General features: G+C 46.8%; 3 protein-coding genes, 2 long non-coding RNA genes and 1 other non-coding gene across 8 annotated transcripts in view; 5 read left to right on the top strand and 1 right to left on the bottom strand.

The window, feature by feature from the left end:
• Positions 1-12,700: 12,700 nt before the first annotated feature.
• Positions 12,701-12,773, top strand: TRNAT-CGU (transfer RNA threonine (anticodon CGU)). Its single transcript has one exon. It is a non-coding gene; the product is annotated as a tRNA-Thr (tRNA).
• Positions 12,774-17,654: 4,881 nt separating this feature from the next.
• Positions 17,655-31,140, top strand: LOC142580005 (uncharacterized). Of its 2 annotated transcripts, none has more exons than XR_012827522.1 (5): positions 17,655-17,703; positions 17,780-17,838; positions 18,792-18,861; positions 19,807-20,022; positions 29,709-31,140. It is a non-coding gene; the product is annotated as an uncharacterized LOC142580005 (long non-coding RNA). The 2 variants fall into 2 exon arrangements; XR_012827521.1 differs by having other exon boundaries at positions 19,954-20,022.
• Positions 31,141-59,691: 28,551 nt separating this feature from the next.
• Positions 59,692-169,907, top strand: msk (importin-7 msk). The gene is made up of 20 exons (XM_075690722.1): positions 59,692-59,887; positions 64,237-64,646; positions 65,435-65,681; positions 69,057-69,151; positions 70,600-70,773; positions 82,147-82,192; positions 85,749-85,848; positions 91,307-91,515; positions 99,352-99,592; positions 109,573-109,733; positions 112,406-112,724; positions 113,936-114,033; positions 128,464-128,556; positions 130,053-130,136; positions 132,245-132,381; positions 138,495-138,637; positions 151,951-152,013; positions 156,560-156,814; positions 163,914-164,030; positions 168,477-169,907. Exons 1-20 carry the CDS (start codon positions 59,804-59,806, stop codon positions 168,566-168,568), a joined length of 3,168 nt encoding a protein of 1,055 aa, XP_075546837.1. The 5' UTR covers positions 59,692-59,803; the 3' UTR covers positions 168,569-169,907.
• A 10,670-nt stretch (positions 169,908-180,577) lies between these two features.
• LOC142580007 (uncharacterized) lies at positions 180,578-195,888 on the bottom strand. Its single transcript, XM_075690724.1, has 3 exons — positions 192,316-195,888; positions 188,008-188,181; positions 180,578-186,618 (listed from the first exon to the last, which is right to left on the bottom strand). The coding sequence occupies exons 1-2, from the start codon at positions 192,561-192,563 to the stop codon at positions 188,022-188,024; spliced, it is 408 nt and encodes a 135-aa protein (XP_075546839.1). The 5' UTR covers positions 192,564-195,888; the 3' UTR covers positions 180,578-186,618; positions 188,008-188,021.
• Positions 195,889-199,732: 3,844 nt separating this feature from the next.
• Positions 199,733-286,012, top strand: Stam (signal transducing adaptor molecule). 2 transcript variants are annotated; one of them, XM_075690725.1, is made up of 14 exons: positions 199,733-200,111; positions 212,030-212,190; positions 212,934-213,029; positions 213,849-213,931; positions 227,100-227,163; positions 227,970-227,999; positions 239,097-239,178; positions 246,912-247,158; positions 249,741-249,823; positions 251,595-251,671; positions 256,345-256,432; positions 273,333-273,505; positions 279,053-279,159; positions 285,754-286,012. In XM_075690725.1, exons 1-14 carry the CDS (start codon positions 200,069-200,071, stop codon positions 285,824-285,826), a joined length of 1,407 nt encoding a protein of 468 aa, XP_075546840.1. In that variant the 5' UTR covers positions 199,733-200,068; the 3' UTR covers positions 285,827-286,012. The 2 variants fall into 2 exon arrangements, with proteins under 2 accessions (XP_075546840.1, XP_075546841.1); XM_075690726.1 differs by lacking the exon at positions 227,970-227,999 and having other exon boundaries at positions 199,734-200,111.
• Positions 286,013-288,138: 2,126 nt separating this feature from the next.
• LOC142580009 (uncharacterized) overlaps positions 288,139-288,358 on the top strand; it is a 4,915-nt gene continuing 4,695 nt past the window's right edge. Inside the window, exon 1 of the long non-coding RNA XR_012827523.1 lies at positions 288,139-288,358. This exon is cut by the window's right edge and continues 514 nt beyond it. This is a non-coding gene — a long non-coding RNA (uncharacterized LOC142580009).

The following is a 288,358-nucleotide window of genomic DNA, read 5'->3' on the forward strand; positions in this document are numbered from 1 at the left end:
TACTTCGCTGCGCGTTTCTAAAAAAAAGGTTTTGCGCTCACCGCTGCACTGTTCTTGTTCAAATTTTGCAGGACGATTGCGTTTTGGCTTCGACTTCGTTTAGTATAAAACGTGCGACAGTTAATTGCGTGGATTTTAAGACAAAGATTCCAAATTGCCTGCGCTTATGAGGATTTGATTATTACCTTTTTTTTTTTTTTTTTTGCTGGCCAGCAGTAGCAAGCGACTTTATTGGGGTCCTGAGGAGCTAAGCGGGGGCCTGCAGGTCCCTACCCAGCCGTTGGCTAGTCCCATGTCGGAACAGAGAGGCCATGCCTCTCCTCTCGTTCACGGGCCCTCTGGACAGCCAGGAGCTGGACGTCTTGTTTCGGGTCTGTGATGGCCTTCGTCCAGTCTTCTTCTCAGTTAAAATCCTGTAACACAGGGCACTGCCAGAGCATGTGATTTAATGAGCTAAATTCAGTGCCACAATCTGGGCAAAGTGGATCGATGTCCGAGTGGAGCATGTTCAAAAAGCCCCTAGAGGGTAGGACCCCGTCTGGAGCATGCGGAGCGTGCTAGCTTGTGGCCTGTTGAGCTTATAATGGGGGAAAGGAAAACTCTGCCTATTCCCTCTGTAATGAGAGGTGATTTCATGAAAAGTAACCAATGGATCACTGTGGACGAGCTCTCCCGAACTCACCCGAGACACCATCCCGTCGCGGCATACGAAACCTCGCGCACAGTTGAGGGCTATCTCATTGGGGTTCAGGTGACCCGGTAATACGTCTGGTCCCATGTGAGCTGGGAACCAGACTATGTGGTGAACAATGTCAGAGGGGTGTTTGCCGTTTAGAATCCTGTCAATCCCGATGCGAACGCTCTAACGGCTGCTCGGGAGTCCGTGTACACCGTAGTGCGTTGTGAGTCCGGTAATCCGAGAGCTATAGCAGCCTGTTCCGCCACATCGACCGAGGAGGTTTTCAGCGAGGCTGCCGAGAGGAGTTCTCCCCTGTCATTGACTATGGCTACGGAGAACTTGTTGGCACTGGCGTGTCGCGCCGCGTCAACAAAAGTCTCCGTTCCGGATATGTTCTTCAAGAAAGTGCTAGCCCTCGCTAACCTTCGACCTGTATTCTGTTGGGGGTGGACATTTCTTGGAAAAGGGTCTACAATAAAGGAGTTCCTTGTCTGAATATCAAGTTGCGTGGTATTTCCCTGATTGGAGCTAGGACGGAGGCCTGCCGCATCCAGAAGTCTTCTGCCTGCTTTGGAGTTTGATAATCTAATAATTTGAGCTGATCTTTGTGCTTCTATTAATTCTGAAGTTGTGTTATGTACTCCCAATGCCGTGATTGGCACACCGATCACCCTTTTGATACTTTTGCGCATAAGCGTGTCTAATGTATCCATTTCCGTTTTCGTCCAATTGAGGGCCGCGATTATGTAAATGACATGGCTGATGAGGAAAGATTGGTGAGCCCTAAGGAATATATTCTCGCCTATGCCGCCTTTCTTGTTGGACACTCTCATAATTAATCTGATAATGTTCTCAGTTTTCGTGGTGAGTTGGGCTATAGTCTTAGCGTTGCATCCCTTTGAGTTTATTGAAAGCCCTAGTAGTGTACTCTCGGGATGGTGTGCCCATCTCTGGTACGAACGCTGATGGGCACCTGATCGAGTGGGGTGAGTCCCCTAGCATTTCGTCTAGCCTGTCTGTACAGCAGGAGTTCCGACTTTCAAGGCGAGAGTGCCAGTCCCGTACCTTCCAAGAAAGACTCTGTAACATCCAGAGCCCCCTGTAGAGCTTGTTCGACCGTAGCCTCCGATCCTCCAGGACACCAGATTGTAATATCGTCAGCATATAATGCATGACCTACGTAAGGAATTGCTGCAAGGCTTTCCGACAACTTGCGCATTGCTATATTAAACAGAAGGGGTGAGGTAACTGCCCCTTGGGGAGTACCCCTGTTTCCGAGTGTGAAATACTCCAAGACTGATTGCCTCAACTTTATGGCCGCCGTCCTGCTCTCGAGGAAGGATGCAACGAAGGAGAAGAATTTGACTCCTAAGTTCAAGGCCGATATCTCCTGAAGGATATAGTCATGTGCAATTGTATCGAATGCCTTGGATAGATCCAGTGCGAGGACCCCTTTTACATCTTTGCTTTGAGAATCGATTATCTGTACTTTAAGCAGGAGCATGACATCCTGCGTTGAGAGCAAGGGCCTGAAACCAACCATATTATACGGGAATAGTTCGTTGCGCTCAATATGTCTCGATATCCTGTTATGCACTGCATGTTCCGCTACTTTGCTAATGCAGGAAGTAAGGGAGGTAGGACGGAGGTTCTCCAAGCTGGGTGATTTACCTGGCTTGGGGATTAAGACCACTGTGGCCTTCTTCCAACTCTCCGGTACAACGCCCTCCTCCCATACCTCATTTATTTCCTTCACTAAAGCTTGAATTGCTTTGTCGTCCAAATTTCTTAGGAGCCGGTTTGTAACTCCGTCGGGGCCTGGTGCAGACCTTCCGTCTGTCTCGTTTCGCGCAGCGCAGCGCGCGGTGCACGAGAACGCGTGACTAACGGTACAGGTGAGTGCTACACAAACACTGGGGCAGACGGAAGCAGATCACAGAGCATGATTAGGGATCACTCTAGCATGATCGCGCCATGGGAGACGGTGAAAAACGACATAGTTTCGCTATCTGCGCGCGCAACTGCACGACGAGGGAACAATCAGACGAAACGGAAGCACATCTCTCTTGCTGCGGCGCGAAGTAAAACAAGAATACACCGACATTCGGTTTGTGTGCTTTGTTATTTTTCAAAACTTTAATTCGTCTATTGAAGCAACGGCTCAAACAAATAACTGTTGCCTCTTGAGAAGAAAGGAAATCGAGGGCCAGATTTTTTTATTAGTCATGTCATAAGAAGCGAACAAAGACACCATGGGACAGCATAAGGGAAATAATATCACTATTAAAAAATCGGGCCATCGGTCTCCTTTCTTCTCGTGCACTACATAGCGAGGCCTGGAATCATTGGTGCCCTCGTGTAACATGTATGGGTTTTAGTAACGAGTTGCCTTCGCCCAAACAAGTCACGTACGCGTGACGCGCGTACGACAAAAAAAAAAAAAAAAAAGAAAAGAAAAGATTCTCCGCTGTCAAGGCCGCGAGGTGTGGCGTTGGCTCCCAGGTTTAGTCGTAGTAGATGAACATAAATACCTCAAAATGTGTATGGGAAAACAGCGCCGCGGTAGCTCAATTGGTAAGGGCATGCCAAGACGTGAGTTCGTACCCCACCTAGCTGCATGCGGCCAGTTGTTTTTTCATCCACTTTCATTCCAATTAATTTATCATTCCTTTTTTTTTTCACTTAATAAGCACACGTAATTTACCCTATGCTGTTCTTGGTGTCTTTGTTTCTTCGCTTCTTATGATATGCTGCTGCTTTGAATACAATGTGAGTGACGTCACAGTACGGCAATCTGCCTGGGAAGCCCTGCTGCGGAGCGAGGACCCTACTCCACAGCAACACGCCATCCGCCTGGCGGAAGAAGCCGCGAAGAGTCAAGGCCTCTTTGCTTGCTTCCAATCGCGGAAGTCCCTGCCCCCGTCCCCCAAGGCCTGTGTGCCGGGGACGGGGAGTAGGGGCCCTCCTTATCCGGCGGTACAATAAAGTTGCTATCATCATCATCATCATCTGCTTCGGCGGACTTGCGCGGCGCCCGCGCGAAGGGCAAACACCGTTCGGTTTGAACTTTAGGCTCTTTCTGCGAGGCATATAATGCGTGGCAGACACAATCGTTAGCGCGCATTGTGTGCAAAGCGCTCCTTAGGTCAAATTGGCCCGACCTTGTGAGGGGCCCTTCGTATTTATTCTCTCCTTGGTCGTAACCGCTTTTAATGTTTTCCCTTCAGTTAGTCTGACTGCTCACTCGCGTACTATGGTCTAGTTATTTTAGTGTCTACATCAGTTTTTCCTTTTACATGACATTTCTCCTTTTCAAATAACAATTTTCTCGAGCTCCTTCCTGTCGCCCGATTCTCGGCCGATCCCCCTTAGTGGGTGCGAGCCACAAAAGAGGTCCGTCATCTCACCATCAGCCGAAGGATTTGTTTGAGAATGGCTGAAGGCGGCGGTGCGGCACCTGATGCAGGTAAATGTCGTGGTCTTTAATTAAAATTATGGGGTCTTACGTGCCAAAACCACTTTCTGATTATGAGGCACGACGTAGTGCAGGACTCGGGAAATTTCATCCACCTGGGGTTCTTTAGCGCAACACCATAGCCACTGAGGTCGTGGTCTTTAATGTGTATCATCTTAATTTTTGGCGTAGCCTGACCATTGAGTTGCATGGTAGGCTGTAGAAGCTGTAGGCTTTGGCGGAGCTAGTATATTCCCACTTTACTTTAAAAATTGATCGATCGATCGATCGATCGATTGATTGATTGATTGATTGATTGATTGATTGATTGATTGATTGATTGATTGATTGATTGATTGATTGATTGATTGATTGCAGGCCGAGATCGAGATGTTCTGGAGCCTCCAGCGTAAGAATGATTTTTCGCTATTTTTTGGAATCCTTGCTTGGGCCTTGTCCTGTATCCTCAAGCGCGTACATTCGAAAGAGGCGGCCGCTCAAATAATTGCAAGCCTTTGCCGACTGTGTCCTGTCTGAAATACGAACGTGGTGTTCACAGCCCGAATTGCTGAATAAGGCGACGACCTCCCTCAAGTAACTTCCACGTAAAGATACGCACGCAGGTCTGCGCCCGATCGGTGGCGGCGACGCGAATGCCACAAAGGCGCCAAAGTACGCATCGTCACGTCTGCTGGGAGAACTCTCTTTTGTCGAAACATTTAAAAGGACACTAACGGCACTAAAGAAATAATTAAGCTTATTGCTTGGCCAATGATACCGCGCACTGAGACTTGGTACGCTGGGAAAGACGCAAAAACGAAACTCTAGTTTCCGAACGCCGTGGCTCATCGCCGTGGCTTGGACGGGCGTCACAGTGCGCGCGAAATTCGGCAACGAAAACTTGTGCTTTCTTTTTTTACCGCTGGTAACCAACCTTTTCCCGCCAAGTAAATGGAATCAGAGTCAATGACAACTTATCTATTTACTGCTATTCTATGTAGTATCGCCTGAAGATTGTCCGTATTCTGGCGAGGGTCAAAGTGGGAAAATGCGTATGTGTGTCAAGTGTGGGAAGTCGGTCACGTAATATGTATTTTTACCGTGTGTCCCAGCTAACGTTAGTCAAGCTACTCCACCAAAAATAATATTTAAAAAACCTTGCAAAATACGAAAGACTACGGAATTCGATGGCCGAACACCGTAGGTCTTAGAATTGTATCTTGCACTACCTTTTCTTTCTTTAAATTCTGTTTTTGGGGGCTGAACAGTTTGGCTAACGTTAACTACTGGGACTCGCGGCACTTTCTGCCACTGAAGGCGGTCTGCTTCGAACCGCCATCAGGGGTCCGGAGCAGAAGCCCGCGAATAGACCCAAAATGCCTCGAACAGCCAGTCGCGCAGCAATTTTGCGTGCATTTGTGGGCCCCTTTCACGCTCGGAAAAATCACTTTTACGTAGCACGTATTGGGCAACAGAAAGCTGTAACTGGAGTTTTTCATGTCACTCTACAATTTTTTCATTGGCACTTTTAATCTAATTATAATATTTGAGAAGATGAATATATAATTAAGACTGTGCATCTAATTAGGCGGAATGAAAAAAAAATAATTTGAATATCTCCAAGCGACGGCAAACAATGGTACCTTGGTTCTGTCCAGCTACGTGGCATTCGCATGTTTTTAACTCCGGTTAAAGTTAGCTGGGACACCCTGTATCTAAAACCGACCACACCATCTGTCGCTTCCCGGCAACTGCAGTTCATGCAAACGTAATCTTTACCGGGAAAGGCTTGCGGCGAATGCTTGGCGGCGAAAGGCTTGCGGCGAGCTTTCCAGTTCTTTATTTTCTTTCCCCGCATGGCCGCAGCCGCGGACGTGAGCGCCATCTGGTGGTGCTTCAGGGTAGCTTCCTCCGCCTTTCTGCTCCACCCTCCCGCTGCACCCTCCTCCTCGCGCTCTCGCCACCGAGGCACGCCGACGGCCAACGCAGGAACGGGCGCTAAATTTTATCTTCGCAAGCACTACGAGCAGCGTTTCACAAAGCGGATGTTACATTAAGCATGCTGCATTGGCGTCTCTTTTAACGCGACAGCGTTAAGGAACTCGTGTCGCAGAAAAGCCGGTGTCGTCGGCGGCGTTGGCCGTGAGCGAAAAATTCCGCAAGGCAATTCATAAATGAAAGCAACTTGCAAGGTGGGCTGGGCGGGAATCGAACCAGAGTCTCCGGAGTGGGAGACGGAGACGCTACCACTCAGCCATGAATGAGTTCGATGGTTCAAAGAGTGACAAAAGCGCCTCTGGTGAATGCGGTGTTGCCGTAGGAACGTGCCGTAGAAACTTATACTGCGGTGTATATCGGTAATTATGAGCATGTAAATTACACAAGTCGCAGTTAAGCGCGTAGCGAAGTACGTTTCCGCTACATTTCTTCTGCACTTGGCGCACACGCAGAGCCATCTTGCGGCAAACACAGAAGACCCCCTCCTCGCAATGTACGGCGCTGCCCCGACAGATGGCGCGCCACTCGCCCGCTTCTCCCCTTCTTATCGTTTGAGCGCATTGGGGCCCATTGAGCGCATTTAAGCGCATTGGGCAATACTCTTGCGTTTAATAAGTTTTCTCGCTCTCTCCCCTTCCAACTTGCAGCGTGCGTCACTAGAACCCTCGTGTTTAGGCGACGCGGCGCTTCTTTCCGCTTACAGCGCGATTCCTAAATGCAGCGTCCGATGCGGGACGCCTGCAACGTGATCGCTGCGCCGTAGCGCGTCTGGTGGGAAAGCGTCCCCTGCGATTTGTGCCGTGCTGCTGTTGAGGAGTCATGCGTTTGCGTGGTGCTCCCAAGCCAACGATGCCATCGAGGCGTCAGCTCCATGATCGCGTCCGGCTTCATAACGCGTCGCGGCCCGGCTGTCCGTGCCGATCACGACGTTTGGCTCGCGTAGATCGGTTCTCTCTCTGAGACAGCGAGTTCTTTGGTTCGTTCCGCCTGCTCAGGCGCACGTTTCGTCTTTGTGTGACTCAAGAGCATGCCGAGCGAATGAATGGGCGGTGTGAACGGGGTGCGATAACGCCATCGCGTTCCACTCTTGAAGGCGAAGCTTAAAGTTTTTCCTACGTGTCGGCGCCTCTGTCACACCGTACCGACGCCGACAGTCAGCCGACGGTAATATCTGATCCGCATTTTGACACCTGCGCCACCGCACTGCACCGTGCGTGATCACACACAAAGCAAACAATGAAACCCATTGTGTATGAGTCTCATTAGAAATCGCTAAGTCCTTTCTGTTGCTGGACGCCGAAAAAACTACGGGAGGTTAGTCATATACAGCTTTCGCTGTAAAGATATAGTTCTCCTCCTTCCTATCCGATGGCGCAGTGCGTCCGTGAGCCGCGTGGAAGGTCTTCAAAGCGGCGTCTCAAACCGTCGAATGCGCGCCAAAGGTTCTGAACGGGCGCGCTAGTGGGCCTCTTCGATTATCCATCCCTGACGGTCGCCGACTGTCCGAAACGTAACGCTCATTGACAGAAGGCACAGCCTCGGTCAGACCGGGGCTGTCGGAAACAGATAATCTAAGAAGCCCACTGCAAGAGTTAAAATAAAGGTATACGGACATTCGTTTGTCTCGCCGCGAGCGATGACAGAGCTCATCCGCGCATCCCTGCTCGTGCAGCGGAGTCACGTGGTGACTCGCGGAAACAAGCGCGCCGCGCCTTTTCTACCTTGCGCCGGCGCCATGACAGTTTCTCTTGATCGCGGGACTGAGTAGCGCAAGTCCGCGATCAGAAAGAGCAAACTGCGGGGGCGAGCTGTGGGGCGAGGCAACCAGGCTTCTATAGGTGGTGTTGGGCGAGGCGCGTGCGGCGGGAAGAGGGAGGAGTGTCGCTCGCTTTAGTTTGTTCAGGAGGCTTAGCGTTTGGCGGCGAGATCAAAGTCCTTCGCTATACGTCTCGAAGGTCCAGTCACGTGGTACTTGTCATACAGGGTGCTCAATTTTAAGGTTTATGGATTTTCAAAAAATGGCCTGTGCGAGATAGCGTAATTCTTGTCCTTGAGTTGGATTATTCCAACTTACTTGCACGAGAACTCGAAATACATGTTCAACTAATTAACAAAAATTCAGCAATTCTTCATTAATTACTTTACGGCACATATTGCAATTTACGAGTTGTAGCCGGTGACCTCGCAAGACGTGCCCGCTTGAAATGAATTTCCAGGATGACACCAGTTTCGAGAGGTTATTTCCTAAAGTGTGGAACGATATACATGCGCGTTACAGTTATTTTAGGGCTTGAATGCATAAAGGAGCGTTGTGTTAAAAAAAAAAGTAAATGGAACAACAGTGCATTCTTGCGGCAAGTTTGATGGTGCACATCCCCAAACTGGCTTCACTCTCGAAATTAATTCCAAGTGGACACGCCTTGCAAACTCATCGGCTACAATTGGTAAATTGCCGTATGTGCTGTGAAGTAATTACATAATGCAAAATATAATTGGTGGATTTTCCTTAATTAGTTGAAATGTGTTTGGATTTATCATGCGAGTAGCGTCCGCCTGTCCGAATAATACAGCTCAATGACTAGGATGATCTCCAACAGGCCATCTTTTAAAAGTCCCACAAAACTTAAACATGGTCACCTGCGTTTATTTCGCGGGCTTTCTCTATTCGCCGGGGAAAGCAAGGACGGTACGTGTATCCGGGTGGCAGCACCTCGTCTCGAAGCGCCTCGCGATTCTCTACAATCGCCTGACACCTCGACAATATACGATCAGTTAAAAAGTCAGTTACCTACTTTTAATTAATTATTTGGACGTCAGGGAGTTAAAAAAAAGTCACTGGCAGTTTCTCTAGAAGATTCTGAAAACCATACGATTCGTCTTCGCATAGAGTAATCCGTGCTTTTCTTTCTTTCCTTTTTTTTTTTTTTTGAAGATTCGTTATGTGATACAGCTGGGACGCACACCCTGTATAATCCGATTTAAAAAAAAACGTGTTACGAAGGGGAAACTGATCCACAAAAGCATTTGATCGATGCGGATGTCTGCAGCACGTGCGCATGCATATATACAGTTCGCCGTTATACTTTGCGCCTGATGTCGCCCACACGGGGCCTTTGGGGACCCGTGCGCGGGCCTGCCGCCACCGAAGGCGCGCGCACACACACACACACACTCGTGCACATGCATGCTGCAGGGCGCTGGGCCGCGACAAGTTTCCGGAGGCGCCGCGACCGCGCTCCTGGTTCCCCATCATCGCCATGATCGTGCTCATGGCGCTGGTCATCTTCCCCACCGTCTTCTTCCTGCTCAGCCTCATGTCGAAACGTAAGCGCGGACCAGATGTATATACATACGCGGGTGTCCCAGCGATCGTGCACCAAGATGCAAAAACATGCGTCGTAGCGGGACGGAAGAACCCAGGTAGCGTTGCTTGCCGTCGCTTGGAGATACTCGGATGATTTCTTTTTTTCTTTTTGCATTCCGCCTAATGATAGTCTTACTTAATTAATCAACTTCTCAATTATTATGACTAGATGAAAAGTGTCAATGAGAAAATTGTAGAAGAACGTGAGGAACTCCCTATACAGGTTTCCGTTGCTCAATACGTGCAACGTAGAGGTGATTTTTTCGAGCGTGAAAGAATCCCGCGAGTGCACGAAATATTGCCGCACGACTTGCCGCTCGAGGCACTTAATTGAAAAAAAAAAGCATTCTTAAATCTTGGTGCACGATAGCCATGGGACACCCTTTATATAGAAAGCATTGCTCTGTCCGCATACGCACATATTGCCATGACCAACCGGGGGATTGCGGGGGGTCAAAGTGTGCGTGGAGGGAGATGTCATTTGCTCCCCCACTTTGGAAACCGGCACTTTCGGCTCTCTGGCAAGTCCAACAAAACTAGAGCTAAATTTCCTTTCTGAGTGGAGTGAGCACATAAGTAATGCTTTTCTTTACTACGCATTCCCTGATTGGTCAGCGAGGATTGCTGTATAGCGCACGATGCGCGGGATTCGCCGCTCGCGTTGAGGAGAACAGTTCCCGCCGTAAGAAACTGCACTGCCTGCGTAACTTCCGTAACGCCCACTTTTATGCGACCGCTATATCCGTATTCGAAAGCACAATCAGCTTGCTACATTTAACCTGCGGGCGAGGAGAAGGTGCGGATCAACTATTCCAATCAGCCGCGCTCAACGACTGGTGTGCCTCGCGGCATGAAATCGTTGGATTATCAATAAATGCAGCTATTTAATATCTGACCAGAGATAGCCTACGTATCCTTGCAGTCTCAGTATCTTATCACCGTCAAAAATCTAATCAACCCTCTTACAGGTATATAACTGTCGAGTTTCATTGTGTAATCACGACTTATCGCATATATATGAAAACGAGCTTGGTCGAACGGGCAGACCCATTTCAATACCAATAGAACACTGACCAGAATTTTTTTCTTTTCGAAAAGGCATCTGTGCACTTCTGTTTTGTCGGTTTCATTTTCAGACTGTTTCTAAGTAAGAGCTACACTCTCACTTGTTTCCCTGCACTAGCAAGAACAACACGTTTTTCGTATTTGCAAAAAAAAAAAAAAAAAACAAAGAAGAGAAAATGAGGGCCACTTTTGGGTGACGTGTACGGAAAATTTGCACTATGTAGGTTGCCTATGTGGTCTGAAAACTGAATAATCGCGTTCTCCTATAATTTTCATGCGTTATACATGCGTTTAGTTGTTTCCCCCTGCTATCGCCGGTAAAATATGGGGGCACGGCGTTTATATTTATCCAAAGTACGAAGCAATGTTCTGAGTGGCGAGCGATATGTGTTTGTTCTGTGTAGTTCATTACAGCCTTTGTAGAAAGTTGATCATTGAAGCTTTCCAGAGTGTCACACTGCCGCTAATCGAAATGTTTCCCAGACTCCTAAAGAACTCCTAAACGAGAGACGGTTGCAATTCTATGAAAATAGAGACAATTTTAAACACGATGGCGTTGCGAAACTTTCCTGCTTTCAACGCAGGTGTTGCAGATAATTACTAAACCACGTTTTTCCATGTCTTTTCGTGTATCATGCGAGATTCGTAGTTTGTTTCTCCAGTGTTCTGGACGAGCTAAACAAGGTATCTTGTTTATATCTGGAGAAAATTAAGGGCACTGTATATGGCCAATGTGTAGGCAATGTTCCAAATGGGTGGGTTAAATGCACATTTTCCAGTATAGATCTAGAATACGTACGCAAGTGGTCCATGGCCTTACTAATCTGTTTCACTAGCAGTGTAAAAGTTAGACGGCTGCGCTGACATAATTACAACTACAACTGAGGTCAAATTTTGCGAACATAAGGGGACAATCCGCCAAGTTCACGTGCGATGTTAAGTGCGTGTATCAAATACAGCGTTAAAAAAATTGCAAGCAGGTGCTCGAAAGTATCACGCTGCTATTAGCAAGATTTCCCAATGTCCCAAGAGAACTCTGCGTTTCAGATATTTTATGCGTTGAAGGAACAGGCGTCATGTTGAGTGCAATGTGCCGCGTAGTTTTAACGTTTCTGGCTTATTCAGAAGCGTTACGAATAATTATTGAACCCTCATATTTATTTCTTTAATTTTTCTTACCTTTCATGCGTGGTGATATATTATAGTTTCACCTGGTGTCCTCACTGAACTAAATGAGGTAGCTTCGTTATGTTGGGTGACTGTAAGGACAAGTTAATGGGCGATGCGTACGTGCCATGTAGTTCAATATAGATGGGTAATTGGGGCGTTCGCAATAAATTACGTGTGCAAACACTCTAGATTGTTATGACCATGTTTACCAGCGGGGAAGAATTGGACCTGGCAGAACTATAAGAACAACCAATACCAAATTTGGCGAAAATTGGCTGTATGCTATAGGGAAACTCTCGGTATGATGCCGGCTCCATCTTGGACTGAGTGTCTCGCATCTCTGAGGGTATATATGTCACGGGTGTTGCAGTGGCATGTCGGCGTGCACGTTTACGGGCTTCCTCTCTCTCGGCCAGCTTTTGTTGGATCAACTCTCTGTTGGATCAAACACAGCTTCTGTAAAAAAAAAAAAATCAAGTGTTAGAGCGCGTGATGTGGCCGCTATCAGATATGCTTCCCAGTGTCCCGACATAGCTGTAGGTTACAACAGGTTTATGTTTTGTGGGAAGGGGGACATGGCAACTGCAATGTGTGACAACATTCTTACGTTCCTGGTCCAGTTAGAAGGGTTGCAAATAATTACCGAGCCACCGCTTTCCTTTCCTCATTTTCAGGCGTCATAACACGCTCCGACTTGGTTTCAGCGACGTCCTTGTTGTACTAAACGAGGCATTTTGTTTATATTTGGCGAAAACAGGGGGTGGGGAGCGGGGCGTTATGGACAATAAGTAGGTAAACTTCAAAAACAGGTGACTAATGAGAGAGAGAGAGAGAGGTCAGATCGTTCGTGGTTTGTCCGTCGCGCACGCGATATCACAAGCACTCGGCCACCTGTGCGTGAGTGGTGGCGCTGCAGGGTTAGTTCTAGCAGCTAAACATAAGTATCCGAGAGAATGGATGGGAAAACGGCGCCGCAGTAGCTCAATTGGTAAGAGAGTCGCACGCGTGATGCGAAGACGTGGGTTCGTATCCCACCTGCGGCCAGTTGTTTTTCGATCCACTTTCATTTCCATCAATTTATCATTTCTCTAATTCAGTTGACAGGTACGAGTAATTTCCCCTGTGTTGTCCTTGGTGCCTTTGTTTGTTGGCTTAATCCTTATGATATATATACACTGTAAGGCGATTAACCCTTTGTTTTACTCTCCTAACAACTGACGCCCTTACAGCATATACATTGTAAAAACTGTTCGCATCCACATAGGTTTGTCCCAGAACAATAAACGCTGCGCGACGGATACTCCCAGGCCGGCACGCGCGATAACGGCATGATATAGCGTTATTAAAAGGAAAGCATAGCGAGCGCAGAGTTTTCAAGAAAGCAAGTAACACAGACGACGATTATTGTCAAGGATGCACCCCCAGGGGTACAAACTTATTTAGAGTGTCGGAAAAAGCATTCCCATAAACGAAGACATATCCGTTCAACGAGTTGCCATAATTCCCTAAAGCGTGGAAGACATGCCATTAAACGCATTGCTTGGATGTCAGCATGTACGCGCTGTTCATTGTTGCACCGTGCAATTTCAGTGAATAATCACCAGGCGGCTTAACTAACAAGAGAACCAATAAACACGTGGTCCTTACTACTAGAAAAAAAATTCACCGACGATTAAGATACTCTCCAGTGCGAAATTCGAGCGTAGCTCTGCATGCGTTTTCATTTCGCGATAAATTGGCTGGCGCGGACAGTCTGTCTCGGGCGGCAAGCGGCGCGACTGCCTCGCCAACGGCGTGGGTGACGAGCGGGGGCGATTTACGGCAGCCGACAGAGCTCCCAGCGCCACCTCGTAGCTATCGTCGCCGCACTACGCTTCTTTTCTCAGCCTTGCCCTCTTCCTCCGCTTTGCTACTTCACGGCGCTCCGCGTTCCCTCGGTTACGCCGACACTCGTCGCAGCGACGCGCTCTAAGACACACACACACACACACACACACACACACACACACACACACACACACACACACACACACACACACACACACACACACAAAAACCATTCGGCAGAGTTTTTCTGTTTTGTTCCTCGGATTTACACTCTGATACGGCAGCGGCGTACCAACTATTTCTCGAGGGGGGAGGGGGCGAGCTACAAACCATCTGACCCTCTGCCTCCTCTCTCCCTCCCCTTTTGTAGGTGTGTGTGTTTTCGTAAGCGCACATTAAATAATGCAAGCAGTTGCGAAGACGAGTTTGCACGAGTCTCACCCTACGAACAAAAGTCAACAAGGGGCTCGACTCTCCTCCACTGCGCAACACGCAAAGCCGCTACGGCAGGTTCGTCAACTTTCCGACACGGCGCAGAGAAGGCTCCCATCGCCAACAAACGCGGGTTTATTCGCCCAAGATACAACGCAGTGCAACAGTCAAGGCGCTTACGGGCAAAGACTCACCGCAAGACCGATCGAGTACGCGTGCCTGCTGCGTTAACTGGGAAGCGGTCCACAAAGTGAGAGAACGAGAAGTCGCGGGAGTTAAAAATTTTCAAAAGTAGCGCCATTCTTAGATCGTACCGCCACCCCGCTCACCTAGGCGCTTCCTCCTCCACGCCTCCTGTCGCCCCAGCCTCCTCCGCTCCCCAATTGGCCAATCTGTGTCACGTGGAAGCAGGCGCCGCGCTTTTGTACATTTTTTTCTTTCCAGCGTGGAGCAGGCGTCGCGCTTTTTCCGACCTCCATTGTTGGGCCTGCGCGACGAAAGTACGGCAGGCGCACTGACGGAGCGCGTTAGCGTAGTAGAATGTTTTAGGGCCGAGAACTTAATTGCGATGCCTTGCTGCTGCGCCTTCGGTTGTCGCAACAGACACAGCGAAGGCAAAAAGCTTTTTGCTTTGCCATCCGGCGGGCGCAACGCAAAAAATGGGGATTCACAGGATCGGGCGGGCTGACTTCGAGGAAGAGGCAATGAACGCACGGCTTTGTGAAGTAAGCGCCACGGCTACTCACAACCTCTTCTTTTGAGCCTAGTCCATGCCTTCCGCTTCGAAAAAGTGTATGCGTTCATGCTCTGCGTGGTTTTTAGCGCGTTGAAGTTGACTTTCTTTTTCGAATGTGCTCTCTTTGATTTATTTAGTTTCGTCTTGCGGTGAAAGTGCACGCATCTGCAGCTGGCCTGCGACATAAAAGCGACTTTATTCAGGGTGTGTTTTGAGCTCCACCAGAAGTTAGCACATTCTCGACGGTTTTGCAAGGCTCGCCATGACTTATGGGTGCAGTCTTTTAGCTTCGAATGTACGCCCGCATGTATTGATTTGTTTTGTGGTGATTAACTTTTTTAACGTCCCGAAGCGACTAAAGCTATGATGGAGGTCGTAGTGGATGGCTCCGGATAACATTATCTAGGTCGCCAGGGGATGTTTAACGTGCACTTTGATCGTAGAGTCGTACGTGGGCCAGTAAATTCCTCGTTGGCGTTTCATACTTCTCGCGCGGGCGCTCTAGCGCTGCTTTAGAAGTTGGCGCCTCGGAGCGATTGTATTTCTTCAATAGATTTTATTTGCTAGTTGTAACAACGTGTCATTATTTCGTATTATTGACGGCGCCTCCAGGGCACCAAAGTGGCAACGGGAACGCCAAAGCTACAACTAGGGCTGGATGGGGCTCGCCGAAGCCTGTGCATGCCAAGGGGTTATAAGATCGCGGACAGCCAATTTTGTATGTGAACACTCCCCGCGCCGTCTACTTTATTGTAATGTCACGTGCTCTTCAGAGGCCTCCGTTAGCTGTTACATGTGCGCTCCTGGAGCAGTACTTGTACAAAAAAAAAAAAAAGCAATCTATCGTCACGATTATCAAAGCACCCCGCAATGAAAAAAGCGGCCCTGTTGCCAGGCGCTGCTGACCGCAGACAGTCGGAATCTCTCACGCGCCGGCTGAACAAAAGTATCCTGAAGGTACGTAAATGAACCTACGAAACCACATGCACATACTTTCACGCTGTCAAAACCTGAAACTTTGGTAATTGCGCACGTGTTTGAGCACACCGCGTGCTTGCGTCGTGTTTCAGCAACACGAACTCTCAACGTGCGCGCGCTTTACGCCTTAAATACGCCTTGAGTAATGGTCCTTTTCTCTATTTCTTCCTCAATTCCAACACGACATTCTTAAGGTCAGTTACTTTACACCTTAAATACGCCTTGAGTAATGGTCCTTTTCTCTATTTCTTCCGCAATTCCAACACGACATTCTTAAGGTCAGTTACCGACTGATGAAGCAAGATCTCGATTGAAAAAACTGCTCCGCAGGGCTCGAACGAACTTTTCCGCGTATTTCTTCCCGTAGCGTGTTAGCCGTCTTCTGCTACGGCAGGCCCAGCACCGGCGGCGCCACCGTCGAGGCCGCGCCGAGCGGAGGAGGAGGGAAGTGGTTGGCGCTCATGGAGGAAGGACACTGAGGGGAGGCCCTACCGCGCATTTACATTCGCTCGCCTGTGCAGCCGGTCGACTGCAGCGCCGCCCCCGCGGCACCAACGGGAACTATATATCTAGGTAACTTTTCGCCCTAGGGGAGCGTAGGTCCCTAGGTGTCGTGTAAAAAACGCACCTAGCTCCTGAAACGCCCTAGTCCCCATGCGCTCGCTCGCGCGGGGCCCATAGAAATATACCATAGCGCAGATAGTATGTGGTAGTATCAGCATGTATCAGTGGTAGTATTGTTTGTGCCAACTCGCCGGAGTAGCAGAGTAGGCGGTTCATTGTGCGTGCACGCAAGCAGCACGACCACGAACGAAGCGATATAAGGTGGAACGGCGCGTTTTACGGCAATTGAAGTTGTGTGTGTGTGACGCGCTTGGTGTGTGCAAAGAGCAATTTAGTTGCGCGTGTGACGAATGTGTATGCGCAAATAGCACGACCACGAACGAAGATGGAACATCGCGTTTTGGCGTGCGCAAACAGCAATCGAGTTGAGTGTGTGACGCGTTCGTTCGCGCAAACAGCACGACCACGAACGAAGCGATGCAACGTGGAACAGCGCGTTTTGCGCAATCTAGTTGTGTGTGTGTGTGTGCGTGGCGCGTTTGTGGTGTGCAAAGACCACGACGACGATCGTCTTCTAACTGCGCCAGAGCAAACCGATTGTTGGATTCTACATAGGTATTGAACGGGCGTTAAACCTAGAGAAACACGGGATTGCGACTCGACTAGCCGCGATGTATAGCACTGTACATGTACGTACGTAAGTTTACAGCACAGACTTAATTCGGAGTGAAGGGACACGCCACGAGTGATTTGTATGTGGAGGTTAACTCATACGTGCATTAATTAGCGGCGGTATAGGAAAAAAAAAGGGGGGGGGGCGGGAGCGAGGGAGGCGGGATTGCTGAGACAGGTGCTCGAAAGCGTTTCCACGCATGTTTTGTCGGTGTACTCAATGAACTAAATGCCGCTTTAAAGAAATTGTGACGAAATGTTGGCATGTGCGTAGTGGCACAGTTTAAAATGTGTCGGAGAGTAAATCCGAAAAGAACCGAAGCATACCATGTGTAAAAAATGTGTGAAAACTACAGCTGCAAGCTTATATTATGCAGCATTGACCGATGTCGAGATATTGTTCTCATGAACGTAGCATCCATCGCCTTTGCACGCATGTGCTGGCTTCGGCGCACTATCATCAAGGCATTGATCAAGGTTAATAAAACTGTACCCGCAAAGAGTGCGTCGCCCTGGTTTCGGTTTCGGTTCTCAACAGTTTGTAAATTGTGCTTTTTGTTGGCGATTCTCTAGACAAGGAATGAAAACGAAAACTGGCAATTAAAATAAGCAACACGTAGAATATTTCAAACGAAAAACTGTTTCAAAATTTCTTTATGTAACTCTAATTCTAAGGCTCTAAGCGCCACCTATTTCCGGTTGTCAAAATGTGCCATGGCGGCTTCCTGTCAATTGGATGTGAGCGTAGCATGGGAGCTTCAATGGTACATCTCAGCTTTTTTGGTTATCCCCAGCTGTTCCTTATATTTCCTCGTAATATCTCTTTCTTGTACCCAATAGAATACCGAATATGAATCGTATAGAAGCTCAGAGGCTGCACCTGTCATTCACATAGACAGGTAAGGTAGCTGTTCGCGACCACTTTCAACTCATCTGGGACGTACATAATTTTTTTGTTATTTATGCATGCTTAGGCATCATTTTTCACGCCGCCTGAAGTTCTCGCTAAAAGTACGCTTTAAATGCACTGCACGCCTTAAATTGACACCCATCTGTAACGTGTTTGAGCCGTTATTTATAGCCCATATTTTGCGGACTACGATTTTAACCTCATGCGCACTACCGCCCGTTTGTTCTGTTGCGCTCGCGATATCAATGTTTTTAGATCCAGAAGGCTGCTTCCGCATGAAAAAAGAGACTCGCCGTGTTAGATTGTACACATGGAAAGCGAACGCTGTGACACATTCTTTAAATTGGCCGACTTTGCAAGCGGTGGCATCATTGCCGTCGTCGAAGTGTATATACAGGCACACTATAATAGAGACATACGTATTTACAGTGCCAAATGAACAATTTGGTGTTTCGTCCCTTGGCGCTCTCCTGCTCGGCCTGACAGGCAGGTGTCACGCAGTGCGTTGCACTGAAAGCGCATGAGCATACCGCGAAATCTACGCGAGCGTTTTTATAGACAAATGCTCGAAGATTTCTATCACCAGCTGCCACTTGAAAGTGCGTTTAGCTAGCAGGCCAGCAGTGTAGTGTCTGCGCTTTAAAGCATACACTTGATCATACGAAGATAATGAGACAAAGTGTAAACACATGAATGACAGATTCACTATTTCTTGACACTCTTAAATCCTCAAACCTGCCAATTGTTCGTTAGTGCGTGAAAAAGTGGAATTTTGTGATGTTTAAAAGCAGACATTGGTTCATCCAAACGTGGCTTTGCCTAGGCCGTCGCATTGTATGAATGAATTATCAAATGCATGGGCATTGGAGCAATGAGGTGATGTAGCTGAAAAATGCACCTTTGTTCTCTTTTTCACTTTGCCTCATGGTATTCTGTCTCAAGTTTAGCCATTGTCAAAGCAGCAATTTCGACTGGCACAGCAACACTCATCTGAATGGCATCTGTCAATGTCGTAAGTTGTCATTGCTCCTTTCAGCACATATGTTACATGGTCTTTGACATCTTCAGTACGACCTAAATGTGTTTCACAGCTGTGATTGCCGCAGTGCATATAGAAGCAACGAAGTGATCCCAAATACTTTTGCAGAATAACTGAAATGTGGGCAAGTTCATTCGGATTCATGATTATGGCAGATTTGAACCCAACACTGTGTAACACTACTACACAGACTGGCGTTTCGGGTAGTTGAGACAAGAGTCTTATTAAAACCTCGTTGAGATTTGACAAACTGTTAGCTAGGTGGGATAAAGTAATTGTGATTCAGAATGGTAGCCTCAACATTGAGCACAAGGCAAGAGGTGAGTTTATTATTGTGATCATTTTCTACAAGCATGCACATTAGCGTTACAGTAGTACAAGCATCTTTGTAGCACATCCTTCCCTGTATAAAAAGGGTCATGTTGCTTACTGCTTAGCTGGTGTTATGCATTGTCCACTTCTATGGTGTTGATGCCCAGGATCTCTACAAAACGGAACCTCTTCGGTACAGTCGTATGGCTGCTTGTGTTCGTCTCCCCTAGCCAGAGGCATGAAGGGGGGTTCACGGTCGCTGACCAAGTCTGATGTATAACCCGACGTTTTGGAACTACACACGGGTTCCTTGTTCACTGAGTAGGACAGGAAATCGTCGTCACTTATGTAGCCAGCATGTGACGTAATGAACATGTGTAAATGGCAGGCATAGTCCCTGGTGTCCGGTTCATCGTAGCTGGCCTCAATTGAACGATTAGCAATTCTAGCAGCCGCCAGGATGACATGTTCTTTTCTTTGGCAACAACAGTGGCATTGTCCCAGTCAATCTTGTGACTATGTTCCTGCGCATGCTCGGCAAATAATAGTCGTGTGACTATTATTTCTTAGATCACGTTTTTTTTTTTCGTTTCCATGCCTGACCAGCCGAACTTTCATCGAACCCTTGATTATGCAGCCAGAGGCAGTGGCACTCGTTGTGTCCTGTTTGAGATGAATGGTCTTTTTGTCCGTGTCTATCCACTATCACCTGGGCTTATCTCCTGGCTGCTGAAGTGTGCCTGCATTTTCCAGGTCAACTACTCGGACATTAATGTCTGGATACAAATTGGGTAGATCTTGTATGCCATGCCCAACATCAGAGTAAGTTTTCTGTTTCTGCTTGCACTTTTGCTCATGCACTTTCATTTTCCTCGGGTCCGGGAGTTGTGGAAAGAAGCTGTTTGCAGTAGCTGGAAGTGTAGTCCTAAGCCTTTGGCTCGTAAGCATTTGCACTAGCGAGGAGCTATTTTTCAGAAGGCTCAGTCTATAATCGTGTGTCTTGTAGGCATCACCTGACGTCTCAAGGGAGTTCTTGGATAAGTTTATGGTGGCTTCTGTGAGATCATTGCGCTGTTGGTAGCGTCGACTGCACGCCATTTGTTGGAATTCTTATGAATTCTGCAAACAGCGAGCTGCGCCCTTTTGGAAGCTACAGTTTGTTGCGGTTCACGACCACTACACTATTGCATGCCTTGTGAAAACAAAGAGGCATTGAGTCGCAACCACAGGTCCTGTCAAACTAGCCAGTACTAGCTCAGGATACCCTTACTAATATTTTGTGACGATGAGCCACCACACCCCTCCAATAGAAAATATGTCCATAGTGAACTTCTGTAACAGCTTTTCTCGGAATCCCAATTGCAGGAGTGTCACCCTTCTCTTAGCCCTGTGGTGCTAGCATGTACGACATGACTTGAAGACATTTGCTGTTTGTATGTATTTATGATGCAGCACTTTGTCATCTTGATAGGCATTTTTTGATTTCAAAGTGGCCTTCAAGTGAGAAGTGCTGGGTGGGTAAGCTCCTGTAGCTTCTTGGGCGCGATGGTTTTATTGCCAAAATATCAACATGTCTTGGACTACATTGTCCTTGTAAAGCTAGAATTCTTTCAGAGTTTGCAACACCTTGTCCCGCTCTTTCGAGTGAAAATGCAAAGTTGGCAGCAGCATTAATCTAGCACTTGTTCTTTCTTCAATTGTTGTAAAGAAGGTGGGGAGAGGCAGCATGCATAGCCTTCAATCTTGGTAGGCCCTTGTGGTGCCTGTTATTCTCCTTCACATGAGAACTTCACAGTGTATCAGCTGCGGGAAAGTCTTTGCCTAAGATGTACATTATGCCTCATAATGCATCAATCATGTGCTCATTTTATAGATTGGGAAACAGATTGTTGCCCCTTTTATAGAATTTATCTCGAGCTTGCAAGAAAGAAAGCACTTCTTTCTATATCTGGGCATAGCCAGGCATTCTGTCTCTGCAAAATATCTTGAGGCGTATCTAGTAACATGTTGCCCATCGTCTTGCTTTTGGCTGAGCACTGCAACTAGACCACAGCACAAAGCATCAGCTGTGATTAGCAGCTGGTCTCTCATTTTGAGGAGCACCAGCCAAGCACTGGATCTGAAGAAAGTATTTCTTTCCATTTTGAGAATTCTGGAATCTGTGTGGGTTCCAGACAAACCATGCTTTGAAAACAGCATGCTGGACAATGGGTGTAGTGTTTGCATGTTAGGAGCGAATAAACCTAGATAGGTGGTCATGCCCATTAGCAGCAGTATTTCTGGAGGATGGTCTTGGCATGTCTGTGACAGCTTTGAGCTTGTTTTCGTTCATGTGCCCCAAGTAGGATGTTATTGTGATGCCAAACTTACATTTCTCTTTGTGGATGGCAGCTCTTGCACAGTGGGTGCCCTCAAATGTACTGCAGAGTTCGTTGTGTTCATGTTTAGTTGAGCACCAACTGATAACCTCTACCATATGACAAGCAACACATATAAGTTCTGGATGAATATCATTCATATACCATTGTGTTTGATCTGGGGCACACCAGATACCAAATTGCATGAGCAGTTAAAGCGAAACCAACGGAACGGTGCTGTAAAGGTGGTCAAGAACTGTGTGTAATTTTGAGGGATTTGCCAAAACCCTGAATTTGGGCATCAATTTTTCATACACCAAGCTGTGACTTGCAGTATCTGAAGGGTATGGTCTACTGCAGGAATTGGCTCATAGGGCTTGCTTGTTCAGTTTTTGTGTAATCCATAAAAGTGTGGAGTGCTCCTGATGGCTTCGTCACCATAAGCATGCACCAAGGAGTTGGCTCTGTCATAGCTGTCGTAAAACCAGTCTTAAACCTGGAGAAGTTTGGCTTTCGTCTTCTATAAAAGCAGCCATACAAAACAGTGAAATATTAGTGCGCAGGACACAGGCTCCAGTTTCAACATTGTCATGCAAGCTGGGCAAAGTATTTGAGGATGCGGCTTTGAATCTCCACAACCATTAACATTCTCAATCTGTCTAAGCACTCGACTTCAGCTTCACAATCACCTCTGTGACCTATTTAGCAAATTTATTTGGAAATAGCAGCATTCTGCCTGATGCACGAGATGGAACTTTATGTTGTGCTAGTCGCCTTACACACTGACCACAGTAACTTGGAGATCACCACCTTCTCGAAATGTCACGAACCACATTGTTTTCAGGGTGAGACAAGCAATCGTGTCTAATTATCATCTGTGACAAAAAATAACTGATGCCTGTGGCAAGGTGCCATTCAAGTGGTTGAGTTCCTCCAGGAGGTAGGGGGTGATACGAGTGAGAACCCTCAAAAGCCAATTATGGCCTTAGCCAAGCAGCCCCAGGTGACATAGTAAAGCTTTTTGGGCACGATGTCATTAGGCACCACCCTATATAATTTATTTGCTTCCACAACATCTGCATGGCTCGCGAGTGTCCGGTGGTAAATTTCTGAAGCCACATCAACCTCGATGTAGTATCCCTAGTTCCAAATACTTCAATCTGCATGCCACTATGTATGGTGGGGGTTACTGGGAAGGAGAATAACGAACAGCTACACATAGATAAAAACTCCCTAAAGGCTGTTATTGTGGAAGGACTGCCCAACATCAACACACGCTATATGATACAAGAATGTTGCTGCTATCAAAGATGAATTCAGTCAGTAATTGAGGATGAAGATAGTTTTACTCAATAGCCTTATAAAAAATGGTAAAAGAAAGCTAATAAATTTGTAACATGTTTTGAATCTTGTCTGAAAAAAAAATCATTAGTATGTCTTCAAATATCTCGCGCAGCCGGTAATCCTGTTCTACTTCTTCATGACCTTCAGGTACGCTAGAGAAGTCTTTCTCATCATTGGGCTAAAAAATGTAGTTGAGCAAAAGGAGTAGACCTAGGTGGCTGACAGGATGGCTCTTCTTTAAGTGCTGTGCGTAGAAGAAAAAAACATGCAAACATCTTCAACACTGTAATGGGCACTAACTGTTAGGGATGAAACATGAAAAACCCTAAGGAAAACATTTAGGTTTGGTGGATATGTAGAAAATACACAGAGACTAAAGACAGTGAAGGACAACGAAAAATGTTTGTGTAAGCTTCTTCACCAATGCGTTTGTTGCCTGTAGACAACACCAGGCAGAACTCGGAAAGCGACCTTCACCCCAAGTCGACGTCAATTCTGCGTGCAATTTGTGCATATTGACACAAAGGTGTGGGGCTCCTGCACTGCAGAACAGCGCGCGCAAAGGTCGGCGTCACGAAAGATAATAAAGTGCGTAAGCTGCACGCTCTTGTTCTGCCCCACCATTAAAGAGAAGCACACATTTTTCAAGACTCTGTCTCCAATCTACGTTACATTTTTCGGCGGAGGTGTGGGGTACGTGCTACCACTCGCAGATCGAACGCCGTCTACAAGCCCAGTACGAAGTCCGGTCAAGCTGACTCCCGTGCAGGTACGGAAAGCTGTCGACTTCAAGGACTGCCACCTGAGCACGAGCCTCTACGCAATCAAGTCAGAAGGATGAATACATTGGTTCCACCTTCTTCATCGACCGCCCCGACCGAGGTCGTCCTCAACCAGCCACGAATCCCCACGTCCTTCCATGGGGACACCTTTGAGGATGTAGAGGACTGGCTCGATCACTTTGAGCGTGTCGCAGAATTCAACGTCTGGACTACAGAGCGCAAACTACGCAACACCTACTTTGCCCTCGAGGACTATGCACGGACCTGGTTTGAGAACCGTGAGGCAGGGCCCTGTCGACATGGGACGAATTCCGACGGCAGTTAATCAGCGCATACGCCAGCTTCGATCGCAAGGAGCGAGCTGAATCTGCAATGTAGGCAAGAGTACAGAGGCCGAACGAAAGCGTCGCAATGTTTCTCAAAGGTATGTGCCGACTTTTCCGACACGCAGATCCGTCCATGCCAGAAGAAAAGAAGCTAAGGAATTTGATACGCACTGTCGAGCAAGAGTTATTCGGTGCCCTAATACGCAACCCACCAAATATTGTTGCAGAGTTTCTCGCGGAAGCCGTATCGATGGAAAAGGCACTGCAGCAGCGAACAAGGCAGAACCGCGACGTGTCGACCCTATCGCGTGATTCTCTCGCTATATCCCTGGACAATATTAATCCCTTGTGGGAGCTCCTTAGGCTTATCGTTCGAGAGGAGCTCCAAAAGCTTCAGGTGGCTCCAACATCGGTACAGCGACCTGCTCTGTCTGAGGTCGTCCGGGAGGAAATCAGGCAGGCAGTCCAAGTCCCAGAGCGAAGCGAGACACCACAGCACAAGGTACGGCAGCCACAACCTCGCATGTCGTATACAGAAGCTGCACGAAGTTCGTTGTCCCAGATTTTTCGCGATGTGAGCGACGTCCTGGACCTTCTTGGTGTGCGCACCGTTGAACAAGACACTCGCCTCGTTGCACGCCATTCATGGCTGAAACACACCCACCCCACAAGAGCGACGTATGGCGCTCCGCAAATCGGAGGCCCTTGTGTTTTCATTGCGGTGAAGCCGATCACCTCTACAGGGCGTGTCCCTACCAATGAGCTGGGCTCCGTGAATTTTCACTGAATGCGCCGTGCCCATGCAATGGTGAATGCGCCCTGGAGATTGACGCATACCTCGTTTGCTTTGCCCCACGATTCCGTGAACCCCGGTCACCGTCACCCGCCCGAAACAGGTCTTCCAGCCCCCTAGTCAAGCTGAGAGCAACGAGATGTCGCTCACTCAGCCCAGCCTCCCGGGAAAACCGAGTCCAACGACCTGCGGAGGAAGAGGTCGCTGATGTTGCGAACGCTGAAGATCCTCCACTGCAAGGACCGCGATATGACGTAATTGAGATGCAAAGAAAGCAGTGTAGTTCCGTACCAGTTACCACAGATGACCACGAGGTCATGGCGTTAATCGAAACGGGTGCGGACACGTCTGTTATGAGCCAGAATATCGCGCGTATACTGAACAAAGTTTCGACGCAATGGACCGAAACTCAGATTCGTACTGCAGGAGGTCATCTCATAACTCCAATGGGCCGGTGCACGGCACGAGTCAACATTCGGGGCTTCACGTACATCGGCGACTTCGTCAATCTTCCTGAATGTTCAAAGGACCTTATACTCGGCATGAATTTCCTTCAGGCGAACGGTCCATCATCGACCTGCAAGAGTCTAGAGTCAGCTTCACTACTACGCAAGCCATAGCGAACAGTAATGACAACGACCGTGACATCGCGCTTCGCGTAACTGACGATCACATCACGTTGCGACCCAAGAGCAGCATCGACCATCAACCCTTGTCCAATGCGACATGGAGGACGCCGCCGAAGGAATTTCTGAGGCAAACATGCCCCTGCTTCTTGAGCGCCACATTTGTATAGCCAGAGGGCTTCTTCGGGTGCAAAACAAATGTTCAGTCGTTTTGCTAACGAAATTTAGCAACGATTATCGGCATGTACCGCGAGGAACAACATGGCCGAACTGAGCTCATTTCTTCACGAAATCACTAACGTTACTGACATTGCCACATTGGAAACCGCATCGTCTCAGCAGTCTGGGTTCCCTAGCCTAAAAGAACGGATTCACGTTAACGCCGCTCTGCCAGACCATCAGAAAGACCGTCTACTGAGTCTCGCGAATGAATTTGTGGACTGTTTTTCAACGTCATCCAAAGTGCGGCGCAAGTGTATCACAAAACACCGCATTATTACGGACGAGTCTGCATGTCCTGTCCGTCAGCATCCTTACAGAGATGCTCCAAGACGACGTGATCCAGCCATCCACCAGCCCGTGGGCCTCCCCTGAAGTGTTAGAAAGAAAGACAACACACTATGCTTCTGTGAAGATTACAGAAAGTTGAACCGTGTCACCAAGCGTGATGTTTATTCATTGCCACGCATCGACGACGCATCGGATCGTCTACAACATGCCAAGTTTCTTTCTTTGTTGGATCTTAAATCAGGATATTGGCTAATCGAAGTTGATGAACAGGATCGTGACAAAACAGCATTTGTGACACCTGATAGGCTGTATGAGTTCAAAATTCTCCCCTTCGGTCTCTGTTCCGCACCTGCCACCTTTCAGCGGACGATGGATACCGTGCTTGCTGAACTCAAATGGCAAACCTGCGTCGTATACTTAAACAATCTCGTTGTGTTCTCGAGCACGTTTGACGAACATCTCGCATGACTCGAGGGTGTCCTGCGATCCATACTGCCAGCCTCACCATCAAGCCTGAAAAACGCTACTTCGGGTTCCAAGAGCTCAAATTTTTTGGCCATGTCGTTGGTCCTCAAGGCATATGACCAGACCCCGACAAGTTAGCTGCCGTCGCTGAGTTTTCACCACTCACAGACAAGAAGGCTGTCCAACGATTCCTTAGTTTGTGCGCATATTATGGGCGCTTCGTCAAGGGCTTCTCGAGAATTGCTGAGCCTCTAACAGGGCTTACATGCGATGATGCGCCTTTCATTTGGGCGGACGAGCAGCAGCAATCGTTCAATGAAATGCGCAAGCGTTTGCAAGAGGCCCCGATACTTGCTCATTTCAACGAAGACGCTGACACTGAAATCCATACTGATGCCAGCAATGAGAGTCTCGGTGCTTGTGCAGTGGCAAGCTGGTGCGGAACGACCCGTTGCTTATGCAAGCCGCAGTCTCACCAAGTCTGAGAAAAACTACTCAACCACTGAAAAAGAATGCTTAACGGTTGTGTGGGCAATTGGTAAATTCCGACCCTACTTGTACGGTAGACCCTTTAACGCTGTGAGCGATCAACCACGCCCTGTGCTGGCTTGCCAACCTCAAGGATCCTTCAGGCAAACTAGCCCTTTGGAGCCCTCACTTACAAGAGTATGATATTACAGTTGTCTACCGATCTGGCAGGAAGCACAGTGACGCCGACTGTTTGTCACGTGCACCACTCCCTACGACTTCATTGGACCCTGACCATGACTTGCCATTTGTCGCCGTTATCGACGCCATAAAGATGGTTGAGCACCAGCACGCTGACGCTGGGCTGCTGCCGTGGATCAAACACCTCCAAGGAGTTGAAGGTGTTTTACCCTGCTTGCTCATGTGCGGCTTATCATCATACTACTTGCACAACAACGTCCTTTACAGGAAAAACTGCGGAAGCGGCCCCAATACGTACCTCCTTGTCGTGCCGTCGGCGCTACGCCACAACATTTTGCGAGCCTGCCATCATGAGCCATGCGCGGGACACCTGGGATTCGCCAAGACTTTAGGCAAGGATACGACAGAAATATTACTGGCCCCGGCCATATTCTTCTGTGCAACGGTACATGAAGACCTGCCATGATTGTCAGTGCCGCAAGAAAGCACCAGTTAAACCGACTGGCTTTTTCTATCCTGTGGACCTTCCTCAAGCACCGTTCCAACAAATAGGAATGGATCTACTTGGGCCATTCCCAGTGACCTCTTCGCGCAACAGATGGATAGTCGTCGCTACCGACTACTTAACCCGGTACGCCGAAACCGAAGCTATTTCGCAAGTAAATTTATATGAAGTGGTCAAGTTCTTTGTACGCCGCATCGTCCTACGACATGGTGCACCGTCTGTTCTCATCACTGACCGCGTTACAGCATTTACAGCGGAACTTATGCAGGATGTTCTCCAGCTGACGCATAGCTCTCACCGCAAGAACACTGCATATCACCCTCAAACCAATGGATTAATGGAACGTCTGAACAGAACACTGGCTGATATGCTCTCCACGTATGTCGACGTAGAGCACAAGACGTGGGACGCGATCTTACCCTATGTGACTTTCGGGTATAACGCTGCTGTACAGGAGACTACATAGCTTACGCTGTTCGAACTTGTGTAGGCGCCACGTCAGGTCAACACTTGACGCCATGCTACCTATGGCTGATAATAGCCCGACCAGCGAACACGTAGAAGAGTTCGTACAAAGAGCCGAAGAGGCACGCCAGCTTGCTCGGCATCGTATCCGGAGCCAACAGCATACCGCCACCCTTCGATACAACCAGGGTCGTTGCGACATCCATTACAATACCGGCGGCTGCGTGTGGGTCTGCACGCCCGTCCGCCACCATGGACTCTCAGAAAAGTTGATCCGCTAGTATTTTGGTCCCTACGAGGTTACACGCCGCCTCAGTGACGTGACCTACGAAGTGGTCCCCTGCAGTTCTGAGCCCAGTTCACTACGTCGTCGTCCTCCCGCTGAAGTTGTTCGTGTAGTGCGCATGAAACCCTACTATACGCATACCTGAATGCTGAGATGCACCTGAGGAGCTCCATTTCTTATGTAGCTGAAAGAGCTTTTTGAACCGAGACGGTCGCTCTTCTCATGGGAGGCAATTGACACAAAGATGTGGGGCTCCCGCACCGCAGGACGGCGCACGCAAAGGTCGGTGCCACTAAAGACGATGAAGTGCGTAAGCTGCACGCTCTTGTTCTGGCCCGCCATTAAAGAGAAGCGTATATCTTGCAAGACTCTTGTCTCCAATCTACGTTACAATGTAATCGTTGTCGGGTGTAAAATTAAGCTTTATATTGCATGTTTTACACATTACTCATCTGATGCCTTAGCAGCGAAGGTTTTTCCTCTGCCTTTCTCGTAAAAAAATTTTGGGAAGTGCCCACGTGCATCTACATTTATTTATTTTTTTTTGTGCATGGCACATGTGCTGTTGGCCTGGAACTGATTCACAATGGTATTAACAGCCATAGCGTTCAGGGCCCCATGTCGCTGAAAATCCAGCAGTGGTGTTGGCGACCTTTTCCATATGAGAAAATTTATCCCGAACCATGCATCCTGATTCGTGCAGGCCCTCCACGTGGCATATAGGCGTTACTGAACTAATTAAAATTCTCAAAGTATAATGTGTCAAAATTTCATAAAGTATGGCTTGCACACAACTTTGAGACATGATAGCGTTGGATTGTAATTTGAATATGCGAGAAAACGTCATTCTGTTGCGCGGAAACTCAAACACAAACCCCTTTTCCAGCTGCCATTTCAGGTATGTCTTAGGAGTGGCATGCCCCAGAAAGCTCGCCTTCGCGCATAGCGTTTGCCACCAGCATTTCAAGGGAAACATTACAGAAGCATAAGCTGCAGTTGCCCGGAAGCGTGAGAAGCAGCCAGGGATCTTTTAATGCTATCGTGTTCCACTCTTAAAGGCGCAGCTTAAGTGTCCTCCAACCTTTTTTTTTTTTTTTTCGCTGTTTGGGGACTGCCTTCTTGAAGGTGTTGCTTCGTTTCCTTTCTGCTGTAGGGTGAATGCAATATCTGCTTTGAACAACAGCAAAGCCATGTTTTGATTGCACTTGATGCTGGCCGCACTAGCGCGGCATCTCTCCTATCCAACAGTTCACTATGATGTTATCACTGAAATAGAATACACAGGACACCTTCGTGTACCACTTCATCTACCTCGAAGTAATATGCCATAGCTCTATGATCATATCCTTAACATCCACTACTTTCTTGGATTCATTTCAGATAGCTGGAATGTACAGACTAAAAAAGCTCGGAAGCGCTTGCACTCTTTGGAGAATTTTGTATGAGCATTTTCAGGCTGTTCTGGTGACAATAAAAAATACTGGCTCTCCTGTAATCGAGAATAGATGTAAGCATGAAATGGCTGCCGACAAAGCAGATTGATTGTAGATGTTACTAGCCACAATCTTAAAATGGGTGTAGCGCACATTCGCAATGGCACACCCCACCCCCCCGCATCACGCAACTGTACACTGGTCCATATGGGAGCAAGTTCCCTGTCAAAGACAGAACCCCATTGCAAGTCTCGTCTCGGTCCACCATATGCGCCGTGGACCTCGCGGACTGCTGGCATTGAAAAGAGCACAAGCAACTGTGTCTCAGTGCCAAAAAATGACAAGTGTACAGTGCCTTGTATCTGCCTCTGAACGTTGCTATTAGAAGTGACAAATAAAACTTCAGCATACTAGAAGTTACAGCTTGAGTGATATTGTGAGCAAATATTTAGAACTCAAAAGCAATATTTTTTTAACATGTTTGGGAAGTAACTAGCATATGTATTGCAGTCTTGACTGTTTGCCCGGATGAGCTGGTTTGAGTGCCAGGATAATGGCTCTGGCTTTTGGTTCATTGAAGGTGGCTGACAACAGGAGCTAAAAGCATTTCATGCTTAAAATGTCTGCAGCAGCGGCACTGTTCGGTTAGTCAAGGACCTCATTTCATGGCCCTCATTCTGACACCTTCGAACACTGTTTCTGCCTTTGTAACGCTTCCTAGAATTTGTCCTTCAAATTCTTATGTGAAAGAACCATGCATCAATTTTGGCATATTTCTCAAACTGTACGAGCAGAATTGCTGCTGATTTCATAAATACAACCTGTAAATCAATACAGCAGAATTGTTAGTTGAAATATGTAATCCAAATCAAGGAGCCATTCTCAAGACGATGTTCCCGCTGGCACTAATGCGTGTCATTCCTGGCGTTGGTGAAATCTTTATTCTACATTATAAAGCATGAAACGTTCGCACATGCTCTTATTTCCTTGTTTTTTGGGCTTTGCTGTTTCAAGGAGGTTTGCCCTTTGAGTGGCAGCAGCCTGATTGACATAACTTCTGACTCACGTATTTAACATTTTTGCACGGATTGGTCAAGGAGTAGCCAGATTTTGAGAAGTACATCTTTAGCAGAGTCTATAGGTGCTGGCTTTTGGTGTGGAGAGACAAGCAGCTTCATAGCTTCCCTCCTGTCTCTTGTCATTGTGTCAGCAAACTGAAACGAAAACTCTCGAAACAGTATATTTGTTAATGAGGAATCTTTGCAAGGCACATTGTGAAGCACATGCCGATGAATTGCTTCAACCTTTTACATTAAACAAATTATGCCATGTGCTGTCAAGAGGCAAATAAAGCTGTTTGCTTTAAAAATTAACAATAATCTTCACAGTTTGTGAAGTGATTGAGATATTGTTACCCAGTACCTTCAACAAAGATGTTATGGGAAACAGTGCAAGGAACTAGCATACTTACACTAATTGCATGTATTTCGCGGAGTTGTGTGGGAGACAAGATAGCCAACCAATTTTCCTTTAATGCATGTGAGCTTTGTCATCTTCATGGTGTAATGTAATCTTTTCAGGTAGCAGATAAAGAATGTGTGGCAACATGAAATGGCCTTTGATGACACAGGCGAGTAGTGGATGCCACACTTCAGTTCTAATTAAAGTTACATCAGCACAGAGCATGTATGCTACGACCAAGTTGGGTCCATACTTTGGATTACCGTGTACAGTGTCACTCTCTTCTGCATTGCAGAAGATGGAAGCCAGTGTTTCTTTGCTGTTGCTATTTCAATTTAGTATATTTTCATGTTTTCATGCTCTGCAATATACAGCCAGAGCTTGCACGGTCTTGAAATGAAGACTACTTTTTGTGTTTTCAAGATAAAATTTTAGCTATAATAAACGGAATTTCCAAAAAACAAATTTTATGTTTGGCCTGCCTTCTTTTGGGTGATCAGACATGGGAGCTATTGAGGCATCATGGCTCATACGTGCTGCCTTTATGCTTGAGAGGTGTGTGCACAATGCTCCTTACATGTTGAAAAAAAAAAATGGAGACCATCCATAATTGGTCTTGGGTTGCTTTCTTAGCCACAAGTGCTATCTGAAAATATAGCTGCTTTTTGTTACTCTTTCTGGCGGTGCGTTTTAGATACATAAAAATTATGATGGACGTGCATGTTCAGTGCGATTGCAGGAACGAAAAACTTTACTGAAAGATCCTTTGCAAGAGATGCAAGTGCTTGCCCATTTCATGAAAAAAAAAAGGCTTTGTTTTCATTGTATACAGTAATCTAATGGTCAGGCAGACTTGATCACAAAAGCAAAGAGAGAAATTCAAAGCCTGCTGACCACATCGTAACTGTCTAGTGCATAGACAACACTTGCACGTTGGCCAACAGCATGGGAAAGGAGAAAGAGATTGCCATGAAGCACATGTGGTGAAAAGGAGAATGAAGCAAAAATTGGTAGCATTCAGAAAAAGCTAGATATTCTTGATGAGAAAACTGAAACATTGGACAAATAAATAATAGCAAACTTTATCAAGTCTTACCGCCGTATTCAGCAATACATATTGAAGCTCATGCTTGACTTGATATAAATGACGCATGGTGTGAACGCGCCCAAGATGCTCATTGCGTTTCTTTTGGTGTGTTCATGACAGGCGTCATTTAAATCGAGTCAAGCATGGGCTTCAAGTTAAGATGCATTTATGAATACGGGGGTTCGTGTTGCGGCATGGTGAGGCTCTCTGGAATGAAGACTTCATGAACTAGAGAATAGATGTGCCCGTGAGAACCTACTTTTACGTGTTATCGCAGACATCTGAATCACAGGAGCAGTCTGAAGCATGTGATAGGTTTGTGAAGACTTTCCGAGAAACGTGCATGGGTTTTCTCTGCAACAGTTTGCTACAATCGGGGGTATGACTCATTTTACATTTCCTGATCACCTTGCATATTTCTGCACAATGCTTTCGTCATTACTGTTCAGTGGTTCAGTGGCACTGAAAAGGCAATACAGGCATGAATGTCAAAAGAGGCACTTGTAGGCAGGGTAAATGCAAGATTACCTTGTTTACATGTCCATAGTTTGTGCTTACAAAGAAGGCAGAAGAAGGATGCCAGGAAAAAAAGCATTTCGTCTGAGGTTCCTCTCATTATGAAGCTGTTTACAATGATGAGAGCTAAAGACAAAAAGTGTGGTCCTAATGAATGGACACATTCTCCCAGTTGCAATTCATAGTTTCAGATATTGAGGGACTTCAATCGCACTTCAAAAAGAAGTCCATGATCAATAAACAGTGCAGGAAGCCAGTATAACAGTTTTCATTGACAGTGAATTGGCCCTAGGATATGATCCAGTTTGCATCTTCAATAAAATGGCTATTGATTGGCTACTATTGATCTGTACAATAAGTGCAGCACGCAGTACCATTTATGCCTTGGGCCTCACTTATGCCATGTCAAAATTGTGGAAATACAACAGATTCATAAAACCAGCTCTCTTTATCACCTTATCTTAGGGAGGTACTTGTCAATGTTACAGTGCAGAGCACGAACATTTCCTTAGGAGAAACCTTCCAGTTATTTATGAATTATATGGGAAAGGTTCATTACCTCTTGAAAACTGTTCTGCATAACACTCTTGCTTCTTCACACATCTATCATGATCCGTCAAATACGGGATAAGTTGGGTGCTGCAGATAAATGGTTCCTGCAGAGCCTAAAGCTACAGCATCAATAGGTAGCTAAATTTTCATTCTTCAAGTTTGGTCCAGTTATCTGAAACATAGACATAGAACTGAAACTGTTCAATCTGAGTACCAATATTAAATGTGTTATTTTGGGGCTTCAATGATTTGCTGAAGTTGATGGAAAGTGAAGGACTGTATAAAAAACATGGCTGTAAGGTCAGCTATCATCTTCTGCGCATAAACTTTCAGATACTGCACTAAATATAATCTAAAACACATGAAAAGTTTTTATACATTAAAGTACAGCCACACTGGATCACGCTAGCATCATTATCATATGTCACTGGTGTGGCACTTCAACACAATGTGGGAACTACCATGGCTCGTACAATGCTCCGAAGGATACATTGCAATAGCGCAACTATGCTCAATGGCATTTGAACTGTTTCTTGCAATTTACAACTTCTAGCCATGCACTTATTCATTTATGACTTGGATGGTCGTGAAGCCTAAGTGCTTTTCTACCTAGCAATACTGCAAGCTTGTCTGCTGACACTAGCTGCACAAAAGAGCAACAGTAGCTTGTGCTCCAGCAGAACTTGAGGGCGGATTACAAGTTCTTGCCACACTATAGATGAGAAATATGAACATACTCCCAAGCTTCAATATCTTAGCCGGTGTAAAGCTGCAATACAGGTACTGCACTCCCTTAATTGCACTGCTTACAGCTGTCAAACTATACCTCTGGTGCTATGCACATTTTGGGGATGGCAAGAAGTTCCACTAGACAAGGTATCAACCACACAGGCATTTAAAACATTGAGTTAAGGGTGTTTAAGACTGACTAAACACAATTTGCCACTTGGCTTGGATCTCGATTCCTTTCCCCTCTAGTGTCATTGACTGAAGAGCCACAACAGGAGTAGAGTAGCAATGCTTTGTTGTCTTGCCTGTTTACTAATAGCAAGAAACTACGCTCTAGCACTGTAGCATAATCAAAGAACAAAAGGTTAAGTGCAAGCTTGATCAACCAGCTCTCCAGTAGTCTGGGCCCCACGTCAGAGGGTATCGTCGTATGGTGTCAGGACTACAAAAGTGCATGAAGACTACTGGAGGCTGCAGTTTCAGTAGAAGGTAGGGGATAACCTCTAATTAAGGGTAAGCCTTTGCTTTTGACAATGATCGGCCAAATTTAATCACGATTTCCCACTTCTCCGCCGGTGCAGAAATGCCATCGTCCTTTTAAGATTGACCACATTACAAAAACGTACGTACGTACGTACAGTCCTATACACTGCGGCTGGTCGCGTCGCAATCCCGTGTTTCTCTAGTTTTAACGCCCGCGCAGTACGTATGTAGTACTCAACAATCGGTTTGCTCTGGCGCAGTTTTAGAAGACGATCGTCGTCGTGCTCTTTGCGCATCACAAACGCGTCACACACACGCACGCACACACACAACTCGATTGTGCAACACGCGCTGTTCCACCTTGCATCGCTTCGTTCGTGGTCGTGCTGTTTGCGCGAACAAACGCGTCACACACGCAACTCGACTGCTCTGCGCACACCAAACGCCAAAACGCGATATTCCACCTTCGTTCGTGGTCGTGCTATTTTGAGCATACACATTCGTCACACACGCAACTTAATTGCTCTTTGCACACACCAAGCGCGTCACAAACACACCACCCACCCACACACACACACACACACACACAGCTTCGATTGCCGTAAAATCCGCTGTTCCACCTTGGTATCGCTTCGTTCGTGGTCGCGCTGCTTGCGTGCACGTGCAATGAAACTCCCACCCTGTTGCTCCGGCGAGTTGGCACAAACCCTGCGCTAGCGCATATTTCTATGGGCCCCGTGGCGCGCGCATGGGGACTAGGGCGTTTCAGGAGCTAGGCGCGTTTTTTACACAACAACTAGGGACCTAGACTCCCCTAGGGCGAAAAGTTACCTAGATATATAGTTCCCTTTGGTGCCGCGGGGGCGGCGCTGCAGTCGACCGGCTGCACAGGCGAGCGAATGTAAATGCGCGGCCCTACCCCCTCCGCGCGCTAGGAGAAAAATGTGGAGGAAATGACGTAGTTAGTTCTCCTTTGTTTTTCCTGTTTTTTGTTTCTTTGCTGTAGTGTCCCCGCCTTTCGGGCCACAATGGCGGCTTTGTTATTGTTCTGTGCGCTCACACGTGTTGCTCCGTAGGTTTTGTACCGTGGCAAAGGCGCCGTGCGGGCAGGTTTGCGTTGGTCTCCGTGTTTTGTTGCGCTGCGTTATTTGGACCGTGCTCTACCGGATTTTGCTGTGGCAACGTGGGACAGGAGGAACCAAAGTTCGTGAAATGAACGTGCATGCCACGCTGTACGCAATGTACCGCGCCACGGCAGCGGCAACGGACGAAGGAGTATCCGCGGGAAATTTCGCCCTCTTTGGCGGTATCATGCTAACGTGCTAACGATTATTTAGTACTGCTGCCGAGTGCGCGGGTCCGAGCAGCACGGTTGCGCGCAGCGCGGCGTGGTTTCGCCAGAAATGTAAACAACAGAGGAGAGCTGGCCCGATAGGCGGAGCAACGCCATGAGCAACGCCAACTTCCGGCTTCACTTTCGCTTCACAAAGAGTGACGTCAGGGTCTCTCCTGAGTTTCCTTCCTCCGTGCTGGCGCTACTTTGGGAGATTGAGGGGCTTTACCCCGGGGGCCGCCACTCCGGAGGCCAATCAGGGCGCGCGCCGATGGCGTGTGCTCGCGCTGTGATTGGGCCCCGAGGGGGAGTAGCACGATTTGCGCTGGAAATTGGCTCCGGCGTACTAGCCGTGTCCGCCATGTTGCCATTAGCCCCGGAGCAACCCCCCCCCCCCGCCGATGCCGAAGCTTACCCCCCCCCCCTCCTTCTTAAAGTGTCATTAGTAAAGTGTTGTGTTACCCACATCATTTCAGGTTTCCTTTGAGTTGCCTCTACGTTCTCACTTAAAATGTTATTGCGGCTAAAAGCTTATACTGCATCATTCTTGTCGCAGACATGCACGGCTGTTAACTCATGTTAATGCGCCGCTGGCGCATTAAAGCGCCAGCGGCGCCTAGCTCATCCGTATTTTTTCACTTCATATATATATTTCTTAATTAGCTGGGGAGGATCAGGTAACAGCAGATTTGTTGAAGGACGGTGGGCAGATTGTTCTAGAAAAACTGGCCATTCTGTATATGCAATGCCTCGTGACCTCGAGCTTACGGGAATCTTGGAAGAACGCTAACATAATCCTAATCCATAAGAAAGGGGACGCCAAAAACTTGAAAAATTATAGACCGATCAGCTTACTGTCCGTTGCCTACAAAGTATTTACTAAGGTAATCGCAAATAGAATCAGGAACACCTTTGACTTCTGTCAACCAAAGGACCAGGCAGGATTCCGTAAAGGCTATTCAACAATAGACCATATTCACACTATCAATCAGGTGATAGAGAAATGTGCGGTATATAAACAACCCTTATATATAGCTTTCATTGATTACGAGAAAGCGTTTGATTCAGTCGAAACCTCAGCAGTCATGGAGGCATTACGGAATTAGGGTGTACACGAGCCGTATGTAAAAATACTGAAAGATATCCGTAGCGGCTCCACAGCCACTCTAGTTGGCCATAAAGGAAGCAGCAATATCCCAATAAAGAAAAGCGTCAGGCAGGGAGATACGATCTCTCCAATTCTATTCACAGCGTGTTTACAGGAGGTATTCAGAGACCTGGATTGGGAAGAATTGGGGATAAGAGTTAATGGAGAATACCTTAGTAACTTGCGATTCGCTGATGATATTGTCTTGCTTAGTAACTCAGGGGACCAATTGCAATGCATCCTCACTGACCTGGAGAGGCAAAGCAGAAGGGTGGGTGTAAAAATTAATCTGCAGGAAACTAAAGTAATGTTTAACAGTCTCGGAAGAGAACAGCAGTTTACGATAGGTAGCGAGGCACTGGAAGTGGTAAGGGAATACATCTACTTAGGGCATGTAGTGACCGCGGATCCGGATCATGAGACTGAAATAATCAGAGGAATAAGAATGGGCTGGGGTGCGTTTGGCAGGCATTCTCAGATCATGAACAGCAGGTTGCCATTATCCCTCAAGAGGAAAGTGTAAAACAACTGTGTCTTACCAGTACTCACGTGCGGTGCAGAAACCTGGAGGCTTACGGAAAGGGTTTTACTTAAATTGAGGACGACGCAACGAGCTATGGAAAGAAGAATGATGGGTGTAACGTTAAGGGATAAGAAAAGAGCAGATTGGGTGAGGGAACAAACGCGAGTTAATGACATCTTATTTGAAATCAAGAAAAAGAAATGGGGGGGGGGGGCATGGGCAGGACATGTAATGAGGAGGGAAGATACCCGATGGTCATTAAGGGTTACGGACTGGATTCAAAGAGAAGGAAAGCGTAGCAGGGGGCGGCAGAAAGTTAGGTGGGCGGATGAGATTAAGAAGTTTGCAGGGACAACATGGCCACAATTAGTACATGACCGGGGTAGTTGGAGAAGTATGGGAGAGGCCTTTGCCCTGCAGTGGGCGTAAATAGGCTGATGATATATATATATATGTGTGTGTGTGTGTGTGTGTGTGTGTGTGTGTGTGTGTGTGTGTGTGTGTGTGTGTGTGTGTGTGTGTGTGTGTGTGTGTGTGTGTGTGTGTGTGTGTGTGTGTGTGGTGTGTGTGAGGGAAAAGAAAGCGGGTTAACCAAGGGGCCCGGTTTTTATTAGTCATATCATAAGAAGCCAACGAACACTGGCACCAAGGACAACACAGGGGAAATTACTCGTGCTTTTTTTCCGAGAGTGAAAGAATCCCACAAATAGACGCAAAGTGCCTCGAGCAGCCAGTTGCGCGGCAATTGTGCGTGCATTCGCGGGCTTCTTTCAAACTCGAAAAAATGCTTTTACGTAGACATATTGAACAGGAACCTGCATCAGGAGTTTCTCGGGTTTCTCTACAATTTTCTACATCACACTTTTCCTCTAATTATAATATATGAGAAGTTGATTTATTCTTATTTTAATTGTACATATACTGCAGCCCGCTAGGGCTATTCCCGGAATACGGGTGAAAAGCAGAACAATGACAAATAATAGAGGCAATACGAACAATACAGGTCAAATGAAAATACTGTCTATTCAAAGAGAAGGAGTCGCTCTGCCTGCAGAGCGACTCCTGCAGAATTCAGTGACCCCTCCGGCACAGTCTTTTATCAACGGCGTGTGAAATGCACGTGAATATGTGTCTCAGTATTGCTTCTCTTTCCAGTAGGCAATGCTAACAGCTCATGAGGAAAAAAAAAACACTTCCAGTAATTTACAATGTTTATTAGGAATGGATACAGCGCCGTTTGCATGCAGAGGTCATAAATAGGTATAATTCATTCAATAATAGAAATGGGGCCAAGAAGCATTTACTCACAATCAGGATCAAAAGCAATCATGCTCATCAGTGCTTATACTCGGACAAACAACAACAACAACAACAACAATGACGACGGCGACGATGATGATGATGATGATGAAGGACTCAGCATCCGGCCCGGCCCTGGGAAAGTGGATGTCCAGAGAAGCTGTTGAAAATCACCACTACAACCACTGAGGGGGGCACGCAATGCTTTATTACGGCGAAGCTGTATACGGCGAGCCAATTCGTCCGTCCGTCTGTCGCCTGTACGCCGGAAGCTCCTCCGCCGCAACACTATGCGCATGCGCGAAAAAGAAAGAGAGGCGCGCGATTGGCAGCGCCAGTAGTGACGTCGTTTCTCTCCGTCGCAGCCGAGTCCGCGCGCAGCATTTTCGATCTGGCTCCGAAATAGGTAGGCCACCCGTCATACGTACTCCTGAAGAGCAGGCAGCTTTCGATGAGCAACGCCGCCAGCAGAACTGGGAACTAGCTCGTTTACGCCCTGCCGAAGGATGAGTCGACTGCTAACAGAACAACTTGTTTATTCTAGCATCGCAATAGAGCGGCCGGTCAGGTCGACGGAAGTGGAGAAACGGGAGACCACGTTACTCGACTGAATAAATCGAAGCTTCTCTTTAGCGTCCGGGGGCAGCTGCTTTTATACTCTCGCAGTCGAGGGCAAGAAGGAACGGCTCGGAAGAGGCGCACGTGACGGCGGCGCACGGAACACGTCGCGACAAGTCTCCGCCGGGCCGGCGCCGTTCAGACCTCCTCGCTTCACAGTTGGGGAGCTCCTCTCCCCGGCTGCGCGCTTTGACAAGCGTGGGCACCAACATGCATGCACACACACACACACACACACACACACACACACACACACACACACACACACACACACACACACACACACACACACACACACACACACACACACACACACACACGAAGACACGTGGCATTGAAACATGCCTCTACGCACTTAGCAGGAGGCGTTGGGACAGCGCTGAACTGGCCAAAATGTCCGCCGCTGTGAACGAAGCCCCGGCGTCCGTTGCATCCGCGCCGGCTATACCGCACGTCGGAGGCGAAGCGTAACAGACCGCCCCGCCGGGAGAAGGAGATCCCGATGGTCAGGGAACTGCATCCGCTGTCCGGAGGGATGTCGCTCGATGATGCTCATAACCGAAGTCGGTCGTCCCTCGACGTTTCTTGAGCGCAGCGCACTGAGAAGGCCTCGTTCTCACGTTCAGGTTCACATAGGACACTGCAAAGTGACTTCGGGAGAGTTGCATTTTTTTCTCGTTCCCAGCAAGCGTTAGAACTACGCCGAAACTCAACCGCTCAGTCAGCAAGCACGACACAACCCTCACTAAGCCATGCCAGACTCTTTCCCGTTTTATACTACTGCCTATAGTTCCTTACAGTAATCTAGCAGCACTCAGAACGCGTCCACAAATTGGAAAATTGCACTAGAAAGCATGTCATGACTTTGAAACACTAAAAAAGAAGCAATATGTTAAAAATCCTGCCTCAGGAAGAAAAACATCAGTAACAAACAACTTTGAGGCTGATTCCTACGTTAGGGGCCTCGACTTAAGCCATCGGCGTTACCGTTGAGACTCCTCTTTTTGTAACGCACCTCAAAGGAATATTGTTGCAAAGTGAGGCTCCAGCGCAGGATGCGGCCATTTTTGGAAGAGATGGTCTGCAGCCATTGGAGAGGGCAGTGATCCGTCTCAATGATAAACCTCGAGCCGGCTAGGTAGCATGACAATTTCTGAACGGCCCACACGAGACACGCAAACTCTTTCTCGGTGGCGCTGTACGCCTGCTCACGACTGGTCAGCTTACGACTAGCATACAGGACGGGGTGTTCCACTTCTCCATTTTCCCGTTGGCACAGTACAACGCCCACGCCTCGCTCACTAGCATCGCACTGAACAACGAACCCTTTTGTGTAGTCTGGCGATCGTAGCACAGGCTGGCTTGTTAGGGCGCTCTTTAGGGCGCTAAAAGCTCTTTCCCTTGTCTCGTCCCAGACGACTGTTTGGGGCTCTGTTTTTCTTAGAGCATCCGTCCGGGAAGCCGCGATATCAGAGTACCTGGGGATGTACCTCTGATAGTAGCCGGCGACACCTAAGAACGACCGAATATCGGTCTTCGTGCGCGGTTGCGGGAAGTCTCGCACAGCGGCCACCTTTATTTCAGAGGGGCGGCGACGACCCTGACCAATCACGTGACCGAGGTAGACAACCTCGGCCTGTGCTAACTGGCACTTGGGAGCCTTGACTGTCAAGCCCGCTTCGCGCAGGCGGGTTAGCACTGCCCGCAAGTGTGCCATATGCTCAGACCAGGATGCGGAGAATATCGCTACGTCGTCTAAATACGGTAAAGCGAATTCTTGCTGTCCCCGCAACACTTTATCCATGAGGCTTGAAAAACAGTATGGCGCGTTCTTCAAACCAAAACTCAACACTTTAGGACGGAATGTTCCCATTGGTAAAATGAACGCCGCATACCTACTAGCCTCTTCTGTAAGTGGAACCTGCCAATAACCCCTGACAAGATCTAGGGTGGAAATGAACTGAGCGCTACTAACTTTCTCAAGGCGCTCCTCGATGTTATGGATCGGATAAATTTAATCCTTAGTGATGGAATTAAGCCTGCGGTAGTCGACGCAAGGACGAGGTTCCTTGCCCGGTACCTCAACTAAAATCAAAGGGGAGGTATAATCACTCTCACCCGCCTCAATAACACCGAGCTGTAGCATTTTCTTTACCTCAGCCTACATAATATCGCGCTGACGGGGTGGCAGCCGGTACGCCTTGGATCGTACTGGCTCTGGGGAGGTAAGTTCTATTTCATGAGTAAGGACAGAAGTCCTACCAGGCCTCTCAGAGAACTGACCTTGAAACTCTTGTAAGAGCTGGTGTAGTTCGGTTTTCTGCTCAGGCGACAGCGGTGCTTTACTGATTAAGTCACTAATGACTTGATTGGTGTCTTCCCTGTTCGTCACTGAGCCTAGTCCCGGAAGCTCGACCGGAAGCTCTTCGGGAACGTTTACCATCATACACACCACTGCTTTCCGTTGTCTATAGGGTTTGAGCAGATTACAGTGGTAAACTTGCTGTGCTTTCCGTTTTCCTGGCAGACTCACCACGTAGTTAACGTCCGACAGTTTTTGAACAACCCGTGCTGGGCCCTCCCACTGCACGTCGAGTTTGTTCTTTAGCGATGTGCGCAATATCATTACCTCATCGCCTACCTCAAAACGACGGGCCCTGGCTGTCCGATCATAATAAACCTTGGCCCTCTGCTGGGCCTTTGCCATTGCTTCACCTCACAACTCCTGCGCCCTCCTTAAGCGTTCGAGGAGCCTAAGCACGTACTCCACCACGACTGGGTCGTCGCCCCTGCCTTCCCACGAGTCTCGAAGCATGCGAAGCGGAGACCGCAGCGAGCGACCGTACACCAGCTCAGCTAGCGAAAACCCCGTAGCCGCATGCGGCGCGGTCCTTAATGCGAACATCACCCCAGGCAGGCACAGCTCCCTGTCAGTCTGTTGTTCAAAACACAATGCTCTCAACACGCGCTTCATGACGGAGTGGAGCTTCTCAACGGAATTAGACTGTGGGTGGTACACTGAGCTGTGTAACAGCTTTACCCCACACCTTTCGAGAAAGGCTGTCGTAAAAGCGCTAGTAAACACTGTGCCCTGATCTGACTGGATTTCCGCAGGAAAACCAACTCGCGCAAATATGGACAGTAGTGCATTGGCTATCTCAACTGAGCTGAGTTCTTTAAGCGGCACTGCTTCAGGGAACTTTGTCGCTGGGCAGATCACAGTCAAAATGTGTCTGTACACCGTGGTTGTTACTGGCAGAGGTCCCACTGTATCAATAACGAGCCGTCTAAAAGGCTCCGTAATGATAGGTACCAACTTCAACGGCGCCCTCGATTTGTCCCCTGGTTTGCCTACCCGCTGACAGGTGTCACATGGCCTCACAAAGTGTTCTGCGTTACGAAAACACCCTGGCTAATAGTACTCTTGCAAGAGACGGTCCTTAGTCTTCTTAACTCCTAGGTTTCCGGACCACGAACCTCCATGCGACAAGCGCAACAGATCCAGACGGTAGCACTGAGGCACGATCATCTGATCGAACTCCACTCCCCTGCGGTCTAGATACTTCCGGTACAGGACCCCACTTCTTTCCACAAAACGAGCATTTTTCTTGGCGATACCTTCCTTGACATTGCAGCGCATGTTTTCTAGGCTGCCATCCTTTTTTTGCTCGGTTATCAAAGCCGACCGGCTGACTTTTAGCAACCTATTAAGTCCATCTGACGTAGGCCCGATGAGCAAATTAATCTGCAGATAGCTCTTCTAACTTTCCCGTGTCGGGCATTTCCTCTCCAGTATCTGGTGCCTTCAACGCTACAGGCTCGATTCTATTCAGTTCGGACGTGCTCTGAATATCAGCTTGCTGCGCCTCCGACCCTTTCTCATTGTTCGACAACGTCGGCCCCGCAACTGCCACCTTTGCAGCGAGCTCCCGAACTCTCGACCTGGTTAAGGCCTGAACGCTAGCCTCACCAAACAAAAGCCCTTCTCGCGCAGGAGGTGATCGGACTTGTTCGAAAATAGGTACGGGTAATGGGGGGGGGGGGGCAGCATACGTGACACTGCGGCCTCCGTCTCAAGTGCTCCTAAAGGTCCTTCAATAAGCACTTTTGCTACGGGCAGACACTCGCTATGAGCTTCCACGGCTTGCTTGAACCATGCGCAATCGCCCGTGAACATATCGGGTTCTACGTAAGAGGGGTGAACTACATCCATTGTAGCTGCGGAATCACGAAGCACTCGGCACTCTTTTCCGTTCACGAGGAGGTCTCGCATGTAAGGCTCGAGAAGCTTCATGCTCTCGTCATTACTGCATAATGACAAAAACACGACTTTTGTTTGTTTCTGGACATTGCGCCGAAAAGTGACCCGGCTTCTGGAACGTATAACACACGCGCGCTTGCCTCGTCTCGAACCGCTTTCTGCGTTCGGCTTCGGCTGCCGCCGTCTCCTTACGTTCGGTCGGACTGCTTTCACTCGCATCCGCACTATGTGTGTCCCCGCTTGCTCTCATGGGCGTGAACTTCGGCCTCTCAAACTTGGAGCCAAATTCACCCTTTTGACCGTCCTTAGCTCCGCGAGCCCGACGCATCACAAACTCCTCGGCTAGCTCGGCGGCTTTAGCCACCGTACTAACGTCTGGCCTATCCAAGACCCAGTACCGCACTTTCTCGGGTAACCGACTATAAAACTGTTCCAGCCCGAAACACTGCAGAACTTTCTCGTGGTCACCAAACGCTTTCTATTCTTTGAGTCACTCTTGCATGTTTGACATAAGCCTGTAGGCAAACTCTGTATATGACTCACTTCGCCTTTCTCATTTTCCCGAAACTTCCGACGGAACGCCTCCGCTGACAGCCTGTACTTTTTTAGCAGACTCGATTTCACTTGGTCGAAATCCTCTGCCTCCTCTCTCTTCAAGCGAGCGACTACGTCGGCCGCCTCGCCGGGTAATAAAGTGAGCAAGCGTTGTGGCCACGTTTCCCGAGAGAACCCCTGCTTCTCGCACGTTCGCTCAAAGTTAACCAGGATCAAACCAATGTCCTCTCCAAGCTTAAACGGCCGTATCAGGTCAGTCATTTTGAACGATACTCGTTCTCCTGCACCGTGTGCCTGACTTCCATTACGAGCGCGTTCCACCTCTACCTCGAGACGCTTCATTTCCAAAGCGTGTTGACGGTCGCGCTCCTCCTTCTCTTTTTGCTCTTTACGTTCGCGCTCCTCTTTCTCTCTTTGCTCTTTGCGTTCGCGCTCCTGTCCTTCTCTTTTTGCCGTCTCCCTCTCCTCAATGGTCTCAAGGCATTCCGACAGCTCGTCATCCTCAGCTTCTAACTCAAGCATAGCCCTTAGCAGTTTTGGTTTTCTGAGTTTGTCTGAAACATCCAGACCCAACTCTCTTGCAAGCTCCAGCAATTTCGGTTTGCGCAACGACTTCAAATCCATGGCTGCTCTGAATGCTGCTTTCTCTACTGCCTACTATTATCTTGCCGCAATATAACCCGGCAGCAACGACAACCACAATTACCAGCTCTGTTTCTGACACAAACAAAAGCCTGGAAAACTCATGAGAGGAAAGTCCCGCACTCACCAAACCTCGCAGCCAAGAATTCAACGCAGTCGTTCCGCTGCAGGCAACCAGTCATCACACAGGGCTCGTTGCACTGCTCCCGGATGGTCGTTGTGCTGCTCAGCATACAGTCGACCGCATATCTTCGCTACTGGCCTCCGTTGTCGCGATCTCACCGCTGGCAACCAGTTGTTGCAAATGGGTCGCAAGCCCCAAGGGTAGCGTTGGCCTGGCGGCCTGGGGCACAGCTGGAAGCATCCGAAGGTCCTGGCAAAGGATGAGTCGACTGCTAACAGAACAACTTGTTTATTCTAGCATCGCAAAAGAGCGGCCGGTCAGGTCGACCGAAGTGGAGAAACGGGAGACCACGTTACTCGACTGAATAAATCGAAGCTTCTCTTTGGCGTCCGGGGCAGCTGCTTTTATACTCTCGCAGCCGAGGGCAAGAAGGAACGGCTCGGAAGAGGCGCACGTGACGGCGGCGCACGGAACACGTCGCGACAAGTCTGCGCCGGGCCGGCGCCGTTCAGACCTCCTCGCTTCACAGTTGGGGAGCTCCTTTCCCCGGCTGCGCGCTTTGACAAGCGTGGGCACCAACATGCACGCGCACGCGCACGCACGCACACACACACACACACACACACACACACACACACACACACACACACACACACACACACACACACACACACACACACACACACACACGAAGACACGTGGCATTGAAACATGCCTGGACGCGCTTAGCAGGAGGCGTTGGGACAGCGCTGAACTGGCCAAAATGTCCGCCGCTGTGAACGAAGCCCCGGCGTCCGTTGCATCCGCGCCGGCTATACCGCACGTCGGAGGCGAAGCGTAACATTACAGTGAACGGTACTGCGCGTGGTCGCCGCGATGGGGTCTCCCGAATCGGTTTCTTGCGTGAAAGGTAGGCAAATACTGAGAGTAAACTATGTGAAATATGTTCTTATAGTGGGCTGTCTGTATAAACAAATGGGGCATAACAGAATCAAGCCTCAATGCAGCGATCGCACGGGTTCGCAGCGACCGACTGCGCGTTTGCATGCATGTCCGTACACAATATTTTGCTTTCGTTGTGAGCGCGTTTTCGCACCATGCCGTGAGCAACCATTCTTGCGTGGACGCTATCAGATCTGTTCAAAAATAATTTCGTTATAGAGACTTCGACGCTTATGGCGACTGTGATGTGCCGTCGCGACGATTCAATCTTCTTTTGTCTTCTAAATTCTTGGACAGTTCAATATCATTTCTCAAGTTGCGTCGCACTGTATATTTATCGGTCTTCTCAGCGTGCGATTTCCTTCTGCTTCTTTTTCGTAATCCAGTGCATTAATACATAACACAAACATGACAATATGCCAAGCCTTCTTTTGTGTGCGTCTTACCGCTCCCTTTCCGTTCCAGTGAACTTACCAGTATCTAGCATTAACAAGTTCATAGACCAAACCGTCATGACATTAGCCGGGCAGCGGGCGCGGGTGAGCGTCTCATGCAGTGCACGTTTTCTGCTGCTCACCGAATATCGCGCAGTCCCGGCGCCGTAGCAGAAATCTTCCTCGCGTCGGGTGGCGTCGCCGCGTGTGGACGTGTCTCATCGGCTCCGTGAGTTTTTGGGTGTAGCGCCCGTTCTTTTTGCTATATCCTAGTGGCTCTTTCACGCGACATGTGTGAAGATTTCCGCGACGTTCTGAGACTATTTTCGAAGAGGCCTGTGCATTAGAACGCTTGTTATTGTGACTTTTGTGGTTCCTCGCCTACAAGAGCTTGGTGGCTCTCCGACGCCGTAGGCGTTGACACGCCTCGTGCGGGCGTCATGAACCCGGTTGAGGTAGTAGAAGGGGAAGATCTTTCCCCGGAGGAGATGCTCAAGTGGCGACAAACGCACATATACGACGCCGCATATCAAGACTCACTCCGCAAGGACACCATCACTGCCTCGGCCAAGGCTGCTGTATGGAAACAGATGATCTCAAGGAATAACAAAGTGAGGCCTCCCAAGTTACCCGAAGGCTCATACAAGGCCATTTTTCGCATTCGCGGAGGCTTCGACGCCTCCCGCTTCAGCCACTTCCAACTCACCAAGATTCTCTCTACGGCAGCCGGCTTTCCAGCCACTGCGGAGCTGCGCCAAGACATCGTTACCATCAACCCCACCACCAACACAGTTACCCTCAGCACGGAAAGCTGCGATCGCTTGAAGAAATACCTCGCCATCAAGTCGCTCACAGCCGACGGCCAAGAGCACGAAGTCACCTCCTACAGCGTTCCAAACTCCGAGACGTGCAAAGGCATTATCTACATCGACAGAGTATGCCTGGGAGAAGTTATCTATGAAAAAGACATTCTACCCATGCTTCGTGAGTGCAACCCACAAATGCACTTTTTAGAAGCCAGACGAATGGGAAAAACTGCCGATGCAGTCCTCGTGACTTTCTTGGGAACGAAAGTTCCTTTTTGGGTCAAATATGAAATGGCGATGCTCCGGTGCAAGCCTTTTCGACAAAAAATGGAGGCCTGCACACGCTGTTGGAAAGTTGGACATCGACCGGACGTGTGCCCTACGCATACTGAGGATACTTGCCATAAATGCGGAACTGTGAATCCTCCGACTGATCATGTGTGCATTCCTAAGTGTGTACTATGTAGTGGAAGTCATGAGACTGGATCCATTCAGTGTCCACTACGATATAAGCCCAAAATCTCACTCCTCAAGGCTGACAAGACTCCTCCTCAATCCAAGACCAAGTCTTCTCCTTCGCCCAAGAAGCAGGGACCTCTTCCTAAGAAAAAACAAGACGAAGATTGGCCTCTTCTATCCGCTGCTCCATCTAACAACAAATCAAGCTCTCCTCAGGTAAGCTGGGCATCGGTAGCTTCCCACGGCTTACCTAAACCTAAGCAACCTGATGCCCCAATCTATGCCCTCCTACAGCACTATCAGGACGAAAATCGTCTTCTGCGTAAACAAATTCTCGACCTCCAAACCCCTTCTCCATGTACGACTACTACCACTCGATCTCAACCCTCCACTGATGAGCAACCCACTGTAACTCCTCCCCCTGTCAGTGAGAATGGCGATCAATCTCTAACCATGGACACTTCTCCTCCTCCCACTACCATAACCGCCACAAAGCGCAAATCTATTGATGATGGGAGAGATACTTGGGAGGAACACGATAAGCTAAGTCGTAAACTCACCGCACACATTAGAAACTCTAACAATCGCTTTGAGGCCCTTGAAAAACGCATGGATGCCGTAGAAGCCAAGCCTGAGTCCCTCACTACTAACGTTCATAGCCTCAGTGCCCATATAAATGCTAAATTTAACCAGGATGACGCGCGACTTAGCCAGATTGATGAGCGATTCAATCAAATTATCGAAAGACTCGATCGACTGCATGGCCGCATCCCCTAAGCGCTCCAACCTAGTTGTTTGGCAGTGGAATTGTAGGGGCTTTTCTTAAAAGAAGGCCAGTCTGCAACAATACATAGCCAATCTCACGCAACCACCCGCAGTCATTGCTTTACAAGAAACGAATGGTTACGTTAAATTCCATGGATACAACACATTCCAATGCAAAAGATGCGAACGTCCCAATACCGCGATCCTAGCACAAAAACATTTGACTGTTATTTGCTCCCATTTTGAGAATATCGACATTGATCACGACTTCGTAGAAATACTTCCTAAAAAGACCAGGTCAGCTCCTATTTACACCCTTAACGTTTACAGCAGTCCCAGCTCTAAACACCACCGTTTTACTACCGTTTTTGCTCGTGCTAAACAGGAAACTCGAAGAAACCCGCTCCTCATTGTTGGCGATTTTAACTCTCCAAATCAACTATGGGTTCACAGTACTTCCACACCTAAAGGTCGAGCTTTATGGACCCACATTCAGGATCATCAACTCACCCTCCACAATGACTTCGACACACCCACTCGCTTAGGAAATAGTGTCTCCATAGATACATCACCAGATCTTACCCTCACCTCTCGGGTTAACTTCACTAAATGGGAAAACCTTCAAATCAATTTTGGTAGCGATCACTACGTCATACAGATTTCTGTTACCTTCTCTCACAAGCCCTTTCACACTCTGCCTCCCAAACTTACGGATTGGGACAAATTTCGGAAAACTCGCGCAAATAATGCTCCCAATTCCATTCTTGATCTACAGCAATGGATTAGTCAACTCCAAACGGACGTTGACAATCATACTACAACTATGCCACCTGACGCTCCTTTTCAAACAGCTGATGCCAAACTATTACACATGTGGCAAGCGAAGGAATCACTACTAAAGCGGTGGAAAAGACGCCGCCATAACCGCAGGCTTCGCATACGTGTAGCCAGACTTGACGATGACATACAAGCATATGCGACCCAACTAGTTAATCAACAATGGGGCCAAGTATGTGAGAGCATGCATGGTAATCTCAGTAGTAAAAAGACTTGTCAACTGCTGAGACATTTGCTTGATCCCTCGACCTCGTGCGCGCAACACAGTCACTACATCACTCAATTATATACAAACACAAGGATAATATTCCCCATCTTTTTCAGGAGCTTGCACGATTACACCTCCCTCCTACCACAACTCATGAGAATTCAGATTATACAGGCGATGTTAACGAACTTCTCGACGCCCCAATAACGGAGGCAGAAGTGCGACATGCCTTAGCTTCCCTTAACACTACATCTGCTCCCGGTATAGATAATGTAAATAATAAATTACTCCGAAATCTGGACGACAAATCAATCTCTGCCCTCACAGAATACTATAACCATTGCTTCGATAACAGCTCTCTTCCGAGCTCATGGAAAACTGCTAAAGTAATCTTTATTCCCAAACCCAATAAACCATCTGACATAGCTAATCTTAGACCTATTTCCCTCACGTCATGCTTGGGCAAAACGCTCGAACATGTCATGCTTAATCGCGTCAATAAATACGCAGAAGACAATCAGTTATTCCCGCCGGAGATGATTGGCTTTCGCCAGTCGCTTTCTTGCCAGGACGCCATGCTAAGGCTCAAGCATGACCTTCTCACTCCTACGTTTAGTAAGGACACCCAAGCCATCTTAGGACTCGACCTTCGCGGTGCATTCAACAACATAGATCATGGATCTATCTTACGTGAGTTTAATGTTATTAACTGCGGTAGAAAAATGCATGACTACATCCGCGAATTTCTTACCAATCGCACAGCTATCATAAGTCTGAATGATCAAACTTCGCCCCCAATCAGCCTAGGTAGCTTTGGCACTCCTCAGGGATCTGTGCTCTCGCCGTTTCTATTTAACCTAGCTATGAGGTCTATTGCTGGGAAGCTAGCACAAATACCGGATCTCCAATATTCCTTATATGCAGACGACATTACCCTATGGATTAAGGGTGGCTCGGATGGCTACATTCAAGATACCTTACAAGAGGCTGCAGACGCAGTGGCTACGAGAGCCGGGTTCATGAACCTCGAGTGCTCGCCCACCAAATCTGAGCTGTTAATTCTATCCGCAAATAAACGTGTTACGCCGAACATTCAGATTAACATTAACGGGAAGGAAGTTCCCGTAGTAGACAAAATCCGTGTACTTGGCATGCACATTCAATCTAACAGACTCAATACGTATACACTTCAAACGGTTACTGCCAGCGTAGGTCATACCACACGGCTAATAGGAAGGGTGTGCAATAAGCACGGAGGTGTCCGCGAGGCAGAATTGCTAAGACTGGTACAGGCGTTTTCTGTCAGTAAAATCACATTCTCCCTACCCTATCTCCACTTAACTAGGGCCGAGGAAGATAAAGTTAACTCATTGATACGCAGACTCTACAAATTTGCCCTTGGAGTGCCAAGTAGAGCTTCTACTGAGAGACTTTTGGCTACAGGTACCTTGAATACTTTTAGTGAGCTCGCAGAAGCCCACCTGACCGCTCAATACCAGCGCTTATCGAACACCCACACTGGTAGGCACATCCTAAACTCCCTAAGTATTGCCCCAGCACCCATGACCAATGAGAAATTCAATATTCCCCACTCGATACATGAGCACTTTCATATCCCTCCTCTACCTAAGAATATGCACCCTGTTCATCACGAACATAGAAGGCAACAACGAGCTAAAGCCCTGCAAAAAAAAGTTATTTAACTACAAAGACGTGCTCTATGTCGATGCCGCAGAGTATCCGTGTGGACATAAATTCGCCATATCAGTTGTTGACTCCACTGGCAGTATTGCGACGGGAGCATCCATTATAGCCTGTTCCTCGGAGGAGGCAGAGGTGGCGGCGGTGGCACTCGCCGCGACAATGCCCAATTACTCTGTCATAGTAAGTGACTCCAAAACTGCCATACACAACTTTGGAGAGGGTAGGGTTTGCAGGACAGCCCTGGCAATTCTATCTCACAATCCGCCAGCCCAACTTCTGAGTTTAATCTGGACACCTGCTCACGCAGGCCTAATCGGCAATGAAGCGGCCCACCTAAGTGCTCGAGCTTTCACGAACCGAGCACAGGCAGGGGACGGTTCAGACGCCAATAATCTCCCTCCAGCATTCACCTCCAAAGACAGATTACTTACTTACCACGACATTTGCGGGCATTACCGCCTAGGTCGCCTAACCCTCACTCCTTTAATGATTCGGTCGTCACGCATACACGAGGTACTATGGCGTAAACTACAGACTCGCACTTTTCTATCTCCTGCCTTACGTCACAAAATTCACCCGGGAATATACCCTAATTCAGCCTGCAAGTTTTGTCCTGCCAGCAGAGCGGACCTTAACCACATTATGTGGCAATGCAAGAACCACTCCCCTCCTCCTAACCTTTGTAGAGCTTTAAGTAGTAGGGAGCTGTGGGAGGCTGCCATGCTCAGCTACAACCCCGAACTTCAGGAAGCTATACTGAGGTGAGCTGAGGTGGTAGAGGAGGCCTACCGGCCTACCGCGAGTAGGATAACCTCCCTCGCCTTCTTCCCGCACTTCCTTTCCCTTTAAGATGGGATAAATAAAGTTGTCTCTCTCTCTCTCTCTCTCTCTCCTCGCGTCTGTGCTTGCTGCATACCCGAGTTGTAGCCGATGGCTGCCTGCCGGTTTTAAGTTTCGCCAGCCAAGTTTCACGCAGCTCTTTGACCTGCGGCTACATGTGAATAAGGCTGACACCGAGCTCCGTTGCGTACGTCCGGCAGTGCGGCACCGAGCAGTAGCCTACCATGCGGCACGCCTCCAAAGGCAGCCACTACCTACTATAGTACTTTCAGATGCTGTCCAGCAGACACCCAAGGCGGTAAAGCCTCGCCACTTAATCAGAACCGCAGCGCAGGTGGGACTTTAAACTTTCGTTTTCAGCTCGCTTCGGCGCTTCCGAAGCAGCCGACGCGGCCGCTGTGTCCACGTGATCCCTCATGTCACGTCACGCCGACGGTGGCGCCAGTTTTTGCAGTGGTGGAGCACGAGTAATTTCCCCTATGTTGTCGAAATGCGAAGGTTGTGGGTTCGGTTCCCACCTGCTGCAACTTGTTTTTTCATCCACTTTAATTTCCATTAATTTATCGTTTCCTTATTTCATTTATTAACACGAGTAATTCACCTATGTTGTCCAAATGCGACGGTTGTGTGTTCGGTTCCGACCTTCGGCAAGTTGTTTTTTCATCCACTTTAATTTCCATTAATTTATCGTTTCTTTATTTCATTTATTAAGCACGAGTAATTTCCCCTGTGTTGTCCTTGGTGCCAGTGTTTGTTGGCTTCTTATGAAATGACTAATAAAAATTGGGCCCCTTGGTTAATCCGCTTTCTTCTCTCTCTCTCTCACACACACACACACACACGTTTATATATATATATATATATATATGTATATATATATATATATCTGTGTGTGTGTGTGTGTGTGTGTGTGTGTGTGTGTGTGTGTGTGTGTGTGTGTGTGTGTGTGTGTGTGTGTGTGTGTGTGTGTGTGTGTGTGGGTGAGTTGGCTATGGTGTTGGGCTGCTGCGCACGAGGTCGCGGGATGGAATCCCGGGCGAAATGCGAAAACACCCGTGTGCTTAGATTTAGGTGCACGTTAAAGAACCCCAGGTGGTCAAAATTTCCGGAGTCCTCCACTACGGCGTGCGCCTCATAACCAGAAAGTGGTTTTGGCACGTAAAACCCCAAATATTATTATTATTACATGTGGGTGAGTTCCGGAAAGCTGGTCGGGGCCCCAACGCCCCCCTCCCCCTCGGTAGAATGAAACCTTTCCGTCTATGCCACACGGTATACACATATTTATTCTGAGCAAAATAAATAAAAGGTACGTGAGTAGAACTGTTGAAATGCATATATATATATATATTTAAGGAATCGTTTTCAGGAATAGAAGCACGTAGGAAGAACTGGTGAGGCTTATACAGCGCTGACTATATAATGACCACGTCCTCTGCTACAGAGGACTTCCAGATAAGAGAATGCGGGATGGGATTTCTAGTTCATAAGGACGCAGCGGGCAACATTGATGAATTCTACAGCTAAATATGATCAAGATATAGATTGAAGGTAGCGCAAGCCTACGCTCCAACCTCATGTCATGATGTTGAAGAAATAGAACATTTTTATGAAGATGTTGAATTAGTAATGAGAAAGGTGCGAACTAGCATACTGTAGCCATGTGCGACTTCCGATTGCAGAAGTGGGGGAATGAAGGCTGGTGAACAAGCAATCGGCAACTATACGGCATTGATTCTATATGTGAATGGTACAGGAGAGATATGTTGACAGAATTTGCCGAAATGAATAAACTCCGAATAATGAAATACCTTCTTCAGGAAGCGCGGTACGTAATAGGAAATGGACCTGGGAAAGCAATCGAGACACAAGAAAGTAAATATATTTCATATCATTTGCCGATCCTATCGCGGTGAAGAATGTACAAGCGTTGGGTAAGGGTAAATGGCAGTGATCATAGGAGTGAAGCCTAAAGATCGCTCTCAGTCTGAAGAAAGAAAGGGCAAAATTAGTCAAGAAGGAGAAGGCCGACCTAGACGCAGTAAGAGTAAAAGCAGACGAATTCAGGCTGGTGCTCGCAAACAAATATGCAGTTTTAGAACGGGAAGATGAAGATAACATAGAGATAATGCAGGAAACTGTAACTAGGCTGATTTAGGAAGCAAAAAATAGAGAGTTTTAGAATATGGCCCTCAAACGTTTGGCGCCCCATAGAAATACCGTCGAAGCCATTGCGCATGCGCGAGACGCAAACTGCGTTTGGTTTTTGCGTCGGGCGCGCTATTTCGCGCTTTTAGCGAGAGCCCCAAAAGATTTGCGTAAACAAACACTGCGGTATACCCATCGAAGCGACGGCTCTAACCTAGCACGAAACTGGGCTCGATTCGTGGTAACGCGTGAAGTTCACAAGCTAGAAGTGACTGCGGTTATCGCTTTCTCTCAACTAGCGTGTGTTATGAAGATTGATTCATTAGACGCCGCTGATTCCGAATTCGATTGTGATTTCTACAGTGAACTAGAAGTAATATTTTCTAGTGCACTGTAGTGGATTCCATGGCTCGTATAGACCTAACCCGGCTTAGCTTGGCTGGTGAAGACACGTGAAGTTGGTCACTCAAAACTAAGCGTAACCAATTGTTTGTTGCTAATAGAACAACCTCTAAATTGTAATTAAACGTTAAAACACGAAAGTCGAAATTACTGTTCTTATCATAAAATGCCTTATTTTATTTATTTCTGATAGCTTTTATTTGAGACCGTAGTGGCACTGTCAGCGCAAGACGCTATCCGCAAACGCAAGGCCCTATTTTAAAGCTCTTCACTCCTGCGTGCGCAAAGCTCTTATGGAACCCAAACTACTGGGGCCCCTATTCTAAAACTCTCTACTGAAGTGGGAGCATTAAGCCGACCAGTGTACGGTATCCTAAATAACGAAGGACCTAATAAAGAAACGATCAACATAAAGTGTCTAATCTCAATAGATAAGATAGAATTTGCCTAACCGACAAAGCTGATCTGCAAGAAGAAAGTAAGTGATATTCGAAATTATAACTCGGAAAGATTCAGGAACCAGTAATAAATGGTCGCAGCATGAAGTCATATGACAGGGCAAGGTGCATGCAATGAAAGATAAGCAAGGTAATGTCATCAGCATTTTAGATGATGTAGTAAAAACAACAGGATAATTCTATACTGACCTGTACAGCACCCAGAGCAGCCACGCTACCTTCATTGGAAGTACAGGGACGAACAAGTTACAGAGTTGCTATAACAAGCAGTGAAGTTAGAAGGATCTTTCAAGTCGTGACCTGAGGAAAAGAGGCTGGAAAAGATGAAATAACAGTCGATATAATCAAAGATGGATGATATAAAATGCTTGAAAAGCTTGCGGCCCTTGATGCGCAGTGCCTTACAACATCAAGCATACCAAGGAGCGGGAAGAGTACCAACATTATACGAATTCATAAGAATTGGGAGATGTTAAGGAATTGAAGAGGTACAGGCCCATTATAGCCTGCTTCCAGTATTGTATAAGATATTCACCAAGATAATCTCCAATAGAATCAGGGTAACGCTTGACTTCACAACCAAGAGAACAGGCTGACTTTATTCGGGAAGTTACATTCTGCACTGGATCACGTCAATGTCGTGAATCAGGTGATTGAAAAATCTGCAGAGTGCAATTAACCTTTCTATGTGGATTTCATAGATTATGAAAAGGCATTTGATGAAGTAGAGATACCAGCAGTCAAAGTGGCATTACGTAATCAAGGAGTACAGGACGCGTATACATGAATGTTTTTGGAAATATCTACAAAGATTCCACACCTACCTTGGTTCTCCACGAGAAAAGTAGAAAGTTACCTATCAAGAAAGGGGTCAGGCAAGGAGACACAATCTCTCCAACGCTACTCACTGCATGCTTGGAAGTATCCCGGCTAATAGTCTGGTATGGCTAAGGAGTGAGGAACTACAGATGATATGACAGCAATAGTCGGTTTACAGATGAGATTGTCCTGTTCATCATCACCGCGGATTAATTGAAACAAATGATTGGTGACCTTAACCGAGAAAAGTAAGAGTAAGTTTGAAGATTAATATGCAGATAGCAAAGATAATGTTCAATAGCCTGGTAAGGAAACAAGAATTCATGATCGCCAGTCAGCCTGTAGAGTCTGTAAAGCAGTACGTCTATCTAGGTCTATTACTCACAGGGGACCCTGATCATAAGACAGAAATTTACAGAAGAGTAAAAATGGGTTGGAGCACATACGGCAGACATTGTCAGATCCTGACTGGAACCTTACCATTATCATTGAAAAGAAAGGTGTACCATCAGTGCATTTTACCGGTGCTAACAAATGGGGCAGAAACTTGGAGACTGACAAAGAAGCTCGAGAACAAATTAAGAACCACGCAAGGAGCGATGGAACGAAGAATGTTATGCGTAACGTTAAGAGACAGAAAGAGAACAGACGGACGGATCAAAGAGCAAACGGGCATAGCCGATATTCTAAGCAGCGATAAGCAGCGAGTGTCGTCTTTTCCTGTTTGTCTTCACTGTGTCCGTGTCAGTGCGCTGCTTGCTTCACCAGCAAGGTATGATGATTCTAATTGACATTAAGAGAAAAAAATGGAGCTGGACAGACCACGTAATGCGTAGGGCAGATAACCGGTGGACCATTCGAGTTACAGAATGGGTGCCAAGTAAAGGGAAACGCCGCGAGGACGGCAGAAGGCTGGGTGGGGCGATGAAGTTAGGAAATTCGCGGTCGCTAGTTGGAATCGCTTGGAGCAGGACAGGGGTAATTGGGGTAATTGGAAATGAGGAAATTTGCAAGGGATAATTGGAGATCGCTGGCAGAGGCCTTCGTCCTGCAGTGGACATAAACATAGACTGATACGGAAGATGATGATCGCTAGCGCTAACGTATCGGAGTGTGTAGAAAAGTTAAACGCTTCCGCCCTAGAACATCATGTTAGGGAAACCTGAAGGAAATAAACGCGGCGCGCGGGCACTTAGCTTGATTTGATGTTGCCGCGCTTTGTACGCGACTGCGATTGGTTGTCGTGACAAGCCGTGCATTTGGCGCGCAGGCGCAACAGAGCGCAAATGCACGCGCGAAAGCGAACGTTACTTTTTTTACTTTTAAGTGTTTTGTGTGTATTTGTTGTTAAATTCGCGATGAAATAGTCAGAGTAACATATATCTTTATATTGAGTGCCTTTTCTTTAGCACTGAAAGTAATTGCACAAGAAATCAAAATACATCCGACCAAGAAGGAAAATTCACAAAATAATTCACTAATTTCAGTTAACGAATTTGGCCTGTGAGTGCGGAACTGGTATCCATTTAGAATCAATTCCGAGTATGACGCTAGTTTTGATATATTCGTCGTCAAATTGTGCGACGAAATACGATTGGCGTTCCAGTCGTTTATTGTGGTTCAATGCATGAAAAAGGCGTTGTTCAAAAAGCAAGTGCAACGGCAGTGCATTCTTATACCGCAGGTTTGACGCCGCATATCTCGGTAACAATGCATGCCATCCTCTGAATTCGTTCCAAATTAAGTGGGGCGACAAATTGCAGATTGCAATGCGTACCGTAAAGCGACGCGTTTAAATATTAACAGCACTGCGTTAATTGGTGAGTGATGCGCTTCCGATTTATCGTGTAGGTAAGCTACGTCCGCCTCTACGAGCAGCAGTCCAGTTCAAAACAGGGATTAAAATCGTAATTAGAAGAGTGCGTCATTGGGACTCCGAGGCGCCGCGGGTACATACTAATAATAAGCTCTTTCATTTCTACGCGCAGAGAAAAAGGACAAGAGCACCGTCGCCCCAGCAAAGAAGAACAAGGCTCCATTCTGGTTCTGAGTCGCAAGTCCGTGCCGGACTCGGTGAGCGGACGCACGGGCGGGGTGCAGTCGCGTGCGAGGGCCGCGTGCGAACGAGCTGCGAGAGAGGGGGCGATCGGCCGTGCCGTGTCCCCAACTGTCGTGCGCCGAGGCTTTATATATAAAAAAATATATATATATGCAGCTGCCACGCACCTATAGACGGAACCAAGTAATAATGTTGTTTGCCGTCGCTCGGAGATACTCGAACTATCTTTTTTTGCATTCTGCCTAAATACAGAACTAGTCTCAATTAAAAATGAATCAACTTCTCAAATGGTATAACTAGATGAAAAGTATCAATGAAGTGTCAATGAGAAACTTGTAGAGCAACATGGAAGAACTCCCTATACAGCTTTTATTGAAAGGAGTGAAAGGAGCCCCTCGAATACACGCAAAGTATACCACGAGCGGCCAGTCGCGCGGCTGTTGTGTAGACACCTTTGAATGCGTCTATGTACGTATTTTTTTTTAACCTTGGAAATTGCGCCTAATTCGAAATATATTTATCGTCAAATTTCAACGCTCGATCCAAGCACCATCGAAACCGAGCGCGTGCCGCAGCTACCTATAGCTCAGACGGACACGCCCATGTGACGATGTGTACGCGTGTGACGAAGTTTGAGTGATGGCATATGTCGCGGCAAATGCTTGCCGGATAGAAATACAGCCGCGTCTGGCAGCTACGTTCCGTTTCAAACTTCTCCGCTCTCTTTGTCACGGGACGTCGCCGCCCGATAAGACAGCGGGGACGCGTTTCCTGCGCTCATGGCACAATCGGTTTGATATTGCCTGGATTGAACCTAGAAATTTAATTATAAGTTTTTTTGAATTGGTTGTAATTATAAAGATTTAAAAGAAAAGAATAAGGGGGCGGGGGAGTGCATTAAAAAGTGAGTGCATCCAAATTTGTAATTTAAGGAACAGCCCGCAAGGTTCGAATAAAAAAAAAGTTATTTCATTTGTTTTGGTAATTAACCTTCTGATGCTCCCCTTATTAGCGGCAAAGTATGTCTGCTTCACCGCATAACTTATCGCCAGAACGCCACGCTCATAGCGTTTCTATATATATATATATATATAAAAATATGTGTAGTCTAAAAAAAATGGACGCCTTGTACACAGATACAGCCGCACTCCTATCGAGACTGCAGAGCGGACGAAGCTCTGCAATAAGACTGATCGCATTAATAAATAAATGACGGTCATCGCGCTCTTTCTCTTGCACTCGGATTGAGCGCATTCAACGATGAAGCTTTATTACTTATTTTCTTCTTCTTTGCTTTGCAGCATGGCGGCGACAAGGACAGCCTTCACTCTTCTCCATTCGTGCAGAGACGCGTCTTCACCACACTGCTTCGCCCATGACAAACGCCACAAATAAATACTCCTTGCCTGCTTCACCGGTGTACTCCCACGCTCACGGTTTTTACTTGAAGCGAAAAAAAAAAAAGAAAGGAATACTCGCACGTGAACGAGAAAGTATGCATGGATTAAGCCACTTTGAACACGTGCTTCTCATGTAACATCAATCGACTGCATTTTTCGATGCGTTGATAATATTCGTACCAATCGAGTAAGTTATAAGCAATAATGCATTATTGCTATTATTATTGTAAAATAGTCAGTTTTTACGATTGCTTATAATTTTTACGCAACAATAAATTACCAAAGACGAACTCGGGTAATGGCCGCTGCGCGGCGCCGCCGTTCTTTCGCTTGGAGCATGTCTCTTGGGTGCGTCATCGGTGCATGGTTCACGTGAAGCACGTTTTAACCACAGTTTTATCGCACTCTCGTGTCTCACAACTCGTGTAACCATGGACGCCGGCCAGCTTATCGAAATCCTCCGGGCCACCATAGACCCAAACCAGCGAGAGACGGCGGAGAAACAACTCGAGCAGGTGACCACTCGGGGAAAATCGACTCAATGGGCCATGAATGGCGCCATTACCGTGAAAGAAGGGGGGGGGGGGGGGGGGGTTAGCAGCAGCTAAGGAGCCCCGAGCTAGTGTTCGAACGATCCTGCGCGTGACAATCGCCACTTCGGGACCTTTTCAGAAAGAACGGCTCGCCCGACCGTTCAGCTGAGACACTGTTACTTTGCCTCGGGACGAAAAAGCGCGAGTCGAGAGCGAAAGTACTTTGCGGTGATGCCCGACCCGATGCGCGCCTTCTTGTCGCCTCGCCGGTCCCGCTGCTCTACTGCGCTGCGCTGTCGAAGTGTCAGTCCACGCGACGCCTTTGGGCGCACTGCGTCGCATTAGAGCCCAAGGGCGCCGTCCTAAACCAGGGACGGACCCATTACAACGGGCGCCGGCGTGTCATCTGCCATCCTTAGGGTTGGCTGCTACGGAAAAAGGCGTGCGCGAAAGAATGTGTGCGCGCGCGCGGGCGACAGCCGTTTGCCTTATGACAAACCGCTGTCACCGATTCGCGTGATCGTCGCGCCGCTTTGGAGTCCTTTTCCGAACTCGTGGAGGGATTCTGGTGGGCGATTGGCATTTCGAGAGGCGGTCGCCCCGCTTTCCGACACGCCGACGCTGCGTGCCAGCGTGCTGCTGCGCACGTCTCTACAGTGGCTACTCGGCGTGCCTTCGAGCGGTGCTTTTGACTCCCCTTCGAAGCCGGCCCCGCTTTCCGAATCACGCCGACGGGGCATGAGGGGAGGCCCTCCCACCGCACGCGTAGACGTCCGGACCATAGCGTGTGTCGCGTTCGGCCTCGGTGGCACGTGGCGGGTTTTCGGCCCTCGCGGTCGCGTTGCAGATATGCGGATTCGGTTGCCGTCGCTAGGGCTTCCTGTGCCGATTTGGACTTGAAGCGCTCCGTGGCGTACCGGTTGTGACAGCCGCGAAGGACTGTGGCATCAAGAGCTGCTGCTTCGCACGAAACAGCACGCTGTCTCGAGTGGAGCATGTTACGTTGTGCGGCTGATTTTGTTTGGTTTCGTTCAGTCCCTCACAATCGTACCAACCGGCTGGTTGCAGGAATATAAAGCACTCCGGGGAAGATCGTACACAGACCAGAAACCAGTGTTTGTCTGTCAGTATTGATCATAGGGCACCCTGTCATTATTACATGGCCATAATCAGACATGCGCCTGTTTGGTCTAGCAAATTTAGTGTTCATGTAGAAGCATTCACTGATTAACAGCGGGACCAACACTTCTCTCGTAGTTAGCGCAGTGCTCGTATTTCTTTCAGTGCATCATAATCCATTCGACCTACAGACTTTCTGAGTACAGTTGATCATTACTATGAGTATTGTTTACTTGCAACATGGTTGCATTATAAATGCGTTACGTTGCCCCCACAAGTCTTTGCATTAATTCCTTTTCGAGCCCAAAAATTTAGGTTTAGTTATTGATGCTGTGTGTAATGACGGTAAATTTGCCAAGTGTTTGTTTGTCAACCTTTTGTTATAGGAGCCGTTGGTTGCTTTAAGTATCGGACATCTTTTTGTGAACATTAAGAGCACATTTGCAGAGGCATTTAATAAAAAAGCATTTTGTAGTCTGGTAAAGTCTTGCTGTCTGACTGTACTGCACCATTTCTCTTAAAGCTTTTATGACAGCCAAGTGCTGCTTTTTCGGGCTAGTGACATTTGGCGGCAGCTTTGGCAGGAGCCTTTGCATTCCTAAGGTGTTAGCTACATTTATTTTAGCTGAAACAAACATTGCCTTGATGAAGAAAAGAGGGGGATGCATGAAGTGAGGGTGCTCCAGCCTACACGCTGCAGCAGCTCAGTGGCTATGGCCATTAAGCTGCTGAAGTTGTCGTGGGTTCAATCATGGCCTTGGTGGCAGCATTTTGATGTGAAATGCTGCTTTACCTAGGTGTATGGCTTAGCTTTAGGTGCACATTAAAGAACACTAGGTTGTCAAAACTAATCCACTATGGTGTGCCTCATAATCAGATTGTGGTTTTGTTACGTAAAACCCCAGAATTTAACTTCAATGTTTTTGGGCTACCTCCTGCTGCTTTGCAATGGGAAGAGGGAGACAGGATGATGGTGACAGATAGCAGTGATGATCATGATCACTGCCTCGAGCCTAGTCTGGCATTGTGCAAGAGTTTCTCAACATCAGCCTGCTCATAAACATCTCAGTGATGGGCTGTGATCTTATAGTAGGGAGATATCACAGCCAATAACTAAATTTCTCAAACAAAATAGTGTGCGAGTTGAAGAAAAAATAAAAAAAAGTGCAGATCCTGCGCACGTGGGAGTCTATGTAATATGAAGCATTTTGCTGGTACCTGGCTATCCAGCATTGTTTAGGGTTCTGCAAAATGATGCCAGGTGGGCCACCGTGTTCCTGTAAATTGAGTAGTTGTGTGTGTGATCACAGCAGCATGATGGCAACCACATCGTAAACAATATGACTGCAATTGCATGTTTTCTACGCCGCCCGTTTGGCGAGAGCCAATGACATGGCGATAGTTGGGTTCTGCGTAGGTAGCGGACGAGCGTAAGCGAGAGAAACAAGGATTGTGACATCAGTGGCTACGTGTTACAATCATACGTACGCATGGCTATTTCATGTGGTGTATGTTAAAACAATGATGGAATGTGTACTTCAGTGAAAAAATGTTAAAACTAGATCAACTCGGACGGTTATGAAGTCTGTACAATGTCCCACAGTTTCTACATAGTGCAAGCTACCACAAGGAAAGTACTACATAAAGTGGGCCTCTCCTGGAGGTAGTGCAGTCTAATGCAGCACCTCAAAGTGCAAGCTGTCACAAGGAAAGAAGACAAAAAAGTAGGCACATGGTGCATGCGCCGATTGTTTCGAAGAGCTGGCCCCCTTTGGAATGAGATAATTGTGTGTGTGATCGTGGCCTAGTGGCTAGAGCACCGGGCTGCTGCGGTCCACGGCAGAGGTTTGATTCCACCATTGGTCACACATTTTCTTTTCATGAAAGCGAGGCAAGACAGGAACCTGCCTACCGATTGCAAAGTGCCAAGAATGAGGCAAAGAACGTTCCACATTAAGATAAACATGACAAGGAAGGAAAATGGTTGCCAGTCTGGTTAGGAAAGAAACGGTAGACTGGGAGAAACTGAAAGAAAACGGACAAAATGCATGTTTTAACTACGACAGGTGCGAGGCCATGTGTAAAAGGAGGAGCAAGTGTTTCCTAGTAAAGGCTTATGGCAATGAAGTTGATAAAAAGCTTAAAATAAATGCCGTTGAAAGGGCTGAAAACGAAGAAACCTGTGCAGCAGTGTTTTCTAATGTGAGGCAAAAGACGAGAAGCTGTGTTAGCATTTGAATGAATTGCTTCTAACATTGTTGAATTGGCTCTTTGACGAGCACAAGGAAAGATATGGGAAGTCACGTAGGTCACTTCCTTTCAGCTCTTGTGCATGTGGAACGTTGTAAAAGGTCCGTTCACTGTACTTAGGCACTACTAAGACACCCACTTGACGCATTGACAATCATGCCTTCAAAATGGGATGTCTCTGTGCACTGCATGTGTACAGAAAGATAGTGAGATTCCTTTCAAATGTTGAGTGCACAAAGCCGCTATGGGAAATATGCTAGACAACCACAACAACAAAAAAGGTGTGGTGCACATGATGCGAGTTCAATGTAGTGTGTCGGCTTGGTAGATACCAGAATATTAAGAATACGGAGGTGAGGAGCCTGTGCAGTGGGTAGGGTAGCCCACCTCCTTGCTCCGTTGCCTCGCAACATTTCATTTGATTCTGTCTCTATCACGAAGACCTTACCCGCGACAAGGACCTTGGACAGTACTTTGCCAATATTGTACTCCATTTCATGCATAGCAAGCAACACTGTGAAGGCTAGAGATTCCTTTTTTTCTGGTTGCATTTGCTACCAAGAAATAGTGCATCACATGTGAAAGAGACCTATAGGTAGACATACATCACGTAATTCGATGTAACATTGTCTCATACTTTTATGTCGCAAAGTAAGACATAATTATTACACAATGTGTCCCAGACCTGAAACCCTTTGTTACCAAACAAACAGCATAGCATGTTTTTTGTGTTGCGTAGCCACGGCCCATTGCTTCTGCTCGTGACCAAACCATAGTATGTCGCACACTGGCAGCACAATTAGTTGATTTGTGTCTGCTTCTGAGACTGCACCTAAGTAGGCCCCGTGATCATTCTGTAGGCAAGCTGAATTGCAGGAACAAGGTATGGATTTTTAATTGTTCTTTACTTTATGCTACAAGAGCCTGCCTGACAAACACTGGCATGCCCGTCACCACTGCAGGTACACAAGATCATCGGCTTTGCGCCGTCTCTGCTGCAAGTTGTGATGACTGGTAGCTTGGACATGCCCGTGCGTCAGGCAGGCGCCATCTACCTCAAGAACCTGGTGGTCCAGTTCTGGCAGGAGAAAGAGCCGCCACCACAGACGCAGCCGCAGCCCCAGCCGCTGCCCTTTCACATTCACGAGCAGGATCGAGCCATGGTGCGCGACGCGCTCGTCGACGCCATGGTGCATGCGCCTGAGCTCATCCGCGTGCAGCTCTCGTCCTGCCTCGGCTGCGTGCTCAAGCACGACTTTCCGGGACGATGGACGGGTGTCGTGGACAAGGTCTCCATCTACCTCCAGTCTCCCGAGAGTGCCGGCTGGGCAGGCGCTCTATTGGCCCTGTACACATTGGTCAAGAACTATGAGTGAGTGGTGATGTATGGCATGCTCCTTGAAGCACGTGAGTGCCATGTCTTTGTGAAGGTAGAGCGAATGCTGTAGGTAGCACTTGTGACATTATCTCTCTAGCCAACAGTCCCAGCGGTACGTGCATGGTTTTTCGTGTATTGTAAAAGATTTACTTTGGAGATCACTATTTCCCATTTTCAGTGCTACCCACCGCCGTAGTTGCTTAGTGGCTATGGTGTTGCGCTGCTAAGCACGGGGTCATGGGATCGAATTTCGTTCCATGGTGGTCGCGTTTTGATGGGGGCGAAATGCGAAAACACCCGTGTACTTAGATTTAGGTGCACGCTAAAGAACCCCAGGCGGTCCAAATTATTTTGGAGCCCCCCACTACGGCGTGCCTCATAATCGGATCATGTTTTTGGCCGGTAAAATCCCACAATTTCTGCCTTTTTTAATTTTCAGTGCTGCTTAGGACTCCCAAATACTAACTGGGGGCACTAATAGAACACTGAAATTTGAAATATATACGAAGTGGGAGGGTGAACTTAGTGCAGCATGAAATTGAATGTGACACCCTACAAATCATTTGTAAGACCAATCGTTTGTGACCTGTAGGAGACATGCAAAGTTATTTATGTGTAGAGTTATTAGGCAGCTAGTGGCACAGATGGCTAAGCTGAGGGAGTTGTTGCTGACCTATTTGTCTCTGACTGATCCAGCTTGTCCTGTGCTGTAGCTCATGGCCAGAGGTGGTGTGTAATTTCAAAAGGTGCCTCACGAGTCATGCACCTCTGTGTGCGTGCAGGTACAAAAAGCCTGAGGAGCGGGAGCCTTTGCACGAGGCAATGCAGCTGCTGTTACCGTTGCTGCAGCAGCGCCTGGCACAGCTGCTGGCCGACCAGTCGGAGGCCTCTGTGCTCCTGCAGAAGCAGATCCTCAAGATCTATTTTGCGCTCGTCCAGTACCACTTCCCCTTGGGACTCATCTCACGTGAAGTGTGCACGCAGTGGATGGAGCTTCTGCGAATCGTCCTCGATCGACCGGTGCCCGACGTGAGGAACTTTCATTGCCTACGTCCCGTGGGGTCGGCGCGTCATTGTTTGTCTCGCCCAGTAGGCTCAGCAGAGAGCCATAGCCATGTCTCCGCTTGTCAGCACTCTGCTAGCTGGTGATGAAGACAGAAATCTTGCGCCTGAAAAAGAAGCCCATGCAACCACGCCATAATTTGTTCGCAGCCGTCCCTTCTACAGTCTCAGTGGGATAAGACTGGCTGTGGTTGGGAGGCCATGTTTAGATGCTGTGGTGGGTGTTGGCACTGTGTCGCATTCTATAGGGATTGCTGCCTGGTCGAAGGACAGTTGTGGGATGCATTCGTTGCCGAGGTGACAACGCATGATGTACATTGAAATACTTTGCACCTCTTATTGTGTCGCACCATTTCATCATGCTGACTCACAGTGCACACGATCTGTATGAATTTTTTGCATTTTTTTCTATTTTTGTTTCTTTTATACATGCAGAATGGCAAGTTGATCTTTTGTCTGCGGAAGTAAGGTCAGGACGTGCATAAGTTACTGTGGAGTCCGCTAGTGCCTTCATTAGAGATATGTAATTACGTTAACTTCCCAAATGATAGATCCTTTAATCACAGCTGAGTGGCAATCCTGTTCCTAAAACATGTAAATCACGACACTTGATAAACCAGCTGAAAGGTAGTGATTAAGTGCACATCTTCTAAATAATGCAATTGTTAGGAGTCTCCAAATGGAAAAAGCCTTTCAAGAACATAAAGGGGGGAGCGGGGATCTGAGGTGGTTATTTTTTGTAGTAGAGCAATGAAATTTGTCATGCTTATTGGGAAGTGTACTGAATTACTAATTACAAAGTTCCATTAAGATAAATCAAGTAGTTTTGACATTATTCATTTTTATCTGCATCATTGTTGTACCAAACTTGCAGAAAGCTTGCCGTGACAAAAAAACATGGTAGAAACCCACAGTTGCTCTTACATTTTAGCCATAGGAATGGTTCGTGCAGTGACATTCTTCAAATAGTTTTATCGCCCTGATTTTTTTTTACACAGAACATTATATCTGTGTTTGTATAATGCAGTTATTGTCGTCATATAAAATTAGCTAAAGAGTAAAAAGTCAGATAGTAATTAAAAAAGATAGGAATGTCACTGTGTAGACAATTTACTAAGGAATACAATGCAACAAACTTAATAAAAATCCATCAAGCCATAGTCGTGCTAAGCTTTCTGCAAGCAGGACAGTCGGGTCCTGCACTTCTGAGAAAACTGGCACTAAAGTTGCACAGCCACAACATGTCCATCAATGTGCCCTTGGGCTGCAATAGTGTCTTTGCTTGTAGGGGTTTTCTTATGTGCTTGCTCTTTCATTTCTTCATTTTGTGCTTTTATTTTTCTTGCATAGCTCTTATATTCACCTCAAAAGCCCTTACTTCAGACTTTCTTTTTGATGACCAATGTGAATCAATAGGACCACAAGCAGCACAGACAAGCACCAATTTTACTGCTAGGCCCAATTTCGTCTCATGCTGCACTGACAAAAGTGTTTTGAAGACAGTTTAGGCAGAGTGCCGGCCCTATTAGTGAATTTATTGCACCAGCCTGTGTTAATGTGAACTAATCCTCTTTTGGGGCTGATTCTTCCTCTGTCCGCTGCGCGAACCCGAATTTGCGCTCCGTCGTCGACACCACGCAAAGTGCATCGCAGACGCTGCACGCTTGCTCCTCGGCTGCTTCCAAGGACACAAAACAAGGTTCCAGGTGCACCTGCACGGTGCGCTTCTGCTTAGGCAAAAGTTCGTCGTCGTCCCGAACAGCTAGCACCGCATTGTCACTCAATATCGCAAAAAGGGAACTTCTCCCCAGTCGGAGCTGCACCTATACACTGTGACTAGTTGACGGCGCCAGGTCTTCAGATTTAGTGCCGGGCATTGATTCCAAGCACTGGTTGGCTTTCGGCAACACATCGGCATGACTTGATAGCGACGCATTCCTCGGTTCATCTGATTCAGTTGCCGCTAACCACTTCTTTTTTGGAAGAGGAGGCTTGCGTTTACGCTTCCCGTATGCATACTTCGTCCCTTACATCTCGCTCACGTGACGCTCCATCGCCTGCACGCCTACAAGGCATCGCGTAACAGAAGAGTTGACCAAAATGCGGGATGTAAATCAGCAGTGAATTCACAAACTACCGAGTTTTCTCAAAGCGTTTATTGAGAGCTTCGTGTGGGGGAGCGTATTGTCTTCTTTCGAGACGTTGGTCCTACAGTATTTGTTGACTTGTGGTTAATAACTTGTGGGTCGCTCATCGGTCTGTCGGGGGCTGAAGAACGGTGTGGTCTGCCACTCGGCTAGTGAGACCTCGAGCTGCGCAGTCCGCCTCTTCGTTGCCCCGCAGGCCTTCGTGCCCGGGGCACCAGACGATACCATGGGTCCATTCTCGTGAGCGGCCCAGGATTCAAATGGCTTGTACAGGGAGTGTTCCATTCATGTATAAACGACACGCCGCTTGTGAGTTCGTAAGGCAAGGTACTGGCGGCACCTGCAAACGAACACATACCCACACTTGCCTCGTCTACACGCAATCTCCCCAGACAGATATACGTCCTGGACATGTCCCTGGTGTAGCAACCACACAGTGACACTCACGCACATAACACACGAATGCACCGACCGTACAGGTGACACAATTTCACCACGAGTCCCAGCACACACACTCACTACGTGGTCTTGGGAGGCGAGACTCTCCGAACTGGGCCTGGGAAGCCAACTGGCGACCCTTGGCCAGGCCCGGCGAGCCGCGATCACCAGTGGAGCCCTGTCAGAGGGAACCACCCAGGAATAAACAGCGCAACGATTTCTGAAATAATAAAGTTCCATCCTCCTCCTCTCGAAGCGTGCGCAGAGCAGACGACCAGAGAAATGTCGTGCCTTTCAGCAGCCACTCGCAGGGTGTGCTGAGTACCACGTGACTGCAGCTACCAATCGGCGCCTAGCTGTGGCTTCGTGGAGGCCGTCGTATTTTTCACGTTTATGCGTTGATTTTTATCATAGACACGTGGTTCCATTGGGAGAAGTCCTGCGGTGAAACAAGCTTTCCAGTGGTGCAAAACTTTTTGCATGGGGCGGTGAAGGTGTGGAGGTATTGTGCTCGGAAATCATCCATTTTCGTGCAGCTTTCGGCCAGATTTTTGCTACCCACGGTCTGGAAAACATATTTTAGGCACACTTAGAGACCGTTTTCGGTGGAAATATTTTTAGATGTGATAGAAAAGATCATTCAGAATCTGAATCTGCTTTTTTCTAAAATTCGATTTTTCATGAGAATTTTACTATTTGATCCCCGCGTTCCCCCTTAATGCATGGGTGCTGATTAACATAATTATCTCGTTTGCAGGTGGCAAACCAGGTGGACGAAGATGAACGACCTGAGCTACCCTGGTGGAAGTGCAAAAAGTGGGCCTTCCACATTGTCACACGCGTCTTTGAAAGGTGAGTACTTTGTGTAGCCATGCCTTGTCACCTGCTGTGGCAGATTAGTGGCTATGGTGCTGCCCTACTGAACATCAGTAGGTTACGTGAACATCAGTAGGCTCCAGTATAATCTTGTTGATACAATCCCGTTAAGTACAGCTTCCCAACACTCATGATCGACAACACAAAAAAAATGACCCAATTCGGTTACGCTTCTTTTTGACCAATTCAGATGTTGCTGGAACATATATTACGGCACCAATATACAAAATATTGCCAAACTGCGATCATCACATGGCAGATTTTCCGGCCGCTAGAGCCCCTGTAAACAAGAAAAGACGAGAGGCCTGCGCGATTTGAGAGCTGTAGCTGCCCATGCAACTGTCCCCCTCCCCCCCCCACGGTGCATGCTCAGTTTAGCATTCCAGCGCCAGCAAGTTGTATTGCCAGCAAGTTCCGTGGTGGATCATCACATGCCGCACTCCTTGCTATCGCTGATAGCCCTACGGCGATAAGTGCCTTCACCTGTATGCTTCACAGCATGCGGGGCATAGTGCCGTCGAAAGTGCACCGTAAGCTTTTAATAGGTGGCAACACAAACATGTCTTGGTTCCCTGCTGCAGGCTGCGCGAAGCTAGTGTCATGTTTCATGTCAAGTGAGTGTCAACACAACACTGAGGCTTTGTGCACGGGCTGAGAGTATGTCCGGAGAGTTGAGGTTGACTTTCCAGCTGTTGCGAGAGAATCTCACTTGTGACAAAGTTCGGGCCTCATACCAATGAGTTTGCTGTCATTAGATAAAAATAGCTCATATTCAAAAATATTTGCTTGTGTATGCATCTCCTCATTATTCATATTTGAGAATGTTCAAATCAATTTGCAATGGTTTTTACCATTATTTTCAAAAATATTTCATTCGCCATGCATTTTACTAACCGCTTCCTTCTGTTTTCTTTTTAAATAAAATAAACATTGCTCCTAACTATTTGAACTGGATTCAGTTGTTTTTTATTTTCAACATGCTTTTGACATGCTAACAGACAAGTTACATGGTGTCAGATTGTCTTGACGTGAAACAAAGTTCTGTGTCACTCAGAAAATTTTACAAAGGCATGGAGGGAGAACCTGGAAAACTTCGGGAATTTGGACGTCCTCTTGGTAGACACTCTGAGGAAGGGTCAGATTATATATTTTTCTAAGCTTTTTTTCTTTGATGCTTCTACTAAAGTTTACTTACATTATAAAGGTAGGCTTTCAGCTGGGAGTTTTCAAAATCTTTATATATTAATAAAGGGAAAATAAAGGGAAAATTTTTATGTATTAAAAAGTTATTTAAATTAGATCTACATTGTGTAGGCCTGCGTAGTGAAAATCTGTCCCATGCTACAGTCATTTTCATTGTTCTTAACGGAAACGTTACCTTAGGATAAATATGCAAATGGCCTTCCCGTAAACGATGTGCGCAGGTATGGCAGCCCTGGATCTGTGAGCAAGGAGTACGGAGAATTCGCCGACTTTTTCCTCAAGGCGTACACCGACGGAATCCTCCAGGTGGTGCTCCGTTTGCTCGACCAGCACCGGCAGAAGGTCTACGTCTCGCCTAGGGTTCTCCAACATGCGCTCAATTACCTGCGACATGCGTGAGTGTTTGCTTGCACCCCCCCCCTCCCCCTTCCTCCATTAGGTTCGTTCGATTCAGGAAAAGGTGCAGGGGGTGCCGGGCTGCACCCACTCGCTGCAAGGTTCAAAGGTGCAGTGCACCGCGGCAGCACCTCACCTTGCACCCCTTTCAATCGAGCACGGGGGTGCAGGGTGCACTGCTGCACCTCGGGGAATCGAGGGTCTAGGTGCAGTGCACCGTGAATAGGTGCAGAAGGTGCAGAGAAACTTGGCTGAATCGAATAGACCTATTGATTGGATGCTCCGCTCTAGCAGTGTGGTTGACAGTTCCCATCGTTGAGTCGCTGCCACAGCCATAATCGTGCCTTGTCGATTGAATGTGTGACGTTGTTCTACAGTGACCACATTGTCCACTGCCAGAGGCGACTCTGTGCCATTTAGCACTCGGCCGTAAGAAAGCAGTGGCACAGCAAAGCTGTACAGAGGCCGCTGCAGAGCGAAGGACCTGCACTTTTTACCGGACAGGGCCCTTGGCTCACAATGCCATGCATGCTGCCTACAAATTGCGTTCGCTTGCAGACGAGTCATGTTTGGAACAAGAGTTCAGGGAATGTATTTGTTTAGTGAACAAATATGCTGCAGTCGAACCCACATATAACAATATTCAAGTGCCACGAAAATTACATTGTTGTAACTGATAATTGTCGTAACGAAGTTACATGAAAAAAAGCAAGAGGGGGGGATGGCAGTGCTGATGTGAGAAAACTATAATGGTGGGGAGGCCAGTGACCTTGCCCACCACCTTCCTCATTCCGGCTGCTGATTGTGTTCCCTCGTTTAACTGCTTCCTGGGCACTCCGATCACATGTAACAAGCTGCGGCTGTCGGCGTTAAAGGGACACTAAAGTGAAAAATGATTTCTTCTGCATCAGTAAATTACCGTTCTACAACACCAAAAACACCACTCTTACAGCGATAAGATGTTTGGTAAGCCAGAAAAAGCGCAAGAACGAAATACGGGTGGGTGGCGATGCCTACTTAAGGGGGGAGGCTACCCTGGAGATCGAACTTTTTTTATTCTTTAGGATATTCGGATGAAACTTTCAGGGTACGTTCACACCACCGAACTATGGGGAACTGCAAAGTTTCACGAAGATGTGTTTATTAGTTCCAGAGTTATTGAGGTCTAGCTAGGTGGTTCATGTATATGCCCGAGGAAGAGCCCGGAGAAATGCCAGGGCATCGTAGGAAGCTGAAATTCACTGTGTTGACCCCTTGATAGATATTACATGGGGCTAAAGAGCCATTTTCTTTAATTTCCCCTCCAAAACATTTTAAGACAACTTTGAATTTGATGTAGCCAGTAATGACCACATTCATCAAAAATTAATTGCTTATTATAAAATAACTGCACCAGCTTTCAAAGAAAGAAGCCTGTTTCCCCCTGGCAAAGTCATTCAAGAACAAAATAAAAACAAACGGCGTACAAATCTGAAGAGCGGTTCTTGAGATATCGTCTTCCCCAGCACCACTACTAGCGAAAAAATCCATTCCGAGAAAACAAGCGTTAAAGTTGAACACATGTGTTTTTTTATTAGAAAGCTCCTGCGGAGCTCTTAATTAACTCTTGCCGCTCCAGGCACACTCAATGTGTCAGATTTTCGACTGGCGACAGCCGACAGCACAGTTCCGCCGCTGAAAAGCGTCTACGGAGTCTGCACTCGCTGCGGAGGATCGGAAGTTCGATGCTCGTAGAAGACGCATATCGCGCTCCCGCGGACCGAACATCTGCACTGTCTTGGGTTTTGCCGGCATCGCGTGCAGCAAAGAACTAGCGAAAAAAAAAATAAGCTGAGAAAATAATCTTAAAGATAGCGCAAAGCAATGAGCAGCTCGCAAGCTCATGTTGAGGCAAACGGAGCAAGGGGCAACAACGACGCGAGTGCGGCGGGCACGGCATCAGAAGGAGCAGCCGCAGCCGCCTGCACAGCAGCCAATGGCAGGCGCGCTTTAACCCGCAGTTTTTGAACATGCTGCTCTGGCCAATCAGCGCTCTAGATCGCATCGCAGGAAAACGCCGATAGCGCCTCAACCGTGCCGACGATGCCATTTTGCAAGGCGGCAAAACAGAGACAAAGAATTAGCGGTCAAAACGACATCAAGATGGCACGGACAAGCCGCATGGGCCGGGAATGGCGCGCGCGTGAAGTTTGACTTCATTTCGGCACTTGCATGTGTTTTGCGGGCCGCGGTGACCTCAAAAGTAGCGTTTTCTTTTTTTTTACTTTGCAATTAAAGTAGGTGCTGATAATTACAGAACAGGTAGTTTATGAGACATGCAACCCAAAAATATGTTTTTTCAAAAATCAGCTTTTTCGCGATTTTTCGGTTTTCGGGGCCGCATCCCCCCTTAACTGTATAGATCGGTCCTGTTGACCTGAAGGCACCAACCATGGCTTGGTCTGCCTAGGAGTGCCAAAAGCAACCAGCTTAAGGGGTGACGCGGGTCTTGAAACGGCAAAAAATCACAAAAAAGTCGATTTTCAGAAAAGTTCATTTTCGCTACGTTTATACATTCAAGAATCCCTCCGCGAAATCTAGAAGCTAAATTTAATCGGAAAATAATAAAAAATCGCGCTTAAAGGGGCCAGGGTGAACGCGAAATCAGCAAAATTTGGTCAAAAATGTTCAAACTTCGCGCCGTCACCATTTGCGAACGCGGTGGCCGATGGCCGCCATCTTGCGCTTGTTTTGAAGCTGTTTTCTTTGTGCGCATTTTGCACCAGTTCAAAATGGCGTCGGTGAAGGGAAACCGACGCTATCGCGTCATTTCTGGAGGATGCGTCCGTGCCGCCGATTGGCCAAAGCGCGCACACCCCCTGCGCGCCTCGCTCCTATTGGTCCGGTGCTCGTCGGCGCGCGCTCGACCGCTCACGCGGCTCGCTACGTTTGTTTATCTCAGGTTTCATCGCGCCGCTGTCTACGTTTGTTCAGCCGCTTGCTTCGCGACGTTTGATAAGATGCTCATTTCGCTGGCCGAATGGCTGGAAAAGATTGTCGTCTCAAGGCTACTACGCGTGAAGCGGCTGTGGAATGCGCGACGGAAGGCGGCTAGGCCTGTCATACTCGCGGAGTTGCCGGTTGCTGGTCTGCCTGGACATTCTACCGGATCGAGTTCCGAGCTGCAAACTGGCACGTCTAGCGTCAACACTTCGTCCGCCCACGCCACGCGTGTTGGCACAGATCGTGCAGGCACCGTTTCCTTCACGACTGAAGAAAGTAGCGAGCGCGCAGCGAGCGCCGGAAAACGTCCGGAGCGCCGGACCTTCGAAGTGCGAACTCCAGCAAGAAGCGAGTAGCCTCTTTGAGCGCAAGGAAGCTGGCCAAAAAGCGGCAAAAAGATAGGATGTATCCAGATTATGCCCCTGGTGAATTTCCTTGAGATTTTATTGGTATGTTCTCAATAAAGATGTTGCAGAATGTTTTTCCTTGATTTCTCAAAACAACAATACCGACAGACTTCCAATTTTGGAGGTAAAATAGCTTCTGTCCTATTTCAGCTATCAACATAATTTTTTTTTGCCAGAAAGATAAATGTATGCAGTAAGCAATATGCACCTTTTCAAAGCAGCACTCTTCTCAAAAAGATTTTGAAATGGGTCACATGCTTGACATGTCAAGATGGCATTTTTTTCTCACAACTTTGATGAACTCTAACTCTTGCTCAGATTAGCCTAGAACATTGAATAATACCTTATGGCACTGCCTGAACATCCTAGATAGACTTTATACTCAAATTACTGTGTTAGGGTTTTCTGTTTAGATGCTAATTTTCCTCCAAACAAAGGACTCAGCTTATACAATGTATTTAGAGTATATCAGAAACTACTTATCCTGTGGCAAAATTAATTATATTTTTAGAATCTGCATATTAAAATACACAAAGTGTGAAAATTTCGTTCAGATCTGTCCACAAATAAAAAAGTTGTATTTCAAGTGTAGCCTCCCCCCTTAAGTACCATGCTCCAGCAACAGCAGGCATAAAATGACTGGAAATGTGCTGCCGCAGTGGACCACTGGCTCCCACGCTTTGGGGAGCGTCTTGGCAGGCATTGAAAAATACAGGCGGCTATGATCACACATAAGCAATGTCAGTGAAAAGGAAACTAAGGCGGAGTCTTAATCCTTTGAGGAGGAACATGGCAATGAAAACCTTTTTCTTTATTTATGGGAACAAACTGGTGAAATTTGGCATGCAGGCGTGATTTGTTATGTTGATATCGTAACTGAATTTAGTTTCGTGCTGTCTATTACAGTTTTCAAGTTACAAGAATTGACAGCCTGTAAAAGTAATCCTCAAATTATTTAACGACACATAACTTCACGAAGATTTTCACATCTGCATGTTCACAAAAGCCAATTCTGTGCAATAAAACTATTGGTTTAGTTTTTAAATGCCAAAATGAGCATAAAAATATTTTTTTTTAACTTTCCTATGCATATTGTCTTACTAACGACTTTTGCAAAAGAACCATTGTAAATTTTTTATCAGGTGCAGTTAAAAATGGACAACATTATTGCACTCATAAATGTCTCAGGATCTAAGTGCAAAAGACAGAATGATTTTGTGTTCATTTGTTGTGAAATGGCACTGGGATGACTTAAATGAAATGACTTAATGGAAGTTGTGAGAACAGAGCTCAGTTTCATTTGTTGTAAACATAAATCTTTACTTTGAGCACCTAAAAGCCACCTAAGATGTAGTCCTTTGCCTGTGAGGACACATTTCCTTTACATTTTGGTGTAGTTTCTCGCTTCTTTGCAGCAGTTCCGTGCACCTTAATTGCCTTTTTGATGCATCATGCAGAGGCAGACCACAGTGCATCCACAACGTCCGCTTTTAATCCTCTTGTTGTGCAACTTCTTCATTAGTGAGAGTTAGAGCTTAAATCCGCAGCTGAATATTTGACGCGAAAACTCGCTCGCGAATGCGCCTTCACCATAGTATGTGGACGCACCATCACCATCGCACGCGTACGTGCCGTCACTGTAGGCCACGTTTGTGTCGTCGCCATAGCCCACGGTCGCATTGTCAGCACCGCACGTGGATGCGCTTTCTCGATCACCCACGTGCGCCGATCGTGCCTCGTCGACAAGCTTGGCGGCGTTCACTTCTACCAGTGTTCTCCCTCTCTTCCGTGCCTTTCATGGTCTTCCGTACACGTGGGCCGTTCAGAACTTGATTCTTTTGGGGCTCATCACAGAACACGTGTGTTAAGTTGCCACGATTGTCAATCACGTTGATCGGAATGCGCAGCTCGCTGCTGCGCAAATGCGCGCGAGAGAGGTTCGTCATCAATTAAAATCTACAACAGCCAATAGCAACACGCCCTGTGCCCCATGTGATGACTGCGTCCAATAGCAATGCTGTGTTCTGCTTTTTTTCGCTTGTGTTTGCTGGTTTATTTTTCGGTACCTTGCTCTGGCTATCTTTCGCTCCGATCTCTCTTTACAATGATACCAAGGTGGTAGTGCTGTGTCAGCAGATAGCCGAGCAATATGCGGGGCGATGGGGCCTTTCGAAGCTAGATTTTTTCACAATTTTTGATGACAGCACTCTAGGAAAATGCGGTTTTCTTGATTTCTACCTTATATTTTGTTATATTCCACCACAAGGTGAATAAAGTTCCCCGGATCGCGAAAAAAATTAATAAATCAGAAAATAGAACTTTTCAATAATTTGACCACTTATTGCCGCGTCCGCTGCGCTGCGTACAGAATATTGTGTATGTCAAGAAAGTGCATCAACAGCAAAAGAATTGATGAAAGTAATGATATTTAAAATGTATCACATACATCTTTAAGCTCTCCTGGTTGGAATTGTGCTGCAAGTTTCAATACAGTAAAACCTCGTTAATTTAGATTTCGTGTGACCAAAGAAATGTCTGAATTTATCAAAAGTCGAATTATCGAGGGTATCATGAAAACAATAAACAAATGCCTTCTACATCAACACGCTTTTAATTAGTGAGCAAATCCTGTTTCTATTTCGCTCAAACGCAGTGGGAAGGTGTAATTCTCGTCATCTCGTGACTACTTGGCTCTTGCAGCGGTGAACGTCTTGCAGACTTCCTTCGCAGAATGGCCATGGCACGTGCATTCATCTGAGACGTGCTTTGCACTACTGCGCGCACATCCCTATTTTTTTTGCCCGTGAGCCGATTGTCAACAGATCGTCCGTCCATCACAATGTAGGTAGCTGGTGCTCTTCATCCTCGACAGCTTTGCACAGAGTCAAAACGCAACTTCTGCAGACGAAACTGTTGTTGCTATCGATGCCATTGTGGGCGGCAACTTTTTGGTTCCGAAGGTGCGCAGCTGACACGTGCACTGATTCAGAATGAAACTACTTTTCGCCGCAATCGCTGTGGGCGAAATCGTGGTGACTATTGACGTGATCATGGATGGCAGCTATGCAATTATGAAGGCACGTGGCCAATGCATGCATTGAATTGAAACAAAACTACTGTTTGCTGCAACCGCTGCGGAAGAAACTGCAGCCACTATGCACGCGATTATGGACGGTGACCTTGCAGTTCTGAAGCCACGTGGCTGATGCATGCATCAGTTCATAATGAAACTACTGCTTGCCACAACCACCGTGGACAAAACCATGGTGGCTGTCGACGCAATCTTGGATGGCGACTACGTAATTATGAAGGTATGCGGCCAGTCTGGTGTTCTGCGTGTTGTAAACGCAAAAATAAAGGCTTTACAGGCGTAAATAGGCACGAAGCTTTCCAACGTTTCTGTCATTCACGTACAATTTCGATGACTATAGCGATGCAGACTCCACCACATCGTTTCAGTTAGACGCTAGTGCCATTTTTGCTCTTTTGTGACGCACTGCAATTGACAAGCTCCGACAGTTTTGTCCGAATTGACCGATGTGCGGCCAAATTCGTCCGAACTAAGTCAAGTTTGATTGCATTGAATTATGCATGTGCCTGCCAAGACCAGAGGAGGAGTTGAAATTGTCAGATTTTGCGAATTAGCAAGATTTTACTGTAATGTGTGCAAAATGTTTTAGTAAAGTGAGTGGGAAGATAGGTGGTTGCATTTTTGCTCGGTGTGAGTATCTCATTGTACAGTTAAACCTCGTTATGACTTCAGTATAACAAAGTATTTAACTTCTCGTCCATAGAACACCATGTATTTAGAACCTCAATATGACGAAGTGTGTTTATACACAATTTAAATATAACAAAATGTTCCTGCAGCCATGAAGGAAAACCGATAAAATAAATGGAAACTTCAGCAGACAGTCAAATGGTTGAATTAGAAACGAGTGCTTGCGAACACACCACCTAAATCTCCCGCTGTGTAACCAAGAGTGACTGCCAAAGCAGAGCAGAATCATGTTCCGTATGAAGCCCAAGTGTGATAAGACCCCATTGCACTGTATGCTTTGTGTGCGAGTGAGAGCTTGCGAGGGTGAGTGAAGAAGTGGGTTGATGAGCGCCCTCTTTCGCACGAGCGAGGAAAAACGGAGGAGCAAGCATCTGTGGCGTGTGCGATGACGGGGCTTGCCGAGATGACCTCGTGTGTGCTGTCTTTCCGCGTGTTTATAGTATTGGAGGTTGCGTAATCTCTAGTGTGCACGTGGCCTCGTGTGCAATGCTAAATGCACACATGAAGAAAAAGCATAGGGCGCATTTGATATGGTTCCCACACTGATCCCATCAATCCTCTGAGTTATGGCCATGGCAATGGGTACTCTCTTGTTTTGGTTAGGCTCCATACTTGTTATCACACACAGGAGGCAACTCTACAAAGGCTGGGGAGACTTCTCACTTCTCTCGACCATGAGCAAAAAGTAGTGCATTATCTATGAAAGAAAGATGCATAGGTATGCATTATGTAATTCAACCTAACATCAAGACTCACGCTGTTGAAGAATGGAAAGCATCACTGGTAATTACCTATTTGCCACTGAACAATCGGAATGACTCGTTTCTGTGACCAGCCTCCACAGCATACCACTGGTGCTTGTGACCAAATCGGTTGTACAGGGAAATCTCGATATAACGAACTTCAGAGGACCGCGGTAAATTGTTCATTATTCTGAAAGATTGTTATACAGTAGAACCCCGCTGTTACGTTCCTCACTGCTGTATTTTCCCGGCTGCTACGTCGTTTTCATCCGGTCCTGGCATAGCTTCCATAGGATCCAATGTATAAGGAACCCCGCTGTTACGTAGTAGCTTTGAAAACGTTCCTGCATGATACGTCGCAACTTAGCACCCCGAACCCGCCTGGGCTAAAGTAGGCAACGCGCTCCAACCGCCATTTTGGCTTTTGACGAGTTTTGGCCAGGCTTGGCTATAGAACTGGCTGCAAGAAGCCGCACGCCAGTTTGAGAGGCCGCCACTAAGTGGCCATTCGTGAAAAATGCTCTCACTATCATCACTGTGATTACGGTCACCGCGTGGTTTTTGGACGGGTCGACTCATGGAGGAAGGAAACTCGGGAGAGGCCCTGACTCTTTGTGAAGCTAAAGTGAAGCTGGAAGTTGGCGTTGCTCATGGCGTTGCTTATCGGCCCAGCTCTCCTCTCCTGTTTACGTTTCTCGTGAAGCCGCGCCGCGCCGCACGCAACCGGACTGCTCGGACGCGCGCGCTCCGCAGCAATACTAAACAATCGTTAGCACGTTAGCATGACTACGCCAAAGAGGGCAAAATTTCCCGCGGATATTCCTTCGTCCGTTGCCATTGCCGTGGCGCGGTGACGACGAGGAGCACGAGCCGCATGATGCCGGGGAGTTGCCAAATCCTAGCTTTGGAGAAGCCGTCACGACTCTGGACCTCCTCCGCAGGTACGTCGCACCTCACAGCGACGCTGACAGCAATGCGGCCTTCCAGGCTATTGAGAAACGTGTGGTGATTTCTAGCGAGCGAAAGAAACTGCAAGCCACCAATCTAGACTTTTTAAAGTCCTAAGCGCACTCTGTTGAAATAAATTGTCTATAGTTGAAGCTGCACTTTTCTCATTCATTTTCGGAGCTTTCCTCACTGTTGCGTTTTCCCGGCTGTTACGTTTTTTTTCCCCGGTCCGGTGAAAAACGTATGAACGGGGTTCCACTGTAGTGAAAGCCCTAAAATGAACCATTCTGCCCATCAATCCATCAGTTCATAAGTTGTCACCGTATGAGCTATCCACGAAAACGTCGCTGTTAGCTCTCGGCTTGCGCTGTTGCTATTTTCCGTGCCACGCACCACCGAAGCACCGTATAATAAGAGTGACGCATGCAAAACAGATGCTGATGTTGAGAAAACTAGTGACAAAAAGGTAACTCCGTGTCACCTCCAAAGTGCAGTGTTTGGTGCTTTTTGTTCGTTTTTCACATTTCTTGCCTTGGACGCTGCAACTGTCTCACTTGAGGCAGACACGTGAACTATGTCAAAGTGCAGGCACACGTAAACGACACAGTCTGGAAAGTGCAACTGTGTGGCATCCCTGCGAGTATGGAGGTTGCATTTCATCACGTGCGTAGCTAATACGACCTCAGAAAGAAGTGCGAAAGAAAGAGGTGTGCACAGAAAGAAGAGTGAAAGAAGGAAAAGACGCACCTCCTTTGCTAGGCGACGCTTTTCTGGGCGGAGCATGCGCCCGCAGTACCTGATCCGTCGTCGCCTTTGCTCGCCGGCATTTTCTTTTCTCAGGCGCCATCTCAGGTTTTCCGATGTCCGCTCTCTGCGCCTTCTTGCTCGCTAGCCTACCGTTTCAGCTGCCGTGAAGGATACACGGAAATCTAAGAATCACCAGATTTTGGAATACAGTGAAACCTCGTTAAACCGTAGTTGGCCGGAGCTCGGAAAAGGTACGTACTAAACGGTAGTACTGTTTAACCGAATAGCATGAGATCGCCCACTTACCTGTCGAAAACGGAACTCGGAGAGAGTGCGATGAAAGGGGAAAAAACATGCAGTATTTATTCACTTCGCGCGACAAAAGCGTTATTTTCGTTTGATGCCGCGGCGGCCTAGCACGCCGACGACAGCGGCTTCAAACTTACTGAAGCTGCGTGCCAGCTTTTCAGCCAGCCCTCTCGGCAAACACTCGCATGGCAAATTCCTCGTTGGCGTTACGTATTCACTGTGCACGTGCGCAGTAGTGCTGCAGAAGTCCCAGGGGCGCCTTTTTCATTACGGGTGCCGGAGTTTGGAATAATTTTCATTTGGAATAGAGTTACGTTATCGCGCCCCTATTGTCGCGACGATTGCATTCATGAAGCTGACGCAACGCGCAGCTTATGCCACTGTCGGGCCTGAATCGCCCGTGCTATCGCTTTCCATGTCGTCCTCGTCACTGTCGCTAGTCGACACTTTGGCAACAACAGAGGCAACGATGGCGAAAAGTCGAACCTTGTAGCCGACATATCTTCGCGGTCGCAGCAGCGCTGCCGAGCAACTTTTCGCATTCCAAATGCCACACACTGTAGTCAACAGCAGATCCCTGTTGCGTGTCAGCGCCGACTTCTTCGTGTCACGTTCGATAGCACGGACGATGTCTAATTTTTCTTCTATGCTGAGCACCCGGCGTCTTTTTTATCCAAGCTTTGGAACGACGCGAGTCCTCGCTTGCACGACGCCATAACGCTCTCTGGCACCGCGTTGAAATGATGTTGATGTTGATGTGGCTTCACGCGCAAACGCACAGGGCGCTTGGAGGCCGTTGTTCCGATCTCTGAGGCGTGTTGTTCTGCCGGGCCGCCCGATGGAGACGGCGCAGCGCCGTGTTTGCGCGACGAAAAGTTCAAACGCTACGTTTTAACCGATGCGTACGCAATATGCTGGTATGATTTATGCTGATACGAAACACATTATGTTCAATGGCCGCTGAGTCGGGGATTTGACTTTACTACTTTTAAAACGAAACTACTGTTTAAGCGGGTACGGTTTAACGAGGTTTTACTGTATTAGTTTGTAGTACTGAGTCGTCAGTGTCACAAGGAAACATAATAGCGATCGTTATTCTGAAAATTTCGGTATTCTGAAGTTCGCAGTACTGTAATATTTTTTACATTCTAACTATAAGAAGGCAGTAAGCGATTTCTGAAAAGCTCATTAATCTAAAAAGTTCGTTAATGTGGTGTTTGTAGTAATGAAGTTTCACTGTAGTGGTGATATATGTAGTAGTTACTCCGTAGAAAGCATCGCAGGTGTAGAAGCAGCTGCTCTGTGAAATGTGCACAGTGAGGCTTCTAAGATTGCACTGCTTGCGTGGGTTGCACATCGCCTTCTACGAAGTATGAAATGGAGTGTAGTGTGGCACTTGTGTTGCATATGCGCAGTATTTGACCACTGTGCCTCTGTTTTCTTCAAACTTTACAGTGTGGGTCATGCCTTCTCTTGGAAGTTCCTGAAGCCCCACATAGTGGTAAGTTCCCCCCTGAATTGACTTCCCCTGTGTGTCAAGTGCTGTCCACTGTCAAATGAAACATGTGACGAATGCCTCCATCGCACTTAGGCATTGCTCCAGCTGTGTGGGGAGGTGAAAAGCTGTGCCATCGCACAGCTCGCATACCTTGAGCCACCCAAAAATATGCACACCCCGCCAAAACGCTAAACGTTTACGCGGAATCCCAACAGGCATGCAAACGTGCCTCGCACAATAACAAACCCCCTCCACGCCTTGAGACAGTTGGCCATTTTGTGGAAAGCTTTGTTTTTACTCCAGTTTTCGCATTGTCTGCCGTCATGACAGAACGAAGACAATAAAAATTAGGATTCAACCGCTGGCTATCGCATCTAGCTTAAATTTCTGTTCTCTAATTCAACATTCCATTACGAGACACTTATTTCTGTATAGAAAGAAAGCATTGTTCTTTTTTAGGACTTGTGATGACCATGACATTAACCCTTTGAAGGTATTTTCTTTTTTGCCAAATGTGACATCCCCGAGTCAAACTTTGTTATTGCAGGTTTAAAAGCTTCAGACTGACCTATTTTGAAAAAAAGGTCACCACAATTTTTTCAGTGACCATAAAGTGGCAAAAAAAAATAGAATATATATATATATATATATTGTGAGCATAATTCATACACTTCATATTCTCATCTGTACATACTCATCTTCACTGTTTTGGGGCCTGGGGGTAGGGCTTTCACTCTGAAGAATAAAGAAGAGACTGGCTGCCTAAACCTTGTCTCACAAGTGGTGGAGGTGCTGGGTAAACATACATTTTCCGTGGGTAAACATGCATTGCTTATTAATGAATACGGATGGTCTTCCATAGATGCTTACATAGATTGCAGGTGTAGAAGCAGCTGCTCTGTGAAATGTGCACAGTGAGGCTTCTAAGATTGCGCTGCTTGCGTGGGTTTCACATTGCCTACGGGAAAAAATAATTAATAAATACTTCATAAAAATAAAAAAAAGTGGATACGTTTGAATTGACATGATATGTTCTGATTCGGCACTTGGGTGGTAGCCCTCTCAGAGGAAGTGTCGGTCGATTCACCTGCAGCAGAGTGCGTGCAAGACAATGTGGTTGTTTGCGCACCTGCCAAGAAAATCAAACGAGTCAGACACTTCGTTCCGTTGCCAACGAGGGACAGTCAGTTTTCGCAAGCCGATTCCCGAGAAAATAAATGCAGGCATGAAGTGGCTGCATCACCCGCCATACTCCAGCGCCTGCCTGCGAGCAACAGACAAGCGAGCATCTAGCGGTGATCCCTTGAGAGATTGGAAACGAGACAGTTTGTGCGATAGATAGATACTTTTTTCGAGCACTACGAATGGAAACAGCCCATGAAACAAAACCAAAACTAACCGCCATGCACCCTCCCACGTGCAGATGTGCAAATGGTTGCTGAAACACCAGTGTAAAGAAGCCGTGGAATGAAAACCAAGAGACTACGGGGAAAAAAAAAAGTTCATATACACACAGGGTAGCAGTGCCTGCTGGGCAACAAAGAGTTGACAAAATTGGCACGTTTTTCGAAGATACAGATGGCGCCGTAGATTTGGGACTTGTTTGCTGCTCCATATATTTACGGCATTGACCCTGAAAGGGTTAATGAACTATATAAATGCGAATTAACCGATGCTGTACAAACGACAGTTAACAGTATTTGCTCAGAGGCTGCTGATTGGATTCATGAATGTTTTCACAATTAACTGTTTTGTCTTTGGTTAGCGCATTCACTATTATCTAATCCATTATCCTGGTTGACCAGTCCTCATTCTCATGGGCAGCTTTGGTATGTGAGCAGATGCATGAGCCTGTGCTGGCACACCAGTGTGTGATGTCTGGATGTCTTACGGCTGTGTTTACTTTCATTTAAAAAAAATATGGGGGGGGGGGAATGGTACTTCAACTTAGCGACGGTTATTGTGTCATATACTCACTTTGTTATGCCTTGTAGAAGAGCCCACTGCCAGAGGCGGCCCTGCACCTTCTCAATTTGTGCCTGGCCGTAAGAAAGCGGTGGAACAAAAATATTTCGGGCAGTGAGCGAAGAATGGGTGCAAGCTCTTGCGTATCCATTTGAAGCACTGCAGAGCAGTGAAGCTGCCTACAGACTTACGACAAATTGAAAGCATATATAATATTTTTCTCGGTTCACATTTCAGCGGAGAGACGACAAGAATTTGCTCTGAATTTTCAACCAGCTGGCTGTTTTGCAGTCAAGTAATCTTTTAATGTAGACATGCACACAAAGAGAAAAGTCAGTCGTAACGCAAAGCGCAGACAGAATGCAATCTGAAGGCACGAAAAATGGTTAGTGCCCGGTGGAAAATTATTTGGCTTGAGGGAGTTATATTTTAATGCAAATAAATTTGTGCTAGGGTAGATCCCCGGCTTGGTGCCAGTAATGCTTAGTGGTCACTGTTTACTCATGCAGCTATAAATGTAGTGAGTACATTGTGATAAGTCAAAGGTAGGAGTATAGTCTGCAAGTAGCCAAGCTGAAAGGGGGAGCCTCCTGTCTTTAGTCTGATGTGTTGCACGTGCTGCCGCGTGTGTCCCGTCTGTGGTGCAGCAAGTTCCAACTGGGGCACCATGGAGAAAAGGCATGTTGTAAGGCAACGTTTATTCATCTGAAATGTTAAGCAGTCACGAGCAGTGAGGCAGAAATATTAAATTTCTTGGAACTTGGTGGTGATTGTTGCACAACCTGAAAATTTTAGCATCGATTGCAATCTATGTTTTCATTTTTCCCGACCTGTAAGCCGGAGCAGCTGTGTAATTGAGTTCACTAAGAGCATCAAAGGTTGAAGTGGTTTTTTGCCCCTTGACCTTGAAGGTTGAAGGAAGAAAAATGCCCTACTAAACATGCGCAAAGTTTTTGTGTTGAGACAGGTTCAGAATTCTTAACATGGCATGTGAACGGGACATTGCATGCGGTAACAGCTGCAGGCAATGCCTACACATTACTCCATGGTGGCAAGGGGTTGGAGTGACAGATGTGCTTGGAAAACGGCACGGTTCCCACGCATACGTGCAGTTGGCTTGCAGCACAAGCATGTATGTACAGTGTCGGGTGAGGTGTCACGTAACCGCTGCAGCATACTCTCGGCTAATCTGACACACTTAAAAAAAAAAAAAAAAAAAGTGGATATGTCCCACACTCAGATAATCACTGAAATACCTCAAATAGTTTGTCTCAAACGTATGGTTGCCGGCTTCGTGTGGGTGCAGCCATTACGCTGGACTTTGTGCAAGTGAACATGGGAGCGACATCAATTTCGGAAAGGCTTTGTCAGCGTGAAATACTCTGTGCATTGTTTGTTTTAAGATAAATCTGCTTTGATAAACGGTCGCTGCCGGCATTTCAAGATCCATAGTTCCGTCCTGAAGTTTCAAGCTTTCTATCTTTAATTGTCAGGCAGTGCTGTGCACTGTGCCCGACAATTGAAAGTGCAGTGCTGTGTTTCTGTGCGTTAGGAAAAGAAACTGATGGTGCGCCGCCCCCTTCTTCTCTGCCAGGGTATAGTGCTGGAGGTGGTGTTTCCCCTGCTCTGCCACAATGACCAGGACGACGATTTGTGGAAGACAGACCCGCACGAGTACATTCGGCTCAAGTACGGTATGTGCACCCTGGCGGCTCAGTCTTGGGGTGTTTTCATTCGCGGAAGACGAGGGCACTTGGGATTTCTTATAGAAAAAAAAAAAATTGTCCGATTCCCTGTGGGATTTCACATAGCTACGTGTTGCACATTCTTAACCCTGTATTGCCCACGCACAGTTCTGCGCCAGGAAAAATTGGAACAAATTGTTCACCTTGATTTCTTGCCATGCAAAGTACACTAGAAGAGTCGACATTTTGGCGAGTTGGTCCTGGTTGAACACCTTGAAGGGACAGCGCAAGACGACTGTCCTGTGAGTTTCCTGCCTTTTGTCTTCGTCGTCCTGCACTGCCCCTTTGAGATGCAAAGTACATTCCTTAAGAAAAAAATCAGTAAAATGTTATATGAGGCATAACTTAATTAGTTTTGCAATTATGTAATAAATAATTAATTAGTTTTGTATTTATGTAATAAATAATTGATTTGTTAAACTACCCCTGGCTGGAACTTTATGATGGCTTATCCAAAACACAACTTCGAACTTTCCATTAGGTTAGCTGTGCATAAGTCAGTAATTTGAGGCATCGAATTCAGTGTAGCATATACAATACGTTGGGCATTACACGGTTAAAAATCACTTGGTGTGTGCAATGCACTTACGATGCTGAAGACATTTTCTTGCAGCAAGCTGACGTGGGAATAGACATCCACATTTGTAGATGTTATTTGTCCACGTGTCATTGCACTGTATTCAAGTTGCAATTAGTTTATAGCATTTTCATAGCAAGGGAACGTGTGTGCAGTCTATTGCTGCAAAAAATAGATCTCTGATATGTCCTTTATACAGTCGCCGACCGTTTATTCGGACCTCACGGGGACTGCGGAAAGGTCCGAATAAACAGGTGTCCGAAAAAGCAGATTGAGAAAAAAAAGAAAAAAGAAGAAATCCTTTATTTCCACGCACTTATTCGGGCTTGGCAGTAGGCTTGAAGAAATTGTGAATGCGCCGGTGCACGCTGTTCCGTTTACGCGCAATCAGATAAGCCTGAATCTCGGAAAGCATCATACGGTCACTATTGGCGGCTGAAAGTACAGTCACTGCTTGTACACGCTCCGCATGCGACGGCAGTGTAGCACGTGGTGCGTCATTTCCTGACTCGGAGTCATCGTCCGGCAGTGCACCAGAAACCTGTCGAATGATCTCGCCATCATCGAGATCTGCGCATGTCAGTACAGCAGTGTCAGCACCTGTGAAACTGTCAAATGTGACGGCGTCCGGAATCGCAATGCAACCACTTCGCAGGTCTCAGCAGAACATTTTCGGCATCAGTAGGGAGCACATCGGAAGGCGACAAATCCTAGGCCTCCTGGCACCCGCTTTCCGGCATTCCCCAGCGCAGTCTACATCGGCACTGTCGGCGCCATTAGACACTTGACGCGGTGTTTCAATATGCCGCGTTGGATCACCGCAACCTCGACACAGCACACAAAGCAAACATCACGTCGTCATGCCGACACCAGTCGCACAAACGAAAAACGGGGCCTACTCGCAGCGTCGTGCACGAAGAAAAACAAATCAGCTGCTGGATTGTCTTGACATGGCTAAGCTGAAACCGGAACTGTTGTAGAGCCACTCTATCGAACCAGGCAGAAACGATGATGATGAGCGGGGATTTGCAGTAGCGCCACTTCGTTGGGCAGCAAGTAGGCTCCATTCAAAACAAAAATGGCGTTCAGCAAGTCGAACCATGCACCAGTCAGTCAGTCAGTGCATGGTGCTCTCGATCGAGTTGGCTCAAAGAGTGTACGAAAAATCAGACGAGAGGTTGCAAGGTGTCCGAACTTTCGGCAGTTGTTATACATTATGGTCTATGGAGAGAATGGGGGGTGCCGTGAAGCAGACCGAATAATCGAGCATGTTCGAATTTTTGGAGTCCGAAAAATCAGTCGGCAACTGTATACCGTATTTGTGCCTGTATAACCCTTACATAAATTTCCAAATATTTGACAGTAGATAGGGGGTGTGGATGACATGCGAATTTCGCCATGAAGTGTGGCTTCACGGCAGCGCACCTTAATGGTGAGGTTTTTTGCCAAAGTTTTGTTATATCTCCTAGGGAACCCCACCTCCTCCCCACCCCTGCGTGTTGAAGTGCCCTTCTCCCCTCTTTCACGGTTGCCCATTCTCTGCTTTAGGGTTTGCTATTTTGCAATTAGTAGTTAGAAAATAGCGCAGGCGGCGCTGGTAAACTCATACATCACCCTTTCCCACAGTGCTTGCCTCACTCTGCGCGAAGTGCTTTGTGATGCAGCCGTGAGTGAAATTACCTTTGGGATTTCTAACTCAGTCGCCTTTGCTTCGTCGCCGTTGCTGATGTGAGGGTTTCTTAGTCCGTACTGTCATCCACTGTCATGGGAGTGCTATCTGCTAAGTAATCCGATTCATGTTGGATATCATGTGACTTGATTCATCCATGATAACGTCCGGTGTGTGAATCCAGCTTTGTCAGTACAGTAAACCCTCGTTAACACGAACTCGCATATCTCGAAATATCGGTTAAGTCGAAAGTTTCCACGCCGCGCCTTCCCCACCCATAGGCGTTATGTATTCGCACCCGTTTATCTCGAAGCATTTTTCGGACGTAATACGGATATCTCGAAATTTCGACCGGGACGGCTGAAGGCAAAGGCCGTTACCAAAAGGTGATAAAGGCTCCGAGCGAGCGCTTGGTTCCTACTAAAGTGCCGAACGCGGTCACGATCTAAGGGCGAATACAAAATTCCCGCGGATGCAGCCGTTTTCCGTCAACCACGTCAAGTAACCTTGGAAGCAGTCACGTGGTGTGCGCCGCTTGCGCACGGGGGCTCATGGGTTTTATCGCGTAGTCGCGCCACCGCATTTCGCACGTGCGAACGTTATTGTGCATGTGCGACTCTGTTCTTTGTTTCGTTGCGCTGTGCGCACGACGCGTTGACTGCGATTTTTTTGTTGTTGTGTGTGTGGTGTGTGGTCAACGGACGACGACGATGTCCCGCCCCAAGCAGTGTAAGTCTCTGACTCTGGAGAAAAAAGTCGCGTTAATCAAGGAAGTGGAGAAAGCGGGAAGATCCAAAACGAGCATCGCCAAAGAATTCGGCATCCCCTTGTCGACGCTATCGACAGTTTTAAAAAATCGGCAGAAGGTCTTCGATGGCTTCGAGCAAAGTTTTTCCAGCGAGCGGAAGCGGATTCGGGCCTCGAAATTCCCGGACGTCGAAGCAGCACTCATGCTGTGGCTCCGGAATGTCAGGGCAGCCAACCTTCCCGTGACAGCCCAAATGATGATGGAGAAGGCAGACGCTCTGGCGTTGCAGATGGGCCACACAGACTTCAGTTGCAGCAATGGCTGGTTTGAACGATTTAAAAAAAGAAATAACGTAGCCTCGAAGCCTATCCACGGCGAAAGCGGCACTGTTGATGAAGGGGCTGCAGACACCTGGCGCAACCACCGCCTCGCTGAGCTGCAAAAGGCTTACGCGGACAAGGACATTTTCAACCTCGACGAAGCAGCACTGTTCTATAAGATGCTGCCTAGCCACACATACACGCCGAAGGGAGAAGCGTGCTCAGGCGCTAAGCAGCGCAAAGACCGAGTGACGATACTTTTCGGAGCCAACTCCACCGGCGATGAAAAACTGCCGCTGCTTGTTATCGGTAAGTCGCTCAATCCAAGGTGCTTCCGAAATGCACGGCTCCCGAGAGATGCAACTTACCGCGCCAATAAAACGGCCTGGATGACTGCAGCGCTCTTTGAAGAGTATGTACGTGCTCTTGACCGCAAAATGGCAAGGGACGGCCGGAAAGTGTTGTTCGTTGTGGACAACTGACCCGGCCACGGAAAAATCAACAACTTGGAGGCGGTCACGCTGGAGTTCCTGCCTGCTAATATGACGTCCGTGCTCCAGCCTATGGACCAAGGAGTCATTGAGGTGGCTCGCAAGTTTTACAGAAAGAGTCTCCTGCACCGCATTTTGTGCTCTTACGACAGTGGTAAGAAGTACGAAATAGATCTGCTGGGTGCAGTCCACCTGATCGCTGAAGCCTGGCGACAAGTACGTCCATTGACGATTGCCAATTGTTTCGCGCACGCAGGATTTTCGCGCGCCGAGAAATCGCTCGAGCCAGACACTGACGAGTTCAGTGATTGCGATGAACTTTGCGACGAAGTCCGCAAAGCTGCCGGCTGCGCCAGCGATGCCGAGGACGGCGAAATCACTTTTGAGGAGTACGCGCTCTACGAGTCGGACATGCCCGTTACCGGAATGTTGTCGGACGCCGACATTGTTGAAATGGCAGTGAACGACGGTGAGCACGCTGACGAAGAACCACCTAGAGAAGTGCCGACAACTGCAGAAACAAGGAACTTGCTACGTTTGCTCCGCAACAAAGTTGAATGCAGCGGCGGCGAACAACGGCTCATGCGGTGCGTTCAGCAGCTCGAGGACGCTTTTCTCGCGCCGAATGCCAACGCCAAGCAGGCAAGCATCACCCAGTTCTTTCCAAAGCAATAAAATTGTTTTTCCTGGGAATTTGCGTTTATTGCAAAAGCGCCCCTCGTGCTGTGGAGCGTTTGTTAGCAGTGCTGGTTGTCACTGGCTTTCAGTGACCCGGTCACTGAAATTTTCGGCATTTTGCTTAACTCGAAACTCTGCTTATCTCGAAATTTTTCCCGGATTTTACAACTTCGAGTTAACGAGGGTTTACTGTATCGCCGAAGAATGGGGGAACAGAGCCGCTGGCTGAAGATACGACGTAGACGAGCCATGCATTCGCGAATGGAGACTGTTTTGGCAAAGATTTGAGCAGTGTTGTATGCAGTTACTACTGCAGATTATATGCGGAGATATCTTTTTTTCTTTCCGGGCTGTTGTAATTGGGGTTGTGAATTTACGTCGTGGCGGGTTATATGTGCAAAACTACGGTAGCTTTTAGCCTGGTCTACAAGGACAATTACAGTGAAGGTGTGTTGGTTTATGTGAGGCTTCTGTCACGAGCAAAGCAAAAGTTCGGAAGCCTTTTGCTATGCTTTTCCCTGGTGCCTTTGCAGACAGCTGCGAAACTGCCCAGTGTATTGCACGTAGCCACACACTAGTATCCTTACGGTCATGGAAATATATATATATATATATATATATATATATATATATATATATATATATATATATATATATATATATATATATATATGTAAGGCCTCATTGCAGGCATTAGATGTGGTGACGGCCGTTGAGTCTTCTCTTCCTGCAACAGTTCAGTCCCTTAACTTTTATTTTACATTTGTAGGGAACCTAATTTCACTTACACCGCCCATTGTAGCCTTCTTTGAATTCCATTGGATGCTGTAAGGCAAACCTTCACCCGTCTGTCACACTTGTTTGGACTGTGGGTGCCAGAGTTGTGCATTGTGTGACCCATTCTCTTCCGTTCTGCTTGAGCAGACGTCTTCGAGGACTTCCTGTCGCCTGTGACCGCCGCCCAAAGCCTGGTGCACACAGTGTGCAAGAAGCGCAAGGGTGTGCTGCAACGGGCCATGGCCTTCGTCGTGTCCCTGCTCACCAGCCCGGCCTGCTCGCCCCGGCAGAAAGACGGTGCCCTCCATCTGGTTGGCACCGTGGCCACCCTCCTGCTCAAGCGCCGCATGTACAAGGTAGGTGAGCTTTTTGCACACCATGCTTGCTTGCTTCCTAGAACCCTCAAACCTTAACCTTAGCTCAATTTTCGTGGTCTGAAAAATAATTAAAAAAGGGCTCCCGTGATTGAAACTAGTGTCATCTGACCTGTTTGCAGTGATGCCACCACTGCGCCAATTGCGCCGAACTGCGTCGAGACGCGTACAATGCTACATCCTGCTACATTTCAGCAAAATATGAAAAATTTACACGCACCCTATGACGAAAGAGTTGCTCGGGCTTTTGAAAATGAAATTGAGTCCTCAAGCTATGTTCCTCAGCACAACGAAATTTATCGAATACGGCATGGCATAGACCAGTGGCTGCGTAAGCTCTGTGGTGGACCAAGCCAAGCCTCTGCAATTAGGCCTGTTTCTTCTGTGGGCTATTGTTTATATTATGTACCCTTTATCTCGTGCATATGGGTTGCTTAGGCAATGGGACATTTTCGCTTTTCAAGCAGCATTGCGAGTGGCTGTGCTTGCATTGAGCCAGACCCTGCACTCCTTTTGCGTATGAACAATGTGAAGCACTGACCCAAGTTTCCAATGCTATGTCGTCCGATTCTTTAACAATGTAGTTGATGCCGCAGACATGGCAGCGGTAGAAATTTTTTTTCGCTATTTAATTTGTCACATATCTCCCACTTACCGTATTTACACGATTGTAAGTCGACTCAAATACAAGTCGACTCCCCCGTATCGCTCGACCGAAAAAAAAGAAAAGTAAGAGAGCATACCTGAGGGCGCATTCGAGAACGAAAATTTATTAGTAGCTGACATGGTCACTGGACTACTCGTCTTTACTAGTGCTGCCATCGTCATCGTTGCTGCGGTCCCACAGCGCGTTGTGGTCCAGCGAAATTTCAAATTTGGCAAACGACCGCACCAGGACATCTTGCAGAACAGCAGCCCACGCCAAATGCACCCAACCACACGCAGCCGTCAGGGAGGCTCTTTCGACAGGTCCGGTTGGCGTAATTTCACAGTCTTCTGCCGCCAGCCACTCGTACTCACGGCGGAGCAGAACATTAAAATTAAGGCGAAGTTCTGGGCTTGTTTCATGACCACGTCGCACTTCAATGGCAGGGACCGATCGCGCATTTCAGCGACGTAAGCTGCAAGCTTAGCCTACAGCTCCGGAAAGCGTCCAAACTTCGGCATGTGGGAAATTTCTCACTTGCCGTCACAGGGTGAAAATTTCGCTTCGCACCACTCTCGCACCACCCGTAGCATAGAAGTAGTACGTAGCCGGCAGTCAAGTGGAACGCGTCAAAAGATTGGTCATACCAATACCAATGCCTTTAAACAGAGAAAGAGAAACCCGCGAGCGGTGTCTGCTCTTCCATGAACTACCGATACTCCCCGCAAGCGCCGCCGCAAATGTGAACAGCGGCGCTTCCATCAACTATTGACACCCCCCCCCCCCTCATGAGTGTTGCATGCACCGTAAGACTCTCAAAAATGTTGAAAAACCCTTCCGAAAAGCGAACAAACACGTGGGATAGCGAAAAGATACGGGTAGGGCCATAGAGCAAACATAAAATTGTAACTACGTTGTAGCTCCCGTTGGTATCGCTTTTTTTTGGCGGGGCCATGTTTTGGTTTTGTTTGTAAGTCGACCCCTCAACTTCAGACTTTCAAACTTAAAAAAAGGGGTCGACTTACAGTTGTGTAAATACGGTATATTAGTGAGGTGCCTCGCGGTTTTAATGGGGGATGCAGCAATAGAAGTGGTCAAATTGTCAAATTTTTCGATTTTCTGATTTACCTTTTTTCGTGGTCCACGGACCTTTATTTACCACGTGGTGAAATGTTATAGCAAAATAAGCTATAAAAATTGAGAGAACAGCACTTTCCTGGAATGCTGTCATCGAAAATTGCAAAAAAATTTGGCTCCGGAAGGCCCCGTCGCACCGTTGATCGCCTGGCTATCCATTGATGCAGCGCCGCCATCTTGGTATCATCGTAAAGAGGAGAGATCAGAGCTAAAGATAGCCAAAGCGACATATTTCTCCACCGAAAAATAAACCAGCAAATGCAACCCAAAAGAAAAGGGCAAATGCCGCATTGCAATGGGGCGCAGTAGTGACGGGGGGACATGGAGATTTAAATTGCTGACAAACATTTCTTGTGCGCATTTGCGCAGCAGCGAGCTGCGCGTATCGATCAACGTGATTGACGATTGTGGCAGCTTACTCATGTTTTCTATGATGAGCCCCAAAGGAATCAAGTTTCGAACGGCCCACATATATGGAAGACCACGAAAGGTGTGGAAAAGGGGGAGAACACTCGTAGAAGTGGATGTTGCCGAGCTTGTTGTTGAGGCATGACCAGTGCACGTGGGTGATCGGGAGAGCGCAACCGCGCGCGTTGCTGCTGGCACGATCGTGGGCTATGGTGATGGCACGTCTGCGAGCGATGGTCACGGCGCGTCTGCGAGCTATGGTGAAGGCATGTCCGCAAGCGATGGTGAAAGTGTGACCGCGAGTGATGGTGACGGTGCGTCCGCATGTGGTCGTGACGACAATGCGACGTCGGCGGAGCAGAAGTTGTCGCGTCAAATATTTAACTGCAGATTTCAGCAGCACCTCTCACTAATAAAGAGGTTGCGCAACAAGAGGCAAGAGTGTACATTTTGAATGCGCTGTCATCTACCTCTGCACGACGGATGGATGCACGATGATAAAAAAGACAACTAAGGTGCACTAAACTGCTGCAAGAAAGGAGAAAACTAGGTAAAAATGTAAAGAAAATGTGTGCTCACAGACAGAGCACTGCATCCCAGGTGGGTTTTAGGTGCTCAAAGTAAATATTTATATGTTTACAACAAATGAAACTTTCAGCTCTGTTTTATCAGCTCTCATTTTTTGTGCAGTTGCTTTCAGCCATCCCAGTACCACTTCACAACAAATGAACACAAAATCATTCTGTCTTTTGCACTTAAATCCTGAAACATTTATGAGTGCAATAATGTTGTCCATTTTTAACTGCACCTGATAAAAAATTTACCATGGTTCTTTTGCAAAAGTCGTTAGTAAGACAATATGCATGGGAAAGTTTTAAAAATATTTCTATGCTCACCTAGGCATTTAAAAAGTAAACCAATAGATTTATTGCACAGAATGGGCCTTTGTGAACATGCAGATGTGAAAATCTTGGCGAACTTATGTGTAATTAATTAAATTGGGATGATCATTAGAGGGCGTCAGTTGTTGTAACTCAAACTACCGTATTTACTAGCATAACGCACTTGCGTAATGATCGCACCCCTGAATTTTGTTGCCGAAATTCAATTTTTTTCTTTCCGGTGTAATGATTGCACCCCAAACTTGCTGCAGCGATATGTCGTGTGCCAAGTCTAGCTAATGATGGTCGCGCTTACCATCTGTCGAATGCTGTCGAATGCTACACGAACGACTCTTCAAGACATACCAAGTGGTCTGCATGCACCAAACATTCATAAGCACATGCCCCATTTCATTATTTTCATCGCTTTCCGGACTTCCACAAAAAAAAAGTTACAACCAAACTTACCTTGGCTTTATTATTTGTGGGCTTTATAATGGTTGTGGTCAACAACAACAACAGAAAAGGCACCTTTCGATTCTTCTCGCCTGCACTTGTGGACATGCAACAAATCGCGAGTAGTAACGATAGTAGCCACATTTCCACTGGTACGTTAGAAGTGTACCCTGTTCATACACCGATGCTTGTAACACAGCTAAGATATTCGCCCACCCTTAGTGGAAACGTGCCGTATTAGGATAGTAGTGAAGACAAATGCCGCAGACCGAAAATGGGCCCAAAATTTGCATTTTCAATTTTTAATTTCCGCATTCCTGATGCGTTTTTGCATCTATCTCCTAAAATTTGGTTACAATATGCCGCATAGTTCTTCTTTTATCGTGTCCTAAAGATGAGAATACGCAACCGTTGCCCTCTACATTGGGGACAAATCACTCCCCGTTTTCATTGTGCACAACTCGATAACTATGCACTCTGCCGGCGCCATTTTAGCACCATTTGAAAGCTCACATTTCTGGCTTTTTTAATTCATTCATCAGCAACATTGCTGGCGCTGCAGTCACGAATCAAGCAACAGCAAAAGAAATTTGCTATGCACACTACTATTGGTTTAGAACAGGAAGCTGAGCTAGTTGGTAAGGATTCATAATGCAAAGAAGGGGTAAGGCGTGCAGACAGGGACACAAGAGAAGTGGACAACACGGATGCCTACTATCAACTGAAGGATGCACTGACGTGAAAAAATAGACAAAGAATACATCTGCGCATGCTCTGGAATGGTAGCACCATGTGTCATTTGGGTACACATGCCGGTCTATGTGAGAGGCAACTGTTAAAGGCATTTGATTTCTTCCTTATGTAAGGTAATCGAAGGCTGACTCATGCACGCACTTCCACCATATCCTGTGTACAAGAGAAGAAAGTGGGAAGGAAACACACAGTCTTCCATCGCGCAAGGTGCCAGGGTTAGGGGTGGAGGAGCATGGTGTTTTATTCCGGCAGCAACTACGCATTGTGCGGCCGTGATCTTCAAAGTGATCTGTGTCGGGGGCTGAGTTGATGGCGCCTCAAATGGTGGCTTGGTGCGTGCTGTGTTCTTGTCGCTCAGTTTGCGTTGAAACGAATGTTTGCAAGTTTATACAACCGATAGAACTACTATCCGTACTTCGTGTAGCTGTCTACACATTTGCTATCACAATCAATGGTTCGTATTGTGGGCGAAACTGACTTTTATAGAGGTGACCGTGAAAAAAGAAATCGCTCATAATTTTACCTTGCATAATGAATGCACCCCCCAAATTAGCGCTTACCTTACAGGAAAAAAAGTGCTTTCATTATGAGAGTAAATGCGGTATGTCATAAAAAAAGATACAGATTGCCAGAATTAAGATTGTGGGACACAATTTAATAAAGTTTGTAAAGACATGCTTGTATCTACTAAGAAAAATGTGTAATAAAAGTTATGAGGTATGCAAAACTTATTGCCATCTAATAGCCACTATCTCCCCCAAAATAAAGTCACTTTTTCACAAAAATTCACAAGTCACAAAGTCACAAAAATTTTACTGCAAGCACTACACTTGGGCGTGCCAGGCTGCAGCTGCCGATGTTCCGGGCTGGTTTGCGTTGTCGTCACTCTCAGAATCAAAGTCCGACGAATAGGCAGCATCCTGAGACTCGCTGCTGCTCGATCCATCGATAAAATCAGCTGCGGACGTGACGGAATCGCAAGATCTGTGATCTTTCAAAGCAGGCGCACCGCACCTGGATGCGGCCATTTTTGCTTTCTACTTTGACCCTTGGGAAACTTCGGGGCGCATTAAAAAATTACCACCGGGGGGAAAAAAAATTGAACTACTTAAAAAACAAAAATATAGTTCTGCTTCATATGCAATAGCGGAGTGTGTCCGTGAGCATTGCGAAAGGTCTCGAAAGCAGCGTTTGAAACTATTGTTAGCGGGCTAACGATGGCCAATGGGTGCAGTACGGAAAGAGTTGAGGGGTTAACAGATCGAGTAGGTTGTTTTGGCACTGCTCTGTTGATGCATCATATAATTTCAGTGGGACGCATTGTCTAGTGTCAAGCAAACCTAAATGTCAGTGATCTCTTTGATGCAGCTAGGTTAAACGTTAGAAGCAAGATATGCAAAGGGGCCATGAAGAACAGGTTGCGGTTGAAAGTGTCAGTAGCTGTGAATGCTCAAGGGTTGCCATACTACCAGTGTGTTCAAAAGTAAATGCAAGAATTCATTAAAATAAAATACAGTTAAACCTTGATATAATGAATTTCATTATAATGAAGTTCTCAATTGTGGGAGTCTCTCACGCCCGTGCTCTTAGGACAAAGGAACGACACCACAGTAGTGCAAACAGTCACAAGGGCATTTATTGCACCTTTCATAGATCAATGCCTGCTAGCCGAGTTGCTATCCACAAAACATGCCGATGGGCGCGCGACAAATCTAGAAGTCTGACTCACCGCGACTGGAAGCGAGCGAATATGTTCGCCCCATGCTGGATCCCAAGGCCTGGTCGTTCGCGTGTATGGTCACGCGAATCGTGGCGCGTTCGAGGGCGGCCACGCGAGGCGGTCTCGCAGAAGCATGGGTCGGCGCGCACGCGGGAGACGTCCCCACCGTGCGCCGACCCGCCGGGCAAGAGGGTCGCTGCACGTGCGGCACGACCGTCCCGCTTGCTGTCTCGAACCCCACAGCCCGAGCGCCTTGTCTCCCGACGCCCGAGTAACCCCGCAGCGGCGCGACGCTCGCGCCATCTCTCACACCGCGCTTGCACCACTGCAACCGCCGCGGAAGCCAGGCCACGCGGCGGGCGAAGCCTCCCTGCAGGAGACGAGCCATGCGGGAAAACTAGATCTCAGGGGAGGCGTGAGAGTCACGCATCCCCACACAATATAACGAAGTAATTAACCTTTTATTACTTGTCCATAGAACTCCATGTATATAGAACCTCAATATAACACTTTGTTTATGCAGTTAAACCTTGATATAACGAAGCCAGTAATATCGGCAGTTTGCTTCGTTATATGGAAATAATGTTCAATTGAAGTTCAACCTTTTATGCAAATAAGTACATTGGTCGATTCTTACACGGAAAGGGGCCTCAAAATTTTCCCAACTATTGAACAATCGAAAAAAGCAAATTTCAATTAGAAAAAGATACAGATTGCCAGAATTAAGATTGTGGGACACAATTTAATAAAGTTTGTAAAGACATGCTTGTATCTACTAAGAAAAATATGTAATGAAAATTATGAGGTATGCAAAACTTATTGCCATCTAATAGCGACGAATGATGTGGTTTCATGCCATGTACGTTGACGATATCTTCTTGGCGGTACGAATTAGGCGAAGCCAGCCACGCTTTCACATGCACTCTGCCCCCACCGCTGACAGTCGCCCCCACTGGGACGACACTATCGGGAAAAGTGCCGGCAGCGGGGAGTGAATGCTTCGTCTGCCTCTCGCTCCAACAGGTCATCGAAACTCGAGATTATGCAACCTCCAATACTAAATGCACGAGAACAAAGTGCCACACCCTCTTGGCACGCCCACTCTTTGCACAAGCGGCTGATTACCTCAAAAGCAGGGTGTGCAGCTGCGTACGCGTTCAGCCGTGCTTACAGCCATGCGCAGCCATGACCGAAACAAACGCCAACTTACCGCCACTCTGCCCCCTCACGCATGGCTTCTTGTCTCACCCCCGCACACTTTCAGTTGCACTCGTGCAGGGCGTGATAGGATTTGATCGCACTTGGGCTTTATTCGGAATATGATGCGGCTCCACTTTAGTGGTTGCGCTTCTCACGTGGCGCGCGATTTGGGAGGTGCGTTTGCAAGCAGCCACTTGTAATTCAATCATTTGACCATCTGCATCTACGGAAATTTCTTTTTATTGTCTCGGCATTCCTTTGCAGTGGCAGTGGAATTTTATTATATTGAAATTACATACAAACGCACTTTGTTATATCTAAAAACATGGTGTTCTATGGACAAGGGATCAAGAAAAGTTCAACACTTCGTCATATCAAGAATTTCGTTATAATAAAGTTCATTATATCGAGGTTTAACCGTAATTCCATCTGTACTTCTGCAGAACTGATTTACTGCCATATTTTGAGACTATTTGACTGAAGTTTCGTAGTGGTCATTTTCTGTACGAAAGAAAACGGCAAAATGGACAGTTAAAATATGCTGTTACGATGCTGCTTTTTTTTAACCCCTTCAAGAAAGGTGCTGAGCTCTTTTTCTTCTGTCTCCCTGTGCGAAGGACCAAATGGAGGCGATGTTGGTGGCGCACGTCTACCCGGAGTTTGGCAGCCCCGAGGGTTTCCTGCGGGCGCGTGCCTGCTGGGTGCTGCACTACTTCTGCGAGATGCCCTTCCGCACCGAGGCCAACCTGCTGCGTGCCGTCGAGCTGCTCACCCACTGCCTCCTGCACGACTCGGAACTTCCCGTGCGAGTCGAGGCAGCCATTGCCCTCCAGGCCTGCCTTACCTGCCAGGAGAAAGGTGAGAGCGCCTGCTGGCTGCTCTGCCTGCCTCTGGGCAGCCCTGCAGGAAGCCATCCGAAACATGTTCAGGGCACACCGAATGGTCAGAAATAATGTTTGTAGCTTGACGAGGACATTGCACTTCCACAAAGTCAAAAAGGCCGCTCTTTCCATGAAAGACGGGTCACTTTGTGGATTTTAGCAGTGCCTGCTAGGGCCTATATTATTTTGATCTGTAAAGATGGACAGCATTGTGTTCTAAAGGCGTCAAAAACTGAACTGGGGAAACTTCAAGCACGTTTACTGCACTACAATGGCCCAAACACAAAAATTTGAAATTTGTGACAATGACATATCATTACTGGAGTTTCACCACAAAATTTTGAAGAGCAAGTTTGACTTTCATTTTCTCTCCTAGTAGTCAACTTGTTACTCTAATGTTCAAGGAAATTGAGTTTTCTAACAGTACTTTGAAACAGTATATAAACTAATTTATTGTTTCCCTTTAGTGTTTCCCTTTAATGAGATAGTGTCCACTCTTCACGACGTGGCCCCACATAGCTTCTTGAAGCCGTGCTTTATGTACTGTGACGCGCAAGACCCGCGGCAAGCCAGCCCAAGACCCATGATGAGGAGCCGCGGTTCTCGGAGGCCAGGCGCGGGATCGACGGTAGTTGACTGAGCGACGAACAGGTGGCGTGAGTGCGGGGAGGACAGCGGCGCGAGCGTGCGGGAGGAGAGTGGAAAAAAGGGAGAACTCGGAGTGTGGTTGTGTGGTGCGGAAGGTTGGCGTGCCGGGAAATAAAGCGGTAGTTCGGGACCACGTGTGGCGTGTCGTCGATCGTGACAAGTGGGGGCTCGTCCGGGATCTACGTGAACATGGAGACAGTGGACGTTCCCGAACAATTGGTACAGCATCTGCTGGGGCAGACGAGCGGATCTACCATGGAACGCGAGCAAATCGCGGCAGCTGTCAGACAAAGACTGATGGCGGCCGAGGCAGTGCCTATGGGTTCTACGACAACGGCGGCGGCGGTTCAACCGGTGAGCGACTGCGCTCCGCGCTCCACAGGAGGTCAGCCAGGTCAGCCTCCAAGGTTTAAGGGGTTCAACGACCATCAGTCCCCCAAGGAATTTTTGGACCGGCTTGAAACGTTTTGTTTGGTCAGCGGTGTCGCAGCTGACAAGAGGCTTACGCACATTGTGCCTGCTGCGCTGGAAGGTAGCGCGAAGTTGTGGTGGCGATTCGTGAACTCGTTTGCGTCGTGGGAGGAGTTCACTGCGGCGTTTATTGCGGAATTCTCCTCCATTGACGCGAAGCGCCGCTTGAAACAAGAGCTGGAGCACCGGACGCAACATCCCCAAGAAAATTTAAAGGAATTTATTTATACCATCGCGGCCTACTACGACCGGATTGGCGGCGAAGTGCCCGAGTCGGAAAAGGTTGACCGCGTGCTGCGGCAGATGCACCCGCAACTCCAGGATCTGGTGGAGGGAAGACAGTTCAGCAGTCTCGCGGAGTTGGCGAAGGCCGCTGACGGTCTCATGGAGCGTTTCTGGAGGCGCATGCAGTACAAGCCACCACCACCCCCGACTGACCAAGTCGCGAGAGACTTGGCCTTCCAATCGACTATAAACGTGGCCGGCGTGCCGGGAACACAACCCGGAGGGTTGATCACAGCGGCTGCCGCGCCGTTCCAGTATCCGCCGGCGGCATCCCCCTGGCCGTTGCACCCCGCGGCGATACAGCCCTCCTACCACCGAGACCAATTGCACGGATTGGCCGCATTCGCCACAAGGACGCCACATCTCTCAACGCCGTCACAGCACCAAAGGTACCAGCCGCGTGACCAAAGAGAATTCAACTGCCATCGCTGCGGAGGCGTCGGTCACATGGCCCGCGAGTGCCCTACAGGTCGGCGTGGCGGCCCACCCCGCTGCTACCAATGCAACGGGATCGGACATATCCGCTCTCAGTGTACGGGAAACGGGGGACGGTAGGTGCTGCACCGGCAAGCACCTACGAGACTGCGCTGCAAGTAGCGGCCTTGGCCGGCAACAAGGAGCCTCTCCTGGAAGTGCAGATCGGGAGGACGACGTTCCAGGCCCTACTGGACACAGGCTCGAGTGTGAGCTTGCTTGGATTGCCGGCGGCAAGGGTAGCGGTCGAGGCGGGCGCCAAACCCAAGACACAGGAACAAGCACTCCGCCTGGCAACAGGTTGGTCTCAGTCGACGACTTCCCTCAAGTGCAAAATAAAGTGGGCCACAAGCAGCCGCAATCAACGCTTCCTGTGTGTGCCAGACTTGTGTCGGGACATTGTGCTGGGCAGAGATTTTTTAACAGCAACAGGCATCTCTTTACATGTATCGCTGGGTGGGTGGACGATTGGAACCGATCCACAGTGCATGGTGCCATTTGCTAAGCGTGAAAAGGACCCAGCGACAGCACTTGCAATAGAAGATGGAGAGTCGTACCACTTGCACAGCCTCTTTGAAGAAGTGCTTGTAGTTCCAGGCATAGAGAACATGCATCAGGCTGGCACCAGGGAACTACACCCAAGCATGAGTAAAGTTCTCGATGACTTTAGCCATCTGTTTACTACAGTTGCGGGATGTACCACCCTGGCTCAGCACCTCATTGACACGGGGGACAGTGCGCCCGTGAGATGCAAGCTACGTCCAGTGAATGCGAAGAAGCAGAAGATCATTGAGGGCTGTGTGGATGACCTCCTACAACAGGGCCTTATAAGACGAAGCACCAGCCCATGGACTAGCGCCTCAGTGCTCGTTGCAAAGAAGTCTGGAGGCTACCGGCTCGCTGTGGACTACCGTCCGTTAAATGCACGCACCCGAGTACCTGCCTACCCAATGCCTCGAACTGACTGGCTGCTAGCGCAGTTGGGCCGAGCAATGTGGTTTTCCAGCTTTGATCTCTCCCAAGGGTTTTTCCAAATTCCTGTTTGCAAGGCTGACATAGCTAAAACGGCCTTCATTTGCCATCAAGGTACATTTGAATTTACGAGGATGCCCTTCGGGGTGGCAGGTGGTCCAGCAACTTTTCAAACCCTAATGGACCGGGTGCTGCAGGGAATCAATCACCACTTTGCTATGGCATTTTTAGATGATGTCCTTGTATACTCAGAGACACTGGAGAAACATGTTGAACATGTAAGGGAAGTGCTACAACGCATTGAGGGTGCTGGCCTTACGATTAATCCAGATAAAGTACAGGTCTGCCGTCAGTCCCTCAAGTTTTTAGGTCACATCATCTCCCCTGGGCAGTGCAGACCAGATGAGGACAAGGTGCGTGCAGTGCTGGATTACCCAAGACCCAGTACAGTTAAGCAGCTGCAAGCCTTCCTGGGACTTGCCGGCTACTATAGAAGCTTCATCCCTCACTTTTCACTGACGGCACATTCACTGACCAACCTTTTGAAGAAGAACGAGCCATGGCAGTGGGAGGAGTGCCAAGAACAGGCTTTCACTGCACTCAAGCAGGCCTTAGCTCAGGATGCTGTTATAAGCCTCCCAGATCTAAATCGACCCTTTGTGGTGGAGACAGATGCAAGTGGCATTGGCATTGCAGCTGTGCTGCTGCAGGCTGGCCCTGATGGTCTGCAGCCTGTTTCCTTCATTAGCAGAGTCCTTACAGCAGCCGAGAGCCATTATACTGTCCAGGAGTGGGAATGCCTGGCAGTAGTCTGGGCAGTGGACAAGTTCAGGGCATATCTTGAATTTACGGAGTTTGAAATACACTGTGACCACTCCTCCCTGGCATGGATGTTTCATACCGACCAAGCTTCACCCAGGGTCAAGCGTTGGGTTCTTCGGCTGCAGGGCTTCAACTGCCGAATCAAGCACAGACGAGGGCTGGCAAACATACCCGCTGATGCCTTGAGTAGAGCCCCTCTCCAGTGTGAAGACAACCCAAGTGACAACCTACATGAGACGCTGTTCCCCATTGCTGCTCCAGAACCTGAAGGCAAAATTACATTTGATGAAGTAGCTGTGGCCTCGGAGGTTGACTCTTCGCTGCTGAGTGACACAACACAGCTGGTACAAGAACAGGCTCGTGATGACCGCCTCTTAAAGCTGAAGGCAGTGGTCCAAGGGACTCAGCTCCCAAGTTCGGACCCTGATCATCGCCTCTTTCGTGATCTGGCCGAAACAACGGAACTGCAGCCAAGCGGATTGCTGGTTCAGCAAAGAGGCAACCACAAGGTAGCGTGGTTACCTAGTCACTTGCGGCAGCTGGCACTGAAGGTGGCCCACGACCATCCCACTGCAGGCCATGCTGGATTTTTCAAAACTCTGAGGCGTGTGGCTGCACGATTCGTCTGGCTGGGCATGCGAGCAGATATATCAAAGTATGTGCAGTGCTGTACTGTCTGTCAGCGCACAAAAGCTCGGCGCAAGAAACCAGAGGGCCTCATGAGCAGTCAGTGGGCAACATCACCCATGGAAGAGCTCAGTGTTGACATTATCGGGCCCTTGCCATCTACACCCCGGGGCCACAAATACTTGCTGGTAGTTATTGACAAATTTACGAAGTTCCCAGAGCTTTTCCCTCTACGAGCAGCAACAAGTGCGAAAATACTGGAGTGCATGGTGCAAGTCTTCTGCCGCCATGGCACACCTGTGGCCATCACCAGTGACAATGGCAAGCCCTTTGTTAGCACACTATGGCGCAACCTCTTGAAACACTGGGGCATCAAAGATCGCCACACAGTGCCTTACCGGCCGGCTGGCCAAATGGTGGAGCGTCACAATGGCACAATTAAGCAGTGTCTACGGGCATACTGCTCCAACCACAAAGACTGGGACCGGCACATACCTGAGATCGCCCTTGCCATGCGTACTGCCGAGAGTGTTGTCACCGGATATACTCCAGCATTGTTGTGTTACGGCCGCGAGTTGCGCACCCCATGGGAACCTACAAGCGACAAGGAAGACACAGAGCCTCCAAAAGCAGCACACCATGCACTTGCTGCGGAACTCCAGCGGTGCCTTGGAGAGGCCCTCCAGTATGCTCGGTCACATCAGGCAGCTGCTTGGAAGGTGCAGAAATCCTGTTACGACCGTCATCGTCAGGCAACAACCATCAAAGAGGGTGACCTTGTGCTCCTGGATTCCCATACCTTGAGTGATGCGGCCAAGGGCGTTTCGGCGAAATTGGCACCGCGGCGAAGTGGACCTTATTGTGTAATCAAACGATTAGGTGACAATAACTTTGTTTTGAGCGATCCTGCTACAGGACGTCATCGAACTACTGCCCATGCTGATCAGTTGATGCTCTACCATGAGCCATGGCCCCTCCCTACCAGCACAGCTTCACGATTCGAGGGGGGGGAGAGTTGTGACGCGCAAGACCCGCGGCAAGCCAGCCCAAGACCCATGATGAGGAGCCGCGGTTCTCGGAGGCCAGGCGCGGGATCGACGGTAGTTGACTGAGCGACGAACAGGTGGCGTGAGTGCGGGGAGGACAGCGGCGCGAGCGTGCGGGAGGAGAGTGGAAAAAAGGGAGAACTCGGAGTGTGGTTGTGTGGTGCGGAAGGTTGGCGTGCCGGGAAATAAAGCGGTAGTTCGGGACCACGTGTGGCGTGTCGTCGATCGTGACAGTACATGAAATTTTGGCTTCTGACCAGCCAGATTGCAGTGCACTTTTTCCTGTTCTCATGTTTCGGGATGACTGGCAGAAAATGTTTTGCAGTAAGAAATGTAAAAGTTATGTGAAAATATTTCTGAATGCTCAGGGAGTGCCATAAGCATTGTCTCATGTTTCTACCTCTGTGCTATCCAGAGTTACAAAAGTTAAAAGTTGTATCTTAATATGCGATATATATATATATATATATATATATATATACACACCTCCCTCAAAATTTCATTATGTTTCAAGGTGCAGAAGTGTGGTATTATAAACTTATTGCACTCCCTGGGAGTCTAGCGACCAGATAAAGCAAGAATTGTTCAAATTGGATGATTAGGCAAGTAACTATGCCTCCCGGAAAATTTCTGATTACCAAAAAAAAAAAAAGCGTGTTGAGAAAAGTAGAAAAAACTAGCCACCATGTGAAAAAAGCATTTTATTCTCCTGGATGCATGGAATTGTCATAGCCTGTGACTCGAAAGTCTCCAGGGGAATAATCTAGATGGGAATTTCCTCGCTGCCGAGGACATTCACTTTCTCTCCACACTAACAACACGACAGTTCTTTTCAGGGGAGACACTACTGTTGATATTGTTACTTGTGGAAAGACACAGATTAAAGAGGCTATTTACAGGTTATTTACACTGGAGCCAGATCGCCAGGCCAACACTCGCTCGCGCCAAAAGCACAGACCCACTTAGTCGTCGTTCTCACGGCGGCTCGTCCCTTCAGCATTGCTCGATGATATCGTAATAATATAATAGTCATTTTTTTATCAATAATAATGGAACTTTCCAACTTTATTAAGATGTTTGTCCTGATATCAAAAATGTAATTCTTGTTCCAATAGGCCATTTACTTCTGAAGATAAATGAAATTCATTGTTCATCATTTGCGGAAATGAGAAAAATACCTGCGTTACATTCATATTATCACACGCCTAGTACTAGAAACCATAAGGAACACAATCGTAGGAATACCTTTTTGATATAACTAATATTAGTAACTCTATAGCAATCCAATATTTACTGTTCCAAATGTGAGTTCCCTACTGTCTGATCTAAAGCAGAATTGAAAAATTTTAAAGCATAAATTCTAAAATCTGTTCCTACCATTGTCTACTTTACACACTCAGCTGCAAGCCACAACAAAAATTATAGCCCTACCTGCCTTGAAGGCAGAGATATCGCTGCCACAATTAGCAAGAAGTCAGAAATCGGTGTTTTGAGAAAACAAGAAAAAAAAAAAAACATTCACTTTTAATCAAAAGTACAGAAATAATTTTGCATTATTTTGTAGTGAAAGTGGCTAAAAGCCACCAGGAATGTAGTCGCTCTGACCACGACCACCCGAATGTGGCAACAACATCGTTTAGAGCCATTTGCTGATTCCAAGTGGCTTGCATCGTGCGCGCGACAACGTTGCCGTTCATGCGGGTCGAGCTCCACGCCGATGTGATATCGCTGCAGCACGCACATGTGATAACGATCTTTATGGCTAGGCCATATTCCCGTTCGCTTTTGCCTACTGTGACGCTGCCGCCGCACACCTTGCACTTGACCAACGACATCAGTGCGTTCATGGAGTCCTACTGACGATGGCGAAGCCTGCCTCGGTGTTGACTGGTGCGGCTGCAACGCCGTCGGCGTGAGTGAGCAAATCCAACTTCCACTTTGTTTCTGGCGTTGATGCTCGAACTTGAAGCTTTTTTGAGCATTCATGTTCCTCTGCAGCAAATCCTCACGCTGCAACATTGCAGCGTAGCGCCGAACGCGGCCGCTGTCCGGAACAATCACTCGTTGGTGAGTTGCCTAGGCCTACTTCGGCATCGCTTGCGGTTGGCGGCGGACGATGCGGAGGATTATCAATGTTCTCCAAAGAAATGGAATGCTTTTGAAAGTTATAAGCTGATTGCTTTTTCTTTTTGCCAAAGTTGTGCCTCGCGGTGAACTTCCCCGGTGGATAGGTCATCGTTGTTTATTTGTCACAAACCTACGGGACGCGCTGTCGCGTCACCTGTGGAATGGAGCAGACAGGAACCTCGTGCAGCCAACCACAGCACACATTTCTGGTCACGTGCGCTTGTCGACGAATGGGACTTTTCTTTCTTCCCGGATTTTAATGTCACCGACAAGCAGGCAGAGTCGCTTTTGGCAGGAGATTGAAGAACGGCTCCTCTTTCCACTGAGACCAAGATTGCTGCGATCGCACGCGTAGGAAAAGAGCTACGCGCCGCGATAAAAAGGGTTGTTTTTGCGCAGAATTCAGCTCACAGTGATGTTATAAGTTGACATTGCGGGCAAAAGACTCTTCCGTGAGTTGTGAAACTTAGTGAATTAAAGAAATAGTAGCTGTAGGTGTTGAAAATATTATTTCCAAAAAATCAATCTTTTTCCGCATTTTAAAAATTTTTTTTCCTCAAGACTCGTGCCCCCCCTTAATGAGCTCCAGTGTACAAAAGGCCTCCCCTATCAAATTTTTGACTGAACACGCTGTCTGCATTGCATCCGGCTGCTTCTGTGGGGATTGCGAGGCCACAAGCACAACGTTGGCAAAAAATTTTGCTGCGAAACTATACAAAACGTGTTCTCGCTTTTGACACCATGAGGGCCCGATGCGTTATCTAATACAGTAAAACCTCGTTAAACCGTACCCGCTTAAACAGTAGTTTCGTTTTAGAAGTAGTAAAGTCAAATCCCCGACTCAGCAGCCATTGAACATAACGTGTTTTGTATCCGCATAAACCGTACCAGTTTATTGCGTACGCATCGGTTAAAACGTAGCGTTTCCATTTTTCATCGCGCAAACACGGCGGTGCCTCATCCCCATCGGGCGGCCCGGCAGAACAACAAGCCTCAGAGATCGGAACAAGGGCCTCCAAGCGCCCTGTGCATTTGCGCGTGAAGCCACATCGACATCAACATCATTTGGACGCCGTGCCAGAGAGCTTTGTCTATGGCTTTGTGGCGCCGTGCAAGCGAGGACTCGCGTCATGCCGAAGCTCGGATAAAGAAAGGCGCCGGATGTTCAGCATAGAAGACAAATTAGACATCGTCCGTGCTATCGAACGTGACACGAAGAAATCGGCGCTGACACGCGACAGGGATCTGCTGTTGACTGAAGTGTGTGGCATTTGGAATGCGAAGGAGTTGCTCGGCAGCGCTGCTGCGACAGCGAAGAGATGTCGGCTACGAGGTTCGACTTTTCGCCATCATTGCCTCTGTTGTTGCCGAAGTGTCGACCAGCAACAGTGATGAGAACGACACGGAAAGCGACAGCATGGGCGATTCAGGCCCTACAGTGGCAGAAGCTGCTCCTTACGTCAGCCACACGAATGCCATCGTCGCGACGGGAACAGAGTGCGATAACGTAACTATTCCTAACGAAAAGTATTCGGAACTCCGGCACCCGACAATGAAAAAGGCGCCCCGGGACTTCTGCAGCACTACTGCGCGCTTGCATGGAGAATACGTAACGCCAACGAGGTATCTACCATGCGAGTGTTTGCCGAGAAGAGGGGGCTGGCTGAAAAGCTGGCACGCAGCTTCAGTAAGTTTGAGGCCGCTGTCGTCGTGCTGGGCCGCCGCGGCATCGCACGAAAATAACACTTTTGTCGCACGAAGTGAATAAATACTGCATGTTTTTCCCCCTTTCATCGCACTCTCTCTGAGTTCCCTTTTCAACAGCTAAGTGGGCGATCTCATGCTAATTCGGTTAAACAGTACGACCGTTTAGTACGTACTTTTTCCGAGCTCCGGCCAACTGCGGTTTAACGAGGTTTCACTGTTCATAACACAGGAACAGCACAATATCACGTACTAAGCACCTCAAAATAATCACAGTGGCACATGTGTAACGCTTCCCAGCTTCCAAGTGATCGCGATCGACGTGCAAAGAAGCGTGGTCTGCCAGCCTACGCTTGCCCGGCAGTCCTCGCTGGCGCTACACTGGCAAGGGCTGCAGCGCGGCTTGTCCTTGCACGACGCAGATACGCCACCCGTCACACTGCCCCCTTCTAGCCACCATAGCGACGCTTCGCGTTGCATAGATGTCAACAGTAGTTGAGTCTGTCCGATTTTTTTAGTTACTTCGGATCGTACGTTTTCCTGGTTAGTACATGTTTTCTCATGTGTTTTTTTATTTCTTTTTCGGAATGTATGAATGACATTCTACTGTGTTTATAAATCTGTCTTTGACGAATGTGTTGCAGTTTATGCTTGTTACTCCTTTACGGTGGCCTTTGACATTCTTCATGGTATTGCACCACCACATGGAAAAGTGCCTGGTGGTCTTTCCCTGTATCATTCTCATTAATCTCTTACATTCTGTCTGTCTTTCTGAATGCAGCACAAGTAACTGTGAAGCCCAAGATCAAGGAGATTACCATGGAGCTGCTGAAGATAATCCGAGAGACAGAGAATGATGACCTGACAAATGTCATGCAGAAGATAGTCTGCATGTACGCTGAAGACATTGTACCCATTGCTGTCGAGATGACTCAGCATCTGGCAAGTATCCTCCTTGTGATTTGTTGCTGGACTTCTTGCGTGACTTTAAGTTGCGGACACAATGGGAAGGCAAATTTGTCGTGTGCAGATCTTGGAAGAATATTAACCCAAATACTCTTGGCAGTTGATAGCCATTCAAGATGAGAGCTGCAGTCTGAGGACTGTAATAGTGTGGACCCTTGTAATCCGTTATGGAAGGTCTGATGTATCCAAATTACAATGAAATCTCAATATAACGAACGTCAAGGGAGCTTGTAAAATCGTTTATTCTAAAATGTCGTTATAGAGAAAGCCTCAAAACTAAGCATTCCGCCTATCAACCCATCAGTTGTCACTTAAATATCACTATTGTCTCTTTGCTCGCAATGGTGCTATGTTTTATAGATTACCGTATTTATTTGAATCTAGCGCGATAGTATTTTTCAAATAATCATTGCAAACTCTAGGGTGAGGTTAGATTCGAAGATTTTAAAAAATGCGCCAGTTTTTCATTGAAACTGCTAAATATGGTGCATAGCTAGTGCCATCTAGAAAAGTCAGTATTGCAGCCGCTACTAGCCGTGCCAGTAGCCTACTGTACATAAATGAGGTTGCCATTTTGACCTGTATCGTGTCAGCCGTATCGGTGTACGGCGTCGTGTTATTGCGATGGCACCAAGCAGTAGATGCCACTACAGTGCCACTTTCAAGCGAAAAGTTGCGATAGCCGCAGAGGCATCGTCAAGCCTTCAAGCCAAGTGGGACTTCGGCGTTGACAAGAAAAACGTCCGTCGTTGGAGGGGACAATGACAGCAGCTTTTTGCGTGTGCCGCAACGAGGATGGCATTTAGCGGACCAAAGAAAGGCCGTCACCACGAAGCGGAGACAGTTTCTGTCGACTTTGTTCAGACGCAGAGAGCAGCTGCCCTTCCAGTGACAACAGAAGTGCTCCAAGCGAAAGCTAGGGAACTTCCAAGGGGAGCGAAGCGTAATGCCAAAGGATTTGAAAGCCAGCCGGGGCTGGCTTCATACCGGGTGGCATGATGAGTCAGTTGCAGCCACTTGATGTCTGCATCAACAAACCCTTCAAAGATCGTCTGCGGAAATATTACATGGACTGGTTGTCTGACGAAGACCACAGGCTAACGGCAACGGGCCGCATCAAACGTGCATCGCTATCGCAGCTGGCGGGCTGGGTAGCTGCAGCATGGGACGACATCCCAGGTACTTTGATGGTGCGCGCCTTTAAAAAGTGCAGCATATCTAATGCGCTTGACGGTACCGAAGATAGTGCACTGTTTGAAGGCGACAGTGACAAGGAACACAGTGATGACGACGTTGAATGAGCTCTGCACGCTCAGATTCAATAAATGCTATTTGAATTTTGTGAATGCTGCCCTCGCTTTTTTTGTTCGGCCTACATTCGAGGTAATATATATATATTTTTTTGTTGGCTTCGGACTTTAGGGGCTCGGCTTATAATCGGGGTCAGCCTAGATTCGAGTAAATATGGTAAGCTGCCATGCACCACCAAAACGTCGTATAGTAAGAGCACCACATGCAAAAAAGATACTGATGTCAGGAAAACCAGCGACAAAGAGGAAACTCCATGTCACCTCCCCCAAAGCGCAATGTTTTTCTTTTGCTTGTTCGTTTTTTACATTCTTTGCTGTGGACACTGCAACTGTCTCGCTCGAGGCGGACATTTGAACTGTTCCAAAGTGCAAGCCCTGTAAGCAACACCATCTGGAAAGTGCATACGTGTGGTGTCCCTGTGAGCACTGATGTTGCATTTCTCCACGCGTGTAGCTGGTGCGGCTGCCGAAATAAGCGTGAAGGAAAGAAGAGGCATGCGCAGAAAGAGGGGCGAAAGAAGCAAGAGATGCACCTCCGTTGCTAGGCAACACTTTTTTGGGCGGAGCATGCGTCATGCAAAACCTGACGCATTGTCACCTCCTCAATAGAAAAACAAAAGTCCCCTCCCGCCCTGTCGTGTTTTTGTCCTCCAGCCCCATCTCTAGTTTTCCGAACCCATGCACTGTGGCGTCTGCTTTCTACACCCTGTCGTCTGCTAACCTACTGTTCCAGCTGCTAGGAAGGACACACGGAAATCCAAAAGTCACCAGATTTTGGAATATTAATTTGTAGTACTAAGGTGTTGTTAACAGAACACAGTAACTGAATAATGATCATTGTTCTGAAAAGTTCGGTATTGGGAATTTTGTAGTACTGAAATATTTTTACATTGAAATCAAAAGCAATTAGCAGGGGATTTCTGAAAAGGTTGGTAATCTGAAAAGGTTAATAATGTGGTGTTCGTAGTAACAAGGTTTCAGTGTAGTGACTGATCGAAATATAGTCACTAATGGATTATTTTGACTTCGCAGGGATCTCTTGAATCTTCAAATAACAGAGCATCTGAAAAAAAAAATCCCAGAAAAGTGCCTTTATTTTACAAATTAATGAAAAAGCTTGTCATCATGTTGCTTTACACACCTTTTTTTGCGTAAAGCAATGGCCAGGCGGCTGGGTATAAAATTCGCAAACTCTTGTTATAGAGGACAATGCAGCGTGTAATAAATGGGAAAAGCCACCTTTGTCTTGTGCTTAATATGGCTGATGATGGTGATGATTAGGTCGTCGTCACCTGCTGACCACACTGCTCCTTCTTCCTCTTCCCCCTTGTTGTGCAGGCGGCCACCTTCACCCAGGTGGTGGAGACAGGTGGCGACGGTGACGAGAAGGCCATGGTGGCCATGGGTGTGCTCAACACGCTGGACACTCTGGTGACGGTGCTGGAGGAGCAGCGTGCGCTCGTAGCGCTTCTGGAGCCCACCCTGCTGCAGCTGCTGGTGGGGCAGGTGCTGGGCCAATCCCTGCTGGAGTTCTACGAGGAAGCCCTCTCCCTTCTCTACTCCCTCTCCTGCAGGGGCCCCCTCTCGGCTGACATGTGGAAAGCCTTTGAGGCCCTGTACCATGCTTTCCAGAAGGATGCCTTCGACTTCTTCACTGGTGTGTCCACCTTTCTTGTGACCATGCGTCGGGTGGGCTGCGCGAATGAAGCGACAGCCTGTTTGTGGGGAAGGGTCTAGGGCATCTGTAGGTCCATCTGATCACCCTCTGAACTGTTCGCGAGGTGCTGCACCCGCCATGTGTCTCGGCGGTGCACCAATGGTGCCCTCTGAACCATGCCATTTGTTTCAAAAGGTGCAGGGCTGATTCGCTTTGCTGCACCTTCTCTACTGGCTTTACAGACTCGGTGCAGACGTCTAAGTGTGAAGCAGCAGCACAGTGGACGACACAGCACACGGGCATAAGCGCCAATGAAACCCTGCTTATGTACATCTGCTGCGTCTACGCAATGTGGAGGGTGTTTGCGTTAGCTTCACACGTGCGTGTTGCATATTTGCCTGGAAAACTTTAGATTATGCAACTGCCAACATTAGACGCACGGTAACCCAATGCGCATCAAGGCACCAACTGTCTAGGCTCACCCTTTCTTCTTGCCACAGAAAGATTACTTCTGAGATATGAAGCATGGCCTGCCTATGGTCACGTGCAAGGAGGAGATGCGAGCACTAGGAGTAGAGGGCACACAGGGGTGCTTTTCTGCCCCCCCCCCCCCCTCACGCATGCTTGATAACGTTACTGTGCATTCACTCCCTCCCTGTCCCCCTTGCGCAGAAGGAATCGTCAGCTCTGTTTTTCAGTCAGCGTGTTTCTCCTACTGCGGCTGCCTTTTCATGCGGAAGGATGCTTAAAATAACTTTTGCCTCGGCCGACATCTTTATAGTTTTTCACTAGATTTACTAGCCATACTAGCTCCAATTACATGCTTAAAATGGGTAAAACTTTGATAAATCGAAATCGTCTAACGAAATTACTTCGTTATATTGTGAAAGAAAAATACACAGTTTTCAATAAAGCTAACGTTGGAAAATGAGAATAGTTTGTTACACCGTGACTTTCGTTAAATCAAGGTTCGTTATATAGAGGTTTGACTGTATTTGCACACTCCTGCTTTACATGGCTAATCCATACATATCGATCTGATTGCTAGTGAGCAAACAAATGTGATTGTGGTTTGAATAGAAATACCTGCAATGCGTAGAAGCATCATCCCTGGTGCCTCAGGTGCAACTGTACAGTTGCCCACATGGGCAGCCGCTCCTTCAACACGCAGATTCACCTGTCTGACCAAGTTCACCTGTTCCCTCTTGCAGACATGATGCCAGCGTTGCACAACTTTGTCACGGTTGACACGCCTGCATTTGTCAGCAACGAGAACCACCTGCTGGCAATGTACAACATGTGCAAAGCAGTAAGTGGCTTCGCTCACACCACAGTTTAATGAGATTCAATTGAAGTGTTCTGGCATGCTTTCGCATATCTCGGTGGTTTCGTTAAAAATTACTTCTTTAATCCTTTCCGCTCCTCTTCTACCTCATTTCAAATCAAAATAAATTATTAATCATTTGTAAATTTTTTTTCGGTGAGGTTATGTTTTATGGAAATCGTCTTATTTGGCTGCAGGTTTCCACATTTTATTTTTTTTCTTAGTTTGCTTATAACTGAAACCTGCTTTTGTTTATTTTGAGACTGGCTAGTCCACCTGAAGTGGAATATTGAAGTGGTGGGGATTTTCATTCATTCTCGACCAACTGGTGTTCACATTCACAATGCCACTGAACTGCCGCATGACCTCTATAAGAGAAATTAGATTATGTATACAGCAGAGCCTTGTTGATACGTTCCTAGTTATGTATGTTTTCCAGACTCCAGTGTTCGCAATCGAGAGCACAAAAAATTACCAGTACAGTTACGCTTGCCTTTTACTGGTTCATATGTTCCCTTAAAACACAATTTTTTTTGCACCAATGTTCAGTATGTTGCCAAACTGCGATCGTATGATAGGTTTTCCAGCCGCTAGATCCCACGTAAACAAGAAAATATGCGACGTGAGCGCAATCGAGAACAATATATAGCTGCCTGCCATGGCAGCTTCACCACAATACTCACCCGCATGTCTCGCGTGAAAACGCCGGTGCGCACTCAGTTTCTCATTACGGTACCAGCAAATCTTTTCCAGGGTCGCCGCACGCGGTGTTCACAGCTATTGCTGCCAATCCCATTGTGATAAGCATCTTCACCTATCTGTTTCACAGTGTGCGGTGCCATGGGAAGCATAGCTCGCGCTTCTAATAGGCGATAACCAAAATGCGCCGCCGTCCCCTGCTGCAGCCTGCGATCGTATACGTTTTTCGGCTGCTAGATCCCGTGTGAACAAGAAAAGGCGCGAGGCACATGCGATCGAGAACAGTGTATAATCGCTCGTCTCACATGATAACGATGGCGCGCACAATTTACTATTCCTGTACCAGCAAATCTCTACCGTGGTTGTCTCGCACCGCATTCACAGCTATCTCTGCCAAACCTATTGCGATGAGCATCATCACGTACCCATTTTACAGCGCGAGGTGCATAGTGCCATGGTAGCGTACTGCATGCATTTAGTAGGCGATAACCAAACATGCTGCCATTCCCTGCTGTAGGCGTCGCAGTGGGGGCATCACATTTCGATTTGGTGGCATCCAGCTTTGCTCACCAGCTCTATTTCGTTTCGCTTTTCCACCGCTCTCTCAAAACACAATGCAATGAGGAAACAACATAACGTGTCTCGTGCCGGAACGATCAATGCGACGCTTCGCGTTACGTAGATGTCAACAGTAGTTGAGTCTGTCAAATTCTTTTAGTTACTTCGAATCGTATGTTCCTGGTTAGTATGTTTTTTCTCTCGTTTTTTTTTTTCCTGACGAATGAAAGAGGGTTTACTGTATTTCAGATAACTTGCTGAAGGTCGTTATTTCTTCATTGAAAAAACTCCCTTCATTGTGCCAATGTGACAATCCCAACTGGATACCAGCAATTTAGACATCACAAGCATGGGACCATTTCCTCCTTCCATGGAGAACAGTGCTGTCAGATACCTAGTGGTCAAGCGTGCCCCAACTGCGCAGAATTTATGGTCCACTTGCGGCACGCAGGAGGCACTGTAATGTGTCTCTGGGTAAGCAAGACCTATCACTGAGGAAGCTCTTTAGAGAATGCCTAAATGTGATGTGTCTGAGGTGTAACAAGTGCAGGAAGGAGACTGACACAACTGACTTATTGCTGGGTTACGTTTCACCTCCTCCTGTCAACATGTGGGTACAAACGGTTGCTGGGAGCTTGCCGTCTGAGCAGCTTAATGTGCCCCACACTCCTTGTCACTTTGCACACTCTCATGGCAGTGCATTTGGGTTATCTCCTATAAAATGTGTAAAGTACACTTGCAGCTCTGATACACATTAAGGGGGGACGCGGGGATCAACTCTGGAAAAACGACCCAAAAATCACTTTTTAGAAAGTTGCAGATTTCGAATCTTTGACCCCTTTTCTATAAGTTTTCCAAGTATTTCCGCTGAAAACGACTGCTAAGTACCATAAATAAATATATACTTAAGGCAATACAGCGAAAATTTCGTGAAAATCGGTGGAAAAGTCGCGGTTTTCGAGCGTCCCTAGCTCCGGAACGGCAGTACGCGGCGCGGCCATGCTGGTACCGTTGAAAAGCGCGCCTCTTCGCCTTTTGCCTCCTCTCTTTCATTTCCTGATAGAGAGAAGAGGAAGCATAAAAAAGCAAAAAGTCTGAAGGTCGCGAAGCTGCTTGTCGCGGCCGCCGATTGGCTTGCTCCGTCACGTGCGTTCTATGAGCCGCCCCATTGGCCGGGTCTGGAAGCAAGCTGCTGCGGCGTCTGCTTCTCCCGTTTCTTCGCGCGCTGGCTGCTGCCCGTTTGTTTACGTGTTGGATATTCGAGGTACGCCGCCGCTTCATCGCTTTATTCGGATTTTAGTTTTCTATTTCATTTTGTGGTTTCGAGCATGACTTGGCGGACGTGGACGACGAAATACGTGACCAAGCACCGCTTCGGCAGCCGCAAGCGCGAGCCGCCGAGCATCCGGATAAGTAGTCCTAGCAGAGTTGCGTCCGCGCGCAAGCTTAGACTGTCGACGCATTGCCGGGAAATTCGCAGGCTGTTGCAGCCTTGAGTTCCAGTGGTGATGATACCGAACTAATAACCCCCTTTTCCGATGCTTCCGGGCCTGCAACGCCCTGTAAATGCTCCGCGACGTACCCCGATTGTGCCACCGCCGTCACCGAGATGAACGACGAAAGTGCAGTCCAAGCGCGAGCGTCTGCGGCCGTGAAGACGAACCGTGCATCAGCAACGGTCGCACCATGCAGTCGCATCTTGAGTCACAATTCATCTTGTCGGAGGTGTTGAATATGACCGCCGCCACTGTCCGCGCGTCACTTGGTTCTGTGCCGGCAACCGAACGGAAGATAGGGTTTACGGCTGGAGGAGCATGCTCGGTGGCGACGGACTCAAGCGAGTCGAGAAGCTGAGAAAGATGCCTTGCGCAAGAAGAGGGCACAAAAAGCACATGAAAGCAAGCATAAAAGATCCAAGAAGCCAAGAGATCAACCTGACACCTGTACCTACAAGGCCGGTAGTTTCTAGTCTAATAAACATGGCCCCAAACTTCAAACACCTTTTTCTCAAAACGTTTTTCTACCACCAAGGTCAACTTGCAAAGCCAATATCTCAGCCACCGTTATGAATATTTTTACACCGTTTGTTTTATTACACTCATTGTGCACCACTGCACACAGTGACATGTTTTGTTTTCAAAATAGTTGCTTCAATAATTTGTTATCTTTTGTTTTCACAGTCGATATTTTCATGCAACTGAAGTAGCTGCAAAAGAATGAAAATATAAAAAAATTCTGTTAGGCAAAAAAAATTACAGGAATGTCACTGTGTGGAGGATACATATAGGAGTGCTATCAATGTTTGTTTGAACTCCTAGCACCAATATACAGGTGTGCAGGCATTTTGCAAAAATGAAAGCAGAACAATTTTGTAAACAAAAAAGTACTTCAGATATTGCAGCCATATTTTCACCATATTTTCACAGTTTTGTTTATGTGATATTATTAACATCTGTGCAAAATTTAATCAAAATCGGATGGTAAATAAAAAAGTTAGCTTTGATCCCCATATCCCCCCTTAAGGGAGGACATGGGTTGTGGAGATTATTTCCTGCATCTTATGGCCAAATCTGATGAAAATAAACAAGCCTACTTAGTTTTGTGTGCTGATTTCAAATATGCAATAATTGTTCTTGTAGGTCCATTAGTTCAGGAGATTGACAGTGCTGCCACTTTATTGTTTCCGGAGACAATGGAAAAAAAAACTGTTCAGCAGAAAGTGAATATTATTGCATAGCTAGATACTATAATGTGCAATAACTGCAATGCTGCAAAAAGTTTTCAAATGAAATTCTATTTAGCCATTCTGCAGGTGATCAAAATTCTTTCCTTGACCTAAGGCTACCACACCAAAAGAAAATTAATAAAATGGAAATATACATACGCACAAATTTGAAATTCTGCTCTCGGCACTTGCAGATTAGGCTTTCTGCTAAAGAAAGAATTAGTGCTCTAGCTGTCCTAGATCATGAGATATCACTCCGGCAGTCTAGTGAACTGACCCAAAAACATGTTTTGAGAAAAGTGAGAAAACGTGCAAAACCCTATTTTATTTACTAATTTAGAGCTGGAGCAGCTCAGTAGGCACCAAGCATGTAGTCCTGCTGACTCCCAGCCCCTGTGTGCTGCTTTTTGAGGGACTGGAGCAAATTTTCTGATGCTTTGCGCTTCTTGGCTGATGCTGCCATTCGATGCCTATCTTTCTCGGCCATGCGGGTGCGACTTTGCTGGCTTGGATTTAGGCATAGTTCTTTCGTTATGTCCTTTGAGGTCCTTGCATTGCCTGCATTGAACTTTAATACTGCCCCTGCCACAGCAGCCTCCACCATGAACAAAGAAGCGTGCCGGTCTTTTGGTGCCAGTGCCCAGATCATCAAATGCAGGCTTTCGTTGTTATTTTGGGTTTTACCACGCTGGCAACGTTGCAGCAGTTTCTTCTCTGAAAGACGTTCATATATGGGGCATAAAGCCTGACACACATGAGGAGGAAGCTTTCGAGGATGTTTTGGAGCCGGCTCACCCTTGGCCGCTGCAGCATTTTGCTTGCACCAGAAGTTTGGGCCTGATGGACAAAGAGTGTGATTAGCCACATCATCGTTTGATGTGATGGGGTGATATGTGGCCATCACTGAATTTTGAGTGGCATCTACATCTCCTTTGTGAGTCTTCAGAGCCCATCCATAGTATGAGCTTCACTTGGAGATCAAGTCTGCTGTCAAGTGGCCCTTTGCACCAAGACTCTCATGTGCAGGGCCTCTGTGTTTTGCCACCAAGTTGCGCAAAGCCGTCCCCATACGCTTTTGCACATGATTCACGCGGTCCTCTTTTTCAGTTGGGATATACCCATACACTTCATCATCTTGTAAAGGGAGATAACTGCGGCTGCCCCGTCACAAAGCATTGTTGTATACCGCAGATTGTGCCGCTCCAATGATCGCCTGAAAAGGATGAGGGCAGCTTCCACCTCCATCTCCCCAGCTTTCTTATTAGTGTTCTTCTGACACTTGTGGCCATTCTTTTAGGCTCCATAGGAAGGGTCACTCTCCTTAGGCCCCGACACCGAGCACAGAAATTGCTCAATACCACAAAGTCGAGCACAAGTCCACTGAACAACTCGATTACAGTGCTGATACCGATATGGGGCGTATGACCGCGGGTCATCCATGACCCGTCGTACGACACCGCGATGTTCCCAGTATGACCTACGTTCAGTTCGGCGTAAAGTTCGTGAACCGACCACGTGCAGTCGCTCGTCAGATTACGCGCCGCGCGGTCGGCCGCTGGCGTCAACTTCGTCTTCACGTAGCTCTGCCACGTTTTCATGTGAAGAGCCCGACGGCTGATGCCCATCAACAAGAAAACGTCATTGAACGCGGTCTGTCGGTTCTCATTGCCTACATGGCACGCGTAGCCAAAACGTTCACAGCAAAGGGTTTCATTCGTTCAGCACTGAATGCGCGGCAAGCTCCACACCGACGCAATCTCTCCACAGTTCACGCACAAAAAAACTCAGCTTCACAGTGAGTCCGTATTCCCGCTCGTCTCGGACGATTTCTAAAACACCATTGCAGATGTTGCAGTTCGCAAACGTTAATAAAGTGTTCACGGCACTCAAATCCACAATTGTAAACATAGTCCCATCAGGCGGGCGAAGTGCATCGTCGGTACTGTCACCCACGAACCCGCGTTTCCTCTCCGTCGCTGGAGTGGAAGACAACTCCGATAGCTTTGCTTAGGCTTTCGCTTCCTTCTCCTCCAGCCTGGAGGGTTGCCGGTAGATCGTATATGGCCGTACGTGAGCGCTCGTCGAAGGGTCCGCAGCAGACGGACTTGTCACAGTATCCGCAGCAGCAGATGCGGTCGTTAAGCCTGTCGTTGCTGCATCGACGATTTCAGCATCGGACGCTGAGTATGTGGTGTCTTGGGCGTTTTGCAGTGTTGAGCAGTGTTTTTTGAAGTTTTCGATGAGCGTCTGTTGCACTTCTTTCGCACCAAACTTGTGCCAAATTCAAAATTTGCGCTCCCGTTTCAGACATCGTGTTGACACTGGGGCATAGAATAAAGAACTAACTTTAGAGAAGGGAAACTGTACCTTCCACAGTGATTCGAAAATAGGATGCGGCAGCACATGGAACTTAGCAGGGGGCCTGCCAGATGACGCTACTTAAACAGGAAGCAGAAATGCCTTTTTTCTTTTTTTAGTGCAATATACAGTATGGCTGCTTTATACCGGTTGCGTACGCTACTGGGCACGCGCCGTGCTCGCCTCGTTGGCTTTGCGGCATGCCTCAGCTGCCACGTTTTAATCGCCAGAAGACTAAAGAGCCTCTACTGACGCCCATACAAACAAGCCACAAGTGAGTGAACAGGACGTGCGACTTTATTGGCAGAAGAAAAGCAGTGCACCTTCTCGTACAAGAGCAGAAATAAAATTTGCATCTCGAGATGCGCTGAAGCCGTTAGCGCGAGCTCGTAAACTGCTCACTTTTGTCGTCGCACATGGGGATCTGGTAACGAGCGACAATCAGTAGTGCAAGCAAATTGGGCAGTGCACCACCTGTTTGCATTGACAGTCGCCGTAACTTGCATTGCGAAGCAATCGGTTGACGCAAGGCATCTGCTGCCGCAACCAACACAGCGACATAGCCTAGTCGGCATTTTAGCCTTACCTCCTTTCCAACCTGCACGTTTCTTTTTGTTCTTTCGGGGGCCACTAATGTGTAACTCATACTTGGTGCCCCACATTCTCAGTCTGGGCCACATCACGGCCGATGAAGGCCCACAAGCATAATTTGCCCGCGGCTGCAGCAGGAAAGGTCGAATGGGGAAAGCACCAATTACGGTGCATGTAAATTGGGAGTCGCTGTGTGGACTGCAGGAGCAGACTGTTACCTCGGGACACTGTTGCCCATGCAGCTGACCAGGTCACCACATCGAAGAAACATAACACGGTGACCATTATCAAATTAGATTCTGCATTCAATCACCGCATAAGGTTCAGACAATACACTGTACATTGGCTAAGATCCACATGACAACAGTGGGCATTCACACAATACAGGTCGCTTACAGCATATTCAGCTATCCGACTTCAGGCACAGTGCTTGCCTACGTCGCACATGGTGGTCTAGTAACGAGTGACAACCAGCAGCGCAAGCAGATTGGACAGTGCCCCACCTGTTTGCATTGACAGTCGCCGTAACCTGCACTGCGGATCAATCGGGTGATGCAGGCACCTGCTGCCATAGCCAACACAGCGACACGAACTACCCGGCATTGTAGCGTTACCTCCTTTCCTACCTGCACGTTTCTTTTTGTTCTTTCGGTGGCCACTAATGTGTCGTTCACAGTTGGTGCTCTCATTATGGACATGGTCCGTTTTGTGGGAATCACCATTTTGCAGGCCTTTCCACCCATGTGGATATCATACACTTCAAACCATGTAATCATGTATGATAGTCTCCATTCATGCCAAATCGCAGCCAAAGAAGGCCACAAGCACACTTTACCCACGGCTGCCGCAGGAAAGGACAAACAGGGAGCACCAATCGCAGTACATGTAAACAGGGAGTTTGTGTCGCTGTGCGGACTGCAGGAGCAGGTGCTTACCTCGAGAGGCCGTTGGCTAATGCAACTGACCAGGCCGCCATATCCGAGAAATGTAACACGGCAACCACGACCAAGTGGGACAACATTGAAACAAGACTCTGCAATCAAATCACTTTGTACTCTAACATAACGCTCAATCTATACATTGGCTACGATCCACATGACAACAGTGAGCATACACCCACATGGGTGGCTTGCGGCACATTCAACCGTCCGACTGTAGGCATAGTGCTTGCCTTTGTCGCACATGGTAGTCTGGTAACAAGCAACAACCAGCATCGCAAGCAGATTGGACAGCGTGTCCAACGTGTTTGCACCGACAATCGCCGTTAAAGATGAGCAACTTGCTTTGCGAAGCAATCGGGTGACGCAAGCATCTGCTGCTGCAGCCAACACAGTGACATGGAGTGCCCGGCATTTTAGCGTTACCGCCTTTCCAACCTGCACGTTTCTTTTTGTTCTTTCGCATGCCACTAATGTGTAACTCACACTTGGTGCCCCACATTCTCTAAATATGGGCATGGTCGGTTTTGTGGACATCACCATTTTGCAACCACTTTTGCAGGCCTTTCCACACATGTGGATATCAACTTTATACACTTCAGACCATGTAATCACGTATGATAGTCTCTGTTGACGCCAAATCATGGCCGACGAAGGCCACAAGCAAAGTTTGCACATGGCAGCAGCAGGAAAGGACGGAATGGGGTGCACCAATCACGGTGCATGTAAATTCGGAGTCTATGTCGCTGTGCAGACTGCAGGAGCAGGTGCTTGCCTTGAGAGACTGTTTCCCATTGCAACTGACCAGGCTTCCACATATGAGAAACGTAACATGGTGACAAGTACCAAGTTGGACAGCAGCGAAACCAGATTCTGCAATCAATCACTTCAATGTAGCTTGCACAAAAAAACAGGCTGTCGAGCAAGAATAGCAATCCTGAATGAGACTAGGAATTCAATATGGGAATGAGAAAGCTTGCATTCAAGAAAGAAACCACTCTACCTTGCAAGCACTGAAAGCAAAAACATTATGTTAAATGATACATAGCACACAGTGTAAAGGTTAATGCAAGAGACACGCCAATGCCGCATCAGTTATTTCAGGAGAGGAATTGCACATGGCAACATACACTAGAAAATACTGCTACAGATATGTTTGCTTCTAGACAGTGACTGGTATTAAATATGAGCAAAGAATCGGTTGACCTCTAATGTTTGGATGAGGAAGAGGAATGATCTCTAACAAGAATGTGGAATGAAAAAGCTTGCATTCATTGAAACAAAATTATACTTGGCACGAATTGGCAAGGCCAGGAAGCTCACTAAAGAAGAGCAAGCTGACGGCACACTCTTGGCCAGCGTCCTGTGTGCTTGTTCAGAGGTTGCAGGTACATCTGAAGACAGAATTTTTGTTGTTGAGGTACCTGGATGACTCGGCCAATATCCCTGCTGGTGGAATGATAGCAGAGGCTCTTTTCACTCTTCAAACAGTCATGCGTAGACTTGATAGCTCATCCAAATAATTCTGGAATGACTTCTTTGTTCGTGGTCTTGCGAATTCGGCTCCAGCCCGTTCCTGTTGGTGTAGATGGGGGCTCCCGTGATGACCAAGATGTACTTGGCACAGACTGTTAGGGCAGAACAGTGGCACATGAGATACAGCAGAGGTTATCCAAACTCATGGAGTGTTTTCTCTTATGTTCGAACTAATTATGCTGAACTGTAAACGTGAACAAAGGTTCACCTCATCTGCTACAAACAAATGACATGTATCTCAAGACTAGCAAGCCAATACAGCATATATCAAGCATATTTATTTCTGAACCAGGTATTGTTTACCTTGTAGTAGCAGCCAAAGTCCATACAATGACCTTGTAGCAAGCAGCAGCTTCTGTTTAGTGCATGGAGTGTGTTGCTTTATACTGGTGCCGTCCTCATTACTGTATGTCTGGAACAGAAATGTTGACTGCATCAGAAATTGAATAAGCACAATTTTGCAATATAAAATGAAAAGGTGCGACATATACATTGTAATAGTTTGCGACTACAGAACACATGCAAATGTACACTGTTTGTTCTTAAGCAGCATGGTACATAAATATTGTTGCTCTCCGTAAAATTGATGTCTGCGTAACCACAATGAATGTCAACAGCTTAAATATCATTACGATCACAAATGAGAACATTTGTGCGCTCGTTTATACACTGGAAGAGGTCACACTGCTGGGTTTCACAAGCAAATAGATGAAAGACATGAAACTACTATTAGAAATGCATTCTTTTTGTGCATGAATGTGATGCACTGCTTCACTACTGCAAGAATGTCCTGAGGTAACCCAAACTGAACAGCAAGAACATTTGGAACCAACAGGTATGAAATATGGATGAATTATCATGCGTGCAACTGTTTAATACATTAAATCCAGTACATTAGCTTCCGTTTATCAAAGGGTTATTCAGTCCTGTGAACGAAAGAAGTTGCCGGCGGACTCAAAAAAAAAAAATTACTATATATATATATATATATATATATATATATATATATCCATAAGGCTACTCAGTCACCCATGGCTACGGCTACAACGAGATTAAAAATGTGACGCGCGTTCCGATATCGCTTTCTCTTTTGTGAATGTGTGTATAATGATGGCCTTGCAACTGAAAGTTTCGGAAACAGCAACGGAGGGTCCTGACTGTCTGTATTTATTTAATAATACTGCAGGGCAATACTTTGGCCCAAGCAGGAGGGGCATATCACAAACAAGAAAAGACAGAAAAGCGTATACAATGCAACATGAAATGAACATAATGCACTAAAGAAGCACAAATGATAACGTCAACATCGCTAACTTGCACAAAAATGATTTTGCAATGCAGCCATGAAATCTTTAGACTGAAAAACACTAATGGGAAGTAAATTCCAATCGTTCACCGTTCGAGGGAAAAAACTGTACTTGTAAGCGTTTGTTTTCGCGAAGATCGGTGCAAGCAAATACTCATGACTGTGTCGTGTTCTCCTCGTAGAAGGCCGACATATGGAAGCTGGTAGCGTCATATTATTTTTTCCAGAAAGAGTGTTATGTAGTAGTACAAGACGATTAATTTTTCTGCGTATTTCGTATGTATGCGTATGTAATGCAGCATCTAGTTCGTTAACTTGCCTTTGCCTGTAAGTTAACGAGACGAATATATTACATAGCGATTGAAACAGCGGTGTTAAATGACTTGCCGGTATTGCTGTCCCCAGTTGTCGCAGGACCCGGCTCCCATTTTGATGCAGACATGTTCCACATGGCTCACGACTGAAACCTAGCTTTCGGGCTTACACCCCAAGTTAAATAACGGCAGATATCGAAGCGCAATAAACTGGTTTTAGCACAAAATAACCAACCGATGTACGAACCAAAGAATCCGTACCTGCCGTGAATGCGAACATACTGGTAAAAATATTACATCCTGGCCAGAGGTCACGTGGGAGGTCGATGATGCTGAGCGTTATTTGCATTTAAAATGGCAAAAAGCAACAAAGTTGGTAATAAAGAGTACAATATAAATTAGGAACGATAATTTTGTACTCTTTGTCATGTAATAAAAACGCTTCGGTTATTGTTAAAGAAAATTTGTAGGTTAAAATTGCGCTTATTACGGCGCCTCTAGCTGGAGATAATGCGCTCAATGGGAAACCTTTTTAATTGGTGTACTATGCCTGTTTCTTTAGCAGTGCCGCGCTGTCGATTTTTTCGTCCTCTGTGGCCATTTGTTGAACTTGAAGTGTTCGGGGCCTGACTGGGGCAAGATGGCGCACCTCAATGCGCGGCTCCAAGCGCAGCGCAGACGACGGCCATGCAGTTCCGCCAGTCGGGAGGCAAGCTCAAGTCACGTGCACTGAGTGACGAATAGGATGGCGTTCCAGTACTTTTTTTTTTTTGCCGCGCGTTTTCTAAGTGGCCAATGGCCGAATGGGGCCCATTCTGGCGGGAATTTGAAAGGAAAAGTCTCCTCTTTCAGATGAGACCGAGATGTCCACGCTAGCACACGTGGAAGAGCAGGCGCGAGTTTCAGAAAATGTGCCGTTTCAGCGCAAGTTCCGCCTGAAATTCAGTTAGTACATGTCGTATAAGGCGTCACTGCGGCTAAAATACTGTTATCGGTATGAAATTATCAATGTAGATGCAATAATAGCTGCACACTCCAAAAAAAGCAATTAAAAAAATATCGAGTTTTTTTCGCAATTTTTGGTCGCCACAGCCCGTGTCTCCCCTTAAGCCACACATACTGACGGGCAGATGGTTATCGCAGGAAGGTTGGTTGTGATTAGCGCATCCATCGGTGGTTATATTCTTTGCTGAGGCAGCCAGCATGCCTCTGTGCATTTCTGATGTTTGTCCAGGCCGCAGTCGCCCTGAAGCCATAATCGTTGGTCGACTGGTCTCTGTACTTAGTGAAAACGCAGAACATCTTTTTGTGGCACAGCATGGCGTCGGCCACATCGTGAGTCGAAGCAGCGCAGTTAATCCTTGTGTCATAAAACATGATCTGGTAAGCACTAATCGTTAGGCATATGGCCAGCCACTACCGCAGGAGCGGTTTAATAGCAGCTACGTTTTAACCATTAGTACACACTGACGAGGTTTTACCATACAGTCACCGACCGATTTTCGGGAACTCACAGGGACCAAATTATAGTAAAAATAAAACAGTCCGAAGAACTCATTAAAAAAATAGCAAATAGACTAACCCCCGTATTCAGAAATGCAACTTAAGTCGAAGCCCATGCTTGACTTGATTTAGATGACGCCTGACGTTAATGTGCCCAAAGACGCTCACTGCGTTTCCTTCAGCACGTTCACGATAGGCGTCACTTAGATCAAGTCAAGCATAGGCTTCAACTTAAGTTGCATTTCTGAATACGGGGGGTTAGAGTGGCATAAAAAAAAATCTCTAATAGTGCCCTGCCTCATCTCCATTGGCGAACTCTGTTGGTGGAGATCACCAATGGAGAGGAAAAAATATGGAGAACAAAACAACACAGATTTTCCCAGTGTAATGATCACACCCCTGAATTCGCATCAATTTTTTTTTACAAAAAAGTTGATCATTATGCGAGCAAATGCGGTAACACTTTTTTTTTTTTACATACTTAAGGAGTTGTAATGAGCATGACTTCATATAGAATAAAATTCAAATTACCTGATGTTGGGACTAACGAAAATTAACTCTACAAATTGAGGGCGATATCACTTGGCTGGATTCATGAAGCTTATCACACGTAATGGTTTGTCTTTGGCTAGCACCTTCACTAGTATCTACTTCGTTACATTAATTGGCCAGTCTGCATTCTCGTGAACGGCTTCTGTGTGAACAGCTATGTGAGCAGACTCCAAGATTCCGGTGTGCGATGTTGAATGTCCTTTGGCTGCTTCTTTTAGCATGCTTGAAGAGTGGTGTTCTTACTTTGCAGTGGTCAGTGTGCCTTCAGTTTACCGTGCCTTGTAGGGGAGCCCACTGCCAGAGGCGGCCCTGCACCCACTTAATTTGTGTCTGGCCGTAAGAAAGCGGTGGAACAGAAATACTTCGGGCAGTGAGCAGTGGATCGCTGCAAGCTATTGCACATCCATCTGCATCACCGCGGTGTGGTGAAACTGCCTACAGACTTATGAGGAATTGAAAGCATCTAATTTTTTTTTCTTGGGTCAGTTTGAGCATGTAAGACAGAGATGGCAAGCCACCACTTCATCTGCTACGAATTTTCAAACACACTTGAGGCCTTATGGTTAGCTGGCTGTGTTGCAGTCGAGTAAGTTCATGTTTACATAGAAGGATGCACGTACAAGGGGAAAAATCAGTGGTAATGTAAGGAACAAGCAAAATGCAATCTGAAGGAACTGAAAAGGACTGGTACATGGTGGTAAGTTTTTGGCTTGGGAAGGGTTACTTTTCAATGCAAATAAATTTAGGCCAGGGCATGGTTGAGCGGCAGTACTAATGCTTTGTGCTCGCCATAAGCCCCGCTTCAAGTGGACTAGCCAGTGTCAAAGTAAACTAAGTTATCAGTAAACAACTAAGAAAAAATTAAATGTGAAAACACCTGTGTACAAAGAGTTGTTGGGGGCTTGCTGTCCAAGCAGCTTACTGTGCCCCACTCTCCTTGTCACTGTTCGCACACTGTGTCGGAGTGGTGTGACACTGGGTGCATGAACAGTGTTCTTATATCAGATCTTTTTGCTGCTTAGTGCAGCTCCTCCTGTCAACACAGCAAAGCATCGATGGCATGAGAAGGGTTAAATTCAACAGAGTGAGAATATTTTGAACAAGAGAAGGATGAAGTCGGCTGGAGAACCTTTGTCGCCTCCTACTCTGCATGTCGGATAAAGGGAGGGAAAAAGAGAGAGATTGTGAAAAGGCTTGTGGTAGTAAATGCTTTTCTTATAATAATGCAACTCATCTGTTACTTTTAAAAGCTGGAGGGGGGGGGGGGGTGCAAGTATGAAATGTACTGTTTGCTGGCCACGGTAACTGTTGACCAGTGCCTTGCACCTTATGTAGGTTTTGGAGGGTGACTCCGGTGAAGACCCCAAGTTCCATGCGCTCAAGCTTCTTGAGGTGATCATTCTGCAGTGCAAGGGCCAGATTGATCAGGTGAGTTGACTGCATGTCGTTTTTGAGGTGTGGTTGGTTTTCTTAGTCTCACCTCGGTAAGCGATTGTCATGCTTATTGCATTTATGGGATTTGTCCGTAAAGTAATGACTTGGTCTGGTAGAAAGAATTGATTGATCCGATCAGTACATATTATTAAATTTCTTCAAAATAGTCTCCTTGGGCTTCGATGTACCGCTGCCAATGTGATTCCCACACTGCAAAGGCTCGCTGGAAGTCGGCTGCCGTAACCTCTTTCAGAGTTTCTGTGACAGCCCGTTGGATGGTGGGAACATCATTGTCAAAACAGTGACCTTTCAGGCTTCTCTTGAGCTTTGGGAAAAGGAAAAAGTCGGCCAGGCTCACATCGGGGACGTACGGTGGCTGTGGCAAGGTTGCAAACCCTATCCGGACCGGGTAGGCGGTCACAAAAGGCAGTGTGGTCTGGAGCATTGTTGTGGTGGAGCTTCCAGCGATCGGGAATTTCCAGTTATTTTTCTTTGAAGGCTCTGTGAAGGCGCTCATGGAATTTTTTGAGGAACACGCCATTGAGTGTTTGTCAAATTCATTGTGGATTACCTCATGCTTGTCAAAAAAGACAGTGAACATTTTCTTTACCTTAGACTTCAATATTCTTGATTTCTAGAGGCGCGGCAATTTCGTGGTGTGCCACTACAAACTATGACACTTAGTTTCAGGGTTGTGCTGGAACAGCCAAGATTCGGCGCCTGTTGTTATGCCATCTAAAAGGTCCCGTTCCCTTCCTAACTGCGCCAACATCTTAGGAAAACGTCAACTCATTGTTTTTGTTCATCACTTTGAACAAACCTTTTAGATATAATTTTGTGAACCTTAGTTTTATACATCTTGAGGTCTTCGGCAATTTGACCACATTTTTGTCCCAACCTTTGTTGAAGGCCGTATAGATTGCTCCGTGTCTTCAACGGTCTCCCGTCCGTTCTTGAACTCACTGAACCACCGGAACAGCTTGGCCCTTGTCAAGGCGTCGTCTTTGTAAGCCTCCTTAACTAGGGCAAGCATCTCGGAAGCTGTTTTGACCAGGCGAAAACAGAATTTAGTTGCATACCACTGCTCCAGCGAACGCTCCATTTTTGACGTTTTCTGCCCCAACAAAAACTCGAAAACAGCTTTTCTGCCACTTCAAATTCTCACTCCATCAGAGATCGGATGTGACTGCCACCCTGTGTGTTACATAGCTTGGAACCCCCACCACAAATCCTGCCTCTGGGGAGCGCGCTATTGGCGACTGCAGTGCTTGCGCTGCAGGCAATCTCATTACTTTACGGACAAACCCTGTGTAAGGTAGGCTGTAATGTCAGGCTAAAAGCTTTTATTCTGCATGTAATGTGGAGAAATGCTCTATTAAAGGTTATTTCTAACATGAACTGGGCTAAAAGCGGCATTGCTGTGACTGTTCTTGCTTTGTGGTTGATGCCCCTTTCTCTACCCCCTTTCCCCCTCCTCCTTGTATCTGCAGTGCATACCCTCTTTTGTGGAGCTTGCAATCAGGACGCTAGCCGAGGCCGGCTCGGCCATTGGTCTGCAGGTTATGTGCCAGCAGGTGAGCATTACATCGAAGCACTTTCTTGGTTCCTTTTTTTTTTTTTTATCGGGGGCTCTTTGCGTCTGTTTTTGGCACAAGTCGCTGAGGCAAGCATTTCAGCCTCGCATATTGCTACCAGAGTGTACCGGATCATTAAATTTTGCCACAGCACCTGTATAAACATTGTGTGAGAGGGGCAAGAACGAGTGCTCTACATGCACCACTAAAGTATCGCAGGTAGTCATATAAACAATGGCTGTTGCAAGGCTGTCTGCTGCTGATTTATGGTGCCATCTGATGACAGGTGTTCAAAAACTAGGCTTGTGGTGCAGGTTTAGTATTTTTTAACTTGCCATAGCATGGTCACACAGCATGCGTTGCTTCTTTTCTCTTTTACAAATATTTCACTATATTTTGCTAATGTGCTAAACAGTGACTGCTGCATTCAGTTGCTAAATTGCCTGGGTTACTTGTTTTTGTTAAAGGGACTGACAATCGATATTTAAGGACCTAGTTTTTTATGGCACAATGCAAAGATCACCCTCGGTAGTGTTTGCATCTGCAGTGGTTACTTCCAAAAGCACGTGGATATTTAGTAAGCAGAATTTTTCGATCTGAGCAGCCTCTAAAAAAGTAAAAAAGTAAGTCCCTTCTCCAGCAATGGTGAGAAGTGAGAGCGATGTCAATAGCCTGCCTCGCAAATTGGGAAAGCCGCCCATCGTTCTGCTTTCACAGGAGAGAGTGTGACTGTGGTTAACCACCTACATTTTGAACTTTTCAACCAGTTTTGAAAATAAAAAGCCGGTGCAATCTGTTAGTTTTGTTCTAAAGACATTTCTGTACCACGTTTCTTCCTAAGTACACGCCTATGTCATGGCCGGCTGGCCCCCGTCGTTGTTCTGTTGATAAACAAGCTAAGCCAACTCATCAAAAACGGAGGCGAAGGCAGCAACACTTTTCTGCTCCCTGCAAACGAAGGCTTGTCTGCATATTATAAGTAAAAAATAATAAAGTTATAGCAAGAACTATACTGCATTTCAATACTAATAGAAAGACCAGGAACTGCGCCCACTAGTAGAAGGTCACGTGTTGGCCCTCTTATGCAGCTTCATGTTTTTGCTGTGTGGGATGCCAAAGGTAATATTTCACAACTTTTAGTGATAAATTAAAAATATAAATCCACATTTAATGAAGAAACTATGGCTCGTTTTAGCCACTACAGTAGGCAATCTTTCCATCAGCGGGGTTACCTCGATTCATGTTCTGAGCAGTTGTCCATCCTTTTAAAGCTTGCGCTGCAGCATAGAATAGAATTCCGGTGATACGATAACACCTGATACAAATTTCGAGATGATACGAATCTAACTTTCACTTTGTGCAGTATCACGCAACTTGTCGGCAATTTTCAAACACCCTGTAACTTTATCAGGAGCCAGCAATCACATGTGACCTAGTCTTGTAGTGATTTCGAAGATGTTGCACTAAAGAATGCTATACCCTCAAATTCTCCTGTATATTCTTCCAAATATTTTGTCATGAGATAAAGGAGGGTCTTAGGAAAAATAAATTTAGAGATTGGAATGGAAATTTTGAAGAGGCATTTCATTGCCATGTCCCCCCTTAACTTACCAATTTTTAAAAAACCATTTTGGGCGACATGAATTGTTGCGCCATCCCGAGATCAGTATCATTGAGATTCTACTGTAGTTCTAAATGGTTTCTGGTGCTATTTTAGCCACCGGAAGCTTAAACTTTGATATATTTATGAACCTCAATTTAATTAAAGTTGAGGTTTGACTGTTTACAGGTAATAGTGCAACTTATATTTGAGGTCTAAACTAGGAAGTTTAAAATAGAATGGTGCGATAAATTTGTTGTCTGCTTTGTGTGTAGTCGTGAAGTGTGTCTGTTGTCTTGCTTGACAAAGTTCTGCTGAATCATTTTTATGGGTGTCTGTAAGTAGTACATGATAGACTGCTGTAATAACTGCACTCCCTCCTTTGATAAAAAGCTGAATATGGCAGCATAATTTGCACCGTGTTGGTCTATTGGGTTGATTCAGCTTGGTGAAAATGCACGAGGCTCTATTGACTATGGCGCCTGACCGGCCTCCTGGGACGTTGCAGGTTGTCATAGCAGCTCTCTACTACAACCCAGTCCTGCTCTTTGAGACACTAAGCAAGATCCAGAGGCCAGACACGCAGGAGAACTTACTGGACCACTTTGTCAAGATGTGGCTGGGCAACATTGAGTACTTCATGGGGTGAGTGCAGTTTGGCCTTTTTGTCCATTGCAGTCACGTGCAGGTGACTTACGTTAATTCGACGAAATGCAGAAGAAAAAAAAATGCCCGAACACACTGCTGATTCATTTGGCAGTATTTGCTCAATACTAAAAAGCCCCTAAATGAATGCGCGCCTACTTTCTGTGTATTCAAAGTAGAAAACTTAAGTAGAGATTGTGAAGGACTCAGTTGTGCTCTTGGGACAAAGGAATGACATACAGTAGTGCAGACACTCACAAGGGAATTTATTACGCCTTCTATACACCGATCTATAGGGAGTCGAATTATTACCGAAAGAACATGCTGATGGGCGCATGACAAATCGAAGTTCAACTCACCGCGACCGGATATAGAGTGAATATGTTCGCCCCATGCTGGACACCAATGCCTGGTCGTTTGCGTGTACGATCATGCGAAAGGTGACGCGTTCGAATGATAGTGTTCACCCATTCCGCTGTCCCACTCCTAGGCCGCCCGAGACTGTTTTGCAGAAGCACGGATCAGCACATGCGCAGAACGACCGTGCCGCTTGCCGACCCCGAGCCAGAGAGGAAAAGCTGACTCCCTCTTGCCCCCCACTAATTGTGCCATTGGGTGGCGTTAGCAGCGCAACACTCGTGCCATCTCGTAATGTGCTGCAACCACACCGACTGCCGACAGCACTAAGCTACATGTAGAAGCCAGATCATAGGAGACGTCAGACATGCAGGGAAAACAGCATATCAGGGAACACGTGAGAGTTGCGCATCCCCACAAGATAACATTAAAGCTCTCAAAAATACTATAAATCTATAATGTGAGCCGGTTTTTTTTTAGCAAGGAGAATGGGCAAGGGTCTAATACATGTTGCGCAATGGCGGCTTGTTTCCTAAAGTCAGCTTCGCCACAATAGACCTTCGTTATGCGGTAAAGCATACGACTGCCACAAAGGCAGTTTGCCTTTGTATCCAACTGCACCGTGCAGGTAAATTCCGGCGAAATGTAATTTTTCTTTAATGTGTGCATTAGAATTGGGGTAAATATAGTGATCAGACATTGTAAGCTAACCGTGTTCAGACATGGTAAGCTAACATTATTGCTTGAAAATGCTCCCAGGGCAAGCCAATAATACAGTGTAATCTCAATGATATGAACCTGATGGGGTCGCAAGAAATACTAGGTGTGTTCGACAGAAGACGCGTGTTCAACACTTGCACTGTCTGCTAAGGTCTGTTGAAACAGATGCTTCCACTAAAAGAGCCACTATTGGGGTTATCGTAGTGGTCAGGTGCATTGCATGCAGACTGGTCAAGTATCCGGCAAAGACCAATTTTAAGGTCAAAATAACTAAGATTTGGGCCCATGTTAATGCATAGGCACCCGCCTGGACCTTCAGTCAGGATCGAATTAACCGAGAACTTTAATTAAATGGAGTGGAGTTAATAGAAGTTGATTGTAATATAGACAAGTTACATATACAGTCGAACCCGGATATATCGAACCCGCATATTTCGAATTATTGGCTATATCGAACACACAGATTACCCCCTTGAAGATACTATGTAAAAGTATAGGACAATTGCGTAGTATATCGAATTCCATTCACGTCGGACATTCGATATATCGAACGCCGCACCGCACCGCGCCCCTGGAAGGTGTGCTTTTTCCAAAGACATTCGTGTCCGGTCCTCAAGAGAAAACATTTCTGCAGTCAGTCAGCAGGCTCCTCCTCTGCACATGCGCGGCCGTCGCCTAACGACGGAGACGCAGAGCCTTTCCCCCTTTCTTGCGCCCCACCGGCGCGAGCTCTCTCGCTCCTCCTGTACCGCTGGCGTGGGGCTGTCAGCAACCAGGAGATGCAGCAGTGGCTTTCTGAGGATTGCCGAACATCACTGCAAAGTTTTCGCCTGCAGAAATCTTCAATGCAGACGAAACTGGTCTCTTTTGGCAAATGTTGCCGAATAAGACACTCGCTCTTCGTGGAACCTCATGCCACGGCGATAAAATGAGCAAATTGCGTGTGTCGGTGCTGCTTGCAGCCAGCATGGACGGCTCGTGCAAGCTACGGCCATTCGTGATCGGGAAGAGCAAGTCACCGCGCTGCTTCAAGAACTGTAAACAGCTTCCCGTCCGCTACGGCTGTATTAGAAAGGCCTGGATGACACGTCAACTTTTTGTTGAATGGCTGCAGGCTTGGGACGCTGAGTTCGGCAAGTTGGGCCGCCGAGTTTGCCTTCTGCTAGACAACTGTTCGGCCCATCAAACGACTTGCAAGCTGCAGCACATCGAACTGAAGTTTCTCCCGCCGAACACCACAGTGAGACTGCAGCCCCTCGACCAGGGTATCATAAAGGCATTCAAGGTAGGCTATCGGGCGCGACTTATTCAATGGCTCGTCGTAAACCTCCGCATGGGAACCAATCTCAAGATTGACCTGCTCGGCGCGATCCAGATGATTACCGGCGCTTGGGGCGACGTGAAGCAGGCCACAGTAGCCAACTGTTTCGGCAAGGCAGGCCTTGAAGTGGCTGGAGATGAATGTCCGGAAGCTTTAGATGACGATGAGTGCTTGGAGGACGCATTTCGCGACTTGTCCTGTTTTCCCGGCGCCGTCCCGTGCGAAGTTACTGTTGACGACTTCATTAACGCTGACAGCGAAGTTCAAGCGGTAGCCGACCTCGCTGATGAGGACATTGTGGCCGGAATAGCTGGCGTTCAAGAGGGCGATTCCAGCGACGACGAGGGCAACTGTGTTTTCGAAGAAACGCGTCCATGCACAGCCACTGAACTGGCGTCAGCGTTCAGCCTGATTCGGCGCTGTTGCGGCGAAATGGAAGGCACTGGGCTCTCGAACCTGGACAGTCTTGAGAAGATTGAGACCAATGTTTTCAACTTCATTTCCCAGAGGAAAAAGCAGCCCAAAATTAGTGATTTTTTTTCCGTGAAATAAAGCGCTTTCATATTCTGTGCACATGCTATGTGATTCGCGGCTGTTCCAATCAGTAAGCTACAATTTTTTATGATCACGAGTGCTTTTTTGGCCTATATCTGTATATTGAATTTTCGCTATATCGAACTATTTTCCGATCCCCGTCGAATTCGATATATCTGGGTTCGACTGTATGTAAGCAAAGAGCCACAGTGCAGGTAAAGAGAGCCTTCAGAGAAAATGCGTATCATCGGAGCTTCTTTCTTGCCTGGCACGAATGTGGTGGCAGTGCTCGTGCATCTTCGTGACATCACTCCTTACTTCTTGATAATACGGAGGAGGTGTGAACTGGGTTTAGAATGCAGCAGGAGGCGGGGCCTCGTTGTGCGTAACAGGGTGTGTTTTCTTGTGGAACTTTCGCTGGTATTGTGGGATCTCTCACACCCGTGCTCTTGGGACAAAGGAACGACAACACAGTAGTGCAAACAATTGCACTACTCATAGATCAATGCCTGCTAGCCGAGTTGCTATCCATAAAACATGCCGATGGGCGCGCGACAAATCTAGAAGTCCGACTTACCGCGACCGCATAGCGAGCGAATATGTTCGCCCCATGCTGGATCCCAACGCCTGGTCGTTCGCGTGTACGGTCACGCCAACGGTGGCGCATTCCAAGGCGGCCACGCGAGACGGTCTCGCAGAAGCATGGGTTGGCGCACGCGCAGCACGGCACGTCCGTCCCGCTTGCTTCCCGAACCCAAAGAGAGAGCGCCTTCCGCTCCCGCACCCAAGTAACCCCGCCGGTAGCAGCGCAACACTCGCGCCATCTCTCGCGCTGCGCTTCAACCACATCGACCGCAGCGGGCATTACGCAGGCCACGCGGCAAAACGGGATTGCAGGAGATGGGGGAAAACAAGATATCTGGGGACGCGCGTGAGTCGCGCATCCCCACAGTATCAAAGCAGAATCCCTTTGACGGGCACACTGCGTGGAGCACCCATGACAGAGAGCACTGCAGTGAGCACAGATGTGGCAAGAGAGATTTCCTCGTCATGCAAGTTGTAAAATGACTTTGACTACTGTCACAGGAGAGAATAATATTGTTTGTTTTGTAGGCTTGTGCAGATATTGTAAGATATTGTGAGTGTGTGCGAACCGAAGTGAATTCTATATTTACTTTGGTTCGAATTTTAGTGTTCACAATTCTAAGTGAAACTGACAAACTGACATAAATATGAAAATATGTACAGTTGAAAATTGGGGACCGGTGGGCAAGTCAGGGCATTGCCGTTGACACAGCTCGCAGCCAAGACAAGCCAAAGAATTTGTTTGCAGTTGCTTTTGGAGCTTTTGGGCCTGCTCAGTTATTCAAACATTCATGTGGAACTGCCACTTTCTCTATTGAACCATTGAATAACGGCGGCTGAAGTCGTGGACGCCATATGGTGTCTCACTTCATATTTTTGGACACGATCTGTGCGCACGTTGGGAAAATGGTGGCCATGAAGAAAGCCGTTTAGGTCATCTCTGGTGCTCTCTCATTGGCCAGGTGGCTTCTCAGCTTTGCGAGAGCCATATGGCTGCGGCAAATAGACCTTTGGTCACCAACACCCTGCAAAGCAATGCTGGTTGGGCATAACAGCCTGGCCAGCATGGCTGTGCCAGTAATTTGTAGCTGACCAGTGTAGTGGCTCCTGCAGCTCCGACCATCACGAAAAATGAAATAGTCTGAACTGCAATACTGACCAAAAGTGGGAAAAGAAATTTGCTGTACTGCTGGTGCTATAAAAGATATTTGCACTTTTCTATGAAAATGTCTGAATAATAGCACTTTGAAAATAAACTAATTCCAGAGATGAAGCTGTTTCTTTAGCAAGTAAAGGACTTCTTTATTTTGTTAAATTGGTCGACTTCTGGCTGTTGGGTCAAAGTTTTGTGCAAATCCCGCAACTATTCTAACTATTTGCTTTAGAATTATTTCACACTACAGTTGAACCTTACAGTAATGAAATTAGCAGGGAAAGTGAGAAAATTTGCTTTCACAGGAATTTTATGGCAAAAGGAGAAAACACAAGTAGGGAGCGCAATGTACCACGACACTTTACTGTAAAAATTCCATCAGCCAACTTTGGCAAGCCTTGCTTGAGGCTAAAGAACCGCATTGCCTACAGCTCAAAGGACACCGTATGCGTCAGTCAGTGATAGTGGCGCTGCCACGGAGTGCTATTTTGGACCAAACATTAGACAGTTGTAGTTTAGTCTAGTGTTTAGCGTAATAGCAGCCTTAGCGGAATAGCGGAATCGAAATGTGCATAAGCAGAACACTAACCGACCCATACCGTTTAGCGCACGTACATTATTTCTCAGGTTTAAAGTTGCCGTCTTCGCACGGTTTCCGTTACTTGAGTAAAACATGGCGGTCGTGCCGGCTGCCCGCTTCAAACTGAATTTCGTGTTGTTTTTGTAGAATTCACTTCCTTCGTAGCAAATGACTGTGTAAACAGCTTAGTCTTAGTCTTCGCTTAGTCTCGGGCTGCTTCGTCAACAGAGTATTGTGGATAATCTTAAAGAGCTTGGGAGATGGCTTCTCATTTTGAACGCGTCCAAGCCTAATGAGAGAAACCTCCAAGACACCAGTGCCACCTATCGGTAAAGTCGGTAGATAGGCGGGACGACATCCAGTGGCCTCTGATGGAAAGATTTCGAAGGCTAATGTGGAAAGCTTGTACTGCTTTGCTGTTTTACCACAAATCGGCAGACGCGGAAAGTACAAATGCTACATGCTCCTGGCTTCCATCGGTCTGTCTCTCACACTTTCCGGACGTGCACACAGATAGAATCAATTAAGTGCACTATGTATGCGAAATTCATAGCATAATTCAATAGCATTCTGCACATACACTACGCTATCACGCTATACTAAAACTCACTTTCTGCAAAGTTTGTTTTCGGACCGGTAACGCTATTTTTCTTAACCCCACTATTACGCTAACGTTAAACTAAAACTATTTATTCATATTCGCAAAAGCATATTGCTTTGCTGCTCAACCTTTTGCCCAGTGAACTTACATTTGCGCTGACTCTTTTTGCTTTTAAGTTCTGTGTATCAGTGTTCTGCATGCAATGCCAGACCGGAAGTGAGCATGCACAACATGTGTTGTCATTGTTGCTCGCGCATTGCAGGCTGCACGACCGCAAGATGTGTGTGCTGGGCCTGTGCACGCTCATCAGCCAGGGTTCCCGGCCGCAGGCGCTCTCCGAGATGGCACCCCAGGTGGTGCCCTCGTTGCTGGTGCTCTTTGATGGCCTCAAGCGGGCTTACGCATGTGAGTCCATTCCCTCGTTGTCACTTCTGTAGCTGCGTGCCAGTGCTGCTGCTGGCGTCGGCATGCCACCTTTCTCTGCATGTCATATGAATGGATGAAATGACTTGAAGCCACATTCGTCATGAAATAGAAGCACATTAGTACTGACTTTCCAGAGTGACATTTGACACCCTTCTGCACTCACTAAACATTCAGCTTTTCAGTAAAACAAAAATCAAAATTGAGTGTACCAAAGCTGAGAAAATTTGCTTGTCAGAAGGTTGTAAGGTTACAAACAAATGAAACAGCTGAAAACAAATTTCTGTGGGTCAGTCGTCGCAAGCGTCTGTATTTTGCTCTCTTTCGCGGAAGTTGACGATAAGCTGCAGATCTCATCTTCAGTCTGTTTCCGCAGTTGTGTGCAATCGGTGCTTGTTATGAACATTTTGTCTATCCTTGTGCCACGTTGCCAATCGCCAATGTCGTCCAAGGCGGGGGGTGGGGGTGGGGGGTCGGGCATGTAAAAAGGCGCAGCTGGCCCATGCCATCGTCCGACTCATCCACACTAAGGACGTTGTTGAAGGGACAACCGTGTTCTTATCGAGAACAAGGAGTACTGGGTTTATTTACAATATCTGAAGAGTGGAGAATGTTACGTCTCATCAGTCTAGCACGACTGAATGTAAGCACACTAAGGAGCCAAAAAAAGTCCGCTTGAATCCCCTCTGTCCTCTCCAGATCCCTAGGCCAGAGAAACTGCCGCCCCACCTTCGTCCAGTTGGAGTGTCCAAAGTCGTCAAAGCACCCCCGTTGAGGGCGAGGGTTCACACAATCACTTCTGCACCTTTGTTCACTGAACACACAGAAAGGAGGGGAGCTTCGTAGACGGGGATTATCACGCTTGACTCAGGCTGGCACACCTTGGTTCCCGAGATGACCCAGCAGTTTGATGGAGTGTCTGTCAAACGACCATGGCAGCTATCGGAGTCCATGAGGAAACACCGTAAAACACCCTTCTTCAGGAGTTTCTTACTCTGATTGGTCCATGACGGTGACAGTAAACAACACTGGATCCGCCAAACGTGTTTCGCTCTGCTGTCGCCGCAGGTGTGTCCGAGAGGGACACATTGTTAGCTTCACAAAGCGATTCGTCGCAGTGGTGCAGAAGGAGAGGCTAGGAGGTCAATACCCCCACTGGCCGATGATAACAAGGTGCCGAAATTGGCATTTCGACTGATAAATCGCGTTCCGCCGCCACGCCATCCTGCGCTGAGATCACTTGTGATGAACCCGAGCCATGATCTTGCTTTCCATTATTATTATTTATTTTTTGGCGCTTCCCAAATTTATGTGCTCTGCAGAAGTTTTGATATGGCTTCACCATGATCAAAGTTTCAAAATTTTACCAAGAGCCCAGGCCTAATTCGCTTTCGGTGGCTGCAGTGCACCTTGTCTAGCTAGCTTGGCACTGTGCCAATACCCCACCACAGTGTGCCGTCTTTGTTTTAGACGTTCGAAAACAGCTCCTTTAGTTTCTCTTTTGCCGAACTTGTATGGAGTTGCGAGCTTCCAAGAGTAATCTGACAGAAAAGGCTGTCTCGAGCAACAAACAAGATGATGTTGTCAAGTGCGTTCTTTATTTCAGGAAATCCTCGGCATGCGCACACACACGCAGTCTGCGTTCCATCCCGCCGCACCGCATGCAGCCTGCTCCGCTGATTACTTCACTCACTCGGTTTGTTGTCGCACGCTCCTTGCAGGCCGACCACGCACACACACCTTCCATGTTCTCCCTGCGCGCCACACACCGTTGCCTACCGTCTCGTGCCTGCGGCTCTATGCCACCTGGCTTCGACTCGGTAACCTCACAGATCCCTGTGAAGAGTGCTTCCAAGGCACATAAGGGCTCAGCTAGTCTGCATTACCGAGGCTTTTGTTTCCCTGTAGCCAGATCTCTGAGTCTGTAGGTATTGCATCCAATGTGTGCAGTCACTCTAAATGGCCCTGTGCGTCGAGGGGCAAACTTGGCTGTGGATCCAATGGCTGCCTTACTTAGCGGGTGCGTGTCCCGGAGAACCAAGTCTCCAACCTGGAAGGTAGCTGGAGTTCACTTTTTGTTGTAATACATTGCCTGGCTGGCAAAAGCCAGCCAGGCAAAATAAAGCGGAGGATTAATTGTGCTTCTTGGACGAGAAGTCGTCCGAAGCGATGACAGACGACACGCCACCACTTGCGTCGAGCACGCCTCTTCGCACTGCGTCTCGCAGGGAGATATTGTAAGGCTTGCAACGTAACCATGGAGACGTCCGGTTCCTGCTTCTCCAACAGCGAGCCAATGGACTCCGACAACGACTACACCAAAGTGGAGGGCAAGCGACTGAAGAGAAAATACCGCAAGACAACCAAAGACGTGAGTGATCAGGGCCCCAACGGACCGCCTACTCTGACTTACAGGATTGCTTCTGTGCCGCTCGACGTCTCTAAGAATTTAAATTCTGTACACAGACAGATTCTTAACACTTACCTTGGTAATGTGGCTCCAAAAGGAATTAACGAAGTGTGTTTCAACACCAAGAAAAATGTAGTCGCAGTAGAAGCAGCGACGCAGGTCGCCCTAGAAAAATTGAAAACCGTGCGCATACTAGGATACACAGAAGTCCGGTCGTTCGTTGTGCACGGTGGTCGCACTAGGGCAGGTGTTATCTCCGATGTGATTGACATCAGCGACGAAGAGCTACAACGGCTTCTGTCTTCAACAGTGAAGGTCGTTGATTTTCACCGCTTCGGTTGCTAGACGAGCGTCAAGCTTCTTTCCTAGGGAGACACGTTACCTGATCATGTCAAGGTGGGCTACGTGAGACACACGGTGCGTCCTTATGTGCCCCGACCATTGCAATGTCACAAGTGCTTAAAGCTAGGCCATGTCAGCGCTGTCAGCACAGGCCAGACGGCATGCCTACACTGTGCCGGCAGCCATGACGTAGCTTCATGCACAGTAAGACAAACGAAGTGCTCGAATTGCGATGGACCCCACGAGGCCAATCCCAAGGATTGTCCTAAACAGAAAAAGGAGAAAGAAAATACTGAACCAAATGAGCAAGACAAGTATGTCCCACAAGGAGACTGCAGCGTCAGTGCAACACTGGAGGAGACGAATGCATCGTCGGCGTGGACAAGCTGTAGGTCCAGACGAGAGCTTCCTGGCTCCAATTCCGCAGGTCCAGCAGAAGGTAATTGAATCAGCATCGATAGATATCTCCAAACCATTGCTTCAAGCGAGCCGCGCAAGCCCGGAACTGAATGTATGGCCACGCTTACCGCCGCGCACACGGGCCTCAGACTGTCAGCGCGAGCAAGGACAGTGCACTCAGATATCACCATTGGACTCTGTCATCAAAGCCATGCTGCGACAAATAATTGCCGTCCTGCAGCTGCTACTGTCTGGTTTAAATACGCCAGTGGCGCTAACAGCGGCAAAAATTATGAACGCTATAGACAGTCTCTTCGCTACGCTGCAGTAACTAACACCTCTGCTCACGAAGATGACTGTGCTGTGCTGAGAAGTGTACACATACGCATTAGACAGAAACATTATGCTGTGCAGCCCTCATCATATTCACCATACCACCACCTTCCTTCCTCTTCACATCCTATCTCTGTTATTCCCCAAACCCCTTCCCTAGCGTGGAGTAGCAGGCTAGAGGCATTTTACTCAGGCCGACCTCTCCACCTTTCTGCCATTAAATATTATCTCTCTCTCTCTTGATGGTCCCGTGCAAAGGTCTAGCCATCTCAAAGGTACACATCCAGTTCAGCAGCTAAGGCATGAGGCGCAGAAGAGGGCACCTCGGTGCCAGCTGCCTGATTGTGATTGGCGGATTGGCTCCACGGGTTCCGTAGTTCCTGCCCGTAGCACAAGAAGGCAGGTGTAAAGCCAGTGACTGCACTTTCAGACATGGGAAGTGCAGTAACCCACTAGGCATTGTTTAACCATTGCATTATGGCATTCCACAGTCTGTCCTGCTGGTCTGTATGGGACTGTGTGGCTCTCCTTGATTCCCCAGTGCTGGAGAATGCCGTTCCACAGTTTGCTTATCAATGGTTTGCCATTGTCGCTAGAGATGGAGCTAGGCACACCATGCCGGCAAAAAACATAGATCATTTTATCGATGATCAATTTGGAGGTAGGCGCACGTAATAGGAAAAGCTCCACAAACTTCGTGAACTTGTCCAGCACCACCAGGATGTACTTGTGGCACCGAGGGGTGGTGGGCAGTGGCCCAATTAGGTCCACACTTAGCTGCTGCATTGAGTGTATGGCCCATGAACTGTCCATCAGTCCTTTTGGTTTTTGCCAGTGAGGTTTGAAAGCCTGGCAGTGCTGGCAGCTGCGGATGTAACGGGAGATTTTGAAGCGAATACCGAGCCATGTGAACTGGCTCTTCGCACGTTTCCAAGTTTTAAAAAAGCCTAATGCCCACTTAGGGGGTGGTCATGTTCCATTTTCAGTGCCATGTCTTGTAAGTGTTGGGGAAGCCAGGCGACCTTGCGTTCACCAACCGTGTACATAAAAATACCGTTGTTCAAAATTTCGCTGTCATCAGCTAGGTCCTGTACCTTCTTGGACTCTTTAGCGTCACCAGGTAGCAGGCCAGGCATAAAGTATTGCAACATCTGCAGCAGCAGTGGATCCTTGTGTTGTTCCAACTGGAACTTTGCAGTGTCGGTGAGTGGGGACACATCAGTCAAGTCAACAGGGGCTGCTAGTTCAAAACGAATGGTTTGCTGCAGCTCTTGCACTTCGATTGGAAACCAGTCGTCCGCCAAACAAGGCTGAGCAGATTCGGCAGCAGGGATGGGGCACCTGCTTAGTGCATCTGCTGGGATGTTGGCCCGTCCTTTATGATTCCTTATGGTACAGTTGAACCTTTGTAATCTCAACACCCAACGTCGAACTCTGCATGACGCATGGTCACAATGCACCTCAAATGATGTGAATTCTACATACGGTTGAAATCTATCGATAGCCCACACCACAGCAAGGCATTCCCATTTTTGGACAGTATAGTTCTTTTCAGCAGCACTGAGGGTCCTTCTTATAAATGACACAGGCCTGAGTTCACCTTCGACTTCCTGCAACAACACTGCCAATATGCCAGTGCCACTGGCATCTGTTTCAATCACAAAGGACCTGTTCAGGTCAGGCAATACCACAGCCACCTCTCCTACCAGCGTTAGCCTCAGGGTCTCGAATGCTGCCTGTTGCTCGGCACCCCAAACCCAATGCGCTCCTTTCTTGAAGAGAGCTGTTAGGGGTCTGGCTTTGCTGGAAAACCAAGCGATAAAATTTCTGTAGTATCCCACAAGGCCCAAAAACATTTGGAGCTCCTTGACTGTTTTAGGGCATGGGAACAACCGCTCACACCTTGTTCGGGTCAGGTTGACATTTGCCTGGAGAGATTATACATGCTCAACGGACTTTATTGCCTGTTCACAGCATGTAACTTTGCTGGGATTGCTTGTCAGACCTGCAAAGCCAATTCTTTGCAGTACCTCATTGATATGTTGTAGGTGGTCCTCAAAAGTTTCTGAATAAATGAGCACATTGTTAAGAAATGCCATGCAGTAGTTGTTTTCTGCCTTTGAAGACTTTGTCCATGAAAGACTGAAATGTTGCTGGCCCACCTGCTACCCCAAGTGACATTCGCTTAAATTGAAACACTCCTCTATGGCATAGGAATGCAGTCTTCGATACATCTTCGGGAGCAACCGACACTTGAAGGAAGCCCTGAGCAAGGTCGAGGCTGGTGAACCACCTAACGTGGCTGAGCTGAGCTGAGCCAGTACCCAGTCTGTGCGGGGCAGGGGATATACTGGCACAGTTGTGATTGCATTTAAGGGTCTGTAGTCGACCGCAAGGCGATATCCTCCAGTTTTCTTCTTTACTAATACAGGGGCACTGGCCCAGGAACTAGGGCAGGGCTCAGTGAGGTCTTGTTCCAGCAAACCTTGGATACGCCCATCAAAAATTTATCTTTTGGCGGTCAACCAGGCGTAGCTTGCATCTAACTGGTGGGTGGCTGCCTGTGTCTATTTCGTGAACCACGAGGGACGTGCAACCTGGCAGAGTGGTAAAAGTATGGTTATGGTCTGCAAGGATATTATTATGTTTCTGCTACTGCTCCTCTTGAAGGCACTCTAGACTACACTTTCCACTCTCAGTGATATTGTGGCATACATCGTGCACATCTGCAAAAAGTGCCTCTAGAGAGCTGGCCACGTTTTCATCAGGCTCTTGACCTTGCTTATCGCATTGCAACGCTATCTTACAGACTGGCAGGGGTCAATGTCCAGCATCCGATGCACATGGTCACTTCAGTGCGTTATAAGTTTGATGAGCCCGTATGGGCCAGAGTGTAGTGACCACCCGCCAAGGCCCATGCGGAGAGAAATGCCTGCCACCTCAAGAAAATCCTGCCCAAGGACAACATTGTGACACAGCTCTGGTAAAAGAAGAAAACGCTGCTTCCTGGACCCACCTCGCCAATGAATACATCAGCGAGCCAATTGTGCAGTTTGTCACCAGCCCTGAGCAAGCCTCCAAGTTCGCGCTTCTTCCCTGAAGGTGGCTCCCACGCACTTGGCTGCTGCATTGGCACGGCTACCTATTAAGCTCATGGTTGCCTCAGTGTCCGTGAGGGCATAAAGGACAGTGTTACCAATCAACAGTTCAAGCAGTGGTTCTTTATTCCCGGCTGTTGCGAGCACTTGCAGGGATGTTGCATAGCCGTTGGCCGGAGAAACGACTACGCTCGTCCATTTTCCGGGCAATCTGCTTGTAGGTGTCTTGGGAAATTGCAGTGAAAACAGCGGGGTTGGCAGTTCGAATAGCGGGATACCTTGTTTCGCTTGAAACCCGAAGTTCTGAGGCACCCTCCAGAGTTGCTGCGATGCCAAAGTGTAGTTGCCCCATGCGTTCGGCGCGCGAGCGAACGGCACGGGTGAGGGGTTCCACTCCGGGGCTCCATCGTGAAGCGTCGTTGACTGCAGACACTCAGAAGCCGAAACTGCCGCAGGCTGCAGCTGCCACTTGTTGCTGGGCCGGGAGGGTTTCATTGGTCGTTGCAGTGGTGTGCGGAGTACTCTGAGGACTTCTCCAGAAAGTCTTGCGGCGAGTGTCGGTCCTGGTAGCCATTGAATTTCGGCAGTGGGACGGGTGCACCTTTGATGTTGAGCGCCGGCCCCGCGCCGGTTGTCTCGTCGGCCCTAGCCATGCCGGTTGTCTCGTCAGGCCTAACCATGTCATTGAGCAGCGTGGTGCGCAGAATTTGAGCTATATCAGCCGCGAGCCTCTCCCTTTCCATTGTGGTCCAGGAGGTTGAAGCCAAAGTCCTTGGACAATTGAAGAAGGCAGGAGAGGCTGCGCAACTGGCTGGGTGGCACTAGGCGATTCTTGTCATGATAGGTCCGGTGGGACGAGCCCCCACTTGTCAAGTGTGTTCTTTATTTCAGGAAATCCTTGCCGCACGCACACATACGCAGCCTGCGTTCCGTCCCACCACACTGCACGCGGCCTGCTCCGCCGATTACTTCACTCCCTCGGTTCGTTGTCACGTGCTCCCCGCATGCTGACCGTGCGCACACACCTTCCATGTTCTCGCTGCCCGCCACACACCGTTGCCTACCGTCTCGCGCCTGCGACTCCACGCCACCTGGCGTCGGCTTGGTACCCTCACAATGTCAACTCTACATTTGGTATGCGCAGCAGATGACACGGGAGGCTCCACGAATTGGAAGGCATAATTCAGTCACGTGTACTCACTTCGTGAATAGGCTCATGCGGTGGGACCTTTCTGTGGCCCGGATTTTCGACGTGAATTATGAGTGGATGGAAACAAGCGTGGCTGGCTACTGAAGACCAAAATAGCTGCAATATCAAACATAAGATGGCGGCAGGGCGGTTCTGAGAAAGCCTGTTTTTTGCACTCACATCGGTAAAAATTCAGCTTTCTGATGGGATGTCACATGCTCCTATGGCTAAAATACTGGCTTTTGCCAACGACGTTTGAAGCTTTATGGGCCTCTGTTTATACTTCAACCGGATCGTATGCAATTTCGCTAATGTTGCACAATCTATTACAGAACTTCTTAAGAAAAATGTGCCTTTTGTCTCGAGTCCGGAACAAGCTACTGTTTGCTGAACTTACCATGCGGCTCACTTTACCACCTGTTCTCTGCCATTTTGATGTGACCGCTCCAGCAGGAGTTCAAACCGATGCCAGCGGTCATGGAATCGGCGCTCTTCTGGCTTAGCACCAGCAAGGTTGCGGCTGTGTTATTGCATACGCTGGCCATCTTCAGTCCCAAGTGGAGCATAATTACTCCACTGCTGAACATGAGTGCCTTGGCCTCATTTGGGCAATGGGTAAATTTCGTCTCTACTTGTACAGCTGGCAATTTACAGTTACCATCAACCATCATGTCTTATGCTGGCTTTCATCCGTAAAGGATCCTACTGGACGTCTTGGTCAGTGGGCTATATGACTCCAAGAGTACTCATACACAGTTGTGGATAAGAGTGGCCGATGGCATGAAGATGCTGATTGCTTGTCGTGCAATCCAGTAGACCCACCAGAGCTTCCCAACAGCTGCGAGTCTTTCTGTGTGCTGTCACTTATGTTTCAGAACATCGTAGCTGAGCAAGGCCGTGACACCTGCTTGCGAGACCTCATTTTCCGGGTAACTTCTGAGACGCCTTCCCCTTCTCTGCATATGTTTGTGCTGCAGGATCGCGTCTTGTACTGCTGCAACATCCACCCTGACGGTCCTGAACTGCTCTCGATTATTCCCACACTTATGCATCAAAACGTTCTCACACAGCTACACAATGTTCCTAGCACGGGTAACCTCGGGAGTCTCTAGGATGTATGACCACATTCGGCATCACTTCTTGTGGCCCGGTATTCACGGTTCCGTCTGCCGTTATGTTGCTTCCCGTGAGCAATGCCAGTGCCACAAGAAACCATCCGTACTCCCAGCTGGCTGTTGTCAACTCCTTGACATTCCATCAGAGCCATTCTTTAGGGTTTTCGATGGGGGCGAAATGCGAAAACACCCGTGTGCTTAGATTTAGGTGCACGTTAAAGAACCCCAGGTGGTCAAAATTTCCGGAGTCCTCCACTACGGCGTGCCTCATTATCAGAAAGTGGTTTTGGCACGTAAAACCCCAAATATTATTATATTCTTTAGGGTTGGTGTCGACCTTCTCGGCCCTTTTCCTCTATCTGCCTGTAGAAATAAGGGAATAGCAGTTGTTACCAATTAAGCGGGTACACTTTAATCGGGGATGCGGGTCTTAAAAACCAAGAATCATGCGAAAAATTCTTTTTCGGAACTACATGTTTTGGCATCTGTAATACCTAATCTACACCGTATCAAAACGATTTTCCCTGAAATGCACCCTAAGTGTCAGAAAAAGATTTTGTCAGCATGGACGGTGAGAAATGACCCCAAAATCGCACAGAAACACCGGCGTTCATGGAGCTATTTCTCTCCTTTCCCTCTGCTGAGCACTGCTATCCTGGTATCGTTCGAAAGCTCAAAGTTCCGCCTTTCAGTTCACTGCATCCTTGCCGACAATGGCGGCATGGAAAAAACACATACGTAAAACAATCAGGGGCCGGTATGACAAGCTCACGATGCATGCAGTGCCCCAACGCGCTGAGAGAGGCCTTCTGATTGACTGTTTCTGTGGCAACTAGGGCTAACAGGCGAGCTTGTCTGCTAGGCCTGGCGTTGCGTCGCTTTGAAAACCGCTGATAGGCCGTTTCTTTGTTCATCATATTACAATAGTAAGTGGCAAATCTACCGTCTCAAAAAAAGAAAAAAAAAGAAACAAACAAACAAAAGGAACACACATCCACGCAACACGTCGCGCAAGCTGTCTCTGCTTCCTACGGCAAGAAAGAGGAGGCGGTTATCCCAAGGTTCTGAGGAGCCGACAAGATCGTGCTGGAGATAAGTCACTGCGTCACACCATCTCATACTGCATAGGCAATAAAGCAGCAGTGAAGCTAACCACTGCCCTCTATCACCACTTGTAGGTTTACTTTTGAGACCGCAGTCGATGTGCCGATGCCTATTTCCGTGCCTCTAGCGCGTACGGAGGTTTGTGCTGTTGCATTCCAGATTTTGTTAGGAGCCTGTACGTGCGCCTAATGTCTACATTAACGGAAGAATTTTGCATTTTAATTATGTTGTAATTATTATTTCCCGGTTTTGAAGCTTGAAATTTATATTTTCCCAGTTTTCTAGCTTTTTAAATCTCAAATGTTGGGATCAGCACTGTGACCCTTCTACTCATTCCGTTATCGTCATTCTTTTTTTACCCTGAATGCAGGTGAGTCAGAGTGCACAAGAACTATGATACAGTGTCTTAGGGCATATTTGCAAGCAGCTCACAAGATTATATGTGTCCTGAAAGTTTCATGTTTCAAGAGCAGTGCATGAATTCAAAACCAACCAATCATGAGGGTGGTGTTCTGTTTAAGGGACGACGCTTGAAAGTGAAAACTTGAAAGTGACTTTCTGGATATGTTTCTTCGTCAACTGCCTTAGCCTTATGAAAGGTTTGATAAAGTTTTCATGAATCGATTTCAATAAATTTGGTGTTCTTGTGCTCAGCAAAACCTGGGCAAGATGCTAGAGCCTAAATGTTTTCCATATGTTCAATAGACAAAAAAGGGAGTGGCAGTAAAACTTTAAATGTTGGTATCATCTTTTTAAATATCACAGCTACATCCTAAAGCCTTCCGTTTTTCGTAAATGTGATAGATTATTAATTATATCAAATGTAGGCTAATTACTGCTACATTGTTTTTTCTTCCCAACTTTGGCATTTATTTGTGATAATCACAATTACTTTATTGGTAGCTGCTTACCTTTAGGATGTGCAGTAGGCGTTTGGAAATGTCTGCATATTCTTAAGAGCGCTTTATTTCAATGAAAAATTACTACAAAGGCCCGTAAGAAAAGACCTAATTAGGACGGTTGTACTCTGTCACATCTTCCAAATGTGATATTTGAAATCTAAATACATACTTGAAATCAGCATTATACAATATACAGTCACCGACCGTTTATTCGGACCTCACGGGGACTGCGGAAATGTCTGAATGAAGAGATGTCCGAAAAAGCAGATTAAGGGAAAAAAAATGAAATCTTTTATTTCCACTCACTTATTCGGGCTCGGCAGTAGGCTTGAAGAAATCGTGTATGCGCCGTTGCACGCCGTTCCGTTTACGCGCAATCAGATAAGCCTGAATCTCGGAGAGGGTCATACGATCACTATAGATGGCTGAAAGCACAGTCACTGCTTGTACACGCTTCGCATGCGACGGCAGCGTAGCGCATGGTGCGTCATCTTCCGCCTCGATAATCGTCTGGCGGTGCAGCAGAAACCTCACGAATGATCTCGCTGTCGTCGAGTTCTGCGCATATCAGTACAGCAGTGTCAGCACCTGTGAAACTGTCAAATGAGACAGTGTCCGGAATCGCAATGCAACCACTGCGCAGGTCTTGGCAGAACATTTTCCGCATCAGTAGGGAGCACATCGGAAGGCGACAAATCTTAGGCCACCCGGCACCCGCTTGCCGGCATTCCCCAGCGCAGTCTGCGCGGGCACTGTCGGCGCCATTAGACACTTGACGCGATGTTTCCGTATTGCCGCGTTGTATCACCGGAACCTCAACACAGCACACAAAGCAGACACCACCGCGCCGACACCAGTCACAGAAACGAAAAACGTGTCGTACTCCCAGCGTCGTGTGCGAAGAAACAAACCAGCTGCTGGATTGCCTTGACATGGCTTACTAAGCTGAAACGGGAACTGCTGTAGAGCCACTCTATCGAACCAGGCAGAAACGATGATGATGAGCGGGGATTTGCAGTAGCGCCACTTCGTGGGGCAGCAAGGAGGCTCCGTTCAAAACAAATATGGTGTTCAGCAAGTCGAACCATGCACTGGTCAGAGTCGGTGCATGGTGCTCTCGATCGAGTTGGCTCAAGGAGTGTCCGAAAAATCAGACAAGAGGTTGCAAGGTGTCTGAACTTTCGGCAGTTGTTATACATTAGGGTTTATGGGGAGAATGGCGGTGCCGCGAAGCAGACCGAATAATCGAGCATGTCCGAATTTTTGGAGTCCGGAAAATCGGTTGGCGACCGTATATGCACACAAAATTTAAGCAACATATGTTGAAAAATACTCACCTACGGGGCAGAAACCTGGTGGCTTACGAAAAGGGTTCTACTTAAATTGAAGACGACGCAACGAGCTATGGAAAAAAGAATGGTGGGTGTAACATTAAGGGGGATAAGAGGAGAGCAGATTGGGTGAGGGAACAAACGGAGTTAATGACATCTTAGTTGAAATCAGGAAAAAAAATTGGCATGGGCAGGGCATGGAACGGGGAGGTAAGATAACCGATGGTCTTTAAGAGTTACGAACTGGATTCCAAGAGAAGGGAAGCGTAGCAGGGGGCGGCAGAAAGTTAGGTAGACGGACGAGATTAAGAGGTTTGCAGGGACAACATGGCCACAATTAGCACATGATTGGTGTAGTTGGAGAAGTATGGAAGTGGCCTTTGTCCTACAGTGGGCGCAGCCAGGCTGCTGATGATGATGTTGAAAAATAAAAAGTTTTTATGACCCTCATCGCCCCTTAACCAAAGTTTACTGTACCACTTGGACGATCTAGCAAGCATTGAGACGGCACCTTTGCTACCAGGGGCCATGTTACGAAGCTCTGCCAGAGATGAAGCTGAAGACATTACAGAAGACGACGACACTAGCTGATGTGCGAACTGCCTTTCATCTTGTATGCCTTGCTTGCCAGTGGACATGTTGTAAATACCCTGCAAATGTATTTTAAACTTCTCCCCGTAACAATATCATCAAGATAGGTTAAACTGTATCACGTCACGCGATGACTTTTTGTATATACCTGATTTTTCTCCCGACAAAAACTTACTGCAATTGACTTGCACTTCAGAATTTAGTATGAAGCAGCTGTTGGGCTAGGTTAGGCTTCCCTGTTCCTCCCTTCATTTAAGCATATTCTGTGCACAAAAGCGCAACGCACATACCCTACACACCAACTATGACCTGGGCTACAATAGTCCTGTCAGGTGTCAGTAGTTCTGGCATTGGTGTGAAGAACATTGCCACAGCATTTATTTCATGTTCTACTCCCTGGTCAGCTTTTGTGGCCAATTTGATTTGGTAGTCGGGGACACTTTTGATTTTTAACTCGTCTCTCCCCATCTTTTATGTGCAGACCGTGCCCAGGAGGAAGAAGAATCTGATGACGAGGAAGAAGATGATGATGACTGCGAAAATGGTGACTGCAACATTGCACTTCCCTATTGCAGCATTGTTTTAGTGAATAGTGTAATGCGAGGTTCGTGATAGCAATTACCAGCACAAGAAAAAGCACCTGCAGTATTACCTATACAGTCGACCCTTATTACAACAGACCCTGCTAATTCGACAAAAAACGTTTGTTTTATCCGAAGTTCGTAATATCCGAAGCGCCTCACTTCCGAAATTTTTGCCTCAATGTCTAACAACTTCATTGCAAAGAGCGAGTGACGAATGTCGAAATAAAAAAAACAAAAAGAATCACAGTTTTGTTTGAAAGGCAAAGCATCAATTGCGATAGCAAATTAAGCAAGATAAGTGCAGTAGCAGCAGCGTGCAAATTGACCTTCGTGCTGTCTCTCGCTTCAGCGTGAACTGAACGTTGAAAGCACAGCACATATGATGCTAACAGCACTGGGCGCACTTTGTCCACATTGCAGATCGCTTTCAAGATGCGGCGCCCACGCACCGTAAGCAGGGGCTGCCGGAGTAGAAAACCCCTCCCCCCCTCTCTCGCCTCCCCTGTGCCTCGCACACAAGAGAGGACGGTGCGTTTCTGCCCCGCCTTACTCCCTTGAGCGTGCAATATTGAGGCGCGATCGTCGGCTGACCCTCGCAAAACAATTGTCAGCTCATGTCGACACGGCAAAAGTACTTTTTATATGCCCAATTTTGTAAAAAATTTCCACAAATTTCGTCCGTTGCAGCCGATAGTCCGTTCTAGCGCAGTCTGGTAAAAGCGAACGTCATTGCATTAATGAAATAGGTAGAATAAACAGAGGCTGAAATGTGGTCCGTTATATCCGAAAGTCTGTTGTACAGCCTGCGTTCGTTGTAACGAGCAAAGGCTGTAGTTGGTAGAGTTGCTCTAAATATAACAATGCCTTTAAAAAATTCAACGACGATTACAATATTCCCTAGCGTGAAATTTTGGTGCAGCTCTTTAGGTGTCTTGAATTCCACCAGTTGTTGCTCATTGTTCAGTAAAAAGCGTGAACACGGGAAAGCGTGTGCCTCACATGTGGAGCGTATTCTCTAGCGGCAGTAGCGGAGGGGAAGTTGTGCATCTGCAATGGGTCTGAAGTACATGCCAGTTCTTTGTTTCCATGTACCGTATTTGCTTATAACACAGTCACGATTATAAGGCAAGGGTGCCAGTTGAAGGACCCAAGAAAAAAGAAACTTGAGTATAGACACTAATATAAGGCAATATAGGGTGGCTGACGGATTATTCAGACTGGGCAGGGATCACCCGAAATACTGATTAACTTAACACAGCCAAAACGCAAAGTGGTGATCATGAAATATGGGAAAAGGGAACTCCGACACGGAGTGCTGGTTATATGTGAATTTTTGCCTTTGGGTGTGGCTTCGCGGCGCGCTTCCGTAAAGCCACATTATAAGGCAGAAGTCACGCTGCCCCGAAGCCACACTATATGGAGAAATTTGTGAATGTGGCTGGGGTTGACTTTGAGGCTAAAAATTCTGGGAAAAGAACCTTACCTTATATTTGAATAAATATGGTATCGGTGGACGAGCACATCGCATGCTTTAGTAACGACATCATCAATGGCCGGATGACAACGCATGCTACTATGACGCGATCTTGTAGTGGGTCGCTGCTGTGGAGGACATCACTTGTGGCACTCCTTGCCCTTTTGCCAGACTCTCCTACTCCGTTTCCCTCCTCATACTTGCACTGTACCCTCCTTTGATTTCCTCCTCATGCTCTCTTCTGTCTTTCATCCTCCGTACTTTCATTCTACCGGTTACGCCGAGGCCAATGCAGAAACGGGTGCCTAAGAGCCGCACTCTAAAATCTTTTTTCAACATTAGTTTAGGATGTGGTGCGCTCAACCACCAGATGACTGAGATGTGTGGGAAAGCCAACACTTTGCAGGGTGTCTACCAACAGGGAAAACCGTGAATTCGCAGGGATTTGGCTAGTCTGGAAATACTCGGGGAAAACTCTGGGAATTTGTGCTTCTATCAGGGAATATCAGCTGTAATTTTATTGAAAGGGAACGAACGTCGCAGTAATGCTGCCTCGAGTAATAGAGGGGAATCGCAGTGAATCGTCTTTGACGCCGTGTTGTTGGCTGGAGGAGTTGCCAGTGTACAGTCAACAACCGACTTTCCGGATGCGCGACAATTCGGACGGCTTCGTGGCACCACCACGTACCCATAGAGTCGAACGTGTAGGAACGTCTCTGAAAACGTATCTGAAGTTTCGTATGCAAGAACCGTTCGCCGTCTGATTTTCTGGACTTTTTGCCATGACTACAGATCCAAAACGGCATTAATCAAAGCCACCTCCACTGCCGTTTTAATTACCTTGCCGCTTTGAACCGGCATTCTCGCACGCAGATATGCTGGCATCCGTAGCCACCACTACGGCAACGCTAGACCTAGCCGCTTTGACGTTAGCTATTAAGCTTCTTGCCGTTGGGTGCCGTGTTTTTCATTGAAAGAATTTGCCACTGTCAGCAATAGCATCGACTCTGCCCTTGTGGTCCTCGCGATTGGCTTCGAAGCTCGGAAAGCACAACGCGTTGCATAAGTTGGTTCCCGAAAGTCAGCTTCGCCTTGACACAGAAATGTTACGCGGTGAAGCATAAGCGGGGGAAGGGGCAATTGTCACGGGACACGGTTATGTATTTCTTTATACAAGCGTGCACCTGCCATCTCCTGTCACAGTACGATCACTGGTATGCGAAATAAGTATACTGGCAGTCCTTTGGAGTTGTTCCGGTTGTGCCTGTGGCGACTTGAGCTCTTAAGGGAAGTAAACAGCATGCATCATTTTTTCGGACGTTCTCGCTGCCCCTAAAGAGTCCCAAAAATAGGACATTGACTGTACAGCTGACCAAGAGGATGCTTCAAATGGTCTGTGGGGCAAACGCGCGGCGGAAGGAGGGCAAGAACACGGAGTACCTACGCATTGAGGAATGATCGGGAAGGGAAGCGAGACGCCGCTTCTTTGAAGGAGCTCGAGCTCAAGAAAACAAAGTGTTGGCTGACGCCGAGATGCAGGTGTCCCTCGTTCAAACCAAAATAAACTTTTTAAAGCAGTGGAACGCAACACTAAGGCGTTGTGCGCGAGCTGAGAGTATGTCAGGACAGTTGAGGTTGACTTACCAGCTGTTGTGAGAATCTCACTTGTGACAAAGTTTGGGTCTCATGCCAATGAGCTTGCTATCAGTTGATAGAAATAGCTCATATTTGAAAATATTTTCTTCTGTATGCTTCTCCTTTTTATTCGTATTTGAGAATGTTCGACTCGATTTGCTATGGGTTTTACCACTTTTTTTCGAAGATATTCACTGTGCATTTTACTAGCGCCTCCCTTCTGTTTTTGTTTTTTGGAATAAAATAAATGCTACTGCTTACTATTCAAACTGGATTAAGTTGTTTCTTTTTAAATTTTTAACAAGCTTTCTAGACTGTGACAGCATCGGGCGATATGGTGTCAGACCGTCTGGACATAAAACGAAGTTTTGGATCACTCGGGAAATTTTGCAGACACCTACAGGGAAAACCTGGAAAACTCGAGCAATTTGTAAATGTCTTCTTGGTAGACACCCTGACCTTGGTATCACAGGAAGAATGCAAGCATGCATGCCCAGTAACGAGCAAGTTTACAGCTGCAAAAAAGCGAGGGCAAAACAAAGGCCAAAGGGCAAGATGGCACACTGTGACCTGAAAGCCTGGTTCAACTCTGTAATGCACATTCGTGCAGTCATAAGGGCATATGCAGCTGACCCAGCGTGCATCTGGTTCACATTGCTCTCAAGTTGGAACAGTTGAGCACAGTGCAATACGTTAATGAAATGCGGGCCTGTGCATATTTTTTTTAGCCAACTCGTGCTAGTGGCACATACCACAGGAGAGGATTGTACGTCAAAATATGCTAAAATGTTTCATTTTCATTCAGCCCAGCGCCATGTCTTGCATAGTGTTCATAATAATAAAAGAATGTTTAGTTCTCGTTTCTGCATGTTCAGGTTGACTGGAATCATCTTGAACATGGAGGTCTATATATTTGTGGCATGGGTGGTGGCACATATGTCAAACTGGCTTTGCATACAGCCGCCGAAGCTTCAGTATCAGCTCAAATTTGCTACTGCCAGTTTTTCTTTTTTTTCCTCCCTAATCAGGAAGGTTAGTCCTAAATTTAGGATAAACGTCACATGGCAACGTACCCTAAATGTTTTGATTGGTGTTAGTCGCACTGCGCTTTTTAAGAGCACTGAAAGGTATTTTCATAAGTGCTTTAGTTGATGGGCAGTACGTTACATATATCTTTTATAGCTTGTCATTTGGTGCTACCGTGAGCTTTTCGTATTGTTTCCTTTGACGGTGGATGGCTGTGCCCCAGTTCTCGATCAACACAGTCCAGTCAGAGGGCAACAATGGGCAATCAGCGGAGTAGGAGCTTTGCTGCTGATATAGTAGCAGGTTTCTTGTGCACTTAAACATCCTCTAAATAACGTGTTTGGAGATTCACGTCACTGTTCTGCGTGCAGAGGTGCTAGACTCGGACGAGGATGAGCTTGACGACGAGGGTCAGGAGTACCTGTCGAGGCTGGCTCGCCGTGCCAAGAAGGGATCTCCGTTCCCTGTCACCTCGGCCACCATCGAGGATGACCCTGAGGATGACGAAGACGACGAGGACGAAGAGGACGACGAAGAAGAAACGGCGCTCGAATCATTTACGACACCCCTTGACGAGGATGACTGCCCTATTGACGAGTACCAGGTCTTCAAGGAGGTCATGCAGGGTAAATGGGACAACTTTTCTTTGCATGCTGTCCACCCTTCCTGTAATGAAGCTGCTCTTTGTGCTTGAAAGGAGGACACTAAATAGAAAAATAATTAGGGCCATGCGAGTAAATTACCCTTCCACAATACCAGTGCAGCGGCTCTTACCGCTAGAAGAGGCTTGGTAAGCCAGAAAAAAAGACAAAAATGCCACTCGTGGCAACACCACCTTAATATTCGCGCACCATCTTGCCGCAACATCGTTGATTTTGACATAGGCTTGAACCTAGTTGAATTTTTATCTGTGACAATGGACTAGAGTCAAACCCATTTATAATGAACTCTGTAGTTCCGTGGAAAACGGTCATTGTATCAGTGGTTTGTTATATCAAGATTCGCCCTTCGGAACTCACAAAAATGAGTGAAATTGAAGCTGGTGTTGACAGTTAGGATTCGATACCACTTCGGTCCAAAAATCATATTATTAGTCTCCTACTTTTTGCTCCCACATCTACTCACATATTTGTGTCAAAAATGTCGTCTAAAAAGCAAAATGCAACGTGCTCCTTCAAAAGCTCCTTCAAAAGGGCGTGCGGTTGGTTCTGATCATCTGCTAATGCGAAACTACGATTACAGCACTCCACCATTGTTTCTCTCGCTCTCTCTTTTGAGAGAGAGCTTGTTATACCTTTTACTATCAGCAGCACACAAGTGGTTCCTGCATACGATAGCACAGCTTTCTAGTTGGCTGACAGCAGAGACTGCTGCTGCATGCCGGAATTTTGAAAAGATGTTGCCAGAGTGGCTGTAATATCAGTTACCACATTCGGCCTCTTCTACGGAAAATGTTTCCGAAATGCGACAAGGCAATGCGTTATGGATGTCGACGCAACTCTGAAACGCAACTCGGAAGAATGCGTAGGTGGCCAACCTGAAATTTATTTCACAGGCATCGCTCTCGAGTCTTCGTTTTTCATTCAGAGTTTCCCTCAGCTGCTGCCGCGCGATTCCCATGAATCTGCTGAAGGCGCTTTAGATGCTTTCGAAGCTGAGTTTGCCACACTACAGGCGTACGGTCTTCAAGAGCACATTCTGAATGAAGAAAGGTGGGACATGCAGTGGTCTGTGGTTGGAAAAATGAAAAACACTGATGGAAAACATGTTTCACCGAGTTGCTAAGGTGATGCTCGATTTACTCATGATACCGCATACCAAGGCAGAGTGTGAGAGGATTTTAGCACGGCGCGAAAAACTAGGACTGAGTTCCACTCATCAATGTTCAACACAACCCTCCAACATCTGCTGCTAGTGAAGGGCCGTCAGTCTGGACCATGTTTTGAGCAAAGCTACTCGGACAAATTTTTTGAAGTGAGCAAAGCTTGCTACTGCAAGATCCCTGCAAAAGGACTCATAGAACACTGCCTGAAAGTTTGACTCCCCCCCCCATTGGCGCGGATAAAAAGTCTCCCGATTTAAGGTTGGCAGGTATGAAACTCCTGCTAATTTTCACCGTATCACCAACCAGAGGCAATTAGTTTTCGTGAGTCTCAAAAAAAAAAAAAAAAAAAGAAAAGCATGCATGGCGGCATCCTTTGTATGCGCACCCCTATGAGCAATAAACGAGCGAGTGACAGGCAGTCGCCTTTTGAGCGATTAGTAATGAGATAGCCATAGTTTTGCGAGTGCAAAAGTTGAAACCGCCCGTGGAACAAAACCCAAACTAACCAACACCCGCCTGCGCGTGCGCCAATGCACGAGCGGTAGTATATAGATGCGCCAGCGCAAGCAAACTAGCATTAAAACAAACCATGCAACGAAAACCGAGAGAGGGAGGTGTGAGAAAAAAATTCTGTGTATTCTTGCATTGTGGCGGCACATGCCAGGAAAGAAAAAGTTTGGAAATTGGCGCGCTTTTTAAACGCACAGACCACGCCGTAAATATACGGCATTGGCCATTTTGGACTAGTTCGCGGCGCCATTTATTTACATCATTGACCTTGAAAGGGTTAATAGTGAAAAGGGGCCGCTCTCGTGGAACATTGCATGTGTCCCCTAATTATACACGCACCATACCCAGTCGCAGTACGAGTGTTGAGATGTCTAATAACTCTACTGGCAGCCGTTCAGAGCTGTTTCTGTCACTACTGTGTCGATTTGTGCCCTATTCCACTGTCAATGGTCATCAACCGGGCAGTGCTCCTTTGGGAGCGCATGCAGTCACTCCATAGCATGGCTGTTTCTGCAAGTAGAAAAGTAGGTCACTCTGTTGGGGCTGATTATCTTCAGTTTATTGTATTGTTATTTTTATTGTATAGTTTATTGTTTATTGGACTGATCTTCACTTGGCATTAACTGTGGTGACTACCTAAAAAGTACTTCCTTTAGAGACATTTGTTGTGATGTAGCAGCCTGTGTTGTAGGAGTAGGCACCACATAATAAAGGGTAGCACTTTATTTCTGCCATCTTATTACTGATGGAGCAGCAGTAAAACCTCAACAAAGTGAATAGAAATTATCGTTGCCCATGTGTTAATTTAATTACCGTATTTACACGATTGTAAGTCGACTCGAACTTAAGTCGACTCCCCCCCCCCCCATATCGCGTGACAGAAAAAAAAAGAGCATACCCGAAGTCGCATTTGATAACGAAAATTTATTAGTAGCTGACATGGTCACTGGACTACTCGTCTTCACTAGTGCTGCCATCGTCATCGTTGCTGCGGTCCCACAGCGCGTCGTGGTCCAGCGAAATTTCACATTTGGCAAACAACCGCACCAGTACATGTTGTGGAACAGTAGCCTACGCCGAATGCACCCAACTACACGCAGCCGTCAGGGAGGCTCTTTTGACAGGTCCGGTTGGTGTAATTTCGCAGTCTTCTGCCGCCAGCCACTCGTACTCACGGTGGAGCAGAACCTTAAAATTAAGTTGAAGGTCCAGGCTTGTTTCATGACCATGTTGCACTACACTGGCAGGGACCGATCACGCATTTCAGCGACATACGCCGCAAGCATGGCCTACAGCTCCGGAAAGCGTCCAGACTTCGGCACGTGTGAAATTTCTCACTTGCCGTCACAGGTGAAAATTTCGCTTCGCTGCAGTCGCCACTCTCACACCACCCGTTCAGAAACGTCGAAATTGCGGCCTGCTGCACAGTGATTTGTTTCTTCAGCGTAAAGGATGGCAGCCGAACGCTGCTGTGAACGAGTGCCAAACAATTAGTGGGCCTGGAGCACTCATGACGACTGGGGAAGCATAGAAGTAGCACGTAGCCGGCACATGCCGGCAGTCAAGCGGAACGCGTCAAACCAATGCCAATGCCTTTCAACAGAGAAAGAGAGAGCGAGTAAAACATCTTTATTAATAATACTTGAATGGCGAGAGCAGTATGGGAGGAACCTTCAGTCCAGGGTTCCTAAGATGATTCCAGGGATGTTTCGAGCCCGTTGTATCACAGCTCGGAGGACCTCGGGAGGTCCGTCGCGGAGGGCATCGACCCACAGCTCTTGGTTGTGTAGGGGGTAAAGGAGAGTTGGCAAGGGAGGAAAGAGGTTTTCATTGCACTCAATCGTGACGTGGAAGATTGTGGGCGAGCTGCCACAGCCAGGGCAACAATCTGCATAACAGTGTGGGCAGAATTTATTGAGAGAGACAAGATTTGGAAAAGTTGCGGTTTGTAACTGGTGTAATCCCACTGCTTCCTCCCGCGAGAAGGACGGCGGTGGTGTGGCGTGGGTGTGACGAATGCGTGTATAATGACGGAGTGTGTCTTCGTAACGGAGCAAGGGATCCCCCCACTCTGAACTAGACGCCTCACCACGCCGAGTCGCCCGGAGGGAAATTTCTCGGGCAACTGCATGTGCGCGTTCGTTACCCAGCAGCAAGGTATGACCAGGGGTCCAGAGTAAGTGGATGCGGGGAGATGTGGTTGGTCTATTTTGCGGGATCTGTTCGAGAATTTGGTGCGCCGCTCTCGGGATGCCATGTCCTGATAGGAACGCCCGGCATGCCTGCTGCGAGTTCGTCAATATATACACTTCCTCAGGAACACGGATGGCGTATCGAATTGCAAGAGCAACACCGAGAATTTCTCCGTAAGCAGCATTTGTTCCGCGCATTGCAGCAGAGTCTCTCAGGGATTCGGTGCCATCCAAAAACTACCGAGGTATAGCCTTCTTGAGTGCGTGATGTGTCCGTGTATAAAGTATGTGTTTCCGGGATGTTTGCAAGCATGTGGCCAATGTATTGTACACGGGCTTTGCACCGCCCTTTGTCATGCTCGAGGTGCATATTACATGGCAATGGATGAATACTTAGTGCTTGGCGTATCGCTGATGACAAGATCGTTGGACGAGTTTCAGACTCAAGGGGTGGGACAGAGTATCCTAGCCGTGTGAGAAGATGGCGGCCAGTAGGAGTGAGTAGGCGGCGCTGGCGATGGCTGACCCAGTGTGCCTCTAGCAGCTCGCCTAGTGTGTTATGTGTCTGTAAGTTAAGGAGACGGTGTGTGGAAGTATAGTTCGGGAGGCCATTGGCCAGCTTCGTCGCTTTGCGAATCATTGCGTCTATGCGAAGTTGTTGAGCTTGGGTCAACAGCTGAAATGGGAGATGGTATGTAAGGCGGCTGATCACGCATGCCTCCACCAAGCGCAGCAGGTCCTCTTCTCGAAGGCCCGAGTGCCTGTTGGAGACCCTCCGGATCATGGCCAGAATTTGCTCGATCTGGTCTGGATAGAAGGGAAACAGTGTAGTTTGACCTGCCATCAGCTTGGATCGACGTGTAGGCCGAGGATACGAGCACGATTAACCTGTGGTATCGGTGTGCCATGCACGTGCACAATGATAGGGGGAGTAGAGGAACGGCTCCGGGGTAGAATGATTATGAGCTCCGACTTTTCCGGAGCACATCTTAAGCCGCGTTTTCTCGCGTACTCCGAAACTGTATCGACTGCTTGCTGCAGTCGGTACTGGATGGCTCCGTCGGAACCCCATGTCGACCAGATAGTAATGTCAGCATAAATAGCGTGGGCGACATCAGGGATCTGGTCGAGTAGCTGGGGGAGCCCTGCGAGTACGATATTGAATAGAGCAGGGGGAAGAACTGAGCCCTGGGGTGTCCCACGTCCTACAAGGCGAATCGTACCGGATCGATGCGGTCCCATTCCTACATTGGCTGTGCGATCTCGAAGAAATGCGAGGATATAGTTGTACATACGAATTCCACAGTGTGAATGTGCAACATTGCGAAGGATGAGGTCTTGTTCAACATTATCGAATGCCCTTTTTAGGTCTAAGGCGATGAGTGCTCTCGTCTGGGCGGACGACGGAGGTCCTATGACTTCCTCCCGCAATTGTAAAAGCACATCTTTGGCAGACAGGTGAGCCAAATATCCGAATTGAGAGTTAGAAAAGAATGATTTTTCTTCGAGGAAGCGCTGCAGACGCCGCAAGAGTACATGCTCCATGAGCAGGATGTTAGGGAGATGGGTCGTAAGTTTTCAACCTTAACAGGCTTGCCCGGTTTGGGGATCAGTGTGATGTCGGCGTGTCGCAATGCTTGGGGAAGCATGCCCTTGCGCCAGCAATCATTGAAGATATGGGTGAGGTGGTTAATATCCGCGTCACTGAGGTGACGAAGGGTGGCGAATCGGATGTGGTCGGCTCCCGGTGCCGTGTTGTGGCGTAGGTCTTGTAGGACCACCTGCACCTCATCAGATGTGATGTCTGCATTCAGCAATTCGTTCGCCTCGCCTACATAAGGATAGTCAGGGTACTACAGCGGCGGGGCTGTGGGTATGAAATGCTTCTCTTGCTCTCTGAGGAGTGTCGAGACATCGTCCCTGTATGCGTGCATTAGGATGTGCAGCTGTTGAAATGTTTTTCCCTTTGTTGTGGTGGGATCTGTGAGTGAGCGAAGAATCGACCACGTTTTTGCTGTGCTCAATGGGCCTGAGAGGCGATCGCAAAATCCTCACCAGTTATTCCTCGTAAGGATCTCTGCATACTCCTGAGATTCCCGTGTAATTTGATCTATACGTTTCCTAAGTTTGCGGTTGAGGCGTTGTCGTTTCCATCGTCGTGTCAACCCTCTGCGGGCATTCCAAAGATGAAGTAAATGCGGGTCTATGTCTGGTGTCTCGATTGTGGTGCGCAGTGTGCTCGTGGTGGCCTCTAGATAAAGAGAAACCCGTGAGCGGTGTCAGCTCTTCCATGAACTGCCGGTACTTCCCGCAAGCGCCGCCGTTCTGATGGTGCCGCCACAAATGAGAACAGCGGCGCTTCCATCAACTATCGACACCCCCTTCCCCATGAGTGTTGCATGCACTGTAGAACTCTCAAATATGTTGAAAAACCCTTCCGCAAAGCGAATAAACACGCGGGATAGCGAAAAGATACGGGTAGGGCCATAGAGCAAACATAAACTTGTAACTACGTTGTAGCTCCCGTTGGTTTCGCTTTTTTGGCAGTGCCATGTTTTGGTTTTGATTGTAAGTCGACCCACCAACTTCAGACTTTAAAATTAAAAAAAAGTGGTCGACTTACAATCGTGTAAATACGGTAATAGTGTACCACTACAACAAAACCAGAAATGAGAGATCCAAGACATTATTGGTTACAGCAAAACGAGCGTATGTTTTTATCCTTGGTAGCTCAAAATATGTATCCTGGTAGCAAAAATCTTAAAAGTGCTTGGCTAGAACAACTTGGAAGAGCACTTACTGGATGCACGTGCGCATCTTGGGCAGCTGCTTCTCTGGCCCGCAGTTGGCAAGCAACTTGGCAATCTCACGTCATCACACCAGTTTCACGGCTTTGTATTAACAACTGTACAAAGGGCTTATGTATGTATTGGCACGGCAAGCCGCCGCTGGGCCATCAAAATTGACCTGTAGAAAGCGTCAGACTTGCATTTTGTTCATATGAACTCAATCATGAAGTTTCTTTTCTTTTATTTTTTCACTGGCATTGTTGTGCACACTTATACAGACTATTGGATATCACAAAAAAAAAAAAATTTCCTGTCGAAGGCAACATCATTATAGTGGTCTCTAGTTGACTGTATAGAATTCTTTAATGTTAGCGCGTGACTTAAACGACTTTTGGTTCCTCTTGCGCAGGCATCCAGAGTGCAGACCCGATGTGGTTTGGTGTCCTCACCACAGGCTTGTCTGCCGACCAGCAGAAGTCCCTACAAGAGGTGTACCTGCTTGCCGACCAGAGGAAGGCAGCCGCAGGTACGCTAGCAGCTGTTGCCTCTGAGCGTTGCAGGTGGCCGAAAGGATTTCACCGGCGAGATTGGGGCACATACAGCTGGAGTTGGTCAAATACTGGATGCAGTGAAAGCTTAATTATTAAGCCTGCGGTAATTCAGAAAATTGGAGAATTCATGCTCATTTTATGGTACCACCCAACATGTGCCTTATTCTAAGCATCAAAGACTAATTCAGAGGTGTTTGGCCGTGCACCGCTTAGTTTGGATAGTTACCGGAGCGCTGTGCAGTGCAAAAGCAAGTTTACATTGCTATAGTTGCTGTATTTTTCCGTGTATAAGCCACACTACCAATTCTACAATGCAACGTGCGCCACTGTAAAGGCACGCCCAAGGTCAAATTCACATGTAGCACGCCAAGTTTACTGGTAAAACGTAAAAAATTTTTGGTGCGGGTCGTAAGCTCAAAATTATGGTCATTCAGAAAGGAAACCTGTTAGAACACCTTGTGTCACAGAAAAAGCATATTCTTCCCTGGGCTTTTCCTCCTCGTGCTTTGTGCTGTGCACAACTGTGTGGGACAGTGCTGCAAGCACTGCCTTTGTCTTGGTTCAGCACAAAGTGTTTGATGTGACAGACACCAAAGGAATTGTCAGTAGGAGGGTGAGAGGTGCTTCCGTTGTGTCATGCCAGTTACACATAGAAGTATATACCTTCACACTGTCAGCAACGCTTGGGAAAAGTGTGCTTTATACAAATGAGAAAATAGCTGCCATTGTTGCAGCACTGAACAGTTTGCAAGCCCGCTTTTCTCAATGGTGTGAAAAAGGTGTGCAGCTTGTTCACGTTGGCGGCCCCACTGTAGTGAGTAATCTTTGTCCCTCCTGAAGGGACCTTGTTGGCAGATTATAAGCATAAATTGGTGACACAGCTTAACCTTTTTTGGGCGCCAATTAAATTCTGTTGATTGAGAACTTACTTTCACCACATTTCTTGCATCTTCAGAATCATAAGAAGTATACAGCTGCAGAGTAGAGATTAAGAAATTTCAATATTTTAATGAGTTTGGTCAAGTCTACAGAATGTGGATTCCATGTGAAAATTCATGCTACAGTGACATTAGATGGGAGAACAACTATTTCATGTCTAGCAGGCTTTAAAAAGCACCTACGCAGACACTTGAACATTATGCCTGGTGCAACACACCGAACAACAATAAAAGAAGGGAACATTTGAGCCCGATGGAGCCGACAAAATTGATCGAATGATGCACTTGGTCGAATTAAACAAGGTGCAGAAAAATATCAAAAATATTCCACTGATTTCTTTGGCAGTATTTTTCCCAATTCTAACATGCCCCCGATGCAAATGCACATCCACTTCCTGTGTGACCCAAGCAGGAAGCTAACATAAAAATGACATTAAAGTTTGTAAACATGGGAGTCTTAGCGCAGCTGATTTTTTAGCAAGAAAATGTGCAAGGTGCTAATATCATACAACGGCTGACAGTTTCCTAAAGTCAGCTTTGCCGTACGGTTTTTAAAGTCAGCTTCACGGCAGTACAGTCATGTTGTGCAGTAAAGCATGCAAATGCCGCAAACGCTGTTTTGGTATTGTCTAATTGGCGCCGTGCAGGCAATTTCCACCCCAATTTTATTGACAAAAAAAGCCACATGTTGGAGTACTGCAAATATGTAATCGGACATTGTGAGTTATGGGTCTCGCTTGGAAATCTTCCTAGGGCAGGCCGAGATCAGCGTTTTTCAATACGAGGTGATGTGTGTTGAACACGTTCACTGTCCCATAAGCTCTACCAAAAGATGGTACCACTAAAAAGGTCACCATTAGGGCTTAGGTGTGGGTGCACTGACTGGTCAAGGTCTAGTTATCCGGCGAAGGCCAATATTAGGATCGAAAAAACATAATTGGGCCAATAGGAATGCATGGGCATTGGCCGGACCCTTTGGCCGGGTCTGAATTAACTGAAAAATTGAATTATACAGATCTGCATCAATGGAAGTGTACTGTACATACCATGGCATACACTAACCATTTTGCATATGTTATAGAAACTTGCAGCACAATTCCAATCATAAGAGTTTCAAGATGTTTACGACACATTTGAAATGTCATTACTTTCATCAGTGCTCTTGCTGTTGATGCACTTTCTGTATACCCAGCACCTGAAAGGGTTACAGCAGCACTCCTCTTTAGTTTCCATTGCACTGCCATTGTTATGTGTGATCATAGCCTCCTGTATTTTTTACTGCCTGCACAGTTGCTCCGCAATGAGCCTGTGGTCCCCTACATTTCCAATCATTTTAATGCGATAGCATTAAGGCTCCCATTCAGCGGAAAAGGCAGCAGCGTCCATGGCGTGTCGAGAAACCCACGTTATAGTCATGTGATTCAGTCACTCCGTACAGAGTGGAGACAACCACGGCGTCTACTACGGCGTTGGCCACAGGACTCATGGACGCCTTTGGCAGACACTGTAGGGACACGTTGCCAGCGCTCGTTTATTCATTCATTTGTTACAAACGAATGAATGCGGACAGACAACAGTGACTGTGCAAGAATACAACTACTGAAGGGAACAATTAAGCTATCGCGTCATACCTTTAAAGGTGCAGCTTAAATGTCCGCCTATCTTTAGTGCCTGCTGATGCTAGAGCATCGTCAACTTTAACTGGTTGCTGTTGTTGCTCTCTGCTCACTCCTTGGCTTTCTTGTGGTGTCTGATGAGAGATAGTTGACATAGCCCTAACCCTGCCCCATAAACTGTGACCAACCGCTGGCAAAGTGGCACCCACTCGGTGACTTCCTCGTTTTGTCACCACTGGACTGTCATTGAAAAAATGTGGATAGCTATGGTGTGATCAGATGTGGGCGCCTTGCTTGGGGCATGTTCTGCGGATGTGAACAAATGGCTGCCGTGTATGCGGGCTCCCTTGTTGTGACACTTAACTTTTGCAGTGCTCATTGCTCCTTGTAGTGGTTGGTGGCCATTTGCACTTGGTAGAGATAGCAACATTCAGCCTATTTAAATTATCTGACATGCCTTGTGGGCCCATCTAAATTGTTGCTTACTTACTCCTGCAAGTGCCAGCAAGAATGACCAGTAGCCTTTTCTTGGTAAAGATTCCAGATTTTGGCTTTGCTAATAATTACAAGAGGTCCTACATGTTGGCTTCCTTCTATGGGATATGTTCTTGTATATTCATGTGCAACATTACTCCGCATCTGTGGTAGTAAAACCTCGTTAAACTGTACCCGTTTAAATGGTAGTTTCATTTTAAAGGTAGTAAAGTCAAGTCCCCGACTCAGTGGCCATTGAACATAACGCGTTTTATATCCACGTAAACCGTACCAGCTTATTGCGTACATATTGGTTAACACGTAATGTTTTCACTTCTCATTGTGCAAACACAGCGGTACATACTGATTGCAATCAGTATGGCCTGGCAGAATAACGAGCCTTGGAGATCAGAACAGTGCCCAAGTGCAAACACGGGGAGGGGGCATTTGGAAGGGTGAGGCCACATCAAAATCATTTTTGCGCCATGCCAGAGAGTGTTGTGGCCTGTGTTGTGTCTTGCAAACTAGGGCTATCTTCTTGCCAAAGGTCAGACAAAAACTGGGCGCTGACCATCGAAGAAAAATTGGACATCATTTATGCTATTGAATGTGGCACGAAGTCTGCGCCGGCATATGAGAGAGATCTACCGTTGGCTACTATGTGTGGCATCTGGAATATGAAGAAGTTGATCGGCAGTACTGCTGCGACCGCGAAAAGGTGTTGGCTACGAGGTTACACTTTTTGCCATCGTTGCTTGCTGAAGTGTCCCCTAATGACAGTGATGAGGACGAAAAGGAAGGCAACAGCACGGGCGATTCAGGCCCGACAGTGGCAGAAGCTGTGCATTGCATCAGCCTCATGCGGGTGTTTGCCGAGAAGAGTGAACTGGCGGAAAAGCGGGCTCGCAGCTTAAATGAGTTTGAGGCCGCTGTCATCACTGCTAGGCAGCCGCGGCACCAGACGAAAACAAAACTTTTGTTGCGCAAAGTTTTCTTGCCCTTTCATTGCACTCTCTCTCCAAGTTCTGTTTTTGACAGGTAAGCGGGCTATCCCACACTATTTCGGGTAAGCAGTACTACCTTTTATTACATACTTTTTCCAAGCTCCGGCCAGCTACAGTTTAGCGAGGTTTTGCTGTATAATAAACTGAGACCAAAACTGAAAGTTATGATCATTGCTCTTGCATCATTGTTTGCATGGCATACAAAGAAAGCTTTAATTCAGTATTCATAAACCTACCAGTGGAATAAACTGAACATGAGTTCCATCCTTTCAGTGCTCAAAGAGAAAACGTTTCTACTTGAAGGCACACTTTGGTCAAGTAAATAAACCTTGCCGGTGTAAACTGGCAGCCCAGCTGACTCATATTCTTGCATGCTCTGTTGCACGCAGAGTCAAGACGGATTGAGAAAAGTGGTGGCTACGTGTTCCAGAACCAGACGGTGCCCACATCATTCAACTTTGGCGGCGCTCCCCTCTGCTAGCCGCCACAGCTCAACCAAGGCGTGCTTCTTCCCTCTATTTGTCCCCTTCCAGCTTGCCTCTTTTCTTTCCTTATTTGCTGTTCTATTTTAGCCTCGGGTGTTTTCTCCCTTCTTTTCCGTGCACTATTGCTGCCTTGTCGTGCGAGAGAAGGCCTCGTATCTCTGCTGTGTGGGACACTTCTTTGCCAAGAGGACTTCTCTGCCAATGCAACCATGCATAGGAAGCATTGTGCTCGTGGCACTAGACTTTTGACGCAGCGCCGACCCATCTGCTGGGAGTATGTTCCTAATCTACAACTGCTGCGTTGCTGCCATCAACACCAGCAGTGGTCTTCGCCCCATCTGCCTCAACCAAACTTCTCCCACGCTGCGTCCGGCGAGCATCGGCGCTTGGGAGAATTCGAAGAAACGACTGCCACTGAAAACACCGAAGCGGCTCCGTGTGGCCGCACCTCTCACGAAGTCTCGAGGCCATCAGGCTTTAATTTGGCGAAAGCGTGCTGCTGCTTTTGGCACACGGAATAACCGAGAGATGATGCTCGACTAGTGGCTTCTCTCGTGCTACTGCCCGCCTCCCTCAACACCCCAACGATGACAGTTGGCACGTGTGCATGTGATGTGGTGACAAGTGTGTGCTATTGTGTGCCGGACACCTTGAGATAAAAGAAAAAAAGAAAACTGTGGCAGTGGCATTTATCTCCCTGCAGAAAAACATGAGAAGCACGGTTGTTTGTGCAGCTCTCTTCCACCTTTGTAGACCTGTGCTTTTGTCGAGAAAAAAATGAGAGAACGTGGTGGGCTGTTTGTCATATTAAAATGTGTAAAGCATGCATATATTTTGATAGCAAAGGGGGCTTTGTTGTACAGCGGCTTGATTTCCCCCTCCCCCGTGCTTTGCTTTGTTTCATTGTAACTCTTTATCTTCGAGCATCTCAGTTGCGGTGCTGCGTGCTTGGGCTTCGACCTTTGTGGCTGCGGAACAAGGCTTAGCGGCCAGTATGCGCAATCGTGACTCGGTGGGGAAGAAAGTGGGTTGTGTGGCTTGCATGACATCAGCCACTAGTGTACAAATTGAGGTGAGTGCTGTGTTGAGAAGAACAAGAGGCTACTATTTTTTTTTTTTCGTCACTCGTAGTGCACGTAACTGCGTGGCACCTAGTGTGGTCGTAAGACTGGTGTAGAAAAAGGGAGTGGCGAAGAGAAACGAATGAGTTTAAAATGACAGTTGTTGCCTTAAAGGTGTGCAAAAGAGGCTTGCATGGCAGTCTCATTGTGTTTGAGTTTTGCATTTGGAACTGTGAGAGTAGTGACAAAAATAAAATCTATTGACACAAGTGGATGACATCGGTGCTGACTAGCACATTTTTGGTGTTTGACTGATTCTGCATTGCTTATTCCATTCATGGCCCGCAAGAAGGCTGTGTGCAATGTGTGCTGCCAGCAGTTTGAATGAAACCTCGTTGCATGGATGGGATGACAAAGGAAACTGGAACAGCGCTCCTTGCAACTGAAATTTTAGCTTGTGGCAAAATATTACAAGAGGGATGGCAATGGTAACAAAACTGGAACACTCGCTTGATCTGCGTGGTGGCATACTATAAACTTGGATAGATAAATAAGAGATTGGCATACTAGTTTACCTATGTTGTGCTGTACATAATACTAGTGGCCAAATGGCGGATGAGGTGCTAGATGTGTGATCAACAAGGAGGGAGACTGATGACAGGTTGCTCGAGTGCGAGTTGTTACGAAATGACGAACCATTTTGCTTTCCCAAAAGCAAACTTAAAGGGCCCCTGAAATGGTTCGGACAAATTTTGTAAACGCGTAGGGTACAGCTTAAGTAGAACATTCGCACCACAATTTAAGTGAAGCGTTGCGTATTAATGGAGCTACAAGCGATTACAAGTTACCCTCCTCCCTAGCCATGCTTTTCCTCCTCAACTCGTTCGCCGAGCGATCGGGGCTAAGCTCCGCCTTCACTGGCTCTGCGTCACGATGCGACGTCACATCGTCCACTTTCGGTTGGTTTGGAGCCGGCCCTCGACTGCGAAAAAACTCTCCGCTAGCCGCTTGACCGTCGACCCCAAGCGAAAGCTATCGAAGCAGCGTGCGTTGCAAGCATTCTGTCGTAGCGCCGAACGTGTCTGGTATTCTGGTAATCACACATTACGTAAATATTTTGACGGAACGGTAGAGGGATAAACTCAAGCTGATGAAGGAACTTTAGCGTAGACGTACATGAGCTGCCTGATACGGGTGCCTGCCTCCACGGTCCAGCCACCCGTTGGCGCAGAGCTTAACCAACCAAAGAAAGAGCTAATATTGCTCTAACCAAGTGTAAAATATTTTAAACATTTACAAAAACAATGTGCTAACGATTACACTCCTGCGAAAAATTTACACCAGCAGCAATGAAGAATACATTTTGTTACTGCTACTGTGTGTGGTTGAGCTCTATGCCACCAGGTGGCTGCACCGTTCAGACCATTCACATTTGCGCTTCTGTTCATCACCTCAAACGACACGCTAGGGGACACAGCCAGGCCCTGTCCCCTTGCGCTTGCGTTTACCCTAATACCGGACTCGCGAAACGCTATTCATTGCGTTAGTAATCTTCCGGTGTAAAGTGACAGCCGCAATCACACAAATCCTGGCGCCGATCGGATAGTGGCAGTTGGATGCGCTGCAGCCAGTCAGCTCTTCTACTGGCTTGCAGAGGGAAACGATGTCGCAGCTTGACATATTGCCAGTCGCTACGTCTGCAGTCCACAATGCAACAAAGTTTAATCAAAGCGCTCGCGAAAAGACAAACCGATACTGACGGCGGAGCTCTCGTCAAAGACGGAGCATGTTGTAACACAAGCAGATGGCACTTGCTGTGTGCCGGAAGTGCTTAAGTGTACTGAAAAATTTTCCCTGTGCATTCTCTTTATGTTACTTTCTTTTTATAAAAACAAATTAACTAACATTCCAACTATTACGAACATCATTTGTTTACCATAAGTTGGAAAAATTATCGATCACACGCCCTGGTCAGCCAATCGGATAGTTCGCCCCACTGACGTCATATGGGTGATCTCGGTCATATGGGTAGGGGTGGCTTAAAATTCCGCCGAGTAGTGTGCTGAGATCGGCAGCGATGTGCATATTTAAAACCTTATAATAAATTACACGCTTTAAGCAGAGCACTTAGATGTGTCAATTAATGATCAGAATGACCTACTCTAACGACTCAGTACGTTTGTAGAAAATCGTCAAAATTGTTTCAGGGTCCCTTTAATATTCATTACCAGAAAAAAAAAGAAAGACGAGAACATCGAAGAACGCACAGAAAGCACAGTAAGAAGGAAAAGTGCAGCTAGCCGCGTCAATGCATGCAAAAGGTTCAAATCGCTGTCATTCTAGAAAAAAGAAAAAGAAACTCTGTCGTCGAAAACCTTAGTTACTCGGGTGGTGGTGCGTTCACAGCATGCAATGGCACTTGCGTCGGTAGTGGTGTGGCGGGCAGCGGCAGACAAGAGACTTGGACGCACGGTAAAGCCAACATCGGAGTTCAAGGCTGTCTGAGTTGAAGGCCATCCAGGTGTGACTGCTATAGCTGAGCAGCGCCCATACTGGTCCCTTGGCTCGCGGTTCCACCCTGGCCCCTCTCACCAGCGTTGCTCCATGCCTCTGGTTGCCCCCGGGTGACCTCTGCTCTACACGCGGCAGCTCGGGATGAGGACCAGGAGCAGGAACACCAGCAGCTGCAGGAATAGCCAAGCCCTACGCTCGGCTGATCACTTCGGGGACAGCTGGGGTCGTCCTGGTTCTGTTGAGGGTCTTGGGTGTTGGTCAGGACCCTGACGACACCGACCTCAACACCAGCAATCTTCGAGCCCTGCATCATTGAGTGATCTTTTCTCTTAGTATTCAATTCTCTCCTTATCTCTTCTGGTTCCTCGACCCCTTGGTTTCGTGCCAACGCCTGATTGGGTAACGTTCTTTCTCCCTCGTCCGATAGTTTGTGCCACTGCCCGCCAACCTTGCCTTCGTTGTCGGCCACTCAAGGGTGCTTGGAGCTGTCGCCGTTCCCCAGTGTTGTTTCGCCGCATTTTCAACCACGACACTCTCCACTCACTAATTACAAGGAGATGCTGCTGTCTTACGAATATTCATAGAGCAGACAAAGCGGTGCCACTTAACCACCAGAGGTTGTGTGCAGGCCGCCTGAACTCAACTGTGCCCTATACTTTCACTCCTGTGTTTGCAACACTGTCTCTCTCCCTCTTGTGTCCAGTCTGTGTGCCCAGTTCTTGCTCTGTGACAGTGCCAAGTGGCCCAACAAAAATCTCTCCCAGTAAAATTTGATGTCGAGCTTTAATGTGCATGTCACATTGACAAAGGCTAACTGCAAGTAAATTTTGTGCAGCCTAAAAATCTGTTCTGTTCATAACATTGTAGATACAGAGAACGCCTAATACAAGGTATTGTTACCAAGCGCTGCCAGAGACTACGATCGCTGATGTTGCGCAGACTGTCTTCCATCTTGTATGTCAGTGATCGCGTTCTAAGTACCGTGTAAATTCATTTTAAACATCTCTTCTCCCTGTAGCATTTTGGTAGAGGTTGCGGGCTCTCCAAGGTACACGACGTATTTACGCAGCGGGCACTCCTTGGCTCCATCTGCAATGCCAGCTCAAGGTGAGAATGCTTCGAGCACATTGCCACTCCTGCCCACTGTCATCCTGGCACAACCTTGTGACCCAGGAAACAGCTTGGACAACACCGACGAAGGTTGGCTTCATACTATACGAATGGGTGAGTGCAAGCAACCACTGGAACTAGACTGTCATGCTTGCTAACTTGGTATTTTACCTAGCGGGAACGGCACGCGTCTGGTTTAAGACCCAGGAAGAGGAACTCGTCAGCTGGGACTTGTGCAAACAAAAGCTTACTGATTTGTTTGGCAAGCCTGTTGACCACCAGCATGTCATGCAGAAAGACCTTGCGTGGCAAGTTCAGACTTGCACCGAGTCCTATGGGACGTATATTTAGGACGTGCTTGCACTTGGTCGCACTGTTGACAAAAAGATGCTGGAAGTGGGAAAGGTCACGCACATCCTCAAAGGAATTGTGGACGTTTCATTTACTCTCCTCGTATTCAAGAGTTCTTCGGCAGTGCAGGACATCATTACTGAATGCCACTGCTTCAAACTAGCCAAAAGCCATCGCATTGTTCAGCACTTTTGTCGCCTTCCTAACACGGCTACAACACCTACTTGCGAGGACTTCTGTCTCCTACCCGTGCCGGCTGCATCCGACTATTGTACGCATCATCCGTTAGGAGATTGGAGCTGCCTCCCCAGTTCCTACCCAGATTCGTGCCCCAGACAATTCCCACATGACAACGATTCCCACATCTCTCATCCAGGCCATTGGCCATTGTACGGCAAGCACTGGCCAACGTCGTACTCCGTTCCCTTTGCACAGTCAACAGACCCAACTACCGCTCACCCGGCATACCCGATCTACCACAAAGTTTGCACGCTCGTCCTCGTTATCGAAACCCAAAAGAATGGTACACTTCTGATGACAAGTCTTATCTGCTTATGCTGTGGATGTGTTGGACATATTTCCTGCCATTGCCGCAGTTCTTTGAACTTAGAGCCTTGGCCAAGCTTTCGAAATAAGTCCTCACCTGCCAACATACATCGAAGACAACACTCCTGCATCTCTGCCTGCACGACCAAACCATTCCCCTTCGCCACGCCCATGCCTATTCTGCTTGCCTCTGCCTCGTCACTTTGTCTCCCTCTTACTCCCGCTGCTCCTCGGAAAACTAACGGGCGCAGCTCCAAGAGGTGAGCCTGCCATGACGACCCTACCGAAATTCTGCTTACACTGCCTGGCCATCACAACCTCATCAGCGTGAACGTCCATGGCATACCTGTAATAATACTGATTGGCACAGGAGCATGAACTCTCACTGATCGACACAGTTATGAACTTGAACCTCCGTATGCACCTAAAGAATGTCCTAACTCCTGCCTCACTCACTGTCGTCTGCATGCCAGCTGTCACTTCGATGTGTGCAGCCTGTGTTGCTGTAGCCAGAGGCCATACTTCTGTTTTATGTCATGCAAGCAGTGCCGACACGAAATCGTCTTAGGCCTCGATTTTCTGTCTGGCCATTCGGGTGTAATTGACTGCTCTGCAGGTGTTTGCAACGACTGCTCTGCAAGTCGCCCTACCATATGCTGTTGACCCTCCTGATCCTACGCCGAGTTGACTATGTTCCACTGCCTACGTTCGCCTACCTCACGGAGTCGTAGCCTATATTGTCATTTCACCCGATCCACCTGTCGCAGGGCGTCGCATTCCCACACAGGGTCGTCTGTATGAGAGACAATGACTGTCTTCCTGTGGTGAATTTCGGTCTCTGCCCTTAAGTGCTACTTCAGGGCAAATCTCTTGCAACCTTGGCCCTGGCTTACAACTACCATATTTCCGCCTCAACTGGTGACACTGCATCCCATGCCTCTGTTGTTTTGAGCCCTAAAACCTGACTATTAGAACCTTTCACAACAATGATTGCTACTGACATTCTGACCCATCATGCGGACACACTTTGTTGCTCTCTCGTCTCGTATAAGCACATTTTCGATATTGATGATTGGTTGCTGGTTCAAACGTTCGTTGTGAAACATCGGATACGCACCGGCAACGTCAGCTCGATTCAGCGACGGCCCTATCGTGTCTCCCCTACTGGGTGCCAAGTCATACAGAAGAAAGTCGACAAGATGCTTACCCGAGATACCATTGAGCCTTCTTGTAGTCCTTGGGCTTCCCTGGTCATGCTGGTCAAAAAGGACAGCTGGTGCTTCTGTGTTGACTAATTGCATCTCAACAAAGTAATCGGAAAAGGATGTGTATCCTCGGCCGCAGATAGATGACGCCCTCGATTGTTTATATGATGCAAAATATTTTTCAATAGACTTCTGCTCCGGTTACTGGCAGATTGCTTTTGATGACATGGACCGTGAGAAAACCAGTTTTATTACGCCTGATGTAAAGTAATGTCATTCTGGTTATGTAATGCTCTGGCTACATTTGAACATATGAAGGACGCTTTCCTTCATGGTTTTGGTGGTCATTCTGCCAGTGTTAGCTCAACGATGTTATCTTTCCACTAACTTCGGCCACGCACCTCAAGCATCTTTCAACAGTTCTTTGTTTTCCGCAAGGTTGGGCTTCAGCTTAATTCATCAAAATTTCACTTCGGTCACTGGCAACTTACTGTGCTCGGACACCTCGTCGATTCTTTTGGCATCCATCCTGATCACAAGAAAGTTTTCACCATCAAGAAATTCCCTGTGCCAACGACGTTTGAAGCTTTGTGGATCTCTGCTGATACTTCTCTCTGTTCATATGCAATTTTGCCAATGTTGCACATTCTCTCGCAGACCTCAAGAAAAATGCGGCTTTTGTCTGGGGTCTGGAACAAGCTACTGCGTTCATTGAGCTTACCGTGCTGCTCACTTCACCACCAGCTTGCCCATTTTGACGTGACTGCTCCAACAGAAGTTCGCACCGATGTCAGCAGTCATGGAATCGGCGCTGTTTTGGCTCAGCACCAGTAACGTTGCAACCGTGTTATTGCGTACGCTAGCCATCTGCTGTCCAAAGCGGAGCGCAGTTACTCCATTACTGAATGTGAGTGCCTTGCCCTCGTTAGGGCAGTGGGTAAATTTCATCCCTATTTGTACCACCTGACCATTCACAGTTATCGCCGACCATCATGCCTTATGCTGGATTTAAAGGATCCTACTGGACGTCTTGGTTGGTGTGCTTTGCAACTCCAAGAGTACTCACACACATGAAGAAGCTGACTCCTTGTCACGCCATCCACTAGACCCACATGACCTTCCCAATAGCTGCGAGTGTATAAGACTGTCGTGTCAAGGGTTCTCATTCCCCGTTATGCTAAAGACAGATGCATGGTGTGTTGATGAAGACCAGTTGATATACCTGCGTGCTGTCGCTTAGGGCCGATTTACGCTCGAGCCGCCCATCGCCGCAAGCCGCACCGCACGCGTGCGGTCGCGCGAAAGATTGCACGTATCAAACACTTGTGCACAAATTACCATTTACACTGTGTGCACAGTGTATACCTTACACATTGTAAGCCGAAATTTGTGCACAAGTGATTGATACGTGCAATCTTTCGCGCGACCGCACGCGTGCGGTGCGGCTTGCGGCGATGGGCGGCTCGAGCGTAAACCGGCCCTTAGTGTTTCAGAAGGTCGGAGGTGAGCAACGCCTTGATCCCTACTTGCGAGACATCATTCTCTGGCAGACTTCTGAGACACCTTTCCCTACTCTGCGTATGTTTGTGCTGCAGGATTGCATCTTGTACCATTACAACATGCAGCCTGACAGTCCTGAACTGCTTTTGATTATTCCCACACATATACATCAAGCTGTCCTTGCACAACTACATGATGTTCCTGCCACTGGTGACCTTGGCGTCTCTAGGACATGTGACCGTGTTCTGCATCGCTTCTTTTGGCCCTGTATTTACCATTCCATCTGCTGTAACTTGCTTCCTGTGAACAATGCCAGTGCCACAAGAAACCAGCAGTACTCCTAGCTGGCCACCTTCAACCCCTTGATGTTCCATCAGAGCCATCCTTTACGGTTGGTCTCGACCTTCTTGGGCCTTTCCCACTATTTGCCTGCAGAAATAAGTGAGTAGCAGTCGCTAACAATTACACGACCTGGTGTGCAATCACTCGGGCTCTCCAAACCAGCTGTGCAGCTAGTGTTGCCAACTTCGTCCTTGGAGACATTATACTTCACCATGCAGCTTCTCAACAGCTCCTCGCTGACTGGGGCCACTATTTCATACCAAAGGTTGTCCAGGACACCTTGCACTCTTGCGCTACAAGACACAAGCTGACAATGGTGTGCCACCCTCACACCAATGGCCTCATGGGGCGTCTTAAAACTATCAAAGACATGCTTGCTACATATGTCTTTGCCAACCATCATGACTGGGATGCCTCTCCGCCCTTCGTAACATTTGCCTATAATTCCTCCCGACATGACTCTGCAGTTTTTTCTCCGTTTTATCTCTTGTAGCGAAGAAACCCCACGCTGCCACTTGACACGCTCCTGCCTGCCGTTCTTGACACGTCAAAATATGCCAGTGATGCCATCTTCAGAGCTGTAGAGGCACGCCAGACTGCCCGCCTGTGCCTTACTCTTCTCAGAAAAAGCAACAATGTTTCTATGATGCCCGAGACTGTGATGTCCACTTCAAGCCTGGTGGTATAGTCCTTTTTTGGACACCATCATGGTGAGTTGGCCTTTGCGAAAAGTTGATTTTGCCTTACTCTGGCCCGTACAGTGTCTTACGCCAACTGATCGACATCGCGTATGAAATCACGTCTTTCAATTGCACCATGTCTCGACCTTCCACTGACATAATCCATGTCACCCGCCTCAAGCGATACCACTTGGACAATCTAGCAAGCACTGGGTCAGTGCCTTTGCCAGTGGGGGTCATGTTACCAAGTATTGCCAGAGGTGAAGCTGAGGACACTACGGAGGACAACGATGCTCGCTGATGTTGCGCGGGCGGTCTTCCATATCGTATGCCAGTGACTGCGTTGTAAATACTCTTTAAATATATTTAAACCTCTCTTCTCCCTGTAACAATATGTTAACAATGTCAATTGATGCATTGCAGGAAGCTCTCATAAAGATAGAGATCTGCATAACTTTTCAGCGGATACATTTCATACACCTGCTGTACTGCAGGCTTCTATGGTGACACATTGTTACATTGATATCAAAATTTTAGGTCGGCAACAGCATCACGAGCCTGGACTACCATTGCAGGCGAGATTTCTCGGGCCTGCACTTCACTTTCCTTCGAGTGCCCCATTTAATTAAGCCTGTGTTAGACCCTAAGTTAAGCCTGTCTTGTACCCTGTGGCATAACCCACAATGGGTGTCCGATTAACCATTGCTGGCACTTGTGCTTAGTCAATGTGGCACAGTTGGCCAGACTGTCAGTTTTCAGAGGTTCCTTTCACAAAGTCCTCGGGTTGACATACTTTTACACTTCATGTATCATTGTCGTGAAGTTGTGGCAGTTTATTTCTTGTTGTGTAGTGGTATGAATAGTGGCAGCAGTAGCAGATGATGCAAGTGCTGTGACAGTCGGGGGATACTTGATGAAAAAGCACTGATCTTGTTAGCACCTGTAGTATTTTTGATACCAAAGCTAGAAGCGATGCAGAATAAAAAACTGTGGCCTAATTTGGCACATCTACTCACTGCTTCTCGCACAGAATATGTGTTGTGCATCAAAGATTCTTTTTCTTTGTTCCTTTTACAGCAATAAATGCATATTAGAAAGTTCCAAGGACATATTGAGAAATTGGCCTAGCGACAGGCTTGGCAGGCTATTCCAGGAGAGATTGTGAAGGATGAAAGGGAGTGAAAGGGGAAGTATTCGCACATACAAGCACACGAAATGCACTGGCACAAAAGTTATGTATATTCTTTCATTGAGACCTGAGCCCCACAACAATGCTATAATATCATGAGAAGCCAACAAAGACACCAAAAAACATGGGGGCAATTACTTGTACCCGCTGATTGAAATAAAGAAATGATAAATTAATGGCAATGAAAGTGGATGAAAAAACAATTTGCCACAAGTGGGGAACGATTCCATGTCTTCGCATTTCGCATGATTACGCGTGGAGACATGGGATCCTCAGCAGTCATGCAGGCATTACGGAATCGGGGTGTAGATGAGCCGTATGTAAGGATACTGAAAGATATCTATAGCGGCTCCACAGCCACCGTGGTCCTCCATAAAGAAAGCAGCAAAATCCCAATAAAGAAAGGCGTCAGGCAGGGAGATACGATCTCTCCAATGCTATTCACAGCGTGATTACAGGAGGTATTCAGAGACCTGGATTGGGAAGAATTGGGGATAAGAGTTAATGGAGAATACCTTAGTAACTTGCAATTCGCTGATGACGTTGCCTTGCTTACTAACTCAGGGGACCAATTGCAATGCATGCTCATTGACCTGCAGAGGCAAAGAAGAAGGGTGGGTCAAAAAATTAATCTGCAGAAAACTAAAGTAATGTTTAACAGTCTCGGAAGAGGACAGCAGTTTACGATAGGTAGCAAGGCACTGGAAGTGGTAAGGAAATACATATACTTAGGACAGGTAGTGACTGCGGATCCGTATCATGAGACTGAAATAATCAGAAGAATAAGAATGGGCTGGAGTGCGTTTGGGAGGCACTCTAAGATCATGAACAGCAGGTTGCCATTATCCCTCAAGAGGAAAGTGTACAACAGCTGTGTCTTACCAGTACTCGCTTACGGGGCAGAAACCTGGAGGCTTACGAAAAGGGTTCTACTTAAATTGAGGATGACGCAACGGGCAATGGAAAGAAGAATGATAGGTGTAACGTTAAGGGATAAGAAAAGAGCAGATTGGGTGAGGGAACAAACGTGAGTTAATGACATCTTAGTTGAAATCAAGAAAAAGAAATAGGGGCGGGGGGGGGGGGAGGCATGGGCAGGACATGTAATGAGGAGGGAAGATAACCGATGGTCACTGAGGGTTACGGACTGGATTCCAAGGGAAGGGAAGCGTAGCAGGGGGTGGCAGAAAGTTAGGTGGGCGGATGAGATTAAGAAGTTTGCAGGGACAACATGGCCACAATTAGTACATGACCAGGGTAGTTGGAGAAGTATGGGAGAGGCCTTTGCCCTGCAGTGGGCGTAACCAGGCTGCTGATGATGATGATATTTTGAAAAGTATGGTACTGCACATTTCACCTACCTGGCATGATGCCAACATTCTTGGCAACTTGAGTGACATTGTACTCGCTCACATGCAACTTGCGCACAAGCTGCACATTTAGAGGCCCCAAAAGTGTGCTTTCATGGAAACTCATTCCAAGCCCAAGCAATCCGAGTGGCACAATATGCTGCACAACAATGCGCATATTTTATTCAGAAAGCTCCATGACATCATTGTGATCAATGTACATTCCAAATAACATGCTGCATTTAAAAAGAAGGATTCTTTGCCAAAGGTGTTGTACTGCAACTTTTACAATGCCTCCTGATTATCTTTGTAACCAAAGGGTTCACTTCAGTTAGACCAGATTGAGCAACTCAGTGTGGTTAAAGTGACATGGCTGTTACAGCTTTGCTGAGTTGTCCTAAAAGTGCTGCCTGATATGCTTCTTCGCGACATTGCACCTTCTTAAGAGTGGCCTGCTGGGCGAGTTGGTGCATGGCACTTTGTAAGGGCGGGCCAGCAAATGGAAAGGATACTAGCAAAAGAATTGTGAGGCAAGACAAATCTTCCTGTTCCTTTCTCTGTGTATTGCCTCATGAATTTTTTTTCTTTGTATCCTTTCCATTTGAGGGCATGCCCTTGCATAATACACCTTCTTGTCACAAGATGGCTGGCTAGTTCCCACGCAGTACATTTTCATCTTCATCAGAACAGAAAAGGAACACTGGGAATTAATAGACATTTTCTTTCAAACACATCTAGAGATGAGGTGGCTACTGTTGCAGCAGCAGGTGCACGTGATGCTGCTAACATTGTTGCCCAGCGCATTGTGGTACGTAGGCAAGAAAATCGGCTGCTACCTCTTTATGGACAAGTGACGCTATACAAAAAGAGCAATGCAGTACACTCATGTTTTGAGTAGACATGAGAGCCACACGAGTGCGCGGTTGCAGCCTCAAGCAAGCGCGTTTCTGCGGAACTTGGACACTTCTTGTGGCGAGGACGTACAGTGCACAGAACACTGTCAGGTACGTGGAGACTTGTTCAACTCTTGGACAGTCGCCCCAATGCACCTCAATTAATTGGCTCGATAGCTAGACAGCAGCGGTGGCACCAATTAAGTAACTACGCAGCTGTGCCACCAAACCGCATGCTGTGTATTCATTACTCTATTTACACAAAAGCGCACAATTTCTTAACAGTGTGCATACAAGCGTTTTTCCCAATGCCTTGTGCAAACCATCGCTAAATTGTTAGTACAACTTTTTTTGCGGGCTATGCGAGACAAAAATACTTTTCAATACTTCAGCTATAAATAATAATAACAATCCATTTTTGAAAAGAAGACTGGCATCAGCTGACTGAATTACATAGATCGATTGAACAGTGATGTGAGCCAGCAGGCTCTTTTGAGAAAAGCGCTGATTGCTGATATTTGAATGCCTGAAAAACAGCACAACATAGTTCAACATGGCAATGTTAAAACCTGTAAGTTGGAACAAATCAGCTCTGACAAAACTTGGCAAATTGCAGTGCGTAAAATACTACAGTTAATCATTGTACATCACCATGCAAAGAACATACATGATTGATCTGACTGATATTTGCATCCTGAAATCTTTCACTGCAATAACAAAAAAATAAGGAAAGCAAAGTGGCAAAAACAACTAATTAATATGACAAAGAAAATCAGTCTGATCAAACTGCCATGAACGGTTTTTCATTGCACTAGAAATTACACGATAAACATTATACAACACAGCATGTCTGCTTTGGTCACCTGTGTGACCTTTCCACAGTTCTCTCGGAGAAGTTTCATCTCATAAACTGGCTTCAGTCCAAAGGCAGTGGATATTTTTTATGTCGTATCACTCTGGTCTTCGACTAGATGTAAATATTCAACTAAAACTCTTCGGCACAGATTGTTGCCATGCAACCCTGCTGCACAGCCACCTTTGTCCATGCCTGCCCAAACTGCGATTACAGATAGGTGACGTGCCTGCAACTTCAGCTTGCAAATCGTCACCAAACGTGAATCTACAAACAATAAATATGACACACCCAAGCAAATAGTATCAGCACACTCACAACAATGTACCATCATATGACTGCCTAAAAGCAAAACATGTCACATGCACCCTCCACATGACACTGTCATAATGAGTACCAACATAAAGATGCCTACATTTCTTTTTGTACACATTGCGCTGCTAACCTATGCAAAAGATAACCACAATTCATTTATACAAAATATATTTTATGAAATAAGCACTGGTAGATAGCAAAATGCTGGCTCTTCAGGTGAGTTACTTCAAAAGCAGAAATTAATTGTATGAGAACTGCAATCTTTGTGTAGTCAATTAATAATGCTTAACTATTTATCGTAAATACCTTACTTTGGGTCATATGTAACCATTGCAGAATTGAAACCAGGCAATAATTAAGTGATGTATGCTTAGGAAAATTATGAGATTATCACAATGTTTAAGATGCCAGTGCTTAATATGTGCTACGAAACACAATGGTGTCCCATTTAGTTTTGTCTCAAGATGCAAATGGTGGACTTTTTGGAACAATAGTAAGTAGAACACTAATGTATTTTATCCAAGTATATCCTTGGGGAAGCTATTGTGGAAGCAGTGGCAATTGCCTCAGCATTTCTTGTTGAGCATATGTCCTCATTAATGCTTGGATTCAATTTTGCAGTTGTAACATATAGGCCCTGAATTTATAAGCTACAAGTTAATACTACAGGTACAATACAAGTTAATACAAGTTGGTACTTTGTTTGGTTATCCAAATGAATATCGAGCTTCCCTGTGCAAACACTTTCTGTCTGTTCAACATTGGTGGTTAAGACAGTAGGACTTGAAGTTATGCTCCTTGACGCACATTTTATGTGACGTTTAGTGCTAAAGGCACATTTGTTTCATGATAAGCTTAGTGTAAAACATGCACTAATCAGCCCAACTGGAAATTCAACAAAGGCATAATTCCTATACGGAGAGCCCATATTTCAGTGGGTCGCCCTAAACTCCTTAACTGAATTTGTTGCTTTCTTGCACGATGGGTGCAACATGCCATCACAAGAGAAAGCTTGGTTCTTGAAGAAGACCTCCATGGGGACATGTACAATGAATTTGCAAAATACTGTGCTCTGAAAACTATGGAGCCAAGTGACACTATACAGTAATTGGCTGAAAGCCGCCCACCACACAAACAATGTGTCAAATGGCTTGCACCGAGTAAACCGCAATGCAGTACGTCGCAGCCCCGTTATCAAGTCCTATTGGATGTGCATGCTGAGGCAGTTGCAGAAGTTAGCACTTGTCCCAGATCTCAGCGTTGTGTGCGGTGATCGTTTACCTTGTGTAAATAGGTGACACAGCTTCTGCCAGTGTCCAGTGTCCAAAGTAACTGCCTTGTCCATGCAAATCACAAACAGATTGGAAAGCATGCAAGTTTAATGCTCGATGGCTTTACAGGGTGAGTGATGCATCAGAGAAACAGAATGCCCCCCCCTCTAATCACCGCAACTTGCCAAACAAAACTTCATCCTTAAAATTCTTAAAGGTAACAAACATTCTTAGTGTTCCAGCGAGAAGTCATCACCTTTCGTTTACAAGCATTAGGTTGTTGTGTGTTGTACGTAGCCCAATTTTAAAGCGAACTGTCCTGGACCTTCCCAACTGTGTTGCAAGATAGCTCACACTTTAAAGAAAAGACATTGAATTACATGCCTGATGGTGGGATCAAACCCCCAGCACAGCAGCCCAACACTCCAACCGTCAGGCCACAGTAGCACGCATGCTTCTATCGTGCCAGCTAGCTCCTGGAGATGTCACACTGGCCAGCAAGTTGTGTGGGAGCACATTTACGTGCGGCAGTTTCATGTCAAAGATGCAGGAATGAAGTGGCAAAATCTGTGGCATTTCACTGACCGCTTCACGAAAGCATCGCTTCACATAGATTCCAAGATGTGCATTAGATCTGCAAAAATTGTTTTCACCTTTTATCTTCGAAGCGATGATTTCACTGCAGCAGAACTCGCATGCAAGCAATATATGCAGTGGCACAGAGTGCAACGACTTTTAAGGGGTGAATTGTATCTTAGGGGGAAAAAAAACTCTAAAAAATCTTTATTTCTCAAGTTGTGGCATTGACATCTTGTAGAGTTTGTAGATATATCTAACTTTATGTGCTTATTTCAAATATGAACTCCATTTTTGTTTACCTCATTTGGTTTCAATTATATGAAATTTTCTTTTACTTTTAAGCAAGACAGCAAGAGTTGCGAGGCTTTGAAAGAGACTTCCAAAAAGAACAGAACTCCGAGTGTCAACTTCCAAGTCCTGCAACTCTTCTTCTAGGTTAGCCAAAGCAACAAGGTTGGTCGTACTGTATTTCTTGAATCATGCCGAAGCCACTGATAACCTGTCTAGTCAAATCTGAATAATTGATCTCTTGTAAATTTTGCTGAATATTATATTAGGTAAATGAAACTTCAACCACATTATGAACAAATGAGATACAGAAAAATGGATTCCATGTATTTGAAATAGGCATATAAAATTACATTTGTCTACAAGTTTACAGTGCCGTAACTTGAAGAATGAAGATTTCTAAAGAAGTTTTCTGCGAGACACAATTCCCCACCTAAAGGAAAACAAATCTATGCTCACGCTGAAGAGGTTCAGCAGAGTTCAAGTTTGCAGAGTCGGATGTTACAATGCATTTTCATGGTCTGTTATATTGTGCTAGAGAGATAACGCTTCTTGTAAAAGGCAGTCAAAGGGCAAGCTTCTACAGCAAATATTTTGATTCTTTGGTACCATGTGCACTGACTTAGTACGCTGCCATACTTTGCCAGTAAGTTAACTTCAACTCAATGACTTTACAGTGTTACGAACAGGTCGGACAAAACTACTTTGACCAAGTTTGCCACTACACGGTTTCACGACTCGTCTGTTGAATTCATGCACGGGGTGCACGCGAGCATTACTGGTAAAACACTGCACACTTAACGTCACATAATTTAGAAATAACAAAAAGCCTTAGTTTAGATGCTGGGTTTTTGGCACGGAAATCTCTCGTAGGTATACATGGCCTGCCTTCCTTGATACTTAGTTTTACATCGAGCTGATTACCTGCGAGGGATTACTGTCTTGTATCATCGTAGCAGTAACAAACACACAAGCTCGCAGTTCTGTTTAGCAGACTTATGCTGAGAATTACTGTTGACAAGAAGAACTGTATGATGTTAGTGCACAGCGCATGCAAGAAAGCAGAGCACGTGTAGCAGCCCGTGTGTGCAACACTCCGGTGCCAATGGTCCAACAGTGCAGGCCACAGTTTTCCAGCTGGTAATTCAGGTGGCTGAGATAAAACACGGATGAATTCTGTTTCAAGTCCAGCGTGCTCCCCTTCTAGCAAGCCCGAGTTGATGGCTACGTCGCAAAGCTATGCATCCCTGCAGTAGCAGTTCGGCACTGCGTAGCAGCTGTTCCAATAAAATGTTGCAGAGGTTTTTAAATATAATGGAGGGCACTACATGCTAAGTGAGTGGAATCAGCCATATGCTGCTACTGAGTATTTTTTCATTAGGCCTGATAAGTTGTTTAGCTTAAATTGATTTAAAGACAGTTTCTCATCGTCCCCTACAACTTAGTAAATGATGCCACGGTAAACAACTGAAACATTGCTTAATTACTCTTATACAAAGTGCTGAAAAAAAGTCAACTTTAGGAAAGGCCACAGATAGCAACTTAAGCTGATTCTATTTATGTATAGCCTACCACTATGTATCTTTCAAAATTTGTGGCAATATTTAGTTCGTACAGCTAACGTATCTACTGATGCTACTCATCCATTTCATACAGAAAGAAGCAAGGAACATCCAACAAAAGGTCCACATTTCATATTGGCCATATGCACAACATGCAAGACCCTGTATCATGAGACGCACATGCACCCACTCGGCAAGGGCACAGCCTCAGTGCACACAATGGACGTTTCAGTGGCTCAAACAAAGTAAGATTCGCAAGCGAGATCGTAAGAAGCAACGAGACTCGTAGGATGCAGGCACGACAGGTGGTCACTGGTTGCCGCAGCTGCGCTGCTAGACACCACTGAACGATGCGCAGGCTCGGCTGTTGCAGACACATCCCACGACAAAGCTCAGATCTCTGTTGGCCAAAATGCCATCACTCGTGACATCAGAAACCTGCAAGGGAAAAATGGCCAGAAGTACAACTTTGCAGGTGTGGTTGTTTCAGGCTGGCCTAGCTATTGGCTCAAACAAAACCTCTGTCCCCAGATAAACACCAATAAATATCTGTGGGACATCCCATTTAAGTCATGACGTCTGCAAGCAAAAATAACATGTTTCGAAGAAGGATCCTGGATGCTCAGAGAAAATTTAAGGTGTGCTGCCTACACAGTCTCTTAAAAGTGCCCTGAAACACTTTTCTAACAAATCAATGAATGTCCTCACTGTTAAAGGACGTCGCCTCATGAATCTCCTGCCATAAAAGTTTTAGAAATTCTTCGAAATATAAGTGGAGTTAAGACGTAGTTATTAGATGGCCTCAGGAGCCTCTTCTACAGATTGGCAACATTTTCTTACCATGTGCGAAAAGTGTTTCAGGGCCCATTTAATGCCAAATATTTATTCAATCTGACTCACGTTATGACTGATTTATATACATATTCATGGTACATGTACACGTGCATCACGCACATATCATGCGTACATGTACACACACATACTGTCGTGCCTAATACAGAAGCCAGTGACCAAGAATTTCATCAAGAAATTCGATTTTCATAACATGGAAAAAAAATAAAGTGCAGAAATATAGATACAAATCTGCTTATGGGGCAATGCAATTGTTAAGGCTGAGGCTGAGTGTTGTTCACAAACGCATATTGAACCCGTTGATGAGGTGAATGTGAGTTCGCCAATTCAAATCTGGCCTGCATTGCAGTCACTGACTTGGCTCAGTTTACTGGCCGGTAGCGCACGACAATTCAAGTTGCTGCTTGCGTCCATCAGGGCAGTTTCAAATACTACATCCATTTGGTTGTAGCTAGGTCAGCCTTGAATGTAGGTTAGCCCCTTAAGATAAGAGCCCACATGGCAATAAAATAGAATGTAGATGAATCCCCGTTTCTAGGAGAAAATACAAATGTTTTCGTATGTGCCTTTATTTTGGCAGTTCATTCACAGGCCAAGATTGAAGGCATGACATCATATTTTATCACTGTCAGGTGCTTTTTCTGTGATAAAGACACAAGTTAGATTTTGTGGTGGTGAGGAGGTTTGGTGTACCCGGTTACAGCTGACTGTGTTTGATCACGATTGTAAGTTGACGCCACTAGTTTCATACAATATATTTTGGAAAGAGGGTCAACCCATTATCACATAAGTAGACTATTAAAACTCTATTAAACTCATGGTGCACTGTGTGATGGTTTGGTAGCCAAATTATACCTTAATTTCTTTTAATTCCTGAGTATGGCCATGAACAGCTTACACTTGTGCTAACTTCCACAAATAATCAGTGGTCTCCTAGGAATTTAATTGAATGAGGGTTGACTGCATATTCCCCACCTGTGTCGCCGGCATCAGAAGTCTGTGTGGGTGCTGCGGTGATACTGGAGGTGCCACGACTGCCGGAATTTGCGCGAGCACACGTCGCACTGGAAGGGCCGGACCCCCGTGTGGATCTTGACATGCCGGTTGCGGTCACTGTTGCGTGCAAATGCCTTGCCGCACACACCACAGCTGCAAGCAACAGCGCACTACTTTTCAAGGCTAGCGCAAGCGTCCTGCAAATGCAGAGGCGCACCACGACACTGTGAATTAAATGCCTTACGGGCCAAATGAAAGGCAGTGAAAATATTTTCGGTATGTGATGTCACACAAAGGCAGCCCGGTTACCCACCTTTTCCAATCGTTTCAGAGCCGTCATTTCAATATACAGTCGAATGCCTTTATAGCGAAGTCTCTTGTATGTTTGAGATGTGCTCTTGTCCCCAAGAGTTTTTTAAAACCCCACAATTGCAGGTCTACGGCTGTGCATGCGGGTCCCCTTCCCGAGCCCCGGTCTGGGCCCACTGCTTGCAGCCTAAGCCTGGCCAGGGCTTCCTCTGAAGGACAGCCAGCCCGCCTAGGCCGGCCCGGTATGAAAGCTTCGAGGCCCACATCCAGTGTGGCCCATCCAGACACTGTGACCAATTTTGTTGTGGTGACCAAATAGTATTTTTTTCAGATTAAATGAAATTTTATGTACAATGTCAAATTAGGAGCTAATTAAACATACAAAGTTTACTTCATTCGGAAGACACACAACCGCATCATAGGTTACCACACAAAAACAAGTTGTCCAGCAACTCGAGTTTCAAACAAATATTTCAAATTCTTCAGACAAATTCTGCAAGTGATGTTCAAAGACCTTAGCGTCCATGTTTCGGGCTTGAGTCGAGCTCTATATGTCGCCCAGCCCGCCCGATAAAAGGATATGGGTCACTTGCGCCCAGCCCAAGCCTGAGTCAAGATAATGTCAGGCTGCCCGAGTCTGACCCACCAGCCCCGTTGGGTATGAGTGTTTGGGTTACCCGGAGCCCTTGAATGCCTCTACGCCAGTAAACTTGATGCATGGACAAAATAAAAAGGATGTACTAAGTGCATTTACCATATTACATTCAGCTAGGAGGCAAAGCATATTTGCTTGATGAGTTGTCACATACAGTACTTCTAAATTTTCAATAAAGGTTTAGTGACTGGTCAAGAGAAATTTAAACATCGCAAAGCAACACAGCATCTATGAGAGACACTATAGGGCAGGTATCTGGGTCAATTTGGACCTCCTGGATAACTTTATTGCGTACCAAAGGTTTACAACACTTGATCAATTTTGCAATCTGGAAGCGATTAGCATGCATATGGGAACTGTACCTGCAATCTTGTGCTCCTGAGCACAATGCCATGACCACTAAACCGGCTGTGCTGTGTTTCAAGGGAAAGGAGAGCACACCAGGACTGAAGAAGTCTGTGGACAATTAATGTGCCTCAACGTTGTGGGGGTTCCACTCTGCGTGCGGCTAGGGCTGAAGGCGTGCTCCGGATCTAGCCCCGCGCAGTCGCTTTGTGTTACTCCCCAACCCGTAGCGCGGGAATCGCGGCTACGTCGGGTTCGAACGAATAAGGCAACCAGCGGCGTCAACTGTAAGAACGTTTATTGCTACCGGCAATAAAGAACACTGGCAGAGGGACGTCCTCTCTGTAATAGTAATAAATAGGCTGGCCTCGTTGCCCGGGATAGTCAGGCAACGTGGTCACTCACGGGTTGCGGCAGGTACTCCAGTCCGGCAGGTTAGGGGTCCAGCCTCAGAGAGAGAGGGTCTCCCCCAGTCTTTTGTACCTTTTTACCTGGGCGAGGGGAACGTCCTCCTCGCCCGTCAGCCACCTGCCCGCAAGTCGGGGAGGAAGGGCGCGCGCACGCGTCGCGAGAGCGAGGGAGAATCGGGAGAGGGCACAGTGCGCCTCTCCCCTGTCTACGCCAGCTCTCGACGCGACGGTGCGGGGGAAGATGGGCGCGTGTGCTCCCCACAACGTATAGGTATTACTGTTTTTCTGCAAGAGCATGTTTTTCAATATTGCACTGTCCTCCCATTATGATGACGTCCCACTGGTGCTGCCTGCGCAAGGCCACATGCAATTGGAAATGACGGAGCCTGCTGTTGCAATCCTGTAACCTTAAAAGTACTGCTCACAGTCGACACTCGACGGTGCCGAATGTACGCTGAGCAGGTGTAGCTACCAAAGAGGCCCTGCAACACTCCTCAGCAAATTGTCGAATATAATCTGCCACAAGATGTTACACAGACTCGCAATTCTCCTGTCATGAAACTTTTTTTCAGCTTGCTTTATATCCACAGAGCCATGGAAAGCCAAGTCACTTTTGTCACCTTTGCAGTACTAACCTTGTACGAAATATTCCTAGCATGCTGGATCCAGGCTAAGGTTCCTGCTCGACCAAATGACAAGCTACCGACAGAAATGCAGCACAACAGTTACACCTCGATACAGCTGAATCAGTAAAATTGGAAATTTGCTTCATTATATCAAAATTTTGTTATAATTCAATATTTTATGCAAATAAAGTGCAGTCGCCATTTTTCTTACATGGAAAGGGCCGCAATATCTTCCGAATTATCAGGCAATCAGAAAAAGCAAATATAAATAAGCAAAAAAAGCAATAATTTTATTGAATTTGAGAGTCGGCAATGCAAAGCGCTGGGCAGCGCTTTTCGATTTTTTTTCTCTGGTAGTGCCTCTTGCTTTAACGCATCTCTGAAACCCAAGATTGCGCAACGTCCAGCACGAAACGTGTGATAAGACAGTGAACAATGCCATGCCATCTCAGCTCGCCGAGTCCTTGCACATGCAGCAGATTACCTCTAAAACAGGGCGCGCCAGCTGCATGTGCGCTCAGCCATGTGCAGCCATGGCTGCATCAGAAAAGGAGATGTGCACCAACCTATCCCTCGCTCTTCTTCCCCACACCCCCTTCCTGTCGTGGCTCATGCTTCATCACATTATCACGTGTTCATTCCCCTTCCCCATTTCCCCTTGCTCGCGCAGGAAGATGGCAGTCATCAAGCCACCATACTTCTTGGCTTACTCTTGCAAGGTTTCACTGCTCCCACCTAAAGCATACAGCGCACGATGCGCGATGAGATCTTATTGAATTTGGCAATTATACGAAATGTGATAATACTTCACTTCTGCAGTCACTATCGAACCTGCAATGCGCAATTTGAGAGGTACATTTGCAAGCAACCACATGTCAGTGAGCCATTTGACCGTCTGCATTTGCACAGAATTTTCCATTTGTCGTCTCAGTATTTCTACGTGGCAGCAGTGAAATTTTATTTATTCAAATCGTGTCTAAACAAACTTGTTTTGTCAAGGTAAAAAAAAGTTATAAAAGTTAAATACTTCATTTTGTTATACTGAAGTTCGTTATCTTAAGTTTAACTGTACATAATTTCTTCCATTGCTTTGACGTTTTGCTAGCTGTTTACTTTCTCGTTGTTGAAGCCATGATTATGATCATGGTCATGGCCATAGTCGTGAAACAAATTATCCGCATCGACAAAGTGGCATCACATCTCGTATAACGTCATGGGGTGTACCGCCCATTGCGGTGGCATAGTGGCTTTGGTGTTACGCTGCTAAGCTCGAGGGCGTGGGATTGAATCCCGGCAGTGGCAACTGCATTTCTATGGGGCTGAAATGCAAAAACGCCCATGTGCCATGCTCTGGGTGCATGTTAAAGAACCCCAGGTGGTCGAAATTAATCTATAGTCCCCACTACAGCATGCCTGCCTCATGATCATATTGTGGTTTTAGCAAGTAAAACCTCAGAATTTAAGTTTTTTTTAGTCATGGGGTGTGCCTAAATGACGGTGTGAGGGTTTCAGGAAGCCACAACGTAGGACACTGTCTTTTCGAGCCAGACTGCATCTTTCCCTCTGCGCATAGGAGGATGATCAGGTGTTCATGACAGTGCTGTCTGTCTGTCAAGGTGAAAAAGTGCTGTTCACACAGCATTCCGCCCGCATTGTTAACAGGATCCTTGTGCAGCAATGCAATAAATGGCTCTAGTTGGTATAGGCCCATGATTATCTTGCACACCATGTTGCACAGAAAACAGAAGGAACAACAGAAATTGAGCGACTGAAACACAAACACCAATTGTGTTTGTGTTCAATACAAAATTTGCTTGCGAGTTCTGTATACATCCCATCTCTCTCTCTCTTTTCTATTTTGTTGTCTGGGTTTTGCCATGCAGCCCAGTAAGGCTGTTTGCTGTACGCAGCACGGATAAGGCCCCGTGGTCTGCAGTCCCACCTGAACGGTCTGTCCTTGAGGTGCTGTGTCTGGTGCAGACTGTGTTCAAGCCGGTCGTTGCAGGCGAAGCGGCAGTAGCGGCATGCATAGCGGCCCCGTCCACGGGGCAGTGGCCTCTCACTGCAACGGTGTGCGCGCAACTGGTCTTCCGTCACCAGGTCCGTGCCACACAGTGAGCAGCTGATCCCCTCTCGCTTGATCAGGTCTGCAGTGGACGCTGCGGCTGGCTTTGCAGGGCTGTCTGTCATTTGAACAAGAAAGCGGCGGTGGTCAGCAGAGAGCAGATTGGCTTTTGGTTGAGCCTGCACAATACTACATGGCTGCAGGCATCATCGAAGCTATCTCTGGTAAATGGAGGCCTTAGAATTGAAATAGTTATGAAAAAATAAGGATGACAACACTGTCGGAGGCTAGTAGAAATTGAAACAATGAACACATTGCTAAAGGAACAGAGTGACATGTGCCTAAGTAATATGCCTAAACTTGTGACTATGTGCCTAAGTAATAAGCCTCAACTTGAACCTCATTTTTTAACTGCGCCACATGAATGTGACACACACAGGAGCTTTTCCTCAACTGCCGAAGACACAGCACTTAAATGATTCCCCTGGGTGAACCTTACAATGAGACGAATTGGAAACACTCAAGTGCATTCGAATAGACCTTGAATGCCAAGTTATGAAATTTTCACTCGGCAATCATCATGGAGTTTTGTCGAAGCACAGTGGCCGCTCCACTCAAGGGTGGCATTACCATATCCGCTTTATTGAATTGAGTCAAGAAGAGAAACTCTTTAGAATGTGGCAGTAACTGTCACAGAGATAATCGCAACATATTTGGGCTAGGCAATGTTCGACAGTTTTCACATGAACCATATAAGTTGGCAGAAATGTTTAAACAAACCACCAGTGATTGCTTTCTAAATGCCACAGTGAACGAGAACAGTGGAAGAGAGCCTATGTTTTTTTTTATCACTTGTAACTTCACTAACTGCACATTTGGGACTTGACCTTTTCAACAGTTCTCCCACAACAGGCCAACTGCTGAGAAGTGAGCACAATAAATATGCGGCTACACAAACACGTTCACTAAGACTTGGAGTAGACTGGCAAATGTGCTACCAGTGCAAAGCTACCCAGTGCTAGGCTACCAGTGCTACTAGGCTATCAGTGCTATACAAGGACATGTTGACTACGAGTCAGATGGGAGAAATTAGAATGACAGACGTCAAATTTGTGCCTCTTCACAGCAAGGAAACTTTTTTCAGTAGGAAATGTCCAATTTTATATGCGGTCACTGTTCTTTTCTTTCTTCACTTTGCCTTGTCAGTCACCAATGCTTGCTCATGCATTTTGGTGTTCGAATCTTCCTTGATATTGCCTGCCCACCTCTTTTTGCGGTGATCTCTCTTTGTTTTGCCACTGGAGTCACTTAGCTATTGTTTCCTCCTTGGCAACATTGCTACCAGCTTCTATAACCATGTGACCAAACCTGGCCTCCCTTTCAAACCTGGGCTGCAATGTCGGCAACTCCGATAAGAACAATGACATTGTGAGCCACAGGCAAACTTCCCTTGCAGAACACATGCCAGTAGGTATTTTCAAGACACCTGATTTTGATTACGTCACAGTGGTAAAAGTTGAATAAGTTGGTTCTGCTGCACTAAATGGCACCATGAGCGACAATGAGTAAGCCAGCAGCAAGGAACTGAACTGGTCAATGCATAGGTCAGATGCCCACACTTTGTTGTTAAGTGCGTCACTGTAGAATTTCCCATCCATCTCACCTAGCACTTTCTAGCGATGACAAAGGTCACCCCTGTGCTCAGTTACTCCATTTTACCCATAAACACGACAAGTACGTAAAACACCATCTTCTAGAGGGTGAACACCGTCCCTGACAGAAACACTAAATTATCATTAGCATAACAATTTGCTCCACATTGCAGTTCAACAGTGAAAGTTCCACGCTCTGCAGCAAACACTGGGCAGTCTAAATGTGACAGCTGTTCTCCAGATATAGTCATTTCAATCTCCATCTTTTCCTGGTACTCCAAGCATCCACTCGTTGTTCCAGCCCCTTGCATCTTGCAAATGTTGCTACATCAGCAGGCCAAATGCGAAGACGAGCAGAGGTTGCTTGTTCAAGCAAACGCTTCTTGAACTTGAAACAGTACACGCAAGTACATCATCTGCAGTCCTGTGCACCTAAAAGGTACAAAAAGCCACAACACATCAATCTAAGAAAGGCTTTACACAATGTGCAAGACATGATAAAGTAACTTTCAATAAAGTAACTTACATCACACAACTGTCAATCAATGCAAACAGAAATAACCAATCTTGTTTCTCTTCAATTAGCTGCTTCCTTCCCATTTATGTATGCTTTGCTTTACAGTGATATTTTTCAACTTTGCCAGTCTGACTTTGTATGTCCCTGGTACATTTGGCAGAGACTGTATGACACACATGGGAAATGATGTGTCAAAATAAACTTTAGCACTTCCCTTTTCAGTTCATCATCAAGATATCCAACTTTTTTTTTGTCAAATACTATGATTATGAGTTCTTTAATTCTCTATTTGCAACTACAGCAAGAGCCAACCAGCCATAAAATTAAGCACCATGCAATATTTGCTCTAAATGATGGTTTCATAATTAACTACAACAACATATGACATAGCAAACATGACATAAAGTCAAGGTCACCAGTGCTGCAGCTACATCTCGCATTACAAAGCACGATTTTATGCATAGAACATTTGCATTGCAATTTTTGTAATGAGTTCATGAAATGAGAAACTGACTGTGATCATAAGGTTAAAAGATATATGTTTTCATTTGCTTTGTTTTTTGACTGGTATACAACTCTCTAGCAGACGAAATAAAAGAAGGGTAACTTGAAGAAAGTTTGTATATTTCTCTTCAGCAAACTTTTCAAATAAAGGTAATTTCTGTCAGGCCTGTAACGTGTGTAGTATCATTTATCTTTGATCTGGTTCTGTAATAGCATGCTAACAACTATGTGCTCTGTAATGAAGATCTTCACAATTCTGTTTCTGGATCGTACAGACCTGCAAGAAAAAATAAAACACATTAGGCATGTTGAAAAAAACTAGAACGCCATTTTTTTTTGTGCATATCACACCCAGAGTTTGACAGAACTGACTGGGTGACAACAGAGAATCAGCGAAAAAAAAAATGTTTAATGGCACCAGAAGTGGAACTTCATGGGAGGATCACGAAAATTGTTTGCTATTGTGCAATCATACACCTTGTCGACACAACGAACAACCTAGTATTGTGAGAATAAATGTCTCCAGCATTACTACACTGCAAAGACTTTGTTCTATATTTAAAGAAAAAAGTGAGAAATTGATGGAAGGAAACATTCCTTTTCTTGCTTTGGACATGACACAATGAAACACATGACTGCTCTGATATGGTACCTAGCCTATTATTGAGATTCATTTGAATGCAACTACATTTTAAAACACTTCGAGGTTTGCTCCGCTACTCCAAACTAATTGGGGGCATATAACGGCGATTACAAAAGTTTCATTCACTTGCACACTATCAAGTAACTTCTAGCACTATGTATGTATGTATGTATATATATATATATATATATATATATATATATATATATATATATATATATATATATATATATATATATATATAGGCCTTAGCAACTGCATATGTGGAGTAGAAAAAGATAAGAATATTGGTTGCATTCCCTTGCTTTGAATACTGTGCGCATAATGGGTAATCGAATTAGAATGTTATGAAGTGTTTCAGATCTACTAGTTATTAACAGTGTTTACAACTTAAACTGTAAACGAAAAGCAACCGCCAATGACATACGAGAGTGTGGATACACAGTGCTGAAGTTCTGACTAGCTGGTCTGGAATACGCATCAAAAGGAGACAGGCGCCTCCAGCCGATGAGCACTCTGGCATGTCCACTCTGGTGGACATGTCCACTAGGTGGACACTCACCGAATACCCCCCTTGATGTAAGCAGAGAGCTGGGACATGATAGATCTGAAGGCAAAAATGCATTTATCATGACTTGATGAGCACAGGATGACATACACTGAACTGTCATGTTTCTTAGAAACCTTATAACCACAAAAAATGGTGCCTCCATTGCCTACATTTCATGCAATGTTTTGTCAAGTGCCTGGCTTCTAGAAGTAACAAACTGACACTATTCAAGGTAATTAGAATACTATTATTATATAAAAAGCTATATGGTAGAGAAAGTTGAGCCATATTTGTAGATAAGCTACAATAACTTATATTAATAAATTGATATATAACATACTTGGCTTACTATTATTATTATTATTATTTTTTGCATTATATGAAGGCCCAAACCCTCTATACCTTGTTGTCACGTTTAACTATGGCAACAATTACTAAAGTTAATCTACAGGAATCGCAGAGTTTCAAGGTTTCACCGACAACATGTCCTCGTCTTTGTCGACACTCAATTCGCTTTGTAGCCCCCATCTTCCGCAGTGAGCGGCAAAGATCACAAGCAGGCCAACGACAATACTGCATGATACAAAATATGCTGTTAGCTCATGTGCTAATACACTGGCACGTGCCAGAGAATAAAAAAAAAAAATCTATTATAACACTTGCCTTCACAAACTAGGTTCAGTTTCACTATATCCAGAAATGTGACTGCACCATGACATCACGATGCACAATAACTTGCCCATTTCTTGCGCTGGCTGTGGCTGCCACACAGAAGCGCAGCCAGAAAAGAAAAAAAAACATGCAGTGCTCTGCTTATTTTTTTATGAATAACATCATCACACCTGGCCTTGCTGCTACATGAAGTCAGCAAATTTTACTCCTTGCAAGAAGCGGGTGGCAGAGTTAATTCAACTTTGAAAATATATGTCACTACTTCTTAAAAAAAAAAATACATGTCAACAGAAGCTGACATGTTGATGGCTATGATAAAATAACAGATTTCAGCAGAAGTTGGACCTTAAAGAACCTGCAGAAAACAATATGAAGGTAAAAAGCTCTGAAATAAAAGTGTTAAAGCCACACGGGAATGCATTGATAACAAATGCAGACCTCATTGGCTGTCTGAATGAACCTCCAACCAGTTGTCACGTTTCTCCAGCAAGGAAATGCACATTTAGTTTATATTTTTGTGTGTGAAATTCATTAACCAGGAGACAAAAACTTACATTTCAAAGGCTGCAGTTAAGGACTAAAACATGCATCCTGCACAGTATGTGCCATGTACAACAGGTGTTGCCAGAAGTCTGTTGATTTTAACGAAACATCAAGTGTTCATTTTCACCCATCAACCAGAAAGAACACTTTTAGAGCACCCAGAAGTAGTGAATTATGCTTGCAAGTGTTCTGTGCAGTAACTGCAGTACTTCTTACAAGACAATGTTGCTTTAAGGTACCTCAGATGGTGTTGCACTCGCTCTAACAACACAAGCAAAATTACGCTCCCTGGCTCTCGAGAGTGGTCGACAGCCTTTTTTCAGCACCAGCAAGTGTGCAACGTTATTCCTCTTTGCAATAATGTGGCCGTTAAAGAGAATTATTTTTTTGTGTGCTTCAAGAAGGCAGGCCAAACCTCAGGTGCCTGTTTCGGGAGTCAACATCTGCTACACACACTAGAACCTTTGCACAGAATAGCTCTACATTGAGCAAGCTGACACGGTAATTTTTCCAAGGTGGAAATGAGCAATAAATTCATGAGGGGTGGCACAGTAAACCTTTAACTATTTAACTATAAAGTAGCATAACTTAAACAGAAAACACGTGTTATGTTTTCCTGTGTACGTGTATCTGTATGTGATTGTGTTCATTAGCTGGAACTTTGCAGCTCATAGTTTTTGCAACACAGCTGAACATTGTACACAGCAGTAAAAGATACATAGAATTTATACACTGATATGACTATAAATGTTTTATATAGAAGATAGCATGCATTAGTTTGAAAGTGTCTTGTATAATTTACTACATGAAATTAAACATAATTCTATCTATCTATCTATCTATCTATCTATCTATCTATCTATCTATCTATCTATCTATCTATCTATCTATCTATCTATCTATCTATCTATCTATCTGTCTGTCTGTCTGTCTGTCTGTCTGTCTGTCTGTCTGTCTGTCTGTCTGTCTGTCTGTCTGTCTATCTATCTATCTATCTATCTATCTATCTATCTATCTATCTACCTATCTATCTATCTATCTATCTATCTATCTAACTAACTAACTAACTAACTAACTAACTAACTAACTAACTAACTAACTAACTAAGCTAGCAAAAGTGTTGCAATATATGGGCATAAGTCCGGGCGTTAAACTATTCAAGTTTACGTACCTTCAGAACATCCACGCACTGGAATAAGCGTGTGCTACTTGAAATGAAATTAATTTTCGCCCCACTTATTTATTTGGTAAGTGTTTTATACTGGGTAGCAATTACGCACGCAGCTCACGAATAACAGAGTTGCCGATAGACAAGCGAAACTTACGATTGTACATACTAGCATGGGCGTTTAGTTGGTCATCAACAAGAAAATCGTAGCACAAGATGATCTGTTCCACATCACTATTATGTGAGCGGAAACCGCGGACAAACATCACCCGAGCCCGCTCTCCGCATATTGCCCCAAACCTCCTGAGCCAAGAGAAACGCTGTCAAAGCAGTTATGTAACGAGCACAGTTCGCGTCCACCAGCAGCTCTCGCACACATCTAGACTCGGTATAAAGAAGAAACCATCGTCGCTTAAATTGCCTCTTCAAGAGGGGCGCTCGTCGCAGAAAATAAGCTGCGGGAATCCAAAATATTGCCGTGTGTTTACAGGATCACCAACGAAGAGGCTGCGAATACACGCAGCGCAGAGGCGATCGGCTGGCGAGACCTTCGACGACGCACGCATATAGCGTTCTACGCGTCCTTCGAGTAATTCCGGCGGGCAACACCTTGGGAGCTCGCGTCGTCGTCGCACACCGGCGAGCCTCTCCCCGGCGCAGGACTCCGAGTCAGCGCGCACGAAACGTACAACACGGCAAATCGCACCATCGGTTGCGCCATCGTCGATCAGATATGCGCCAACACAACCGAAAGCATCGCACACACACAAACAGCTGAGGCGATCAACGACGACGTCCCATGGTACCGTCGGAAAAGCTAAAGCGAAACTACTGTTGATCACGCTACCGATGCGAGGGACACTGTGGTATGGTAAGATTAGTCCCGCGGATTACTAAGTGTGAGAAAGTATGTTTGTCAAAATTGCGAAGACGTAAAAAATTTAATGGCTTCTTACTTTAATGCGCACGCTACCTATTACTGGAAGATAAGTACGTTTAGTGTGATCACAACTGCGGTGGTAGTGCCCTCTGGGTGTCTCCAGGAAAAGCGTTACATCATCATCGCTGGCGAAAGCAAGTGAATGGTGGCAGAGGAAAAGTCGCGTTGCTGCCTGTTGGGTGTTCGTGCGTCGTCGTTTTCTCGTTTATAACCGTGCTACTCCTGCTACACTTCAGCACCTTCGAATATCGTCCAACACAGAGCTGCCGTGTGCTGGTGCGAAATTCAGCGACGGGTCGCGGCTTCAGTGTCGCCGCAGCAACGAGGGAGGCGTCGCGACAAGGCGTCCGCGAGCACTCCGTGTTGAGCTCGTTAGCTCGCCGCCGCCGTCGAAAATGTTAAACTAAACCCAGACACGGACAGATCCGGGCGTGCAGGAAGATGCCGTTTCTCGGGGCGAGTTCTGCGTTCCAGCAGGATGTCGGTAAGTTGGTGCAGCCTCTGTGCCGAGAGGAGCAGCAGAACTCGCTTATCACCCGTAATCCCTGTAGGCCTGATGGAAACCTCGGCGTATTTATTTTACGAATAGCATGGCCTCTCGCGTCCAGTGCACGCTTGAGAGCTCGCGTTTAGCGTTATGTGTCAGAACGATAACCTTATTGTTGCAACGGCTGCGTAGACATCCCCAGGGCCAGTTATCATCGGCGACCGTCGCTTGTCCGGTGCGTCACTCGGTACGGGTCATGCAACCTTGTTTTGGTTTTGGATTTTGTGACGCAGTTGCCGAACTCGAGAAAGTCCATTAGTCACGCCGAGTCCATGTTATTTCACCGAATTTTTCTTTTCTTCACTGGCACCGTCTGTAGCGCACAGAACGAGAGCCGAATGTGTTGCTCCGAAAGCTCGAGCCCACGAAAGGCGTCAACACCTCGTGACAAGGACGCGGATACCTCCAATTCATTGTGCATTGTGACGAAAGCGTGGCCTTGCAGATCGCAGGTTCCGATTTGACAGTTAAACACACCACGCAGTGCGCGCAATGCCAGTTTCTTTGTAGTTGCGATAGACTGGCACTTAATCATTAAATTATGTGGGTAACTGGATGAAAATATTCCACATTTGCATTCTTTTAAAATTTTAGTCCAAACAATATTTCTGAAAAAGAAAAAAAAAGAAATACGAGTCTTTTTTTTTCTAATGCTGGAACCTGCTTTGGGCTGCTGGCCAATAATGTAATCGTGGTTGGGCAGTCCTAAGCAGCGTGTAACGAAGGCTATTGCACGCAGTGGCAACTCTTGCTTGTCACCGAGCGTTGTCGGGGAATAGCTGTGAAATAGGTCGTGCTCGTGTAATCGTCAGAGGCAGTCACTCTCGCACAAGTTTACTTATATGGCAGTCAAGCTCACATGCACACTCTACGAGGTGCCTTCTTTTCAAAGCGTTCCACTGACTTGGTCCGATAGTGTTTTGCAACATGTATTGTGGCTGCCTGTAGCCCTCAGTGTCTAACTTGCGGCTGCAGCAACAACTTGCCCAGTACAGAATAAGAAATGTCAAGCAAATGTTTCATCGCAAAGTAAAGAACCACAGCCTTGATTTTTTTGCCCCGTGTACGAGTCCAATAATAAGTGGTTGTCATTGTGCTTTGGTTTACTTGTTTGTTGAGGCCCGGTTTCACACTGAGATCGCTGTTATGTTTTCCAAGCTTTCACTGCTGCCTCAATTTTTATGCCCTGGGCACATGTTGGCTGCAGAGTTTACAGCAAACAAGGAGCAGCTCTGTTGTAGGAGTTGCTTGTACTGCAGATACATATCTGGTATGACAAAATGTTGAACCAACCTGCATACATTCAATGACAAATGCTATCTGGAAATGCAGATCTGCAGTGATGGATGAACCCTCCTGCACATTCGGTTGTGTGCACATATTGTAATGTTTGTATTGTAATAACACATTTTGTATTGTAATAACAAAAGCTTTAAAAGACTTTTGCTGTAAAAGACTTTTAGCTTGAGTTTTAATGTTTAGTTGACAGTCTTGTACAGGTGGCTAAAGAGAGGGTAAGGGTGGTAAAATGTGAGTGTGTTTGCATGATGTCAGCTGCTGAGCAACTAGAAAAATGCGATGCAATGTCACAGGATGGGTGCAACCAGGAACTAAGCAAAGGAAATTGCTCTGTGCCCCACAAACACCACCCATTACATTGTTTTGCTACAGTTCATACTTTTTTTTGCTCTTATGTGACCTTGGTGTTTGCTGCCTTGTTTCACAACTGATTCTAAAAAAAAAAGCTTTCACGGTTTCTTTGTACTTGGGGCAGTGCTTGATGTTGAAGATACCTTGGTGGAGGCCTTGTCTTGGTCCAACATAGTTCTTTTGCATTCCTGAAGCAGTTGAAAAAGGAAATAAATCGGATAATATTCTTACAGCAATTACAATGCATAAGTCATAATCGTAATGCTTAAAATAGTTGCATGAACTAATTTTGTGCTGTACTTTGAAGGGCAAGCACGAAGCAAAGTGTTAGGTGAACAGGTCACATTCTCTTGCACCGTGAACCATTCTTGGCAATGCCCACCATACACTTGCCACCTTGTCTTTGATCAGGAATTGTGCATTACTGCAGAGATCGGGTTGGCTCGTTAACACGTCTTCTGGGAGGGTGGCTGCATGCATTGAATTTGTGTTGTTGCTGATTATGATTGAACTACACAGCAGGAGAGTGTGTAATGATGATGGTATTGAATAAAAATGACTGCATTTAACATTGTTGAAGTAGTCCTACACACTGTCAACGGTGTTCATGACTGTTCCAGGTAGCTGATTTGGGGAAAGAAGCAAACATGAAGTATCTCTTCACATAAGTTTCATAGTGAGCCAAGTTGGCAAACTAAGGATGACTGCTTGATTAAACTAGATTAATTGTTCATTACCAGCCACAGGTGTCAATAACGTCTCATTGCTGAGCATGATGGTGCAGGTTCAAATGCCCGACTGCTGCGCACATATTCTGATAAAACCGTAAATGTAAAAATATTTGTGTACAGTGCACGTGCACATTGAAGACAACCAGGCGCTGTTTCTTGGGCGAGTTGGAATTGCATACTGGTATGGGTTGCACTTTCTAAGGCAAGTGCACTGGAAGGCACACACATAAACAAGTGAGAACGCTCCCGCTTCTTCTTTTTTTTTTTTGTGCCTCACCGTGTTCATGTCTTGAAAAGCGCAACCCATACCTCTAGACAACCAGGTGGTCAAAATTAATCGAGCCTCCCCCCCCCACCCCACTATGGCATCCCTCATACCCGCACATGTTGCCTTGAGAAATAAATCAAATATATAGGGCCATGTTTGTGGTCATATCTATTTTTGACAAAGGAACAAGAATATGTGATCACCTTTAGAGTCTGTGCAGGAGTATGTTTATCTAGGTCAATTGCTCATGGGGATCATAATCATGAGGAGGAAATTTGCAGAAGAATAAAAATAGGTTGGAGCACATACGGCAGGCATTACCAAATTATGACTGGGAGCTTAACGCTATCATTGAAAAGAAAAGTGTGCAATCATATTCTACTGCTGCGAACATGTGGGGCAGAAACTTGGTGGTTAACAAAGAAGCTCGAGAACAAGTTAAGGACAGCACAAAGAGCGCTGGAACGAAAAATGCTTACTCTAACATTAAGACACAGGGAGAGAGCGGTGTGGATCAGAGGGCAAATATGGCGTAACCAGTGTTCTAGCTGATAGAAAGAGGAAAAAATGGACATGGGCGTACCATGTAATATGTACATAGGGCAGATAGCTGGTGGCCTGTTAGAGTTACAGAATGAGGGTCAAGGCAAATGCAGTCGAGGGTGGCAGCAAATTTGGTGGCGAGATGGTATTAGGAAATTTGTAGGTGCAACTTAGAATCGGCTTGTGGAAGACAAGGATAATTATCGCTGGGACGGGCCTTCATCCTGTAGCGGATATAAGTATAGGCTGCTATTGATGATCTTTATGGTACAGTACATTTGATTAATTGTTCGAAACATTGAGTATGGGAAATCAGTTCTGCAGAAACTCGCAAGGTTGGGGAAGGTTATGGGGTTTCTTTTGTAGCTTTGTTAGAAGTTGGGAGGATGTTAATTTTCTCTTTCATGAACTTTCCTCCACCTTGCAAGCTTCTGCAGAACTGATTTGCCATATTCAGTGTCTCTTGGCCTTGCACTACAATTGGCTAGCCTTTTGGTTAGCCCAGATGGTAGACTAACCACCCCTAGGAAAAGCATTGATCCTGGGCTTTATCATGAAATCCCTGATCTGTGTACTTTTGCTCTGAGGTCTAAGTCTTTGTTCATTTATATTGTGTGGGATTTTGATAAAAATTAGATAATTTTAAAAAGTTTGTACATTGTCCTCTGTGTCATCCTCATTGATAAGTGACCACAATCTTATCTTTCTCAAGGCACACAACTTCAGTGTGGTTGCTGGTGTGAAACTCTGCCAAAGTGATTGCCAGCTGCTCTGTTATCAGATTCTTGTCTTAGATTAGCAGTAGTGGTCAGTGTCATGGGACATTTACAGCAACAAACACTGCAAGCACTCCGACATGCCTTTGTTCGAGGTGGAGGCTAACATCTTTGCTGTATACCTGTGAACTTCTATGATTTATAGTAAAATGGCAGGTTTTTACAGCTCATTGATAGTTTTACAATTTCTCATTTGCACACACTTTTAAAAGAATGCAAAATACAGTCGCTCACCAAATTTGCGGTGCCTTAATTTTTCATACCCACTCGGTTATCATAGTTTTCAGGCGCCTAGGGAATTCTGGCCGTTTAAAATTTTATTTCACCGCATTTGTTAAATCTGCAGATTTGTGATAAGCACACAGCTGCACAATGGATTAAGCATTTTTTAATCTTTAGTGAGCTTTGTCAAGGTCACAGAACATGGTCTTTGTGTGAGAACTTTCTACAAGAATGTGAAATACAAGAACATTGACTATTTCGTGTCTATCATACTTGGAAAGCAACTGTCTAACCTCTTGAAAAAATGTGCCTAATGTAAAGTATGGTGAAAAGCAAGGCAAAAAGTATACCCGCTACATGACGGCATACTGACACTGACAGCAAACACCCAGCCATGTACCTTCCAACTCGTTTTACTGCTACACTTCACACATATTATTCAAACATAAATTCCTACACATATCCAAGCAGAAGTGTTTCCAAGATGCATGCAACACATTTTCTGCTTTATTTTCATCAGTGCTTTGCTTTTGATGCACTATCTCGGCATGCACGTAGCACCTAAAAGCGTGATTTGGACCTGCTCGACAGCAGCGCCACCCACTCCACAGTACCCACGTAGAACAGCAGTGAAATTTTGACTGCCATTACACTTGAATGGTTTCGCGAATATCTTCATTTGCGGCACAGATCTTTGTATTTGCAACTCTAGAGTGCAAGTTCACAGTGTCCTTAATGAACAGAGCTAGCAAAATTTTTTATAAGCAGTCAACATCTTAAGTAACATCAATTTTTAGCATTTTTCACTAAAGTATAGTAATTTTTAGCTTCAACTGTAGTACTTTTCAAATTTTTGGTGTCCACAGGCCTGCTGCTGTTACTTGCCATTTCTACTTGCTGGTACAGTGCAGGTGACACGTTGTTGTGACCACCTTTGCGATGTGAGCAGCACTTGACCGGTTGTTTCTATTAGGGCCTTTGAACCGGGCTCTACTGCCAGAAGTAAGTTGAGGTCTTGCAGAGGAATGCTGCTTAACTTGCGCACCCAAAAGTCTGAGGAAGAGCATGTTCAACGCACAAGGGGAGGCATATGGGCTGTTCAGGCAGCTGCACTGTGTTTCTGTTAAAGTCTGCTTTTACATGAAGCAAGTGATAAGTGCGAATGGAGCCAGGTGTTGTGATACTTGAGCGGACAAGAATTTATTGCTGTGTGTCACAGCATACTTGTGGCACGAGGAATGGCAGGGAGATTAACCAGCAAGGAGTCTGATGCACTCCCCTTCAGAGTTGGGGAGGGAAAAGGCTCATGAAAGAGAAAGGGAGGACAATTAGAGGAATGTGAATAGGCATGCACAAATTGGAAATGGCATGTGCCACTGTCGCAGTTTTATCTCTTAGGTCTGTAGACTGCAGGAAACATGGTAGCACACAGTGCTGACGTCAGGCGTCCATGAGCGCTCCGTTTTGTGCTGCCACCACGTGGGTCACCTGACAAACCTTGACAATGTAGTCTTTAGGTGGGGTCTGTGTGACCAGACCTCACACAACACATTTCCTAAAGTAAGTAAATCAGTGTGGGTCTAGCAGTAAATGCGAGAGAAATGTGTTGGGGCATTATGTTGCACCTCTTCGAGGTCCTGGATCTGTGATTTAAACTGTGTTCACCACATTGCAAAGTGTTGTTCAGGATTAAAAGAAATTCATGGCACAAACATGTCGAGGACAAAGAATGCAACAACAGGACGGGTTGCCCTTCCTGTTGTTGAGCTTTTTGTCCTTGTCTAGTTTACGCCCTGAATTAATTAGAATTATGACGCAACATGCATATACGCACACACACACACACACACGCACAGAGGCAGATAATGCACAAACTTGCACTTTCACCACATGACTGGCTTCCCACAATTCATACCCATACACTTTTCTTCTACTTTTTGGCTCCTTCAAACTTTTGTTTTGTGGGAAAGTATGACTGTAACAAACTTCTCTTGCAGCAAAATTTATCTTGTACCGTGGAGCAGTTGTTGTAAACAGGCTAGGCTGCACCATGAGAATGCAAAACCAGTTGTGCATATGCTATTGGGGGTGAGATGAAATGTAAACAGCAGTGCTGGTAGTCATTGCAGCACCTTGCTTGGCCAGTGAAGTTAGCTTTAACAGATTGTTTTGCTTATTCATTAATTTTTTTAGACAATACATTGCATTGCCTGTGGATCAGTACTAAAAAAATGTGATTAGCCTTTGACAGGATTCTGCTGTTGCTGGGTTTAAAAGCAGCAGTGTTCATATTTATTTACTTAGTGCATACTACAGACAGCAGGGCCCCAAGCAGAGCATGAAGTTACTAAATAACCATGTTTCACAGTAGGTTAACAGCAGTAGTTAGTTTTGTTAACTCAATAATTTTAAGTTTCACAATAACCTTAAGTTACACAATAACCAAAAGTGCGGCCTCCATGAAAGAGCTACAAAATTTGTGAAGCTTGTGGTCACTGTGGAATTCGCGATTGCAGTTTGTTCTATGTGCCAGTAGCTTAGTGTTGCACATTTTTATTATGAGATACATGCCCAAACTATGCAGCAGTTTAGATTTTGTGTGGAAATGTCTTTGTAGCCTCCTGAGCAGAAGTATTGGTTAATAAATTGTTCAGTCGGGCTACTGGATACCAATTGGTGAAAGGGAAACTGTTGCAGGACAGGGAAGGGGACAAATCCTTGCGGTACTTCTCTCTTCGGTGTTATGCGGTTTCCTTTCCACCAGAAATACTGTATTCTTTGCGGATGTCTGGGCTACAACAAAGATGTGGATCCTCTTATTCTGTGCCTGCCTCAACAAAACTCACAGAATTTGATAATTCTTCAAGGGCAATGAGGGAAGGTTGCACACGCTGCTTCTATATTGGCCAGAGATGCGCTGCCGCATCTGAGTTTTGCTAATTGGCTGATGGAGTATTTCAGACAAAAACAAGCTGCTTGGCTGGTATCGCTAGTTCTTGCAAACTTTCCACACACCTAACTTGCTGCAGTAGGCCATGTAGCCTTGCTCTCAATGAAACAGCTGTACTTTAAAGCTGTGCTCCCTAGAGCCGTGCCAGGTGTACACACATTGTACCACCGACAACATAAAATGACATTCAGCTTGCATTCATGTCTTCAGAACCTAATATAGGGCTGCCATTAACAATATCTCTGCACTTCGTACCTTGGAACTTGGTAGACATGACTTGATTGTAATTTTGGACCATGTCCATCTTCTGTTAGGGTTTTTCTTAAGCTGTGAACAAATCTTATGCTTAACAGCACAAATAAAATTTCTGAGTGTCATCAGTTTGGGCCATTAATGACTAGGACAAGCACAGCTAGTAACATACAGCAGTGAGAAGTTTGCCAACTTTGTTATATATATGCTATTTTTGGTTGCCTTTACTGCTCCAGTTACTGGTTTATTGAAGCAAAGCTGATTTGTTGCTGCTGGGAGAGCCTTCTGTGATCTTTTTTTGTATTGCACAGAGCAGTGGGTGCACCAGGTGCCTAGTGACTTCTGAAACATGTGGATCTAAAGTCTCCATCTGTTACTTGAGTAGCATTTTTATTCAAGATGATGTGTTCAGCAGCTTTGTTTTCTTTCGTATCTCGCAAACTTAATTTTGTATTATATCATTAAGTAAAGCACTTGCCATTATTATTTGTCTAGCTTTTATCTGACTTGTAGCTGCCAGGTCTCACTAGCATCAGCTTGCTTCTTTTATGACTAGTTATATATGTATGATTATGAATTCTTTGCGTCACATCAGGTACTTTGTGGTCAGTTTCTGTTGGCCCTTATTTTGGGCTTCTTCAGTATGTCCGATAGGGGGTTGAGCCAGGATACCAGCACAAGAGCTTGTTGCTCTACCCTTTGAGACACAGATGCACTTGTTCTTCTCTTGTGCCAACGTCAGCTGGCGTTTTGCAACGATTAATGTGTCACATTGAATCGCATGGCAAAACTTTGCCTAAAGGGACACTAAAAGGAAATATTAAGTCGAGCTATGCTGAAATATGAGCTTCTGTAATAAGATATTCATCACTCATAGCGAGAACAGAGCTTCTGTAAGCAAGAAATTGACAAAAATGGAACATTCGGGTGGCATGACCTGTTGTGGAGTATGGTACCTCTCTCGTGTGATGCTTGGTGTGACACCAGGCCACCGGGCTAGCCATGAGATGGAGATGAGGCAAGAGGCAGGCAGTTCAAGAAACGTCGATGCTAGTTGAGAGAGGAGTGGCTGATTCGCAGATGGTGGCAGTAAGTGGTTGCCTGGACATAACGTCATGGCCTCAGTTTTGGTGATTCAAATTGAGGAGTAGCAGCAGGATGTTCAGTGGTAGTTTTCTTACAACAAGGTCGCATATTGGTGCCCAGGAAACAACGATAGACTTCTAGACAAATAAGCTATCGAATTAAGTCATACTTAATATTTTCCTTTAGTGTCCCTTTAAGAAGGTAGAGCAGATGTGCTGGTTTCAACGAGGCCACAAGGGCGGAAAGGTAAACGTGCAAGTAGTTGCCAACTTTACGATTGGGCTTTGCATGACATAAGCTATATGCTGGAAGGGCAGAAGGTAACTCAAGTACTAGCCGGACTGATGTATGCAGATGATATTGTACTGCTTGCTGACACCCGAGTAGGGCTAAAGGAACTAATGAGCATATGTGGAGAGGAGGGGGAAAAATTGGGACTACAATTCAGTAGAGAGAAGTCTGGGATAATAGTATACAATGAAGAAAGGGGGAAACCATTGGAAATACAAAGCACTAAGATTGATCATGTTGAAAAATACAAGTATTTGGGCATATGGCTAAACGAGGGCAAAAAGTACTTGGAAGAACAGGAAAAAATTATGATCGAAAAAGTGAAAAGGAACTCAGCTGTAATGAAACACAAGGCACTTTGGAACTATAATAGGTACGAGGTGGTTAGGGGCATATGGAAAGGGGTTATGGTACCTGGCCTCACATTCGGAAATTCAGTACTGTGCATGAAATCGGAAGTTCAGGCATGCATGGAAACGAGACAGAGAAGTGTAGGCAGGTTGGCCTTAGGAGCCCACGGGAACACCCCTAATGAGGGAGTGCAGGGGGACATGGGATGGATGTCATTCGAAGGTAGAGAGGCAATAAGTAAACTAAAATTTGAACAGAGACTCCCAGCACTGGAGGAAAAAAGGTGGGCAGAAAAAGTGTACAAATATCTGTACATGAAAAGTTTAAACACAAAGTGGACACTCAGAACGAGGAAGCTGAGGAATAGATACCTACAGCCGAGGGAGGGGGTCCAACGTGGTTCTAGTGTGGGAAAGGAGGTGAAGGAGACGGAAAGAAAAATGTGGGAAGAAAGAATGCTCGGAAAGCCAGCGCTATCAATGTATAGGTCACAAAAACAGGAGATTAAGAGAGAGCTCTTATTTGATAACTCACGGGGTAGCTCACTATTATTCGAAGCTAGGACGGGGGTTTTGAGAACGAAAACATACAGGGCTAAATTTGAAGACGAAATGGAGACCACTGAGCATATAGTGCTGAGATGCACAGACCTTCGTCCGACCCTGGCAGAGGGTACAGTGGCAGATATGGAAGGGGCATTAGGTTTTCCCGGGGAACGAGGGCAAATAGACGAGAAAAGAGTGGCAGTAACGAAGGGGAGGCTAGAGGATTGGTGGAGGAAGTCAAGGGATAGATAATACCATAAACCGGGGAGATAATGGTTCCTCTACTGTTTTAGATAGTTATTTTGGGGGGAGGAGGGGAGTGAAAACTAGGTTAAGGAAAAAAGGATTTAAAGAAAGGGAAAAAAATAATAATAAAATAGGAGGGGGAGCAAAAGGCTAGGTGGCGCCAGCCGCCGCCCGTTACAAAGGGTATAGCCGCCATCCATCCATCCATTCATCCATCCATCCATCACATTGCATAGCAGCAAGTTCTTTATAAAAGCACGAGCTCGCCACTTCCCCCGTCCTTCCCTTGTAGCAGCTAGCACTTTGATATCTGAAATTGTGCCTCAGCTTCGGGATAGGCCCAGGTGGAATTGTTCCTTTGGTGTAGTACAATGAATCGGTCGTTGTGCCTTTTTCGTGGCCGTCTTGCTATTGTTGCCTTGATGCTGTCGTCATACATGTGCTCGTCATACATGTGCTCGTGTCATACATGTGTTTGTCACACACGCATAATTGCTGTTTGCACAAACATGTTGGTCCATTTGGTAAATATTAACAGTACCCAAAATTATGCTGGATAGTCCGCTATCTGCAAAGTGCTTCACATAACACAAATTTCCACACTGTGTGGTGTCTGCCAATCCAAGTAATCAAAGATACCAAGTGTGTGAGTGCACAATCCAACCTGAAAAGTGTCATCTTAATGCAAAATTTGAACAAAAACAAAACAGCAGTAAGCTCAAAATCTTCTTAAAGGGTTGTTAGAGTAAAAACAGAGGTAACAGCACTGTAGACACATGCAGCTGTTACAAATTTTTGCTCTATGGCACATTAAGGGTGTGCCCATATTTTGGCATCAGCAGTTGCTATTTCATATTATTCATGGTGTTGTGATGAAATTTTGTCATGATTCTTTCTGGACAAGTTTCGGAAAGACATTAGCGCTATGTCAGTAAAACACAAAGGGACAACTTACTATGTTGAAACTGCGTTACCTAGTGAGGCTGGTGGTGCTTCACACTGCTGGGACATAAGCCTTCTTGAAGATTTTTCATGCTTATGTACATTGGTTTAAGTGATTGGTATGTGTTTGTTGTCGTGAAACAGATGGGATCTATTTATTGTTGTTAGAGGTGGGTTTGAGACTTCCACAGAACTTGTGTGGAGCTGATACGGCTTGAAGTTTTTCCTAGAGTCTGCTTTAGCCGAAATTAAGCCTTTGAACTTGTTTAATACTGACTGGTCCACCATGTGTGCTGTGTCATTTCCGATGCTCCTGTGTAACATGTTAGCATCAGTGTTCTCAAGTAACTGTACTCTTGCCCGCTCTTTTTATATTGTTATGCAGCACTACAATGAACTCTCTAAAGCAGTGCAAGGTTTGGCGTTGTAGATGTTAACATTCTTAAAAGGAGGGGCTTTTGTGAAATTTCGCAACTTGTACGGCCGACCGTAGGGCATTGTAACGACGGCAGCAAGTTCCTGAGCAACATGCAAATGTTAGCATAAAGCTGTAGTCTCTATCGGTAATTTTCTGAAACACTTTTGAATAATGCAATATCCATGGTGCAGTGTCCCACTGAAGTGATGGGCACTTATTGATATTGTGACATGCTTGCTACCACTCCTGTCATTTGTGCTAGATTAACTGTTTGATGTGGAAGTAACACTCGTGACTGCAATGAAGCAGCAGTGGTGGGTGGTAAACTTCATGGGTACATGTCTTTGTCAGTACAAATCAAGACATGTCCCTATGACGAAACATTGGCTGTTGATCATCGACTGTTAATCCTGCCCAGACTTCCCGTGACACCTTAGCATTTTTTGGACTCTCGAATGTGCTTACAGGTGTCTTTTTTTTTTTTTTTTTTTTTTTTTTTTACATCTGGCATGTTTCCACTGGTTCAGCATGTGCTTGAAAGTGATAAGCCCCTGTCCTTCTCTTCTGCTGTTCCTGCTGTGCAGAGAAGGCCACGAGCGAGCGCAACACAAGCGAGGACTGGGCCCTCATCCTGGACATCTGTGACCGGGTGGGTGCTGTCCCAGGAGGCCCCAAGGACTGCCTGCAGTGCATCATGCGACGCATGAACCACACCATCCCACAGGTGGCGCTGCAGGCACTCACGGTGAGTGGCAGCATTTGGTGCCTTGGCCACGATTGTGGGCCGCTCGTGTGTCCAGTGCCCTGCCCCCTTCCTCCTTTTTTTTTTCTTTTACATGCGAGGGGATTTCTTTGCCTACTCCTGCCCACTTCGGTGAATCTGGATTTGTGGACTCGACACTAGGGCCCAGTAGGCAGTGTCACAGTGCTGCCCGATGTGAACATATTGTTTGTTGGAGTGATGTCATCACATTATAACATGTAAACCAGCGTAGGCATGCAGTGATGGCATTATGACAAGGGTGATCTGATCATGACTGACGGTGAAGCAATGATGACAGAATTTTTGTCTAAAAGTTCAAATTAATGTCCATTTGAAGTGTGTGCAAAATACTGTCATAAACTCAAAGTAGCTAGAGAAATTCATCACTGGCAGGATGATTACCCTATGAATATTGTTATGGCCTGAACGGGAAACTGGTAAAAAGAAGCTGTGTGCAGGAAGGGAGAGCAAGATGGAGCACGTACATATTAAGGTTGCAAGGCAGCAAGGTTGGAACCAATGGCCACTAGAATAAAGTATTTCACTCTCAATGTGCGAAGTGCCCACTACAATGTTCGTTGTTCTTGAATTGATATGAACAAAAAGATAATTTGGTCGGTGTGGTTTTATTATTTTTTTAAACGGCATATATAACCCTTTTATTGCTCATATATCCTTGACGCTGTGGAAGCTTGCTGATGTGTATCTCTTCACGTCATCTGCAGTTGCTGGATGCCTGTGTAAAGAACTGTGGCAAGATCTTTCACTTGGAGGTGTGTTCTCGAGAGTTTGAGTCTGAGTGCAAGAAGCTTCTTTCCAAGGTATGTGCAGTGTTTCCCTCCTTCAGTTTAGTAGTGTGCATTCATCCAACTTAAATGGTCAGACTCTTGTAGAGGGAAGGAGGGGGTGGAACGCTCCACACCGCCCTTTGTTACCGTTAAACTTTTTTTTTTTAGTAACCGTAAGTGTGGTAAGTGTGGTTAGTAGCACTACCTGTTTTGCAATTGTACATGAAACTGCCATTATTAATTGGAGTATAGCCAGCTGTTGGGTGGAGTGCTTTCATGGCTGTTTTAAACTGTACCAATGGTCTGCTTGACATTGGTCCACTCCCAGTGGACCACTTGCAAGTCCACTTGTTCATCCTACTTAACCACGCTCTGTATCATCGAGGTATTCCTTGGTAGTCTGGTGTTTTTGTGTGCTGTTCATTGAATGGCATTGCCAAAACTGGTAGTGTGAACTAGCTGTTTCACACTTGCGTGCTTGGCGCTACACAAGCCCACTATATGTAATCGACCTGCAAGCCGTGCTAGTCGCTGAGTTGTGATGTGCAGCTAGTGTAATTTGTGCATGCTTAAATTTCATCTCATTAGTGCATGCAGCCAGGGTGTCCAGATAACCAGCCAGACATTAGAGACACAAAGGCATGACAGAAAAGACATTGTATGATTTCTCTGTGGCTGAATTTTGTTCAAAAGTCTGCACTCCTTGTTGTGTAAGAATCTGAAGGTACAAGTCATATATACGAGCCCTGCGTGGCTGATCTTGGAATGTTTGAACTGGTGTGAACAGCATTGGAAGGCTTGTTCGATCCCTTGGTGCCTTTGTATGGAAACAAATCTGCCCTCTCCCACCAGGGCCACCCACGGGTGGTGGAGAAGATGAAAGGCTTGCTGAAGAAGTGGGCCCAGGAGGACTTCAGCAAGGACCCCCAGCTCAGGTGGGTGTGCCATTTAAGTTTGAGTGGCTGATTGCCTATTCTCACTGCAGGCCTTGTCCAGGCTCTTACGGGAAGTGGGTGCTCTAGGGCATTGAGATAAATAATTAGAAGAAACAGCAGAAGCAAATACTGGAAGTGAATAAATTGAAGGAGGGCAAGAAACTCAATAAAACAAAACAAGGATAAGATGGAGAACAGGGGGCAATTGTGTTAGTGACATATCTGCCAACTTGAGCAAAGGCGAAACTAGGTTGCTGGAAAGACTGAATTGACAAGTTTCTTATGTCTGAGAGAGAGAGAATGAAACCTTTATTTGAAGCAGTGACTTGTCAGTCGAGGTGGGAGGGCCCCTTATTCCAGGAGCCCTCTGGCTTGGATCGCCCTCCGGGCCCGGGCGACGAGTTCATGCTGGTCGACCAGGTCAGGCTTGGAGATCGCAGCCTCTCACGTTTCAGCGAGGAGGTTTGGGTGTGCGTCTGCTGGGGCTACTAGTTGTGCCGCTGTGGTGGTTTCTCTGGTTTTCTTGCATTGCAGTAGGAGGCGCGCCAGGCTGTCTGGCACCTTGCAGTGTGGACAGGTGTAGCTGTATAGCGTCGGGTGGAAATGATGCAGTAAGCTTCCATGGGTAGAGGTATTGCTCTGGAGTCGCCTGTAGTCGGTGCCTTCGTTTCTCGTTAGTTTTGGATGTGGTGGAGGTCCAAGTCCAAGGCGATAGTGCTGCAGTAGTGCTTGATAAGTTAGCGGTATTGTTTCTGTTTTCTCCGCTGATTTGGGTGGGTGGGACATGCCTAGAATCTCGTACGGGGAGGCCCGGTTGACGCTTGCGTGGGCCGCGGCGTGTGTCGCTTCATTCCCCTTGAGTCCCTCGTGTCTTGGAGCCCACATGATGCAGGTGTAGGGGGGAGGAGTGTCGCCACGTTTCAGTATGTTGATCGCTTTTATAGAGATCCTGCCCTTCATGTAGTTACGCGCTGCTGTTTGAGAGTCAGTGAAGACCACTATGGCATGCTCGCTTGTATGGGTGGCGAGTGCTATAGCGGCCTCTTCAGCTGTGTCGGCGCGTTTGGTGAGAATGGTAGCCAACGCCAGTGTCGTACCCTTGTGGTCTGTGACGCTGATGGCGAAGGCATTTCAGCCCGGATACTTGGCTGTGTTCACGTAGCGCGCCTGTTTGTCGTTACGGTGCTTGCGTCTGATGGCGTTTACCCTGGCGAGCCATCTGCCTTGATGGTGTTCTGGATGCATGTTTCGAGGTATCTGAAAAACTTGTAGACATTTTCGGAGCTTCAACGTGATCTTTTCTTTACATTCGCCATCATGTTCTGGGTTCGTTACGTATCCTGTGCATCGGAGGACTGCTTGGCCTGTGGTTGTTAGCTTGAGTCTCTCGATCTGGTTGATGAGGTGCGCTTCTGTGAGTTCTTCCCAGGAGTTGTGAACTCCCATGCGAAGCAATCTGTCAGTGGAGGCGATTGTCGGCAGTCCTAGGGCGAGCTTCGTGGCCTTTCGTATTGGAAGGTTTAGCTTTTGTTTCTCGGCTGTTTTCAGGTTGAGGTAAGGAGTTTCGTATGTAATGCGGCTGTAAAGGAGGGCTTGTACCATTTGCAAGGTGTCGTGCTCTTTGAGGCCATTGCGGCGATTGGCCACCCGTCGTATCAGATGAGTAAGCTGTGCCACGGTGTTGTGTAGCCTGGGGAGTGCGGTGGAGCTGGAGTCGTCCTTGTGTATATGGACTCCGAGAATTCGAAGTGAGTCGACCTTCGGTATCGGGACTCCCTGAAGAAGGACTTGCGGGTCTGGTGCGTCGTGGCTTGGGGGCCGGCCCCGGGTTCGTGCCCCGAGTACTAATAGCTCAGATTTATCCGGGGCACAGTGGAGGCCGCAGGTGTTGAGGTACCATTCGATGATGATGACCGCCTCCTGAAGACGTGTCTCCTGTTCGCCCGTGCTCGTGCCTCTCATCCACAGCGTGATATCATCTGCATATAGAGCATGGAATATCCCTGGGATGGTGTCTTGGAGGCGGGGAAGTTTGAGGAGGGCCACGTTTGGGGGGGGAGGGGGGAGGAGAGGAGTGGCGAGACTACTGAACCTTGTGGCATACCCCTGTTAGGTAGGTGAAATGTCTTGCTCCGGAGGTTGGCAGTGGTGAGGAAAGCGCTCATGTAGGCGTATGTTTTGGCTCCGCAGTCGATATCTTCTAGGTTACGGAGAATGGCTTCATGGCTCACGTTATCAAAGGCGCCCTTTACGTCTAGAGCTAGAATGGAAGACTTGCTGTGTTTGCTAAAATGGTCAAGAATATCTTCCTTTAGCTGGAAGAGGACGTCCTGTGTGGAGAGCATCTGGCGGAAGCCGAACATGGTGTGCGAATAGCGATCGTTTTCCTCGAGATGTGTGGTGAGCCTCTCGTTGACCATGTGTTCAAGCAGTTTTTCGGTGCAGGATGTAAGTGAGATGGGGCGGAGATTTGCGATGGAGATGGGTTTGTTTGGCTTGGGTACCATGGTTACCTCCGAGTGTTTCCAGGCTGTTGGTAGCTCGCCCTTTATCCAGCAGTCGTTATAGTACCGAAGGAGAGCCGTCAGCGCCCGAGGGGGTAGCTGTCGAAGGTGCTTGTTGGTGACTCTGTCTTTGCCCGGGCTCGTATTGCGTGTTAGCCTAGAGAGGGCCGCCTGTAACTCTGCCTGTGTAAAAGGCCGATCTAGCTCTTCGTTCGGCGCTCCTTGGTACTCCCTGGGGGTGGAAAGGTTGGTGGCAGTGGTTTGTGGGTTAGCTGAGCCGTGTAGCTTCGCCTGAAGTTCTTGGAGTAGCTGATCCTCTGTGCTGCCATAGTTGCAGATTAGTCGGTGGATTGTATGTCTTTGTTGGGTTTTGGTGTGGGTGTTGTCGATCAGGGCTCGAAGTATATGCCAAGTCTTCTATGTGCTGAGGGTCCCTTGAAGTTGGTCACAGAAGGATCGCCAGTTCTGACTTGCTAGCAGTTCAGCATACTCCTGTGCCTGCATGCTTAATAGGGCAATTCGGCGCTGGAGCTTGCGGTTGAGCTTTTGGCGTCGCCATCGTTTGAGGAGCGATCGCTGAGCCTCCCATAAGTGCAGTAGGTGGTTATCGACCGCTGGATTGTCCTCGTCTAGTTGAATCGCCCTGGTGTGGCCGTCAGCCACCCCTACGATACCGTTCAGCCAAGCTTCAATGTCTTTGATGTCCGAATCGTTGTCAAGCTCATTCCTATACGCGTTCCAGTCAGTGAGTCGTGCCTTTCCTGTCTTGGGCGCACGGTGGGATTGTTCAACCTAGATTTGAATTATGTGGTGATCGCTCCTTTATGTCTGATAAAAAATTTTTAATTTTTTCATCACCCTTGGTGGGGCATCTGCTTTTGCACATCTGCAGACCATGAACTGTCCTTTCACTGGTACTCGGTGCTTGTAGGGAACTGTTTGCTGTCTTGTCTATGTCCTTTTTTTTTTTTGTGCTCTTTTAATTTATTGTGTATAAGGGGTGTGTGAATTGAGATTTTTGAGACCAAATCGAATACGAATTGAATAGTGCCAAAAGCGAATTGAATAAACTATTGAATAGTTGTTGAATAGTTTTCAAATAATGAACAGCCATTACCACTATTAGTATTGTTATGAATGGAAGAGAAATTAAAAAGAAGTGCAGATGAAAGTGGTCGTAATATAAATCAATGTTCACATTCTAGTACAGTATTCTTAAAGTTGGCAGGTTTCTGTCACTACACAGTATGTCATGAAGCATTGCTTATTAAGAACGCAAATAAAGCATTAGGAGCAAACAAGTGTAGTTTCTTTGCATGCACAGGACTCTCCAGTGTGTGTGTGAATAATCTCTGTATAGTCTGTAACCTATAGCAGGCTACGTAAACAATGTAGCCTGCTTCACTACGCATATTCTCATGTTTTATGTCCATACTATGCCCATGAGGGTGAAAATTGACCATATTTTTGCTCCACTGTTATGTTTAATTGGGTGTAGTTGGCATTCTGAAATATTTGAAAAGTATTAGAAAAATCTTCACATTTATGAATAGTGACTACTCGATTCGAAGACCTAATCGAACAGGACACTACTTGACTCGTTATTCGAAAGTTTAGAATATTCGCACGCCCCTATTATGTATTATGAACCAACTCACCCAACAAGATGTCTTGTTAAACTGAAAGTGAATGCGTGTGTGCAACAAGCTATTCATTGTAAGGCACGCATAATATAAAGCTGTTTCTGAGCCAAAATTTAACATTGTGAGATCTCAAACGTGCGCTCGGGACAAAGGAACGACAACACAGTAGTGCAAACAATCAAAAGGCCATTTATTACACCTTTCATACACCAATGCCAGCTAGCCAAATTACTACCAATACATCACGCCGATGGTCACGGACGAATCCAGGAAGTCCAACTCATCACAATAGGATATGGAGTGAATATGTTCGCCCCCATGCTGGACACCAACGCTGAATTGTTTGTGTGTACAGTCACACAAATGGCGGTGCATTTGAAAGACCGTGTTTGTCCTTCAGAGTGTGCCAACAGGTGCGCGACAAGTTCACGCGCCCCACTGATGCCAAGCCAAAGAGAAAGAGGCTACTCCCTTTTGCGCCCGAGTAACCCCGTTGTTAGGTGGCGTTAGCAGCGCAACACTCATGCCGTATCCCATACTCTTCTGCGACTACACCGGCCGAGTCACCTGGGGCAGCCGGATTACAGGAGATGTGAGAGCACTGTGGGAAAACAACATAAGGGGGTGCAAGTCGAGTCGAGCGTCCTTGTGACATACAGTTCACAACTATAGTGCAAAAGATGTTCAAGCTGAGAATCAAGAAGCTGTTCCATCTTGTGAACATCGTGTTGTCGTTCTGAGTGTAGATACTGTGTTTGTTAGTGCATTGTCGTAGTTCTATAGCTTGCAGGAAAGGAAAACACCTAAGCATATCACACATGATCAGTAGGATGGCATAAGGTAGCAATTTTTTTTTCAAACATGAGGGTTAGTTTTGAAAAAAGCTATAATCGCATGCTTGACCTTGTCAAGCACTTTGTTTTACAGTCTGACTAGAGGACACAGGAATAACTGTGCATACAGTGACTTGCATTTTTCATTCAGGTAACTTTAAATAAAAATGGTTTCTGTTGTAGCGGGTGGCAGAGTGACGGAGATGATCCAAGAGCACGTACCGCACTGTTTTATTTCAGTGACAGCAAACTAGATATATAGGCTGCTTGCCTATGACGTAACATAAAAAGAACGAATCATGTTTGACACATGTGGCACAGCACTTCATATCACTTCTCCCTTTCTTTTAAAACTGCAGTCTTTGCACGGGTCTTCGTTGTCGCGTAGACCTCTGTAAGACCAGTGGACTTGGGGGAGAGAGAGCCTGTTCGACTGGGAGGGACGTTGGAGGTGTTGTCGAAGGAACAGGCGCAGCGCCACTTGCTTCTGGAGTGGCCAGGCTGCACCGGGCTTGTGGCGTTGACGTGGGCCGATTCTTGTTGTCCGGGCTGGGTTGAAGCGAGTCGGGAGCCTCCGCTTTTGGGGTCACGGGTGACACAGGCATGCGACGGAAAATTTGGTCGAAGTGACGTCTGGCTAGGCCATCTGGAGTGTCGATCGTTACAAGGTGTGAACCCTCTATGCTCTTGACGATGCCTGGACGCCAACGCTTCCCTTGGCCAAAGTTGCGCACCCACACCTGGTCGCCGGACTGGAATCTGGGAGGCTGCGAGTAACTTCGAGGCAGAGAAGGGACTCAAGTATCCAAGCGTGAACGAATTTGGTAGTTCAGCACCATCTCTGAAGGAGACTCGCCGCACAGTAGTGGGGTACGTCGATAGCCTAGGAGCACTCACGCTAGTTTTTTTTCGAGATCGTTCACCATCGAGTGCTTAAGAAGGCCATCCTTTATTGTGCGGACCGCATGCTCTGCGAGACCATTAGATTGTGGGTGGTACGGCGCACTACGTAGATGAGTTATGTTGTTGACAGTCATGAACTGGGAAAACTGCTGACTTGCAAACTGAGGCCCGTTATCTGATAAAACTGTTTGCGGCAAGCCAAAACGCGCAAACAATTCTCGAAGCCGCGCAATTGTGACTTCTGTGGTCGCCGACTTGACGGGAAGTGCCTCAGTCCATTTAGTATGCGAGTCGACAACTATCAACAGCATGCGTCCCTCTATCGGTCCGGCGTAATCAATGTGAAGCCTTGACTATTTGGTTCCCGTTTCTGGCCAACAGATAGGAACCTGTCGATGGGGCATTGGCTGAGCTTGTTCACATGAGATGCACGAACGTGCAAGGCTTTCGATCTCACCATCCAACCCAGGCCCCCAGAACAGTGTCCGAGCCATTCTTTTCATCGCAGATGCACCCCGGTGTGACCGATGTAGCTCAGCGAGCATGGAGACTCGCGCTTTGCGGGGTACAACGATGCGATGACCCCAGTAGAGCAGGCCTTCTACGCTTGACAGCTCCAGTCTTCTGCAAAAATAAGGTTTAAGGTGATTGAGACACGGTGACAAGCGTTTAGGCCATTTATTCAGTACAAAGTGGTGCACAACGCTAAGGTTTTCATCTCCGTTCGTCAGCGCCCATATGACATCCACTGGCACGAATGAGCTGTCAAGGGTCTCTGAAGACAACACGTATTCTGGTAAGGTGCCCGATCGACAAACATCTGTTATCGGCATGGGCAAGCGGCTGAGTGCGTCTGCGTTGGCGTTTTCCTTGCCGGCCTTGTACTCTATGCGGTAGCTATATTGGCTTAGAAACAGAGCCCATCTCTTAATACGTGCCGACGCCATTGGGGGCACAGGTCGATCTTCTCGTAGAAGTCCCGCCAGTGGTTGGTGGTCCGTGACCAATGTAAACTCGCGGCCCAGCAGGTAGTCTCGAAACTTTGTTACTCCGAATACCAGTGCGAGCGCTTCCTTCTTGAGCTGAGAATAATTCTTTTCGGCGTGTGTTAACGTGCGTGAACGGAAGGCAATGGGCTTATCCAATTTTCCAATTCGGTGCGAGATTACGGCACCTAAACCCGAAGATGACGCATCGCATTCCAAACGCACTGGTTGGTTGGGATCGAAATACGTCAGAACAGGCAAACTCAGAAGTGTTTGTTTAGCCTTGAGATACGAATTTTCCTGCGCCGTTCCCCAGTGCCATTTATGCTCTTTTTCAAGCAAAAGATACAATGGCGCCAGCATTGTTGACATGTGTGGCAAGAACCGGTGATAATAAGTCAACAGACCCAAAAACGAGCGCCGTTCGCTTACATTCGTAGGCCGTGTCGAGTCGCTTATTGCTGCTAGGTTCTTCTCAAGCGGATGCAAGCCATCTTTGTCAATGCAATGGCCCAGGTAGACAATTGAGTCTTTGCGAAAATGGCATTTTTCGGCCTTCAGCTTGATACCATTTTCTTGAAGCCTGCACAAAACGTCCTGTAGCACTGAGCCATTATCGTCTTGACGTTCCGCTATCAATACATCGTCCAAAAACACCTGCATGGCTGGAAGACCGGCCAGGACCGTTTCCATGCACCGCTGAAAAATCGCGGGAGCCGAGGCAACTCCAAACGGAAGACGGTTATAGCAGAACAACCCCTTGTGAGTGTTTATCACGGCCAACTTCCTCGCTTCCTCATCCAATGGGAGTTGGTTATATGCATGCTTAAGGTCCAGTGTTGTGAAAAATGATCCCCCACGTAGCGACGTGAAAATGTCTTCAATGTTTGGTAAAGGATACTGTTCAGTTATGCACGCAGCATTGATTGTGGTTTTGAAATCGCCGCAGATGCGAAGGGAACCGTCTTTCTTCAGTACTGGTACGATTGGCGCCACCCACTCAGAATGTGCTATGGGCAATAATATGCCTTGCTCTACTAAATGGTCCAGCTCAGTTTCCACTTTTTCACGAAGAGCATAAGGAATTGACCGCGCCTTGTGGAACTTCGGTTGGGCGCCTTCTCGAATGTGGGATTTCACAGGTGGCCCCTGAATGTTTCCAAGTCCTGGCTCAAAAAGGGTAGGAAACTCGGTCCTGAGGCTGTCGGGATCTGCTGACGTCGATTGAACTGTAGCAAGAAACCCGGACGGCAAAAGCGAGAATGCTTGGATTAAGTCCCTTCCGCAAAGGCTGGGACCCGAGCAGCTTGTAACTATCAGTGTGGCAGGTACAGTCTTCCCCGCAAAATGGGCTTCAAGGTGCAGTTCACCGACAATGGGTAGCTTGCCCAAGTAACAGTTGAGCGTGTGTTTGCATTTCGATAAGCGTGGCCAACTCAGACGGTGCTTTAGATACACCTCCTGCGGAATGATAGAAAACGGTGATCCCGTGTCAATAATCATGTTCAAGGGCACGCCACCCCAGCGGATAACTCTGCGGAACGCCTGGAGCAAAGATTTATTTTCCCGTGATTCCTGCAATGTGAAGACTGATGAAATATCGCCTTCCTCCGTTTCGGATACAGCGCTCTCATAATGAACTGCGTTAGCGACGCCATCGCGCCTACAACCAGCCCGGAGCCCCGACTGGGAGCGGCATTTTCTTGCGAAATGACCAGTCTTCCGACAGCGAAAACACTGCTCCTTTTTGTGCGGACAGTCGCTTGCTTCGTGATCGTAGTTTCCGCAGCGTGCGCACTCAGTATGGCTTTGCTTATCTTTGGTGAAGGTCTGATATCGGCGCGATTTACTCGCTACAGTGCACACCGCTGCCTCATTATCAGGTCTAGTCATGGTGCTTACTTCCAGTGCGGCTGTCTCTGCTGCTATGGCAATCATTTCAGCTTGGGCAAGTGTGAGCTCAGTTTTTTCAAGCAGCGTCTGCTGCACCGCCCGATTTCGGATGCCACAAACAATGCGGTCCCGTAACATACGGTCCAAACTGGTGCCGAAGTGACAATTATCCGCAAGCTTGAGTAGCTCAGCAACATAGTCCCGGACAGATTCGCTTGCAGCCTGATCCCTTGTAAAGAACTTGTAACTTGAGGCAACCTCATTAGTCTTCGGCGCACAGTGGTTATTTAGGATGGTAAGTGCGTCCTTGTAACTCAGGGCGTTTACTTTCTGGGGGGCGCACTGTCCAGCAAGAACGCCTACCGTCTTCGTTGACAGTGTCGAAACCAAGAGCGCCCTTTTCTTATCATCTGTCTTAATATCATTTGCTTCAAAAAATGCCTCCAGTCGAGTCAAGTAAATATCCCACTTATATATTGATTTTCGTCGAAACTTGGGGTAGCCAGGGCCATGACCGCCGATGCTCCGTAGACTCGATTACTTTCAGTACCCAGCAGGACTCCCAGCGCTACCGAGACGCCACTGTTCGTGGCGGGGGCTCCGCGGGGGGGTCACCCTCGTCGCCACTGTTGTAGCGGGTGGCAGAGTGACGGAGACGATCCAAGAGCACGTACCGCACTGTTTTATTTCAGTGACGGCGAACTAAATATATAGGCTGCTTGCCTATGACGTAACATAAAAAGAACGAATCATGTTTGACACATGTGGCACAGCACTTCATATCAGTTTCCTGCTTGCTGCTGGATTGCTTTTGCTTAAATTTCGTAAAAACCTTACATCTTTAGGTCTGTACTGTTCACTAATACGCGTGGCATGTTTGCTTGCCTGACTTGTCTAGAAAAAAAAAGTGTACTGTCATATATGCACCTGCACCTTATCGTCTGATGTGGGCCAGTTTCATTGTCACGTGACATCTAAATATCCAGATGAATTGGGCAAACAAGGGCAAGTGTTCATTGGAGGATGTGCACCAAGAAATTGAATCGCATTGCAGAATTTGAGTGAGAACAAAGCAGTTCTAAGCAGAACTTAGGTGAAAGGTTCGTATGCAAATAGCCCCGTTACTATAGCCTCACTTTATTGACACAAAATTGTGGAGACTCTAAAAGAAATTCATGCAAGCTGTTTTCAGAGTGCTGACAGACATGCTCATAAGAGACAAACATTCTTGTGTTGTATTTAAGGAGTAACTTCAGCACATTCACTTTTGTGACATGTGCTGTTCGTGCTGTAAATGGTGGCAAAGGTGTTCTGGCTATCAAAATAGCACTCTTGTCTTGTGCCATAAAATGTGTATGCGCTGGTGCTGCACCAAAGTATCACTTGAGTCACTTTTGTCCTGATGCCTCAGACTGGTGCCTTCACTGTCTCTTGATGAGTTTGATGTTGCCTGATCCGAGTTTGCATGGAAAACAGAGGGTTCGAAAGGAAGAGGATAAAAGAATGCATTTCTTCATTTGTCGCATGTAAACTATGGCAAGTCGCATTATGCAAGTGTGTCACCTCTCCGCTTTTGATTCTACTTAGCTTTAACTATAAGTGGAGGATCCCTCTCAGAAGTAAAATGACCCCCCCTTTTTTTTTGCTAGTTGGAGTGTGTGTACATGCAACGGAACAGTGTGCAACAGTTCTAATTTCCACAGCAGGGGGGGTCTACCAACTGGGAAAACAGGGAATTCTCATGGATTTTGAGTAGTCTGGAAATACTCAGGGAAAACTAACGGAATTTGTGCTTCTATCAGGGAAAATTAGCTGCAATTTTATTGAAAGGAAACGAAAGTCGTGCTAATGCTGGCTCAAATAACAGATAGGAATCGTAACAACTCGTCTTTGACACCATGTCGTTGGGTGCAGGAGTTGCCAGTGTACACTCAACAACCGATTTTCCGGACGCCCAATTTTTATGACATGCCCAATAATTTGGACGGCTTTGCGCCACCACCACGTACCCTATAGAGTTAGTGTATAAGAACGAACGAAATTTCGGACGCAAGAGCCCTTCACCGTCCGATTTTCCAGACCTTTTGCCGTGACCGCAGCTCCGAAACTGCGTTAATCAAAGCCACCACCTCTGCCATTTTTATTATCTCGCCACCTTGAACCGGCGCTCTCGCATGCATATTCACTCGCAGCTGAGCCACCACCACGACAGTGCTAGGCCGCAGCTACTTTGACGTTTGCTACTGTTAGAAATTTGCCGCTGTTAGCAATGGACGCCGACTAAGTCTTAGTAATCCTTGCCAATGGCTTCGATGCACAGAAAGCACCATGCGTTGCAGTATGCCAGTTTCCAAAGTAAGCTTCTTCTCAATACAGGAAGGTTCCGCAGTGAAGCATGTGCAAAGTATTGCAGTGAAACTTATCAAGTGTGGGAAGAGGCAATCGTCACGGGACCCAGTATGTATTTCTTAGTTATGCACACGTGTACCCCCCATATCCTGTCCCAGTACAAGCACCAATATGCCTAATAAAAGCACTGGCAGGCCTTCAGAGCTTTTTCAGACGTGCCTGTTGCGATTTGAGCCCATAAGGGCAGTAAAAGACATGCATTCATTTTTTTCGTACTGCCTGATTTTTTGTACATTTTTGCGGCTCCTAGGGAGTCCTAAAAATCGCATGCTGACTGTACAATTGACCAAGAGCATGCTTCAAATGGTCCATGGGGCGAACGTGTGGCAGAAGGACAAGAACAGATATTACCGTCACATTGAGAAATTGGGAAAAGAAGTGTGACGCCGCTTTTTTGAAGGCGCTTGAGCTCAAAAAGCAAAGTGTTGTCTCAAAACGGCAAGTTGGGCCAGTTGGTTGGGATTCATAGTAAGGTTCGTTACATCGCAATACAATACAAGGACACAGGAAGGTATACAGTGCCGTGTCGTCATTTTATACCTTCTTGTGTCCTTGTCTTGTATTGCACTTTAATGAACCAGCAAAGTGTTCGCTGATGCAAAGATGCAGGTGGCCCTTATCCAAACCAAAATAAACTCTGGAAAGCAGTGAAACACAACATGGAAGCATTGTGCGTGGGCTGAGAGTATGTGAGGGCAGTTTAAGTTTACTTACCAGCTGCTGAGAGAGAATCTCACTTGTGACAAAGTTCGGGCCTAATACCAATGATATTGCTATCACTTGATAGAAATAGCTCATTTTCAAAAATATTTGCTTCTGTATGCATCTCTTTTTATTCGTATTTGAAAATGTTCGACGCGATTTACAATGGGCTTTACCATTTTTTTCAAGGATGTTTTATTCACTGTGCATATTACAAACCCCCTCCCTTCTATCAATGTTACCAGGGCTTCTGCGTAATGAGGAAGCAATGCTGTGCCGCTTACGCTTGGGTGTCGCAGTCACCAATGCAGATACGTTTTTGATTGGAATGGCTGATAGTGCCGAGTGCAATGCCTGCAGTGGCGAGGAAACTATAGAGCATCTACTGTGCTACTGCCTCTTTTGAAAATGAAAGTTATGACCATTGCACTGCTCTCAATCAGTTAGATATAAAGCCGTTCACCTTGAACAAGATCTTGGGACCATGGCCTCACATATTGCAGCTACAAAAGGCCACTAAAGCGCTGCTGCGAGATTTGAAAGCTACAGGATTGAGTCAGTGTCTGGGATCCGGACTGAGTGACCGAATGTTACCCCCAGTGGACTTTCTCTTCTTCTTTTAATCTTTCCGTCCTATTTACCCTTTCCCCACTGTAGGGTAGCCAACCGGGCTCAGTCCTGGTTAACCTCCCTACCTTTCATTTATCATTTGCTTTCTCTCTCTCTCTCTCCTCCCTTCTATATTCTTTTTGAATAAACACTACTCCTTACTGTTCAAACTGAATTAAGTAGTTTGTTATTTTTTAATATGCTTACTATAGAGCGACAGCATCGGGTGACATGGTGTCAGGTCCGTCTTGACATAAAAGAAAGTTCTGTGTCGCTCGGGGAATTTCGCAAGGGCACTCCGGGAAAGCCTGGAAAACTCGGGGAATTTGGAAATGTCAATTTGGTAGACACCCTGCCACATTATCATGTGTGTACGCAACTATTGTGCTTTATAAGGAGAAAGGTGTTGAGATGGTTGATTTATGTTAAACTAGCCTATAGTGTCGGCTAATGAAGCACTGGCAGCCGTAGTCACCACCCCGGCAACGCTAGGCCTAGCTACTTTGACGTTTGCTACGGTTCGAAATTCGCTGCTGTCAGCAATGACGCCGACTAAACCTTAGTCTTCCGAGGCATCCATGGTAAAGTATTATTTTCAGCCATTTTGTGCATGTATTGCAGGCTGTGTGGATCAGTTGGGCTGTGTCTGATTGTCTCTTGTGTATCTTTATTTCCTTTCTTTTCAGCCTCATTCCGTCTCTCTATTCCAAACTCAAAGGGGACGGTGTCGAATTTGGGTCTGAAGGAACGGTGAGTCTTGGGCTGCACCATCTTTATGCATGCACGAGTGTGGGGCAGCCTCCCTTAATTAATCCCTATTTTTAACTATGAAAATTGAAACGTCCAGCTATTGCATCTGTTAGCATGAGTCTGTCTGGACTGACCTTTCACTTTTCAAAGACGGGCTTACCTTTATGTGGCTAGCAGCACAGTGCTGTGTAAGTACGACATTCTGGATTCAAAAGATGCTCAAAGGCCAACTGTTTAAAGGAGTACTGACACAAAAATTTTGTCCTGCATATGACCCATTCAGAACACGTCGCCAAAAGCAGGGGTGGCAGTCCTGCGATAAGACTAAGAGCCTGCCAGTCAACCAGGTGCAGTGGTTGAACACTAAGCAATGACCCTGTCACTTACAGCTGCCAAATTAGGCCTTTCAATTGTTTGCTTTTCTTGGAAATGCAGGAGGGCATGCTTTCCCCTCTTGTCTCGTTGAGTGTTGGACGGACACTGCTTTCGGCAGCAGGGCCATACTTTATGTGTGAACACGTCAGGTTTCGGTTATGTGAATAGGCTGCTTTTTCACATGCAAAACAGCACGGCTCTTGGCACATGTTTTCGACTGTGGTGGCATTGAAAGGTAGCATAATTAATCATTCACTGCGAGATTTGGGAATTGAGACCTGTTAGTAAAGTTACTGGATGTACGGCTATCCAGCAAAGCGATAAAAATGAAACAAAATTTCTGTCAGTACTCTATTAATCATTCTTTTGTTAGCATTGCATACCCAGCGATTTTCACAACAGTGATCTTTACTTTATTGCTCATTTTGCAGCGAAGCCCTCTTGCAACACACATTTCACAAGTAAGCAAAGAATAAGGGGAACCAAGGGGCTAGATTTTTTTGTTAGTTATAATGAAATGAAACCGACACAGAGCAAAGCCGAGGAGAGCAAAGAAAAAGTGAAAAAAACTTTTCTTTTAATTGAAGTGTGGAAATAAAGAAGGAAAAGAGGAATAAAAGTGCATGAAAATGCAACGATAATGCCAGTGGGAGCTGAACCCACATCCCCTGCATTACGTGTGCAACACTATCAATCAGGTTACAGTGGCAGTTGCCCCATATCAAAGCCAAAATATAGCTGTTTCTACTTGACTGTGTGGCCAAATTAACACACAGTAGTGCAGGCAGAATTTGAATTATCGTAGGTGTCTTAAATTTCAGTCGTCCTTATACACGGACTCTATGGGGCCAGTGATGCTGCTGAGAAGCAGTTCGAATCATTGGTTGGCAACTGTGTCTCTCTGAAAAGTGATGCTTTGCCGTCACAATTGCACATCCTTTCTCCAAAAGCCCTTGCCCTTTAACCGTAGATATGGTGCTGTTTTATGCACTACCATTACCATTTTTTCTTGCGAATACTTTTTCGGAACAGCTGTGAGACGCGACTAGAAACTGTTGAATATTCTTACTAATTTGGTCAGAAATGGGTAGAGGGAAGTGTCACCTACAACACCCAAATTTATTAACAGGCATTTTTAAAGAGGTACAGTGGTCTTCAGGCCTAGAAATTAAACAAAATATTGAGTTTTGTAAAACTGTACCTTCAGAATCTGCATCTACTATATCTGACGTAATAGTTCTGCGGAAACCTGCAAGATGGAGAGAAGTAATTAATAGAGATTTTTCTTCAACTTTGAGGCTTTTCTTTCGAGGAACCCGTATAGGTTTCCTTTGTAGCGATTGCTACGACTGGGTAGACGTCTTATTATCTCTTTATTAATCTAGTATATTTATGGATGTGTGAATACCCAAATACATCATCGAATTGTGAACATTTGAATAATCATATTCTTCCGTTATTCAATATTTTCTATGTAGATACCTACAAAGCGTCGTGTGTTGCGTGTGCCGTGGAGCGCTTTAGCGCTAGATTTTGCTGAAGCGAGCTTTTCACTCTGTTTTCGCTGCAAAAGATGCGTCGAGCACATGGTGGACGGGCCGACCCAGCTGCCGCGGTAGCAGACTTTGTCGCTGTGAGCACTCCCTGATATCAACCCAATGTGGGTATCAGCGCCGCATTGACTGGGTCTGCCTCTGTTGGTACAAGGTTCGTTTGGGTCGGCAGGACCGATTGAAATGATAACGCGGCTCGAATGGAGGGAACAGCAACAAAAGCAGCACGTATTTCATAAAAGCAGGTGCACTGGATGGCAGCAAAGTTGTTCGTGGCTGCCATCTTGGCGGTACAGTGTATGGTGGCTTCTCGTTCCCGATGCCATTCGTATATACACATCGGTCTCTTTTTGTAGTTTCATATTTACACGACGAGTGCAAAAGTGCCGTGGCCAAATTGCATGCATTTGGGTGGACGGGGGATGAACACGAGGGGAGGGGGAGTAAATGTCGCGCAACTTCCCATGACCCTCCAAATTTTAGAATGTTTGACATGTGGCAAATTATGCCAAACCTGACAATGAAACGGCATGGACAGCTCCTGCTATTTATCGTCAGGGCCAGCTACATGTTGAGCAGTGATCGACTCACCTTAGGCGAAGTCCTTTTGTCTGTTGCGCAGATTGGCAATATAATAACCCAGCTGCCGTAAAGTTTGAATAGTCCTTCTGTATTTTGGAGAAAAACTGGAAAGTAAATCTTTCTATGCAATAAAACATTGCCTTAAAACACAGGTCCGCTATTAAACAGAGGGCCTCACTGGTATTCAGGACAATGGAACGTCCCTAATTCATTAGTTTCAGATTCTAATCAACAGAAATTCTATTGATTAAAAAAATATTTTTGAGACCTTCACATAAAACTGAGCTGTAATCGGTGCTGGCATACTAACTTGGTGTTACCTTTAGTAAGAGTAGACTGTACCGTATATGTTGATTTTCTATGTACACAGGTTACTTATAGCTTGCTACATTCTTATGCAATGCTACGAGACTCCCGAGAGCAAGTGCAGCATCATATCTTCTAGCCCAGAATTTGTAAGCATTTGACTTGGTGAAAAATTTTCTAATATTTGATATTCGACTCAATATTCAGCTTTAATTTTCTTGATTCATCGCGATATTCGATTCTAACTGTACTATTTGGTATTTGCATACCCCAAATTATTTTCTTTATCTGCCAAGTTTCTTATCTGTATCTTGATATTTCAGCCATAATGTATTAATTTTAAAACTATAGGGCAAGTGATTTGTTTTCTTCATTTTCTAAAGATACTCATTTCGTACACTCAGCAAACCTTTTACTGTGGTGCATTAGTACCTATCACAGATAGAATAATGCTTTTTTGCAGCATGATGCTAGATGTTTGGAGCACACAACGTAAAGATAAGATGGAAAAAAAATTGTTTTAAAGTTATTAAAATTTTTTCTTGTGTGCGACCACTGCATAGCCATGTTCAAAACACAGGTGCTCAGGGTGCTATAAAACAAGAAATAATGACCGACTCATAAAAGTGCTTCCATCATTTTGTGTCTTATGCTTTCTGGTATTGATCAATGTGCCATTTGTATATTTTTCTGCAGTGGTTATTTGTCCATTGTTCTAAATGTGAAAGGAAACTTTTGTGTATTTATCTCACGGAATAATGAACCTAAAGAAAAAATTAGCTTTTAGAATTGAAAGAAACTAAACAAGCAAACCAAGTGTCTAAGGTATGGCATTTATTTACCTTGACAACTGAGTGCTAAATTATAAGCTTAAAAAAATACTTTATAATTAACAATACAGGTGCACCAGAAGACCTTTATAAGCTGACATTTTGGCAAAGAGAAGAATTGTCCGTGTGTGCTGCCTTTCTTTCTTTCATTTATATTGCAAGGGCTTTACTAAAGCAATCAAAATTTGCTAGAATGCAATAATAATAAAATGCTAGAATAGAATAGAATAAAGTAATGGTTGCAATAATAGAATGCTAGTAACGCAATATGTTTGGGAGTTGGGTGAAAAATGCACGAAGCTTTTCGGACTTCTGCTAAAGAATCTGCTACATATCTGCTATAAGCATGTTTTTTCATATAAGCAAGCCCAAGATCCACTAGATCTAGCGGAATATCTACTAAAAGATGATGAGACTGACCTGGCTACTCCGGTAGAAAGCTTATTAGACCCACAGATCATTCATGGTATATTTTGATTGTCTTCATGCGACCAGCACCACCAAACGATAGCGCATAGCTTGAAACAGAAGACAACAGCAGCATGTCAAAATAAAAATACAGGTTAAATTGGCCATAACATAAATGTTAGACAAAAATTCAATGAAGGGTGCTTTCTTTTTGTTTTCTCCTTTGAAAATGCAAATTTGTAGGAATACAAAATATCCATGACACTAGCCAGAGCTGGTAAAGTTGTTCAATTTTTACGTTCTAGAGACAAGCACTGTTCGGATGACATATATATTACTGCCTCATATGAATTTACAGTCAAGAACAACTTTAAATTGGATTATGTGCTAGCTTTGGACACATTACAAGCCAAAACACTGATTTATGACCCACGCGGTTATCTGTATTTTATAGCTCGTTTAATCGTCCTTCTTCGTTTCGCTCTGTCACAATGTTGTGTTCGATCCTTCACACTTCTGTAGCCATCTGTCTTCTGTAGTGGTCCATGTGCTGGAATTCCGGGGCTGTCCACAAGCACAACAACAGAAGCATTATTGTATTTATGATTTTAAGTGAGAAAATGCAGCAATCTTCATACAGCTACTCCTGCATCAGACTGTGGATTTCCTTGCTGCAGTGACTGCTCTAATTCATAGTATCTGTACTGGGGGCATAAATAACCATGGCATCGTGAGTCACACTGCAGCATTAGTATTTTGTTTACCTAATAGCTAGTTTCAGATCTACTTTTCACTGTGATAAAGCTGACCTAAATGTTACGTTCAAGTTGACTGCTCTGGTTTATAGACCAGACGAGGATATCCAGTGCCTGTAGGTGGCTGCCATGTTTTTGTTATGATGATGATGGTGAGGAAACCACGGGAACGGAGCGGGTGGCAGTGGGCCGCAGTCCATTTGCAGTTATCAGTCGCCTGCGGTAGCTGTGGTTCCGATAGTACTGCAGCCGTCTCTGACTGCCATTAAGTGTGGCTTCTCAAGACGGCGATAAGCAATGCAGAACCGGATGAAACCATCTTTTTTTGTGACGAGGACCACCTGTGGTGCCCACGGGCTATTGAAAGGTTGATTGGCGCCATGCTATAGCAGGTTGTTGACATGCTCATGCTGATGATCTGATTCTCTTTGGCTGAGACACAGAGACGGCTGCTGCTGCAATGGTGCGTTGGAGCCAGTGTCGATGTAGTGGCTCATGATCGATGGGGGGCTCAGAGTGGACTGAGCCACGTTGAAAGAAGAGTGGAACTGGCCAAGCAGGTGAAGAAACTGAGCGTTGCTTGGAAGTAAGGTTATCTGCATTGAAAGGAGTGAATACATCACATGATGGCGGAGCAGAAGTGGTTAGTGCACAAAGGTCAGTGAGCTCATAGTGGGCTGAAGGATACGAAACATCCGGTGTGTCAGTTATAACCAGGGCACCAAGGGGTGGAACACAGCCAAGTGCTTCGCTGCAGAGAGCCTTCGGTGTTGCAGGAAGCAGATTGCAGGCAACTATGGAGCTGAAGCCGGCTGAAATGTCAAGCATGATAAAAGGGAGGTGAAGGTCTTTGCAGGCTATGAAGAGTTGCAAAGGAGTGAAGAGGACAGAGCTTTCGGAGACAGTGCCACAGGAAACGGGAACAACGGCAATCAAATACGGCGGTATTGCGATGTCCTTCCGAAGGACCAGCTTAGCAGGAATAAATATGGCACCGGCGAGGGGCACATCACACAGAGGAAATAGTTCAACTTCCGCTGTTGATGATGGTGTTATTTCATGAGAGATCCCAGCTAAGTATAACATTGTGAAAGCAGGATGGAAGAACCACAATCTCTGCTATGTAAAGAACACACTGAATAACAACTCTTGCTGAGCATGCTGCTGAAGGCTGAACTGGCTGGGCATTTGCTGTGTGTAGAGTGTAGTATAGTGTCGCCCCCTGCCAGATCTGTGTTACCATACGTTTAGGTTTTGTAGTAGTTTAGCTAGATGGCGCACCCCCCTTCTGTCATGTGATGAGCTGGGACCAATCAGGAGGTGTCATCTGGTGTGTGAAGTCCTTTTTAGTAATAAACGGCCGCGAGCCGGCTGATTCCTGTTCCGGTTTTCATCAGGAGCAGTTAGCTCAGAGTCTCCCTCACTGCGTCGGCACTCGCCGCGCGTTAGCTGGGCACGGGCCCCCACTTGCCTGCCGCTGCCGACACAACATCTTATGGCGACGAGGATGGGATTCCCGCTGCGATTCCGACCGAAGCCCCGGGAAACCAACGAGCTTCGTAAGTGAAGCGTCCCTTCCTGTGTCTGCACGGCACGCAAACACCGCCGACGCACTTGGTGTTGCGAGGCTTCCGAGCCTAGGCCTGCCCGACCCCTTTGTTCTTCCTTGCCCCATTCCTGCTGCAAGCTCCGGCTTGTTTTCTGCACTGCCTCCTGCACGCTACCGGGCATGGCTTCTTTTACGGCGAACCTTCCCGTTTTTCTTGAAGTCCCCGGGCCACCGTTAATTCCATGGTATCGATGGAAAAAAATTTTTCAGGCCCACCTCGAAGCGGCCGGCAGTGGCGACTGGACGAACGTGCCACGAGCGTCCGCGCTCGTCAGCGCTCTCGGGCGTGAGGGACAACGAAAGTACTTTGCAGACGAGGAGCAGGAAGCAGCAAGGCAGTTAACCGGCGCAGCGTCGGCGTCAACGTCAATTGATGCGGTCCCGCCAGCGTCTGAGTTCCAGAAACTCTTGCAGTGGCTTGACCGGCTGTTCGCCGCATCAACATATGTTCTGGCGGAGAGGCACGAATTCACCAGTCTAAGGCAGTTCGAGGGAGAAGGGTTCCTGGAATTCGTGACCGCACTGAAGGAGAAGGCGGTACAGTGCAACTTCGGCACAACCTGCAACGAGCGCGTCCGAGACCAAATAATACATGGGGTAGCGAATGTCAGCGTTCGCAAAAAGTTATTAGCTCATGGCGAAACCCTGTCCCTGGACAAGGCAGAAGAAATCGGACGCTCTTTAGAAGCCTTGCATCGAGCGAACGGCTCCGAAATGTACGAAGAATCGAGGCATCTCAACTTGGCGTTCCGTCGACGGGCCAAGATGGCCGACTTCTTCCGAGAAGCCGCCAAGACGACCGACTTCTTCCGAGAAGCTGCCAAGAGGGCCGACATTTCGCACATGGCTCCTCCGGGAACCCTGGTGCATGCGATCGGTGTGGCAGCACGAAACATATTGCAACGTACAGGAATTGTCCAGCAAGGAACCGGCGGTGCAACACCTGCCACACGTTGGGCCATTTTGCATCAGTATGCCGAAAAACCCGTATTGTTCAACACGTCTCTTCCGCAGAGACGCTGTCTTCAACTTCCGCAGGGCAGCCGTCCGCGTCTGTCTTGACGGTAAGCGCTTTTGAAACTAAAAAAGATTTGGAAGTTCCGGTCGTAGTTAACGGCTTCTCCATGCGACTGCTGGTGGATACGGGAGCATCTGTGTCATTTATGACGGCCGAAGATTTTAGAAATAACTTTGGTGGACAGCACAGGCTGTCACAAGCAACAGTGGACTTAAGAAACCTCTCCAATCAACGCATCGACATTCAAGGCCTGTTTCAAGCCACTGTCCAGTTTTTCCAAAGGTCATGCTCCGTCACGTTCCACGTAACGACTACAAGAACATCACTGCTGGGTTTTGACGCCATCCAACGCTTGGGCATACAGGTCGACGGTACGTCGCTGACATGTCGTCTACCATCGCTTCCTTCAGTACAGAGCCCCACAGGTTTTGATCACCTCTCCAGTGACGAGTTGGGTCTCGTCAACAACTTTGTGCACCGAATTCATCGGCAGCAAGATGCGAAACCAGTACCTTCAAAGTTTCGCCGACTACCCCTGGCTCTCCGTGACCAGGTCACACATGAATTGCGACGTCTCGAGGACTGCGACGTCATCGAGCACGTCGAGGCTTCTGAGTGGGTGTCTCCACTCGTGGTGGTGCGCAAGAAGGATGGAACCATGCGGCTCTGTGTAGATCTACGGGAACAGGACAGTCTTGTGCCTCAAGTTCAAGAAAGAGTCTTGCCGAAACAGTGGCAGACTAAACAGTACGTAGACAAACGTAGAGGTGCTCAGGCAACTCGTGTCAAGGTGGGAGACACCGTCAGAATTAGATTTAACAGGAAAGGATTTTTTAAGTACAGTAAACCTCGTACAGTTAAGGCCCAGATAGGACCATCTACTTTTCTCTCAGTGATGGGAAGACGTGGCATGTGTCTAAGTTAACCCTAGTGATGAAGGATCCAGCAGGCAGTACATTGTGTACAAGTGATAGAGACTTTTTGTACTCATATTCAAATCTGGATAGTCATTCCGATGACTCATCTGTAGTGACAGCATCTTCTCATAGTCATAAGCTTCAGTTAAGTAGTCCGTCTGACTGTATTGCTTCCGAGTCTACACAGTCAGCAGTCGTCTCCGATTCCGTGGAGGAATCGGTAGCCTCCCAGGACTTGTTGGGACTTCGAGAGGAGCTTCCTGGGCAACCCTCTCCAGCTTTGAGCGACAACCACATTCAATTGTCCAACCAGGGGGAGGGAAATAGTAGTGGGACAACTGGGTCCTTAAAGTTGACTGATACGCGTCGCAACCCCCAAAGTTCTTCTGAGGTACGCACGCGTCCTCATCGTGACAGAAAACGGCCTCCGTGGCTTGATGATTTTGTTTTCCGAGTGTAGAGCGTATTGCCATCTCAGGCAATTCACATGTTTCATGAACACAGGTATAAAATGTGTTCCTTGTTGCGGTGCAGTGAGTCTTGTGCCGTGTTCCTTGTCAGATTTTGTTTTGACTGACTGCCTGTGTTTTGGTGCCCAAGTCTGGTGCGCGTGTGTGTGAACATGGGGGGAACGAACTGAATTTGTCCTTGGACTTAAGTGCGCGTTTCACTATATGCTTACTTTGTTTCCAGTGGGAGATGATGTAGTATAGTGTCGCACCCTGCCAGATCTCTGTGTTATCATACGTTTGTTTTGTAGTAGTTTAGCTAGATGGTGCACCCCCCTTCTGTCATGTGACGAGCTGGGACCAATCAGGAGGTGTCATCTGGCGTGTGAAGTCCTTTTTAGTAATAAACGGCTGCGAGCCGGCTGAGTCCTGTTCCGGTTTTCAGCAGGAGCAGTTGGCTCCGCGTCTCCCTCACTGCGTCGGCACTCGCCGCGCGTTCGCTGGGCACGGGCCCCCACTTGCCTGCCGCTGCCGACACAACATAGAGAAAAGCCAGAAAGTGGCGTTTTAGCTTTTTGTAGAGTGCAAAAGAGGTGTGCATTAATACAGCCACCCCTGCTCCATTATCACTTAGCACAATGGTAGGGACACCATCAATAGTAAGGTCAACAATGTTCAAAGGTGGCAATGGAGGATCTGCACAGATAACGGCAACACAGTTCCTGCCTCGTGAACTGTGGTGTTTAGTTTTCCTCTTGCGTGGGTGAAGGGCGCTGATGCATGGGAGACAATCAGCAGTGACCCGGGGAAGCTGGTTGATTAGCAAGTAACGGGTGCTTGTCTAATGGCCTGCTGAACTGCTGACTAGAATAAGTGTCATGGAGAAGATGTACGTTGGCTTAGCAAGGTGTCTGCCCAAAGCCATTAGATAACAGCATGCAGTGGTGGCAGAGTCGTGCAACGTGTCCAGTTATGCTGCAGGTCAAAACAAATGTGTGGGTATACTGCAGTTAAAACATAGGGGCCTGTTGTCTTGCGTGTGCCAACGATTTACAAAGGCATGTTGATTAATGGGATGAGGAATGGGTGGCAGCGGCCGTGGATGTATTGCAACGAGTGGTTGGCGAGGAGCTTGCATAAGTGAGTGGAGTGATGGCAGAGTACTGCTAAAGTGGCATTGTCGGGACATGAGCAACTTGCTCTTCAATAACTCGCCACGGCGTCGGGGTGAGCTGTGTAGGAGGCGGTTGTGGCAGTGGAAGATGTTAAGGCTGCTCACTGAAGGGCAGTAGAGAAATCTGCTGTGCAACTTTGTGATGGCTTCGTGATTTTTATACCACATGTGAGCCAAGCCTGCAAGGTAGATGACGCTTAACTTGGAGGTATCGTCCCATTGATTGTGCAAGCTGCCAGTCATTGACATCATGCCCATCCATACTGCTGAACATTGCAGGATCTCTGTGGTGAAGAGCACCAGAGCAGGTCACTGAAGGTGTCTGCAATAGTTGCTGAATAGAGTCTGGCGTGGCTGGTGGCAGAATCCGAGCCTGTAGTTTCAGCACGAAGATGATCTTGAAGACACAGCACCTCTACCAATTTGCCTTTTTTCGTTTTCCTGTGCTGCCCTCTGCTGCACGATGCTGGAAATGTTCTGGAAGGGTGCTGTGGCTTTCGCCGGTTGACTTGTGTACCTGCGCCCGTGTTGAGTGCGTGGTGGTTGTGCATTTCATGGATCGCGATTACTAAAAAGCCATTTAGTATGCTATACTTCGTATTTTTAAATTTGAGCATTGTAATTGCACTGCACGCTACTGCCATGCATTGTTCTCCATTTTTACCCTGCTTTGTTATCTCGATCGTCATGTGGTCTTAGCGTACCACAATAGATATGAGTACATTAATTTTCTATGTTTTGCACGCTGCAGGGAGTTGCAGGGAAGCTCTAGCTCATGTGTTTACGTAAGACTCACACGGAGCTAGTATGAGCAGCATTTGACACTGGACACAGTCGGAAACATAACCAATTAGTGGGCCGGTGTCGTGGCCACAAGATAGAAGTATTACATGTTATATTGCGTGTGCTGTCGGTTACAGGCGTTTTATTATTTCTCCCTCGCAGTCAATAAGGAACATAATAATTTGCATATCCACGTACAATCTCACCGAAGGGGCCACCAGCTCTATTAGTAATGACTGAACATGCTTCTCGTGCAGCTGAGCGTGAGCATCACGCAATTATAGCAGTTTAAGCACCAATGCACTGTGCAAAAGAAAGAAAAATAAGTGAGGCATTGACGCATGCGCAGCGCTGTTTCTGTGCACACTAGCCATAAACTGCTTTCTCTTTTCAAGGCCACGAGTACTCGAATGTGGCTCATTCATGTGCATATGAAAAACACAGGACACAAGAACAGTCAAGTTCCAGTTTCAAGTCTTGTTTATTTGTTGTAACGGAACAATCGCAGAAACTGTTGCAGTGCAACACTCATGTTTGTTCATTCTGTGTAACACCGTTTCGAAGTGTGCTGCCATATTCCATTATAGTGGTGACGGGGTACATGCAAAATGGGATACATAGCGCAAGAATGACACACGGACAAGCAGGAACATGGGACGAGCGCTAACTTTCTACCACGTCCCGTGTTCCTGCTTGTCCCTGTGTCATTCTTGCGCTATGTATCGCAGTTTGTTTGTATCCCACCAACACGCCCAAACATCTTCCCTTCTATGGTGATGAGGGCCAGTCGTAAATCTCACTGTATCTCATTTGATCGTAGCAGCTGCCATTATGCGCTCATTTGCGTCGCTAAAGTGTTTCTGTGACGCACACGCACACACACACCATAACTTGGATGGATGCCTTGGTTGAACAGGTGCTTATGCATTGTTCTGCTCAATCTCACACGGTGTGTCTACACTCCAACCAAAGTTTTTTTTTCTCGTGGCACTTGTGACTTTCGCACACTCGCTAGCCCTTTCATGTGGTCCAGATGTTCACTGGAGCCAGGCATGTGTTTCCACTGAAATGTCCTATTAGGCAGGGTGCTTTGCAAGAAACTCGTGATGACCCGACTGCAGAGGTTCTGACTGCTTACCTTCTTCGTGCCCTGCCTTTCTTGCCATTGCTGCAGTCGGACTCGCAGCCATCGGAGCAGTTGGTGTCTCGTACTTCCACCAAGCAGCAGCAGCAAGAAGAGCAGGACTTGGCCCGAGGTCAGTGAACTCTTGGGAGAAGAACATGGAAGGAGGCTCTTGCTTTACTTCGCATATTAAGTAGCGCGCGTGCATGTAACATTGAGGCTGCATTGAAGCAAGATAGATCGTGGAGACTTTCACTCTGTCAAGTGATTGCAAAACTGCGTGGCCACCTGATGATCTTTGGGAGTATCTGTATGGAATTCTTCTTGAAAAGGTGCCAAAATGTGCAGAAAGGTAGTGTGCTGAAAGAGGAGGAGAAAAAAAAACTGTTATTTGCTGCAAGAATTGTGTGATAGATAAGTGTACATAGGTACTGTCAGGCTCAAGTGCAAGGCAAAGAAGTTTGCTCATATGTGTCCTTCTCAAGCTTGGCTTCTCTTGAGTTACACTTTGCCCACTTGGCATTGTTTTGTTAAACTTGCTGCTTTTTTATGCTTTAACTCTATCAGGTCATAAAGAATGTCATTGTACCATAATCAGTCTATTTGAGTCTAGCTCAGGAAGATGACTTTTTCAGAGGCATTGAGTTGCCCCTGTTCTTTACTCTTAATTTGTAAATTTCCTGCTTCATCACTCCACGTGATATTCTGTCACCCTTGACTGTGTTTCCCTTCCCTTTGCACCCATTCTGTTGCTCTCGTGGGGCACCAACTATTGTTCTAGATGTCACATTACTCGCTAGATCCTATTAGCTTGGAGGAGGAGGAAGTAAACTTTATTGCTCTAGAAAGAGTAATTCAGCGGTTGGGCCGGATGTCTTCATCTCCTATTGGTTGATGACGATCTCCGGCCTGCATGGTTGGCGCCCCCTATTCCAGGGTACCACTGAGCGTGACTGCTTGTCAGGCATGATCCACCAGCCTCCGTTGGAGGCTAGGGTCACCGCTGGAGAGCATGGTCTCCCACTGCTCCGCACTCGGATTTTCTATTTTGTGGAATGCCTTATTCATATTGCACTCCCATGTGATGTGATAAAGTGTGGATATTGCACCACACCACGGGCATGTGTCCCTGTATTGACTTGGGAACATTTTTCATAATATATGTAAATTTGGGAAAGTTCCTGTCTGCAGCTTTCGCCAGTAAACTGCCTGTTGTTGAGTGAGTGTATTGTGAGGTGGGGGTATCTGATCCTCGTCCCTCTATAGTAATTTAGTATGCCAGAGTACGTTGGGATCACTGTCATGAAGTCCTCAGGATTTCTGTTTAGGTCCGCTTGGTTTGTATGCTCGCGAGCGATCCTATGAACCCTTTGGTTGCCCTCAATCTCAGTGTGCCCCGGTACACTGAGATTGTGTGTCTAATGCGTTTACTCTGTTGGCCAGCGCGGAGGAAAATTTGGAGCGCTCTTTGACTGATTCTGCCGTTAATGTAGTTTCGGCATGCTTCCTTGGAGTCTGTTAGAATTATAAGGGATCTATTTGTGCAGTAGCCCTCCACAGCTGCTAGAGCAACAGCCATTTCCTATCCCTCGGTTACCGTACAATCCCGTGCCGACGCGCAAGCGATTTCACTATAGTCCGAGTCTATTACTGCCGCGACGACCCTTTGTTCTGTTTCCCTTCGTTCTCGAGGATATACCGCGGCATCCGCATATACCGTGTTCGCCTTGGTTGCTAGGTATTTTTCTACATATTTTGCCCTAGCCTTCCTCCTGGCTGTGTGTAAATTCGGGTCCATGTTTCTTGGCAGGGACCCTACCTTGATGGTACTGTGATACTCATTGGGTAGGTTTGCCGTTCATTGTTCTTCCCTTTCAATTTCTTTGTGCCCCAGTTTTTTTAGGAGCTTTCTGCCCGTGGTAGTCTGCTGGAGTCTGAGTAGCTGTGACCCTAATTGTGCTTCTTTGAGCTCCTCGAACGTGTTGTGGAGTCCGAGGGCCAGCAGCTTCTCTGTCGAGGTGTTGGCCGGCAGGTGAAGCGCTGTTTTGAATGCTTTCCTTATGATGGCATCGGCCTGGTCCCGTTCGCCTTTGTTTGTGTTGTAATATAGCCGGATTACGTACGCCCTCCCGTATTAGCTTGGGCAGGTGTGGTGCACTTGATAGACCATCAATGTCACATGACTTACCCAACTTTTCACACCTTCCTCTTAATCTCAGTTGGACCTATCATCTACTCATGAATGCAGCTCAAGTAGAAGTTTGCACACCAACTAGTATATGACGTTTGTAGATTAGGGAAAGGTGTTTGGTTCAACAGAAATACCACCAGTTGGGGAGATATTGCATAGCCAAGGCATGGAGGAGGCATGCATGGACATCTTCAAGAATATCTATAGGGGCCCTCCTCTGCAACTTGATTTATGGATCAGAGTTAGTCAGCGGTGCCTGCAGATGTGCCACAGCCAACCCTGAGGCTACCATGCAATTTTCTACTCAGTTTCATGCTGTGGCCTTCAGGTGTAGAAAAAGTTGTTTGATTTTTGAGGACTGATGTGACTGGCCAGTTCCCACTGGCTAGCTTTGCTTCTTGCCAAAGTATGAAAGCAAGAGTGCTTGACAGTGTGGGATACAATGAAACATTTCACTGGCAGTCCATGATATTGCACATTTCTATGGGATTTCTCAGTTTTTAAAGAAAATTTTGTGTAGCCAGCTACTACATTGAAGAGCAAGTGTATGTAATTCGCTCTGTTCAATAGAAGCTGCCCGACTGTAGGACTCCCTGATTACCATGACAACAGTGGCTGACAGCTGTCTATCTAGTGAAAGATGATACCCTAGTAAAACCAGGAGTGATATCTTTTAACAGCACACACCTCCCCACAGATGCCCCTTGCATTGCTGATAAGAAGCACTTGTCTGATATCACTTCACTGTGGCACCCTGAGTCACTCGTTAAACAAGCGGGTGGACAAGCCTATGAATTGCAGCCACAAAACAAGGCATAGCGATGAAACTTCTCTTAAACACTAGTGCAAGGGAGACATAAACGTGGCAGTGTAATCTTATAGCTGCAACTGCCTGGGACACATTTAAAGCATGGTGTTGCAGTTAATTTCACCTCATGCCACTACTGCGCAGTAATCTTGGCTGTTCTTCACAGCAGAAACATGTTCCACTTGATTGCTGCATTATTTAGTTGTGATTGCCAGGGTGGCACAGTACACTGTGAAACAGACACATCAGTTCCGTGGTAAAGACACAGATCAGGTCACTTATAATGTAAGCACTTGTCTCACATGAGTGGGGGCAGTTCAGCGTTTTCTGCTTACTCGTAGAATTACATGTCTATGTGCACAGCTTTCTATAATGCAGGCACACAAAGCAAGGTATCTGCCATAGCTTCTTAAATCTCAGAAGGGATCTAGGGTCACAGAGTATTGCCATACTTTTAAAAATGCTTTTTTTGACTTCATAGATGAAAGGTGTTATGTATAATTTCAGTAGAATAGGTTGTTTGGACATAGCATAATGTCCAATATACAGATTCGATGCTGGGACTCTACCCACTCTTTTATGAGGCAGCTTGCGTCATGACCAGTGACAGTTGTATGAAGATATGAACTTGTTATAGTGTGTGGAGATAACTTATAGTCGTCCCCATCAAAAAAAAAAAAAAAAAGAATAGTATGATGGAAGTGGGAGTTCCCCTTCCCATGGAAACGTTATGCGCCTATTTCAAAGATGCGGGCTTTCACCTTTGGTGGGCAAGCCCGAAGCACATTCGGTTTCATTGTGCTAAAGAACAAACTGCATTTACTGCGAAAAAGCTTTTATACTGTGCACCTGAAGTCTGCAACAAGCAGCATTAAGAGCATCTGCCATCATGCTACAACTTTTATGGCTTTATTTTAAAATTACAGATTTTTAGCGCTCGTTTACAATTGTCTTATTGGCGCAAATATTTTAAGATATTTTATTTGCGTATAGCAGAGGACAGGAAGTGCTTCAAAAGAAAGACAAATACAGACACTGAGTAATATTTATGGTCCCATTTTTTTTAACCCATTGATTACATGGACGTACCCATGCAGCAGCGATGTCAATTGATAGAACCAATGTATAATGGCAACCAAATCTCTGACAGCTGCTATATAAATATTGCATTCATAAACTTCACAGATGTTTCGCATTTTTCTGCATATAACTCGGCACCACATATAACACGCACTCCCCAATTACAACCTGGAAAGAAAAAGAAATCCATGTGTATAACCTGCAGAAATAACTGCGTACAACAATGCTCAAATATTTGCAAACACTGTCTCCATTCACGGATGCACCACTTGTCCATGCCGTATCTTTGGCCAGTAGCTCGGTACTCCCCGCCCTCTCTTTGGCGATACTGATAAAGCTGGTTTCACACGATGGATATGTTCGCAGACGATTCAGTCACTTGACACAAATTGGGTCACCTCTCTGCTTGCATACATATGACAGAGAACGACAGTGTGGACAGAGCAACTTTCGCATGGGCAACAACTATGGAGCTTATGCGACCCAGCCGAAAATTCCAATTGTGATTTGGCTCTCCACCATATCGTGAAGCACTTTGCGCTGACGTGGGAATTGGGGACATACGGGTTTGCCGGTGCTGCGTGCGGTATTTGCTAACTACTAACCACAAAATGGCGACCAGTAATGGGGATGAGAATGGGTGAAGGAAGCCTCAACATGCAGGGTTGGGGAGAGGTTCCCAAGGAGACAACGAAACTTTGAATGGCAGAGCACCTTGCCTTAAGGTGCGTCTTCACGGCAGCGTGCACCATGACGCCATGCTGCCGTGAAGCCACACTTCAAGGTGAAATTCGCATATAACCCGCAACCCAACTTTACTGTTAACTTCGAAGTTTTTGTGTGTGGGTTATACTATACGCAAAAATACAGTTTCTGCTTATCTGTGGCTCAGATCATTGTTGCTGTGACGTATATAGAGTGGAGTGCCTGTTCACAGCATCCCTTCAGAACAAAGTCTGACTCTGTAATAAACAGTAAACTCATTAAACAAATTTTTCCACTTTCCAACAAATTTTTGTCTTACTTCTACTGTCGTGTTTTTCCAGTTCAAAGGTGGGCAGGTCTGCATCATTGTTAAAGGGCCCGTAAACAACCCCGACATCATGAATTTGTAATATAGAGCCAGTTGTGTACAAGTCTACAATGAACATGCAGCCGCAAGAACTTTTGAAAACGATACCGGAAAAGCGGAGTTACAGGCGTTTGACGATCAAGAATGTGGCTGCCGGTTCTTTCTCCCTCTCCTTCGCATATCTCCCCTCGAGCAGTCTCTTCTTTCCGTGTACTCCTCTAAACTCCATTAAATGGCACTGTACTGCCGTGTTTGGAAAGACAAGCCATTTCCATTCGCGGGGTCTACATCACCGGCGCCTCCGTGAACAACAAAAGCTGAAACATTGCATCGGTATGGAAAAGGACCTGCGTTATGAATTTTATTTTTCTTTTCAAAATGTGTTCTTGAAACATGAGATATGTGGCACTGCGAATCGCCAACCAAAATACACAACACATGTGCGCACAAGCAAGCAACACAACTGGGCAGTGCACACGTGCGACTCGCACCAACTACACGGAGGCAGTTGATGATCCTGAAGTTGTAGGTTCTCGTTGGTCGACTAGTCGACAGCATTTGCCTTGTTGGCGTCACCTGGAGCACCCTGTTGACATCGCGATTCCCAGAGAGTCTCTGAAAATGCCAGGAGAGGAGCACGAGATTGCTTTTTGAAATTGTGGTGTCCCCATGTTGCACAGCTGTCACGTTCACCGAAGATGATCGTCACGATGCCCTGTACACAATGTGCGTTAATTGAAATGTGTGAAAACATGTCACAAGGTTGCCTGGGGTTCCTTTAAGTGGCCAATGGTTGAGTTCTTGGCTTCAGTTAGAGGAAGCCGAACACATTTCAATGGTATTCTTATCAAAAATGCGAACGAAGCCTGCTTTCAGAAATGTTGCCTAGTGCCACGGATCGGTAAAAATCAGACTATAGCATGTCTCCATTAGAATGCCCACCAAGCGTCTGTTGATGTAAAATGACTGGGTTGAGTCCAAGTGTCCAGTTTATTAAACACGTTGAGTGAAACAATGTCTAAGTTTATGCCATTGTGCGAATAGCTAGAATTCTAAGCTCAGCTCTTTCTAACTCCCACAAAAATCCAAAGATATAACCGAAGCCCACATCTTCCACATTACACATGTAATGTTTAATGTGGAATGTAAAGCTTTACACATGCTCTACCAATGGAGCTAGCTATTGTCTCGTCCACTTTCTTGGGAGATGCAAGGATCAATTTGACTACTCCTTACACTCTCATATATTGACTTGTCAGTTTTTTTTTTTGTGCTCTGTGTATACAGTATTCACAAAGAACAGAGGTGAACTTATTTGCTACCCCCCCGCACTTCTCATGTCCACTGGATATCCTTGGGTTTCACCAGTTACGATGTACTCATCAGCAGGAGCTTCCTTCTTGCTTAGTTGTGATTTTTTTGCTAATATGAACATGAGCCCTGCAAGGGGCCGAGTGTGTTATAGATGTTACATGTTGCTTAAGATGTACTGGCTGATGATATGCTGCGCTTTCTTGAATGTAAGCACCTTCTTAAGCAGGGAGCTGCACCCTATTATTGGGCCAAAAAAATTTTTTTTACATGACTTTAAGCAAGTGTGACTTGTTGGGGGTGTAGCTGGCATTAAAGTGAAGTGCTTTTAATACGCTTGGTGAAACATGAGAGAAATTACTCATGTACTGCAAGCACATTATCCAATATGAGGGCTTGTGTCAAGTGACAGGGCATCTGAGTGACTCTAAACAAGCATGGTGACAGTTGACTCTTTTACTGTTTGACCATAATTCGTATTACTTTCTTTTTGCATTGGAAATGAGTTTTCTTGCGGTTGTGTTATCTGCCTTAAGTACTCTCCTCAAATAAATGACGTGAAAAGAAAAGTGGAGAGGGGGCCGTAGGGAGCTGCTTTGATTCATATAAATGTGAATCCATTATGTTGCCTTGTGATCAGAAACCAAGCAAGTTGGTGCATGTGCTTTTTGCTTAGCTCAGTGTTGCCGAGGTAGTATGTGTGTTTTGAAATTGTTTTGAGAGAGCAGGTTGAGGATGAAACTTTGTGGTGGAAGTGTTACAGGAAAGATCTTTGTTTATTTCTTATTTATCTGTAATACCCCAGGGCCATATAGCATTAAAGAGGGTTGTGGTTACAAAGCATCAGAACAAGTACAATGCATTGTGATAATATAACATAAAGATACTCCTGATTATACAGTGTTAGCTAATGTTTCACAATAAAGTTTGCTTCTAGGGATGACTACGACACTTGAGGGAAGGTGGTTCCATTCCTATGAAGTGCAGGGGACAAAAGACTGAGAAAAAAGTTTTGCAACATGAATCAATTCATATCCTACTACAGGTATCGACACGGTTTGAAATGTACTGTGGCCATAGTAGAAGGTCGCCATAGGGTGAAGTACTTTGAAAAATAATATGAAACAGTGAAAGGGGGAGACTGGTGACTTTACAATGGTTGACTAGTGGCACAAGTGTGCGGTTAGATTTCATTGAGGCTATACTTGCAGTATGATCAATCAATCGATCGATCAATCAATCAATCAATCAATCAATCAATCAATCAATCAATCAATCAATCAATCAATCAATCCCATTTTCAGCAGCAATGCATGTGTTGTGTTTGCGTTTCACTGTTTGGCCTTCTTTCTTGTGAGCACTGCGTGAAGCTCAAGTTGCGGTCAATGTGTTGCCTCTGTGCAGCGATTGAGCTGTCGCTGAGGGACTCTCCACCAAAGAGTAGCAGTGGTGGAGTGGGAGGAGTGGGGCTGTACCCACGTGCCCCATCGCCTGCATCGGCTGCGCTGGCACCCGAGGGCAGCTCTTCACCCTTGGTGGATGGGGCTCCACGTGAACCGCGCAAGGTGCGTGCGCTGTACGACTTTGAAGCAGCCGAGGACAACGAGATCACCTTCAAAGGGGGCGAGCTGCTGCTTGTGCTCGACGACAGGTGAGTTGCCAGCAGGGGAAGAGGTGCCGCATCACCAGTGAGCGGTCAGGGCACGGTTACGTGGCTGGTGAAGTACCTAACTGCTGCCATCAGCTTTGCTGTTACGAGAGGTGTTTGATCAGGTTATTCAGATGCTCTGGAATGTCTGGAGAGCACTGTGTTTTATCAGTCCAGCAATTGTTGGTGCATTGTTAATCATTACACCTACAGTGCAAGCTTTATAAAGGCAGGAACGACCTCTGAACTCTTTGGCTTGTTGGACGGGTTTGTCTGCTACAAGAAGTGAATACAGCACAAGTAGAGTTGAAGTGCAGAGGAAAAGGACAGGGATGAAAGGACAGACTTGGACAAGTGCTTGAGTGAATACAGTGAGTGGTAAGGCAAAGTAACACAGAGAGAAAATGTTGGGAAAACAGCCGTTAAATTGCAAAACAATGCACACATGTGCATACAACTATCAATATATATCTTACTATCAAATATATGTTCCAATACCAGTGTTCTGCATGTACATTTAAGAGCAATTTAAATGGGTCTGTGAGATTATTTTGGGTGTACATCAGTTTGTTTCAAAATGTTCCTTGTACTGTCCTTGCTCTAATGCAAGAAGTGAGCATTGGTGCATGCAGTGCAACATTTTTAGTTTTCAAAATTTAAAACAGAAAAGGAGTGACATGCTCACTTGCCTTTCGCTTGGCCAGTGACGTAAGCTGCAATATACCAACAAGAGCAGTGCTCTCATGAAAGGGTACTGGAAGCTCACCTTTTAACGTGTCACTTCAGCCTGTGCCCTCCCCCCCTTTCTTTTCATAGTGCCATTTGGGGTGCAAGCAAGGCATATTGAAGCTACCGACTTGGAAATGTGTCGATGTATAAACTGAGCAGGACTCTTGCGTGTGTTAAAAAAGGTGGGCAGCTGGTATTGAGACCGAAAGTAGCAAAGAAATGATTCGGAGGGGATGCCTAAAAAAAGTGAGGTATCTGTTGAGTTGTGGTGACCAGCAGTGCCTGTGCAGCCACATTTGTAACTTTCTTGTTGCGCCATTTTTCTTTGTGCTTGCTTGTTTTATCACTAAAAAGGCTGTAGAACTTAAACTTTCCTGGCATCGCCTTGTGGAGTATAAAGGAAAAATGCTCAAACTGCATGTTCAACTAATCTTGTTGAAAATTTTTCGCAGTAGCTTGGTGGCTGTGGTATTGTGCTGCTGAGCTAAAAGCTGCAGGTTCGATGCTGGGTGCGGCGGCCATTTTGGTGACTATTATGCATTATTTTTATGTAAAGTAGGTGGCATCGCTGCAGGTCGGTCGGAATAGTTCTGCAGCTCTGAAAAATCGGGCTCCCAAAAATCACTGTTGATCCACTCCTGTGAAGGTGGTTGGTGAGCGAAGCTGTAGATACGTTGTGCCTAATGTAGGGCAACTTGTCAAACAGTGATTCCATGATGTGCACCCATTATGCACATTGCTCTTAAAAATGATATACATATGACACAAACGCACATTTCAGTGCAGCTTGCAAAACCTTTATTTTATTTATTACTTTGAAATTACTGCTATAATTGCTTTGTGGTTGCTATTATACATCATCATCATCATCATCATCAGCCTGGTTACGCCCACTGCAGGGCAAAGGCCTCTCCCATACTTCTCCAACTACCCCAGTCATGTGCTAATTGTGGCAATGTTGTCCCTGCAAACTTCCTAATCTCATCTGCCCACCCTAACTTTCTGCCGCCCCCTGCTACGCTTCCCTTCCCTTGGAATCCAGCCCGTAACCCTTAATGACCATCGGTTATCTTCCCTCCTCATTACATGTCCTGCCCATGCCCCATTTCTTTTTCTTGATTTCAACTAAGATGTCATTAACCCGCGTTTGTTCCCTCACCCAATCTGCTCTCTTCTTATCTCTTAACGTTATACCCATAATTCCTCTTTCCATAGCTTGTTGTGTTGTCCTCAATTTAAGTAGAACCCTTTTTATAAGCCTCCAGGTTTCTGCCCGATAGGTGAGTACTGCTATTATACACACAGATGTTTTCCATTCTTATTTGAACAAAATTTGGCCAAAGTTACATTGATGCATGACTCGTGCGCAGTAGTTAGTTGAATCGGATCGTTGAAGTAACCGAGGCCAAACTCTTCCATAAAGTGAGTGAACCACTGCTTTGTTTCCAGTTTTGAGATGTCTACACTAAAGTATGTGGAAGTGCGTGTGCCTCGTCACCAATCATGTGGTTCAATAGCTGTTTTTATTTGTGTGTTTCTTATTGAAATGTAGGCTGGTGCTGTATGTTTGTTTCATGCCTGTGCCTTACGGGGGGTATGAAACATTGCTCCTGGCCCTACGTGCTGGCGGGATTGACCCACTGGGTTTTCTGCCAACGTGATGGATGCGAAAAAATCCCGGGATCTTAGCCATTGCCAGCTTCGGTGTAAAATCTGGCCAGCGACTTAGCTTTTGTAATGTCAGTTGGACACTTGTCTTCATGATGCCAAGTACAATTTGAAGGTGCCTTTTGTTTGAGTACATTTTTCTTCGCTTGTGAGCAGTGTGTCATTGATCCTGTCTCCATCTATTGCAGTGATCCCAACTGGTGGAAGGGCTCCAACCACCGAGGAGAGGGCCTTTTCCCAGCAAACTTTGTCACTGCGGACCTCGAAGAAGGTCGGCCTTCTTCCATTTTGGTGCATTCGTGGCGCGAGTGCCTGTAGGCAGCAATGTGATGCTCTTGCAGCATTATTGAAGAAAACATAGCGCCAAAATTGCAGCATTTAAAAGACATGTACAAGATGAACTCTATAGTCTTGTGCATCTGTCTCCATTTCTTCTCATTTTGTCATATTCTGCTGCAGTTTCTTCAACGATACAGTTTTGTTTTGTGCACATTCCTTTCTGAATGCAAACAAATGTGCTGCCTTCCCTCGTGACGCTTCTAATATGCAAGTGGTGGATGCGACCATGTGGCTGTGAATAGTTGCACCATGGTTGGCTGTTGCTATTGCAGCCCTATACGTGGGAGCGAAAGCTGTTATCTGTGAAGGCACTTGAAACGCAGTCAATTGGGTAATGAAGGATGCAGCTGCAACACACAGGTGTCGTGCTTCCTTCAGCCTTTGGTTACATGTCACCTCATGCTATAACCAATGAAGTTGCATACACTTGCCCAGTATTTCATAAGTTCTCTGTAATCATTATGTGAGAAGTAATTGAACGGTTGCATACTGAATGCTTCGTGATGAAATTTAAAAATTTTTCTTAGCATTTTTTCATTTGCCTAATTTGGTGGAGCCTCTTGTATTTGCTTGCATTGCCTTTTTCGAGCATAGCGCAGGCATGATCCGTAGTTATGCCCATTTTGTTCCTCTTTTTGCAGCAGTGGGAAGGCAGTTGTACATTATTACCATCTGGATGCAAGTACAGTAAAACCTCGTTATAACGAAGTTGAAGGGGGGGTCGTAATTACTTCGTTATAACCATCAACCTCCGCTGCGGGTCGGCCCAGCATTGCACTTATCTTCGGGATCGGCCCACGTATTGCTTACGACACGAAAATTTCCTTGGGCGGTAGAGGTATACAGCTTTGCTGAAAGGTGGCTCAGTTTAGAGCAGTGTAGCCACGGTAAAGTAATGCATGCAATAATGCATTTATGTTCTCGTTCACTCAACATGTAAACCAAAAAAGTTAATTTGTTAATATGTGCTCTGACTACTTGGCGCATAAACGCAAAACAAAAACATTGGAAGCACAAGTGAAAAGAGAAATGAAGTAAAGGAATAAAAAGAAAAGAGCAGCACATACAGCTAGTAAAAAGATGGGCTTTTATTGTACAAAATGGAACAGCATATCTCCCAAACTGTAGTTCAAACATACTGTTGATACGTACGGGGTGTCATTTTGAAGTAGGCAGTATCAGAACTGTTTTTAGTACTGTATTCAAATGCATTAATCAAAGGGTGTCTCAGATATTTCAGTTGAGCTTCTTGGTTCACATATTTTATTTACTGTAAAATGCAGGCAAGAGTGGGTTTGAGCTTCCTTAACTCTGTGAAACTACTTTATTCATCCTCACACATGGTGCAGTATTCTCGAGCAGTCACTTTCGGGGGTACAATCACTTCAGTGAAATTTTGCATGACTTGGCACCGAATGCATTGGTGAGTACTCCTGGCAATGTTACTGGCACTGTGTGAAGATAGTGAGCTTGGCACAGTGCCAGGAAGACTGTTAGCCATACATGCCAGCACTTCAGTGCCGAGTCATGCACAATGTTGCCATAAGGATTGTATCCTCGAAAGTGAGCGCTCGAGAATGGTTGTATTCTCCATATGGCACGTAGGTTGGTTGCCAGGTCACTCCTTGGTGAATGTCAGTTATGGAAGAGCACGTCGAGGATGTATGTAGGACACTCACTGTGCTTTATTGCCTTTGTTGTAGGCCGCCCTCCAGAACCTGAAGTTCAGCCCGAGCCGGAAGCACCCGTCACAGAGCCTGAACCGTTGCGTGTGGATCCTGTGAGTAGGAAGCACCAGCTTGTTTATGGTTAGGTGCCGTTGCTTGACACACATTACAGGGTCGAACGTTAATTACAGTAAGCCCTCAATAACTTGGAACTGTGATACCTTGAAATATCAGTCAGGTTGCAATTTTTTCTTACCGGCGTGTCGGCTCCATGTGCTTTTCACCCCTTGATGCTTCCCGGGCACTCCAGTCGCAGGTAACAAGCTGTGGCTGCCGGCATTGAATGGCACTGCTATAACAACTGCAAAGAGGTGTCACGGGTGGCAAGTGATATGCGAGCACTGCCGAGGCATCGCTTTGGTCGTCCCAAAAGGAGCCTATTAAAAAGTGAGAAAACTGCCGCGGCAGCCTGTCAGCTTGAGAAATCCAGAAGAAACGCTGAGGAGAGATCGCCGCAAGTATCTCGCCACGTACTTGTTACTGGCTTGCACGAGAAAAGCCTATGCACGTCAGCCTCGCATGCTTTATACGAAGCTTGCCGACATCCTTCTCCAAGGCATCGAAGTGCTCCACGTAGTGCAGCGGAAGGTTCCTCGTGAAAACGAAGCCCCGGAGGGGACTGAATCATCTGCAAGGCCTCCTGTGAGGACAACGTTGAGGCAGCCTGCCCTACCGCGTCAACGCTGCCGTCGTTGCCATCGCTATCTGATGCAAGCACGTTGGTGATCATCTCATCGGTTAGAAGCACTTAGTTTCCACATCTATAGCCGTGCGCTTTCTTTTCACTGGCAACGTCATGCATTGCCAATTATCAGCGGGCGGATCAGCCATTTTCCGTTTCGGCGGCGAGTCAAGCGAGGCTGACAAACCGCGTGGCTAGGAACGACTTCGACACAACCGACAACCGCGAGTGTGAGCAATTAAGCTGTTTGCAGAACTGCGCTGAATGAGGAGCCAGCTAGCAAATTGCGAGCGTTCTGCTTGCAGCGCATTTGGCGCGGTCCATTCATGTTTCGGAGGGGTGAAAGGGTGATGGGAGAGAGAGCTGTGCGGAGGTGGCTGGAAAATGAGCGTGCGGTGGCTGTTGGAGTAGTGGCCCATCGTGCAGTGGCTCGAATTTCTTGTTTTCTTTTTTTCTTTTTAAGGATTTCTCATTTCACTACCTTTCGTCTCGGACACCCAGCAGCCATGCTTCATCGTTATAACCGATAATGCGGCATCGGGGCATTGTAGTTAGTGGGTTGTTTCACCATGGAAAACATGCAAAAGTTGATGGTGAAGCAGCTTCTCATTGTTATAACCGATATATTGTTAAAACCGGTATCGTTATAAGTAAGTTCGACTGCACTTTGTTGCATCACATGAAGTGGCATCCAAGAGCCACTTTTTGATTGCATCTCTTGCTCACCAGACGTCACTTCAACTTGTTGTTTTGCATTGGACTAATTTATAGCAGAGGTTTTGCTTGTTAATTGTGAGGCATTCAGACTGAAAAGCGATTACGCTAATTATATGTAGCTGTTTTTAAGTAGTTAATTTTTTATGCTCCCACTAGCGAGTGCCGACTTGAAGGAGCATGCATACAGTATTTCTCAATTTTTTTTAGAGCATTCACATTGTTGCTTACAAAGTGAAGAACTTATTTTGCTCAAACTTGAGTGCCACAGAATTAGTTTTTTTTTCTTTGAAATGCCTGTGCATCTGTGCGCATGTGTTTGTAAAATGCGATGGCTGTAGTTACTGCAACAATGTTGGCAGTGAAATCTTGTCTGCAACCAGTCGGAGCTATAGTTTAATTAACATGGACTCAGAAGTACCCTGAAGCCTGATGTGTCTTAGCAGAAGCTCAGCTCAAGAGAACCGCCTTAAATCCACGTGGAAGGAAATAAATATTTCTCAACTTGCATTATTGAAGAATGTGACGTAACAGAAACCATTGAGCTGCTAGGGTAGCTTGGTGGCTGTGGCGTTGTGCAGCTGAGCTCAAGCGGCTGAGCGCAAGGTCCCCAGTTTGATCCCAGCCCCAGTGGCTGCATTTCGGTGTGGGTGAAATGCAAACACATTTGTGTACCGTATTTTCCAGATTGTAAGCCATGTGTGCTGGCACGGCCAATATGAGTTTTTTTTTTCCCGAGCACACCATGCCTCAAAAGCAATGTCATCGCCGTACGAGGCGTCAGAACCTGACCCAGTGATGCTGCTGGCTGAATTAGCTGAACCTTTTGACTGTGTCAGAGGCCTTCAATGGTTTCGAGTGAATTGCAATAGAGTTAAACCTCGATGTAACGAACTTCAATATAACGAAATTCTCGATATAACGAAGCATTTAACTTTTCATAACCTCTTGTCCATAGAAGACTCATGTATTTAGAACTTCAATATAACAAAGTGCGTTTGTATGCGATTTCTACATAACGAAATTTCACTGCCACCACAGAGGAATGCCAAGACAATAAACAAACTTTTGCGGACGCAGATGGTCAAATAATTGGATTACAAATGGCTGTTTGCAAACGCACCTCTCAAGTAACACGCGGCGTGACAAGAGCGACCTCCGAAGCGGAGCCGCATCATGTTCCGTGCAAAGCCCACGTGCGATAAGATCCTGTCCTGCTCCATGCACTGGGTCCTTTAGGTGTGAGTGAAAGTGTGCGTAGGCGAGGCAAGAAAGGTGGGTGCTTCGCGAGTGCTGCCTTCCCGGGCGAGCAAAGGGAAAAAGAAGGAGGGCAGCGAGCTCGCGATCAAGCGCGCATGCCCGAGGGGGCAGTCAGGAGCGGAATGTGGGGGGATAAGTTGTCGTGCATCGTGATTTCTGGCGCGGGTCTCGGTTGTGGCTGCGCACACGGCTGTAAGCGTGGCTGAGCGCAAACGCAGCCGCGCACCCTGTTTTGGAGGCAATCGGCCGCATTTGCAAAGGATGGGCGTGCTGAGATGGCATGGCACCATGTAAACAGTCTTACGGTGCGTGTAGTATTGGAGGTTGCATAATCTCGAGTTACGGTGACTCATTGGAGCAAGAGGCAGACGAAGCATTTGCTCCCCGCTGCCGGCACTTTTCCCAATAGCATCATCCCAGTGTGGGCGGAACTATCAGCTGCAGCTGTGCGGAGTGGACACGAAAGCGTGGCTGACTTGGCTTAATTCGTACCGCCTATGTGAAGATATTGTCGACGTACGTGGCATGAAACCGTATCATTAGTCGCCGACTCCTAGATTCATAAGAACGAATTGTTTCCTCATTCAAACATGCTTTCTTCGATTGCCCGATAATTTGGAAAATTCTGCGTCCCCTTTCCGAGTAAAAAAAATTGATCGGCAGCAACACTTCTTTGCATAAAAGGCCAAATTTCAATTGAACAAAATTTCGATATAATGAAGCAAATTGCCGGTTTTACCGACTTTGTTATATTGAGATTTAACTGTAAATGTTTGTTTTCTGTGCCTAAGAGCTGTGTTGGTTGAAGTCTTTTCTGCTGGAATTCCCAGCTTGTAAAAATTTTGTTTGCGGCATTTTGCAACGAATGCACAAGCGTGCGTAATTGTGCTTCATCATGCTATTCAAATTAAAATAGGGGCATCTTATACACTGGTGCAACTTATATGCGGTTGCTGACTGATTTTGTGGACCTTTCGAAGACCGAAAAATAGTGTGAAAAATCAAAAAGTCCGAAATATTTGTCCAGCAAAGAGAGAGCGGCTTAGAGCGGTTAAAAAAGAATCGCTTACAATGCCCTGCCTCATACTATGCTTGAAGCCATTCAGATTTGCTTGGATTTGTGCAAGAGTGACATCTCCGTTTAGGGTCTCCAAGAGCATCACCGTGTTGGCGATCTTTGCCAACGAAAATCGCCATGGAGATCAAAGAAACGAGCATGTTTCTTCACACCACATGGCTCTGGCAAAGGCACAGTAGGCGGCGCCAAACACACGAATGCAAAGCCGCACAAAGACACGCAAAGATGTGACCATATGTTTGAGGCACACTTGCTCTCTGGCTACACCACGTGCAGAATGGTGACCAAAAATTAGAAAAAAGAAAAAAAGGAAGAGTGGGCATGGTCTCAGAGACTGAAGGATAGTGCACTCTGTGTATCGATAGCATGTGCCTCCCGATCGTGAAGTGTATAAAGCGGGCCACTGGAAGCCAAGCCTGGCCAAGACAACGGAATATCCAACATGGGGGTTTCCAAGATCGGGTAGCACGGCTCAGAATGAGCAATTTGTTCCAGAAAACCAAACCTTGGGGCCTAAATTGAAAAATCGGTCGCTCAAGTGCTTTACCTCTATGGGAGCTCTGACAATGAATTTATTAAGTTCAGGATATTCATCAAGTCCAAATTTTTGGAGTCCAGAAAATTAGTCGGTGACTGTACGAGTTTCTTGGAAGCTTGAGAAAAGGGGTTGCAGCTTACAGTTTGGAAAATATGATACTTGGATTTAGGTGAACACAAAAGAACCCATATGGTCAAAAAGTAATCTGGAGACCCCACTATGGTGTGCCTCATAATCATACCGTGGTTTTCGCACATAAAACCCCAGAGTTTTAATGAAATTTTATAGATGACGTTAAAGGAATATTGCATCTAAAATAACAATAGTAACAATAGTGGGTACTTGTATTCTGTGTGCTTAGGGAATGTATCTAGAATGACTTTCTCTCTTTTTTTTCTTTGAAAAGGTGTTCTGTGCCAATTGCAGTGATGGTGCAACTTGTTCATGCATGCAGGCCCAAATCGATGAAACCCTCCAGCGGTTGCACGACGCAAATCCTCGGAGCGGCCAGCCTGACCCCCCTGAACTGCTTGCCTTGGAAGGTAAGCCTCGCATTAGCCCAGGAGTGTCGAAATTATTTTACAATTTCTTAATACAAGTTCATTTTGCTTAGTCGGAGCACCCTCGTGCAGTACACACTGCAGACGAAAACAAATTGGAGTAGTTAAGAAGAACTATATATTATAGCCGGGGAAACTACTAAGTACGGAGACGACAGACACAGATGACCTGGAAAGGACTGAGGCAGTGACCATAAGTTCGAGCTGTCCTTTCAGTTCACCACAGAGAAGGGTTAAACTTTGCTTTTTTATCTTCGTAGTCATGATGAAGGGCAAGCAAATGAAAGTTAGAGAAGACAATTTGTGGTAGCAAAATTGTCAGCCTCTTCGTGACAGCTGGGTTGTCGCTGTCCCTCTCCTGTGCAGTGGGATCTCAAGGAATCTGACAAACCTCTATTATTTAAGATGAGTGTCATTTACTGAGAAAGATAAGTAGGGAGGCAGCACTATACTGTAAAACTCGTTATAACGAAATAGGATATAATGAACTAATGGATATAACGAAGCAATCGTAATTCCCCTTGAAATTCCAATAGATACACATGTATTGAAAACCTCGTCTTAATGAAGCTAAAATTCCCTCGCAATGGGTACAACGAACCTTATTTTTCTTCTACAATGAGCATTTACTGACCATTTTGGTACCCGTCAGCTCAATGTCTTATAGCGTGCGATGTGCGCGTATCCCGGCCTTCCCTTTTCCGTGGAACTGGTGGACCCACCCGCCCTTCTGCTACACATGTGGGGCAGCCCCGACTGCGGTTTTGTTGTTGCTTGCCGTTGCCTGCGTGCTCATCAAGGATATAAGCGTCCGTGTTCAGGTTCGTTCGTGCGAGTTCCCGCCGGCAGAAAGGAGATGGACAACGGCAACGGCAAACGGAAGCACAAAATATCAATCGATCAGAAGGTGGCTATGCTGAAAGCCGTCAAGTCCGGTGGGAAGAAGAAAAAATGTGGCCAAAGATTTTGGCATAGCATTGAGCACACTGTCGACAATATTGAGCAGCAAAAAAGCTGTCACCGGTGCTGTCGCACGTGGCGTAAAAGGCAACAGAAAGAAGCTGTGAGCCCTCGCTTTCGAAGCCGTAGAGGAGGTGGTCTTCAAGTGGTTTTTGGACGCAAGAACAAGCAGCACTTCTGTGAGAGTGGGGCACTGTTGCAACGCAAAGTGAGGGACTTCATTTGCATCATGGGACACGACAATTTTGTGGCGAGTGTTGGCTGGCTGCAGCATTTCAAGAAGCGCCACGACATCATTGGCAGGGCTGTCAGCGAGGAAGTGCAGTCTGTTGACCACGAAGCTGCAGTGGCATGGGTGGAGACAAACATTGGACAGCTGCTAGAAAAATACAGCGTCAAGGATTTGTCCTATGCAGATGAGGCTGCCATCTTCTACCAGATACTGTCGCAAAAAACCTCGGCCCTCAAAAGTGAACGCTGCCAGGGCAGTACGCAGAGCAAGGTCCGTGTGACCGTGTTGCATTGTGCCAACATGGATGGGTTGGAAAAGGTGCCGGCCCTCGTGGTTGTTGGCAAAAGTGCGTCACCACGATGCTTTAAAGACAAACGAAAGCTCCAAGTGAGTTACGTGTCCAACCATAAGGTTTGGATGATAAGAAATTTTCGCACAACGGCTGCGGGAGTGGGACGAGCGGCTGGGCAAGCAAAACCGGGATATTCCCCGTACTGGACAACTGTGCGGCCCATCATGCTGCTGCTGTGCTCAAGAACATCGAGCTATACTTCTTGCCGTCAAACTGCACTGCAGTTGTGCAACCCCTTGACCAAGAAGTTATCATGAACTTTAAGTCAGACAATCACAAGCATGTGATTAAGCAGATTCTGCTTAACATGACCATGAATCGCGAGTCCACGATCGAGTTGTACACGGCGATCGAGATGCTACAGGCTGCTTGGATGGCTGTATCGGCAAGCACGATCGCCATTTGCTTCTCATTTGATGTCAGCTGTGGCGGTTACAGCAAAGATCTCGGTGCTGCCGCCAGTGAGGGTGCTATGGGCGACCAAGCCCTAGCATCGTGAAGTGCTTTCCTTGATGTCGGCGTTGTGTCCGACTGCGACACCTTCTGCACGTACGTCAGTGCCGATGCTGGTGCTGTGATGACTGAAGAGCTAACAGAGGCGGAAATCATGCGCGCTGCGACGGGGGTGCGTAATGACAACAGTAACAAATGTGTCGACGCCAGCCCGGAGCCTGACCCAAAGTACCGACATCCGCACAAGCGCTGGATGCAACAGACCTGCTGTATCGTTTCTTTGACGCTCACAATGACTGCGAGGACGGACTCGAAATAGCGCCTGCAGCTGAAAAAGCCATCATTCGCCTGAAGAAGATGCGGCAAAAATCTATCAAGGACTTTTTTTCTGCGAAGTGAGCCGCCAGCTGGTGTGCTGTTGATCGATCAGTGATAAAGTAGCAATTCCTTGCTTCCTTGCTGTTCTTTTTTTTTTTCGCTTGTTTTTTTCCATGTGACGGCCGTTTTCTTTTCACGTAGCAGGCTGCTGTGAGATTTGGTGATGGGTACAGTTGCCGACTGATTTTTCGGACTCCAAGAATTTGGACATGCTCGATTATTCGGTCTGCTTCGCGGCACCGCTATTCTCCCCGTAGACTATAATGTATAACTGCCGAAAGTTCGGACGTCTTGCAACCTCTCGTCCGATTTTTCGGACACTCCTTGAGCCAACTCGATCGAGAGCACCATGCACCGACTCTGACCGGTGCGTAGTTAGACTTGCTGAACGCTATTTTTGTTTTGAACGGAGCCTCCTTGCTGCCCCACGAAGTGGCGCTACTGCAAATCCCCGCTCATCATCATTGTTTCTGCCTGGTTCGGGGTTACAGCAGTTCCGGTCTCAGCTTAGTAAGCCATGTCAAGACAATGTAGCAGCTGATTTGTTTCTTCATGCGCGACGCTGCGAGTAGGCCACATTTTTCGTTTGTGCGACTGGTGTTGTTGTGATGGCATCGTGATGTTTGCTTTGTAGGCTGTGTCGAGGTTGCGGTGACCTAATGCGGCATATGGAACCATCCTATCAAGTGTATAATGGCGCCGACAGTGCCCGCGTAGACTGCGCTGGGGAATGCCGGCAAGCGGGTGCCGGGAGGCCTAGGATTTGTCGCCTTCTGATGTGCTCCCTACTGACGCCGAAAATGTTCTGCCGAGACCTGCTCAGTGGTTGCATTGCGATTCCGGACACCGTCTCATTTGACAGTTTCACAGGTGCTGACACTGCTGTACTGACATGCGCAGAACTCGACGACGGCGAGATAATTCGTCAGGTTTCTGCTGGACCGCCGGACAATGACTCCAAGTTGGAAGATGATGCACCATGTGCTATGCTGCCGTCGCATGCGGAGCGTGCACAAGCAGCAACTGTGCTTTCAGCCACCTATAGTGACCGTACGACCCTCTCCACGATTCAGGCCTATCTGATTGCACGTGAACGGAACAGTGTGCAACGGCGCATTCACGATTTCTTCAAGCCTACTGCCGAGCCCGAATAAGTGCGTGGAAATAAAGGATTTTTTTTTCTTGATCTGCTTTTTTTGGACACCTGTTTATTCGGACATTTCCCCAGTCCCCGTGAGGTCCAGATAAACGGTCGGCGACTGTACATCCTCTCTTGCTTGCTAATTGTGAATAGAAATGGATAGTGACTATAACGAATTAATAGTTATAACGAATTATGACCCCCCTTCAACTTCATTGTAACGAGGTTTTACTGTATGTCGTTGAACCTTTTAACAATTTGAGATGAAAGGATGTAGCAGCCAGCTTAAAAAAAAGAATTGCATGGTGCTTTGGCGAACAGTATCCATAAAATATATTTTGAAGCTACTAAAGAAGAACCTCATTCGTACGCTTTGGAAAAAAAGAAAGTGAGGATAAGTGTATGATCAGAAGTCACTAAAAGAATTCAGGCTCAACTGTGCTTGACATCTACGTAATGCGAAGCATTGTGCAAATCATTGCAACATGAGATGCCGACGCGTGCCGAGCTGGTGGGGCTCGAGCGGCCTCAAAGTGCACATTGTCGTTTTTATGGCTTTGGCAAGCTTACGTTTATGCTCCTCCAATGCAGCCTGGGTCAGCAGCTTTTTAAGCGAGGCATTTTGGTGGGAAGTTTTGGCATGCCCAATCGGCGCGAATCGCTACCCAGGAAGATGAGACGTGGACGTGCGTCGAGCAGGTAGTGACCCGAGCGACCCGCGACGTGCATTGTCGTTTTCATACTGTTTTAAGGCTGCAGCACAAACAGGAACAGCAGCATGTTTGGATTATCGCCTAGTAAAGGTATGTAATACGCTGCCAACAGCACTATGGCCCACCCACTCTGAAACAGATAACTGAAGATACTTATTGCAATAGCGTTGGTCGTGTTAGCTGTGAATGCGGTGTGCAATGATCCGAGAGACCTGCTGGCACAAGAGTAAGAGCCTTGCTGCGCGCCAGCATTTTGACGTGAGATGGGCAGGCAAGTATATTGACACGTGTACTTGTCTTTATCGGGCGACACCTTTTGGGGCCGCCTAACAAATGTTATCGCACAGCGCGGGACGCACCTGCATGTATCCGAAGTTTCTGGAAAGTTATTGATGCTTCTATCCGCTGTCTGTTGTCGCCGAACCTTGTGTTATCTGATTTCATCGCTTGACACGAATGGTGTAGAACTTTGTAGAAGGCATGCGGGGTCCCAACGTTTAGTCTGGAACATTCGATGACTGCTGTATAAAAGCCGACGCGCTTGACCCGCTGATCAGATTTTCGACGATCGCCGAGCGTGTTCGCCGCTATCGTTGTGCTATAAGTGTAGCCTCTTTTGTGGGCACAGGTTCGCCCAATAAAAGCTACTTTTGTCGTTCACAGTATTGCTACTGTGTTATTCAACGTCACCACCACGTGACAATATTGTGGGGAAGCTGCTGCAGCAGGAAGCTACTGTTCTCGATTGCGTGTGCACCTTTGCTTGTTTACATTGGATCTACCAGCCAGAAAACATATACAGTTGAACTTTGATGGTCTACTAAACATTGGTGCAGAAAGATTGTGTTTTCTGGGAATGTATGAACCGGTAAAAAAAATAAGCGTAACAGTATTGGGTCATTTTTTTGTGTTCTCAATCGCGAACATTGGCAAATCGTACGTAACAGGATGGTATCGAGGAGGTTCTACTGTATTGACTATTCATTAAAGATGTAACAATATTTGATTTCTAGAGCATTAATCGCTAGATGGTTTTCTTGAATACTGGTTTTCATAGATGATGGGTGTTACAAAAAAATTTTGCATCCAGGTTTTCTCGAAAAAAAAAAAAATATATATATATATAGTGTTTGTACTGCCAGCTCCGACTGCAGTGTTGGAACATTGACTGCGGTTGTGTGTATTTACACAGAGATGTAACAATTAAGCTTCCACTTAACAGAAGCTTCTCTTTTCTTTTTTTACTGAAATACGAAACGAACCGTTTTAGAGGCATTTGTTCTTTAAAGCGAGTGATTTTGTTTGAGCTGTTTCTGTTTAATATGATTCTACTGTATATGTATGTGTAACCTAGTCTAGTTACTGTTACTCTTCTGTTATGCGAGCTCACTGGGCAGTCTGCTGAGCAAGAGCCAACTTTCCATAAGAGCATGCAAATAAAACAACCTGCAGAAGCAATCGAATAGCTTCCAGCTGCGGGCCTTAGTACAGGAGAACCATGTTGATACAATCCTGTTATCTACGATTTTCTGGTGCCAAAGTTTGCCCTCGAGAACATAAGAAATTACCCAATACAGTTACATTGGTTTACTGGTGCATACGTTCCCAGAAAACACAATCACTTGGTGTCAACATTGTGTACATTGCGAAACTGTGATTTCGTGTAAACAAGAAAAGGACTGAGGCACGCGCTGTCGAGAACAGTAACTGCCCACCACAGCAGCTTCCCCGCAATACTTGCTCGCCTGTCCTTGGTGGAAACGCCAGGGCACATTCAGTTTTCTGGTACCACCAAAAATCTCCTCCTGGGTCAGTGCACCGCATTCACAGCTATCGCTGCCAACCTTATTGCAATAAGCACCTTTCCCTATATCCGTTCTGCAGCACATGAGGCATAGTGTCGTTGGAAGGACTGGATGCTTTCAATAGGTGAGAATGCAAATGCGCGGCCGTTCCCTGCTGCAGGCAGCAAGAAGTGAGCTTCATGTTTCGCTCTGGTGGCATCGTAGGCATCATATTCCGGCATCCCTCACCAGCTCAATTTCATTTCGGTTTCCAGTCACGATCTTAAAACACTGAGCAATAGGGAAGATTTGTTCTGAGTGGGCACGGCGTAACATCATACCAAAATACCCCGCTCGAAGAAGATGCTGACCCATACTGGAATTCGAGGAGTGCAAACATAAACCTGCCGAAGCTGCACAAAATGGCAACATGCGTCGAGCCGCTCGAGCTCTACCAGCTCAGCATGTGTCAGTGTATCTTGCTGCAACAATTCGCGCAACGTGTAGCATTACGTAGATGTCAACTACCATTAGGTCTGTCATAATATTTAGTTACTGTAGATTGTATGTTTTCTCGGTTAGTGTGCTTTTTCTCGCATCCTTTTCCAGAAGGTATGAACTAGTTTCTATGTATTTACATGTACTGCAAAAGACAAAACATGAGTTGGGGAAATTCTAGCTAATGCGAATGCTCTGTTATGTCTGGCGAAAACATGCCATCTGATCTGACAAAGAAATCTTGGTTTACTGGTATGGTAGACTTTCGTTAATCTGGCTCCAGTTAATTTTATATTTTAGTTAATTTGATCCCAACTGAAAGTCCTGGCCGGCGCCCATACATGTTTATTAGCCCAAACTTCTTATTTCGATCTCGAAATTGACCTTCGGCAGATGATTCGAACTTAACCAGTCAGCTTCGCCCAATACAGCCGTGTTACACGGTAAAGCATACGAAGGATGAAAAGGGACCATTGTCACGGAATATAGTGTGTGTATACGTGCGCTCGTGTGCTGTCTCCGGTAACAGCATGAGCATGTAGACACCTAGTAAGCATACTGGGAGCCATTTAGAGCAGTTTCTGACATTGCTGGGGCGATTTGAGCCCTCGTTTCATTCACCACGCATGTCTTGTATATGAGAATGTTAACTGGGCCGAGTACATGCTTGTTAAGTATACACGCGGGCATGCACTGTGCTCCGAGAAGCAAAGTCATCTGTGCCTTGGGAAAGCTAGCGAAAAGGAAGGTGGTAACATAAAAAAAAAAAACTCTGGAAGTCTAGGAGAAGTTCAAAGCCAACAAAACAGAGGGGGTCTATCTAAAGCTCTGAAGGCGTGCCCGTGAACTTATTAGGTGTCTCGGTGCTCATATTGGGAGTGGAGACTACACATGTGCGTGTGTGTAAATTAAGGAACACATGCTAGGTCCCTTAACAGCGGCACCTCTCCCACCCCCTCTCGCTTAGCATGCTTCACTTTATAATTAGGAGAGCAGAAGGTTGGGCTGTTGGTCGAAATGCATAATGCATACTGAAGAAGCTTGGCAGAGACAGGAGGACAATGCCGAGAAAAGACAGGGACGAGCACTAACTCGCAAGTTGTGCTTTAGTGCTCATCCCTGTCTTTTCTCGGCATTGTCCTTGTGTCTCCGCGCAAACTTTTTTTTAAGCATTCACTTCATAACACAGCTGTATTGCAGTGAAGCTAATTTTAAAGACAAATACTGCCAAGTGAATTAACGGCATGTTTTCTGCATTGTATTCAATTCTACCTGCAGGATAATTTGACCAGTTTAGTTGGTCTGATTAGGATTGAATTCACGGAAATCGACTGTATACTGTCTCAAAGGGGCCCTGGAACACTATTTTAACATAGGAAGAAATTGTTGCTGATCTGATGTAGAGCCTGCTGTGAACATATCAGTGAAGTATTACTGCATTGCCTGCAGCAGTAGATTTACAATCTGCTGTCACACACAGTGAAAAATTACTTACTCTCACTTCTGCAATGTCATCATGCAAGGTCATCAAAAGCAGCTGGCCCACCAATGCTATTGGCTGATATTGTGATTGCGAGGGCATCCTCAGTAATACATAATTGCTAATTCTGAGTTAAATAAATGAAAAAATATGTATGTCTGGAATCCCAAAACGATGTGAAAATCATTTTATCTTTGCACTCCCAGCCTACAAACAACAATTGTGTGTAGCTGCATCTGCTAACCTGCCGTGGTTGCTTAAAAGGCTATGATGTTGGGCTGTTAAGCACGAGATCGCAAGATCGAATCCCGCCTGCAGTGGCAGCATTTCGATGGGGGCGAAATGCAAGAATGCCCAGGTACTGTGCATTGAGTGCCCATTAAAGAACCCCAGGTGGTCGAAATTAACCCGGAGACCCCCCCACTATGACAAGCCTCATAATCGGATCGTGGTTTTGGCGAGCAAAACCCCAGAATTTAGTTAATTTTATAGTAGCTGCATCTGCTGCACATGGCCTCTGAGATGGCAGCGGCATGCTGTGCAGCATAGCCTACCGTTAACATCACGAAATGCCATGACAAGCCCTTTTGGTGCCGTGACACTCAACTGTCGGGTGCAGCTTTGCTCTCTTGGCTTCTCCGCTGTGTAGCTTCCAGTGTGCTAGCACAGATGAAAAGAGAGGGCTACCCGGTTATTGGTGCGAGAACTGTACTTACAGTTGAAGGATGCGAAATTTTTTTTCCGTATGAGAATCTGCGAGGCGGCGTCCTTTAATACTGAGGACAATCTATAATTAGAAATGTGTTTCAGGGCCCCTTTAACCCTTTTTGGACGAATGTTGCCATTATAGATTTTTCTCTTGCTGAGTTTCAGTAATGAGTACAGTTTCTGACTAAATGTGTGCCCAACAGTGAATTGAGTAGCAGCAAGCATCATTTGCTGGTTTTGAGCAGGAACATAGGATGAGGAAGACGTTTGGCAAGTGATTCCCTTTCTTTTGAAAGCAAGCCCTGATGCAACATGTCCGGCTGCAGTGGTAACACACACGTGACAGAAAGCAAATGAAATCTGCACCTGTGGTTCACATATGATGTGAGCTCTCTAAACAAATTTCAAACAAAGCCATAAGAGGCTTGAAGTGAAGCTCACTTCCAATTCACTCCTCGGTGTTTCGCCCCTGTGGCTGAAAAAGTTCCCGCAACATATCTTTTCTTTTTGTTAATTATGCTTATTCTCAATGTGTTTTCCACATTTAGAGAGAAAATGGACATTTTTTGGGGTATTAATACATCTCGTCCTTAAAAGAATAAACTGGGCTGGCTTACATTTCTGCACTAGTAGAAAATAGGAATAGGAACATGCTTACATGAGCATTAGGTAAAGGCTGTTCTTAGTGTCTGCATGTTGCAAAAGCAACATGCTCTATTTTCTTGCCTTTATCAGGTGCACCCATGGATTAGCTGTATTTTCCTATCGTGTATAAAAATGGCTAATTTCCGCACCCACTTTTGTGGAATAACTGTTGCATCACTTGCGTCCCTAGGCTAATCGTATCTCTGTACTAATAGCACAACAAAGCTGGTTTGGCGAGTCAACATAACGTAACAGCCGGCAGAAGTGTACAGCACGCCTGGTAAATGTCATGTAGTTGGGGCCATCTGCAACTGCACTGTCTCAGGCACATAGCTTTTTTTAATTCAATGAGGACACATTATTGTTACAGTCTCCGACTGACAATTAATTCAGACACTCATGATTTACATTGTTTAATGATTAGGGCAGCTCCGCGACACCATCGCTAGCCCCTTAGATTTAATGTATAAGGACAACCAAGATTTTGGGCACCTTGTAGCATGCCGTGCAATAATTCGGAATCGGACTGCACGATTGTGTGCAAGTTTGGCCATCGAGTTGAGCAGAAATAGAGACACTTTCGTTTTCATACATTGCCGGCACCGCCTCCACCCACCATGGTTGCTCAATGGCTATGGTGTTGGGCTGCTGAGCACGAGGTTGCAGGATAAAATTCCGGCCACGGTGGCCTCATTTTGATCCGGGCAAAATGCAAAAACCTGTGCACTTAGATTTAGGTGCATGTTAAAGAACCTCAGGTGGTCCGGTGTCCCCCACTACGGCGTGCCTCATAATAAGATCATGGTTTCGGCACGTAAAACCCCATAACTTAACCACCTCAACACCAAAACTAGTGAAGCCTAGTTGATATATGGGCCGCAATTTTGTAGTAATGCCTTCTGCTTGATTCTATGCCACTCTTATCATCCACTGTTAATGAAGGGCTGATCCCATTGATAACATGTTTGGAGGATTGCTCTGACCACTGACAAATTGTGAAGAGCGTGAAAAGAAATAGCATACAAACAAAAGAAACGCATTGGTAACTTGGGTCATATTTTTGGATGATCACTTTTCAGGATACTTTCATTTTTGCAATATTTTGTGTGACTAGCACCACATGCTTTGATGGCTGCAGCATTACTGCACTGTGACAAGATAGCATGCTTGGCACTATGCCAAGAATGCCATCGCTTGAAGATGCCAATGTGTTTTGCACTAGTCGCATGAAATTGAAGGTACTATTCTCGAAAATGGCAATCCGAGAATATGGCACACCTTTTCTGGCCACTTGCGGAATATAAAATCGCGTATCTTTGGGCAAATCCGTTATTTCGCACTTCTGATTATTGTCACGTGGTGGTGACTTTAAGAACACAGTAGCAATACTGTGAAAGGCAAAACTAGATATTAGTGGGCGAACCTGTGCCCAAAAAACAGGCTGCACTTATAGCACAACGAGAGCGGTGAACACAGTCGGCAATCGTTGAAAAATCTGATCAGCGGGTCAAGTTCTACACTATTCGCGTCGCGCATACATGCAATCAGATTACACAAGTTTCGGTGAAAGACAGTACACGGAACCATCGATAACATTCCAGAAACTTCTTTTACATGCAGGCACGTCCTGCGCTGCGCGATAACATTTGTTAGGCGGCCAAACGTGGTCGCCTGATAAAGATAAGTACACGTGTCATTACCCCCCTCTTAAAAAGCATTGACCTGATGCTGCAAACAAATGAAAGTAATGAAAAAAGAAGCACTCGTAGCAAAGAAAACAACAAAATAAGAAAGTTCGTCAGCGTCCATAAAAGTGTTTAAGGCGCACCACGTGGACCACTTCAGATCGTGCGCGGCGCCGCTGTGAATGCGAAATGCCGTCTGGCACGACCTCATAGTCCAGTGTGCCAATATGTCGGATGACCTTGTAGGGTCCGAAATAGCGTCGCAGTAGTTTCTCACTCAGTCCTCGTCAACGTATCGGGGTTCATGCCCAAACACAGTCGCCGGGCTGGTACTCGACGAAGCGTCGTCGGAGGTTGTAGTGTCGGCTGTCAGTATGCTGCTGGTTCTTGATCCGTAGGCGGGCGAGCTGTTGAGCTTCTTCGGCATGCTGGAGATAGGTAGCGACGTCAAGATTCTCCTCGTCAGTTACGTGCGGCAGCATGGCGTCGAGCGTCGGCGTGATCTGTGTTGTTTCCTGCACCGCCGTGTTGTAAGCGAATGTTACGTCCGGCAGGACGGCATCCCAGGTCTTGTGTTTGACGTCGACGTACATCGCCAGCATGTCGGCGAGGGTCTTATTCAGCCGCTCCGTAAGACCATTCATCTGCGGGTGGTAGGCCATTGTCCTCCTGTGCCTTGTCTGACTGTATTTCAGAATGGCTTGGGTGAGCTCCGCTGTAAAGGCCGTTCCTCTGTCGGTGATGAGGACTTCTGGGGCGCCATGTCGCAGCAAGATGTTTTCGACAAAGAATTTCGCCACTTCGGCTGCGCTACCTTTCGGCAGTGCTTTAGTTTCAGCGAAGCGGGCGAGGTAGTCCGTCGCCACGACGATCCACTTATTTCTGGTTATTGACGTCGGAAAGGGTCCCAGCAAGTCCATCCCGATCTGCTGGAATGGTCGGCAAGGAGGTTCGATTGGCTGTAGTAATCCGGCTGGCCTTGTCGGCGGTGTCTTGCGTCGCTGACAGTCTCGGCATATTCTGACATAACGGGCGACGTCGGCGGTCAGGCGTGGCCAATAATACTTTTCTTGTATCCTCGATAGTGTCCGGGAAAATCCGAGGTGTCCAGTGGTCGGATCGTCATGTAGGGCGTGCAATACTTCTGGACGAAGTCCTGACGGGACAACAAGAAGGTAGTTGGCGCGGACTGGTGAGAAGTTCTTCTTCACGAGTAGATTGTTTTGAAGCGTGAAGGAAGATAATCCACGCTTAAATGCCCTGGGGACAATGTCGGTGTACCCTTCCAAATATTCGACGAGGCCTTTTAGCTCCGGGTCTCCCGTTGCTGTTCAGTGAAGTCTTCCGCGCTTATCATTCCAAGGAAGGCGTCGTCATTCTCGTCATCTTGCGGCGGCGGGTCAATGGGTGCGCATGATAGGCAATCGGCATCGGAGTATTTTCGTCCGGACTTGTAGGTTACAGTGATGTCGTATTCTTGCAGTCTGAGGCTCCACCGCGCCAGTCGTCCTGAAGGATCCTTTATATTCGCTAGCCAACACAACGCGTGACGGTCACTGACTTTGAATGGCCTGCCATAAAGATAAGGGTGAAATTTAGCTGTAGCCCAAATGATGGCGAGGCATTCCTTTTCGGTCATAGAATAGTTGCCTTCCGCTTTTGACAGCGACCGGCTAGCGTAAGCTATCACCTGTTCGACTCCGTTTCTCCTCTGGACTAGAACGGCACCGAGGCCTAGGCTACTGGCGTCAGTATGGATTTCTGTATCGGCGTACTCGTCGAAGTGCGCAAGTACCGGCGGCGACTGCATGCGTCGTTCGAGTTCAAATGCGTCGGCCTGCGGCATTTCCCACTTGAACTCAACATCACATTTAGTTAGACGTGTCAACGGCTCGGCGATGCATGAAAAGTCCTTGACAAAGCGCCTGTAGTAGGCACACATGCCAAGGAATCTACGCACTACCTTCTTGTTGATGGGTTGCGGGAACTGTGCGATGGCAGCTGTCTTTTGCGGGTCTGGATGGACACCAGATTTGCTGATTACGTGGCCTAGGAACAGAAGCTCATCGTAAGTGAACCGGCATTTTTCCAGCTTCAGAGTAAGCCCTGACGACTTGATGGCCTCTAGTACTGTCGCAAGCCGCCTGAGGTGATCGTCGAAATTTCCGGCGAAGATGACGACGTCATCCAAATAAACGAGACAGGTCTGCCACTTCAATCCTGCTAACACCGTGTCCATGACGCGCTGGAACGTTGCCGGCGCCGAGCACAGTCCGAATGGCATAACCTTGAACTCATAGAGGCCGTCTGGGGTGATGAAGGCAGTCTTTTCGCGATTTCTTTCGTCGACTTCTATTTGCCAATAGCCAGGCTTGAGGTCCATCGACGAGAAGTATTTAGCGTTGCAGAGCCGATCCAATGCGTCGTCTATTTGTGGGAGGGGGTATACGTCCTTCTTCGTGATCTTGTTCAGGCGACGATAATCGGCGCAGCAACGTAGGGTTGCATCCTGTTTCTTTACCAGAGCAGGGGATTACCACGGGCTTTTCGACGGCTGGATGATGTCGTTGCGCAGCATTTCGTCGACTTGTTCTCTTATAGCTTTACGTTCTCACGGCGAAACTTGGTAAGAGCTCTGGCGGAGTGGTCGAGCGCACTCCTCGGTGATTATGCGATGCTTGGCGACTGGTGTTTGTCGAATCCTCGATGACGTCGAAAAACAGCCTTTGTATCGTCGGAGCAGACTTCTGAGCTCTTGTTGCTTAATCACGGGGAGACTTGAATTAATGTCGTAGTCTGGTTCGGGAACCATTGTCGTCGGGGTAGATGCGGCGGAATCCGAGAGGACAAACGCATTACTGGTTTCCAGAATTTCCTCGATGTACGTGATCGTCGTGCCCTTGTTGATGTGCTTGAACTCCTGGCTGAAGTTTGTGAGCAACACTTCAGTTTTCCCTCCATGCAGTCGAGCGATCCCTCTTGCGACGCAAATTTCACGGTCTAGCAGTAGACGTTGGTTGCCTTCGATGACGCCTTCTACGTCAGTGGGTGTTTCGGTGCCGACCGAAATAAGAATGCTCGAGCGAGGCGGGATGCTCACTTGATCTTCGAGAACACTCAAGGCATGGTGACTACGAAAGCTCTTCGGCGGTATCACTTGAACTTCTGACAGCATTATCGATTTTGACTTCAGGTCTATGATTCCGCCGTGTTGATTCAGGAAGTCCATGCCGAGAATGACGTCTCGTGAACACTGTTGGAGGATAACGAAGGTGGCAGGGTAAGTCCGGTCATGAACGGTTATTCTTGCCGTGCAGATTCCAGTCGGCGTACTGAGGTGTCCTCCAGCGGTCCGAATTTGGGGGCCCTCCCATGCAGTCTTAACCTTCTTCAACTGGGCGGCGATGTGTCCACTCATTACGGAGTAATGGGCCCCTGTGTCGACTAAGGCAGTGTCTGCGTGGCCGTCGAGAAGTACGTCGAGGTCGGTGGTTCTTTGTCTGGCGTTGCAGTTGGGACTTGGCGTCGGATCACGGCTGCGTCGTGTTGAACTAGAGCTGGAACGTCGCGTCGTCAAGTCTTCTTTCGTCGGTGTAGTCTTGGCTTCCTGATTTCGTCGGGACGGCGGCGTGTCGTTATGTCGTCGAGGTAGTCTCTTCGGCGTCTTCGTCGGCGGTGGAGGATCTTCTTCAGTTCGACGAACAGCAACCGCACCTCCATCGGTTGCTGCTTTTAGTTTTCCGGATATGGGCTCGCTGACCGGCTCCAGGCTGGGCCAGTGTATGGTCGGTGCTGCGGCGAGAGGTAGCAACCTAGTGATGGCGAACGTGACGGTCGTCGAGAGCTCCACTGAGTAGCGGCGAGGTAGTCGGCGATATCGCAAGGGCGTTCACCTTGCTGCGGGTGCGGAGCGTTGACGTCGAAACCTCGCAGTCCCATCTCCCGGTAAGGGCATCGGCAATACACATCCGCCGGCTTCTCCGCAGTGATAGCAGAGCGGGCGGTGCTCGGGGGCTCGCCAAATGTCTGTCTTCCTCGCGTAGGTGCGCTGGGCGACGGGTGGGCGTGCTGGTGGCGGCGGCGGTGGACGACGGAATTGCGTCGTTGCAGGGCCCTGGCATTGTCGCGGAGGGGGACCTTGACGGCGTGCGACGGTGGCGTATGTCATCGCTTCTGGCTGGGGCTGCGGTAATTGTGGTTGCAGCTCGGGAACTCCAAGCGATCGGTGCACCTCTTCTTTCACGATGTCGGCGATCGAAGCCACTTGGGGCTGCGACGAAGGCAGGACCTTGCGCAGTTCTTCGCGCACAATGGCCCTGATAGTCTCCTGAAGGTCGTCGGAATCCAGTCCTTGGATGGCGTACTGCGGCGTGAGCCCCTGGCAGTTATATTGCCGGGTGTGCATCTCCAGAGTTTTCTCAATCATCGATGCCTCTGCAGAAAAATCAGCTACGGTCTTCGGCGGGTTACGAATAAGTCCGGCGAAAAGTTCTTGCTTGACGCGCCGCATCAGGAAGCGGACTTTTTTCTCCTCTGACATTTCCGGGTTGGCGTGCCGGAAAAGACGGGCCATCTCCTCTGTGAAGATCGCGATCGTCTTGTTGGCAGCTGCACTCTGGTTTCTAGTAGTGCTTGGGCTCGCTCTTTTCGCACGACGCTTGTAAACATTTGCAAGAAGCCACTTCAGAACAGGTCCCACGTCGTTAAGGTGGCTTCTCGATTCTCGAACCAGGTCCTGGCGGCGTCTTCCAGCGCGAAATAGACATGCCGCATCTTGTCGTCACTGTCCCAACTGTTAAACGTAGCGACCCTCTCATACGTCTCCAGCCAGCTTTCCAGGTCCTCAAATGTGGAACCGCGGAACGTCGGTGGCTCCCTGGGCTGCTGCAGAACTATTGGGGCTGCTCCGGCTGCCATTGGGGCAGTCTTCTTGATCGTCTCTGGACCAACTACTCTGACGATCTTCTTGGTCGTCTCTGGTAGAATTCCGTGTTCCGGGGGCAGCTGCTGTAGCCGGCGGCTTGCTCGATGTTCCGGGACGGCGCTGGTGTTGTCTTTGCGGTCCGGGCTTGGATTACGGCTTGTTGGGGGCGTCCGGTACATGAACGTAAAGCACCTCCACCAGATGTCACGTGGTGGTGACGTTAAGAACACAGTAGCAATACTGTGAAAGGCAAAACTAGATTTTATTGGGCGAACCTGTGCCCACAAAACAGGCTACACTTATAGCACAACAAGAGCGGCGAACAAAGTCGGCGATCGTCGAAAAATCTTATCAGCGGGTCAAGTTATACACTATTCGCGTCACGCATACATGCAATCAGATTACACAAGTTGCGGTGAAAGACAGTGTACAGAACCATCGATAACATTCCAAAAACTTCTTTTACATGCAGGCGCGTCCTGCGCTGCGCGATAACATTTGTTAGGCGGCCAAACGTGGTCGCCCGATAAAGATAAGTACACGTGTCATTGTTTAGACTTCTTGGCTGTTTGAGTTCTAATTAATTAGTCAATGACTGTACTGGTGCTACTGTGGGAACTCGTGTTCTAAGTACGCATTTGAAGGCTTTCACTCTGTATGTAACCACCACCATGGCGTGCAGCAGAAGCACCTCTTTATTTGGATGGTCAGCCTGTCTTGTAGCGAAGGTGTTTGTCAAGTGCAGGAAAGTACTGTGTACATCTGTGCCTTCCATTTTGTGGTGCAGTTCGTTCATGTTTCTTTCCAAGACAATGAATCACCGACTCGTCCAATTAGTGACTTTTCCTTGCTTTCCAAAGGGAACATTTCAACTCGAGTGGAAGTTGTTGGTGCTGTGCTTATGCAGCCTTTGCTGTGTCTCTTTGCAGAGCGCTGTGCAGGAATGGGTCCCCTGATAGAGCAGGAGCTGGAGCGCATCGACCGGCGGCATGCGTCTCTGACGGCTGCAAGTCGGCAGCTGAATGATGCCTTGACCCTCTACCACAGCCTGATGCGTGCACCCGCGCCTCCACCACCACCACCGCAGGCTGCTCCGCCTATGGTAAGTTCAAGAACTGCCAATTTCTGAGGGCCGGGTTAAGTACAGGGAAAAAGGGCAGGTACATCTGATGCAGGAGCGAGGTGAGGATAAAGGGGGGGGGGGTGCAGCAGGTGAGGCAGTGAAATAGGAGAGTGCGGTGCTAGTTCTTCACTCATTGACATATCTTCTGCCTGACATCACCATTGTACTGAAATACTAACGACCTCATGCCATTTCCATCTTTACCCTTTCTACATTTCAGGGACACCATTGTTCTTTCTCCTTCTTCTAACTGTCAGTAGCAGGCGAGGCGGCATAGAGTGACGTGCATGGCAGTTAACTGCAGGGCATGTGTCGCACTCTGCATCAAACAAGGAATGCTGTGACTGGGTTTCTTGCCTCACAAACGTGCGCAGAGAAGGCTCTAGAGTGTGATGGATCAGTAGCAGAAGATTTGTTACAGCTAAAGATATTGCTGCATTGCACAACAAGCGTGGCTTAAGTTCTGGCACAGCAAGAGTAGCCGACGATGCATGACTGCCGTGCAGGGTAACAGCTCAGTCGGCGTGAGAAGTTACAGGAGCAAAGGTCACCTTGTCCGATTTGAATCTTCTCCCTGGAGCAGACCCCCCGCAGGGGTGTCTGCATCAGCAGGCGTTTGGTGTGTTGCGGCACCACGTACCCGAGCACATGGGGGTTGGACCCTCCCGCGTCTAACCGTGCGCGGCTTTGCCGTGTCCGGGGAAAAGAGGGTCCTGGGGGTTGAGCCAATGCAGGGTGTTTGGACCTCTACGGCCCCTCGGCGGCGGTGACACACCCCTTTGGCCTCGGCTTCACGTAGATGGCACCTCCAGAATGACCCACCTGGGAGAAATCGGCAGTCGTCCTTTCCTATCTCTCTCTCCTCAAATCTTCTTTATCTAACTTTTTGACCTTTCCTATCTTCTTCTCTCTTCCATTTACTTCCTTTCTCCACGGCGGCAAGGGTTAACCTTGTGTGGCTATCCTACCTTGGGTACACCGCATTTGGTTATAGTGACGGCGTACGGCTGGCGTCGTGCAGACTTGTATACAATTTCTGCCGCGTCCCCTCGTTGGGCTCCGTGGTGGGTGGTCAGCGCTGTTGCGGAATTTATTATGCCTATTCATAGAAAATTCTTTTCCCCCACTTCCTGATCGCCCTCCTAAACGAGGGCGCACCGAAGTCTTTTAATTTTCGGGCAACCGAACATGCAACTTTCCCCGCTTTCATGTCGTCCACTCTGATCAATCTGGAAAGACGGTGAGAATGATCTCACCTTTTCTGGTATCGAAATCTCTGGCTGAAGTCTTTGGACCTGGTTACAAAGCGTCGAAAATGGCAAGCAGCAATTTCCTACTGGAGCTTCGTGACGAGAAACAGCATGAAAAACTACCTAGTGTCCTTTGGTGATGTTCCGGTTACAGTTACCCCACCCCGTACCATGAATACAACCCGCGGCGTCGTGTCTGGTGCTGATTTGCTAGAGCTATCTGAAACTGAACTCCTGGAGGGCTGGAGTGACCAGAACGTCATCAGTGTCAAACGAATTAGGATGAGGGGGGAAGGAAAAGAAATTCAGACAAAACACCTAATACTTTCGGCTCTAGTGTTCTGCCCAACACCATCGAGGCCGGGTACCTCAAGATTCGTGTTAGGCCATATGTGCCAAATCCCCTGAGATGCTTCAAGTGTCAAAGGTTCGGCCACAGCTCACAGAACTGTCGAGGCCGGATGACTTGTGCCAAATGTAATGAAAATGAACACACCTCTGCAACCTGCCAGAATACCCCACACTGTGTCAGCTGCGATGGCGAGCATGCCGCGTACTCGCGGTCCTGCCCGTCTTGAAAAAAAGAGACAGGCAAGGAGGGCTAGCTGGGAGACGTTTCTCTCGAGCATCACATCCTACACTCAAGAGTCTAAAGTTTGGAATGGCGTACGAAAGCTAAAGGGGCAGCGAATCCACCCGTTGCCCTTAGTTGACCCCCAAGGGACCACATTGGAAGACCAGGCCAACGCTTTGGGCAAACACTTCGAGCATGTATCAAGTTACATGCACTACACAAGATCGTTCCTCAAATATAAACAATTAGCTTAACTTAAGACGCTTGATCGTAAATGCCGTCCGGATGAACCATATAACCGTCCTTTTAATATTGGCCGAGCTTAAAGCTGCATTGAGCACACATAGAAGCTCTGCACCGGGAGCTGATAGAATCATCTATGACATGATTAAGAACTTACACGAAGACACAAAAATGACACTTATGGCACTTTTCAACTCCATCTGGGCTGCCGGGTACCTCCCATCCTATTGTTATTGTTATTCCCGTCTTAAAGCTGGGTAAAGACCCTTCCTTGGCGGCAAGTTATCGCCCGATAGCTCTTACAAGTTGTCTTTGTAAGCTATTCGAAAAAATGATTAATCGTAGACTAATACATTTCCTTGAACTGAACAATTTGCTTGATCCCTATCAGTGTGGCTTCAGAGAAGGGCGGTCCACAACTGATCATCTTGTATGCAATTAAGCAAATATCCGTGATGCATTTGTACATAAACAGTTCTTCTTATCGATATTCCTTGATATGGAAAAGGCATATGACACAACGTGGCGATATGGGATCCTGCGAGACTTATCGCGATTGGGCATCCGTGGAAATATGTTAAACATACTAGAAAGCTATCTGTCCAAACGTACATTCCGCGTGAAAATCTGCAATATATTTTCGCGACCTTTCATACAAGAAACTGGTGTACCCCAAGGAGGTGTGCTTAGCTGCACGCTCTTTATTGTGAAAATGAACACCCTTCGTGCTGCATTACCGCCAGCGATCTTCTATTCCGTTTACGTTGACGACGTACAAATAGGTTTCAAATCCTGCAACCTTCCAGTGTGTGAGAGGCAAGTACAACAGTGCTTCAACAAAGTGTCCAAATGGGCAGACGAAAACGGATTTAAAGTGAACCCGAACAAAAGTTCTTGTGTGCTTTTTACAAGAAACAAAGGGCTCATTGCAGATCCCAGTATCGAAATGTATGGTCAGCGAATACCTGTGAACAAAGAACACAAGTTCTTAGGCATCATACTTGACTCCAAACTAACATTTATTCCACACATAAAGTATCTCAAGGTCAAATGCTTAAAAACAACGAACTTACTGAAAGTTTTATCCCACACAACATGGGGCAGCGACAGGAAATGTTTAATGAATCTTTACAAGAGCCTCATTCGATCACGATTGGACTATGGTGCCGTGATCTATCATTCTGCCGCCCCAAGCGCGCTAAAGATGCTTGCTAGATCCGGTGCACCATCTAGGAATCCGACTGGCCACGGGCGCTTTCAGAGCAAGTCCCATTGAAAGTCTATATGTAGAATCAAATGAGTGGCCACTCCATCTGCAGAGAACATACATCAGCCAAACATACTTTCTAAAAGTTTGCTCTAATCCTCAACATCCGTGCTTTAATACCATTAACGATATAACAGATGCTACACTTCTTCGCAATTGTCCCACTGTAAGACAGCCCTTTTCACTGCGTGTGAGGGAGCTTAGCGCTGAGATGGATGTCCCACTCCTCAGACATTGCCTAATGCCTCCAGCTAAGCTGCTACCTCCTTGGGAGTGGCAGATGATACAATGTGATATATCTTTCATGCAAGTTACAAAGCACGCTCCAGAGATTGAAATCCAAATGTATTTCCTGGAACTCCAGCATAAGCATTCCTGCACGGAATTCTACACAGACGCATCAAAGTCGCACGATGGGGTGTCCTACGCAGCCGTTGGTCCATCCTTCTGAGAATCCGATTTACTGCATCCCGAAACTAGTATCTTAGTATTGTCAACCATGAAGCATATAAGGAAATCAAAACTAAAAAAATCAGTTATATATACGGACTCCCTAAGTGTTGTGAAGTCTTTGATATCGTTCTGTAAGCACAAAAATCCTATAATAATTGAACTCTATTCCGTCTTATGTAAAGCATATGTATCTAACCAGCATGTGATTATATGTTGGGTGCCTGGCCATAGGGGCATCCAGGATAACATTCTAGCGGACCAGATGGCCACATCAATTGCATCACACGCTGTTAATTCTACCGCTGCAGTCCCTGTCACAGACCTGAAGCCTTTCTTAATAAGGAAACTGCGAAACTACTGGCAACTCTTGTGGGACCTGGAAACAAATAATAAGCTGCATGTAATAAAGCCACAATTAGGTTTCTGGCCTCCTGTAACAAAATCACGCCGGACAGATGTCCTATTCTGTCGTCTAAGAATAGGACACACATTTGGCACGCATAACTTTTTACTCACTGGAAATGAGCCTCCAACCTGTGGTAGATGCGGGGAGAGGCTGACCGTCCTCCACATCCTCCTGGAGTGTCGGGAAGCCGAATATGAAAGAAACATTTTCCCTTAGCTTACCGGCAGCACATCCCCCTTCATCCTGTTATGTTACTCTGTGCAGAACCGCTCTTTGATACCAACGCAGTCCTAGGTTTCCTGAAAGATGTATTACATTTAATTAGCCCGTACGTTCGTAGCGCCTCCTCTCTATAGAGGATAGCCCTGTGATATTTGTTTCGTATAGCACATGCCTCATCCCTTGGGTTCAAGGGCTCTGGCGAAGCAGTAGTGCTCTTAGAAAATTTTAGCATCTCACATATTTTGTATATTGCATCATTTTTCCCAATGCATTCTAGCGTTCATAGTACACGTCATTAATCATTGCCATAATTTTATTACATGTAGATTTTATGCCATGTGCAGCAACGTCTTTTAGGCCCCTTTACAGCCACGTCACACTAGCTTCACAGATCCCATTAGACCACTACAAACTCATTAACACTAGATTGGCGCTCTTTGGCCATACCTGGCCCTTGCGCCATTAAACATCAAACATTCTTTCCCTGGAGCAGACCGCTCTGTGCTTGTGTGACAAGGAGTCTAACAGGGCTTTCATCATGGGACCAGTTGGGGCACATTTCAAGTCTTTGCACTCGTGCATGTGATTTGGGCTGTGGAGAAAGAAGCATGATTTTCGTGAGAAAACGTCTCCAGCGCACTCGCCGTGTCTGCTCTGTTGCTACTGTGATGGCAGTTCTTCAACGTCAAGCTTGAAAAGTGTCTGTCAACTCATTTAAAAGGGAAAGGCGTTGCATGAAGATAGCTTGACCTTCGAAAGTGGTGGTGAGACAGTTGTGGACCCTGCCATGAACATCAGTGTGCCTGTACCATGCTGTACCTTTGTGCTTGTTGGCACATCAGGGTGCCTCTTAGACTGTTAAGCTGGCAGCTTCTGCAGTGGCAACAGGTGATTCAGAGTGCAAGCCAACCAAGGCATTTGCAATCCCAGGAGTTTGACAACGCTGATGGGGTTGTGCAGACCAGGTTCTTTTGCTAAACATGGCTGCCACAGCTGTTGCCATCTTTGTCATTGTCAGTGCAGCTGATTGTTGCTCCACACCAACATCAAGAACGCACCATGCCTTATTTGTAAAGTCCTGCTGATCAGTGTTCTTCTCTCCGTCTTGCAGCCTTATGGTCCTGTTGGTGAGGGAGCAGCCTGCGGAGTACAGGATCCACGAGGCAACATGGCAGCAGGCCTGCCACCACAGATGCCCATGTCCCCACCTTTCTCGGGGTGAGTGCCCTTCTGTGCTTTCCTGGTGCTTGCATAAACGGTATGGAGGGCTTATGTCCCCGCAAACTAGTGTATCCTGCATGAAAATTAGTGGACAGCTTTAGCTGTTGTCTTGTGTCTGTCAGAAGAATTTTTGAAAGGATCATCCTTCATGCAAGACATAGTTTTTATATATGTTACGGTCAACAATACAAAAACATAGTTCATAGTCTGCAGGCCTTTGCTCACCATGTGGTTCATATTTCAGCAAGCCTAGAGCCAAGGTCAGGCTGTAGTGTACTGAACTGAAAAAGAATGTTTGGCAAGCTTCGCCCCTCATATATATGCAGTTGAAACCATTTATAACAAACTCTATAGTTCAGCGAAAAGTGACCGTTATATCATTAGTTCGTTGCATATGGATTCGCCCTTCAAGATGTGTGCAAATTAGCTACCCAGTGATTTTTTTTTGCTGCACTTCTATTACAACGTACTAACATACCCTCCGGTGATAAGTTAAGCCTTTCCGCCTTGTGAAGCGGCTCCCGCTGTGTGCTTACAAGTGAATTAAAGTGCCTTTCCAAAAAAGTGAATCTGCTGCTGGGAGAGACACAATGCCCACGATGAAATTCTCCAGGGCGTCTTCAAAATCTCCAAACTTTCAGTAATAGCTTTTGTAGCCATGGATCAGCCATGCCAGGCTGAGTGCACAAAGAGCTGTGTTGCTTTCGCCAGAAAAGAATGATGTTCGAAAGCTTTTCTGAAACAACTTTGCATGGTTTTGCGTGTCACATCCATCCATCCTCCTTTGAGCATCTGAGCTGCCATCCACAAGTCAATCTTGAGAATCTTGTCCATACGGTTGTGGATGAGAAGCCTCTCGATAATTTGGCGACAATAATTGATCTTAAAAAGTTTTGAATTACAGTCGCCGACTGATTTTCCGGACTCCAAAAATTCGGACATGCTCGATTATTCGGTCTGCTTCGCGGCACCGCCATTCTCCCCATAGACCATAATGTATAACAACTGCCAAAAGTTCGGACACCTTGCAATATCTTGTCTGATTTTTCGGACACTCATTGGGCCAACTCGATCGAGAGCACCATGCGCCGACTCTGACTGGTGCATGGTTCGACTTGCTGAACGCCATTTTTGTTCTGAATGGAGCCTCCTTGCTGCCCCACGAAGTGGCGCTACTGCAAATCCCCGCTCATCATCATCGTTTCTGCCTGGTTTGATAGAGTGGCTTTACAGCAGTTCCAGTTTCAGCTTAGTAACCCATGTCAAGACAATCCAGCAGCTGATTTGTTTCTTCGCGTACGACGCTGGGAGTAGGTCACATTTTGCGTTTGTGCGACTGGTGTCGGCATGTTGGTGTTTGCTTTGTGTGCTGTGTTGAGGTTCTGGTGATACAACGCGGCATACAGAAACATCGCGTCAATTGTCTAATGGCGCCGACAGTGCCCACGCAGACTGCGCTGGGGAATGCCGGCAAGCGGGCGCCGGGAGGCCAAAGATGTGTCGCCTTCCGATGTGCTCCCTACTGGCTTGGAAAATGTTCTGCCGAGACCTACGCAGTGGTTGCAGTGCGATTCCGGACACCGTCTCATTTGACAGTTTCACAGGTGCTGACACTGCTGTACTGACATGCGCAGAACTCGACGATGGCGAGATCATTCGTCAGGTTTCTGCTGCACCGCCGGACGATGACTCAGAGTCGGAAGATGATGCACCATGTGCTACGCTGCCGTCACATGCAGAGCGTGTACAAGCAGTGACTGTGCTTTCAGCCGCCTATAGTTGACCGTACGACCCTCTCCGAGATTCAGGCTTATCTGATTGCGTGTAAATGAAACAGCGTGCAACAGCGCATTCACGATTTCTTCAAGCCTACTGCTGAGCCCGAATAAGTGCATGGAAATAAAGGATTTCATTTTTTTTTCGTAATCTGCTTTTTCGGACACCTGTTTATTCGGACATTGTCGCAGTCCCCGTGAGGTCCGATTAAACGGTCGGCGACTGTATGCTCATGCTGAGGGGCTGTAGGTGGTGGCAAGAAAAAAAAAAAGAAGATATTTGACTGCTTGCAGTTCAGGCTTGAATTCCTGATAGTTGGGGAGAAATGCAAAGTCCCTTGGTTTTCTAATCCACAGGGGTCCACTGATAGGAATGTTCTTCCCTCTAGTGTCCAAGAACCATTTGAATAGCGCTTCTTCTATGTCGTCATATTTAGGTTTGCATAAGCGCTCCCGCTTGTTTTCATCGCTTGTTTTCACCACTAAGGTTGGTCAGTGCTTGCAACTTCTTTTCATCTTTCATGATTGTAGAGATCGTTGACTTAGAAAGATAGTATATCTTCATGATGTTGGCATTTTTCAACCTGGATCGAATGTCATGGATAACGTCAAGCTTTGTTTCAATCAGGATAGCTTTTCTCTTCTTGGGCACACTTCCAGCCATGCCACATGCCAACATACACCTGTGCTCCAGTGCACGCCGTAACAGTCGCATGCGCACACCGCACAAGCAGCTCCAATCAGAGATTTCTTTCTTCGTCCTTGTTGCGGTCTCGTTCTTTTCACAAAAACTTCACAAAAACTTAATTCAAACTTCATTCACTTCAAACTTCCAAAATGGCGCTCCCGGTGAAGAAATGCCACACGTGTTCAAAAATCTTGGCAAAAAGCAACAACAACAATGTGAACCAATACAAACACAGCTCAACATCATTCATGTGGTGTGCCGCGAAGAACGACATAATGCAACTGTCGTGCAGGGAAGGAGCATGGATGAAGGGACGCAGTCAGCCTTCAACACGTGACTCTTCTGATGATGATGACGATGATGACGATGATGATGATACGTAGCTGTGGCCTTTAATTTTGTATCTGGATATCTATAGGAAAGTGAAATTCGGATCTGAAATTATGAAAAAAAAAAGCTTCTCCATAAAATCAATAAAAACAAAAATGTTTCCGATTGCATTCTTGCACATATCTTCTGGACCACTCAGCTAGGTTTTAAGTGCGTCAGGTCGACTAGTGTACAGTCGCCGACCATTTATTCGGACCTCACGGGGACTGCGGAAATGTCCGAATAAATAGGTGTCCGAAAAAGCAGATTAAGAAAAAACAATGAAATTTTTTATTTCCACGCACTTATTCGGGCTCGGCAGTAGGCTTGAAGAAATCATGAATGCGCCGTTGCACGCTGTTCCGTTTACACGCAATCAGATAAGCCTGAATCTCTGAGAGGGTCGTACGGTCGCTATAGGCCGCTGAAAGCACAGTCAGTGCTTGTACACGCTCCGCATGCGACGGCAGCATAGCACATAGTGCATCATCTTCCTACTCAGAGTCATCGTCCGGCGGTGCAGCAGAAACCTGACGAATGATCTCCCTGTCGTCGAGTTCTGCGCACGTCAGTACAGCAGTGTCAGCACCTGTGAAACTGTCAAATGAGACGGTGTCCAGAATCGCAATGCTATCATTGTGCAGGTCTCGGCAGAACATTTTCAGTGTCGGTAGGGAGCACATCGGAAGGCGACAAATCTTAGGCCTCCCGGCACCCGCTTGTCGGCATTCCCCAGCGCAGTCTGCGCGGGCACTGTCGGCGCCATTAGACACTTGACGCGATGTTTCCATATGCCACGTTGGATCACCGGAACCTCAACACAGCACACAAACAAACACCACCATGTCGACACCAATCACTCAAACGAAAAACACTGCCAACTCGCAGTGTTGTGCGCGAACAAACAAATCAGCTACTGAATTGTCTTGACATGGCTTACTAAGCTGGAACCGGAACTGCTGTAGAGCCACTCTATCGAACCAGGCAGAAACGATGATGATGAGCGGGGATTTGCAGTAGCGCCACTTTGTGGGGCAGCAAGGAGGCTCTGTTCAAAACAAAAACGGCATTCAGCAAGTTGAACCATTCACTGGTCAGAGTCGGTGCATGGTGCTCTCGATCGAGTTGGCTCAAGGAGTGTCCAAAAAATCAGACTAGAGGTTGCAAGGTGTCCGAACTTTCTGCAGTTGTTATACATTATGGTCTATGGGGAGAATGGCATTGCTGCGAAGCAGACCGAATAATCGAGCATGTCCAAATTTTTGGAGTCCGGAAAATCAGTTGGCGACTGTAGTTGGTTCGTGGTAGGCTTTATTTGACATTGTGACGAGGTTCTTTCAATTAATTAATCCTAGCTGAGGCACTGCCTTAGTGCATGAAGTGACGAAGTCGTTCGTTATCACACTGCAAGACATTCACTAAAGGATATCCAACACAAAGAGGAACAGAAACTCTGCAAACTAATCAAGCACATACACAAAATGTAATTAAGTCTCCAAAGAAAGTATTAAGGCCAGAAAGGGCCTACAGTTTCATGGTCTGCAGTGGAGTTGCAAGATGAACTCGAGGTGGCGACGGGGGCTGCCCTTGGAGCGTAGAGGCGGTGCTGAAGATGGGCACTGTTGAAGAAGAATGCTGGTTATCCTCAGGCGAACACCCGGGATTCAGTGATGTTGGAGTAAGTCTGGTTGCGTCGTCAAGAACAAGGGCGGGTGGCCTTGGATGGTAGAGGTCTCGACGCCAGACACCAAGTCAAATGGCTTCACCTCTGCTCCCAGTGCATGGACTTCATTTTCCCGATGCGATCATGAGAATGCGGTTCGTGAAAACGCGGTGACACGGCCCTGGAAGGTTGCATTGGTCCAGTAAAAGGCGCGAAACACGGGCCTTACTCCCGACGACTTCACTCCTGCGCCTGGAGCATTGGCGAACTCCTTCCTCCACGCAGGCTTGTTGTTCCACGTCACCCAGACTTCTTCTTTTCTCTCTGCTCGCTGGTTGTTGTTGCTGTTCGAATTCTTTCTACGGCACGCTCATGCCAGTGCTGCAACGTCTCGTCATCGCCTTCGCATGGCTGACCCACTCCGATCACAGCACTCGTGCACTTGACACATTGGACATGCAGGCAGCTAGCGTCGGGACAGTTTTGCCTTGGCAAGGCAACCTCCTCTCCTCCACGGCTGCTGAATATTCCAAGACATTGTTAGCATTTGGTGCATCGTAGGCAGTCGTAACTCTAGAGAACGGCGTCAGAAGAGATTGCCATGCGAAACCTGACGGCCTGGCTTCATGCTCCCTCCTATTTCTTTTTTAAATCTCTGCAATTCTGCCTCTAGAGAAATGCCTGGAAAGTGAGTGACCTTGCTTGCGGTGTCAGAAATCTGCATGCGGTGCTTGCTGATCTAGGAGACCATATCTTCGTCACGATTAAACTGGAGTGGAGCACGTGCCCCTCTCATGCTTTAGAAGGCCTGTGTTTGTTTGTTTCACTTTGTATGTGCCATATCTTTACTGTGACTATGTTTAAGTGTTTGTTGTAAAAGTAGGACCCTTTAAAAAATATTTTTTATTTCTTCACATAGGATAGGAAAATCATAAGTGCACCGAAGTATGGTCACTATAACTGATGGATTGTTATATCTAGGATCGTTATAAGTGGGTTCGACTGTATGGTTATACTTGTTCTTTCATCCAAAAACTTAATCTAAAGAGTTTGGGAAAAGTAGGCCACAGGCTTGCTGGAACACTTTTTGTTATCGGAACCTTTGCCGGTAAGCACTTCTAAGTAAGATCCCTAAAGAATGCAGGATGATAATGCCACACATCGGCTGTGATTTTGTACATTAGTATCAGTGCAGCATAGACAACACAGTGAACGCAACTAAGAACAAAGCTCTGGCATTGGCCGCACCTAGCTCTCGAACTTGCCATCTGATAGAATGTCATTCATCATCACTAAAATCCAGTGCTGGACTTCGTTTTCATTTATGTGTGACTCTAGTGTAATCTTAGAACCGCATTCCCCCAAATATCAAGTTGCAGAAAATACAAGTTTTTTCTTTTCTTCACAATTTCTGGCTTTAAAATGCACCTTATGTTATATTCTGGTTCCTGACACGAACATAACATGCCTTTGTTGCCTTGCTCTTCAAACTGCTGCAACTCAGCAACTGGTTGCCTGAGCTATGTGGAAAAGCCAACCCTATGGGGTCACTACAATCTGGCGAGGGCACTGGTCTTGTCACCTGCATTCGAATGTCGGGTCGTCTGTTTCTCATCTGAGTGCGAAGCTCACCTCAGGGTACCGGCCAACCATGCTTACCACAGTTTTTGGGTCTTGCAAAGATGGAATGAGTAGTGCACACTTCAGTGTGTGTGTGTGGTTCAGGAAGAACTGGATGCTTGTAATCGCTTACCTGGGTTAGTAGTGCGAGTCACCTTGAATTCATGGAGTGCTTTGGTTTTATCAGTTGATGTTGATTTTAGTGCAATTAAATAAAAATAAAAAATGCTGGCCTAGTGTCTTTTGTAGACTTAGTTTTCCAATGAGGCAAACAAAAGTTCACTGTTCAGTTCCGGCATCGACTTGTCTTTTTCAACGCATCAAAAATGAGCCCACCTAGTGGCCACGCTTAATGGTCTCAGTCCTAGGGTCCGTCATTAGAGGCAATTTCAAATTGGAGAAACCTTTGGATTCAGTGGTCAAGGTCGCGGTACATGCTACGAAGTGCAGAGTGTCCCTCTCTTACTTTCTCGCAGGGCCGGCATTCCAGCACCAAGCATGGCCGGCCAGGGAGCGGCGGCAACACCCGTGGGCTTTCCACTGCTCTGACCCCGGGTTTCTCGTCCGGGGCAGCCGATTGATTGCGTTCAGTGAAATAAATTGCTCCTCACCAGGCCACCTATGTGGGTGACGATAATGTGCGCGAGGCAGTTTGGTTTCTTCGCTCGTAGCCTGAGGGTTTTTAAAAGGATGTTTCAGACCACTTGCAAATAATAAAGTCGTGTATGAATTGTCGCTCGTGCATCACTTTTTGGGGGGGGGGGGTGCAAGGGCAGTTTGTGATTGAAGGAGCTGGCTGGTTGGCAGCACCATGGCGGGTTGGTGGCACATCACAATACAGTGTACACTTTGTGGTTTTTTGTGGCTTTTGTACGATTTTTATATCAACAGGACCGCACTCGGAATCGCTCACACCCCACGAGGCTTGTGTAAGCCTTCGTGGCAGCATGTTTGTAGCAGTTCTTCATGCTTCTGTTTTCCCAGTGCAAAATGCCACTGTGGAGCGCTTCCTTAATTCCTACGCCACTTCCAATGAAGACAAACACTCCCATCTAGCACATGCAGCATAAGGCTACCACGATCTAAGGCACGTGTATCATGGACAATAAAGTTTTTTGGTGTACCATTACAACCCCTGCGACCTTACAGCACATGCGTGGCTCAAACTGGGATGCTGCTAGCATGTGTGCACCATGCACTATGGTAAGGCAACACCATGCACTGAAACATGCACGACACAGTCAGGGGCTCGCACGCACTACCTTCATGTGTCGTGGTCTGGCCAGCTGGATCGCTTAGTTTATTCACGACTGCGGAAAGCTCTGCATTTGCCACTGCTCTGCAGAGGTTGTTGAAAGAACATGTTGCAACGGCATTAGTGTAGTCTGCCTTGAAAAAAATTTAGCGAGCAAGTTTTCGCACATTTAAAGGTTTTGTGACTGGGGGAGGGCGTTCAAGATAAAATTTCTGGGGCGCAGAGGGGATGGAATGCATGTTTTGTCTGCTGGACATCTAAAGTACAATTTCCTTGAGACATTTCCATTGATCCGTGGGCATCACAATTTGTTCTAAGAGTGACCACTGGACAATCCGCAGAAAGACCGATGAATATTGCGAGGCAACATCCCTGGGACATGCAAGGGCAGACGATCGCACATTTCTCGGCAAAATAAATTGCCCAGGAACAATACTCGCCAGTCTAAACGAATAGCAAAACTCTTTTTGGAAAGCTATTTGATTTCACGCACAAGTCCATGCAGACAATATTATGAAAGCATGTCCACAACTGAGCCAAGTTATACCTTTGCCATTTCACCCATTGGCTATCTTCGCGATGACTGGAATAAAACGATTTTTAAATGGGTACTTTTAAACCACCCCTTGGGCTGGATGGGAAAACACATTCCTTGTATAACGTGCAGCTGTGAACATCCCGGTCACATTGACTTCATAAGTGGAGCACAAAGTCGCTACTTTGACACACTCCCTCTTTTCAAACTCCCTTTTTTTCTCCTCGCCAATTTCGAAGCTGCCAACGTCTTGCATATATTGTCATATGCAAGATTCCAATAGGAAGCTGCTATTAGCCAATACCTTCCAGGGCGGGCCGCAGGCTCGTGTTGCACGCGCATACAGTGGAGGTATATTGCCTGGAAGGTGCTGTTCCCATGGAGCGACAGTGTCTGATCGACACCTTCCATGCTGACACAAAAGGTTGACACTACGTCTCTCCTGTCGCCGCTGTCCTTGAGCAGCGGCAGGGGCCAAATTTTTGTGAAAGGTACCAAATGCGACCACTGTTTCCCACGGACAGGACCCCAGGCAATGCTAAGAGGTGGGGGGCGCCATTGGCAGCTCCAGCAGGCTCCAGTATGAAATGCGCAACCTGGCGACTGCCGTTACCGATACTGGGGGCGAGGGCTTACGGAGTCGCCATCTGTCGGAAGCGCTTCTCTTGCATAGTATGAGGGATCACGCGGCGCGCTCCCCATTGGACCACGAATATCCTCTGGACATCCCGATTAGATCCGAACATCGAAGTCCCGGTCGGGACGTCCAGTGGATAACATGAGGACATTAATTTCGGGATGTCCTATTTAAGACGTCCTTCAGACATCCACACAATTAAACTTTTGGGATCTAAGCACAATCCCAAAATTTTAATCCTATGGATGTCCGAAGGATGTTTTCAACGGGATGTCCCATACCGGCCATATGTGGGACCAACACACACTGTCCAACACGTACCACGTGATTATATCGCGGAATATTAAGTCCACGGCTACCTTCAGCGCACGATTTTAACTCGTATGCTCACTACACTGTACTCCTACGCTCATGGATGCGCGTGCGTCTAATTGTCGTACAAAAATCCCTCACGTGACCTGATCCTAGGTGCCTAGGGACAGGATCGTTTAGGGACTTTTGAGAAGGCATGATGGTTGCGCCGAGCGACGCCGTGGCGTGTTCGTTCTCGGCGTGATCGTTCACCGGCTCGCGCGGACCGCGCGTTGTTCAACGTTGCTTATGTGATTGTGCTTGCGTTGCTTGTGTGTTGGTTGTACGTACTTAGCGGGAAAG

This window comes from Dermacentor variabilis, chromosome 4 (genome assembly GCF_050947875.1).
Source record: "Dermacentor variabilis isolate Ectoservices chromosome 4, ASM5094787v1, whole genome shotgun sequence".
Classification (NCBI taxonomy): Eukaryota; Metazoa; Arthropoda; class Arachnida; order Ixodida; family Ixodidae; genus Dermacentor; species Dermacentor variabilis.

Excerpts from the sequence above, each read along its gene's own strand:
- msk (XM_075690722.1), top strand. The coding sequence starts at position 59,804 with ATGGACGCCGGCCAGCTTATCGAAATCCTCCGGGCCACCATAGACCCA. Across the intron at positions 59,888-64,236 it reads CGGAGAAACAACTCGAGCAG|GTACACAAGATCATCGGCTT; the intron begins GTGACCACTCGG and ends TCACCACTGCAG. Across the intron at positions 70,774-82,146 it reads CTCAATTACCTGCGACATGC|TGTGGGTCATGCCTTCTCTT; the intron begins GTGAGTGTTTGC and ends CAAACTTTACAG.
- Stam (XM_075690725.1), top strand. The coding sequence starts at position 200,069 with ATGCCGTTTCTCGGGGCGAGTTCTGCGTTCCAGCAGGATGTCG. Across the intron at positions 213,932-227,099 it reads AGCAAGGACCCCCAGCTCAG|CCTCATTCCGTCTCTCTATT; the intron begins GTGGGTGTGCCA and ends CTTTCTTTTCAG. Across the intron at positions 249,824-251,594 it reads CACTGCGGACCTCGAAGAAG|GCCGCCCTCCAGAACCTGAA; the intron begins GTCGGCCTTCTT and ends CCTTTGTTGTAG.
- LOC142580007 (XM_075690724.1), bottom strand. The coding sequence starts at position 192,563 with ATGACAGACAGCCCTGCAAAGCCAGCCGCAGCGTCCACTGCAGACCTG. Across the intron at positions 188,182-192,315 it reads CTCAAGGACAGACCGTTCAG|CTGTGGTGTGTGCGGCAAGG; the intron begins GTGGGACTGCAG and ends TGTTGCTTGCAG.